Here is a 250468-nt window from a genome sequence, read left to right on the forward strand (position 1 = left end):
ACTGGAGTCTTTTGTTACCAAGGTTTGTTTTTCTTGTTGATTTTCGTAGTTATCTTCATGCAACTTGAAAAGAAGGACGTTCATTTTAAGACGAAACCGTTTAGCGCCTAAACGTAAGCCCGAGCGACTTTGATCTTTAGTCTTATTTAAAACAAGCACCTTAGAAAACATCCAGCGCTGTCTCTTCAAGATCCGTCCTGTCGCTTTTTTGACGTCTCCATTAAATTACGTAGCGAGCCATCTATCAGGAGGACTTTTGACGTGAATTTCAATAAAATCAAGCTCAGAAAAAAAGATCGAAAAAAAAGAAAAAAACTTTTTTACGGCCTTTTTGAACTGATTTATCTTGAAAGGTTAAATTTGGAACTGTGTCAAAAGGAAAAAAAGCTATTTCTTAGGACGCATTACACAGATATTAAACTGAAAACTTCCTTATCACAAGCTTGGGGTCGTTTATACAACACCAACCGTTTGTGGTTCTGATAAGCATGGATCTAAACTAGAATTAAGCAAAAAAGGTAGATATGGATAAGCGTGGTTATCGTAATTTTGTTAGACCGTTGGGGAATTTAGGCGACCATTCATTTTGGTGGAGAAACCGGCACTTTTCGAAAAAAAGGAGTGACAGTCGAGACTTGGCTCGGCAACCTGTGTAGAAAGCCAGAGTCAGGGTCTGAAAGAACTGAACTGCTCGGCTTTTCATTTCAATTCTTTCAGACCCTGACTGAGGCTTTCTACACAGGTTGCCGAGCCCAGAGTCGAGATGACTGAATATTAAATTTCACGTCTAATAAAATTATTCATTCATTGAATCAATCAGTCTCTTTCGCTCTGTTTTGAAATAAAACATCGATCGAGCTGTCTTAAACGGGTTGACCTTCGGGTAAGGAGTGTCTTAATCTATTTAATGAGGAAATAAAATCAGTGTTAGTTCAAGTCGAACATCGATACAGAAAGACATCTTTTTAACTAGACTTTTTTTTTAAATTCGAAATAGTCTAGCAATAAAATCACGATTAAATCAGCTTCAAATAAATATGATAAGCCATAATATTGATCAAAATAAACGGTATTTAGTTTTACCCATTCTTTAAACGTGTCTCTATTTGATTAATTATTTTCGTCGATTAGTAAAAAAGTGCATGAAGGGGAAAAGATTCATGAATCATCATGTAAGTCAAAAATCGAGACTGCTATTCCAGGAAATACAGAGGATCGTCTCTGTTTTATGTAAAAAATTGGCTATCCTTGGTGACCATAATAAACGAGACGCTTTTTCTCGATACAGGCAAGCACTTTTACCAAAACTTTCTAGTAATTCCTTCAAAAGATAACCAAGACAAATCTCCAGATTACAAGAAACGATCGATCAAGGGAGGCGGTTTCTTGTCTGGAAGCAAGGATCAAGATGGATGGAGCCGAGCGGCAATGGGTGTCCTTGGATCTAATTATCCCGACGGAGATTATTCTTCGCAATTACGTCGCGAAGAGTTCTAAGCGCGGCGATTTTCTTTGACGATTTGGAGGACCTCTCGCTCTGAAGAAAAAACGCCATTCGTGAAGCTATCATAACACCTGCGCATTAGTGACAATGGAGCACATGAGAAATCGCCTTTGACTTTCAAGAATGAGCTCTAATCTATGTCATAAAAATGGCTTTCTTCCCGTATCTGGGACACATCCATCGACGGTTAAAATGGCCCCTGACAGATTTTATCTTTGAGATATTCTTTGAAAGTTGAACTTCCAAGTTAGAATCGAATTTGAGCATCCGAAATTGCGATGACTAGTTTAGACAGTAAATTACTTTTTAGAACTTGTAAGAGATAAGCCGATGTTTAATGCATCCTCAAAGTCTATTAATTTCCATTTGAGTAAACCTCAAGCTTATTATTTTTTGGAACGGAACTCTTTTGAAGCTATAATTTTAGAATAAACCATCATAAAGAAATGAAAGGCTTCTTCCTTATCATAAGACATTACCAAAGAGCCTATTATATTCCATAAGAATATACCTTTATGAGCAAAATGAATGATTCTCAAAGAGATTATGCTTGAAGAAAAATGTTTTTCTTAAGAATTTTTAATTTCGATAAGACGCTAAGACTTCAAGAAAAAAGGGGCGATAAGACATTCAAAATCCGCTTTACGAACATTCAATCAGATTCTCTCGCTGCACCGTGAAAAAATGGAACGCGTGTAAATCATTCCCTCACGGATTAGCCTGACGTGCTCAAATCTGGACCCTTCTGATAAGGCATTAAACAAAACCGTTTTTCGGGAATTTTTAAGATAACAAAAAGTCCGAGCTCCTTCGCCTGTCGAGATTCCGGAACGGATCAGATTCTTTTCCCGGAGGTCGCTATTCCGGCTCAACATCGTCGATGCTTTTTTCGGACATCTTTGATCCTGAGTTTTGAATGTGATCTGGGTCTTAGAGGAACAAAGTCTAATGAATCGTGTTCAGTTGAGTTTTCCTCGTTGATTTTAAGAAAAAAATGTTAATAGTCAATTCAGAATAGATTATTTGAAGTAATTAGTTTCGACTAAAAATACCAGAGCTCCATGTCAGGGAATCTTTAATCATGTCCCTGAAAACATTTGCTATCAACAGGCAGGTACAGAACTTATCATGCTGCAGATAACTTGCTCCCATTTTTTATCATTTTTTTTTACTTCGAGTCATTCTTCTCGCAAACGCTGATGAGCAGCCCCCGCCCAAGCTTAGAAGTGATAGTGTTCACGAAAGAAGCCCGAAAAATTTTTCTACAAACAGATTTTTTGAAAATTTTCAGTCCAACGGGCCGATATTTATCCACAAATTGTTTCATCTTCACGGTCCTGTATTAGACCTAGCGCTAAAAGCCTGAATAAAAGCTTGTTTTTACTTTGAAGGAAAAATAAATATTCGAGAACTGAAGTTTTCCGCGAAAATTTTAGCGCTAGAATTTAGGCCAAAAGACTGTTTATTCAAAAAATATTTTCTTAACTTTTTTTGATTTAATTTTTTGATTTTTTTAATGAAATTGAAAAGTGACTTTGGCAAATCGAATTGGTAATGAATTTGTTTTTGTACAATTTTTCACGTGTCTATGAAGTTTCGCGTTGTTTCGCGGGCAACGTGAATTTGTGCGTTTTGGATGATCAGCCCGTGCAAATAATTTAAGGCAAAGGCTATTATGTAACGCGGTTTAAACAGATCTTGGGATGAATAAATTTCTTCTTTGATTGGATTTTGGCAAAGTTCACTCGCCCTGCCCTAGAAATCAAAATCGCCAAAAGAAAGGAATAAGAAGAAAAATCGCAGAGAAAGATTACTGTGTATTTAAACGTCAAAGAATGCAGTCTTGCTAGCACGTTTCGCAGCGTCAGCGGGTGAAAACAGGCTGCCAACCGGTCGTTTTTTAGCTGATAAAACGCTCCACTCACCTGCCACTTTTGTGAGTTTTTCAAATTCTCAACTTCTGTCAAACAATTAAAAAATCGGAAAACCACCAAATTCTGCTCGCTGAAGCAACTGGATGGAAGAAACTCGGATGTAAAGAAGGTCAAGCAAGCAGTTTCGGTGGAACAGATTTTGGACGGGCTCAGCCGAGCGGTCAGAAGTTCACTCCTTTTGGATTAGTCGGGTTTATGCATAAGAAGCGGGAACCCAAAAGTTACCGAGCTGCCCAAATCTAACTGAAGCTCTTTTCTTGCTGGAGATATTTTAACGTTGCCTTTTCGTTCTGTTCTGACCTGTTTTGATAAGTCATAATTATTGATATGAGCATCAGTACTTCGCAATAAATTTTGGATAAGTAGAGTTATTTTGCAAAGATAATAAAATAGGGTTTGCGCTTGAATCATGACATTGAGCTAGTGAATCGTTAAGAGATCCCATTATCAGTACTGATAAGGGGTTCTCTATCACGAGAGTTAGGTCAGTGAACTAGGGACAGAAGTACTTCTCTTATCAACATTTAGCGTCTTATTAAGAGATCTTTGCTGCAAAAACAAGCATCCAAATTTATGGTCTCAAAAGAGTTCACGGCTAGATCTTTTCTCGGTTCATTTTAGTGAGCGAAAAAGTTACGGTTTTAGAATCTTCTATTGTGAAATTAATTTTCTTCTCGTAAGAGGATAATCTCAACCCGGACTGTAAATCTTACGTGTGTTTATCCGAGGGAAAGGCGGAAATCAACCGAAAAAGTACTAGTTCCTTTTCGCTCCTTACTGTATAATTTTCCCACATTTCGCTTCTCTCAGCTGTTTTTGCAAGTGCCTTCTTTTTGGTTAGATTGATAAAGCGGAGAAAAACATCTTCAGAGGGGGAGTGAGGGGACTTCATCAGTCTGGACTTTAATCATACGTTTGAGGCTAGTCTAATTCGAAAATAACTACGGTTCTCTCGACATGAAAGAAGTCGGAAACGGGAAGCATCGAAAATGAACTGGCGAAGACTTTTTTTGATTGATGCCTGAGAAAGCATATCTCGGATTTCGTTTACGATTAAGACCCGTTTTCGGGTAACAAAGATTAATATATAATAAGCTTACTGTGTTTAAAACAACAGTCCTAGTAAAATAACCGATAAAAAAAATACTCTATTTTCGATCATAATTTGTTCATTTTGGTTTTCGAAGAATTAATATCTAGAATAAAGATATAAAAACATGCTTAATAAAAATTGGGTAATGCTAGCCATGAAATCAGGACGGCCGAATATCGTCATAAGTTCCAAACCGCTAGAAAAGCAAAAAAAAAAAGTACCAATTTTGTCGTCATTTTGTCTACCATCAGGCGCTAGAAAAAGAACCAGCGCGCAACTTTAGACGCGCCAATTATTTGGAAGTTATCACTTTTCCCCGTTCCAGTAGCGACCCTTTTTTCATGTGTCGAAAAAAATGCACTTGGAAAAGCGAGAAAAGCGGATCACAGAAATATCTGCTCAGAATACGCGCCGCAAAAATAATAAGCACAATGCTTCAGAGTGTCGCAGATGGCCACTCACGGCGCGCTAGAAAAATAAAGCAAAGGCAAGTTAGATGACAAGTTTGGGCAGATTTCAAGGGCCTTAGGTTTTAAGAAATCTTCTTTGTACTTGAAAAATGGGTGAGTCCAAAGGTTCTAATTTGGAGCAATCCAGCGCCTGTTTTGACGGTAGTAGGGGGTTATCATTCGAGCTGCCCCTAATCCTAAACCTAACTCAGGGGGCTACGCCCCCCGGGACCTCCCTCCTAACGCCTAAACCAGGGGGCTTCGCCCCCCGGACCCCCCTTAAGAGTTCCAAGTCCCTAACCCTAGCCACTAGCCCAGATTCTAGAGATATTGGATGGCTCGAATCATAGGCTCGAATGATAACCCCTCTCCACGGTTTCGACGCTAGAAATCTTCAATCTTGGGCACAAATACTCGAAGTCCATCGACAATCTTACACCCCTCATTCGAGGCCCAGAGGAAATGCATACCGTATCGTGTCTGATTATGATAATTTTCATACGAAAAGACCTTTTAAGTAGCCACAACGCGTAACTTCTTGATGCGTTATCATGGGAATTTTTAACTAGAATTTGAGTGCAGCTCTTTTTAAAAAAAAGGTGCGACGCGTACGGTAACAACTCAAACTTCAAAAAAAGGTTGCCTAATCGTCAAAAAGTAAGAACCGCTCCTTGGCTGGAAATAAATATCCAGGGAGTCGAAATATCCTGGCTGCTTTGATCCAGCGACATATTTGATAAATATTCCTGAGGATCCTTAATCCAACTTGCTCCCCCTAAACTCGTAATGTTTTTTCTACATAACATAAACAGGATCGCGTGAAGGTCTACTATTTTGAATTCCGGATCAAATAAAGTAAAGCATGTTCAAATTACTTTCATTATTCGGAATAAATCGTTTTGCAAATGCTTACTATTAAAAAAGCTAAGCATAAATGAACAATTTTCAACAAATAGAACGACTTTATGGGGATGATGTCTGATACCGATAAAAAAAATTTTGACAAATTTTGCGTGGGCGGATACTCGGCTGCTGATTAGCCAGTTCGCTGAATCCAGGCTTCTGACTGTTTGAAAATCTCCACGCAAAGTTTGTCGAAATTTTTTCGTTGGTTCCAGACACCTCCCTGTTTTATGAGAACCTTCTTCTTGCATGAAGTTTCATTTTCAAGGTAGGTTGAGTGTTTAATAAGTAGGCTAAAAAATTTTCTTTCTTCTGAGGATCGTTAAAGGCGAAAAATTTGCGTAAAAAGTGTCTTAACTTCGTCAATTGTAATATTTTTGCTGAAAAATTCTTTTTTCTTATTTTATTTCGATTTCTAGATTAAGAAAAGATTCAAAGTCTCTTGAGTTGAAGGGTGAAAGCAGTCGGCATCAGATACCAAGTGTTGATTTCCATATTGTCGATCGATGGATGCTCGTTGACAAGACTCATTTCTATCCCGTTTTCTTTGTAATAAGCAGTTCTTGTCTGATCATCGAAAGAACCAAAGACAAGATCGAAATACTCGTAATAAGGGTTTTTCAGGGGAATTCGCACAACTTGGAGAGAAAAAATTTTAATGACATATCCCATAGGATGAAAGCAGAGTATACCTGGAGAGTGGTCTTTAAAGTCATTGTTTTGGAGAATGTACTTGTCGTTTTCAACTCGGTCAAGAGTCATTTGATGGAAAATGATTTCGCCAGAAGGAAATAAATAAGCACCGGTAACAGTTGCAGGTCTAGTGAAGGTGAATTTTTCGTGGAGAAAAACTGAACTGGGTAAAATTTGATAAAAGGAAGCTTTTACCTTCTTTGTACTCGCAAATTGATTTAGCGGGTCTTTCTTCTTTATTTTCCTCTGGTAAAATTTTTCTTATAATTTCCCAGCCACTTTTCATTAAATAAGTTTCCTGGCAAATTCGCTGAAGAAGAATCTCGATTTCATTTTGTTGAAACTCTTTTTCTTTTTCGTTTGGATTTATATTTAGTCCGGCCATGCTTCGAGGGAAAATAATCATCGTCAACGTTGCTAGAATTGCTTCAAATGTATAAACACCATATTTATCGTCGAAACGAAGATCATTTTTCATGGTTTGCCGGAGAAGCGTTGTGACAGAAATCGGCACGCAAAGCTGAGTACTTTTTTGGTCGAATACATTTTTAGTCAGATTTTGCATTTCTTGCTGGACACATTTTGTGACGTTGTGTTTGAGACTTGACATTTTACAGGATTTCGTCAAATTTGGATTGTCAAGGCAGAAAAGAGATGACGCGCCATTTAGGGAGACAACTTTAGTCACTTCGGTAAAAAAGTTCCGAGTCTGTTTACTGTTATTGTTTTTTAAATTTCAAATGGAGGCTGCGCCACTATTCTAAAATAAAATTTTAAACGGAACATAAAATATTCTTACTTTCATTAATTTATCTATCTCTTTTCGTTTTTTTTCATCAATCGGCTGGTAAAGAAGAGTCCACGACGTTTTCCAATCGCAAAATAGAAAGTAATAGATATTTGAAGCAAAATAACCATCTCCTTCCGCAATCTGACCATGATTCGAGAATCCTGGCGTTCCAGCAGCTTCATTATTTGTGAAAAAAAATCAAATCTGCCAAAGACTTACCAAGAGCTGGGCCATGTTTGTATTTAGATCCTTTTCTGGCGTACCCCATTTTGTGGAAGCCTTCTCCCAGTAGTGGCGTTCGTATCATGAGGAGCCCAAAGTCTATAAACTTCGGTATACCACCAACAAGAACAATGTTTTCTAATTTCTGATCTAAATGCTCAAGAGCACAATGATTCAACAAATAATTATCTCCATCCGAAATTTCGTTCGCAATGTTTCTTCTTTCTTCAAGGTCGAGTCTCCCCCTCCTGAGCAAACTCCTCAAATTTTCCTCTCCTTTTTCCATGATGGTAATCCATCCCAAACAGTCTTGTTTTTCTTCATCTTTTTCGTGAAACAATTCAATATTCACGTAATTTCGGATAATATTCTTGTGAAATGGCAAATAATCATTATCACTCCAAAGTGTTAAGATATTTGCAGGCTTAAAATCTTTTAAAATTATTTATAGAAGATATATTTATAAACCTACCTTTTGAAAGATTTATCTCGTAGAAAATTTCTTCAATTCCGAATCTTTCCGTAAATAGAAAAGGATCAAAAACCTGCACTCTTACAGCTGTCTTAAGACCACCGAAATCCTCAGCAAGGATAATTGCTTCTCCTCCTTTCGAAATCAACTTTTTCTTCAGATCATGAGCCAATTGCCAATGATCAGCGTCTTCTTTTATTTCCCATCTTCCAATTGTTTTTCCAAAAAGGGTCTCGTCATTTTCAAGAATTGTTCTTTGAAATGTGGTCAGCTTGAATTTCGACAGTTTTCCGTTATATTTGTTAAAAACAGTTGTAAAACCTTCTTTTTCAAATTTAACAAATTGCCACAAAAAAGCATTCCCATCAGTTTTAAAGATCTTTCTCTCTACCGATTCCAAAAGTCTGCATTTTTGAGTTCGCGATGTCGTTCTTTTCAATTTCGGAAGGAATGTCTTCAGCCAAATGTCAACTTTCTTTTTTTCTAGTTCAACAGGATGTTCAAGTATTTTTTGATGAGAAGAAAACGGGATTTCATCAAGCTTGATTCTTTTAGCCATTTTTGTTTGCTATTTTGTTCTCTTTAAAGATAGATTTTGATGAAAATGTAAAATTTGCTTTTTCTAAGCATCAAAGACTCTTCACATTTCTTTATTTTTTTGAGAAGGAAATTAAGACTGATCTGAGTCTGCAAAGCAAATAAATCGAAAAGCAAATGCGCTTTCATAAGATACATAAAAGGGGAATCTGGGTGAAGGGACAAATTCTTGTAGATAAATTTTGTTTCTTGTTGAAATATATTTCCTATCTTTCAGCATGCACTTTAGAATTGGTTTACAAATTTCTTACCAACTTCTTTCAAAATTAAGATAAAACAAATTAATTTCACATATGCCCGAGTTGCGAAAACGTGAACCGATCCTCCGTCAAGAAAACGGGGAAACGTAAAACTGAGTCCATCGATTAGCCGTCCGGCTTAATTACAAATGAAGGATCGTTACTGACCGAGGAACACGCGAAAAGCCCTCTAAGAAAGTTGACCAGGTTGGATTTATTTTTCTCGAAGGTAGTTCTTTTAAAATGCAGTGTTTGAAAGTTTCACAAACAAAAAAATGCTAAAATGGCGAAACAAGATATTCACGTCGTTTTTGAAACGAGGCACATGTTCGGAAAAGAAGAGTAATTGACAGTTCAAATGCTTATTACTGTAAGCTGCTCAGTTAATGAGTATATTCTGAACAAGAGTACGACGTTTGTGCAAGAGAGACCACGTTTTCTTCGTGCCAAACTTGAGATAGGTCATTTTTTTTCAATTTTTATGAATTTAAAATTTCTCAAAAACTTTTTAAAAAAATCAACAAAAATTTTTTTTAAATAATCTAATTTTTTTATTGAGCAGATTTCTTTTATAAATCATCTCCCTGAAAAAATTTACTCAAAGAGACTTGTAATACTTCTTAAGAAAATAAAGTATTTATGGACTTGCGACGCAACCTCAGAAATTGGCTCGGCAGGGTCTTAATTTCGATGGAATGTGGTCAATTAACATAACGTTGGGAGTAAGGCTCAAATTGGGAAGTAGATTCATGTTGCAAGGTGCCGCTGACATGAACCATTCACAGGTGAAACATTGCTTCCCAGACTAGTTTGATGTAATTCCACGGGTTAGGGATCATTCCGCGCATGTCTGACTTCTTGGTCCTACTTATAAGGAGCTTTATTGAATAGCGTTATATTTACAGTTGTAGCGAATCTCCGTATACTTCGAAATTCCCGGACAAAAAGCCGGAAAAGCAGGAGCAAATGAACATTCAGATTTCATCTCGCAATCTTCGCGGAGGAGTTTCGTAACGTCCTAAAATTGGAAAAATAAGAAAGCGGTAAGCAAGATATGGAATTTCGCGGTTTTCAAGTGAGATAATAAAAGTGGTTTGGGATAATTGGGGTTGAGGTTGTTAGATCTTATTTCTCCGCGCTAGAGTTAGTAAAACAAGCGTTGATTTAAAAGAAGCTTCTTTAGAAAAAGATACTCAGAATTTGTAAAGGCGTAGTTTTTCGATTGCCTTTGTTCAAATAAATCGTTGTTCTTACCAAAAAGCCCGTAGGACTGTAACTATCGCATGGAAGAAACCAAGCATCGTTTGCCTCACTTTTGCCTCTTGCGCAGGTGAGGCTATTATTACGGCCGTAATTGGCGAGCTCGATGTGAATCAGTTTTCCATCAGGACACTTGAGCCCGGCTTGGAAGGACGGGGCTGTTTGTTCATTTGCACCTCCAGCGCGGGCGAAATCGGCGCACATGGTCACGTGATAACCGAGCAAGGGTTCTATTGTTTGCGTTTGCCAGCGGTCCAATTTTGACGGGTAAATGTCATTGATTCAATTTGGGACGAAGAATAGAATAGACTATTCTGAATAGTACAAACGAGTTCCTGTGTTTTCTTGAGGATTGATGGGGGAAAGGGATGAACGCGCGCTGGGAATCAAACTATTTTTGGAGACTTTGAAATGGGTCTCAATTTTGATTTTTGAAATTTTGAAATTATTTTAGAGATTAGCGATTATACTTCTAATGCCCACTTTACTTTCAATTGAATTTGATCATCTAAAAAGAATTGCGCTTTTTTCACTTATTGCATCTTCAAAAGTCCCATCAACGCGGAAGTAAAACTGAGCTCGATTTGATATAATTAAAGTATTCAATTTCGACCCCTTTCTTTCGCCGTTTTCTGAGTTTTCTGAGTTTTCTGAGAACTTTTGATATCATTCAATTTCTTCTTGCGGAAGTCCTTTATTGCTACTTTGTAGTAGTTGCGCGAGCGTGTTGTTGTCGCGACTGGTTTGCTCGTAATCGCAGCTGCTGTTGTTGGCTTCGCGGTTGTTGTCACAGGGGCGAAGGAACTTATAGATACGCGAATTGGGCGCGACTTTGTGACTTTGTCTGAAACAAACAGTTTGAACTTCTTCAATCATCAATAAATTTAATGCTCATCAACTCATTGAAAGTATAATCCCTGCTCAATGATCAGTGATCATTATCTCGAATTTCATCGTCTCAGCACGAACCAATCAATTTCCATATTGATTTGAAATGCGCCTCCTGCGGAAATTTCAAATTGTGATTTTATTTTAAAATCGGAAAATTATCTTGCAGTTCCAAATATCTTTCAAAATATTTTTACTGACAAAATGAGAAATCCGAAAAAATACTACCTGCTTCAATAGGATTACCGCTTTTATGAATGAAAAATTGTTTAAAAAATGTCTAAAGATAAGGATTTAACAAAATGAAGACTGCACAAGAAAAATATGTTGTAAATGTACGTGTTAGTAAAAATTTTTGCGATGAAAAATGCTGTTCATAAATTAAGATTAAATAAATCTATCCTTTCGTAAATCAAGTGTATTTAATTTCAAAATTAAAAATTTCTTGCATGATACAGATCATTATGCATTTTCTTGTCACCTGAAATGTGTTCTACCGCAGGAAATCGCTCTTCTTCAACTTTTGCAGTTTCTTCCGTCGGGCATAATCTGGCGTCCGTTTGGGGAGTCTGGGCGTTCGTGAATTTGGTCAATCCAAAGATCTCTCGATAAGTCCCCTTCAGGATCAAAATCGTCAACCCTGAAGTAGTACTCTAAAGACGCAGGGTGAACCCCCGTTATTACCGTCCAGGCAGAGCTGCTCGTCTCCGGTCGAGAGCATTTGAAAAACTGCACCGGCGACCTAAAGGATTAATGAAAGACTTACGAACTCGGACAGAAATAAAAACGGGCTCGAGCTTTTAGATTAGCGCGAAGCTTGACCTCACTGACGATTACAATAATTGACCTGACGTGTAACAGAATTGCTGATCCAGTGATTCACAGATTTACAGGAGGTTGAAAGAAGCTCAATTATTGAACTTGAATCTACCCTTTATTTAAACCCTTTTATAGACCAAGGACCAAAAAATGGCAAAAAACAAGAAAAAAGTGCATTTCTGAAAGACCAATAAGCTTACTGTATATGGCCTACCGGCCAATCAAAAACTAGATCCATAAAATCACTTCCTTTTCTCGGGTTTTCCCCATAAAATGAGCATCTTAGAGTAAGGATGTTAAAAATTGCCTTACCCCTTCTTTTTCATTCCTCAAAATGCTGTTGACATAACTCTCAAGCCCCAGTCTATCGTCTCTTGCTGACTGTTCGCCACAGAATGCCTCTTTGTGAAATTCCAGCAGCTCCAGCTGGTCGCTTCTATCGGGCTTAGTGCTCAACACGCCGCCCTCGGAATGTGTCGAAATGAGCAAAATTATAATAAAAATATTGTTGCGAAATTCTTTAACAACTCTCATCTCCCTTTTCTCTTGCTACAACTTTTACTCGAGCAACAAGGCGAACAACTTTAGGGCCTGGCTTGGCCATTTCACACCCAAATAGTTCCGGTGAGCTCTTTTATGGCCTTTGATATCGGGAGTACGAGGGAAATATGAAACTAGAAAGAGGGTTCAATTTTGAGGTTTTAAAGGTGCCTTTGTCTTTTGATCATTCTGTGATCTTCCGCCAAAAGGGATGTTTTTCCCAGCACCACACTTTTGCCGTCAACAAGCAATCTTAGTCAGGGTCCTGAAAAGGGTTTAAAAAAACCGATGGTCTTTTTAAAGCCGCTTCGCGGCTTTTATCTTGAAAACGCCGCTACGCGGCTTTCTATATAACCATTTTCTAGGCCCTGACTAAAGTTTCTAATCAGTTTGCCGAGCCCAAAAGAGACTTTATAATAAATTGTCGCCAAAATTTGGTAAGGCTTGTTTTTTTAATTTTACAGTTAAAAATCTTGTTTCGCAACTAAATAATGCAGATTCCCTTAAAAATTCTGTTTATGTTTTGATTTTGGAGGCGTTTGGAAAGCCCTTGAGAATCGCCCTTCGCTAAATGCGTCTTCTAACTAACGCTTACACTTGGCAGGTCCCGGAAGACGATCAGCCATCGCGCAATGAGTAGTTGATCACCTCATTAGCTCCCTGGCTGCCCTAGAATTACTGATTCTGATTATGTAAATAAATCATTATCATGTGAGCGTTCATCTCGACACGACTCAAACTCCGGCATAAGCAATAATTTCGCCGTCCGAGCTTTTACAGTAATTAGTAAAAGAAGCTAATTTTAGGCCACAGCTATTTGACATGGATGTAAGCTTAGGTAAGAACTTGTCATTTTTGACAAAGTACAGCGGGCCCAGAGGTGGGAATATTTGATGAGAAGGCAATTTTGAAAAAGCACACCTCAAATGACGACTTTTAATTTGTCTGTTCATAAAGAACTTATTGAAAATTGAAACGATAAGTCATCTCATTACAGGAAACTTATTGAAAGTTCATATCGCGAACTGGGTCGATTTTCATGAAAGATTTTTCTTCCGAAGTTCCCATGATATGATTATTATTAAATCGTCTCAAAAGGGAAGTAAGAAATGTTATATAACACCTGTGATACCAAAATCTTAATTGAATGAAAGGATAAGGTAATAAAAGAAGCAACTTTGCTTCACTTGAAAGAAGGCGAAAAATTCTTTCGAAAATTCAATTCGGTAGGCGAGAATTATGGATTGAATAAAATTTTACCTTATAATTAATTAATTAACACACCTTCTGTGAATTCAAAAATGATATCTCACCAAGGTTTAACCATTTAGTGGCTGCTATCATTTTTTGACCACTCAACTTTCACGTTCCTGATAAGCTTTTTAATTTAACCAAAGTGCAACGCTATTATATTTTTATCTGCCGCCAGTGAGGTTCTAGCAATAAAGAAATTTCAAGAAATAGTTTAAAATAAAATAATTTTTATTCAGGAAGTTGGGAATTTCGAGAAAGAGAATTGAGATCCGCAAGCCAGGACGAAAAGGCATGAATGAGCTGCAGCGAATTACCATCGCGCAAATGCCCCTTGACTGCTTCGGAAATCTTCTTGTGGGAAAAGCCTCGAACTATTCGGAAGTAGCTCCAGAACCAGATCCAGGTCTGACAAAACGTATCCTGCGGAGACTGGAAATTTACTTTGACGGATTGAAAAATTGGGGCCTTCTGAAATTCTTGCTAAAGTTGATTATCTAAGCCAGGGTTTGAAATCTGACGAGCTCACGAGCACGTGAGCACGTGAGTGAGCTCGATGAGCATGCTCACGCGTGCTCATGCTCACAGAATTCTGCGCCCTTCGTGCTCACGCGTGCTCATGCTCACCAATTATAGAGCACAGTCGTGCTCACGCGAGCTCATGCTCATGGATCTCTGAAAGGACAAATTCTGTGCTCATGAGCAAGTGAGCACGTGCTCAAAGCTCACATTTTGACGTGCTTACAGTCGTTAACGACTCAAATTTGCAAGTTTTATAAGCGGTAACAAGTCAAATTTGAAGTTCCGCTAGTGGGATTTTTGGACCGTCTCAGCCCCGTTCCTTGATTTCTTAATTTAAGGGGCTTGACGGCCCTTCGGGCCGTCTCAGCCCCGTTCCTTGATTTCTTAATTTAAGGGCTTGACGGCCCTTCGGGCCGTCTCAGCCCCGTTCCTTGATTTCTTAATTTAAGGGGCTTGACGGCCCTTCGGGCCGGCTCAGCCCCCTTCCTTGATTTCTTAATTTAAGGGGCTTGACGGCCCTTCGGGCCGTCTCAGCCCCGTTCCTTGATTTCTTAATTTAAGGGGCTTGACGGCCCTTCGGGCCGTCTCAGCCCCGTTCCTTGATTTCTTAATTTAAGGGGCTTGACGGCCCTTCGGGCCGTCTCAGCCCCGTTCCTTGATTTCTTAATTTAAGGGGCTTGACGGCCCTTCGGGCCGTCTCAGCCCCGTTCCTTGATTTCTTAATTTAAGGGGCTTGACGGCCCTTCGGGCCGTCTCAGCCCCGTTCCTTGATTTCTAATTTAAGGGGCTTGATATTGGCTAGGAACTCCGAGGTGATCAATCTCAGTAATGTCCCCAACCCCACCCTCACCCATTATTGTTAAAACTCAAACTATCCGAGATTTTGTTTTTATTATGGTTTTTATTAAAATTTTTGAAAATACTCTAGGTACAATAGCAGCTTATGAGCACGAATGAGCATGCTCACGTGTGCTCATGCTCACGAAAATATGAGGATCCCGTGCTCACGCGTGCTCATGCTCACTGAAATTTGAGCAGCCCCGTGCTCACGCGTGCTCATGCTCACTGAAATTTGAGCAGCCCCGTGCTCACGCGTGCTCATGCTCACTGAGTTTTGAGCACCCACGTGCTCACGCGTGCTCGTGCTCACGCAAAATTTTCAGATTTCAAACCCTGATCTAAGCTGCCTGCCTCCGATTTATCTGGTGATCAATCATATTTAAGACCATAGATTGAAGGCCCTAGAATTCCCGCGATTTTGCAATCCACCCTATTGGCGAAACACTTTTGACATCGACTTCTTCTGAACTTTTCCAGATGGGCAATCTTTCCAGGCTTCTCTTGAACTTTGAATTGAGCCTTGTTCCTTCTGGATCAAAATATTCCATGATCAACTTTTTGCCAGATTTTCTCAGAAAAGCGCAAGTAATATGCCCCGGCGTTGAAATAAGGACAATTTGTTTTTCCTCCGGTCGCCGCTTGTATAGAGTGGTTTCTTTTAGGGTTCCGCTATCTTACGCTGTCTGTGTATTTTCTTAGTCAAACAGCTACAGTAAGACTCAAGCGTTTTAGAAGATCCCATTTCTTTCGCAAAAGTAACATTGAAATTGTCATCGAAGTTCAAGTCGGCGTCTGGAAAGTCTTCTAAATCTTCTCCTTCGTACCGTGGAAGGCGCAAAATTGAGCAGCGAACCTTTTTCGCGCGTATCATTTTGGCCATGACCCGGTTCATGTCGAATTGGAACTGTCGCCATTTCCTGTAGAAAGATAGGGATTTGCCAGAATGTGCGCGGAGCTTCGCCAGACGAGGGATGAAAGGACGGCTTTGAAGGGTGGTTGATAGAAGGGAGAATATGAAACTCAAGCAACTATCGATCTACTAGTCATACTGACAGTCTCTTCTACAAGTTGAGCATATAAAAGAGACGTCTTTTTTGGTTAGAAAATTAGAATAAAGAAATAACCACTTTCCTAATTGGAGTTTTCGCTTCTCCAAGATGCGAACTTCCGTCTAGTTCAAAGGCTTTAAAAATAGTTTTTAAGATGCTATCAAGATGCAAAAACCAAAATTACCAGGCAGCGAGGACCGCGCCATTTTTCCCAAAATTCCAAAACTGTCATGTTTTGAAAATAATGCTTGTGGTGTTTTTTAGTTCTAGAGATAGGTTCCCGTTTAATAACACCAGTTTTTAGTCGCCAGGATTAACATGACTAAAATTAATAATTACTGCCACTCAAGACGCGTAAAAATAATTAATTTGAAAAGTAAATGTCGCTTCAAGTAAAAGCGGGCAAATCTGCACTTGACTTTCGTAAAACTGCCATGTTAACGTCTTGCCCATCTGTCAAGCTCCTTATCAACCTCCCTTCTGTCAAACTCTAGCGTGCTGAAAAAACCCAAACATGAAGAAAAAAGACGACGTCCCCTTCCTTCCTTTGAAAACAAGTCGGTCCCATAGACGCTTTTTTACGAGCCGCAGTATTTATTTAGTTATCTTCCCTTGTTTTCTGATAAAGCAAAGCGCCTCCTTTTCCGCTCCAGAAGTTTTATCAGTCCCCTCGGTATCAATTTATTTACGGGAATGATCTGCATATCAGAAAGTTAGCCTGGATAGGTCTGAGCTCGGGAACCTGAGCAAAAAACCTGAGTCAGGCTCTGAAGCAGCTAAAATGAAAAGCCGCTACGCGGCTTTTTTAATGAAGCCGCGAAGCGGTTTCCAAGTATACCTATTTTAATCGATATTAACTTCTGGCGAAGCCGCCTCGCGGCTTCGTTCTTAAAAGAAGCAAGTCAGAAGCAAGAGGGTAAAATGACTACACATAGAACCACTTTTAATCAAAGCTAGAAAACTATCGCTGCGAAGAAAGGCACAAGACAAGGAAGTTTTAGAAGAAATTGATTTTATTCAGGATTGCGGTTGTGGCACTCCATCTTTCAGGCTGTATTTGATGATTCCGCCAGCGACCATTTTTTGGTCGCGGACGTGTTCTTCGTTGGTTTGTACCAAAGGGATCATTTTCTTCTCCGCTGGGAAAAGCGGAATGTCATCATCTTCGCGATCTCCCCGGAGGCGAGTGAGCTCTGCTTGGCTGGTTCTGAAAGTAAATCGTTGGTTTCAGTTCTGTATCACCAAAATTAACGGGAAATCTCTCTTTCTTACCTTATCTGTGTCCTTTTCGGACCTTAGAAATCCTAAGACTGGCTTTTTCTGCCTAAAATGCCCTGACAACAACAGTTTTTCTAGAGATTTTTTGCAAAATTAGCCGTTTTTCTTTCAAAAACACTCAGTTGAAAATTCTTGTTCTAGCGACATTTTTCAAAACAACACATCATTTTTAGGCTTTCAAGCGAAAATTGACTGTAAAAGGCATTCGCGGAGAACTAACTGACCTTTAATTTTACGGTTATAAGTTCAAATTGGTTTTTTATTGAAAATATCGACAGTTTTCCTTTTTTCTTACTACACCGTCACTGATTAAAATTTAAAAGAGAAAATTGGAAAACTGTTGACCTACTATGGTACTAAAAGGTATCAAAAATGAATGTATTAATTTAGTGCTTTCACATGAGGAGGCCAATACATTTGTATTGAACTTTTTCAATATTCTTCCCACTTGAAAGGGATTTCCAATATTCAAAGAACAGTATAAATATCTTAGAACTAGAAGTATCTTTCTTCCAATATCTACTGTAAAATATGCTATGGTTAAATTTAAAGAACAAGTTGTTTTCTCGATGGTTGAATAAAAACAAAGATGCTCAATCTAAGTTCAAATCAACCATTTACATAACCGGGCTTGTATGCAAAGCTGCAAATTATTGCCTCCTCGAATCGTCAAAAATTGACATCGTAAAAGCAAAAATCATGGTTTCAGAGAACACGCTTTAGAACCGCAGATTTTAGATTCTCGAGCAGTCTTCGTGGATCATCATTAGCGGGATTACTACGGGAAGGTGATTCTTTTAAGATAATCCAACTCACGAAACGCAAGGCTTACGACTTGACCGCTTCGTAACATGAAGATGTTCCGCAATGATCAAGTACTGTGGCTGCTGTATGTAACAAGAACGTCGAAGAAAAAGTTCAAAGCTCGCAGCAATCTGCTAATTTCGACCACTTAGCTGCTGCAAATTCCAAAATTTCGCAAATGACGAGCTTGCAAGAAGCAGCAAGTTTTTACAGAACTTCATTACTTTACTTCATTAAAAGAAAGCTGTAGAAAATCAGGTTTTGAAAAAGAACCGTGGGAAACTTGCCTCAGCAACCTGCGGAGAAAACCTGAGTCAGGGTCTGAAAGATCTCGAATGATAAGCCTCTCCGTGTCCTTTTTAAAAGACGAAGCCGCTTCGCGGCTTCAGATTTGAGAAAGCCGCTGCGCGGCTTTTCCTTTAAGATCTTCTTTCAGACCCTGACTCAGGCTTTCCACACAGGTTTTTCCTGAGTTCTGAGGGAACTCTTCGGGACGTCAAAAGTAATGCCCACTATCAGGAAAAAGAGGACCGCACGTTTGCCTAAGCATTTTTATAACATGCAGGATAACAGGAAGATCGATTGTAGGAATTCATGGAGAGCGCGGATTAAAATTCTTTCGTGCGATTTCCAGAAAACGTGCGCGTAAGATTACAAATTGCGACTCGAAGTCACATAACTTAAGTGAGTGAATGAAGTTAATGGAAGTACAGTTACTTACAGGGTGCACAGAATAAGAGAGCAAGGATGATGATCGAAAAGGATCGAGAGGCATTTGATTTAGATTCAGTATTTACTCGTCCCGGCCGGTTAAGTGTTGTCAAGTGACTTTTTGGGACATCTACACGAGGTCAATCGTTGATTTATTTAAAAGCAAACGAGACAACGACCGATTGAAGATCCGGAATAAAGAACCCTAGGTCAAAACGAAAGGAAGCAACTTGAAGCTACTTAGTTCAACCCAAGTTTCAAGTTCCAGGAAAGCAAGATTTGAAGGAGCAAAGTGCTCTGAATCTGGGCTCGGCAACCTGAGTAAAAGACCTGAGTCAGGCTAAAGCCAAATAGAAGAGCTAGAATGAAAAGCCGCGAAGCGGCTTTTTTAAATTCGAAGCCGCAAAGCGGCTTCGCAAATAAACAACAAATTTTCTTTAAATTCCACGCTTTGCGGCTTCGTTTTTAAAAAAGCCGCTACGCGGCTTTTCCTTTTCTTCCTTGGGAACCTATCTTACTTTAGCCTTACAATTGTTTTGTTGTTTTTGGTCTTACATAATTTGAGAAAAGAAAGGCTGGCTGGATTGTGGAAAAGAATCATGAGCAGTGTGGTTAAGCCATTAAAAGGTTTAAGAATGGATAATTCTTGGCGTGGACTGAAACCCAAGTGCAAAGCAGGTGGGGATTTTTCTTCTACGCCGGATTAAAACTCAGATCAGCTGCGGACAATTTTTTGAAGGGTTATACAATTTCGCTGACTCAGCTTTTCTAGTTTTTGCACATGGTGGCTGTCGATTTGAAGTTTTAAAGGTGACGTTAAAGCTGAAATTAATCTGATTCACAGTCAATACAGTAGCTCGTAGAAAAGTTAATATTTCAACATTTACATACAGAAAAAGAATTAGCTGTGAAGAATCCGTCAATTTTTAATTTATTGACTTCAATGTCAGGAAGAAGATAATTTGAAAGAAATGGTGGCATTAAAATTCATCTCTCATCGTTGCAGGAACGCGTGCGCCAGGCCAGAAGTGGCAATATTTTTTATTGAGAAAGTAGAAAAAGATAATTTTTTATTCTCAACCTTGCTTTTTTCATTTGCTTCGGTTCATTTCTGAGATTTTGGATAGAGGGGATAGAGCAAGATGAAGATTTTTTTGTTTTTGTTGGCTTTTTCAGAAAAGGTTTGTTTTGCGAAAATTTCATATTTCTAACACTGGGCCGCGAAATTCATGGGAACATAATTTTCCGGACAGATAAGCAACCAAGCACGTTCTATTCTTCCTCTAATCAGTGGCTTCTTCACCAGTTGGGCTTGTGATAGCTGTGTATAGAGTCTATACTATAGACAAATATTTTCAGGTACAAGGCCGTGGATTTTGGAGCAAATGCAAAGGTGCCTTGGACGAAATGAAAAGTGAGCAGAGTTACGACGACCATTTGGCTCTGCAAAACTCTCCTGCTCATCTTATGCTAGGAAAGGTCAAAACCCTATTAATGTCCGGATTTCCACCTATGTGAAAGTCCTCGACCTATCATTTCCGAGTCCTCCGACTCTCTCACACTAAGCCCGCCGCGTGAATATCAAATCATAACCCTAACCCTAACCCTAACCTACAGTTCTTGGGGTTTTTGTTTCGAACGATAACGGTATTGAATTCTGCGCAAAAAGTTAGCTTTGAGTTGAAAAATCGAGATTTGATTTTTGATAAATTCGAGTCTCGCAATATTAAATTTCTCTCTATCCATCAAAGAAATCAAAAAGATTACAAATTCGAAGTCCGCAAAAAAGTGCAGAATATTGTCAATCACGTTCAACACAGGAAAAATTAGATAAAGATGGTTTTGACTTGATTAAGACAACTGCATCAAACAGATATCGAGGATAACTGGAAGACGAGTAAAGTAAGTTCTCAATAATAACGAGTTCCTTTTTAGAAAAATATGATCTTGACCCTTATATGATACCCCTAACCCTTAATTTTAACCCAGGGGGCTACGTTCCCTCGGACCCCCCCCCCTAAAGACTACCACAGAGGGCTTCGCCCCCCGGACCCCCCCAGTAGGTAATTCCAGCCCTCTAACCCTAGTCCCTAACCGAGCAGTGTTTTCTATTGACAATCTTCCTAGCAGTCGATAGAACTTCAAGAGAGAATATACCTCATTTTAGTGGCGGAACCCTTAGCGGAAAATTTCACGAGTACCGAATAAAGACACGAGCATACCCAGAACGATACGACTATTGAGTTGTTGGCTCTCAATTCTTCTTCCTCTTCTGCTTCTTATTTTTATGTTTTCTCCCCTCAAATCTGTGCGAAAAAAATCTGCGTCCCCAAGAAATTAAAATTGTGTTAGCCGAAATTTGAAAAATGTGATTTGTATCTCCACAGTTGCGCGCCATAAGCAGCAGCTACTTTTTCAGTTGTATAGTTAGGCATCTGACCAAATTGCATCAACTCGAGCAGAGCTTCTTTTTTCGACGTGAGATATCAAGACGATGATTCTAGTGCCAATTTGGAAGGTAAAATTTAAAAAGGCAAAGAAGATTTCTTCACATTTTAGAAAAAAAAATTGAATTATTTTTTCAAAGACTTCCTCAAAAGAATGCTTATTTTAGTAGCGCGACTTTTTGTTTTCATTGAATTTTTCAAGGTCTTTGGAACCTTTTTTATGACTACCGTTGTTTTCCCTCACTTTGGATTTAGCCACTTTTTACCCAGTTTTTTGGCCGTAAATAAGACCTAATTATTTATTAAAAACTTGTCGTGGATAGTTCCCAAAGGCACGAAAAAACTGTCAAAAGATAAAGTAACGTGAATAAATTTATTCGATACTGGGATAACTGACACGTGAGGATGAAAAACTAGACAGGTCAGTCTCTCCCTGACAGGTCTTTCCAGCTGCTGAAAATTGGATCATGAGAATATTCAGTAATTTAGCAGGTTCCTCAGTACTAAGCGCCCAGGACTTGATTCTGGAGAATCCTTTTTTCAAATTTTATTTCAAATCGACCAGTTTAAAAAAGGAGAAAGTTACAAAACTCGCATATGATTATGTTGGAAATGAGCATTGTCCTCAAAAGCTGGAAATGATCGCTTTTTGTATTCGGCATATCCTGGATCCTCCTATAATATAATATAATATAATATAATATAATATAATATAATATAATATAATATAATATAATATAATATAATATAATATAATATAATATAATATAATATAATATAATATAATATAATATAATATAATATAATATAATATAATATAATATAATATAATATACAGACAAAACGGACAATTCCGGAACGGGCAATTCCGGAGATTTGAGGGAAATTGGAAAAATTTTGCAAGCGCACAATTCCGAAAAGTTAAGACAAAAATTTCAACTAAGAGGCCTATTCTCTATATATGGCCACCTTTTTCAAATAAAAAGGAAAAAAGAAATCAGAGAAGGGTAAAAAAAGCCTTGTGCAGCACTAAAAAAGCCCATTTTCTAGTTGCCACCCTTAAAAAAGGCACTCCTGCCGCAAAAAAAATTTCAAGTCGAGTTCGGACAATTCCGGAGATTTGGCGCTTTTTCCCGAAAAACTTCCGGAATTGTCCGTTTTGTCTGTAATTTTACCTGCTGTCCTTGAAAGTTATTGACCATATAATTTTGCAAAAATGACCGTCGATTCAGGTCCGAGATAAAAGCAAAAGCTTGGGCCCCCGAAAAAGCGAGTAAAAAGCCAACTTTGTAGTTCATAACTTAGTAGTTTCTTTGTTGTACAAATGACAAATTGTGATTCCCTACCCAGCTCAGTTCGCTTTTTAAACAGGAATAACTGCATGTTTAATCTAGCATGTGGTTCTTAAAACAATACTTTTTCCTCGCCAGATTATTCATTTATTCATATGAACATGTTTTAATGGTCAAGCCAGATAAGGGTCAAACCCAGTCATGAATTTGTGGTCAAATACGCACGTGCAGAAACACTATTCATTTTTCAAAGCAGCACAAGTACTAGTCATCGCCTCGTCTTTTCGAAGAGCTCTACTAGGGAAATTCTTTTCTGACTACTCAATAATTACTAATTATGGCCAGTTAATAGAGCACTCGAGTTTCACAGAGACAAATTTGAGGCTTCAATCGTTTGAATTGATAAAAAAGAGTTTCTTGGGAATAATCAGTAGACGCACGTAAAAGTGGTTTAATGAAATGACATGCATCTTTCAGCAGGTAAAGTCAGTTCGCCGCTTAGCCTGGCCGGAGTAGCGATTACGCACGGCAAAACGAGGCCCAAATGATCCCAAATGTTTACCCCAGACGTGGCGGGGGGATGGCAATTTTTGCTCCGCGCTTGGGCTGTTACTAATACTGCGAAATTGAAAAACTCATTCATCGACTTGGAGGAAAATGAGATTGAAGAATCCAGCTCACTTTCGACGAGAAAGCCATTTCAGATATTGAATTTTCGATCATCTTGAACTTCCAAAAACAACTTCAGGAGGAAAAATTCAGTGCTACGCAATTGGAATCGTAAACCGGTAGAATACACGGATCAAAAATGTTATCAGCTTACCCCCATTCGACCGCAATGAGTATGAGCGTCACAACACTTGTCAAATACTTCCAACAAAGTACTGTAATAAAAAATAACACCAAGAAGAAAATTCTTTAAAAGAACTTTCATCTGTTAGCGTTCATCATTCCAAGCTCGAAAATCGAAGAAGTATCTTAACCCCCTGCTGGCTCACTTAAGCATTTTACGAAGCCAGCAGATCGTGAGAAATTCTCTCGCTCTAAACTGGCGCTGCAGATGGGTATGAAAATATGGCAGCTCTCAATTTTGTTACGTATTTGATTAATTCACACGGCTGCTTAATTGACTGATACGGTTTCCTAGATACTGTCCAAAAAGAGACACTCTTACTAGTCTTAACTACAGATATAAAGACTGTCTTTGGATAACTCAACTGACGACTTGATTTTCAAGTTTTTGATAAAGAATCCTTGAAAAGCAATTTAAATCTGCTTGATAGAACACTCGAAAGAGAAGAGATTGCAAATATTATATTTTCAAAGCAGGATAAAGACACGTCGTGTTAGAAGACGAGAGGGTTGACGAGGAGGGAATCAAAAGATATGTACTGTGGCGAGTTGAGATTTGCTTCTGATGAAATTAAGTTCAAAATGGAGATTTGAGTTTGGTTTTTAAAGTTCGCCTTCGGTAAAGCCTGCCTGAGTTTTTCCGGTTTTCTTAGTTTGATTTGATTTTTCATGGACTTTGCTGAATGATATTTTTTATTTTTTATTGATAAATAAATTCAGCTTTCGGCTCATTCAAAGTCAACTCCAGCGTCTGGCCTTATTGAATTTTTATCCTAAATACACTTTCCTGGATAAAACCAGCTCTTTAAAAGCCAGATTCCACAGATAACTAAATGCGAATCTTAGTTTTTGCAAGTTTCATTTTGAAACTTACGGCTTTATTCACACAAGGTAATTTTTTGGACTTTTGGAGAGATGCTGATCATTTCGCGTACCAAATTCGACGCTCGATAAAACACTGGCGGGTGAAACACTCTTTCCGAAGATCTTATAGCTCTCTGAGGCGAGAGTTTATGAACTTCTACAATCCTGAAAAATGCGAAATGGCTCGTTTGGAACACAACTGGACCAAATCCGATTTTCCGCCGTTACCAGATCCAGAAAATATGAATCGAAAATTTGACATCAAATTGAGTTCCCTTGTCAATACATTCCACTTGAATTCGATGATTCTTGATTGGCTTGCATCGTTTGCATGCCATCTCTTCACTGCTCCTACCATGACGAAGGAAGAAAGATCAATACGGGACAAGCGGCATAATCTTTATAACAGTTTTAACGAAAAAGGTTATAATCGATTGGACGAGATGAAGTTTCATAGATTCAGAAAGCTCAACTATTACGAAGCGCAAGCATTGTGTTATCGTCATGACATGTGGCTTTTTCAACCTGAAGACTATAATCTGGAAACGTTCTTGAAAGCAGCAGCGAAGTCATGCAATATGAAAAGCTGTTGGATTGACAATTCGATTTTTGCTAACCAAAATGAATGCAATATCCTCATTGGCTCTAATGATGAAAATGGGCTCCCAAAAATAGTACCAAAGGACTGTAATGAAAAACATTACGTTCTTTGTGCAACTGGGCATTACTTGAAAACAACTTGAAAAAGAAACTTCTTTCGACTATTTCTTCATCGATATTACTCTTTCATAAATTCATATGCATCAATTATTCGACTTCAGTTCATTATTTTCGAAACTCAAAATTTTTCTACAGTAGAAGCTCGAAAACAAAGCAGCATGGTTACGTTACGTATTCTTCCAGGTGTTGAATTTCAACTCAACCTGTTTTTTTTCGAAATTCGAAGACGAGATTCTTACACGACCTCGAATGGCAATTAGTCAAATCTCGATGGCAATTTTTTTTCATAAATTCGCAGTTTCACATTTTCGTTACAAGCCATAAAACTTTAAATTGCCCATTTCCAACATTCAAAAAAGCATTCTTCGACGAGCTTAGTCAAATTTTTTACTCGCCAAGTTGGGTGTCAAAAAAAAAGCAAGAATTGGCGCATTGGTGAACCGAGAAGACGTTAATTGGGTCGCAACTGAGCTGTCTGCAGATCGATAGTCTGAAATATTACGCGTCAAAAATTCTTGCATGAAGGAAAAGAATGATTCTTTGAAAGAAAAAAAAACGGTTTCGGGTCGTTGAATCAGAATTTGCTCATGGTATTCAAAATTCTCTTTTGAGCAGGTGCTTGATCATGCTCCCGTGAATGTTCGTGAGGTTAACGTTCCCGCAACATATGACGTATCCAAGAAGAGAAGCCGATTCGATCGAACTTGACCTCATAATTACCGCCGAAAACCGACTCTTACGTGCATCAACAAACAAGCAACTTATACAGCCGGCGAAAATATGCGAAATTTCATTTCCAAGCTTCTCCGAAGATTTTTTAATCAATCGACTGGCGATGAGAACACGTGACTCAAAATTTCATTTTCCACTTTTTAGATCGATCAAAGTACCGAGGTACATTTCGAAGGTGCGATTAAATATTCAGCCAATATTTCAAAGTTATCTTGGGGAGGAATTCGAGCCCGCACGTTGTCAAAAAACGCTAGAATTTCCAAACGATTAGTTTTGCCAAGCTCATTTTCAAAAAAGAAAAGCAGGTGGATTTTCGAAGATCCTCGTAATCTACCTGGCATATCTCTGTAATGATCGCTCTTTCGCAATCCATTACCGGGTGAAACTTTAGCCTAACTGACGTATAACTGTGTCGATTCTTGAACTTCAAGAAACTTTGACACCTTTTTCTAGGGATGATGCATCCAAAAATTGATGAGAAGATAAGATACAGTAGTACCTTTCTTGCCTGAACTTCTCAGCGCTCGTGACATAAATGTATATGAAAATTATCTCGTCATTTTGCTTTTCTGTGAGGAGCAATACTATGCACTTATTTTTAGAAATAGCAACAAAATTAACGCAAATTTTGACGGTTCAAGTAAACTTCTTCTAACTTGTTTTTGCTTACGATTTTGAAGAGAGATCAACTTGCAAAAATTAGCCGAGTCATTCAGTTTTGTTAGAAAGTCACCCGTCTCTTCGAGTAACTCATCAAACGATTGTATCACTTTAATGGGCTTATAGATTTTCATGAAATCGGAGGAGCAAGAACCGGACTTGGCTCTCTCGACCCATCGCTAGAATTCACGTTTAGATCGAATTAACTCCCGCTTCTTTGAAGCGTGCTTTATTTTCACATCCCAATTTGCTCGCCACAATTCGATTGCCAAAGCGTCTTTGAAGTGAACATCTTTCACCCGTGGCAAAGCGTTTTTATGACTTTTGTATATTTATTATTTAGAGAATAGCAGATAAAAAATTCTTCATCTTTAGTGATGATCACCAGGATTCGCCGGAGTCGGGCAAGAAAGATCGATTTTACAAGCCTTCGAAGAGGGTCAATTCCGAGTTTTTGAGTTTCAAATCGTAATATATAATGGCAGGTTATATATTACAAACTCGTTAGTACGAAGTTTCTATGCTCGTTGTCGACCCTTAACTTCACGGCTTGACCGTCGACAAGAACTTGCCCAGATGTGACCACGATCGTGTTGTTTTCCTGCAAAACGTCCGCGTACTCCATCGACCTGAAACAGTAAATCACCGAATCCCTCCTTCAGCTCTTACCAGAGATCAGCATCAGATTCGTCTCCCAAGCTGACAATGGTCGTCTCAGTATCTGTCGTAGCCCATTTTCGGATTCCAAAAAGAACTCGCGCGAAAATTTCGCGATTTGCTACTTCTGAGCTCAGAACATACGTCCTTAAATTCCCCCATCAACTTTAAAACACAAAGATTCTCTTACTTCGCCCGGACAAGATTGCTAAAGTCTGCTAATCGCTCAGGAGTCGTATCAGGAACATAAGTCAAATCCACATAAATTGGTCGATCAAAGGCTCTAGCTCTCCCTCGCCCTCGTTTTGAATCGTTATTGTCTTTTTAGAATTGTTAATTTTTCGTTGAATGAAGAGTTTTCTTACTATTAGTATTTCCGATCGGTATTTCATTCAAAATCCGGTCAGGAACTGGCGGCGGCTGAGGCACTGCCGGCTCCTCTGAAACTGAGCTATTTGGCGAAATCGAATGGCCAGAAACTCGACGATGCTTTTCGTTCAATCCCTGAAGAAGGAAAAGTGATTAGTCAGTAATTTCAGAGGAAGAACTAACCGCAAATACATCGTCGACATCTTTCCACATCTCGAATCCTTCTTTCTGGGTCACATGATTTATATCTGCACCTGATGACGCCGCAAGGCCATCACCCGAGTCCCGATTGTCAGATTTTTCCAGACCTTTAATTTAAAGTATCGAATTAAGCGCGCGTAATTCGATCTTTCGACTTACCATGCATTCCATCAGCCGGTGATCGGACCTCGTCACTCCAGCCCTCTGTCAAATTGGCTTTGCTGCCCAGAGATTCTGTGCGTGGCTTGTCTTTTCTGTCAGCAGAAGAAGTGGAGGCGCGATTTGAATCGAAAAAAGATGAGAAAGAGGTAGGAGTGGCTTCTGAGGACTTTCGAATGACGGTGGCGGCGCCTTCGGAGAAAAAGTCGTAGTCGTTTGATTCCACACTCACTTTTGAACTGTTAAAATTGGGGGAAATTGTAAGCTAACCTGTAGAAGTCAGCAGAAGCGACCCTCGCTGTCGCTTTTGCTCGGCCTCTTTTGCAGCGAAATTCCATTCTGGCTCAGGCATCTTCTCCTCTATGTCTTCAGTTTCTTGATTTTCCAAAGTAGAGAAGCACTTTGAAAGCAGATTTGTGATCGCTTGAACTTTCTCATCTGATTTCTGCTGATCCGAGTTGTTTGGTTGTTCAATATCGATGAGTTTTCCTTCTGGTGTCTTTGCCGGCTCGTTGAGCTCTGGAGATGTTTTGGAAAACTCGAAGTCGTCGGTTTCCAAGCTTTCATTGTCGACGCTTTCTTCTTCTTCGAGAATCGTTGTTGTGACATTTTCCGTCTTCTTTCCAATTCCTTCTTGCACAAGTCGCGCCATGAAGTCTTGGTCAGAGAGATTTCCAAAGTCAGCTTCTTGATCAGGCGAGTCGAAAACAGGTGGGTTGTCGTCTTTATCTAAGTTGAGATTCGCAAGATCTTCGTGAGATGATCCTGGGTTTTCCTCACCAAGGGCTCTGTGAATTGAAACTGGCTCCATAAACGCCGGTTCATTTTTCTTCTTGACTTCAACGAGCTCAGGTACGAACTCGTCTGTTATTTCTTTTATGTCTTCCACTGTGGCTGAGCTCTTCATGGCCTTGATTTCCGAAGGAATTGTAGCGACGACGACTGGTTCTTCTGAATCAGGAGTCATTTCGAGCTTTGGCGCTGTCATGATTATTGCTTGCTCATGTTCTGTTTCGCCCGCTCTTTCTGGCTCAGAATCGGGCTCGGTTATGTCGTGCGTTTTTGCTGCAGGCTCGTGGCTGTTGTCGGAGAAAATTATTTCTTGTGTCTTGGGAGTCTCTTCTGTCAATGCAATTTGCTTCGGCTCGCTCACAATTACCTCTTTAGAAAATATATTAAATAATAAAACGACGTCTGATTGAACCTGATGGGTTGGACTTGAGTTCTTCAGCTTCACGGTCATTTTCCACTGTATTGACGTCTTTAAGTATTCATTAAAACTTTGTCCACGAGGATGAACTTACCATTTTTCTGGGGTGGAACTTGCATGTCAATTTTTGACGCTTTGAGAGGAATCGAGCTTGGCCGTTTTCTGGCCTTTGTTTCTGGGTCTTTTTTGGACTTCTTTGACGCGGTTGACGTAGCTGTCTTCTTAGGTGTCCGCTTCAGAGCTTTAGTACTGTAGTCTACTGGCGGAGATTTCTTCGAAGCTTAGTTTGGTTTACAGATATGCTTAGATAAAGGATTATTTGTCAAAAGAATCTTAAGACCAAAGACTGAGGCGGCTGTAGGAGCATCGATTGTTCTTCTTTTTGGGGGATCAGGTTTTTGCGGCTTGTTCAGTTTTTCGTTGTCTTTTGGGCTGATTTCGATCTGGACCACAACTGGTTTCGACTTTTTCGGACGAGTGAGCGAGCTTGACCGATTTGAAAAGCTCTTGGGCTGGCTAGTGTCTACTTTGCTTCTGATATTTCGATAAGAAGAGAGACTTCTTGATTTTTCTTCCTGGCGAGCTTTTGAAGCGTTCATAGAAGTTGAGAATGGACGAGCAAGACAGGTGATAAGCGAGCGATCTTTGATCCTCTCTCTCAATTTTTCGATTCCAGAGGCGAGTTGGGCCGTTTCAGTTGCTCCTGGAAACATGAGCCGAACTTCTGGCTTATCCGGTTGTCTGAAATCAAGGATGAGTACCGAAGTGGTTACCGTAATTTTCGACTTACCGGAAAATGAGAAGAATGCTGGAAGATGCATGGCTCAAGTCGATTTCTTCTCCTTTCGGCCACTTTTTTCGGAAATCATTCAACTGGTGCTCGTAAGGTCCGATTATGTACATTTCCAGCGATCCGTGGCCAAACTCGCTGAAGAGTGTCAACGGATCGTTGTTTTTGCCAGCGATGATTGGGTTTCTTGAGTAGCCGAGTTTCGAGATTCCGTGTTTTATGAAATGAAGACTTTCTGCTTCTTCGGGGATTTTCTCCCCCTTGACTCCGTTTGGAGCGCCAGGGTAGTTGATGAAAATATTTCCGATGTCGGGAGAGCCGCGAATCAAATTCGCGCTTGGGAATTCCTTGAGTAAGAGGTTAATAAAAGGGATGAAAGAAAACTTTTATGCAAAGTGGAGTTTTTGAATGAAAAGAACACGAAACGAAAGATGAGATGAAATGTAAGATTGAACTTCAATCAAGCTAAAAACCTCTTCCTTTTCCTCAAGTTTGCGTTGAATGAGAGATCTGATCCCGGGGATCGTGGTTTTTGAGACGTGGCTCAAGAGGATTGCATCCAACCGCGGAACGTGCGTCACATATTTCCAAAAGACGCTTTCAGCTGATTCTCCTCCATTCACCAGAAATCTTTTATCGGCTCAAGAACTGCTGCTTATTTATAATTCAGAGTAATTTTACTCTTTTTGGACATTTTTGTTTCCTAATTTTCTTGAAAAGCGGGCAAAAATGGACCAAAAAGAGGAAAAATATCTGCTTTAATTCCCTCAAAATACAGCTTTGACAGTTGCTTATTACTTGTTGAGCCATTTCCTGTATCCATTCGCAGAAAACAGGGCACAGTTTCCACCACAAAACGAGTAAATACAGGGTGGTTGTCTGAGAGACACCCATTGAGATCCTTCTTCTGCACTTGGCAGTAATTCTATTTTAACAGGTCTTCAAAATTCAAATTATCTCCCTCTTGGGAATCGAAGACAAAAATAAATTGAATCCAGGGTACGTTAATTAAAAGTGTGAAGACCTGCTCATGGCGAAAATGCCTCTCTGCATATTGATAATATTCCCAATGCTCGATTTTGTCTCGATTCTCTTCGGTTTTTCTTTCGATATATCTTTTTTTTGAAAAAGTAGTGCTGTCCGCAAAAGAGGGAGGAAAAAGACAAAATCGCTGAAAATGAGTAAAAAGGAGCAGATCCGAGAAATCGATCAACCTTTGGCTCATTCATTAATAAACGGAGAAATCGATATCCGCGCCGCCTGCTTTGCTGATAAATACCCCGGTTACACACCTGGATCAAAAACGGACGCGAGTTTGTGGTGATATAAATTTTATTTCAATAATTATTGGCAATAATCATCAAAAGGAAAAATCGTCAGTGTGAGTTTGTCCTAAGCGGCAGTTCGGTAAAGTCGCGAAAATTTTTAGTCAAAGAGCTTGAAGATCTTGTCGTCAGTGAATTCAGCTCGGCATGTTGGGCAGTTCTTCTGAGGAAGAGAAGAGAGGCAGTTGAGGCAGGCTTTGTGACCGCATGGAATAACAGCTGCTTGAGGGTGCTCTTCGTCGTAAGTTTCGAAGCAAACTTTGCATCTCAACTTTTCGTTTACTTCTTTCTCTTCGGGAACCAGCTTTACTTCATCAGTGGTATCTAAAACTTATGTAATTTAGCAGAAATCAAGACAGTTTTCACCTAAATCAGGATTATCGTCCTTCATCGTCTCTTTAGTCAGGAACAAGGATCGCTTTTGAACTTTTCTTCGAAAGACTTTAACGCACTCCAATTCTTGATCGGCATCGACGGCGTCATTTTCCGCCATCTCAAGTTGTTTTTTCAAATCTTCTACTTTCTTATGAGCACGCTCCCGTTTATTTTTTTGAGCTTTTTCTTCTTCGAGCAATTCCTCATAAATTTGATTAACAGCAGCAAGAATATCGTATTTGACTAAGAAAATATTTATTAATCTACAAAAACTAGTTGCTCACATTTGGAGTCGATCCAGGAAGCGGCATCTTCACAACATGATCCAATAAAGAAATCTCTCCAGGAAAGTTGATTCGCCCCACATTTTTTGTAACATCTGAATTTGGCGTTTGTCTCTTCGAACACAGCAATTTTCTTTCCTGGGGGATGCTTCAAAAAGCAAATCTTACAATATCGCTCTCCATTGATTTCCGTCGTTGACCTTCGCAATCTTGAATTTTAAGTTTATCATAAGTATATGTATTTGTACAAACTGTTGACATTCAGCACATTTTCCAAATGATCCATGAGATGTCACAAAACCATCGTCAAGACTAACATTATTGCATAATTTATGGCCCACTAACTGTTTGGCTTTATTTGCCATGTCTCTCTCAATGAAAAAATGTTCACTAAGTGAGTTTCGCTGAGAAACGTTAGATTTATATCTCAATTTTATCTTTCATGATCGTCCAATAAGAGCAAACTCAGACACAGAACTGTAGTCGGTCTTACTGTTCTACAACAATTTGTTACTCAGAAAAATCTTCTTTTTTCCCAGGAAAGCAAATTATAGAGATTAGACAAGCAAAAATTTAATCTTGAAAGTAACCGCGATGTTTATGTCAGTGCTCCTTCGCCTGATAGAAAGTGAAGTTGAATGAAGTGTCTGAGAACATAAAAATGAAATCGAGTATTTTCTTTTCTGTTGCTTGTTTTAGCGTAGAGGCAAATGTCAGGTGTGGAGACATACGTTTCGGAGATCCCGGTCAATTCGGTCCAGTGAGTTTGACAAGTTACCCTGGCTCTGGAAACACTTGGGTGAGATATCTTATCGAAGAGTTTACTGGCTACTACACAGGGAGTGTCTACCACGATGGAAAGCTTTTCAAGGGAGGATTCAAAGGAGAAATAGAGGACTGGAGCGAAGGAAGAGTCGTCATCACGAAATCCCATACTTATCGACCGAAAGAAAATGCTCTGGCTGATGCAATTATGCTCATAAGAAATCCTTATGATTGCTTTTTGTCTGAATTCAACAGAGTTATAAGCGGCGCCGATCACACTGGAAAAGCAGAGACAAAAGGTACTTATTATAACCATAACAGTTATATTTTCATAATATTTTTGGTCTTTCCTTGTGTCATAATGAGATGATAACTATCCTTTATCACAATTAGCGACACAATGCATGCTACATAAATAGCCTTTTTTAGATTTCATGTCAGAAAGATGGGTTAAAAACGAATTTGAAAAGTACGCAGGACGCTGGTATCGACTGTACGCAAATTTGATCAACAGTGGATATGACACTCTTCCTATCATTTACGAAGGTTATTTTCCAGCACCAACCATTATTTATAAAATTTAAAGATATGAAAGCAGACCCCCAGAAAGAGATGGAAAAGGTCGTCAATTTTCTGGATGTCCGGACTGACTATGAGTCCAAATACGAGTGTCTTTTCGGAGAAAACTCCCAAAGATTCAAAAGATCAAGCGGTAGAGACGTTGATCCATATCTTTTTGTCAACGAAGGTACGGTTTTGTCTTCAACTGTTTTCTTGAAAATTTTTCAAAGAACACCTCAAGCCAGTAAACGAAGCGATCAATAATCTCTCTGCTCTGCTAAAGAAAACCCATGGGTAGGGTGGCCACATAAAAATAAGACCCCAGAGAAACCCCCCAAAACCCCCACTAGAATGTTGCACGTGATCAGTAGAATCACGTAGAGAAGAAATAAAACGAGAATTAAGGGAGTTTCTTTGAAAAAATTGAGATCAAAGGACTCGAAAACAGCCAAAATAGCCAAAAATCACAAAAATCACCAGCGGAGTCACGTGATCTTGAATTTTTTTGGTTTCTTTCCAGATTTCGAAAGATCAGGGCAAAACTCATCAACAGTAAGTGCAGCTCCGACCATGATCAACCATGGTCGGAAAAAAATTGATTTAACATATTTTTTTAACTAACCCTAACCCTAACCCTAACCCTAACCCTAACCCTAACCCTAACCCTAACCCTTCGGGCCGTCTCAGCCCCGTTCCGTGATTTTTAAATTTAAGGGGCTTGACGGCCCTTCGGGCCGTCTCAGCCCCGTTCCGTGATTTTTAAATTTAAGGGGCTTGACGGCCCTTCGGGCCGTCTCAGCCCCGTTCCGTGATTTTTAAATTTAAGGGGCTTGACGGCCCTTCGGGCCGTCTCAGCCCCGTTCCGTGATTTTTAAATTTAAGGGGCTTGACGGCCCTTCGGGCCGTCTCAGCCCCGTTCCGTGATTTTTAAATTTAAGGGGCTTGACGGCCCTTCGGGCCGTCTCAGCCCCGTTCCGTGATTTTTAAATTTAAGGGGCTTGACGGCCCTTCGGGCCGTCTCAGCCCCGTTCCGTGATTTTTAAATTTAAGGGGCTTGACGGCCCTTCGGGCCGTCTCAGCCCCGTTCCGTGATTTTTAAATTTAAGGGCTTGACGGCCCTTCGGGCCGTCTCAGCCCCGTTCCGTGATTTTTAAATTTAAGGGCTTGACGGCCCTTCGGGCCGTCTCAGCCCCGTTCCGTGATTTTTAAATTTAAGGGCTTGACGGCCCTTCGGGCCGTCTCAGCCCCGTTCCGTGATTTTTAAATTTAAGGGCTTGACGGCCCTTCGGGCCGTCTCAGCCCCGTTCCGTGATTTTTAAATTTAAGGGCTTGACGGCCCTTCGGGCCGTCTCAGCCCCGTTCCGTGATTTTTAAATTTAAGGGGCTTGACGGCCCTTCGGGCCGTCTCAGCCCCGTTCCGTGATTTTTAAATTTAAGGGGCTTGACGGCCCTTCGGGCCGTCTCAGCCCCGTTCCGTGATTTTTAAATTTAAGGGGCTTGACGGCCCTTCGGGCCGTCTCAGCCCCGTTCCGTGATTTTTAAATTTAAGGGGCTTGACGGCCCTTCGGGCCGTCTCAGCCCCGTTCCGTGATTTTTAAATTTAAGGGGCTTGACGGCCCTTCGGGCCGTCTCAGCCCCGTTCCGTGATTTTTAAATTTAAGGGCTTGACGGCCCTTCGGGCCGTCTCAGCCCCGTTCCGTGATTTTTAAATTTAAGGGCTTGACGGCCCTTCGGGCCGTCTCAGCCCCGTTCCGTGATTTTTAAATTTAAGGGCTTGACGGCCCTTCGGGCCGTCTCAGCCCCGTTCCGTGATTTTTAAATTTAAGGGCTTGACGGCCCTTCGGGCCGTCTCAGCCCCGTTCCGTGATTTTTAAATTTAAGGGGCTTGACGGCCCTTCGGGCCGTCTCAGCCCCGTTCCGTGATTTTTAAATTTAAGGGGCTTGACGGCCCTTCGGGCCGTCTCAGCCCCGTTCCGTGATTTTTAAATTTAAGGGGCTTGACGGCCCTTCGGGCCGTCTCAGCCCCGTTCCGTGATTTTTAAATTTAAGGGGCTTGACAAAGGCTGGGAAGTCTGAGTTGATCAATCTCAGTTTCGTCCCTAACCCCGCCCACCTCCGTCCGATGTTAAAATTCATATTCTTCACGTTTTTAGATTTGTTATGGTTTTTATTGATAATTTTTTCTTTTCAATTTTATCTCTCAATTGTTGAATTCTTTTTGGGCTCGACTTAGGCTTTTTCTTTAGTCAAGACCCTTCACATACAGTTTTTAATGACCTTTAGACAGCTTTTTAAAGAAAATGAAAATTTTCGAATTTTTTCGGGAAAAAAATTTCTTAAACGAAAATTTGAATTTCACGGAGCTGCACTCACTGGGGTTGTCAAATGCCCTGAATTTGATGATCCCAAAATTAAAATTGAAAAAAAATGAAAATTCAGACTCCGGAGCCAAAAAAACCGAAAAAAATGAGAAAAAATCGATTTTTCGGGGGCTACACCCTTAAAATTTTGAAAAATTATATTTTTTTGGGGAAGCTTTGGACCAACCCTAATCGGTGGTGGGGTTAGAAAAATCGATTTCTGAAGGGTTAATTATGGCCAATTTTTTATGTGGCAGCCCTACCCATGGGATCGAACTGCCAAAATCTTATTTGAGAAATTTACGTTAGACATTTTACACTGCCATTATCGAATAAGAATTCACAAGAAAAATATCCGCCTTGGAATCATTTATTTACAAATCTGGCAAAAATTCAGTGTCTGAGCGAGCATATAAAAGAATCGTTAGTTGAGCTTGAAGCGCAGGCAGGTTGAGAAGGTTTATTCTAGGACTTCGAAGGTGGCATCGGTTTTGATATCCTGAAAATAATGATCGCCTTGTAATTTGAAAATGCCTTACTTGGATTTCTCTGCTGTCGATATCGATGAGAACCGTGTATTTCCCGGATTTTTCGGGGATGAAATCGAAGTTCATCTGGTAGGTCGTCTTTGGTTCAAGAGTTTGTCTAGAAAAAATGTTTGAAAAATGCCTTTTTGGAAAAACATACTCTGTGAAATTTCTATCAGTAAAGAGACCATTAGCTTCGACTGTCAAAGAAGCGTTTTGAAGAGGATAATCCAGAGGATTTTCGATCGTGATTACGCAGCTGCAAGCATCTTTTACGTACGCTTTTCTTCGATTGAACTAAATTTTTTGTCAGACAGAAATCTGGCACATGATACTCACCGTTATCGACACCATAGGAGGAACACTGAGCGAAAAGTCTTGTCTGGCCGTGTGCGTCTCGATCTCGCCTGTTGATGGATTCTTGACCTTGATCATTGCAACTGCTCTCATATGTAGGGTAAACGCACAAAAAAATCAACTTTTTCCCTCGAAAGAGAATTGACCTGAAACTTGGCATGGTAATAGATCATGCCAAACTACTTTTAAAAATTTTTTTTTCAAAAAAATTTTTCAAGGTTTTCAACCTTTTTAAGCCTGGCAAAAGGCTAACTTCTGAGTGGATCATGGTAGAAGGCTCTTGAATAGCTAGATCGACGCGGACTGAGCTCCTGATCATTTTCATAAAAAAAAATTTAGTGACAATATCTCCGATGACTCAGAAATCGCCGAAGAGTGTTACGTAACCTTGTTATGTAACACTAATTAAGACATTTAATTGCTGGAGGACCAAAGAAATACATCTCACTACTTTTCAGCCCAAAAAAATAATGACAATATTTCATCCCTTTTTCCGGAGGACCTAATGGAGGACTTTTTGAAGAAAAACAAGCCATTGCTGGAAAAATTTTTTTTTTTTTTAAGTTTTTAAAATTTAGTTTTAGATATAAATTAACGTTTAAAATATTGAAAGCATCCCGTCACCCTCATAAAAACAAATTTCTTAAAAAAAACTTTCCCAAGAATAAACACCATAATAGAAAAACCAGTAGGGGGAATATGGTAAAAAATAGAAACGGGTGAGGGCGGGGTTGGGGACAGAACTAAGACTGATCATCTTAGTCTTGTTTTCTAATCCCGGCCTTTGTCAAGCCCATTTTTAATTAAAAGCCAGGGACGGGGCTGAGACGGCCCTTCGGGCCGTCAAGCCCATTTTTAATTAAAAGCCAGGGACGGGGCTGAGACGGCCCTTCGGGCCGTCAAGCCCATTTTTAATTAAAAGCCAGGGACGGGGCTGAGACGGCCCTTCGGGCCGTCAAGCCCATTTTTAATTAAAAGCCAGGGACGGGGCTGAGACGGCCCTTCGGGCCGTCAAGCCCATTTTTAATTAAAAGCCAGGGACGGGGCTGAGACGGCCCTTCGGGCCGTCAAGCCCATTTTTAATTAAAAGCCAGGGACGGGGCTGAGACGGCCCTTCGGGCCGTCAAGCCCATTTTTAATTAAAAGCCAGGGACGGGGCTGAGACGGCCCTTCGGGCCGTCAAGCCCATTTTTAATTAAAAGCCAGGGACGGGGCTGAGACGGCCCTTCGGGCCGTCAAGCCCATTTTTAATTAAAAGCCAGGGACGGGGCTGAGACGGCCCTTCGGGCCGTCAAGCCCATTTTTAATTAAAAGCCAGGGACGGGGCTGAGACGGCCCTTCGGGCCGTCAAGCCCATTTTTAATTAAAAGCCAGGGACGGGGCTGAGACGGCCCTTCGGGCCGTCAAGCCCATTTTTAATTAAAAGCCAGGGACGGGGCTGAGACGGCCCTTCGGGCCGTCAAGCCCATTTTTAATTAAAAGCCAGGGACGGGGCTGAGACGGCCCTTCGGGCCGTCAAGCCCATTTTTAATTAAAAGCCAGGGACGGGGCTGAGACGGCCCTTCGGGCCGTCAAGCCCATTTTTAATTAAAAGCCAGGGACGGGGCTGAGACGGCCCTTCGGGCCGTCAAGCCCATTTTTAATTAAAAGCCAGGGACGGGGCTGAGACGGCCCTTCGGGCCGTCAAGCCCATTTTTAATTAAAAGCCAGGGACGGGGCTGAGACGGCCCTTCGGGCCGTCAAGCCCATTTTTAATTAAAAGCCAGGGACGGGGCTGAGACGGCCCTTCGGGCCGTCAAGCCCATTTTTAATTAAAAGCCAGGGACGGGGCTGAGACGGCCCTTCGGGCCGTCAAGCCCATTTTTAATTAAAAGCCAGGGACGGGGCTGAGACGGCCCTTCGGGCCGTCAAGCCCATTTTTAATTAAAAGCCAGGGACGGGGCTGAGACGGCCCTTCGGGCCGTCAAGCCCATTTTTAATTAAAAGCCAGGGACGGGGCTGAGACGGCCCTTCGGGCCGTCAAGCCCATTTTTAATTAAAAGCCAGGGACGGGGCTGAGACGGCCCTTCGGGCCGTCAAGCCCATTTTTAATTAAAAGCCAGGGACGGGGCTGAGACGGCCCTTCGGGCCGTCAAGCCCATTTTTAATTAAAAGCCAGGGACGGGGCTGAGACGGCCCTTCGGGCCGTCAAGCCCATTTTTAATTAAAAGCCAGGGACGGGGCTGAGACGGCCCTTCGGGCCGTCAAGCCCATTTTTAATTAAAAGCCAGGGACGGGGCTGAGACGGCCCTTCGGGCCGTCAAGCCCATTTTTAATTAAAAGCCAGGGACGGGGCTGAGACGGCCCTTCGGGCCGTCAAGCCCATTTTTAATTAAAAGCCAGGGACGGGGCTGAGACGGCCCTTCGGGCCGTCAAGCCCATTTTTAATTAAAAAAAAAAATAATAAAAATTTTGAATTTTGATTTCTTCCATCATCTTGATGTTTTCAATCCGACAAAGTCCTCCAAGAGTCCTCCGTGTGATCACATGATATTTATCTCTTAATTTTAGAAAAAATTAAGGATTTAATTTACTTTAATTCAAAAATCTTCATTCTTCCAGCAAATTGCTGGTCTTCCAGCAATGAGCTAGAGGTCCTCCAGCTGATTCCTGATCGATCAGAAGTATGGTCACTAAATTTTTTTGTCTCAAAATGATCAGAATTTCAAGGCGCGTCGAACGAGACCTCCCACGGCTTTGTAACCCAATCCACTCGAAAAATAGATTTTTTGAGCTCTTTAGAGGGCGCTAGAATGGTGTCAGGTGGTTTTTTCAAAAAATTTTTTTCGGAAATATTAGTTTTTCATGTTGGGCAATCACGTCACCAAAAATTAAGTTTCTACGACCCCTAGAAAAAAAGCTGATTTTTTGTGCGTTTACCCTACTCATATGACTCTGGCCATCGCGAGCCAGGCGGCCTTCGTACTCTTTCTTTGGAAAAACAACTGAAGAATTGAGCTGATCGCGGAGGAACTTCTGCTCCAAAGCACGCTGAGCAATCACAGTATTCACTCCGCCTCTGATATTTGGTTCAATGAGATATGCTTATAAGCAAAACTGATTTTTTGTTGAACCAAAACTGTAGTAGGTAGAATAGAGAGTTAATTCAGGCTCCTCGACAAATTCGATGACATTGCTATCAGCAGAAGTGACCAAAAGCTTGATTTCAAGATCGTCACCGATTGAAAATTCTCTCGTAATGATTTCCAATTTCAAAGTCGAACGACTCTTATTCAAAAGTTCTCGTTGAATAATCGAGTAGTTCTTCATCATGTGATCTGTCATGTCTCGACTGTAATTTCCGCCAAAAGTGACTGCGCGCTCGAAGGACTCTCGTTCTTCTTCTGATCCTTCCCTTCAAAAAAAAAGCTCAAAAACCGCCCCTTAGTTTTTTTACTAACCTGAATTTGTATTGATCAGTCAAATCCTTTCTTGCGAAATTATCTCTTCCTTCCGCTTTCGTCGAAATATTGAAGCCAACTGCGTTTGTTCTTCTTTCAGTCAGTTCAATAATTTCGCCAAATTTATTCGTCATCCAAGTACATCTATCCGCATTGACCTCGCCAAAGAGGAACTTCGTGTCATAATTCACAAACGCTTGTCCTTCTCTCACAGCCTTTACTGGCGCAGGGCCACACTGACTGACACCGTTTGATTCTTCTTGCGGCGTTGCGTCTACTGCTTGCCAGCCGTCGTAGCCCATGCTTTTCGGGATGTCTGGTCGCTGAAGCCAGCACTCGTTCCAGACGTGAAAGTTCCAGACGGAGTCAGAGCTCCACTTCAAATCCTTGCCGGATTCATCGATGAAGACATCAATCGTCATCGTGTCATCCCCATCGTGGGCAGAAGCAAAATTGGTAACAGACCTTGCTGGAATCCCAACTGCTCTAAGAAGAGTCGTCAAAAGTCCAGAGAAGACCCAGCACTGTCCATATTTAACCGGTCTGTATCCATTCTCGACGTATTGCTTGCAAATGTTGACCGATCCATTCCAAGCCGTTGGTGCTTTTCCACCATCGTACTCGCCCGACCAGTTGCCTTGAAGAACACCATCAAAGTTGCATGAATTAGCATTTGAGCTCAGCAATCGCACGATTTTGATCAGGTCTCTAAGCCAACTTCCACCAGACGCCTTTGCTGTTCGATGATCATTCGCAAGAAGATAGCAAACAAGATCAAGAACTGGCTCTTGAAATTGCCCGTAGATCCATTTCTTAGGACCGAAATTGTGAACACTCCCTCTCCAGATTGCGCCGACGTCGTTAAAGACATATTCATCCAGGAATTCGTCGCTGTTGTTGAATAGACCGACCCGGGGCTTGTCAAAGTGGCATCCGTCCAGTTCAGACATGGGATTAGCGATGATATAAATATTTGGCTGGGAAGAAGAAGAAATGCTGATGGAGTCGTCCACTAGAAGGCTTCTCAATGATAACTAAAAATGATGAAAACCAATGATTTTAAAACCTAGCCAAACCTTGACGGAGTACTTTCCAATAGCTGCTGTCGGAGGAACATTGACTTCGACCTCAATCGTTTCATCCTTCACTTCAAGCGTTCCTGTCCAGCCGAGTTTATCCAATTTTCCATCTTCCTTGCAATCGACAATGGCCATTGTGCCGTATTGAATAGCTGGAGCTTTGCCAGTTGAAAACTCGAGCCTGAGCGTATCTCCAGCCGAGTTGAACTCACGCGTGAACGTAACCTTGAGTTTTATCACTCCAGCGCGCCGCACGATCAGGTTTTTCTGCTCGTACATGTCTGTTCGGTGCTCTTTTCGATTTTCATCGACCAACCAGTCGACTGGATCCTGGAATTCACCTTCCTCGATTCCATCTGTTTCAGTTCCTCCAAGCTCGTTGTTGAATGGCTTCGCTATCTTCAGTTCCAAAGGCTTTGCTAAAAGCAAAACATGAAAACAGAACAGCTGATTATGGGCCCTCATAAAAGGAGGGCAATTAAGGTTTGCAGCTTGTAAGAGCCAAGTTATACAGGCTCCTAATCCCAGTTTTGGCTGAAATCTTTATAGCTGCTAAATCCTTTTGTCAGCAAAGAGAAAATAATTCCCAATTTTTAAAAAATTCAGGCTTGAAAAAGAAAAAAAAATGTCAAGAATTCAAGCAATAACAGACAGAATCGATTTTGAAAGCAGATTTCCGAAGAGACAGCTTCCTCTACTCACGAAAACCGACTCGTACTCGAGCACTTTCGATCTTTGCCCTTTGGTTTCACGACCAGAGACTCCTAATTGGAAGCAAGTCCAAATTCAAATCGAAAACACGCCACTTATTCAATCAAAACCGTAAGTAACAACCTCTGAGGGCATAAGTTATGCCAGCTTTGCTTAGTTAGGGTTAGGGTTAGGGCAAAATCTCGGATCCCTGTCTGAAGTCATCCATCAATTTCTGGCCTCCAGACAATTTGACGGTGATAAATAAACTGCGAAGTTTAATGATTTCTAAAAACCATTCATAAAAAAATGATGATGTATTTTTTTGCTTGGCAAGCTCAAGGGGTCGTTGAACCGTTTTTTCGATGATTGTTCGGAATTAAAAAAATCTTAATAAATCAAATGCCGCGGTAAATGAAATAATTAATTATACTGCTTCAGGGTAAAATTCACAATAGACATGCGGAGCGTTTGCGCTATCATTATTCTGGCCTCTACTTTGTATTCTCTCTATTATCTACTGTCGCTGGTGAATGGAGAGTCTCTCAACACGCATTGGTAAAGGAAGAAAATTATTTTCTTCTGACGTTTTACAAGAAAATTGACTTACAAGGCTTTTTCTTTTGAAATAAACCACAGAAACACTTCGACATGGTTGATATTTCTCTGCGTAAAAACGACTCTTGGTATTTCGTTAATCTAGAACAGCTCCGACCGCGACAACTCCTGAAGGGGTCTTCACTTTATGACCGAGTGATTGAACTCTGATGATAAAAGCGCCCTGGGGCACACAGGCCTCAGACTCATACGTAAGCAAGCAGCTAGAAATTCTTTGGTATTTGGAAGCTAGACAAAAGCGCTTTTGAATTTCAGAGGCTCACTTTCCGGCAGGTTAGACCAGGAGAAATGAAATGGCTGGGATCAGTATTGGCTTTTATTCAAATTTTATCATCCGCGTTAAATTAAATATTTTCCCAGCAAAGTCAAATGTGAAATTTTCGACTCTCATATTTAAAAAAAATATAGGTAAAAAATACACCGGTAAAGACATTTTAGAAAATATTTTTCTATTCAATAATTTATTGATTATTCATCTTCGTATTCTGTCCGCAAAAACTTATTCGGTCATCATAAAACGCTCATTTCAAAAAATAATGACATCAAAATTCTGAGACAATGAATCGTCTCGATGATTGATTATTTACTGGCCTAATTTTATGATTTTTCAGGACTCAGATTCTGATGAATGAGTTCAAAAATGTTTACGTTTTATTTTACCTGGTCTAATTTTAGGCAGATTGAGCTGAATGTCAGTTTGAGTGCACAAGCTATCTCTGTCTGAAGCAGGCTCAACCTGACCTTTCGAGCAAAGTTTATTTTTTGAACAGCTCGAACCCATTTTTTTATCCTTCTTTGTTGCGATTATTCTGAGTTCAAGATCTTGTTTGTTTTGAAAGACTGAGAAATTGAGAGCTGCCTGATACGAGGAGCAGTGCCGGGATCGTTAGGCTACGTAAGAGGATTGTATTACGATTATGCTGATTTTTAACTGTAAAAAATGCCGCTCAACGCCATTAAAATGAAATAGGCCAGCACTTTTACCATTTTTAGAAGCATTTTCTGTAAAAGGATAGAAAGTAACTAACGAAGAAAAGTAAATATATCAAAGCACATGTAAGATGTAACATGTAACATGTTCGATTGTAAAATAATTAAAGAAATAAAAATTCATTTTCTCGTCGACTGAACATAACATGACCACTTGTATTTCGACAAAGCTTCAAATTCAATTTTGAGATGAGCTCCTCAAGAGAGAACTTCTTTTACGGGTTTTCAATAGCTCTGATATTTTGTTGTATCGGAGGATTGGTATCTTAATTTGTTTTTTTTGAAAAGATAAATAAGGATAATTTTGAGATGAAAGAAACATCGGAAGATGTTTTTGCGAATTTTACATTAGCGAAATTTGTCGATGTCATTGCAGATGGAAAAGGTAACGGCCAAAAACCATCACTTCAATCAACGAATTAAGTTATCAGAGCTTTGATTGGGGAAGCTGAGCATTTCACCGGTGCCAAATTGTTTTGCGAAGCCAACAACGCCCAACTTCCTCATGAAAAACTTGACATTCTGAACAATAAAAGCCATAGTTATTGGATCGAGGTGGAGGTTGAAAATGAACTCCACGACCCGCAGCTTTTGGAGGCTTTGGAACATTTCAAGAAAATTTCGGCGCACAGCAACGCTGCTGTTTCTATCATAATGGAATTTTCTTCGCAGTTAGCGCTTCCAGAAAAAAGACGCTCGACTTGCATCTACCTCCACCACATGGAACTTCAAGACTCAATCTTTGGTGACTTTGATCGAAGGATCGATGATCACCAGGTAAACTAGACACCATAAAAATCGGAAAATGAAATTATTTATTAGTTTGTTTGCAAAACCGATGTTTTCGACGATAAAAATCGAGTAAAAATCATCAACGACTACAAAGTAAACTGTGATCTTCTTCAAATCAATGCGACTTTCTTGGATCAGTACCGACTATGGGACTTTTCTCAAAGGGATGAGACTTGGGTGATTGTTAACAAAAAGCTATCAGGAGAGTTTCACAACGACAGTATCATCTCTGTCATCTCTAGACAAATCGGATATGAGATAGAAGAAGATCTCGTAAATAAAACTGGCTTTCCTTGGTGCGAAGGCCAGCCAGACCAACCTCAAGGTATCTTTTGGGCTTATGATCAGTTTGTCGTTGTGGACAACGCTTCAAAATTTAATCGGTTAACCTGCCATTTCGAATAATATTTATTTTGCAAAATAATATTTAGGAAATTTCTCTGCCTTCCAGACTGATGCAGTCGATTATCCCGCATTCAGCTCTTCGCAAAAATAAAGCTACACCATCATACTGCTCCTTTAATTTCGACAAATACAGTCTTAATATTTTCACGCGTTATATATTTCAGCCTTCAATGAAGCCCCTCATATTGTTGCCGTTATCAATATGTCGAATATATAGAACGCTAGTTTGGCGAACTCGCCATGGAAAATGTATTGACATGTCTTTTTTTCAACTCGAGTAAATAAAGCATGTCTTCATTTTTCAGTTACATTTTTGAGAAAGAAGTTCTTCGATTAAATCAAATAAAAATGGGTCTTTCTTCGACAAGCATCATCTATGGTTTTTTAATATCGATCATTTTTTGCTGTAGCGCTGGATTGGTATCTTTTACTGCTTATCAACACTTAATTGCGAAGAACCAAGAACTGAGAGAAACTGAGGATATGTTTGCCAATTTTTCAATAACGAAAAAATTTCAAGTATCGATTTCTGGCAAAGGTAACTTTATTAATTTATTCGAAAAACTTATTTTTTGAAGAAATAAGCGCTTTAATTGGAGAGGCTGAAACTTACGATGAAGCGAAACTCTTCTGCGAATCAAAAAATGCTCACATTCCGACTGAAAAACTTGAATTTCCGAACAACACAAGCCATGATTATTGGATCGAAGTTGATGATAAAAATGAAGTTCGTGATCCTCAGCTCTTGGAGGCAATGGAATTATTTGAAAAAGTTTCGTCGCATGAAAATGTTACTGTTTCGCTCATGACTAACAAGAATTGTCTTTTTGTGATTGACAATATTCAGCCATTAATATGGAAAAACTTTGACCAAGAAAAACTCAATCACCAGGTACATAATAAGCCATAGATCAACTGTTCTAATAAGCGTTCTTTTGCTCAGTATATTTGCGAAAAGGACGTTTTTGACGATCAGAATCGAGTAAAGATCATCAACGACTACAAAGTCGACTGTAAGCTCTTACAACTTAATTCAACATTCCTGGAGGAACATCAGCTTTGGGACTATCAGTTCGAAAACAAGACTTGGATAACAGAAAATAGAAAACTTTACATATCTCCTGTTCTTTCCGCTCCTTTTTCGAAACAAATTGGATATGAGTTTGATAAAAATCTCCACAATTTAACTGGATTTCCTTGGTGCCCCGGTCAACCTGCTCAGCCGCAGGGAATCTTATGGTCAACCTTTGAATTTCTCGTTGTCGATGGAACCTCACATGCTAAGTGGTAAACAAAAATAGCAATGAACTTCATATAACAAATTTTAGGCCATTCCTGTGCATCCCAAACTAAAATGGATCGACTCTACTGTTTAAACCTTTGACTGAGAATCATTCATTTCTATTTTAATATTGACAACAGTAAGATAAGCCAATACCCCCGATAATCATTACTCTTCTTATCAATATTATGTTTATAATATGTAAGATTTGTAATATTTCTTGTTCACTAAGCATGATAAACGAACATGAAGACAACATAAGCAGTTTCATGTGGATTCTTCGTTGAGTAAGCATTTCGAAATGAGAGCATCTCGAGAGAGCATTGTTTATGGCTTTTGCATTTCGTTCATTTTTTGTTGCAGCATTGGATTGATGTCTTTCACTGCTTATGAAAAGATAACAGCGGCGAGTTCTAAGATGAAAGAACTCGCAGAGGATATTTTTTCCACTTTTCCAATTTCAACAACCGTCCGTGTCATCGTTTCGGGGAAAGGTACCGTCGCCAGTGAGCTAAGAAACTACTATAATCTTAAGAAACGAGAGCTCTTATTGGAGAAACAATGCATATAAAAGAGGCAAAAGTGTTTTGCGAAGAAAACAATGCACACTTTCCGCATGAAATTGTTGAATTTCCAAACAATATAAGGCATGATTACTGGATTGAGGTTGCTGATGAAAATTTGGTCAAAGATTCAAGACTATTAGAAGCATTAAAACGGCTCAAGGAGATTTCAATGCATGATAACGCGACAGTTTCAATTAGTGTTGCGCAGTGGTATGAGTCAAAAGATGATACTTGTATCTATCTTGAGGAAAATATCAATTCCAAATATTCTAGTTTTGATATTAGACGAAACGATCATCAGGTATATTACAGGTAATTTGCAAAGATCGTTTAATTTTTATTCCAAAAGTATGTCTGTAAAAATGATGTATTCGACGATGAAAATCGAGTGAAAATCGTCAACGATTATAAGGTGAATTGCGAGCAGTTGAAAATCAACTCGACTTTCTTCGAAGAATTCCATCTCTGGAATTATCTTTATGAGAACAAAACATGGATAGTGGACAACAGAAAACTCCTCGGAGAATTTCACAATAACGGTATTATTTCGGTTCGATCGAGACAGATTGGTTACCAGTTCGAAGAAGATCTCCCCAATAAATCTGGTTTTCCTTGGTGCCAAGGACAACCGGACACGCCGCAGGGAATAATGTGGTCCGATGGTGAATTCATTGTTGTTCATGGAAGCTCAAAAGCTGATCGGTATGAAACATGAATTTTCTAAGTTAAGATTTTATTCAGAAAATTTCTTTGCATTCGTGACTGAAGGAAGAGTCTTCTTATTCCTCGTGATAACTGTTAATAAAGCACTGATCCTTACCATTTTCATACTTGAATCAAGGTTCTTGATTTCTTCGTTACGTCAAAGTTTCTTCTTGTACAAGGTTGCATAAGAAAACATTTTCATCGATGGATTTTATGAACAACGCTTCTAAACATTTTGATTGTTCATGTTGTTAACATGTACAGTGTACATCGTACACCTTTCGATATGTTTGGCATTCTTCAACTTCTTTTTACATTTCCAAATCACTTGGCATTTAGGTTTTGCCGAGCAGAGAATGATTTTAAAAAATAATCTCACCTCGTTCATTTTTCTTTTTACAATCACCGCGTCCCTGTAAGAGTTTTATCCAAACTGAGCCTAAATCTTTCTAGCGTCTTTGTGATTTTACAATTCATTCTTCCAGAAAAACTATCAATTTACGACGGTGAAGACCCATTCGCATTTTTCTTTCGACCGTAAGATTTATCACCAAGAAAATGACGATGAGACAGAATTTTTTCAGTAATAGTCGCAAGTTGACACAAAGACGGATTAAGAAGATTGAAGAGGATCTCAAAATTTATATTGATGGAAAAGGAAAGTTATAGAAAAGAAGTTGCTTATGGCGGAATAAAATATCTCTCTAGTGGTTCAAGGAAGGCATCACCAGGAAAAAGTTCAGTACAATGAAGCCAAAGCAATTTGCGAGGCAGAAAATGCCACACTTCCATACTCGCCCTTCAGAGTTATCGAAAGTGATCATTCCTACGGATCGATTTTCTGGGTCCACGAAAACGAAGAGTCAAGAGCAGCATCTGAAGATAATAACAGGAAAAATCTGAGCGTCGAGTATGTAGGAGGAGGAGTAACCAAATGCGCAATTTTACGTAAGTTTTCCACTGAAAAAGTTGTCTATAAATCATTAAATCAGGTTCGGACCTGGCGAATCCTAATGTTCCTGATGCATTTATCTGTGCAGACGAAATTTACGACGAGCTTGGGCGGATAATAATTCAGAAAAATCTAACGATTGGATGCCCGATTTTAAAACTGACATTTTCTTTTCTTCGTGAACAGAAAATTGACAATGGATATTATGGAGAACATGTCATAATTCGAAACCTCTCTAACAAAAAAACTCCTATTACATCGTATGAAAGGGTCATCATTCTTTCTTTTACAGCTTTTTAGAATTATGAGTGGGTTCACAAGAGCGGATTATTCTAAAAAAGAAACTGGGATAAAATGGTGCAGGTAAATTATTTGAAATTTTCTTACAACAAACTTCTTTCTTACCGTGTTTAGCGGACAACCAGTTGAGCTCACTCCGGGCAGAAGAATGAGAGAGCTCGACCATCAAATAATAGGCGGCTATTCTTATTCTACGTGAGGTCTTTTATAATTATCATTCATAAATAATATTTAAAGGGCCGCGACTTTATGCTTACCGAAAAATTACCAGAGCCTGAACAGTTCTTTTACTGAGCTAGAATGAAATAAAATTTGATGAACTTCAAGATATAAACCTTTTCCCCTTCTTGTTTTTCTTTTAATAACTGAAAGTGGCAAACCTCGATGACGCTGATTTCCCTAATCCATAGGGGCACGTTTCACTTTTAGACTGGCGACCGAAATTAAGGGTACATGCTTCAATATAAAATCGACAGGCGTTTATCACTTGAGGGTGCACTGAAGCTGCATCATGTCAAACAGCAAACCTTTTGGCGTGCGGAGTGTGCCCGAATCGATTTCCATCTTTAAATAAATATTGCTTCACACTTACTTTTTTCAGATAAGTTTTTTTTTATTTTTGCTAAAGAGAAAGATTGAAGGATGAACTCACAAGTAAGTTTATAGCTTTTCCGTGCTTGAATTACAGTTTCTTGCAGTATATGCCCGAAGGTGCGTATGGAGGAGGACTAGGAGGCGATGCTTTTGACCCTTTTGCTTATATTCACAAACCAAGAACTTGGGTCAGGTAGGCCTCCAAAAAACCCCTGGAAAAATACAGGCTTTTCAGAGCACTATGTGTTGGCATATCCTTATTTCTCACAATCAGCTCATCAAAAACTATCCACGAAGAAGGATGTGCCTTTGGACCAACAAGCAGTCTTTGCTCCGCAATGAAATTCTTCTCTGTCTTCGGTTCGTTATTTTATTGAGATTTTTAAGAAAGTGAATTTAAGCACTGCTGCTTTCTATTTTGCTAATTGTGCTCGACGTTTTCTTCAATAAAATAACTTCTGTATCAAAGAGGAAAAAGGCTATTCTTGCTGAAGGAGGGCTGACTGGTGGATTGGTGTTTTCTTTCTTTATGACTTTCTTGTAAGACTCTTGAAAGACCATAATGTCATTTTGCATTAAAAATTTTTGTATATTTAACTTGATAAATAAGCGATAACAAACTATCAATTTTAGGATTGATATTGTCGACTACGTCATGACGTCCTTTTAATTCAACTCTATTTCAGTATATGCGCGATCCGATGGGCTGCCATGGACGAAAACCCGCCAAATACATCAGCAGTGAACTCATCTTTATTCCTCCTTTTCCTCGCCGTTGCCGCCTGGGGATCATCTGGCTTTTTCGTGTAAGTCTTTAGTTGACCAGCGATTCATTTCTATAGCCAATAGTAGCAGCTCTTGAAAAGTCAATGCTGCTACTTGCTTGCTGCAAGTTTAATATTTTGAAAGCTTAATCATCTTTTCGCCGAAGATCGATTTGGTGACAGGTTTTTAGCTACGAGAATTACAAAGAAGGTGTTCAAATTAATTTTGCCAATGGCTACATTGATCCAGATCAGGGAATTCCAAATCAATTCACGCCAAACCAGGTAGATCGAACCCGTCTCTGGCAAAAGGTCAATGCTACCCATTTCAGGATGGAACTGATGGAATTCTAGACGGGCCAGAGGACAGCTATCAAACGCAACAGAATCAGCAGGAACAGTATCTAAGACTAGATGAATAGAAGATTTTGGTTCGCTATATATACTTATTCTCCATCATATCATCAATAAATTTATACTATTCTACGACTATTGAGTCTGCTGTGGCCAAGAAATCAATAGAAACTATGCACATGTATAGGTCAAAGATAAGAAATATGGCAGTATCTTGCTTTTATTCGATCCGAGAGGCACAAGTCTTGTACAGTCATTATAGAAAATAGTCTGGTCGACGGTAATACTAGTTGGCTAGTTGAACTGGCTTTCTTGGTTGTTGAATGTTGCACTAGAAAAGGGAAATTTTGGTCATTTATTATTTATTCAAAATCCGCACTAAGAGAAATTTTTGAACATTCATTCTAAGAAAACTTACACTGGAGGTCTTGAAAATGTGTCTGGCATATCCCAAGGTCGAATCGCATCTTCATAAGGCTTAAATATGATGTTACTCATCAATTATTTGACGACATCCTTACTCGATAGGCAGTAGAGTTGGTGTACGGATTCTGGAATGCTTCGGGATAAGATGAGCTTGGTGGCCAAGACTAAGGAAAAATTGTTAGTCTTCGTTGTTTTCAATAATTTTCGATCTCACTTGTGGAACTGGCTGCGCCCAAGATGGCGTAATCTGCGCTGGCTGAGGATGAGCTGTCTCGACATTTGACTTATTTGGGAGCGGGTCATCTGGCTGTTCGGTTTTGACTTCGTCAGTGGGAGTTACAGTGTTGCTCGCTGGAGTGGCCCCTTGGGACGCTTCTCCGTTGATCCCTGCCAAAGAGTTGGATACTTGAGATGGGGAAAGCGCTTCGGTTTTGACATTTTCGGCCTTTTCGGATTTCACGCTGTTTTCTCCGTTCTGATAAATTGAAATCAATTCCTTCTTTCAAGAAAAAAAAACTGACCTGTTCGTCGCCAGAAAGATCGGGATCGGACTTGTCATCGTGCTCCATGCTTCCGTCCTTGTTAGTTTTGCATTGTTGCTCCCTTTTGTACTTCATTCTTCTGTTCTGGAACCAGACTTTTACTTGTCTTTCTGTCAGATCAAGCATTGAGGCTATTTCGATTCTCCTCGGCCTAAAGATGCGTTTTACTGATTTGTAGAAGGATTTTTATCAAGTTAAAAATCTTTGAATCCGGGAGCGCTGATAAAGACCTCAGATAATAGCTTGTAATGATCGATAAGGGATCACTTCCTGCAGCTGGACCACTAGAAGTACCAAAGATCACATGGATCATATAAAAGAAAAATGATTTTTCTGGCAATCACTTTTCCGTTTTAAGTTATAACTTATAACTAAGATGTCAATGGATAAAATGAAACAAGAATCAACAAGATTTTTGGTTTAATAATCAAAAAGCAGATTATCAACCCTGAGATGTTATTTATTGACCTCATGTACTGTCTCAGAGTACTGACTCCTGCTCCAAGCCTCCTTCTCTTTATAAATAAAAGGATTAAACCACAGACTTCCGGAAATTCCGGACCGGAATAAACGTGTCTAGATCAATCAAGCGCTAATATCTCCCTTCTGGAGTGATTAAGGTGGGTTCATTTCAGCGCAAGACGTGAAGGCATTACTCGTGATTACTTGTGAATGAGTTTTTAATCACAACGGGTCATTTTTTGCGATTTGAAGGTCCTAGCCACCTCAAACGAGCTCGCCTAATTGAGCTCACTTTGATTTATTATCATTCTAGCGCCGCACTATTCACCATTAGAGGCGATTATTACGCAACCAAAACTCCCAAATAAACTTACCTGCAAAGATATTTGTTGAAGTGAAACTCTTTTTCGAGCTCTATCAGTTGCGTATTCGTGTAAGCAGTTCGCAGTCGTCTCGATCCTGGTGCCTTCGTTCCTAAAAGAATAGTTGAAAAAAAGCGATAAATTGATGATTTCATGTTTGGAGCTAGATTTTCTTTGAAACAAGCATTGATTTTTAGTTCCAACAAAGGCGGAACAATAATTTTATGGAATAAACCTACCAGTAGATGGCCATTTTTCTTATAAAAAACAGCCTTAAAAATTGTGAGCACAAAATATTTCGATTACAAAATGGCTGCTTATAGCTGACCACTATTAACTACAAAAAAGTGATTTTCAATTTTAATGTTATTTATGATTTATCATATTTCAATAAAAAAAATTGAAAGTACAGTATTTCTCGTAAGGCTTATATTGAATGAAAAAATAAAAGTGTTGTTTTTTTTTTATTTCTCAGTTTGCGCTACTGAAGCAATCCACTTGACATCTTGACCCATGATTCTCGGTTAGGTACGGTTGTGGCACTCAAGGGTGCGCCGGGCTCAGGCCGCTTTTTATCTCTGCTAACGAGCTTCTCCCTAAGTGTATCGGCATTCCATGGGCGCGGATGTGGCGGCTAAAATTACAGCTTTCAAGCGAAGATTTCGCATTTTCGCTAGAACGGCGGCAACAGAGCACCGCCTGGCCTCGCTCCTCATTCAATTGCAGCCGCGCTCGTTGGCGACGGGATGGAAAAACTCGTTACCACAAGTGGATAATCGACAGGCAGCCCTGGCCCCGGCTCGATCTTTCTGAACCTATACCAGCGCCTAAGTGCCAGTTAGCAATGTAGGCCAACGGAGAAAATGAGGAGGACGCTTCAAAAAGAAAGAAAAAAAGCTCTTTTGACATTTGCCCTTCAAGAATCTAAAAAGTCCCGAGCGAGAAGCCGCTTGCGGCTTCGAGTAAAGAAAATATTGAGCCGCGCAAAGCGCGGCTTTTCGTTAATTCTTTGCTCGAAGCCGCAAGCGGCTTCTCGGTTTTCTAGAGCCTTTTTTGACAAGTAAACTCGACGGAAAAAAGTTAACTTTCAAAAAGAATTTGATTGAAAAATTTCTTAGAAATTTTTTTCTTTGCTTTCGAATATTAGAAATCGTCGTTTTTTTCTTTCGGTGGTCGTGACCGCACTGTCGGGGGAAAATTAGTTTCTGGATTTGGTGGTGGCGGTGGGACAGAGTGTCGCACGCCTCGCCGGCACCAACATCTCTTTAGTCTATTAATATTTAATTTTACGCATTTTTGTCAAGCGCATTCAGGCGAAGATACTACAGAACAAAAAAACTCGTGTTTAAATTAACCTTGACGCGAGATTTGGTGTTCTGAGCTCTCTCTCTCGCCGTTCCGCTCTTTTCGAAAATGATGTTTTAGTAATTAGAACAGGTGCATTCGGGCACAGAGGCAGAGAGGCACAAATGTTTGGAAATATTTGGCCAGCTCTGCGGCGGAACTTTGATGAATTCAGCTTTTTTCGACTGAGAATTATTTTTAGACAAAGTTAAAAAAAAGTCAAACAGGTATAGAAATTTAATGAGTGTTTTATTTCAATATTTTTTTGATAAGAAAACTTGCCCAGGGTATTTGGATAGTAGACCATACAACTCAAATTTTTGTTTTCATTTTGTAAATCGTTATTTGTCAGAAAATCAGCAAATACATCTCTACAATGTTAAGCATATAAGGCAAAATCATTTTATTTTTCGATAAAATCATCCCTTAGATGCGTCTTTTATTCACGAAAATAGCGCCATCTTGCATAAAATTACTGTTCCGCTTTCATTGATTACCAAAGTCGATAGTATCGAGAGAAGTAAGGAACTGTCTATACCGTAAAATTCAAGCCCTAAATTGATTCCCAGAAAAAAATTTGATGAATTCAGCTCTTCTTCAATTGAGAATTATTTAAGACAAAGTCAAAAAGCATCAAAACTACGAAATATATTGAAGATATTTTATTTCAAACGAATTTCTTGGAAAAAGGGAGGCTCAAGTGTATAACAAACTCTTTTGCTTCATTTTTGAAGCTTTTTTCTGAAATTGGATTCATCGACTAGCTTGAGTTAATTCATTTTGTGTTTTAGTGAAAGAACTCCTCAAAGGCGTCTTTTATTTGCAAAAATAGCGCCATCTTGCATAAAATTATTGTTCTGCCTCTATTGGTTACCAGAATCGATATAAAAGGCAATAAGAGTGTCGTTAACCATAAAATTGAAGCCCTAAAGTGATTCCCAGAAAAAATTGTTTCTTTTTACAAACTTAGAACCTTAAAAATTCCAATAATTTGTGACTCTAGGGCTCTGAATCGATGTATAATTGGTTGGAACACTGATAATCACCTGCTGACTGGGGAATACTAGAGTTAGATCATTACACGTAGCAAACGAGAGTTTAATTTTCTCTTCAATTATTACCGAGCTCCAACGGTCAAGTAATTTCTATAAAGAGGCCATTTGCCGATTATGACACAAATTTCGCTCGTTAGAAACTTAACGAACTCCTGATGAAGCACAACTATCCAAACTCATCACAAGAACTCATTAGACTCCGCTCTCACGATTCTGCTGATATCAAAGAAGAGAATTACGCTTCCTTCTTTTCGAGGTGGATTTTTAATGGTCTTGCTTTTAATGAGAACCCCCGTGGATGAGCTCTTAATTCCTTCCCAGTTCAACTTAGCGCATCTGTCCCTCATTAGGTAGGAGTGCGATACAGCTCAGAGGGTATTTAACGTGGGAAAGTGATGTAAAGTTTGGTTGATTTCTTCCGAGATTTTGAACGCTAATGAGAGCGCTAATTGCACTATCCACGAGTGAGAGTGGCAGAGCTGATTATGTTAATCACATTACGTTGCGCTAATTAGTTCAATGCTTGTTTCCGGCACTGGATAATTAAAGAATGCTTCGAGGATCAGAAGATAAGCAAATCTTTTGTCTAAAAATATCCAACTTACTTGGTTTTTGGTCCCCAACTTTCTTCGGATCGCTCCACGGAGATAGCCCGTTATATAAATCTGGGGCTCCTGGAATCACAAAATTAATGTTTTATCGACTCATTTGTCATTTACCGGCATGAGTTTGCCCGTATGCATTTCCGAAAGGAGTGTTGAATGGCATGCCAGGGTAGGAGCCAGCAGAATGGGCGGCGTAGTTGTAGTAGTTGGAGAGGTGGGGCGAGATCTCAGAGGAAAGGGAGGAATAGTCGCCGGTTGTGGGGCCCAAAGATGAGTATGGGAAGCTCTTGAAGATAAATTTTGATTTTTCAGAAATCATATGTAAATTATTTTTGAGAAAAATGAATAATTATTTGCTCAGCAACAGTTGACTTTAATATAATAGGTTGTTTAATATCGAACCAATTCTGAATTTATTTTTCTACTAGATATGATTTCAATCTACCTTGCTATCATAATTGCCCGCTGCGGATCCATATGGCGGCCAAAAAGAACTCATTCCTGTAGAAGGAACGAGTGAAGAACTTGCTTGAGAATGTTGAGGCATTCCAGTCGTCGGTAAATTCAACGAGAGGCCACCAGTTGCTTCTGAAGAGGTTGGGAAGGATAGATTTGATTGAGGACTTTCAAGAAGAGGTTCGATTTTTCCAGGAGTGGGAATGACTGGCTGAGGAAGCTGAGAAGGTTGAGAGCTGGAGACGGATTGAGTGTAGTCGAAAGGATTGTGCGCGACGGGTAGACGCGGTTCGGAGGACATTCCGACCAAGTCTTCGGTCATCAGAGCGTTTTGGAGAATCCTTAAAAACAAAGTCAAACGTTGGCGCTATCGTTTATCTTCAAAACTCGCAAGAGCGTAAGTTACACTCGTGCTACCATGCCCGTCATATATACAAATGTGCATACGCGGGTCGCCAAGGTCGCCCAGGTCGTAAACAAATCAGATACCGCGCCTGACCCGGCCGCTAAACAAAATTTCCAGCAAAAAAAAACTTTCTTTCATATTTTGAAACTGAAGTGCTTGCTTTTGAAAAGTGGAAATTCCGCCGCCAGTGGAAGCGGCACACGAGCGGATATGCGCGCTTTTAATTGGAACTTGTGAGCACGCGGATGCGCGAAGATGGCGCTAAAGGAAGCTATGAATGGCCAATCAAATTTATTAGATAATAGTTAGAGTACTTTATATTAAATTTTGAAATTTCGTCATTGGGTAACTATTATTGCTATTGCTTCTTGGCTTTAAATTATTAACTCAATCTATAGCAAATTTATAAATTCCAAAAAGACATTATAAATAACAAAACTATGGTGCATTTCAAGACCGCGCTAAAACTGATGAGGCATTTTTAAATAAATAAAATATGAAATTATTGATTTACTTTAAGCATCTACTAAGAAAAATAGGAGCGGAAGTCAATTATGAGTAAAGAAGGTCTAATCGCTCTTTGGGGATGCCAGGTTCAGTCCAAAGGAGGTAAATGAGTTTTTAATTTTCAAAGCGCTCGTGCCCGCGAATACTTCAAGACTCATTAGGAAGGAACATGCTGACCCCGCTCGTAACATCTTTCAAAAAACGAAGCGTCTATTTAGAATGACAAGTAGAATTTTTAAGTTTATTTACCGAGCATTTTTCTTCCTTGATTTCACCTTCGATTTTTCTCTAAGAGTTTTAAAGACTATTAATTTCTCTATTTAAAATTTTGTTATAACTTCCGATAAGTTTTTTTCGATCTCTAGCTGTGGCGTTTTTTGCACGAGAGGGTTGATTATTTCCCTATCGAGCTCTCCAGATCGGCGCCGGGGGATTTTTTGGTGGTGAGGGACCCAGACTTTTTATGAATAAATTCACGGTGGTGGCGGCGGTGGAGGCCCTGTTGTGTTCGATTAATTTGATAATCACATGGGCCTGGCCCAGCGCGAAATTCAGATTTTCCGCCAAGTCGGAAGACCCTTTGAAAGACGCCTTCGTGAGATTCTAGCGTTTTATTATTCTTGACTGCCACCTATCATGTATTCTTTCTTTTGATATCTTCCAGAGAAAGGGATGATAATGAGCCTATGCTAACTTTACCTGTCAATAGTTTCTTCGACCTTTCAGTAGGTCGACTGTAGATTTTCAATTGTAGAATCTCTCACTTTCGAGTCAAAAACGTAAATTATCGATGGTATGTTTTTGTTTATTATTGTCAGGAATTCGGTCAATGCTAAAACGATGCAACAACAAGCAAGTTCCTGATTTCCATATTTTCGTTGCGGTATATTTTCTAGAATGCAGGTGGAGTACCAGCGCTGTGAGCTCCCGCTAGCCGGCGCTGTCCTTATTTTTTTTTCCTGCTTTTTCCGCGGTTGATTTTTGTTGAGCACCACTGGAATGCGGCGGTCCAAGGCAGCGGGGCGCTAATTAATCGAGAAAGACGAGCGATAATTAGCGCAGGGAATTTCATGCTCGACCAGAAGGTGAGATAAACCTTCCGGTTTCGGAACATTCTAGCGCGACTATGGTAATTTAAGCGGTTTCAAACTCTAATCATTTTCGTCTTTCAATTCTTTCGTTTGATTAAAATTTCAGTTTCCGCGTCTCTTGATTTTGATTGACGAAAATGTCGAAATTTGGCTTTGAGACAATTCACAATTGATCAGCGCGGCACTGGCTCTGGCCAGTATCGGGTACCCTTAACCTAAACAGTCTAAATCAAACATTTAATTACCGCTATTCTACCTCGATTATTCAACAAACTCCTCACGCGCTGACCGGGTGCCTAGCTGATACTTATGTATCTACCTTGACACAGATATGTCCACCTGAAGCCTAATTAGAGACTACTTTATTTCGAAAAAGAAAAAAACAGCGTTGCAAAATGGCGAGAGGTTACGACAGAGTCTTCAGCTTCGCGCCTCAAATGGGCAAATACCAAATCATGGTTTATATAATTGGTTATTTATCGTCTGTTTTTATTTATGGACCATTTTTATCCGCCGGAGTCTATTTCCAGGTAAAAAATATTTTCTTATTAGAGTTGATCGAGTCTTTAGTACACGCCGAAATTTAGATGCAAGACATTTTTTGATGATGGCAGTTCTAGTAAAGTCAGTTTTAATGATTCCCGATCGATAGAGCTTCTATCGAAGGTAGCGATACCTTCAAATACTCATTGTAAAATTCAAAGGAAAGGCGGAAATCCATTTTTTTTTTCTTGAAAAAAAGGAGTTTGAACAAGTTTTTATGCCTTCAAAAGCCACGAAAAACTAGAAACATGTGCGAACGACTCACTAAAAATCGACTCTGATTGCTTTGCCATTAATTCAACGAGTGAAGAAGCATGTACGGATTACGTGTTCGACTTGGAGCTGATCTATGATACGATTTCAATAGAAAATGACCTGGTCTGCAATCGAAGTTGGATAAATAAGTTTCTCACGACTTTGACAATGATTGGTTTGGTAATTGGGCCGACTCTTTCTGGTAAGCACAACTTTTAAAAATGAGCCTAATGACGATTTCAGGTATGGTTTCTGATAAGATTGGTCGATCATTGTGCATCATCCTTTTTTCATTCATCACGTTCGGCTTTGCTCTTACCTGCGGTTGTTTGGGCACATATCACTGGGGTGTCTTCGCAGTCTTTCGAACTTTATCAGTTATTGGCTCGGCTGGAGTTGGTGTCACATATTTCGTTTTGGTCATGGAAACGGTCGGCCCAAAGTTCCGACCGATATTGGGACTGCTCTTTATTTCTACAACGATTGGACTCGGAACGATTATGCTTACTTTCGTGATGATGTATTTGAAGAACTGGGAATATGCGCAGTTTTTCATGGCTTTTTCGGCGATTGTCGTTGGTTTTGCGACAAGAGTATGCAGCGAGACTCCGAGGTACTTAGAGATTTTTTATGATCAAGTAATAGAAAGTGTTTTTGAATATAACTACCCTTCAAAGTGATGAGTTCTTTGTACCAACTTGAGATCCTGGAATGTTATATTCACTACTAACCTGATTAACCCGATAACGCGAGTTTGAAATTATACGATAACGAGAGCGGGAGCACTTAGTGCACCCGGGCCATCTAGAACAATTTTAAGCAGAAAGAGAACAAAACTGCCTGTTTTCTCGGTCTGTAAGACGGCGTTTTCGCCGGAATTTTGAAAAATGCTCGGTCTAGAACTCTTGAGAACTCTATTTTGTGGGTAAAAAGGCGAAAAGAACGCCCGCTCTGTTGATGAATGTTATGTAACATTGAGTTCTCGAGACGATTTTCCAAAATTTTTCCCTTTTTCTTATAAAAAAGGGATTAAATAAAAAGTATGAAAATTTCTTAAAGTCAAACTAAGTGAAGAATAGGTATTAGAATCTAAGTTTTTTTGAATTTTTGGATTATCTTCAAAATTGAAGAAGATCACAATGCAACAACTAGCTCTGGGAGCACTTAGTGCTCCCGCTCTCGTTATCGGGTTAATAAAAATCTATATGCAAAAGAATTTGTTATATATTATAGTTTTTTCAAAATATTTCTAGATGGTTATACTCAGTGAAGAAAAATGAGCAAGCGCGAGAAGCTATTCAAAGAATGGCAAGATGGGATGGATACAGAATCTCGACAGATCAATTTGAGACTTTTGAAAAAAATATGGCAAGTTCATCATCTTCTCTTCTCTTGGTAAACCTCCTTTAGGAAGAGGATGATAAACAGGCCGCGAAAGAAATGGAACAGAACAAGAAGTCGATCAAAGATCTCATAGCCAGTCCCTTGATTCGAAAAATTACCATCATCCTGATGCTGAACCAGTTTGTCCGAGGAATCATCAACTACGGATTCTTATTCAACATCGGAAGCCTCAAAGGAAACATCTTCACCAACAACATTTTTAATAATTTTATGGGAATCCCTGCTTTCATCATCTGTGCTTGTCTCATAAACACGAGACTCGGCAGAATAGGAAATTTCATTTGGACTCTTTACGTAGCCGGGCTCTCTTCATTTCTTATGTAAGTTCTTTCGAGGAGGGATGAGCGTTACATAATTGTGGGAGTAGAGACTCGGTTGATTTATTTGATCGGGGGTTAATTTATCTTTTTAGCTTCTTTGGGCACCTATTCGAGTTACCTCTCTTGGTCAATATTTCTTCATATGTTGGCATGTTCGGTAAGTATAGTTATTACTTAAGGGGGGGTCGACGAGAATCGGGATTTCCGTGACCAGAAATGCGGGAAAACCTGAGCAGATAGGCAAAATCTGATTATACTGGTGGATAGAAAAGGGTTGAAAAAATCAGGCGGCGAAAACTAAAAAAAATTTTGACCAGAAAAAATCGGTCAAAAATCTCGTCAAAGTAGGGCCATTTTCGCGAAAATGCACTAATAATGGTCAATTTTTCTACAATTTTGCAAATTTTACCCCCTAAATCTAATTTTTATCAAATGATTTTAGGCTCAATAGATTCAGGAGAATCTGTAGATTCCAAAAATATAAGATTCATACCCAGACTATGGGTATAAGCGAAATTACGATCACGCCGGAAAAAATTCTCGTCGACCCCCCCCCTTAAGGACCCCCCCCGTCAACAATTTTCGAAAAATCTATTTTCGGAATTTTAAAATTTTGACCCCGGAAATGGATTCTACGGGTGAAAAAACGATTTTAGGCTTCATTTTTTGGGGGTCTATCTCGACTCTAACACCCTCAAAATCGCGTTTAAAAATTGGACTTTTTCACGAAAAATGATGAAAATGGCCTATTTTTGCTAGAAAATCAGATTTTTCTTGGTCAAAAATTGCTGCGAACAAGTTTATATGATGTTTTAAACTTCCAGGTACACTCAGAAGCCAAAATATGGCTGTTTTAAAATTTTCGATTTTTTGAGGAAAATTGTTGACGGGGGGGTCCTTAAACATGAAATTATATTAAAATATATCCTATCATTGATAGGCTATCACAGTAATGGCACTTCTATCGTGGTTAAGATAATTTAGTCATCGTTACAAATCATTTAAATTACTTATATAAAATAACAACAACGATTTTATGGTCTTCAAACAATATTAAAATATTCTAGCATCTACCGCTGCAACATCAGTAGGCTACGTCTACACCGCCGAAGTCTACTCTACAGACGTCAGAAACGTCGGAGTTGGATGCTGCTCGAGTATGGCCATGTTTGGTGCTCTTGTGTCCCCGTCCCTTGCTATTGTTGAAGATTATGTCTGGTGGTTTCCTCCTCTTTTTAATGGGCTTATTGGTAAGCTTGAAAATCAAACCCGCTAATAGCTCTGCACTTGAAGCTGTTATTGCCGGTTCCCTGTCGTTCTTGCTCCCTGAGACTATTGGCAAACCGATGACCACGACGACTGAAGAATTCATAGCGCTCTACGGAAAGCAATCGCCACCATCAATAGTCGAAAAAGACAAAAAGAAGGATGATCATCCAGTTCAAAACGGAAGCACCCCACATGAAGCGTTGGAGAATCCGAGCTTCAAAGATTCCGAACTTTAGGAGAATATTTATCTTGTGCTCTTTTTCACGAGCAACTTTTTACTGCGCGAATAAAAAATAGAAAGATCTTGTGAATTGGAAAATTCTCGGGAGAGACGGTTCGCGATTTTTATGAAGGCAGGTGGAGGGTGTGCCAAAAAGGGCGTTTTTTCTTCCCATTTCTGAGTTAATTTCCGCTCCCGAGTTTTAAAGAGAAAATTTCTACTAGAAAAAATCATCATGGATATTGGTAGACTTTTATCAGCTGTTTCCGAAGGTAAATCAACCGCAAACGATCAATTATCAATGAATCCTAAAAATTCTAGAGCTCGAGGCAATTCAACTCCGAGACTCAAGCGAGTACAAGCCGAAATACGCCAGATACATGTCGGAAATAGCACTTTTAGAGATATTTCCATAAAAAGAAGTGTTATTTTGAGTTAGACGAGATCGTTGCCAATTCCCGGACATGGCGCACACGCGAGCCCGAGTTTGTTCAGAACACGAACAATCCCATCCGACGAATTGTCGACAACATGCGTGTCGTTCCAAACGAGAAGTACCCAATGATCCCGCTCTCTATCGGTGACCCCGCGGTGTATGGCAACTTCGATCCCTCCCCAATCGCCGTTCAAGCTGTCAAAGACGTTCTTGACAACAACAAAGACAACGGCTACGGCCCAGCAGTCGGAATACCGCTGGCGAGAAAATCCATCGCAGAGTATCTGAAGCCTTTCTTCACTTACGAACCTGATGTGAACAATATTTCCTTGGCGAATGGAGCTTCCGGAGCGCTTGAATTCGCTATCACTTGTATTGCTGAACGAGGAGACAACATTCTTCTGCCAAGGTAAGTCAATAAGGAGTGGATTTTGGAGTTATCCCGTTCTCTTTCAAAATTTTTTGCAGCAAAATGAAGACTTTGAAATTACTAGTGAGGAAATTTATTGTTGGGTAAAAGGCCAAAATGTGAGTCTAAAAGTGTGGCAGTGGGTGAAAAATCTAGATCAGTCTCATGAACAGATTCGTAACGTCTATCGCAGGAGGTGCCTCTTGTTGTTGTTGTTCTTGTGGGACGGGCTGCTCTTGTCGGGCGGGTTGCCCTGCTTGTTGACGACGAAGAAACTCAGCGTATGCTCGTTGATCCCGTTCAAGGAGTCTTCAAAAGACAGTTTTCTACTGGAGAAGTTTTCGCCTTACCTTTGAGCGCTTCCGAACTCATTGGTTCCTCTGATAGCTTCTCGTCTTTGAAACCGGCGCATCATTTCTGGGTATCGAAATGCTCCTCCAAGATTTAGCCAAAGCTGAGCGATTGGGCAAACGCGATACTTCAAGTAGTCGTCAGCTGTTAGAAGGCCGCTTCTTCGGAATATCTTCATTGCTTCCACGTGGTCACGGACTAAAGCTTTCATTTTTTCCTTTATTTGGGCTTCTGATGACTCTCTAATGAGTTTCTGGATCTTTCGAACAGAAACAAATCCTCGGTTGTTCAGAAACGCTCGTCGACATTCGCGGCCTAGACGAAACCGGCGATGTGTGATGTTGTATTTCGACTTGACTTCCTTTACTGAAAAAATCGGATAATTATTGAGCATACAATTTTAAATTTACTTACGATTATCGACGGCAAAGCAGCAACATATTAAAATTTCGTGGAGACGGCGATTTTCGCGAGCATATCTATCGAGCGTGAACGCTTGCATTTCTCAAAATTTCCAACTTTCAATTTTTATCTGAATTTTTATTTGAATGAGAACTTTGATGGAAATTTGATTCTGAGTAGCCTAAAAATCTAGAGAGTTAATTTCAGTGCGTCTGGAAAATCCCGTTTTTTCATTTGAAGAAAAAATGGCTCGATTCCCTAAAACAAGGAAAACGCTTTTTCTCACTAATTTCCTAATTTTAGACCTGGATTCCCACTTTACTCAGTTCTTGCCGAAGCTCAAGGGATCAAATGCAAATACTACGATCTCGATCCTAACCGGGTAAAGAAAATAACGCATTGCGATATCAAATTTATTCTGAGTAGGATTGGGCAGTCGACTACGACAGTCTCGAAAACGCCATCGATGAGAAAACATGCGCCGTCATCTTCATCAATCCTTCCAACCCAACTGGCGCCGTTTTCAAGCAAAATCACATGGAGCGCCTGGTCGAGCTTTGCGAACAGTACAAGATTCCAATCATCGCCGATGAAATCTACGCTGGAATGACATTCCACGACTCTCCTTTTGTTTCCTTTTGCCAGGTTGCTAAGAGGATTCCCGTCATTCATGTTGGCGGTCTTGCTAAACGATTCCTTGTCCCAGGTAAAAGAGAGGAAAGTAAAGTTCATGGATTGACGGTGCTTTAGGCTGGAGAATCGGATGGTGTGTGGTCCACGATCCGATGAGCATTTTCAAAGGAAGATTGACGACCGGGATTAAAAAGCTCGCCACACGCCTTGTTGGTCCAAATAAGCTTATTCAAGTACAGTAAATAGTTGATTTTTATGTTTATGTCCTCCTAAGGCGGCGATTCCGAAAATTCTATCCATCCCCGTCTCCTGGCACAACGAACAAAATACGAAACTTGAAGAAGCTGCAGATCTCTTCTACGATGGAATCATGCAAGCTCCAGGACTCATCCCAATCATGCCGTCGGGAGCGATGTACATGATGGTCAAGATTGATTTCTCCCGACTGGAGAATTTCTCCGACGACATGCATTTCTGCCAGACACTAGTGTCGGAAAAATCCGTGTTTGTCCTCCCTGGAAGCTGCTTCGGCTTCCCAAACTTTTTCGAGTCGTTATTACGATCCCCAAGGTAATTTTTCTCCAATCTCGTCTCTTTTCAATAATTTTTGTAGGAAAAAATTCCAGAAGCTTGTCAACGAATCGTCGACTTTTGCAACGATAATGTGAAAACTGAAAGAAAGAGTAGTCTGAGAAGAACATCAGAACTTCTTGCTGGCGGTTCCGCTAATCTTTGATACTTCTGCTTTGAATTAAGAATCGCTTATTTTGAAACGAAAGCAAATAAAGACAATATCATTATAAAAAATATTTAATTTCATTTACTCTGACGACGAGAAAAGAAGATACACTGTCATTTCACATGCATGATCACTGGTCATTGATCAGTTTAATTCTCGATCGTGTTGAACCAAGGCGCAGCAATGGCAGAACAAGATGATCATAATATCGCTTATAAAAAAATTTGATCCTATTATTTGCAATTATTATTACAAACAATTATTATTATTGCATTATTCACTCACCTCAATTTAGTTCCTTCGATACTATGTTTCTCTCGAATAGCAACCCTTTGCTTCCAGGCGATATAATTTGGAAGCTAAAAAAATCTTCTTGGAAGATAATGAATTTGATCGTACGAGAATTGATGTCAAGAAGCAGATAGTAGCGAGGATAGCACTCCAGATTGGAAATTTTGGTGCAGCTTTGACCATGTTCGGGTCGGCGAGGAGTGTAGCGCCTTTGTTAAAAGCATACTTCCAAATTGAAAAACTGAAGTACCCACAACCCTTAAGTTTTTAATAATATCATAAAGTCAAAAATACAAACGCCCAAAGGAAGGTAGTAAGCACCAACATAAAGAAGACAACAAAGACATGAGTTGCCTTCTTTCAGTCCATCTTGGATTGACTGAATGACGCAGCAAGGAAAGAACATTGCTTGACAAGAAGTGCCGCATCGCCCGCAACAGCTTTAATTTTGATAATTATCTATTTAAAAGATTTTGCAAAACATGTGCCTTTAGTAAAGACTCTTTACAATATTATCAGCTCCTTAACAGTGGGTATCTAAATTGACCATCTGGAGACTTGTATTTGAACGACTGTGGCTGCTCTGATACTATAAAGGAACTTGTCTCGATACCATTCATAGTGGTCTGTAGTGAGCACATTGCAGTAGCTCTCGATGATATTCTGACTTGAATCTGAAAGTGCAAAGCGCCCTTGTTCTGCAAAGCTTATAAAATCGATTGGCGAATGACATTCAACGACTCTCCTTTTGTCTCCTTTTGCCAGGTTGCTAAGAGGATTCCCGTCATGCATGTTGGCGGTCTTGCTAAAGGATTCCTTGTCCCCGGTAAGAGAGAGAAAGCAAAACATGGATTAACGATGCTTTAAGTTGGAGAATCGGATGGTGTGTGGTCCACGATCCTATGAGCATTTTCAAAGGAAGATTGACGACCGGGATTAAAAGCTCGCCACACGCCTTGTCGGCCCAAACAAGCTTATTCAAGTAAAATCAATAATTGAGTTTTGCGTTTTTAATTTCTTCAGGCGGCGATTCCGAAAATCCTCTCGATCCCCGTCTCCTGGCACAACGAACAAAATACGAAACTCGAAGAAGCTGCCGATCTCTTCTACGACGGAATCATGCAAGCTCCTGGACTCATCCCAATCATGCCGTCGGGAGCGATGTACATGATGGTCAAGATTGATTTCTCCCGACTGGAGAATTTCTCCTACGACATGCATTTCTGTCAGACACTCGTTTCGGAAAAATCCGTGTTCGTCCTTCCCGGAAGCTGTTTCGGCTTTCCGAACTTTTTCCGAGTCGTAATTCGATCCCCAAGGTACTCCAATCTAATCCCTCCTTTTTTAATAGTTTTTATAGGAAAAAATTCCAGAAGCTTGTCAACGAATCGTCGACTTTTGCAACGATAATGTGAAAACTGAAAGAAAGAGTAGTCTAAGAAGAACATCAGAACTTCTTGCTGGCGGTTCTGCTAATCTTTGATACTTCTTTTGGAATTACGAATCGCTGATTTTGAAGCGAAAGCAAATAAAGACAGTATCATAAGAAAAATTGAGATTTAATTAACTCTGACAACGAGAAAAGTAGATACACTGTACTTTCACATGCATGATCACTGATCGTTGATTAGTTAACTTCTCGATCGTGTTGAACCAAGGCGCAGCAATGGCAGAACAAGATGATCAAAATATCGCTGAGAAATAATTTAAGTTTAATTAATTTAAAATAATTTATTTTATTTGCAATCACTGTTGGGTATTCACTCACCTCAATGTGGTTCCTTCGATTGCGTGTTTCTCTCGAATAGCAACCCTTTGCTTCCATGCGATATAATTTGGAACCTAGAATCAACTTTTTCGAAAGATAAATTTTCAATGATCATACGAGAATTGAAGTCAAGAAGGAGATAGAACCGAGAATAGCACTCCAAATCGGAAATTTTGGTGCTGCTATAACCATGTTCGGATCGGCGAGGAGTGTAGAAAGAGAGGAAGCGCCTTGATGACAAGCATACTTCCAAATGGAAAAACTGAAGTAACCAGAACCCTAAAATTTATTAAGAAGCTCATAAAATATAAGATACAAACGCCCAAGGGGAGGTAATAAGAACCAGCATAAAGAAGACACCAAAGACATGAGCTGCCTTCTTTCATTCCATCTTGGATTGACTGAATGACGCAGCAAGGACAGAACATTGCTTGGCATGAAGTACCAAATCGCCCGCAGCAGCTTTAATTTTGATAATTATCTATTTAAAAGATTTTGCAAAACATGTGTCTTTAAAATATTATCAGCTCCTAAATAGTGGGTATCTAAATTGACCATCTGGAGACTTGTATGTGAACGACTTTGGCTGCTCTGATACTATATAGGAACTTGTCTCGGTACCATTCATCGACGGAATGTTAGAAGTGTTAACGGTCTGTAGTGAGGACATTACAGTAGCTCTCGATTATATTCTGACTTGAATCTGAAAGTGCAAAGCACCCTTGTTCTGCAAAGCTTCTTAAATCGATGGCGAAGTGTTAGCGAGTCATTGCTGCATTATATATGAAGCTTTTCCGGGACGCTCTTGATTAAATTTGCATTGGAACAGCCTCTTTGATCCCTTGAATCGCAAAAGAGAACACGACAGCAGGTTAGGATTCCGACATTTTTGCTTAAAACCCATTTATTTTTGTTTGAAACAAATTTTTTCAATCACGAAAGAAAATCAAGCAGTTGATCAGTTGCAGAATCTTCGTTTTGGCTTTCGTCCTTTGCTGTTTCTTCCTCTGGAACAGACACTACTGGAGTTGTCATCTCTAACAAGCCCAGATCTGTCGATGTGGGAGAATCTTGAGCCTCTGTTTCTTTGCTTTCGACGGAAATTGGCCCAGCTTGGGATATATTTTCCTTCTGATTTTCCGGGTCTTGAAGGGTGACTGAAACATCTTGGGTGGAAGTTGGAACGTCTTCTGAGGTAATGATTACGTCAGACGAAGGTATTTCTTAATTTTAGTAAATTGAGTTGCTCTTTTTGTCCTTACCTTCAACAGGGACTGGTAGGTTTTCAACTGAAGACATGACTTTTGCAACGATAATGTGAAAACTGAAAGAAAGAGTAGTCTGAGAAGAACATCAGAACTTCTTGCTGGCGGTTCCGCTAATCTTTGATACTTCTGCTTTGAATTAAGAATCGCTTATTTTGAAACGAAAGCAAATAAAGACAATATCATTATAAAAAATATTTAATTTCATTTACTCTGACGACGAGAAAAGAAGATACACTGTCATTTCACATGCATGATCACTGGTCATTGATCAGTTTAATTCTCGATCGTGTTGAACCAAGGCGCAGCAATGGCAGAACAAGATGATCATAATATCGCTTATAAAAATTTTGATCCTATTATTTGCAATTATTATTACAAACAATTATTATTATTGCATTATTCACTCACCTCAATTTAGTTCCTTCGATACTACTATGTTTCTCTCGAATAGCAACCCTTTGCTTCCAGGCGATATAATTTGGAAGCTAAAAAATCTTCTTGGAAGATAATGAATTTGATCGTACGAGAATTGATGTCAAGAAGCAGATAGTAGCGAGGATAGCACTCCAGATTGGAAATTTTGGTGCAGCTTTGACCATGTTCGGGTCGGCGAGGAGTGTAGCGCCTTTGTTAAAAGCATACTTTCAAATTGAAAAACTGAAGTACCCACAACCCTTAAGTTTTTTAATAATATCATAAAGTCAAAAATACAAACGCCCAAAGGAAGGTAGTAAGCACCAACATAAAGAAGACAACAAAGACATGAGTTGCCTTCTTTCAGTCCATCTTGGATTGACTGAATGACGCAGCAAGGAAAGAACATTGCTTGACAAGAAGTGCCGCATCGCCCGCAACAGCTTTCATTTTGACAATTATCTATTTAAAAGATTTTGCAAAACATGTGCCTTTAGTAAAGACTCTTTACAATATTATCAGCTCCTTAACAGTGGGTATCTAAATTGACCATCTGGAGACTTGTATTTGAACGACTGTGGCTGCTCTGATACTATAAAGGAACTTGTCTCGATACCATTCATAGTGGTCTGTAGTGAGCACATTGCAGTAGCTCTCGATGATATTCTGACTTGAATCTGAAAGTGCAAAGCGCCCTTGTTCTGCAAAGCTTATAAAATCGATTGGCGAATGACATTCAACGACTCTCCTTTTGTCTCCTTTTGCCAGGTTGCTAAGAGGATTCCCGTCATGCATGTTGGCGGTCTTGCTAAAGGATTCCTTGTCCCCGGTAAGAGAGAGAAAGCAAAGCATGGATTAACGATGCTTTAAGTTGGAGAATCGGATGGTGTGTGGTCCACGATCCTATGAGCATTTTCAAAGGAAGATTGACGACCGGGATTAAAAAGCTCGCCACACGCCTTGTCGGCCCAAACAAGCTTATTCAAGTAAAATCAATAATTGAGTTTTGCGTTTTTAATTTCTTCAGGCGGCGATTCCGAAAATCCTCTCGATCCCCGTCTCCTGGCACAACGAACAAAATACGAAACTCGAAGAAGCTGCCGATCTCTTCTACGACGGAATCATGCAAGCTCCTGGACTCATCCCAATCATGCCGTCGGGAGCGATGTACATGATGGTCAAGATTGATTTCTCCCGACTGGAGAATTTCTCCGACGACATGCATTTCTGCCAGACACTAGTGTCGGAAAAATCCGTGTTCGTCCTTCCCGGAAGCTGTTTCGGCTTTCCGAACTTTTTCCGAGTCGTAATTCGATCCCCAAGGTACTCTAATCTAATCCCTCCTTTTTTAATAGTTTTTATAGGAAAAAATTCCAGAAGCTTGTCAACGAATCGTCGACTTTTGCAACGATAATGTGAAAACTGAAAGAAAGAGTAGTCTAAGAAGAACATCAGAACTTCTTGCTGGCGGTTCTGCTAATCTTTGATACTTCTTTTGGAATTACGAATCGCTGATTTTGAAGCGAAAGCAAATAAAGACAGTATCATAAGAAAAAATTGAGATTTAATTAACTCTGACAACGAGAAAAGTAGATACACTGTACTTTCACATGCATGATCACTGATCGTTGATTAGTTAACTTCTCGATCGTGTTGAACCAAGGCGCAGCAATGGCAGAACAAGATGATCAAAATATCGCTAAGAAATAATTTAAATTTAATTTATTTAAAATAATTTATTTTATTTGCGATCACAATTAGTGATTGTAGTATTACTAACCTTAATGTGGTTCCTTTGATTCCATGTTTCTCTCGGATAGCGACCCTTTGCTTCCAGGCGATATAATTTGGAACCTAAAATCACTTTTTTTCAAAAGATAACTTTTCAATAATCAAACGAGAATTGATGTCAAGAAGCAGATAGAACCGAGAATAGCACTCCAAATCGGAAATTTTGGTGCTGCTATAACCATGTTCGGATCGGCGAGGAGTGTAGAAAGAGAGGAAGCGCCTTGATGACAAGCATACTTCCAAATGGAAAAACTGAAGTAACCAGAACCCTAAAATTTATTAAGAAGCTCATAAAATATAAGATACAAACGCCCAAGGGGAGGTAATAAGAACCAGCATAAAGAAGACACCAAAGACATGAGCTGCCTTCTTTCATTCCATCTTGGATTGACTGAATGACGCAGCAAGGACAGAACATTGCTTGGCATGAAGTACCAAATCGCCCGCAGCAGCTTTAATTTTGATAATTATCTATTTAAAAGATTTTGCAAAACATGTGTCTTTAAAATATTATCAGCTCCTAAATAGTGGGTATCTAAATTGACCATCTGGAGACTTGTATGTGAACGACTTTGGCTGCTCTGATACTATATAGGAACTTGTCTCGGTACCATTCATCGACGGAATGTTAGAAGTGTTAACGGTCTGTAGTGAGGACATTACAGTAGCTCTCGATTATATTCTGACTTGAATCTGAAAGTGCAAAGCACCCTTGTTCTGCAAAGCTTCTTAAATCGATGGCGAAGTGTTAGCGAGTCATTGCTGCATTATATATGAAGCTTTTCCGGGACGCTCTTGATTAAATTTGCATTGGAACAGCCTCTTTGATCCCTTGAATCGCAAAAGAGAACACGACAGCAGGTTAGGATTCCGACATTTTTGCTTAAAACCCATTTATTTTTGTTTGAAACAAATTTTTTCAATCACGAAAGAAAATCAAGCAGTTGATCAGTTGCAGAATCTTCGTTTTGGCTTTCGTCCTTTGCTGTTTCTTCCTCTGGAACAGACACTACTGGAGTTGTCATCTCTAACAAGCCCAGATCTGTCGATGTGGGAGAATCTTGAGCCTCTGTTTCTTTGCTTTCGACGGAAATTGGCCCAGCTTGGGATATATTTTCCTTCTGATTTTCCGGGTCTTGAAGGGTGACTGAAACATCTTGGGTGGAAGTTGGAACGTCTTCTGAGGTAATGATTACGTCAGACGAAGGTATTTCTTAATTTTAGTAAATTGAGTTGCTCTTTTTGTCCTTACCTTCAACAGGGACTGGTAGGTTTTCAACTGAAGACATGACTTTTGCAACGATAATGTGAAAACTGAAAGAAAGAGTAGTCTGAGAAGAACATCAGAACTTCTTGCTGGCGGTTCCGCTAATCTTTGATACTTCTGCTTTGAATTAAGAATCGCTTATTTTGAAACGAAAGCAAATAAAGACAATATCATTATAAAAAAAATATTTAATTTCATTTACTCTGACGACGAGAAAAGAAGATACACTGTCATTTCACATGCATGATCACTGGTCATTGATCAGTTTAATTCTCGATCGTGTTGAACCAAGGCGCAGCAATGGCAGAACAAGATGATCATAATATCGCTTATAAAAAATTTTGATCCTATTATTTGCAATTATTATTACAAACAATTATTATTATTGCATTATTCACTCACCTCAATTTAGTTCCTTCGATACTACTATGTTTCTCTCGAATAGCAACCCTTTGCTTCCAGGCGATATAATTTGGAAGCTAAAAAAATCTTCTTGGAAGATAATGAATTTGATCGTACGAGAATTGATGTCAAGAAGCAGATAGTAGCGAGGATAGCACTCCAGATTGGAAATTTTGGTGCAGCTTTGACCATGTTCGGGTCGGCGAGGAGTGTAGCGCCTTTGTTAAAAGCATACTTTCAAATTGAAAAACTGAAGTACCCACAACCCTTAAGTTTTTTAATAATATCATAAAGTCAAAAATACAAACGCCCAAAGGAAGGTAGTAAGCACCAACATAAAGAAGACAACAAAGACATGAGTTGCCTTCTTTCAGTCCATCTTGGATTGACTGAATGACGCAGCAAGGAAAGAACATTGCTTGACAAGAAGTGCCGCATCGCCCGCAACAGCTTTCATTTTGACAATTATCTATTTAAAAGATTTTGCAAAACATGTGCCTTTAGTAAAGACTCTTTACAATATTATCAGCTCCTTAACAGTGGGTATCTAAATTGACCATCTGGAGACTTGTATTTGAACGACTGTGGCTGCTCTGATACTATAAAGGAACTTGTCTCGATACCATTCATAGTGGTCTGTAGTGAGCACATTGCAGTAGCTCTCGATGATATTCTGACTTGAATCTGAAAGTGCAAAGCGCCCTTGTTCTGCAAAGCTTATAAAATCGATTGGCGAATGACATTCAACGACTCTCCTTTTGTCTCCTTTTGCCAGGTTGCTAAGAGGATTCCCGTCATGCATGTTGGCGGTCTTGCTAAAGGATTCCTTGTCCCCGGTAAGAGAGAGAAAGCAAAGCATGGATTAACGATGCTTTAAGTTGGAGAATCGGATGGTGTGTGGTCCACGATCCTATGAGCATTTTCAAAGGAAGATTGACGACCGGGATTAAAAAGCTCGCCACACGCCTTGTCGGCCCAAACAAGCTTATTCAAGTAAAATCAATAATTGAGTTTTGCGTTTTTAATTTCTTCAGGCGGCGATTCCGAAAATCCTCTCGATCCCCGTCTCCTGGCACAACGAACAAAATACGAAACTCGAAGAAGCTGCCGATCTCTTCTACGACGGAATCATGCAAGCTCCTGGACTCATCCCAATCATGCCGTCGGGAGCGATGTACATGATGGTCAAGATTGATTTCTCCCGACTGGAGAATTTCTCCGACGACATGCATTTCTGCCAGACACTAGTGTCGGAAAAATCCGTGTTCGTCCTTCCCGGAAGCTGTTTCGGCTTTCCGAACTTTTTCCGAGTCGTAATTCGATCCCCAAGGTACTCTAATCTAATCCCTCCTTTTTTAATAGTTTTTATAGGAAAAAATTCCAGAAGCTTGTCAACGAATCGTCGACTTTTGCAACGATAATGTGAAAACTGAAAGAAAGAGTAGTCTAAGAAGAACATCAGAACTTCTTGCTGGCGGTTCTGCTAATCTTTGATACTTCTTTTGGAATTACGAATCGCTGATTTTGAAGCGAAAGCAAATAAAGACAGTATCATAAGAAAAAATTGAGATTTAATTAACTCTGACAACGAGAAAAGTAGATACACTGTACTTTCACATGCATGATCACTGATCGTTGATTAGTTAACTTCTCGATCGTGTTGAACCAAGGCGCAGCAATGGCAGAACAAGATGATCAAAATATCGCTAAGAAATAATTTAAATTTAATTTATTTAAAATAATTTATTTTATTTGCGATCACAATTAGTGATTGTAGTATTACTAACCTTAATGTGGTTCCTTTGATTCCATGTTTCTCTCGGATAGCGACCCTTTGCTTCCAGGCGATATAATTTGGAACCTAAAATCACTTTTTTTCAAAAGATAACTTTTCAATAATCAAACGAGAATTGATGTCAAGAAGCAGATAGAACCGAGAATAGCACTCCAAATCGGAAATTTTGGTGCTGCTATAACCATGTTCGGATCGGCGAGGAGTGTAGAAAGAGAGGAAGCGCCTTGATGACAAGCATACTTCCAAATGGAAAAACTGAAGTAACCAGAACCCTAAAATTTATTAAGAAGCTCATAAAATATAAGATACAAACGCCCAAGGGGAGGTAATAAGAACCAGCATAAAGAAGACACCAAAGACATGAGCTGCCTTCTTTCATTCCATCTTGGATTGACTGAATGACGCAGCAAGGACAGAACATTGCTTGGCATGAAGTACCAAATCGCCCGCAGCAGCTTTAATTTTGATAATTATCTATTTAAAAGATTTTGCAAAACATGTGTCTTTAAAATATTATCAGCTCCTAAATAGTGGGTATCTAAATTGACCATCTGGAGACTTGTATGTGAACGACTTTGGCTGCTCTGATACTATATAGGAACTTGTCTCGGTACCATTCATCGACGGAATGTTAGAAGTGTTAACGGTCTGTAGTGAGGACATTACAGTAGCTCTCGATTATATTCTGACTTGAATCTGAAAGTGCAAAGCACCCTTGTTCTGCAAAGCTTCTTAAATCGATGGCGAAGTGTTAGCGAGTCATTGCTGCATTATATATGAAGCTTTTCCGGGACGCTCTTGATTAAATTTGCATTGGAACAGCCTCTTTGATCCCTTGAATCGCAAAAGAGAACACGACAGCAGGTTAGGATTCCGACATTTTTGCTTAAAACCCATTTATTTTTGTTTGAAACAAATTTTTTCAATCACGAAAGAAAATCAAAAAGCTGATCAGTTGCAGAATCTTCGTTTTGGCTTTCGTCCTTTGCTGTTTCGTCCTCTGGAACAGACACTACTGAAGTTGCCGTCTCTAAAAGCTCAGATCTGTCGTTGTGGGAGAATCTTGAGCCTCTGTTGCTATGACTTCGATGGAAATTGGCCCAGCTTGGGATATATTTTCCTTCTGATTTTCCGGGTCTGGAAGGGTGACTGAAACATCTTGGGTGGAAGTTGGAACGTCTTCTGGGGTAATGATTACGTCAGAATATGGGATTTCTTAATTTTAGAAAATTGAGCTCCTCTGTTGGTTCTTACCTTCAACAGGGACTGGTAGATTTTCAGCTAAAGACGCTATATTTTCGTCCAGAACAGGTCTGTTTTCAAGGTTCAAAATAGTGCTGTCATCAATACCAGAGTTACTTTAGTCGGTTACGTCGACGATGCACAAGGAGCGTCATTAAGAAGAATCAAAGGAAGAATTATTCTTTGGCGGAAGTATGTCACGAACCGAGTCCTTTCTTCTGAAAGTTCGTTCGTCTCGAACGAGGGATTTGTGAAGCCAGTAGGAGCGTGACGTGCTGCTATCACTTCCTCGCTTTCAAAGTCGACTGCCTCGTCATACCTCGTCGTGCTCTTTTATCTTTGGTCTCTTTCTCTTTTCGATAAGTAAGTACTATTTATTTCGTATGAATAAATCGATATCAAAGGGCTCAAGTGATGTAAGATACCTTCCTCGGGATCGTCGTCATTCATTTCGTATGTCACATTATCAACACCAGCTCAGGTGGCTTCAAAGAAACTCTTTCTTGTTGATGCTCAAAAAAACTACAATTGTGCAGTTATTGAAGCGTTCCTGATACTGTCGATATTTCCACATCTCCTCCTTGATTTCCTCCGTCAAAGTTTCTGACCGTCTTCGCCGGGAAAACCGACAAGAAATAATATTCCAAGTCATATTTGTGATATCCCTTGTAGCCAGCGAACGCAGCAACTGCTATTGCTAGAATGACGCCGAAAATTGCTCCTCCACTGAGTCCCGATGCATTGTGAGGCCTTCCAGAGATAGTGACCACAACGTTTGAAACGCCTGGAAGCTTGCTCACGGCCTTTTTCAAGTTTTGAACTTCGTTTTTCGCCAGTGATCCGGAGCCGTCGGTATCTGTGAGCAGCAGCTGATATTGATCATCCTATGAAATTATTTCAGCAATTAAGTTTCAGATCGGGAATTAAGCCCGGTATACTTCGATAGAACACCTTTGTTTACGCAAATATGATATTTAAAGTAACGAACCTTTGATCTTTTCAGAACTGAAGGATCAAAGTCTTCTTCAAGCGGCGTGATTCTGGCTATAGAGCTTTTACCGGTGTTCTCGACTATCAGATTAATTACCGGTAAGATTCGTAAAGATAGTGAACATTATTTCATGCTTGATCACCGATACCTAAGCACTTCTGACGATGATACTTCACCCTTGACGAGATCCTCCAGATCCTTCCTACGGAAAGCCTACGGGAAAATAAAAAATCTCTACAGCTATTTTTATGAATTACTCCGTCGAAATCAAAAGTGATGATTCCGCCGCATACTGAGCAGCAGTGTCCGAAGGGTTCTACAGGTTCATTACAGGCAATGGCTGGTCGATCTGAAATCAAGGGTTTTTTAAGGCTTGTGTCTTTGTTTTTCCACCTTCAGTGCAATTTACTTGTCGGCAGATGAGCTCTTCAATATATGCTCGTCCATCAAAGTCGTCCTCTCGGCAAGTACACCCAGCATCACTTTGAACTCGAGTCAACAATTGATAACTGTCACAAAAGCTATTTTTATTATATTTCTTGCGACACGAGTCCCACAGTCGTGCGCTCGCACATCCACCTTTGATTCACCAAACTGAAACGGGCCAGAAACAGAGTTTTGTACATAGTTATTATAATCATCTGTTGAGGACAATCGCTCATTTCCGACGATCATAGACTCGATTTTCGGATCTGGAGTGTGCGCCATATTTGGATTTGGAATGGATGGCGGGTACTTGCTTCCTTATCTTGAGTTTTACAAAGAAAGAACTGGACTCTTTGAGGGCTTGAAAAGCGGAAATATCCATCAATCAACGTTTTATATTCAATAAATATTCTGTAGCAAGGACTCTTTGATTCAAGAGAGTCTTTAAAAACTCCATCCTGAGACGGAGAACGTCGAATCCTTGGTAGAAAACTGGACCGTGTCAGTTTGGCAAGGGAGTCTTTCTAATCATAAAGGTCTTAGAGACTGTCAAACTTGGTGACCTGGGCCCAGAGTCTCACGGACGAAAAGCGGTGCTAGTTGATCAGGCTAGTACCTGATCATTAAAGTTATGGCCTGATATTCTATTAGGTAATAAATCTGCAATGACACCATGATTTTACGGCTTCGTTATTGCGAAAATATCTGAGCGAAGACCCTGGCTATGTCAAGCATTAGCGCTGGAGCTCCGGAGACGTCCCAGTTGTTCAAGTCATACCAAGCATCAGGGCCGCCGTTGAACTTGTATTCTCCGTAATCTTGGCATCCTGAAATGGAGATGTCTGTTCCGATCACAACATCTTTTCCTTGGAATCAGGGTCTCAATATTATGCAATCGAAAGAAGAAAAAAATAGACAGACCCCGCCCTAGAATGAGCTCAGCATTCCGCGGCAAGGTCAAATCCGAAACAGTAAAGCTGACATCAACAAGGACTGAGGTTCTTACACGGGCTGATGAAACGAAGATCGATTTCTGCGGAACAGGACAGAATTTATCACCTTGCCGAATCGATCACAAAATTATGTTGTAAATGAAGAACACCAGCCTTTCATTATCTTCAAATGTTACGACAGAGTCCATACATGGTTTACTGACATTTTTATTCTGAACAAAATATAACGCTTCAAGAAAACCAACTTCAAATTACCCATCGATTCGTGTCCGAGAACAAAATCTCTTGGTTCCAGCTGAATGTAACTGAACCAGTATCTGGAAGATTGCAAAAGAATAGCAACAACTGTATGTAAAACTCCTTCATTCTTAGAGTCTCTTGTAAGAGATTAGGCAAAAATATCTTGAAAGACAAATCATGTTTGCGAAATAAAGTGCAAAAACTAAACACCAGAGTTTGTTTTCTTGACGATTCTATAGTTTAGGGTAAAGATACCCTTACATCTTGTAACAAGCTGCGTTTATTTTTTTTCTTCACTTTGTTTGGGACGGGCCTCACAAACTAAAGTTCTTCTGACTTTCTTGGGAAGCTACTAATGAACAAAGTGCTCCTCACGAGGCTCGTTTGATGCTTCAAATTTATACGTCAAACAATTTATAATTTGACGACCAAAGTGTGCTTCAAAAATCTCGCCGTTTTCAATCGATTAGGAAAATTGCAATTCGTTAAAAAAAAACTTCGTCATCAAGTCTCAATGAAATGAATTCGAAAATAAACAGAATTCGAATCCTCAACTTTTTGTCTCAAAACGCTCGCTTTTGAATTTGTCGGAATGTCAGTGTATAAACTCGGACAATTTCCAATTAACTATTGAATCTCGCAGTCTCACAGACTATTTCCGCTCAGCTAACGGATCATTTATTGCCTTGAAGTTTTAATATGTTGCCTTTTTTCGGCGATTTTGCGGAAATTAGTTGTTTTTTCGTCAACAAAAGGGACTTCTAATTGATCTAACAAGATAAATTAGCTTCTATCTTAGCCGGCTTCAGTCGGATTCTAACTTATCAACTGCGCAAGTTGTAACATAGAAGATATAATATTTTTAATTCTGATTTATTCATTTTTTATTCGTTCGGTCGTTGATTCATTTTCAGGAACGGTAGTGAGGTTAGGTGGAGAACAACTCCACTGGGCGACGGCTAGATTCGTGAAGGTTATTTTCAAAATAATGAAAGAAAAAAAAAGATGATTGTCAATCGCTTCAATGTGAACTTGCAAAGATTGAGATTGTTTTTTCGCAAATAAAAAAACGCAAATTAATATACACATAAATAGATATTTCATATATGTTAGTTTTGAGGCGGCGAGACAAGAAAAAAAGAGTGAGGATGCACCAGGTCATGCAGGCAAGAACCGGGAGTTTTCTTTCTTTAGCACATTTTGTTTCAATGCAAGATAAATACAGAATCGGTATTCGTGAGTGTCTCTCTGACGGAAAATAGGAAAATGAAAACTTGATTTAGGCACACAGGAGAAGTAATTGTTTCAGCGAGAAGCACATGTTATGCATGGTATTATTTCGATTAAAAATAATTAATGGCCGAATCTGTTTTCGGGAAAAATAGGCGCTGACAGAGGATTCTTTACAATCTTGGAGGCGCTTTCTGGTGAGCGGAGAACATGGCCGGGGCCCATTTGGCTGGCGTTGGGGAGCAGGTGGTCGGGGGAAGAGATGTAGTGCGCCACGAGGTCCTTAACGCTGATATTGAATATTTCCATTTTCTAGTAGCTGCTATAACCTGTCGGGTATCAAATCGAGCGGGGCAACGATCGCAGTTTGTTCCGCTTCCTTTTTCGGGAGAAGCATGTTTGTTGATTTCCTGTGGGAGCATATTGAAAAGGTCCAATCCCGACATCGGCGCCATCGAACGCGCCGGGGGCGAAATCATCGCGCGTGGGTTGATTGGCAGAGATTGGGACAAAGCAGGAGGCGCTGGAAGAGAAAGATGGGTAGCGTGTTGGGCGACTCGAGCGCGCTTGTTGAATTGAAGAGTTTGATCCGACTGTTTTTCTCGGAGACGCATGATCGAAGCAATGTGCGTTCTGTTCACATCCTTGCCCCATCGAGCGGCGAAATGCTCGGCGATCTGGTTGAATGTCATTTCCGTGCTAGAATTAACTTATTGAATCGAATTAGTTGTTATGATAAATACTGGTAAGACTGGAGAAAAAGCCGTATTTATGCTTCATTAGTTTTTAATTCGAAAAATTAGTAAATGCCATTCAAGTAAATGACTGCTGTATTTAGACCAACAATACAAGACTAGTAACATTCGAGTACTGTTAATGGAACTTACCCATGATCCGCCAGAAAGTTTGAAATCTCCTCTCGCTCCTCCGGTGTCAGCATGACTCGAGATCGTTTTCTTTTCATGACCATTGGACCGTCCTGGGCTGATCCCTCGTCGACAAATTTGTAGTGTGTCTGGGTACAGTCTTTGTACGCTTCGTCGAGCCACTTTTCCAGGTTTTCTTTGGTGGTGATGATTTGCCTGAGAAGATTTGTAAACATAAACGTCTATGGCTCAGTAGCGATCTATTCAGTGGTTCATCTTTTGATTCGAACTTACCGAGCTGTGACTGTCCTGTTCCAAGCTTCAGTGAAGTACTTTGCGTACTCTGGATAGGTCTTGTTTGGATTCTCTTTGATGAATTTGGCGATGATGTGTTTTTCGCCAAAGCTGAGTCGAATGAATGGCTTTCGTTTTTGAAGAGGTTCAATCGGTCGGTTTTGACGGCCCGTTCCAGTTCGCCCAACAAACTGACTAAAAAAGGAAAAGGATAAGAAACAAGCCAAGGTTCATAGCAAACGCCCAGTCATCAGTAAAAATGTGTATTTTACAATAATATGGAATTATCTCCGCAGTTTATTTTCGACAATAACACGCAAATTGATATTCAATTACTCAAGAAATACGGCAATTACAAACGAACAAAGTTCACTTACTCTGAAAGCTGCTGATGCTGAGCGGCGAGAAAGTTGTGATTGAGCCCATTTGAAGCTTCAAGAAGTGCTTTCATTTCGCTGATTCGTTGAGCCTCGACGTATGCGTTTGGAGGTGAGGATCGTTGGATAGTTTCTGGCGATTGCTGGTTCAGCTGCCAGGGAAGCATTTGCGCTGAAGATAAATTTTTATCAAGTGGTAGTTTTGCGTGTTTAATTTCGTGCTACGGGCGGACATTTCAACACAATTTTTTTGATAAAGGAAACTTGTCTATTTTCAACGCGGCCAGTTCATAAATTTGTGTTCATGAAAGAACTGAAAGATCCATCAAGAGTCTAAAAATATCGGTCTACACAGGCCTTGGACATAAGAAATGCGAAATAACATGATGAATGTTGTTATGATCACCCAATTTCTTTTTGCGAGTTTGTTTTGGACATAGAACTAACGTCACGAATAAATTATTACCAGGTTACTCAAGAACTCAGTAATTACAAAACAATTTGAAAACTAAGAGCATCAATTGATGTCTTTAATAAATTGAACTATTTTCCGTGACCACGCGGTTCCCAATCATCCGTTCAAGTCATCTCCATTTTTACCAAATGACTACTTCGTAAATCAACCAATTTTTACAGTCTTAATCGCAACTCGCGAAAATTCACGCTGCCTGCTTAAGTTTTGTACAAGCAGAAAAATTGGCTCGCAACTGGACGCAAACACCTTTCTGCTAGATTTATCATCTTTCTTAAAAATTCAAGCAAAAGATGGATGTGAAAATTTTTGACTGTAAAATATTTCTTTAAGAATTCATTAATAATGACGTTTTCGGGGGCTCTATATCATTGTTATGCGCAAAAGATGATTTTTGAAAGTCTTTTATGAAAAGCCGCGCAGCGGCTTTTTTAAAAACGAAGGCGCGAGGCGGCTTCGCAAATATATTTTTCTATCTTATCATCATATTCTGGCGAAGCCGCTTTGCGCCTTCGATTTCAAAAAAGCCGCTGCGCGGCTTTCAATTTCGGATCTTTGAGACCCTGACTCAGGCTTTCTACACAGGTTAGCAGACATAGCTAGTAGAATTCTAGTGTATTTTAAGAAATGAGACACTTTTTTTGATAAAAAGCAAAAATTCGAGACAGGGATTAATTAAAGCTGCCGTGCACGTGATAAGGCCCGCTAGGGTTACACCAAATTGTACTCACGTGATGACTGTTGCTGATGCTGCTGGCGACGGTTGCGAAGGTGATCGATGAGCTCTGGCGTGATGTCCTTGCGAAATTTCGTGCTGAAGAGCAGTGCCGCGTCGCTAGAAGTGACATTCGGATTGTCCGATAAAAACTGACGCATCTCGTCGATTTCCTCGTCGCTAATGTTGTGCCGCGGCGCTGGACTCAGGCTCATTCGTTGAAGATCGAGGGGCGATGTTGAGTTAGTTTCTGAGGATGGACCGGGCTGAAGATACAATTGGTTATATCAACTGATGAAATAACGTAATTTTATCGATTATTGTGCGTAAAAACGATTTAAACGGGGCTACCGCAGGTTTTTTTTTATCAAAAAAATATTTTTCTATTTTATGTAGGCCAACTCGTCGTTGTTGTTCCTCTTTGGAAGTTACAAGTTGGAACGTAAGGTACAGGTAGTAGGGAATTATCGATAAGTACGCACCTAATCCTACTGGGGTTAGGGTTACCCTGTACCTAACGGTAGCCCTCTCGATCCCCAGTCTGGCCTCGGCAACTTGTGAAGAAAACCGGGTCTGAAAGAGCTAGAATGAAAAGGCGCTTAGCGGTTTCGTCATTAAAAGAGCCGCCTCGCGGCTTTTCATTCAATATTTTTCGGACCCTAACTCTGGTGTTCTCAATAGTTTGCTGAGCCCAGCCTTGGATGTCCCTATCATCATCACTATCCGAAAAGAAAGTTCCTAATCAGGTTGATTCTTACCGATTGTGGACTTTCACCAGAGCTTCCAGCGCCATCTGAGTTGTTGTTGACCTGTAGGTTGTTTTTAATCTTGGCAATAACATCAAAAGCCTTTTGCGCGGTTGAACACGCACTTCAACGATCCTCGAAAGGTAGTTAGTTGTTTCGCAATCTACAGTTATACTTTGCGCTCCTACAAGCATGTCTTGAGTCACATTCCAAATCAGCAATTATCTTGCTTCGTGTTTATTGTTATGTTAAACTAGAGTTGAAATCAAGAATTAGCTGGGGCGGAATTTCCGCTGCGGAAACTGCGTGTTTTGGGTACAAACAGTTCCTTACTCGTGGAGTTATCGAATTATTACTTTAGTTGAACAAAGAGAGGAGTAAGGACGAGAGCCCATTCGCCTATTGGAGACTAGAAACAACCGCTTTCCTGATTCTTGGGCAATAATGCTTGAATGAAAGCAACTAGATTTGGCGTCAGCGTAAATGATAGTCCTTTTTCTTCATCGCCGGGAGAATATGCTTTTTACAGGCTCAACTCTCCGATGTTTTCACAGCTGAAAAAATTAGACATCAGACGAAAAGGAACTAATTCCTTCTCGAATCAAAAAGTTCTCGAGTTTATTTTGACGAGCTAACTCTCGTACAAAAACTCAATTACGAGATAAAAAAAAAATTTTGAAAATTTCAAATTTCAAAATTGAAAAATTGAAAAGGAGGCGCCCAGGCTGAGCCACCGTCTGCTAGAAAAATGTCTCATTAGAGCCGTGAAATCGGCATTTTCACGTTGAGACAGATTTCACTTTACTTTTGGCCGCGGCGAAAATTGCCACTGCACCTTAATCTCGCTGCTCAGACAGAGAATAAACGTCTGAATATTTGATCAAATACTAGAAAAGTAAATTATACAATGAATAGAAATTTTAATAAATAACACTTCTGTCTACCCATTCTACTGTGATAATCAGGCCAAGAGTCAGAAAACCTGACTCAGGTTTTTAACAGGGTTTGCTAAACTCAAATGCCAGGAAATGGCGCTAAAAGAGCCTGTAATTCTAAATTACCCCAAGCTCAAATTAGATAATAGATGCTACTGTTGTCTTCAAGCCTTGTTAGAAATTTAAAACTGAAGCAAGATTACAGCGCATTTATACTGGACGTCGCTCCGGCCCAGGATTAGGGGTACTGGCGGACAGCCAGGGAGACCGATCAAGTTTCGTAGGGTTCATTTTTTATGTCCTCTCAAATGACCATTCCAACTTCTCAGTCGTAAAAGTCATCCTTTCATAAAAAAATGGCGCGATTTTGAAAATTCCGGGTTATTTTTATTGCCGAGTTCATCGTTTTTTCGTACTCGTTTATAGGTACCCCTTGCGCCATTTTTTATAGCGCTCGGCAACCTGTGTTCAAAACCTGAGTCAGGGTCAAAAAGATCTCTATTGAAAATCCGCGTAGCGGCTTTTTTTATAACCGAAGCCGCAAAGCGGCTGCGCCGGAATTTGAATATTCACGCTGTTTTATTATTAGAGATCTTCCAGACCCTGACTCAGGTATTCTACACAGGTTGCCAGGCCCATCAAAACCCACCCTCTTTGAAAGTCTGATTTTTGAGCCCTTTCCTTGATTACTCTGTTCTCTTTCTGGAGCTTGCTCTGGAAAGCTGAAAGCGCCTGACTGTGGAATGCCTGTATGAATACTCTCCATTTCGTCCTCCTCGTCGCCGATATACTCTACATCGTCTTCGCTCTCCTGTATCTGAATGTGAATGTTTGAAATCAGCGATTGAAAAATTGGCGAGAGACAGAGGCTGATGAATTTTGCCATTTTCCAAATTCATGTCTCAGGAAAAAAAGATTTAAATAATTTGATCTTTTTCCGAAGCAAATTAAGGGGGTAGAACTAGATTTTTCGAAATTCCGTGATTTTCGGGAGGCACACTTTAATAAGTAAAACCTGTTTTTACTTATGATATCGCATTTTCCTCAAAAATGTTGCTAGATAAAGGGTTAAACTATCTTAAAATGAGATTTAAAAATTTTGGCTAGTCACGTGACTCGAGAAATTTGAGGACGCGAATACGCTAAAATTGCGACTTTCGAAGAGGTGGGTTGAAGTTTCGCTCTCTAACGCCAAATTGTCTTGACGAAAAAAAATTTTAAGAAAAATGTTGTTAGATCTAGGTTTGTTCTTTCTTCAGCCGAAGAGAGAATTTGAAAATCTTAGCTCTCCTGGCTTTGAGCGCCGGTCTAGAATCGCCTATTTTCGAAAAACCTAGTTCTACCCCCTTAAACAAATATATTATAATAATATTGCAATGGAGAGAATTAATTTCATTATTCGGATGCCCAAATTACCACAAAATCAATTACTTTTATCATCTTTTTTAATATTATTATTATAATTTTCGTAATATTACTTTATCTTGATACCGTATAAATAACGAGTATCTTTGATCACGTGATGAATTATTACGCAATATCCGGATGATTTTTTGATGCAAAACTGTCTCGTAGACATTCTCCTCAGTACTTTTACCGATATTTTTTCTTACAGTAAAATATTTCAAAAATTACGCCATCAAATCGACCTTTCCGGGTCTGGGAGACACAGGAGAGAGTACGGTCAAACTCAATTTACGTAAAACAGGATGATTTTCCGTAAAAAAAACGAAGATGCCACTCCCATTCACGAGGTACGCAGCATATAGCGATATGACATCACCGGATATTGAAAAATTTAAGCTCAGCCCTGCTCTATTTCCTTCAGTGAATGACTAGCTCTATTCTTGGCTAAGAAACCTGTGTAAAAAAACTGAGTCAGGGTCTGAAAATTTTAAATGAAAAGCCGCGGCTTTTATAAAAACGAAGCCGCGAAAATACTCTTTTGATTTAATTTTTTAAAACTATGATTTTGAAATCCTGAGTCAGGGTTTTTACACAGTCAACTCAGTTTTGAAAAATTAAATCAAAAGAGTATTTTCGCGGCTTCGTTTTTATAAAAGCCGCGGCTTTTTATTTAAAATTTTCAAATCCAAACTCAGGTTTTAACACAGGTTTCTCAGTCTGTCTCTTACCTCAATTTTGACGAATTCGTCCATCTTGCTCCTTCCGGCTGCGTTTTCAATTTGGCTCATGTTTCCAACTGTGCGCGGGTTTTTTTACTTTCTAGGAAAAAAATTCTAAATAAGCGCTCTTTCTGTGCCTCTCGGTGTCGATTTTGATAGTTTTGTGTTCGTCTCTGCCCGGTCAAAAAAAATGTAGAGTCGGAAAGGCGCAGTAGTAAAAAGTTGAGCCCGGCGCCGTCCAGTAATAGTCAGCTCGGGCGAATAACTGAAGTGGCGGTGATGAATTTTTAGTTTTTTGACTCGCAAGAAATTGAAAAGAAAAACCGCCCGACTCAAATTGATCAAAACTCTTACTGTTGCGAAGAATAGTCATACTTTTTGGGTCGAATTTTTACTTATAAAATCGAAATTTTTGACTCAAAAATAAATCAATATTTCCACCAAAATTCTAATTAGTTAAAATTGATAAAATTTATACTGAAATTGAAAATTGGCGACAATTTTGACCAAAATTTTGGTCAAATTTTAGACGAATCAAATTTCCGCATCCGGCCTATTAGTTCAACCAGTATTTTAGAAAAAATTATGGCAGAAACTCGAATTTTTGTCACATTTTTTGGTCGATTCGAGCCGCCACCCCAAAAATTTTGGTCATAAAAATCTTGGCCTTTTCGAGGCTATGAAATCAGTGATATTCCGACTTGCCTTTACTGTGATAAGGAGCTTTTGAGCCTTTTTGATTCTCGCTTTTTGTTCTATCTGTTTGTATGACTTACAGTGACTGAACTACAGGCAACTTCTTTCTACAGCTCTTTGAATTCTGGAAACGCGCGAAAAATGGGCTATCTCGAGATCGCGAAAAAAAAATTAAAAAGGAAGGGCCTGTATGTTTGCGGGTATCCTCCCTCTAGGGGGAATTTTTTCACTGCTCCGGTAGCTTGTGTTTTTTGTTGTTTTTAGAGCAAGTGAAGCGTAGCGCTCGCACAACAGTAGAAACAGTAAAACAATAAAACACTACGACGAGTGGTACCTAAATATGGACTGTCCTCCTTTGCCCGAAAAAAAAGAAAAGAAGGGATTGAGCTGCTTGTAGTTAGCTTGGCCTCCTTTTTATGGCATTCGGGATGGTGGGTGATTGATCAAGGTAGGATGAAATCTAAAATTAAATCATGTTTCTGATAATATCGCGGAAGACATAATTATGGCTTACGAACCATTTGAATAGATGTTCCGATAAAAACTCTCTTTCACTACCTTTTTTTGTAAAAACTGAGATTGAGGAACAATTATGAAAAGGGTTGTAATAGGGCTATGAAATTTAACATTTATCTTTGATTTTTCATAGTGAAACCCTTATTTTGTCATAATTGTTAAAATTTCTGAAAAATTTTTCCCGTGATTTTTCCCCCTGATCATGTCTTCTACCGTTTTCTCCAGCCTTTAACCGTAAACTAACAACATCAGTTACAAACTGAGCATAAAGTATTTGTCCTAAAGATCAAAGAATGAGACGATGATGCCTAGTTCGATTGTAAAATAATAAAACTAGTAAATTCTTGGAAGAGATTTTATTGTTTCCATCCTTAGTTCTGAAAGAATATTTTTCTACTGCGTAGCACAAGAATAACTAATCGCAAATCAATCATTGTTGATAATTAGACATTGGCTTAGTTCCACAGAAATGCGATTGTTTAAACGGAAGCTCCTGCTGAACCACGGAAAAGGGCACTGGATAGACAGGCAGCTCCATTAGACAGGGTTTAGCATTTTGGTTTATCAACCAGACTGGCTAGCTCAGCTACCGTATCCACCTGCATGCGGCCAGAAAAACGGGCCGGGGGAAGGGTAAACAGCTGAATTTTTTAAACAGCCTTTTCGAAAACACTGTACATATTTGGCCTCGGCTCCACGAGCTCTTTGAAATTAAAATTTAGGTCCCTCAGGATGAAAAGTTCATTCTGAAGATAGCCTTATTTTGGGAGAAACAAGATAAGCCCTAATTTCTAGCGCGTTATTTGAGTATTGATAAAAGAGGTTGAATGAGGAACGCCAGGTTTTGATAAATGACATAGGGAATGTTACTGGAAGTTACTGTATGATGAGGATATTGCTAGAAAGTCATGCTTATAATTGAAATAAGCGCTTCTGTATTTAATTGTACAGGTTGACCTATTGTTGAGAGCTATTCTTGAATCGTAAAAAATGGTAAATTGCAGGCCTGGCAGAAAGGCTTCCCGCAGTATGTCAGGTAGCTTATTACTGGCGGTCATGGGCATACAAGCCCAGTCTTGCAGACTGAGACTCAGTTTCGAAAGAGTTAACGAGCGCATCGAAAAAGAGACTGAGCTTCGAAATTTGATCCACGCGGGAGACAAATGCAAAATTAATGAGAGCACCCGAGGCTCTTTACAGTCTTCTAGAGCACTGGAACCGCGGGTTTAAAAGAATCAGCTCGATCATCGTTGACTCAGAAAATGATACATCGATCACGGTGCTCGAGGAGTTATTTTTCAGCGAACTTTTTTAACTCTACAAAAATTCGCAAAAAGCTCAAGAATAACCATAAATTTTGCTTGTTTCTTCCCAAAATCGATCGAACTTGATTCGCTTAAATCGCTCGTTAGGGATTTCATACTGTGTCAAAAATAGGAGTGCCCAATTTTTATGCTCCAATTCATTTAACAATTGCTAATCTTTCTTATTTTATGATAAATATCCATCTTCTTTCTTTCAACTGTGAATTAATAGTCTCCTTCGCCGGTGCACGCTTACATAGGAGCACGTGGGCCCACAATACAGTAATTTGCTCCAAGCCCTTACTGAAGGCCACTTTTCTCACATAAAGCCGACAGATAAATATTTGAGCTTACACGAGAGTGAGTTTCTTTCCCACAGTTACTTCCTTCCTATCCCCCAAGAACGCAGAAGCATTAGCGTAATTGACATAACTGTAAATATGCAAATACAGGCAAATACAATTCGCAAGTTTAATCGCAAAATAAGCGACTTGACGCAACTCAATTGTAAATTGTCAATTGGCTAATTATCAGTAATTACGCGTTACAAGAAAAAGTTGATGTTACAGAGCTAGGGTTCGCGGAGTCTTACGGGCACGAGTACCCAAAACACTGACAGTGTTGTAACTGAGGCTCGTGAATTTGAAGCGTTCCCCTTATCAGTCTTTCCTTATCGCCATGTTTTCAACTCCAGGATACTTAGTCAAAGGCTGAATAAGAACTCTAGAACCAGGACGGCACAAAGTTCTTCAACTTATTCAGACCAGGTGGCATGTTGGCAATACGATGTTGTTCGAACTTTATTCTTAGTCTTTTCAAATTTACGTAGCGGCTTTTCAGAATACGAAGCCGCGAAGCGGCTTCGCAAAATTTTTTTTTGCATCCCAGTTTTCAATTCTGGCGAAGCCGCTTTGCGGCTTCGTTTAAAAAAAAGCCGCTACGCGGCTTTTCATCAAAGATATTCCAGACCCTGACTCAGGTTTTACACACAGGTCGCCGAGCCTAGACCATTCCTAGATCAGTCTATCGGTTGTTTTCCCTAGAGAGTACCGCAGGAATTCTGTTTCTCCGCGGGTCACGTGAACTTTCCGACGAATCGCGGAACATGTCAAAAACTTGCGTTTCCGCGTGCGCCAATTTATTTTCTACATTTTCCATAAACAATGAAAATGTTAGTTACTCGAGGGATAATTATGTTATGACATCAACCAGTGGATGTTTTTGCTGAAAACGTCTTACAACTGAGTATCACTGAGAGGTTGCTGAGTTCGCCGTGTTTTTTAGTACATGAATTTCGAATTCAGTGAGGAATGACTATCTCTTGAACTCTCTCTCAGAAGCCCCTGTCAGAAACTTCAAAGTCTGTATAATGAATATATACAGTACGAAGCGAAATGGCCCTGTAAGTCCTTACTGCGTTGCGAATGAGTCATCAAAACCGGGGAAGTAAAGTAAGGTATAAAGGAGATCAAGATTAAATGCAGTTCGATCTTCTAATGCACCCAACGGTTTCAAATTTTGTAGATTTGTATAAACACAGTCGTGGCTCGAAAATAAACTGAATAAAAAAACGAACTTTTTGATCGAAAATGGTCGAATTTGATGATTGACTTTCCGTCTAAATTATGAGTGCAATTCTCTTCTTGCAAATTTAAGGGGGTCGACGAGAATCGGGATTTCCGTGACAAAAATGCGGAAAATCCTGATAAGATAGGCAAAATATGATTTTACTGGTGGATAGAAAAGAGTTGAAAAAATCAGGCGGCAAAAACTAGAAAAAATTTTGGCTAGAAAAAATCGGTCAAAATCCCGTCAAAGTAGGGCCATTTTCGCGAAAATGCACCAAAAATCGTTAATTTTTTTACAATTTTGTTCATCGTTGAATATATAAACGATTATCTGATGATAATTATAATTCTTTCATCCTGAATTTTTATTGAGCGGCAGTTTTAAAATTTGAATAATCCATCTAATAAGGATCATTTTTAATTTTGTAGCTCAACTCTTAATTCTTTGTTTCTAAAATTCCTTTGATCTGAAATTGCGAATTTATGGTTGCCGATTTGGCTCATAAAATCTAAGGAGTAAATATGGGATGCGTCCTTTTTTCCGTTCACGAGCGGGGGTGATCGACGAACACGGGATACACCGCGCTGCCCTAAGGTAGTAAGCTGGTAAAGTTTGGCGACTGATCAAGCGAGAACGAGGCCAAAAAAAGTGTAATTGAGAACTGTTCCAATTTCTTGGTATTTTATTCATCCGACCATAATATTTGTCTCTTAAAATCTAGTTATGAGACGCTTAAAATGGCTCTAATCAGAAACTCATATAAAAGCCCATTTGTTTTTGATAAATAATTTAAGAGAAAAAGAAGATAAAGAAAACCCGTCCCGAAGAAATCACTGTGATTTTGTTCCGTCTTGACGTTTAAATTTGGTCCTTCGTTGAGCATACTTCCTCCAAAATCGTATTCTCTCTGTTCTCTTTTGTATCTCTCTTGTTTGTGTTGTTTATACTTCTTCCGGTCGCGAACGAGGGGTCCTCCGCTCTTTTTTGGGGTGAAATTTGGTCGTGGAAGAATCCAGTTCGGTTTGAGTTGACTGTAAACGCTGACAGCGCGGGCGCTAGAACAAGCTCTCGAAAGGTAGTTGAAAAGTCGTCGCGCTTGTCCAAAGTCAGCGAAGGCTCTCTCGGTCTGATACGGGAGAAGGACTAAGGGCGACAATGCGGGTATGACTGTTTTACTGACAGAAGTTGTTGAGTCCTATCACTAGCAGTTAGCATTGGAGGAGCGCCGAGCCGGACCTCTAGCGCCATCTCAAGCCCCCTACCGCGCGCCGCGTCCGACACTAGTGCAAAAAAACTGTTCGCTACTAGCCCCTACTCGTCATAAAAATAGCTTACGTGCTCGATCAGATCTTCTCGTAATCCGCAATTTTGCTTCCATAGCTTGTTTTTATGTTGTCGAGGCTGTTGGATATTTTATCTTTTCTTTTAGTACCGGTGTTGCAATTATTTCTTGGAAACTTTGAATTTGATCAAAACAATTTATTTTTAATCAAAAAAAAATAAAAAAAAAATCGAGAAGCGTTCTCTCTGAAAATATGATAGATAGACTTTGAATAATCTAACAGATAAGTTCCTTTAGTAAATTTTCTCAGTAAGGGTTAGGGTTACTTAGATAAGGGTAAGGGCTAAAGAGACATGAAGTTTCTTCACCTTTTCCGTTGAGTATTGTCGCTTGGTGGCGCAATTTTCGACGAAAGCTAGCCAATCGAAACGATGGCCTCCGGCGCGAGAAAAAGGATGATTTCTTTATCCTATGAATTCCTGTCTTTTTATGATATTTGACGTTATTATGTAAACCCAAAAACATTTCAATTAATTTTTTATCGCCAGGTACTAACTTTAAATATTTTGGATCTACAGTATTCTCTGATGACGCGTTGCTCATCCTATAAAAACTTACGAGGATAGCGGTGGACAAGCACAAGTTCGAGCTTTTTTATTTTGAAAATCCATGGAATAGACTGAATTTTCCGAGATTAACTTTTGTACGGGGAACGGTGATCATGTTTTTTCGGTCATTTTAGAAAGAACTTTTTCGTTCCTTCCAAAATTTTCCCTGTAAATCACCGATCATCCTCGAAAAAATAAAAGCTGATAAAAATGAAATCAAATTTCTGAATCAAAGCAACAAAAGGTCTGGTGCATTTTTCTCCGCCAGCCGTGGCATTAGTCTGGTCTCGTCAACTTCACGGTTATTAGCCGATAAAATATCCGAGGGGAGGAGCTAGTGTAGTACCTGCTGCCCTCACGGAAATTGGAAATTCTGAGTCGCGCTGGTCAACGGCTGTCTGATCGCACCGTCTACACATTATAACCGTGACTGATCGCGTTTCCAAACCCTGTGCAAGAATGATCCGCGCTCAAGATCCAAAGTCAAGGGCAAAATATTAAAAAATCATAAAAAAAATCGAGACCACCCGAGAGTTATTGACTAAGACCGGCTTTTTCAGTGGATTGGTTAGATTTTCCGTAAATTAGGTTTTCCGTATGTTAGATTTTCCGTGAGATTTGATTTTCCGTAACTCACGGAAAATCTAATATACGGAAAATCTAATTTACGGAAAATCGAACATTATCTTAATTAGAGTTGCAAATTTTGTGAGCTAGCTGAGCTGAGCTATCTGAGCTCAGTAATTTTGAGGTGAGGGTCAGCTCAGCTCAATTTGACCCCCAGGGTTTGAAAAGTGACAAAATTTGACTGAGCATGAGCACGATTGAGCATCGGCGTGCTTAAATTTGGTGAGCAGGAGCACGACTGAGCATTGGCGTGCTCTAATTTAGCTGAGCCTGAGCATGATTGAGCACCCGCCTGCTCGAATTTCGCTGAGCCTTTTGCTCAGACGTGCTCATTTTCAAGACCCCGAAGATTGACTGCATTTTTATCGGTAGCTCTTCGGGATTTTACCCCGAAGATTGAGCGTATTTAAAATCGTCTATTCTTCGGGATCCCTACCCCGAAGATTGACCGCATATGTCGGTCAAAACTGTACATTCAGTAATTTTTAATCGAATACTTTTCCTTCAGCGATTCGAATTTCCGTAGATTAGATTTTCAGTGACTCAAAGAAAAACTCCGTGAAATTCGATTTTCCGTGAGTTACGGAAAATCTAATATACGGAAAATCTAACATACGGAAAATCTAATTTACGGAAAATCTAACCTCTCTTTTCAGTGATCCGTTAGGGCTAGGGTGGTAGTAGGGGGCTATCATTCGAGCTGCCCCTAACCCTAAACCTAACCCAGGTGGCTACGCCCCGCGGGACTCCCCCTTGAGAGTTCCCAGTCCCTAACCCTAACCACTTGCCCAGATTCTAGAGATATTGGATGGCTCGAAGGATAACCCCTCTCTACGGTTAGGGTTAGGGTTAGAGTGTGACACGCATCATCTATCGATATTTCCACCGACCTAGATTTATTCTCAATAAGCCAAGAGCCACGTACTAAAGTTTTTAACCATGGGATGAGTATGGAGCCGCCTATTTTCAATAATAACAGAAGAGCATCATAGAACATTTTAGCCATTTTAGCATAATGGAGGTGCAAAGTGACTCTTTGTTTTTCGTCAATAAATTTCGATTTCCTGAGATAATTTAAATGTTTTTTTGTCAATTTCGGAAGAAAAAGATCTGATAATTCTTCCGATTTAGAATTCCAGTCAATCTTGAATTGACATCTTCGGAGGATTTATCGGAGACAAATTCTTATTTATTAATTTGAAATTAGGAAACGAGGCATTTTTGGAGATTTTGAATATCGGGCGCTTGTCATGTGGCAATTTATCAATGTTAAGGTTTCTCTTTAACAACTTGTTTTTAATTCTTTTGGAACAAGATTACATTGGAACATATGTTCAAATGAAACATCTTTTTTCAATTTTGAAGTTGAGTTCAAAGAAAAAGAATTCTGTCAGTACTAAATTAGAAGTCACCCTGAAGGTCTAAAATTTCAGCATGTCTCGGGAATCCGCGCAGACGAGACGTTAATACGGATCGGATTCGGAGTAGAAATCGTTCTAAAGATGGCACTCACGGACTTTAGGGATCAGTCTGCGCTGCTCAATGAAACTTGAGTTGGCTCAAATTGGATCAAACTGCCACGTTTTTGGGAGAGCAGACGAGATCACCAGACAAACTCGGATTTTGGAAAGTTTTATTGGCAAGTTGGTTATACAGTAAATTACAGGAGAGAAAAACGAGTATATATAGTAATTTGATGGTATGAATGTTTGGCTAGGAAAAGTGCGTAGAATATAGAAATAACAAAAAACAATTTAACAAGTGGACAGTAAAAATAAGTAGATCTGAGTGACTCAGACAAAAAGACATAAATTTACTTGGAAACATTCTCGCCAGCGACAGCTCGTGCGTAGGGTCCCCGGGCTGAAAATAAAGTCGTTATTTTTCGGATCGAAAACACTATTGCTTGTATTACAAGCACTGCTTGTAAAGCAGTTAAGGTGCACTTGAGTTGGTTAAATATACTAAAGCCGGCACAGAAGACTGTGAGTATGAATCGCAAGCAATTATTGTTAGTATTTGAAAACAAGCGCTTACGAATCTTCGGAAAATCTTCAAGGGAGTCTATTTTAGCTTCTTTACGAGCTGTTTTTGGGCGTTTGGCCCTTTTATTTTCTCGTTTTTCTAAAGTTTTCATTCTTTTTTGAAGCTCAAAAATTAAAACAAGTGAACATAAATGCGATTTGTTACTTACGAATGACAGTATTCCATCCATCAGGTCCTGGCTGGTTTTCCTAAAAGTAAAGTTTGTTTTCCACTTTTCAAAGAACCGAAAGACCTACCCGAGGTCGATATTGCTGCTGCTGCTGCTGTTGGGGCTGAGCCTTCTTCTGGAAATTGCCCTGGCCCTGTTTGCCCTTGTTGAAGTTGTTAGGCTTCTTGTTGTAGGGCGCGTTGTTAGGCCCGTCGCCACGGTTCTTTCCCTCTGCCGAAGAGTATCCAGAAGTGTTGTTGTCCTGGTACTTCTCCTGGAAGTATGGGTACGTGTTCACGAATGGCTGATACGTCTTGATCTGCTTTTCTATTTCGTACTGCTCGTCCTAAACCAAAAAAGAATCACCAGGGAAAAGCTTATTAAATTTGAGACATAGACTGTGGCGGTTTGAACCTGCGTCTCCGGCGGAGATTTGCGGCAGACTGATACTTACTTGTAGCTCGTCGATTTCGCGCAGACTCTGCACGAGGTAATCCATCAGCACTACCGCATTTTGGTTATTGATCCGGGTGCCAATAAACTTTATCCTGGCTTGAGCACACCTTTCCTAATCGGCCTAACATTAACCGTGATCCAGGTTCAAGACACAGATAAGGTACAGAAATGGTAGCTTAGTAAATGTCTATACAGTAGTTGCTCGATCAAAAATACTAGCCACAAGCCGAGCCTTAAAAACGGCGACATCTTTAGACTGAGCGCCTGGAATGTTCGTTGCATCTTCTTCAGAAAGTACTCGCACTTTGATCACGTGACTTTTGTCAATAATATCCTAGCAAAAATTGTCACAAATTCTACCGCCAATTTTACCTGAATTGATTTGCCTTTTTGGCCAATGATTCGTCCGACGAGCGGTCGAGGCACCAAGTAGTGCTCTTCTGTATATTCCAAAATCTAAAACAGTCCCTTAAAATTCTTAAGGGTTGGACTTACATGTCTGGCTTCCGCTGCTGCTTCTGCATTATCTGCATAAATGTGAATAGCATGTTGCTCATCATCGATATTGATTTGAATCACGCCAGGCACGGCTCTAGTATTTCATTTTTATGAGCTTCAATGTTGACGATTTTACCTTGCTTTTTGAATATTTACTCCTTTGTGGCCAACGACGAATTTGAGCAAATCGGGGTCCACATTGAATTTCTCCGAGCAGCTACAGAAACAAGTTGTTAGGAAAGAAAATTAAATAAGGTTCTACACTTCTGCGTCTGTTTTCAGTAAATAACTAAGAAGTATCAACTAAAAACGGGCCTTCCAAGCTGGCAGCGTGAAAGAACCACGCGACTGCTTGTTTCTTAATTCTTTTCAAAAATAAATTTTGGTAGAACATGCGACCTAAACTGACTCATTTTTTCGTTACCTTTCAGCGACCAGTTTAGACTGCTCAAGTGCCTTTTGCGCCTCGACCACTCGCTCGGCCAGGTGCTTCTTTTGGTGGAGATTCTTGAGATGGAACTCGCTTATCATGTCGACTCGGCGGGAGACGTCCTTGCGCGAAAGAACGACGATTCTTCCAGCATGGTAGCGAACGCTCATTGCCTCGCAAGCCTTCGCAAAGTCCCGGTGCGCGTCTCAAGTTCAGGGCTCCATTTGTCTACTAGACAGTCGTCAATAATTAATTACTTAATTGCTATGCTCGAAAACAATTATTGTTCCCATGAATCTCTTTTCTGAGAAATGTGATTGTTATGAACTTTGGTTTTTATTACTGTCGACTTCGTAGAAAATCAGCAGACCCCATTGATAATAAAAGCCTTTCCTGGGTTATTTTCGCAGTAGGCATGGAGCTCCTCGGGAATGACAACTTGGCATTTATGAAAGTCTTCAGAGGACAGAGGCGTTGAAGTATTCAGGGTGCGCAAGTTGCTGTACTCGAAGACATCGGACGTCTCGTTTCCGCAGAACAGGAACTTGCACTTGTAAAAGTCGCCCTAGAATCATCTCATGTAGTTTGTTTTGATCGTTAATTGGGAGATTACCTTGCACTTGTCGATAACGCCTGGGTACCAAAGACCGGGCTTGTCAGCGCTTGGTTGGTAGTAGATATCGACAGAGTCGCCATCAACGAAGACGACTTCGACGGATGGCGGAAGAGCTGGGCGAACACAAGTTACAGGAAAGTCGTGGCGAGCTCTGATCGAAAAAATGATAAAAATCATGAAAAAATGTGGAAAAACTCACTCCTGGTTAAACAAGACGGACACAGTTTGAGCGTCAGTATCATAATCGACGATTTGTCCACCAGCTGCCCAGCCGCCTTGCTCAAATCGAACTTCAACTTGCATCACAGACGCTTAATTCCGACAGTAATTGGCAGTTTCGAAGGAGTTTGTTCGACAACTGACTGATTGTTTACAAAATGCCCGTTGGGAAAATACACACTCTAGAATCGAACCTCCCTTTTTGAAAAATCGACTTTTCTAGCGCAAACTTATCCAAAAATCAAAACATTCTCTTCTCTATCAAAGACAGTCAACGTATTACACTGTAATAATTACAGTACTTACTAGTGCCTTGACTGGAATCCATTCGGTTCTCACTTTTTATCTTACTCTTTGAAGTGAGTTTTTGTAAAAATAATAGTACTTTTGCTAATTTTATCGATAAATTTTTCAAGAGATAACGCGATAAGTGTAGTTCCTAAAGATCTTTGGACTGTTAAATTGGCAAGAGGAGAAAAAGCGTTGGATTAGTAAGTGATAAGCAAGCTCCTTACATGACATTACAGTGACTGTACTTGCTTGTATTCACTTCTTACTAAGACATGAGTAGGGAAATCACTAATAATCGAGCTTTTTCAAGGCTTAGTAAGGTGGGCATATAATATAGCTTTAGAAAGCCCAGGAGCTGGGGATCATTTTGACTATTGATACTTGGGGGTGATCTCGTACCCTGAGGGCATTTAGGTACCTCCGAAGTCATAAAATCTGGTCGATTTCGAAAAAGTACTCATTTTTTGTCGAGTTCCCCAACTTCAAGAGCCCACAGCTCCCCAGGAACCCCACCCCTCACTACTTTTCTATAGCTCAAAATGACCGCAAGAGCCTGGGCTACAATCTAGTATAGGTGGCGACCTCTGAAAGGTCGAGTTAGGGCTTCTAAAATTCCCATTTCCGAAATCGACCAGATTTTATGACTTCAGGGGTACCTAAATGCCCTCAGGGTACGATATCACCCCCAAGTATCAATAGTCAAAATGATCCCCAGCTCCTGGGCTTTCTAAAACTATATTATATGCCCACCTTACTAAGCCTTAAAAAAAGCTCGATTATTAGTGATTTCCCCTAGACATGAGTCATTTTAATGGAGATCTTTGGAAACTGAAATCAAGGAAGAATACATGTTTTCTTACGTAAATTAAAAGTCTTAGCTTTGGTTCTTTATTTTGTAAATTGATAATTTGATACAGAATCTTTTATTTACATAAAAGGAGTGTAGAAGGGATAAAACGGGAGATTTAATGATGATGAGCAAATGGATCCCTATATTGTCTGTTTGATCTTGAGAGTCAATTGACTTGGCCCGTCAAGCGACTTAGACGAGGAAGAAAAATGCTACCAGTGCCACGAGCTTTGCCTGAAAGAGTTTTCTTGTATAATGTAGATCAAGATGATAGATTACCTTCGATCTTCCATAGAAAGAATCATCCTCCTCCTCTTCCTCCTCTGATTCGGCCTCGGGCTCGTCAATGTCTTCGGAAATATCTTCGCTATCTGATTCTTCCTTCTTTTCCTCCGGAATCAAAACAGGAACGAGGATATCTGATTCAGTTGTGGATTCATCCTCGATCTCGGAGACCGTAGTAGCAGCGGTTTTTTTCGATGGAACTTGTGTCGTTGCTTCTTCCTTAATCGTAGTCTAAAGATTTTTTTTTCCAGAAGAAATTGATTTTCGACTCACCTGGGAAACGGTAGTGGCTTCAGAGTCATCGACCACGGCTATTTCCGCTGTTGTAGCTTCTTCCACAAGTTCTGTAGTCACTTCCTCCTCGACTTCTGTAGAATCGGTTACGGTGGCATTCGCAACAACAGTTTCATTAACAGCGACAACAGTAGCAACAGAGCTGGTTGTAACTTCCGCCACGTCGATTTCTTCAACTGCAGCTTCAGTTACAGAATCTTCTTTTTCGTCAACAGGGGCAGATTGAGTTGTAGCTTCTTCATCGGGCTAAATTGCTTTATAAAAGTTGACAGGGCGACATTGATTTATATGAGAAACAGAAGCACGCGCTTATTTTTTGAATGCCAGAGCTCTTTATACTCACATCACTCGCTGTCTCATTTCCAGGACTTGAAAACTCTTCAACAATCGTCTCCTCCGTGGCGATTGGGACCGGAAGTGCTTCGTCTTCTGATTTGGAAACGGTCGAGTTGATCGAAACAGGAATGGCGGAAGGTGTAGCTTGTGATGGGGTTAAATTTTCAGGGGATAAACTTGATTGTTCTGGAGCTTGTGAAGAAACAGTAGGTGCTAGTAAATAGTAAGACTTTTCTTTTGGGTTTTTTGTTACCTGGAACAGATGATGCGACAGGTTGGGATGACTGAGGAGCGTCTGATGGATCTGCTGGAGCGGGGTCACTATTAATTGCGACTAATGATCCCTCGTTTCCGCTCGATTCTTGACGACGCTGACGGCTCTAGGATGGAAAATTTAATCACGATAATCAGGGAAATATTTCAAGCTCAAGTTTACCACAAATTTACTATTTGACATTGTTATTAAAAACCATAAATGATTCTTTCCAAAAATAAATATAAATTTTTATGAGTTTGATTAATCGATTTCAACAACAAAACAACTCTAAGTAATTAAAATTGGACCCTGAGTACATAAAAGAATGAATCTAACAGACAAAAAACTATAGTAAGTACATATGTACATAAATGTTTAAAAGATTACCGGGTTAGCCGCCGCAAGTGCCAGTAAAAAGAAGATATTCATTCTTTCTGACGCTCTCTTTTCTGCTGACTTCCCACTTCCTGGCCCTTTGGCCTTACGCTTATCTCTTTTTTAATTGTCCTTGCAACGCGTTGATCCCCAACTTGGCCCAGTCCTTCTCTTCAGGTCCTCGCGCTGTCCTTTGATTTCTCTTTGTATGCCGTTTCGTTTATGATTTCTGTATTCGAGCCGGGAAAAAGGTCAAACAGCTTTGGATAAAAAGAGAAAGAACCTAGGATGGAGTTCTTGCGCCCTTCGAGCTTGTTTGGATTGTCAAACAAAGATCGATCAGATTTGAATCGTTGGCACAGCGCGAACGAGAACTATCAAAAAAAGCTCTGACCAGGAGAAGTCATAAAACATAGCAAGAATGTGAGTTCATTTAGCATCATTGTGAGGACTTCGTTATAAAAAGCTCTTAAAACACAGCCAAAATAATGAAAAGCGGCACTATTAAATTGTCAATCAATTGATGGCCATATTCCACAGGTCATAATAATTGAAATCAAGGAAGAAAACCACTCAACGATTATTCTTCTCGGAAATCTCTAGAATCGTATTTATTGAATCTTATCATTATGAAATGTCAACCTGCAATCATTATCAATGATTTTTTCACTCCATAGTAAAAACTGCTCTACAAATCCAGCTCAAAAATGCCGGATGTGCAAAAACAAGGAAAGCGTTGCCAAAGCGCAGGCAAAATTTTCAAAGCCCCCTACTGGTAAATCCTTTCCACAAACCAACACTTACTTTCTTACAGATACTGTCGTTTTCGGGCGAATGTACAAGCTCGCCTTCGTCAACCGAAACCTCCAGCTTCCGTATGCCCACGAAAAGACGATCGAAAACGATGGTAATCCAAGTCCAGAAGATTTTCCGATTGAGAATGATTTTGAGATGCTGGACATCTTGTCCCTCAATTCAGAAATGTCCCTCGCAGAAGCGAGCAATGCGGACATAAAGATTGCGCTCTGGAACCCGAGAAAGGCGGAAATTGACCGAGTTATGGCAATAGAAAAGCGGGAGCGAAGAATTAGGCGTCAGGGATAGGCTACTTGATTCAATCGTTTAGAGTCTAAACTTTAGACATATTTATGCGTTTTTCTCTGTTGAAAATAAGTAGCCATTTGGAGTCATTTTCCGTATCTGGAAGCGCCTTGGTAAAAGATCAAAAATCATCTACAAATTGACAACTACTTAGAACAAGTCCTTTTCTTATTTTATTTTTATCCACAAAAAATACATATTGCTATGCACGAAACTGGCTATTCTTCCTTTTTGTGTCGTCTGAGATTGTGGAAGATCATCTTTCGCCAAGATCGAAAGCGCTTTCGACATTTTTCGCACTTGAATTTCTTTTGATTTTCGTTCTTTTCGACCTTGTCCAGGGTTGAGCGGATCATTTCTTGCTGAAGATCTTCTTGAATTTCCTCGAAGAAGCTTTTTGAATTGACCTTGATGGAATTGAGCGAGGTGGATTTTTGAACCTTCTTCGTTTTCGGAAGTGTCTGGTCATGTGATTCGATGTGGATCAAAAGAGCAGTGCGGTGGAAGAACTTCTTCTCGCAGTAATCGCACTTGAATGATGGTGCTTCTCTGATGACAGGAGACGGGATGGCAAACTGGATGGTTCGTCTTCGGATGTGCGATCTGGAAATGCTCTTGGTTGGTGTAAACTGGGTCGCGTCGGAGAGGCGCTTCAATCTGACGATCTTGGCGTTTGTTGGAAGAGAGCTGGACTCCCGAATTGGGGATAGAAGTTCCATCTTTTCGTTTTTTTTGGAGATATGACTTTTTTCATCCATTATGAAGGCCCCTGGCGGTAGAGAGGCAGCAAATAATTGCGCGGCGAATTAGGTCAAGATCAGAGCTAGAATCAGATATCGCGCGCTTCAGATCCACGGTACAGCTGGCAGGGCAAGGTGCCGGCGCCCGACACTTTTCAGCGGACATCAAAAGTTGTAAATCTTATCTCTGAGGAAGATCAGCCGCTAGATAAAGAAATGACCTGCTTCTTTTATTGCGGACAAATTTGAAAGTGACCATGTTGTGTTGCGTGTAATATAACTTGCTTGAAATCTTGCTTCAAACAGAAACAGTTCAAAATATCGGCCAAATATGAAAATTATCAGTTTTCATTATCATATTTGTAGCTTTCAGTGAAATGTAGCCTTTCACAAATGTTGTTATGATGAAATTTATTCCCTTGTGCGAAGCCTTTTCCTCATGAACTCAAGCAGATGGTTGTACCTGTATTACAAAGATTTCTTTCAGTAAAAAGTTGACAGGACCGCGTCCAAACGGGTTCGACACAGTCTTTTTTGAGCAAACGGAATTATTAACGGAAATTCACAAGTTGGAAAGAATGGTGTAAATAAGTAAAGTTAGAGAGTGGAATTTTCTTAAATAAAAAGGCAAAAGTCGGAGAGCTTGAATTTTGAATTTTTATGATCGTTTCTTTCCAAGTTGGCGAATTCTTTTTTGGTGGTTGCTTTTCTTCGCGAAATAGAGAAATGAGAATAGAGCTTACTTGTAGGTCGACTAAAAGGAGGGAGACGGAAATTAAATAAAGATTTCTTAGAGAAACGTGGTAAGGAGAACAAAGTGGTTTATAAAGGGTTTGTTTCTTTTATAAATCACTGGACCAGGCTCTTCTTCAAGGCATTTCTACCGGGAGCTGAGATACGGATTTTAAATTGATACCACTCTAAGAGCAACAAATACAAGAGCTGTCTGCGGCTTCAATCGAAATAAAAAGACGGAAAAGCCGAAAGTATCCTGTTTATGAGTTTTAAAATCCGTGTCAAAAGGAATCGATGTCGTGGTTGTTGACATCGACGGCGTCGTTTCCGTTGAGACTGCCATTAGCGGAGCACGAGGCGCTTGATCCACTTTGGGACTGGTTCATTTCCGAGATTCTTCTCTCCTTGAGCTGCTTGGCGCGGCGCAGATCGCGAACTGGCGGCAACTCGCCGAAGTGCTCCGGCAACTCGTGCCAGTTGATACCCGTTGCACGGGGCTTGCGATTCCGGACACGAACTAAAATTGATTATGTGGCCGTTTTCTCCTCTTCTTTCTTACTTGTTTTAGTTGGAGTACAGATGATATCCACTGTCACGTCATGCTCCGTCTTCAGAAAGCCGGGAAGTGGTTTGACCTGCAGATCATGAACAGTAGTAGCGACAGTAGTATGCTCGTCGACGACTCCCAGCTCGAAGAGCATCCCCCACTCGAGGTCAGTTAGCCCCGTCCCTTTTCCTAGTCTCAAGCCAGTCCTAAAGACGGTGAATGGAGGAGGATACAGTAAGGGCTTTTCCTACCTTGGACAGACGCAGACAGAGCCTATGACAACCAAGTCTAGATGCTTGCCCTTGAGGTCACGGAGTCTCTTGGGTCGATCGCCGCCGAATTGAGCCGATGCCAAACCACGTTTTGATGCGGCCTGCTTGCACTTCTTGTCAGTGATGTCGTTCCCGTCGATCTCCCACATTAATCCCTCCTAGATATTCCTTCTCGAGCAACTCTCGATTATTTTAATTTACCTCGAGACTTGCAGGAACAAGTAAGACCTTCCGGTCCCAAAGGGAAAGATACCGGACTTTCTCCTGCGCGTCATTCTCGTTCACCGTGATCGTCCGCGCCTCCAAGTACTCCTTGCACTTTGAGAGGCGATTGGCCGCGCGCTGGTGGCCCTGGAAATTGGGAATTCGCCCGTGACAAGGTCTTGGAAGCGGATTGAGGGCGAGGTTCTATGTGGGTACGTACCTTGGGAAGCGGACAAGATTGTTTATGTCCAGTTGGTCCCAGATCTCGTTGCGGATCGTTTCCTTCGTTTCCCCGATGCAGGGAAGAAGTTGAGCGATCTCACTAAAAGAAAGCTAGTCAAAGACGGACAGATAAATTGGAACTTACGCTTCGATCTTCGGCGGTCGTTGTCTACCCGCCTTGGGTCCAGCCGCTCCATTCTCCTCGTCGCCACTTGGTGCTTCTAGCTTCGTCTTTTCCGCGGTTCTTACTGATGCTCTTACTGTAACAAATTCCTCGACCCCCTGTAGATGGAGTTCCTCTCGTTCTTCTTGAAGAAGGTAAGATGGACCGCTTTCCTGAAGCCGCGCAGCAGCGATCCTAAGCAATTCTTCCCGAGCAACGACGTTGTTCAGTTCCGCGAGGCCGAATTGAAAGTCCGCTGAGTTCGCCCAGTTTTCCTGCCATGAGGTAAGATCAAGTTTTCGCTCGGACACTTGGTCACCCATTCTGGTCAACCGATTTCTTAACTGAATACAATCGTAAGCTAAATTTTAATGAAAAACCTCCGTTCAATACACGATCAAATGTAGATCTGGATTATTCCTCGGTTCTAGAGCTTCTGGTAAGAAGTATAAACACAAGCTGATGTTGAATAAGTTATGATTTATTTTTCTCCTAGAAATTTTCTTCGCAGATGAATAGATCAAAAAATGAATACAGCAATTTTGAAATTGAAGAGTAGAAAACAAGAGCGAGTATAAATTGAAATTGAACAAGTAGAATAGAACTGAATCAAAGAACTGATAGTTGTAATCAAGCTGGTCAGATAGACAGTACAGTGGTAGAGGAAGGGAGGAAGAATCGAAGTTGGGAATGGTGAAAGTTTATCTACAGTGTCTGCTACTAGAATTGGCGATAGATTTCGTTAGCTAGAATCTTTTCGATTCTGCTAGATTTGGTAGCTTGAAATTACTTTTGAATATTCTCTGAGGGATTAAAAATAAACAACAATTGAAACGTCTTGATTTGAAATTATGAAACTGAAGATAAAGGCACTCGTACTGAAACTTAGAAAAAGTTGGATTCTCGAGAAAAAACTGATGAATCGTGCGTACGTGATACAAGAAACTGCAATTTTGATTTAGTGAAAACTGAAATTGAAGACACTTATTTTTAGAAAATGCGGGCCGCAATAAGAATATCTTGTTTTTTGAGATTCACAGGATGAAAATGATGTTTTTCGATTGTCGTCTTGTTGTGTCTGAAGAGGTCTGTGGCACGCATGCGGATTGTATTTTGACGGATATACAGTGAGAAAGATAGGGAAGAGGATTGGAGATAGCATTTACAGAAACGAATTGGTTTTACATTAAATTTGATAAGGCGCGTTTTCGGCGAGGGTTTTCATACCGTCAGTGCATCGTAATATGCTGCTTCGTTCTGAAAAACTGTAAGTTGATTTACCTCTTTAGTAACCTAAAAGTACATATCATGTATAGACTATAGAATATTGTAAATATTGTATACAATTGTATTAATATTTATTAATCATATTTCAAAAGAGATTATATTTGCAATCAAGATGACGATCCTCATGTAATTGAGCCTATGGATTCATTTTCCGACTGAAGTAGTGAGTAAATTCACTCTAATAATTCCCATCAGCGCTCATTTTATGGCTTTTGCTCAACATGAAAAAGAGCTTGTATCAAGTGATAAGGAACAAATTATTCTACACTCATGGAATTTTCAAAAAACAAAATGCCTTTTACATACAGAATTACTAGGAGGATCTCCTCGAGCATGCTCTTCGTCATAATCTTCAATCGCTTGATCCATGCTTGGATACGTCAATTCCTTGGCTTCCTTATTGAAGCCAACTTTACCGAACGACTCTTAAAAGAAATATCAACATCAAATCCTAAAAAATTCTTCTTACGTTTTCGATTTTCTTTGTCAGTAACGAGGATGGACGACTTGATGACGACCTGTCCCTCTACGATCACATCGTTTACGTAGCCTTCTCGGGGAGGGATGAAATTGCCGTCTTGGTCTCGCTGAAAGATAGGGTTGAAAAAATGGAAAGAAGGGGGTGTCTCTTACCGAGTATTGACTATTCGTCCGGTCAGGGTTGACCGTGACGCCGTTAGTTGGCGGGCTGACCCTCTTCTTCCTCCCAGCCGGTTTTGGAGGCTGTCCGTTCGAAAGTCCATTTCGATCTGGCTTCTCAGGTGCTCTGAAAATGAAAGATAAACGATGAACAATATTTAAATATTGACCGCGATAAAAATTTTATCCGCCCTCAATCAGAGGACATAAATTTGACCCGAGTCTGCATCCTGGCAACTCCCGTGGACGTTACGAAAAACGACCCAGCAAATACAAGGAAAAAGTGCGGAATTGTGTCTTTTTCAATCTTTCGGAAAGACTCTTTCCCAATTAGTCATTTTTTCACTTACCCGAGGCTTCCAACAGGCTTCGTATTTGGACTCGCCTTGGCCAAAATAGCCTTTGCGGCGGCAATTTGCTCCTCTAATAGCCGATTTTCTTCGGCCCATTTCGCCTCGTCCTCATCAACAGTGGTTGCTGGAGCTGATGCTTCTTGTTTGGGCGCTTTTTTCGGCGCCTTTTTTGCTCTAGCGGAGGTGATTTCTTTGGGATCGGCGGATTTAACTTCCGAAGTGGTCGGATTTACTTCTACCGTTGACTTTGACTTTTCTATCAGAGCGTATGCGGCGTCGGCCTAGATTTTGTTGAGTTAAAATTTTCAAGCAACAGAAAGTGCAAATTTCTGAGGAGCTTTGGGAAAAACTGAAGAAATTTTAACTCTGAGGACTTTTCTTTCACAAGTTTATGAGGAAAGAAAAGGCTCTTTTCGTACCTTATTATGAAGATCCCCAAGGCTATTCTCCAACTTCTCCAGATCCTTGATCTCTTGATCATTCTTTCGTGGACTAGAAAGATAGCGTTATGAAGATAATGATAAAGAGAGAGTGAGTCAATTAATTGAAACGCACTTGATCGTAAAAGTCCGCATAGACAAGATGAATCAGAAATTCAATCGAAGTGGGTCTTTCTTTCCGTGCAAAAGATCGAGATTTATTTGGAGAGAAGATTTAATCTGAGATTCGGTGGCTCTCTCGTTCTCTCTCTTTCTGGGATCTCTCTAATAGGGAGCTCGAAATTTTTATCTCGTAAGCTGGCGCTCAGCAAACAATGGTCAATCAGCAATTTTTAGACTGTGTGTGTGTCCTTGTGCGGAAAATTTTCAGAAATTTCCTCGGCCTACGAGGAATTAAATGAACGTTCGGGCCGACTTTTTTTGCTGTTTTATTAGCTGTGTTTTTACCGTGTCGGTGCTAAATTGAGGTGGGTGCGCGCTAGGGCCTCTATGTCGGCAGGGTCATCCAGGGTGACACTAGTGTGTACAGTAAATATTCCCGTTTTTGTCTGGATATTAAAAAAACTTCACTGTAAGTAACTAATGACGCATGAAATTTGCTCAGTGAGGGAAATAGAAAGTCATCGTTAGTAGAGACTAGTAGAGAGGTGGAAATGTTGTTTTCCCAGGAGAATAGATCGATAATGGACTCCTGCGCAAATTTCCGAAAAGAAAATACAGTTCAACATACAGTAATAACGATGTATAGGATTATGACGTCAAACCTTTGCATGGAAATATTTTCGTTTTCATCGATCCTCGACACTGGTACAGTCGTCCCGTCAATATCGACTGACTCGTCTGATGACTCTGGGTAATCCTCTGGCCTTGCTTTTGGAACGTGATTACTGGCATGCTCCTTGATCGTGTCCCCGAGCAAGTCAAACTCGTCTTCTTGCTGAATTTCGGGGTCGGAAATGTCAGAGTTATCGCCATCTGACTCATCAAAGGCCAGCGGCGGGTTTCGATTTTCTACTGTTTTCATTTTCTTTGGCTCTGGCGTTGGTTCTTTCGAGCTCTCTGGTTCAGGAGAAGGAGGACGCTCTTGCTGCTGAAGAACTGGTGCTGCTTTTACAGGAGAGTGGGTAGGAGCGATTATTCGAGCGATTTGTTCCTCTTCTTCTTCCGAAAAATACTCTGGCCCGTCTGATTCAGATGCTGATTCAAAATCTTGAGCAGCAGGCATTTGAGATTGTTTCACTTGAGGAATCACTTCAGGACTTGGTTCTTTCACGATTTCCGGGCTTGGGTCTCTGAGAACAGCCCTCGCCGGCGCTGGGGACTCTTCTCGGGGCGGGGTTGCCTCTCTGGGTGGGGAGAGGCTCCGCGGAGGGGTCATTTCTCGCTTTGGAGCGGAGTTGCTGTTGGTCGGGATTTTCGTGCGGGTTCGTTCGCCGAACATCGAGGCGGTCTTGGCGATGGAAACTCCAGCAAGTTGATCTTGTTTGTCGCTTTCTAGTTCTGACTGTACTGGACCCTGCGCATTCTTCTGGGGTGGAGCCGATTGTCTGATGACTTCAGGCTGAGCGCGAATAACTTGCGGCTCGACTGGAGCGGGAGGCTTTGGCTCATAAGCAGATTGTTTCTTTAGAATGCTCTTTTTCTCTAATGGAGGCGCAGTAGTATTGTTGTTTTGAGGCTGAACTTGGGGCTTCGTCTGGACGTAGGAAGGAGCTTTTTGCTGCGTTGGAAGGGTCTTGACATGGCGAAGGTAGGAGCCAGAGTTTTGGCGGGCGTAATTTGGTGTGGAATTGGGCCCTTGCTGGCTCTCCAGTCGCTAGAATTACGGATAGAAATAGGTTAGAGGGAGAAGAGGCTTACCTTGAACATGGCCAACGCATTGTTCTTGTCGATTTTCTCGCTCTCGACAGACATCGGATCAGCCTGATAAACTGGCTGTTCTTGAGCCTGTGTTGTCTTCTGATGATTTTCAGCAAAATTCTGACTCTCCTGCGATTGTATGCGATTTGGCTGAACGGGCTCGTCAAAGAAAGAAAACTGCATAAAAATCAACGCAATCACTGATTCACCACTCGGCTTCTTTTTAACTCGAAAGAGTCGTAAATCGCGAGTTAATTTTCCGAAATCGGTCGAGAGAAACAAAAAACCGAGAGTGAGCAATTACGGATATGAGCTGAGTTTTTATTCTTTTCTTTTTTACGAGTCCTGTCTGGATGCATAGCTGGGTGGTGGTTGCCGCACCTGTGGTTTTGGAGGGTAGTGCAAGGCGATTGTTGAGGGGGCCTCGGATTGGACTAGAATTATATTTAACTATGGTATATTTTCAAAACATTGCTGAGCCTAGCAAATAATAGAGAAGAAATACTGGACAATTGTTGTGAGAAAGATTCATAAAGCCTTCAAGAAAACGTCAGTAATTCAATTTGAATTCTGGTATTTACATTCGCAAATCAATTAAAATTATTTGCCTTGGATCACGGTACCGTGTGTACTCACCGCTCTGACGCTCCAGATTTTCATTCGCTCGGATTGTGCTCACTTGGCTTTGCTGGCTTTGAAGCTCTAGGGGTAAAGGTTGAGGTCGCTGTTGGGGATAGTAGGGGGACGGAGGGGGTTGTTGATGGAAGTTTTGGGGCTGGGGGAAGATTGAAGCGGGATATGCGTTTTGAAAGGAGTTTTGAGGATGAACTTGATGATTTGTGAATTGTGGTGCTTGTGAAGAGTTCATGAACATTGAAGATGGATTGTGAGGGTTTTGGGAACCCGAGAGGGCCAGTTTGAAATGTTGTCGTGCAATGCGCAGTTGTTCTTCCTGAAATGAGAATATTTGAAAATTGGAAATCGGGATTATTCATTTGACGAGCTCGCGATTGAATCAAATGCCACGATGAATTACCTGCACTTTGAGGAATTCTTCGTACTGGCTCGTGTCATTAAAATAACCATGCGCGGGATAAATGTACGGGTTGAACATAAACGGGTTTATGTTCATCATTCCCATGTTGTTACTATTGCTGGCTTGAAATGAGTTGTTACTTGGCGGCTGTGAGAAGCCAGAATTCTGGTGAGGCTGATTCTGATTTCTCGTCATTTGTGGCATTGGATTTGACTGAACTGGGGTAGCACTTGAACTCATACCAGGACTGACGGTGTTCTGCTGAACTGTAGGCTGAGCAGGAGCCTGCTGGGGTTGAACAGGCTTTGGAGCGATTCGATAGTTGGGACGGACTTTGGGAACGCTCGGAGGAGGCATCATTCGAGGAGTGCCCATGCCACCACGAGCTTCGTCGATTTCTTTCATGACGATCGCGTCAGAATCGGAATCTAACTCGAGAAGATTTCGCGCGTTTTGATCACTAAAATTCAAGTGAATTTTCATTCACAAATGACAGGATTGGTGAACAAATCGTCGGTAGTTTCCTCTCCCTAATTGTTTGTCGACTGAACTTTAACGAAGAAAATTTTTAAAAGGTCTTCTGGTTGTGGGTTTCTTTAAATTACACAGAGCCCTTGTTTATTATCATTTTTAGGGGCTGAAATAAAGCTTATGAATTCATAAAATCTGAACTTTTTTGTCCTACAACGCTTTAAAACAAAATCAAATAGAAAAGAAAATCCAGCTCTGCAAATTTAGACATAAAAAAGTCAGTCAATTGATGCCAGTAAAAACTTTTACCTTAGCGATCGTTCCAACAGTCTGGCTCGTTTCTCTAAGGCCATGAGGGCCCATTCTGGAAGTTCCGACTCCATCTTTTCAGGCTCGTACTTCTCTGTTTTTCAAATTTTCGAAAACGATGCCAAGTCTGAACGAAAAAGGGTTGTACTTTTTTGTTGGTTTTTCACAGCTTTCTCTTTCTTTCCCGCGCCCGCGAACTGATTACCAATCCGACAAGTCACAAGTCCGAGTTTTAAGAAGATCTGCCCGTCAATAAATTTCACCTAAATTTGAATTAAGGGTGTCACTCCTCATTTCGACATCTTTGATGAAAAGGGCAATACATCCAAAACAAAATGTCTTTTTCTTTTTAGTCTCTTAGAATCGGGTACTGAAATCTCAGCAGGTAGTCTCTAACGATAAAAAATACTGACGGCTTGATTAGAGGAAGATAAAGGTATAAATTCGTAGGCGCCGCGCGCCGCGAGTCTCTACGAACACACGCCGCCGGGCAGAGTAGAGTAAGCGACACTGTGGAATGCAAATTTATTGAAAAATGAAAACGTCTTTTATTTACACAAATTTAGTAAGACCACCCAAATGCAGTCTGTTTGACTTTTGGAAAAACTCACACTGCTCGCTAGTTGCTCTAGTTCGAGTAGTGGAGGCAGTGTTCCGATTTTGGAACATTTTCAAAGCTCAAATATTGGGACAGATTTGTTACGCTTGTATCGAAAGACTGTAATCAGTAATCGATTCATTAGTTCTAGAATCTAGATATTCATATATTAAGTTCTTCCAAGATATTCGACTTAAATATAAAAACCTTAAAAAGCCACAAAAAATATTTTGTTTTATATTTCGATTAAATATCATCATTTGACTAATAAATTTACACCTGAACTATATCTCCAATTGCGAACAAAAATTACACTATTATTTCTCTAGAAATCAGCCAAGATGACTTCTGTCAATTCCAACGAGCCAAGTTTCCAATAAATCTGATATAAAAATGGAACATGAATGCGATTAGCAGCCCTCTCCCCAGCATCAGCATAAAAGAATCCAAAGTGCTTGGCTATCAAACACTCGAGCCATCAGTACATGAGCAAACTCAACATAAAATCAGACACACAAGAGGAACTCATACCAGGAAGCAGTAGAATCTTCGTTTTGCTTTCTTTTTATTTATTTAAAGTTTTGTCACAAGCTGGATGGAACGAAAAAGCGTTGATAAAAGTTGAATAGGAAGAAATTAATTGTTTGGGAACGTGGTTGAAACGGGGACAGATTTTATGGCATCTGGGAAAGAAGGAAAGAAACGAATGCTTTTGATAAGAATTGCGGGTAGATCTGGGAATCAACAAGGAATCAGAAGTTGAAGGGTGGGAACTAGAAGTGAGTCTGAACGAGCTGGGAAAAAGAAGGAAAGAATATAGAATGATAGGTTCTAAGATTATTTATTTCGAGCGAGATCTCAGATAGTATTTAAATTATAGCTTTTAAATTACTGATCCAGATAACTTCAACAATCAAATTGAACTTTTTGAAACAGTAAAAAAACCGAGCGAGAAATTCTTAAATTTTTTTCAATCTCAAGGCACAGCCTTGGGAGACATGGAAGAGAAAAATTAGGCAGGGACGATGCTGAGGACAATTTCGCCCTCGAGATGTTTGAGCATGTTGACTGTATCCTGCCGGGTGTATCCTTCGAGCGATGTTCCGTTGACATAGACTATCTGGTCGCCGCGCTTGAGCTTTCCGCTGCGCAGGGCGGCACCTCCGGACACTGTTTTGATGTAAATAGGCAAATCGCCCTTTGGAGAGTCTTTTCCTCCAACAATAGAGAAGCCAAGGCCGTCAGCGCCTCGGAAGAGCACTACATCTACCATAGCACTAGAATTTGACGCTAGACTCAATAACAACTGATAAAAAAGCTACCTGACATGCGGTTGTTTTTGCCTATCGGAGTGCTGGACAAGATATTGGCTCATATATTGCATCTCTTGGTCGCCAGGTGACACCTTGATGATGAGTTAAATCAAGTTGCATTCGACGAAGATGGGTAATTTACCTCGAGGACAACGTTTTGTGGGCTTTGTCGAAGAAGTTGGGCGCACTCGTTGTGGGTCACTCGTTCGCTGGAGGTACCGTTGATCGAAACGATTCTCTCGCCCATTTTGAGCTTGTCGCTCGCCGGTCCTTCGGGATCAACGGCAGCGATGAAAATCGGGACGTCGCCTAGAGCAGAGCCGAAGCCACCAGCAATTGAAATGCCGAGGGTTCTTGAGCGTGGCGTCGTTTGATAGTGACTTTTCGGATCTAAAAACAGTTTTAATAATCAAGCAAAAAGATGTTGTTTCGTACGTGAGATCCTCTTCTAGGAGTTTTCGAGGCCCCATTTTGCGACTTTCGCGGTCTTCTGATTTCGATAACAACTTGGCCTGTCGCTTTCTTCAGTTCGCTAGCAACTCTATCTCGGGTAGCGCCGCTGAGATCGACTCCATTGGCTCCGATAATTTCATCGCCTTGCTGTAGAGTGCCATCGATAGCCGCTTCTGAGCCCGGGACGATTCCAAAGATGATTGTTCCACTCGGTCCATTTTCAATATTCAGACCGAGACCTTGCCCAGGAATCTATGAAATGAATAAAGAGAGGTTTTTATGAGAATCGTACCTTATTCAAACGGACTTTCATAGTGTCCGCCTGGCCAGATTCGTCGCGAACGATGCGGAGACGAACTCGTGAGCCGGATTTTCTCAACACTTCGCTAGCTTGATTGTGAGTGTAGGTACTGATATCGACGCCGTTAACCGCTATGATTCGATCACCAGGAGCAAGACGTCCGTCTTGATGAGCCGCGGATCCTGGATAAACCTCGTGAATCACCACGCAGCCAAGGACCGTCTCGGCTCCACCAGCAATCGATAAACCAAGACCACTAGATCCTAAAAAGCGCTCAAGTAAAAGGGATGTTGTAGAGAGACGCGTTTTACCTTTAATAATTTCTATTTCAGTTTCAGTGCCAGGATGCACCTCGCGCGAGTGACGCGAGCTAATGGTGGATGAAGAATCGCGCCGCGACGAGGGATGAAGAACAATCAGCTTAATCGTGCCCCTTGAGCTCTTTAGGATGTCGGTGACGTCACGGTAGCTAGAATGCTGGCAGTTCGTGTCGTTCACAGCTAAGATCTTGTCGCCGTTTTTCAGCCTAAATGAGTGGGTAAGGCAAAATGACAAGAACTAGGTATTAATTTGCGGTCAAGAGAAAAGTTTCTCATTACAGGTTGACTAGAAAGCTTTCGACCTAATTTTTACATATTCTATCGTGTAAATTTCTGTTTTAGAAAGAGATGAACAACGAACCTGCCATCACGCGAAGCCGGGCTATTGGCGGAGAGTGATCGCACTCTCACACCCGAATTGTTATCGTCCTCGAAGGAAATGCCCAAGCCGTTGAAGTCCTTGACAAGTTTGATGACCTCGACACTGTCGACATCTTTTTTCGAAACATTCAAACGGAGCCGGGAGATTTCCTCATCGACAGTGAGTTTTGGCGCCGGCGCCTAAAAAGAAGATTCTTTTTCTCTGTACTAATTCAATCTAACATGAGTTTGAATCGCAACTTTTTCTTACCGAATAAGGCACCTTCGCGCCGTCTGATCGAATCAGTGTTATCTTTGCAGAATCGTGCTCTTTCAAGAGGTTGATAGTCTCGAGCTGCGATTTATCCGCTAAGGGTACTCCGTTGATTGTAACCACTTCGTCGCCAACTTGGATTCGGCCGTCCTTCTCTGCAGCGCCGTCAGGTGTGATTTTTACGACGCGAATGCCTGAAATGGAGATTTATTGCTGACCAAGAAGTCGCTTTTGTCTCCGAGGAAAAACGAGATATTCGCGCGACAGAAAGAAAAAATATTGCAAGCACTAGAGTATCTATTCAGACTTTTAGAGGACGTGATCCTGAATAAAAAGAGTCTCCAGATGTTCGAATTCTCAAAAAAAATGCTTTCAATTTTGATATAATCTCCGTAGAGCAAGTTTAATTTTTAAAGAAATACAGTCGATATAAAGACAAAACCTTCTACATGATTCAATTCGCGGCGCTTTGATTTAGCAAATTATAAATTAAAGAGTTCATACCTGCGTCGCCAGACTGGTTGCCAATAAGACTAACGCCAAGGCTGCCGTTGAGCTTATGAAGGGTAACAGAATACTCTTGCCCAGGCGCAATTTCAGGCGTCGCCAAGATCTGCGAGTTGTTCGAATTTGTACTGCTGGAAAGAGTTGTTTCTGTCTAAAAACAACGGCTTAGAAAAGTAGGAAAAATACAAGCAAAAAATAATCGCCCGTGAAATTGAAATTTCTAATGACCTGACCGTGGTCCACCACTGTTAGTGTCTAACATGAAATTTTGAAATGGAAAAAAAGAATAAACGACCCGTTCTCTCTGCTGGAAAAGCCCGCCTTTGTGTGTTGTTTCAATGATTTTGAAAGGACAAGAATCACACGCTGCTGAAAAGCTGTTTTCCGCCAGCCTCATCAAAAAATTGAAATTTCTGAAATTTAAATGCTTCCTTTCAGAATTTCTCTAATTGAAAAAAAGAAGGTGAAAAGAGCTACTAACAAAGAAGCGGAACCTGTTTCTCTCGGTTTCTTTGTTGAAGCCACTTTGAGGTTGGGGAGCAAAATACCACTCGGGCGGGTATTTGAGAGTTCGTGTTCGATTGAACTTCCTCAATTATTCACAGAGAGAACACACGTTTTAATCAATTTTTGATAAGTAAATGAATAGCAAAGGCACTGGAAAACTGCCACCGATGAAAGCTAATTCTCTAATTCACCTATCGACCCTCTTTTCTCTCTTTGCAAAAGAAAAAAGGGAAGATCACCCTATTGTATATACTGAGTTACTGTACCTCACTCTCGTATAGAACGAGGTCGCCTGTGCACTGAATAATATAAGATTTATAACTTGATATACAGGCAGCTACCTCAATATTTCTTAAAAGCCATAAGAGGCTTGGTGCAAATAACTGTACTTTTCTGTCGATTGATTGTTAAACTGTAGATTACCTGTGGTTTCAGTGGCTGGACTTGCAGGTGTATCTTTTCTTGGTCGCTCGCCTTGATAAGCCGGATCACAGTCTGGTGCGAGCTCTTTACAGTACTCTGGCCATTCACCTTGAAAAAAATGGATAATGGAGGGAGAGAGTGCTTATGGGGGATTATCGGATAAAAATATCCGGTTTTCCGGTTTCAGTCCCGCTGAAACAATCCCACACGACGTCTGACCAACTAACGAGCGGGATCATGTTTGCTCCCTGGCTCGCGCTTCTCCCTCGGGCCATCAAAAGAAAGGGTTGAAGTTTTCTGCTCAGAAGAGGAAAATTACATTTATTTCGGCAGAGATGTATCTATCTATTTAATTGACTCCATTACTATTTCAGGAAAAGTTTCAGCAAATTGTGAATATGAAGAAATAGTTCGATTATTAATTGAAAATAACGTCGGTGAACTATTTTACTACAATAGAAATAACGAACTTTCCTTTGGTCTTTAGAAAGTAGACATTATAGGAAGAAGGGTAACGCGGAGAAGATTATGATAAACTTGACTTTCTAAAGCAGCTCAAGTTTAGTCGGTGCCCACGCAGTTGCGTTGAGTTTTCATGCTAATGACCGTCAAATTATGCAAATATCCAGTTATCCGGCCGAAAAACTAGGACCGGGCCCACTTTAGAACTTCTCTCTATATTTACCTTGATAATTCGATCGCCAAATTTGAGTCCTGCCGCTTCAGCTGGGCTGCCTTCATCAACGCTCTTGACGTAAGTACCTCTTGGCAGGTCAAAGCCGCGATGCGAAATTTCTGAATAATCGACGAGCGTAAGGCCGAGGGAGCCATTTGGCGCACTAGGTCGAGCGATCGTGTACGGCTGCGGTGGATTCCACAGTGCGTCCCGCTCGTCGTCCGTTGTGGCTTCTGTCAGATAAGCGTCCGAGAGTCCAGCTGAGCTGGGCACGCGATCTACCGTAGCTACAGGTTCTTCGACAACAGCAGCAGCTGCTTGTTCGGAGGCGAGGCGATCCGTAGATGGGAGATATTGGAGAATAACAGTCGAGGAGTGGTAGGAATGATGGCGGATGAGCTGGCGAGCCTTCTCTGTCTCGAGCCCGGCAACGTCTGAATCATTGACAGACACGATAATATCCCCAGCTTCCAGCTCGCCATGCTTGGCTACGGCGCCGTTGGAAATCACGCTGCGAATGACAAGGCCTCTGTTGAGCGTGTCAGGAGAAACGGTGATGCCCAGACTTGCAGTTCCCTTGTTGATTCGAATCGTTCGAACTTCACGGGTGTCGATGATGCTTTCTGGTTCTTGAGGAAGGTCGGGCTCAGAGTCGGATGATGGAACGTTGAGTTTTTCGTCGTCCGTGGTGTCTTTTGTTTCCGCGATTTGAACGGGGACTTCTGGAATGCGTTTGATTTCGTGGGCAGTGTTGTCTTCTATGATTTCAACGATTGAATATGTTACAGAGAAAAGTAAGAGCAATGTTTTCTATCTATTAGTACATGCAAAGACAATCAATCAAGGAAGAGGTTTTTTGAACTTGATGAAGCATACCTTGTGGGAGAATTTGCGGCTCGTCAGGTTTAGTGTGGGAATGGATTGTAGTAGCAGAGACAATGGACTCGACTACGGACTCTTGAGCGTCCGAAAAGATCGACTCGTTGTCGGTTGTTTCAGCGCCAGCTGAGTTGGACTCATGTTAGATACAAAGTACGACATGCAAGAAGGGTTAAATAATAGCTTATGATTAGCGAAGACATTCATGCATTGGTAAAAAATGATAAAGCAATACTTTTACCACATGAAAGTCTCATAGCAATTTTGATGATTAAAGCGCTCTTACGTTTGACCTGGATGACCGGAAGAAGCTCTCGCTCAGGCTCACGCTCCACGGGCGGCGGAGAAGGCGATCGCGACTTTTGAACTTCGGGCTCCGGTGAAGGAGATTTTGGAGGTGGCGTCGGAGGAACCTAGGAAGAAAATTATCAGATTTTTGATGAAATTTAAACTTTTTTCCGAGATGTAATCACACATTTTGAAAAAAGAAAAAAAATTATCAAGAGCTCATTCAAATTATTCGAAATCTAAACAGTTCAATCGCTAACTGTTTTTGGCCCAGTCGTTGGTGAGATTCAGAGAGCATTTCAAATCGAGGTGTGCACTGTGGTAAGCCGAAAGCGTCAGGGACCTCTTCCATGATTCGGACATCTTCGAGATTTTCGCGGAAGTGGACAGATTTTTCAAGATCGTGATGATGCTTTTCAGGCTCTTGGAATTCTTCTTTTGGGGGAGTAGCTGGAGGCGCTGGAGCAGGTTTTTCATCTTCTGACGTTGAAGATGAGCTGTCAGAGAGATCTTCAGTAAGTTTCGGTGCAGTTTCGAAGTTTTTATCCTCTTCTTCAAGTTTTTCTTTTACAACAATCGCCCCGAGAAGCGCTGCTTGTTTCTTGCCAGCTTCTACTTCATCCTCAACAGTTTCCTCGACGGTTACCGTCTCTTCAACCTTAATAGTCTCGTGAACAGATGCGCTGGAATCACTCTCAGTATCAGTCTCATTTTCAGTGCCCTCAAACGATTTGTGCGGTTCGACAAATGGTGTCGAGTTTTCTGTCAACTCTTCGACAGATTCATTGACGGTTTCTTTTGAAGCAAGTTCTTTCAGCACTGCGCCGCCAATTATTGCTTTTCCAGGAGTAGGTGAGGCTGAGTCGGGTTTCGGAGCCGATTTAACGATTGCAGAGGACTCGACGGTCTCCACAGTTTCGATTATTTCGACCATTTCATCTTCGATAGTAGAATCGGACGATGTCGAGCTAGATTCAATCTCTTGAACAGGTTGTACTGGTTTGTCAAGGGAAATCGCAGCCATTATTTCTTCGTAGGATGGATCTTTTAGGGCTGGTTCCTTGGGACCTGCTTGCTGTTCTGCGGCTTCGTCTTCTGAAGACGACGAGGATGAGGTTTCGAACTTGATAAGCTGCTCTTCTTTTACTTCTGTGATTGTTTCCACGACTTCTTCCGTTGTATCTGGCTTTTCTTCCTCTTCCGCTTCATTTTTCAACTCATAAACATCTTCTTCAGTCGTTGAAGAATCATAATCTTCATCATGCGCTTCTTGCTCTTTTTTGGAGATAATGATAGCAGCTGCAAGGTGCTTCTTTTTCTCCTCTTCTTCATCAGATTCTTCAGAATCCGACACACTGTCAGACGAAAGCGCTGGTTTGACATCTGTGGTAGGCATCGGTTCAGGAGTGAGGGTTCTTAAAATTATGTAATAGAAACACGAGTTCGCTGATATTGATTCTTACCTATTCGAGTCTGAATCGCTCCACTGACCTTCAGATACAGATGTATCCAGCTGCTTGTTTTCTGCTTCCACGATAGACTTACTCCACTGACCTTCGGAAACCGACGTCTCATCGCCATCTTTCTTCTCTTCCACGAGACTCTGATTAAAAGTTCCTCTTGAGATAGAAGACTCTGCATCGGACTTTTCCCAGTCTCCCTCTGAAACAGAAGTTTCATCAGCGTCATTCTGTTTTTCCGCGATGGACTGGTCAAAAGTTCCGTTTGATACTGAACTATCTTCATTCTCATATTGCGCAATCGGACGGGGAGGAGGGAGAGTTGGAAGGCGCTCTCCTCGTTCTACCAGAAGCTCCAGCCTTGAACCAGCATTCTTCAGCATATCGACAACATCCTTTATTTCATAGCCCTCGACTTCCCGCTCATCGATTGATTTGATGACATCGTTGGGTTTCAAAAAGGCCTTCGCAGCGGGAGAGTCATCACCAACAACGCTTACAACAATTGATTCATCGACCTTTCTAATGCCAAATCCAAAGCCAGGCTCATCGGGGAATTTTACAATAAGAATCTTTGTAAAAATCTCATCGCGAACAGCAAGTGTCAGGAATGTTGAAGTTTTAATGACTTCAATTACTTCGGTGATTTCCATGTCATTAACTGATTGGCCATTGATAGAGACGATTTCGTTCCCAGACAAAAGAGCTTCTGACGATGGAGAATCATGGGAGACTGATTGCACGATAAGACGATTGTTGATTTCGGCGACGCCGAAGCCGAACTTTTCATCTTGCTCTTTCGACACTCGAATAATGCGACCATAAGCAGGGCGAACAACATTGTGGTAATGGTCTTGCTGGACAACTTCAGTTTTTTCTTCAACAATTGTTTCTGTTGCTTCTTCGACAGTATCTTCCTCGATTTCTACAGTAGTTTCTTCTGATCGCCGGACCTTCAAAACGATAAATTCAGTCGCTGAACTAATCAGTTCATAAATAGCCTTCAATTCCATCTCATCAACTTGCATATCTCCAATAAACACAATCTGATCTCCAACGAGAAGACCCGCCTGCTCGGAAGCGCTGTTTGGGTTGATGTGCTGTACTCTTATTCCATCGCTCTTGTGGATGGCGAAACCGTAGGATTGATCTCGCACGACCTTAATTTCTAGTAGATCGCTATCGGGCTTTGGCTTTTGTTGCTGAGAAGCGACAGAGATAGCAGCTGCGGAAAGGACAGCTTTGTTGAAGCCAGCGGCTTTTTCATTAATCGCGCGATCTTCTGAGGACAGAGAGGACTCACTGGAAGAGTCTGAGAATCTAGTTTCAACGGGAATAACTTGCGTTGTCTCCTGGACCGTCACGGTCTCTTCGACCACTTCTTCATCTGTGCTACTCGAGTAGATACTGGCATTGTCGTGATTGATTTCAATGGGAGGGATAAGAGGAGGAACTGGTGGTAAGCTTTCAACAGGAGGTGGCCCAGAAGCTCTGTGTAAAAATAGAACAACAACTCCGTCCGCTTTCTTGATCTCTTCCAGCGCCGACTGAACATTGTTCTGATCCAAGGCTACTCCATTGATCATTATGATCTGGTCGTCAATTTCCAGTCCAGAGTTATCTGCAGGTGTATCTTCGTTGATACTTTTGATTAAAATCTTTCCGTCACGCTGACATACACCAAAGCCGTACGTCACATTTCTGACGATTTTGATTTCAAAGCCATCGAGTGGAACAGCGGTGGGAGTTTCTAAAATATCGCTCTTTTCAGAATCACTATCGGATGATGACGACGATGATGATGAAATCGACAAGGTACGAGTGACGTCGTTGCGACCGACTTTGAGATTAACTTGGGTTGGATTGGATTTGAGGAGATCCATGATCTCGCGCGACTCCAAATGGTGAACTGGCTGATGGTTGACTTCGAGAAGAATGTCTCCTTCCCGAATTGTTGAACGAGCTGCTGGTGTATCTTCTTTTATGGTTTTAATTGTCGGTTGTTCGTCAAACTCGAGTCCAAAGCCAAAAGTTTCATCTAAGAATTAGAAAAGATCCCTCAAAACAATCCTCTCACCTTCTCGCTTCGTAATAATAATATCGCTGATGAAAGCAAAATCGTTTTCGGAAACATTTTCAAGCCCTGGCTTAGCCATAACAAACGGCTCATCCTCGAAAACTTTCGTTTCTCTTTCTCCTTCTTCGGTGAAAAATGAGTCTTTTTTCGATTTTTTTACTCGTCGTCTTTTGAAAAAATTGATGTTTCGGAAAAATGAAAAACAGCCTCTTTTTCCAGCAGTGAAATTTTTCATTGTAACAAAAATGTGCAAGATCGACTTTTTGCAAACAGACAACCTTTCAAAAACAACCACGTGATTTAAGACAGTGCTGTCTTGAGTTCGAAAAAACGAGCCTGAGGGTAGTCGGTCTGGGCGAGTTCCTCTTTCTCGAGACACAACGATTTCTAATGAGTTTCCGGCTTCACTTTTGTCGAAGTCAAGAAACTGCGAACTAACAGTTTATCGACAGTAAATAATATTCTTGACTTTTCCTAATGTACGCGATGGCTTTATGAATATCAGTCTCAGGGAACGGGCCAACAACCTGCTCATTGATCATGATAATTTCATCATCATCGAGTAGTTTCTCATCCGCCACAGTGTCAACTTTAACATCGTTGACAACAATGTGGATCCTTCCATACTGATCTTCCGTCTTTCCAAGCGCAACACCAAGAGTTTCGCCAGTTTTTCGCTCAATTTTGACAAGCACCAGCTCTCGGCCATGCTCTTGTCCAGCGGCGAAAGCTGTTTCAACCTCTGGTCGTCCCTCCGCCAAGGCCGCAAGGGCATGCGAATTATCCTCCTTTCAATTATGTATTTTCAAAAAATTTCAAAACAACATTTTCCAAATCAATTCCTATAAATCCATGTTTTCAATTCTAGCTTCAGTTTTTTCTCTAATCAAAATCGAGAAAAATGAAGCTATTTTCTTTCAAAATGTGTGATGCCATCAAGCTAAGAAAATCAAATTTCCCAACACCAAATATTCAACTGCATGATTTCCAAGAAAAATCATACTGTAAGTGCCACAAAATGAAGAAACTTACGATCTGGATCGGCTGTTTGATAACAGGGGCCAGGGCTGCCATTTGATTTCGATTTTGCTCAAAGTTAATGGACTCTTCAATAACAGTTTCTTCGTTATCTTCGAGAACCACAGGCTCATCCGCATCTTCATCGACCTTTCTGACGCCGATTTTGACGATTCCTGGAGGCAGACCCTTGAGGACTTCGACGCAATCTTTTAGTGAGTAAACTCGCATGTCAAACTTGATCTCATTGACTCGGATGATCTGATCGCCGGGCGAAAGGCGTCCGTCTTGATCAGCGACTCCTCCGGGAACCAAACCGCGGATTCTGAAAGTTCAAATAAATTAATATTCAAAATATAGATTCATTTGTACCTAATACTATTTGCTCCATCTCTATCCGGCGCGTCGAGAATGGAAAAGCCGAGGCCAGAATTGCCCTTTTCAAGCTCAATCCAAACCAAGTCGTCTTCTTCTTCAGAATCCTCCGAGCTGACGCTGCTGTCTTCTGAAACGACCACAGTCTTGCCGATCGAAGCAGCCACCATGTTGTCACTTGTGACCACAGTTGGCACATATTCAGACATTGACGTTCCCGGACTTGCGGCCCACGTGACGTTCTCCTCTTTTTGCACGGTTTCTTCTTCAACCTTTCTCCGGGCGCAGACGAGCACGACATGTTCAGGCAAAGATCTGATAATTTGCACAGCGGCGAGATGGTTCATTCCAATCAGTTTTTCTCCGTTTACTTCAAGTACTTCATCTCCAGCTTTGATTCCCGTCTTTGTTCCGACGGGGCCAGAAGGAGACACGGATCGAATGATATGTTTAAATTGTCCTTCGCTCTCCAGGCCTTCTACGTCGATTCCAAGTCCGGCGTTTTCGTACTCTTTCGTCAACTCCCCGACCTGAAAAACAATGATAAAGCATGCAAATTCACAAGCACCAGGGGATTAAAGCACCATCTTAGGTCACCATGAATACAAAAAAGGATTACCCTATCTGCAGGTACAGGATCATCTGGCCCACTTTCAAGCGCTTCAAGAGAAATACCAAGCCCTTGGCCTGGCTCTCTCGCAACTTGTTCTGTCTAATTTGGATAAATTAAAGAATGAATGCGCCTCACGCAATTTTATAAGACAAAAAAATCGATACTTACGATGATTTCGAATTTGTCGCCGACAATCTTTTGCCAATAATGGCTGAGTTGGGCGATTTGCTGATCGGTGAGTCGGGTCGATTTTCGCTTTCGTCGAGAAAGGGTTAAATGGACCGAGTCGCCCGTATTCTGCAGCGCTTCCACGGCCTCTTCGGATCCAACTCCTTGTCCGTCAAGTCGAAGTCCATTCACAGCAATGATCTGATCACCAGCTTCAATTCGTCCGTCATTTGCCGCTGGCGAGCCAGGGGTAACAGCTTTGACATAAATTCCATGCTGCGCGATTCCGGAAGATCCATCATTCACCCATCCTGCGATATGAATTCCAATTCCGCCGGCGTTCTTCGTCAATTCTACATCAAACACCTCATCAGGCGACGTTTTCAACTGGTTAAAGGTTGGCAACTCGCCGCGGGCAATCTCTAGTTTGACCGTCGAGCCAGTTTCTTGCAGAATCGTCGCTGCTTCTTTTGAGCCCATTCCGGAGAGGTCGATATCGTTGATTTTGAGAATCGTATCTCCTGATTGAAGACGACCGTCTCGGTCTGCCAGGCCATCCGGAAGGATCGTTTTAATCTGAACACCCGTGGCCTTTCCACCAACGATTCCGAAACCAAATCCGCTTCCTTCATTGTGCAACACGACGATTTCCGAGTGAGCCCAGCGCTTTTCAGCTGGTTTCAAATCGACTTCGGATGCTTGAGATTCAGAATCCGAAAAGCGCCCTGGCTGCCGAGGAATGGGACCACGTGCAATGATCAGGTGAACGGAGTCCTTTACAGCTTGAAGCGCTGCGATCGCTTCTGTGTGCGAGACACTTGGGCCGAGGGGCTTTCCGTTGATGACAAGAATCTGATCTGATTCCTTTAGTCGACCATCTTCATCGGTAATCGTGCCAGGTTGAATTTCTTGGACAAAGATGCCCAATTCGCCGCGATTCTCCGATTCCAGGCCGACGACAGAGAAACCAAGTGATGTCCCCACTTGTTTTTCGAGAGTGATGTGTTCGGTTTCCCGCCCGTTGGCCATTTTCTCGACGAAATCATCGATCCAGCTTGGATCGTCGACCGAAGATGCGGATGAGCTCGTGTATTCTTCGGCTTATCAAGAATTGAAAAGCAGAAATTTCTGCATTTATTGAAGATATATTATCGTTAAAATAAGGGTATTTCTCCATTAATTTGGGGAAATAAGAGGGGAAACCAACTGATAATGGGCATATTTGGGCCTCTTCATCCTGGGGGTTAATTTTTCTTTGTGAATAATTTTTCATAAATGAGATCATTTTCGAGCTAAGCATTAGCAAATAATCTCGATTCCGCAAAATCAATTGATTTTGGCGATTAGCCGCTGTAGTAAAAACGACGATGATCAATATTTGCATTTCAATTCATTCCTAAATGTCCGTTCTCGTCGATTTTGAATTCGGAAAATTCTTCTGGGTTTTCTTGGATTGTTTCTTTGACCCTAGTGAGCGCCTTTTCTAAATGCAGGAGCTGGCGAAAGAGCGGATCGTTGATAAGCTGCTCTAGGCCGTCCAGGCCAGCTGCTTGGGCTCCGACTTGGGCTCGAATTCGCTGAAGCGCTCCGGCTACATCGTCGATTGAGGGAGATTGTTTCACCCCGGGCATTTTGGAAAAAGCCCAATTTACAGTCTGAATATGTAAAAGCATTTAATTTGAGTTCAACTGTGGTAAATTATTTTTTAAGATAAAATAATGTGTATTTTGCATTCTCCAGAATTGTCATCGAATCATTTTCAAGCAAGAAAAGAATCGTGATATGAGAAAAAGTAGTTTTGGATATGATAATCTTTGAACTACTTCGACGACATAGTGATCGAATTCGAATTTAAAATGTAATAAGAATCATTTTATAACGAACATACATGTATCTTTTTAAATAAAATTATAAATTTTTAGAAATCACGGACTTCAATGTGGCTCAAATGAAAATTCATTTGAAACATAATTATGTTTTTTATCATCTTTAACAATAATTTTCGGTAAGTAAATTCATGGGCAACAAATTCGACTATTTAGTGCAACAGGTGATCAGAAAATAAGCAAACATTTCCAAAGTTATTTTAGGACAGAAAATTTAAATTCATTCTTCTGTTGAAAAAGTTTTATGGTTTCTTAATTTCTTCATTTTCATTTCTTCTTCAATCTCTATTTTTTTTCTCATAATATTAACAAATACCCATCATCGAAAAAAATATCATTTTATTGAAAAGAGAGAGCTGATTCTGAATCAGCGTTTTCTTTTTCTCAGCGATTGAAAACGAGAAAAGAGTGAAAGGGAGAGAATTCGCGTGGGCGAAATGGCTTACTGGCGCGATGCCACTTTCACTTCGCAAATTTCAAATTTCAATCCGTCTTTTTGGTATTTTAAAAATCAAGAAAAATAAAAGAGAAGAGGAATTTCGGGTTAATTTTTAACTCCTTGTCTGTTTCGATTCCTGGCCAGGTGAGCCAGTTTTTCTTTCTTTGCTTGAATTCAATATTTGCTCAATTTAGTAAATTTCATGCTGAAATGACTGTATGAAAAATGCTTGTAGAATGAATTCGGGAAAGATGGGAGCAGCGGGCCTCGATCAGGAGATCGGGTACAATCCGATCTTGACCGCCACGGTCAAAAACGAGCAAGGAGTCCGAGATGTAGGAACGCTCTCAGAATATTCTCTCCAGGGTTCTGTAAAAGATGAATTTGTCGAAGACGTGAAGAACAGACTCAGAGGATTGTGCGATAACGTCGAATGCGAACCGTTTATCGGTGAGTTTTGCAAATGATCGGATTTCCCTAAACCCCGGATTTCGCCACTGACGGAAATCAATACTGGTGGGAAAGACGTTTTGATTTCCGTCAACGGCAAAATTCGGGGTTTGTGAAAGCACGTTTTTGCAGGAAAATATTTGAACTTAAGACTGCTTTAGATCATGAAATCTCTTACTCCCTTCAATCTTCCTCCGGTAATGCTGTAACAATGCGTGTATCCCGTTCCTTGGCGCAAAGCAAAATGCCCTGGCAGTTGAAATACGTCGGAGCACTCGAAGTAGAAATTTATTTTCAACCCTTTTTCATTTAAAATTCTAGACAGGCAAAAACAAATCTTGCCTGATGAGAAATCAAGTAACAGTCGGCTGCTCGGAAAACGTCACTTCTTTCCTGACAGAATTGGGATTCAGAGCTGACACGGAATTTCTCAGCAAAGGATATCTCTACAGAAAAGGGAGGATAAAAGTCGTTCTATCGAAGCTTTGCAAAATGAAAGAACCAGGACAGCATCAGGAACAGAATCTTTTGCCGCTGACGAAAAGTCATCTTGTGGAAGTTTCAGTTACGACCCTCACGGGTGGAGAAGACCCAGGAAATGCTCTTAATCTTATCTTTTACGCGAACAGGCAGGATGATTGCAATCGTCAGCTGTGGAAGTAGATAGTTATCTTAGAATAGAGGGTGCTGAACTTGCTATAAAAGCTGCTCAAGGTTTCAACTCATTTATTTTCAGACCTTTTTAAAATGAAACTGAAGAAACACATCCTGTTTAACCATCAATGAAATTTTTTATGTTGAGAGCATTTGACAGGCCCAGATCTAAAACATTTCGCGGAAATGCTGAAACCACAAGTGAAGCTTACAAAAGTCGATCACCGAGAAATTCAATCACATACACGCCCAAATTTCTGAGCTAGAAATGGCTACTTCACTACACGATCTTCTTTTCAAAATAGAAGAGTCCACTGTTTCTTCTTTTCAATCGTATAAGTGCAATAAAATCAACCAATTTATTTATTCGGAAATATGATATATTTTAGTCAAGAATAGAGTACATGGCTTGTGCGAATTCTGCAGGTTTTTTCAAGACAGTCTTGTTGCACTGATGTGTGTTATTTTATTCAGTGTTTGTGAATGCAACAAGTAGTCGCTGCAAGATAACTGACATACTCCATGAAATCTATTGATTCGCTCTCATCCCAATCCAAATCCTTGAGGAGTTTTTCGCCAGTATCTTCATCACCTGCATGGAGGGCTGCATCTTGGAGAGAAGGAAACTCCTCTGGAATAATCTTAAAGCAATTACGATCTCTAAATTCTAAAAGTACCTTCAATGAGACCTCTTAATTCCGCTTTATTAAGTTGCTTGTCTTCACCGGCTTGCTTGGCGAAAGTTTTGTAAATCAAAGTCATTGTTGCTGCAGATCACCCATACTCTCAATAGCTTACGGACTTCTCTCTTATAAAGATATGGATGAAACGAAGAGAATACGGCAGTTTTATACAAAAATAACTTCCGGTTTAATAAGACGCTATGCATCCTTGCTTCATAAATGTCTATTTTTATCTTTTTTTAAAAACGTATCTAATTTTCCATAAGTATACCTTATAATGTATTATAGCACTTATTTATCATCAAATTTTCAATATCGAGAAGTTAATTTATGCAGGCTTTTAATCATATTCGTGCAGAGATTTGCAGAAATTAACTCCTGTTTCAGTCCTTTTTTAATTTTTTCATAGCATTTGGCCCGTTGCACAAATAAGTGCTGCAACCATTGTCACAAACTCAGTGAAGTTCACGTCTCCACTAGCGTCTTGGTCCAAGGCCTCGAAGATTTTGTCGACCGCATTTGGATCTTGTACACTTGCCAGCATACCAGCGAACTCATCATGTAAAACATTTTTGAAATTGGAAGTTCTTAATTTATTACCATCAAGGAGAAGTCTCAACTCTCCTTTTGAGAGGGTCTCGTAGGGTTCTTCATTTGATGCATGCTGATGGAAAACTCCTATCAGCATAGCCATTGCGCTTTGCAAAGCTGACATGTACTCGACTTGGTTTTTTTGTATTTTACCGCTTTGGAGAAATGGATGAAAACGGGCAGCTATATACAAAAATACTTCCGGTTCAGGTGCCTGCTTTGACTGTATCCTCGGTTCATGAACGAACCTAATAAAAAGATCATCCTAACACTGCAAGTATGGTTATTTTCCAAAGAGGAGATATTAGAAATCGTCGCAGAAAGAAGCTTCGATATTTCATTTAAATTAACTTAATTTTCTCTTTCATTTCAAATGATGTAGATAAGAAAAAGTGGGTCCCTCTGTTGACCATTACTGTTTGCAGAGCATTTCGTTCGCTACACAATCAAGAGCTGCGACCATTGTGACGAACTGTTGAAAATTCACATCGCCGGCGAAATTTGTAGCAAACCTTTGAAGTCGGCAAAAGAATATATTTTCTAGCATTGCTTCAGGTTTTCTACATTTGTCTCGCAAGGCAAAAGCAACGCAGATATAATAGAAGTCGTTCAATTTTTTTTTTTGTATTTTTATTTCAGTTGCAGCCTAAAGAACTACTGTGAGCACAACATTTCGTTCGTTGCCGCGGTAAGCGCTGCAACCATTGTGACAAACTCAGTGAAATTAACGCTTCCGTTTCCATCCTGGTCCAAGCCCTTGAAGATTTCGTCGACGACATTTTTATCTTTTGAGTTCCCCAACATACTTCCGAATTCGGCTATGATATTTTTAAAGGTTTGCGACTTTTAGAAAGCTTACTCTCAAGGAGATTTTTTAGCTCTTCCTTGTTGAGTGCCTGATCTTGGCCACAATGCTTGGCGAAAACTGAGATGAGGCCTGCCATTGCTGATTGCAGAGCAGACATCGTTGACTCTCGTTCCTATCGTTTTCACTGTTATAAAGAAATGAATGAATGGATGAGAAAAAAGGTAATTTTATATCCGAGCTACTTCCGCTCCAGCAGCTCGCCTGAACTGCATCGTAGGTTTATGAACGCACCTAAGAATAAGGGCGAAGTGCATTCAATGTTTTATCCGATGACGGATAAAACCACTCCTAGTGATCTTGAAATCTGGATTCGAGAACGGATAATAACCATCAAGATTGAGCCTTGCTAAGTGAATGCAAGTAGCATTCGTGACTCAGGATTCGTGAGTATGGGAATGATTGAGCATGCTCAACCGCTTAATCTCCATTATCTCTTGAATATGGGCTAGTGGTTAGGATTACGGACTGGGAACTCTCAACGGGGGGTCCCGGGGGTCTAGCCCCCTGGGTTAGGTTTAGGGTTAGGGGCAGCTCGAATGATAACCCGGTCTAGCAGTTCGGTTTGACTTTATTCTGGGTTCACAAACGCACCTTTGAAGAAGGATAAATGGGTTCGCTCAATGAACTCAGTTACTATTGCGATGCACAAAACCATTAACGCGATCAATTAAAGCCCAATTCAGAAATCGCTAAAAAAGCTTGGCAATATTCCGAGTTGTACTGATTGCACGCAATGTTTGTTGGTATAAGAACATCGTCAATATTTATCGGCCGATGGAGAGCAAAACTGGCTCAGTCCGACGCTCAGAGTTTTCAGAGATGCTTTCCTTTTTCGGACTGCTCGGGATAGCTGCTGCGGGCTCTCTCAGGTAGATTGTCTGACTGTCTCTGGAATAGGCTTTCAGTCGGGAACCGTTTTTGGTTATTTTTTATCGAAGGCATGTTGAAAAGAGAATGTTGCTTCAAGTACGCCCATTCTCACTTGCCTAACAGTCATTTTTCCGGTAAAATTCTGAACTTATGTCGCCTATTTTTTCCTTGTGAGGAAACTCAAAATGAGCGGTGCGCAACACCGGCGTTTCTAGCCTTTCCGAAAAGATTAACGGAAACTTATTTTATTTCCTCATTTAGCCCTGAATACGAATTTAACCCGCGTGGTTTCTACCGAGACCCTTGCCCGGACACACGCCCAGGGCAAAAATGCTCAGCCCTAGACAATTATGTTTGGAGAAAGGATGAAGCTTTCAAGTATGAAATCGTCGAGCGAAACCGCGAATATCCCGGACTCGTCGGTTACATGATCAAGATGACATCTCAGAAATGGCTCGACGAGAGCATCTACGTTGTCGAAAAGCACCAATCTGCGGAGTGGATTCACTGGGTCACCATGTGGGTGCCAGTTGGCGAGCGAGTGCGTGATGAGAATCTTCTCGATACGGCGGTTCTCTTTATTGACGGGGATGGTAACAGAAACGACGCTCCAAGCTGGGATGACTTATTTATAACGGTTTATTCACGGCGCTAAGCAATTCCATAATTTTTATTTAGATCGGACGCGTTTACGCAAGAATAACTGGCTGTATTTACGTCAATATCAAACAGATTCCAAATGAAAGGCTTGTCTTTAAAAACGACTGGAAGGTACGTAGATACGCCTGATAGAACGTCAATTTATCTTCTGACTCTTAGGAGACCAGAACTGAGGATGAAATTATCGCCCTGACGTGGCGTCACTTCTTGGACTTTCCCGATCAACCAGAATGGCTTGTTCGATTTCCAATGGTAAAAGCGAGTCTGCGAGCGATGGATGTCGCGATTGAAATCAACAAAGACCCACGAGAAGTCGCACTTGGACTCAGTGGAGTTGAGCTCAAAAGGTGGACTGTCGCTGGAGCATCCAAACGAGGCTGGACAACTTGGTTGGTAGCTGCCACTGATCCTGAACGAATCAACCTTGCCGCTCCGATTGTCTTGGACATCTTGAACCTTCAACAAAACTTCAAGCACATTTACAGAAACACTGGCAACTGGACTTTTGCCATGTACGACTACTGGGTCGAAGGAATCAACGGAAGGCTCGACGACCCGAACCTCCAGCTCATGGCGGACGAGATTGACCCTTATGAATACAGAGAAAGACTGACAATGCCAAAATTGGTCATTTCTGCGAGCATGGACGAATTTTTCCAACCAGACGATACTTGGTACTTTTTCGATGGGCTTCCAGAGCCAAAGTATTTCAGACTATTGCCGAATGCTGAGCATAGTACTTCCCTTTCTGGCCTTTCAAGTAAGTTTGGCATAAAAAAAAGAAAACATACTAGATAATTAAGCACCGCACTTTGCCTTCGTTCTCCGCTCGATGTTCCTCGCGGTAAACAAAGATTACTCCCTCCCGAAGTTTAGCTACAGAAGATACGATGATCCGGTAGCGAAGAATGGTGGAATCGAGCTGACATTTGAGACCTTTCCGAAGAATGTCTACGGGTGGGTGATGGATAGGAAAGTGGTTTCATACTGAACGCAGCTTGAAATCAAGGAAGAAATACAGATGCATCAGATTCTCTAGCGAATTACACAGATTCTTGTGTCTTATATAAAATTGGGACGAATGCTCTTATTTGACGATAATCGAAATTCTCGGTGTCTAAAAATTTTGTCTATAAATGTAAATTGAAACTGGCTTTTGCGTCAACATCTTTTTGGAACATGAATTTTGTCTGACCTTGAGCGTTTTTTCCATCATAGATACATAATTTCCTCCATATCATGGATCACTTTCCAGGGTTAACATTTTCGGAATTTTTCCTGAAAAACGTATAGCTGCGTGAATTTCTATGGAATCGCCAAAAAGCAAGACTCGATTCCGTCGAGATTTCCGAATCGCTGGTTTGCGAGATAACGAAAAAGGATTCTACGCGGGCTGTGATCTCTTCGTTTGCCCAGATGAGCTCCCTCCAGGATATCCCGATAAAGCACCTGTGGGAAAGTCAGTGAAGAAGTTCAAGAGAGTCCCAGATAGCAAAGCAAAGCCTATGCGATTTCAAAATCCAGAAGGCGCCATGTGCAAGGAATCGCTGAAATTCGATCCGGATGAGTTTTGCATTGAACTTGCAAAGGAAATGCTTGTAATTGATTGACAGCTAATGTTAACAGGACGATGTAAATTACATTATGTGAGCATTTTTGAAAGATGAACATGACCGGAGTACTTGACGAATTCATTTTCACGCATAAACAACTGAATCCTTCTTGGAATCCGCCACGACTCGAGCCAACTGACCTTCAAGTCCAGGTTTTTGCTTCCTTATCAATGCTCGAAAAAACAGTCTATTTTCTAGCTGCATGTTGCCAAGCGAATTATGGCAACTCAAACTGGCCCAAAGACTTTTGTTCTTGAACTGGACGAAGCACCGGACGCTTATCGGTTCGTATATTTTTCGTTTGCAATTGATGATGAAATCTTTCTAGAGCTTTCTGGTTCGAGATCGAGTTCCAGGGGCCAGACGATGTTCAAGGCATCGAAGTAACTACAGAAGCTCAGATTCTCCCAGTCGCCCCACCATTCGAAGATTGTATGGGCGAAGCCTGCAACGGAAGCCTTGTCTAGCTGATATTGACTTCTGTCTTGCAGACGTATATTTATAAAAAGAATAAAATTCTTACCAAATTCTTTCACCGGAGCTATAAGATCTCTTGCCCACAAGATAACATGATAGATAAGCGTTAATATCTCCTGGGTAGTTGTCATGGCCTGGCGAATTATTATTTTTATCTGTGGCTCGCACAGCGCTAGAATCCCGCGGCAGCTAGAATGGCGGCTCTTCGACTTCAGCGCCCGCGAATATGCGATCTCAACATGATAACACTCGGCTGGCCGTTTTCCCACTCAGCCTCCCTGCCAGTCCCTCTCGGGCACGAGCTTTTGCAATTACTACGCTCCCGGGGAGACCTTTGAGCACTCGGAGATTCTTTAGCTAACAAGAATTTTAAACTGGTGTTTGTGTTTCTTCATTGAAAGAAGGATAAGCTGATAGAAACGATAATTAAATAGCGAATAATTTATCATATTTTGCGAACGAAATTCTTCTTCGCGTGACTGTAAGATGGATTCTCAATCATCCTTCTTGAAAAAATGTATTTTTCTTGACTCGGAAGAATGCAAAATTGAGTCGGATTCTAGTCAAAAAGCGCAAGTGTCGCGACGGTGGGATGTTCCGCCGCCCGCAGATCAGGCAGCAGCCAATTTTGGGCCGATTTGTCATTTCTGGTCTTGGCGGCCAGCGCCACTTCACCAAATAACTGCTTGCTCCTTCCTGCCAATTTCGGCGATCAGTTTATTCCTCACTTAATTTTCCTGCTTCGAACTGAGCTTCCATTTCAATAGTAAATCACTGTATTTATATTCTAGAGAATTTTAATGGAACGGTTTGTAAGAAAGAGGAGAGAAGAAAGTAAGTATGGCGCAGCTAGTAAGATGAACTAGAAATAAATACCCGAACACACTTCATTTTTTTTTTGGGTAATTGCATTTCCAGCTGCACGAAATGAAATGCCGTTAAATTAAATATTTTTACAGAGTTCTGTTTAGAGATACACCGATTATACAGATACTAAGCGTTCGCGGTAGAAGATGCGACCCAGCAGGAGACTGTAGTTAGAGTGCTATACAGAGAGATAGTTAAGGGTTTGTTTTGGACTTTGGGCATCGCGCGGTGGGGATACTGAGCCAAGCCCGACGGTCAAGGTCTCCATCGTCGTCTCGTTTTCTGTTTCGGCGTCCAAGGGTTGCGAAGAGCTAAATCAAAAGTATTAAACAAGGTTTCCTCCATGATTTCAATGACATTATGATGAACCCGTGGAAGAGTGTGTGCCATTAAGGGTATACGCGCTTCTAAGAAGCACTGGCTGATAATCCCTAAGCTATGGTGATTGTATCGATTCCCGACTGAGCTCTTGTCAAATCTCTGCTGACCGTAAGTCGCACCCTTGTATCAAATATTTGGCTTGAGAGAGTCGGAATATCTGGTGCTTGAGCGCAGCGGCGGATTGAGATCCCCTTGAGCCGAAAGCGCCGCGTCAAACAGAATTCAAGAAGCCGCCGCCGCTGGACAGCGGAGCTGTCTTATCCCGAGCTGCTGTTTAAGGTGGTGGCGGAGGTGGTTTGGGCGCGCAGCACCCGCCGCTGTCAGGGTTAAAAATAATAGAATGAGCTCCGCGACGACCCGCAGCGCAGTGGAAAAGCTCCCGGCTGCCTGATGAGAGCTCTTTGAGGGCAGGAGATAACCTTAGCGCGGCGAGCTGACGGGCATCACCTTATTAGAGTTTAACCTTAACCCCTTCGGCTGGCCCTTTTTGTGCATTATGCTAATTTTACGCTCAATCTTGCCTTACAAGCTCATATTTCCTTGGCAGATATTGATGGGAATAAGCCGCTAGCGGCTTTTTTCAATAGAAAAATAAGCTTTGCATCGGATATTGGTTACCCTAAATCCGCTAGGAAACTACCTTTCTTGCTGCTAGTGCGTTTTTATGCACGGAAACCTCAAAACGAGGTTTGCCATATTTTCGACCGAGTGAGCTCGGAGCAGGGAAACTTGCGCGAGGCTTGGCGGTGGTGGTGGAGGAGCATAACGAGCTCTACCCCCGCCGCGGGAGAAGCAGCGCGCGGCCCCTCATCTCTCATGTTGGAGGGCGGCCAAAGCATTGCGAACGAACGCGAAAATTGGTTTCGGAATTTGGCGATCAAAGGCGGCCCAGCAGCGGCTCAGACTGCCGCTGATAAACTTCATTTGCCTATAGCGCGAAGCTCAAATTTTCAAGCAGCAGAAGTTAAATCCCCCAGCTTGGAAGGGGATTGAATCCGCTCTGGCCATGTCCCGCCGGGCTCCGCTGATAAAATCCCATGTAACAACATCAGCTCGCATGAGAATATCATCCGATCGACGGTTTGTTAAATGGATTCGTTTTGACGAGGGCGCCTTTCCGCATCAAGAGCGTCTTTTTAGAGGCAAAATTCCTAGCTCAACTATTGTTGAAGACGTCCCTTTTTGGCTCGGACAAAATGTTTTGACTCGGAGGAACTGAGCTTTTGCCACGAGAGTAATATTTTCGTTCCAGTCCGTCAGGAGCATATGTCTCACAAGACGGAGGCGAAATTGATATTTTTGAGCCGAAAAGTCGCCTTTTGACACAATACCAAGACAGGTCTGGTCAGCATTAACGTTCGACCTACTGAAATCGAACTCCCACTGGCTCGATTAGCCATAATAGCCGGCCCTGAAAATCCTGTAGAGTCGCGAAAGTTGACAGTGAAAATAATCGTCTTCTGAGCGATTCCGAACGGGCCCGGGCGGTGATGGACGAGATCTTATCTTTCAGTATATTCCGGGTTTAAATTAATTTCCAAGTTCTATAAATAAACATTCTTCTTTGGTTTCACTCTGATAAGTTTTCGTAATGGAATGTACAAACCTCAGAATCGAAATCTTTATTTAGAGCGCTAGAAAAAGCCATTGCTTATAAGAGAGAAATGCTAAAGTCTATTTAACCACTTTACAAACCCCGGCCAGAACGACTTTCAAAAAGGCACCAGGCTTTACGAGAGGACGGGTGAAAGGCCCGACCCTTGAAAAAATCAATGCGCGCGCTATGGATAAATATTCCCTCAAGATTTCGCGTCTGAATGAGCCCCTATAGAAGCAAAAACACACTCACTCCCCAGGAGAGGGGCCATCGCGTCAATAATTCAACGCTTCGAAAATAAAATTTACCTTCCGTCGAGGTCTTCCTTGACTCCCTTGCGTCGTCGATTTCGGCGCTCCTTGAGTTGCTCCTGTAGCTTGGCCATTTTAGAGCGCGTGATGTCGTTCTCGCGGCGCGTCTTCTGCAACCACTGGACTGAAGAACAGTTGTCAAAAACTTGTTAGAAACAAAAAGCCATAAATTTATAAATCCTGACGCGAGCTTGTTGCCAGGCCCTAGTCGGCTCTGGCCCGAGATAACGGAGGGCTTTACTTGGAATTTGAGTTATCTTGTCTAAACTGGAGCCAAGAGTGGAAACAGGGCTCTTACCCTATGTGTTGGGAAAATAAACGTTTTCTTTAAATTGATACTATTCAGACTCGATTACTGTTTTTAAAGGACTTCAATTGAAAAAAGACCACAAAGACACGGAAAATATCTTCATCCAACTTACTGTAATTTTGGTCGATCGTAGGGGGTTGTTGCTGTTTGCTCGACCTTGAAGACTTTGAAGATTTCGACGATCTCGACGATTTTGAAGAAGAGTGACGAGAGCTCGAGGATCCAATACGAACAGATTGTCTGATTCTAGCGTGTCCAATTGCTCGTCGTCCGATCATGACACCGTTCTGGCTGCGGAGGAGCTGAATGAACGAGTCAGAAGTTGGAAGCGGTATTCAGAGACAGACGGTATTCGGAAAAAGAATGAAAGGGGAGAGATTAAAGATTTATTTTTGCGTGAGTATCGGGATGAGTTGCGATCACGTCAGCAATGCATAATTTATTGGGCTGCGAAGAGAACGGTTGGTGGGAACATACCTCGGGCAGATATTGATGATTCGCAGTAGAGAGCAGGTCTCGCAGAATTTGAACGATTGTCGACGGATCGCGTCGCGGTCGTCCCGACTCGTCTTGGACAGACGGGTGGAGGGAGCCTGAATATACGCGTTATTCCTACTGTAGTCCAATTTAATATGCGCTAGCTATACTACTCAGCAGGCGCGCTTTGAAAAGTCAAATCGCACGTGCTGTCAAACCCTTGAGGGTTGTCGATGGTCCTTCGCGCGGCGAAAATAACTTTCCCTTTAGGTTTTCGATACCTGAAGGATCGCCCCCTCGAAATGTCAAATGTCAACACAATGTCAACAGCTGGCGGTGACCCACAGAGGATCAGCTGCGGTCAGCTTTGCAACGCGCGCGTTTCAAAGATTAACGACTCCCTCTGGGTCTACTCACAGTAGCACGTGAGATACGCACAGTAAACTAACCTGAAAAGGTGCCAGAAAACACGTGTGGTCCATTGTTGGTGACGGACTCGATCTTCGGTGCTGAGGTCGACTTTGATTGAGATCGGGGTTTCTGCTGGGATTTGCCGGATCTCGTGGGCTGGGTAGGTATTAACGGATAAGCTTGCTTGGGGTTAGGTGCTGTTGAATGGTTTTGTTGAGGGGTAGGGGTGTTCTTTGAGGTAGCAGTTGCTGATGACACAGGCGACGCTGATGGAATGGTCGACGGCGTCTTGGATGATGAAGCTGAGGCGGTTTGGTTGTGTTTGCTTTGAGTCGGGGTTTGAGAAGAAGCGGCTTGCGCTGCTCGATGCTTGGCGGTTTGAGCCGCGGTGGCGGCTCGGTGAGCAGCAGCTGCCGCAGCCATCTGATGGTGGATTTGCTGGTGGTGGTGGCGCACCGATTGACGCTGTTGCTCGGCGACTAGGCTACGCAGCTCGGACACCATTTGATGGGGGTAAACTAAATTGCCAGTTATGGCATGAAAAAACTTCATAAAAGTTTACCTATACAATTTGGCTGATGACCGGGGAGAATCATTTGGTGGAATCGGTGAAGCTCTGCGCGGTACCTCGTCCATTCCTCGGGGCTTAGGACGGGCTGAACAAGTCCTGGATTTCGATTCGAAGGGCCTGGGATAGCAGCATTAGGAGGAGGGGCTTGTTGAGGAAGGCGGGATGTTGATGGCTTCTCCTGACTTGAAGAAGGTCTTCTTGGGTCTTGTGGTGCGCTTGTTCCATTTTGGGTACGCGCGATTTTCGGGTCTGTGGAATCTGCCTTCTCGCGTGACTGGCGCTTCGTAGATCGACGTTTTCTTTCAGATTGCTCAAGCTGCAGCTGGACGAACATCATGTGATCTTCCACGCGGAGAGCGAGAGTAAGAGGACTTCTTCCTGATAGAAAATCATCGACCTAAAAATGGATGTTTTTACTACCATCTATAATAGGACTAAAGATAAATTCATTTCCACGGCTGCGCTGGTAATCCTGATAAAATTTGAAAGCGAAAGAAGTAAAAATGAGAGAAATCGGAGGAATTCTTCAATTACGCGTCCCTGGAAGACCGCCGCATCTTCTGGGAAAGTTTGGAGGCGCCCTGTTGGTGGTGTTACATCAACGTTTGTGGTGTTGCATCGTGGTGTGGTACGTGTATGGAGCAGTTACTGCACCAGTGGACGCTGTTCCGTCACTGGTTACCACACCACCAGCCCGCTAAAGTAATCAGCCCGTGCTAAAATTTCGGGTTCAAAATCTAATTTTGCTCTAATCAGTTGAACCCGTCGTCGGTCTAGTAAATCCAGGTGGTGGTGTGGTAGCACCGTGAAGTGGTGGAGCGGCTCCGTGGCGCTCCAACTCACGGTCCAGCTATAGACACCGTAGCCACTACGCTGCACCAAGGTTCTAAGAGTTAGACTCTTTTCAGAACGAATCCAATGATATCAAGCGGATTTCAAGTTGATTTTTTCTCCTGTTATCCCCCTTGATGATCCTTTATCCTCCTTGTTATCAAAATCTGAGGAAAATTAGCGGATAACCTGGCGCAGCGCCATTAAGTATCTGCACCAACCGTAGCGCCACTACACCACCGTACGAAGTATCTCGAGGATGTTTGGGCACGCAAAGGGCTTAAGGTGGAGTAGAGCCCCGATCCTGCCAAGCCGTCATTTGGCAAGTCAAAAAGTCAAACATTCGGGGCCACAAGACCAATTTCAAACGAGCTAAATCATCCCCTAAAGTGCTCATCTCGGCAGAAACGAGCTTTGAGGAACTGCCAAACATCAGAGCAAGGAATCAGGAGCCGAATTTAAATTCTCTCCGTAATATTTTCAAGCTCACTCTTTGCTAGGTAGTAGACCCTTTTACAACCAGCAAAGCCAAACGACTTTTCGCGTTTTTGACGATTTCTGCGGAAAATCCTCGATAGTTCAAAATTTATGGTCCCCTGAGTCGATTTTTCTGATCTTTTTAAAGGCGAATCATTGAAATTATGGTAAGGGCCTGCTATTTGAACTGAACTTAGATCTGTAGTTTGCGTTCTTTGGAGGGCGTGTTCTACTATTTCGCCTCGGAATGGAGCAATTTGTTTCGAAAAGTGGTCTTTCTAGTCGGAACACGAGTTGGACCGCCGCCATTGTCACCAAAACGCACGGCAAAATGACTTTAAACTACTCCAAAATCGATTCGACATGACCCGTCCCCAAAGTCGATCGTAGACGACGAGCTAAGGAGAGGATCGACCGCTGTCTTTACGCTGCTTGAGGCTTTTGACAAGGTAAATTAGCTCTTTAAGCATCCTAATCATTCAAACAAGCTCTTTTTTTCGGGCTTATATTGCCCGAGCCAGGCATTTTACGTGCTTCATAAAGTCTTCGCGGCTCGGCCAGGCAGGCCTGCCTCAACTTTGTCAAAGTATGATAATGATGTTCAACGTCATTTAATATTCTTATATGTAGGGCTGATTTATCAAAAAATAAAGTGCTCTGATTGAGCGAGTCTCAATATTTTCTGGCCTTTGAGTGGAACGAGCGGCGCATTCAACCTCGACCGTGATACGTTTGAACATTTTCTTGTCGCTTCCACGTGACGTCCTCGAATTGAAGGTCCACGAAAAATCACTGGCGCGTTTCCACATTGAATGCCACAGCGCAAACGCGAAAATAAGCCCCAATCTCATGTTTATATTTATTTGGCTCATTCGGGAAATGGTTATTTTCCTCCTCTTATCTTTTTTAAAATTGTCCCTTTTTTATTCAGAAAATGATTTTTAATTTTGGAAAACGGAGTTTTTGAGGCTTGAAATACTTTTTCAAATTAGGTGATGAATAAAACGCTGCGGAGTAAAATATCTATTCAATACCGATAATTTCATGCTCCATGCTCGAGTCAGGAAAAATCGAAATCTCGAGTCCCCACTCGTCATTGATCATTATAGGATGTTTGAGCGGCGCGATTGAGATGAAAATCGCCATAGAATCTCCATAGAGTCCCGCCGTACAAAAGATCAACCAGTGCGCAAAGTTTACACACAAGTGGAGCAAAAAAGATCACAGATCAACCAACTCGTCAGCCAGACGTTGCCCAGCCGTAAATAGTGATTCTTTCTATTTTTACAAGAGGGGAACGGCTCTAATCAAAAGCGCAATTAGAGGTACGCGGCGGATTTCCGCTAATAGGAGGTTGAGGGTTGCCCAGCTCTCCTCGTTCCTTCGTTCTTTTCCGTTTTGTGTGATTATTCTTCAAATATTGAAGAGGGGCGAGAAATTCCAAATTAAACATTTCATGAAAATATTAAATCGCCAAATTTCCGATTTTGCATTTTCGAAATTCTTCTTGAAAAATTGACTAGCTGGAATGTCCAAGAATTAGAAATTCAAGAAGAGGGCCATTCGGAAAGGTTGAATCGCTCCAAGCTCCGCTAACCCTTTGTCCATCCGCCGTGAAAGGGATTCATTGATCGCCAGAGTGACCACTGACCACAACGCCACTCTAACCTCACTAAGCGAGCAACAAAGCTCAAGCCAACCCGATCGAGCTCACAATATTGGGCGCCCAACAAATTGGAACCAATTTGTTTACCCAATCGAGAATCGAGCACCTCCGGTTAGGTGACAATTCTCTCAAATAACTCGCTAACCCGCTGGTCTTCTATTTTTAGCCGCTTCTTTTTCCCGCCGATTTCTTTTCAAATTTTTAACCCGCTTACATGCACGCAGCGCGCAAAAGGCCACCCTGGGACGTTAAATTTCATGATGTTCGTTAAAAAGGGCGAGGAATGTACGCGCATTAAATTTTATGATTAGTTACCTGTTGCTCGGAGAGTGATTCGATTGCCTGAACGACGGATTGTTCGGTTCCTTGCTGCCCGGTCTAAATTTGGAAGAGTTAGCCACCTCCATGATGGGCTCAAAAGGGGCTCATTCGGTTATGTCGCGCCTGTCAGGACGCCAATACGGGGGCTCTTTCTGGCTCTCACTGGGCGGCTGGCCAAATTCAATACACCAGTAGTGGAAAATCAGCCCCGCCAGTAGCATTAGCCTTCATATACAGCCTGTCAGATCTCTTGATACTCTCTATTCATATCCTACGGGTGGGGCAAGACGACTTACCGAAAAACCAGCTTCGAGCTGCGGAATGAGCGTAATCCGCGAACCATCGCGAATTTCAAGCTCGTCGAGGCGGCCGGTCTTCAAAACTCTACGAGAAATACAGTAAGCCTATTTTGCCTAAACCAGCAGATAAAAACCTTTCTCTGCTGAGCAGGGTAAGCCGCTCGCGTGGCGTTTGGACTTTTCTGGCTACTCGCCAGCGCAGTTCTTCCACTGTCGCGGTGGCGTCCAGTCTGATTTCGAAGCTTCCTCCCGTGGTGGGCACCACCTCCACCACGATTTCGGTATCTTCTACACTGTCAGCGTCATCTCTATTCATTTTTCGTGCTTCTTTTTCCCTCTCTATGTGTGAATTCACGGGGCTAAAAGCGAAAGATCGCAACGGAGTGGCACGGGGCGCGTCCGCGGACGAGAAATAAAGAGCACGGGCGATCGGGGGCCTGGGTGCGAGCTCCTGCGCGGCCCTCGCGCGCCACCCTCGTACTCGCACGCTGAGTGGGAGGGGGTCTGGTAGTGGCTAACCCAAACCCCTGCCAGGCTCAGGGACATCCTCGCACACGGTTCCTGTATGTCAGAACACTCTCTCAGGAGCCAGTTGGAGGAGCACCTTGCCGAGCTTGGTGCTTATCGCAAAGTGCGTCGCCTCCCGCTGCCGACCTTTTTACACCAAACGCTTCTTCCCGTCAGGCGACTTCGAACGAGATTGACGATGTCGATGTTGCTCGCTTGCATGTTCATGTCAACATGACCATGCATTAAGAAGATCATGCTCGGCGAAGATTGAGCAGGAGAAAGCGACATGCAATGAAAATAAGGGCCGCGGGGAGAGAGCTCCTTATTATTTTTCTTTGCAATGAAGCCTTGTTTCCGATACGGGTCAGCGCGGGAATTCCCGCAAGGGCAATATTTTAAAACCGGTATTTGATTGACGGCCAGCAAAAGGCGCAATATAATGCTCATATTTTTACAAGTACTATCAGTTTCGTAAGTTCAAAGACCGTCAAATCTGTCCAAGTAATCCAAGTTCATCCCTTCCACACTTGATTTACCATTGCTCCCCTTTGATTACGAGCGCAAAAAGTAAGCTACTAATTACACACATGTTTGTTTCGGAGCTGTGTTCGCACTGTCATTTTGCCTCTCGTAGGAAAAGAAACGCTTCGGGTGGACGAGGGAGGAGAGCTTGAGGCTTTAATGGTGTATAAATTATACACCGAGCTGTTTCCTATTTCAAAGTGCTGATTAGCCTCGTGAATGAAGTCTCTCTCTCTCTGGAGCGAATGTTTCAGGAAACAATAAAGCCCTGATTATTTTGGGCGAATAAATTTACGGCGCGTAAATGCATCAATTCCTTCAGATTCTCAAAGGAAGTCCCGGCGATCGGATGAATCGATTCCAATAAAACCGCGCTCGTGCCTTGCTTGGACGGGTTAACGATTTCAATTGGGGCGACTTTTCTATAATTTTTTTCTTGAGGGGACTTGTACCGCGACCATGAAGACGCTCGATAGCATGTGTGGTTGAGCGTGGGATTACAGGGTGCCCGCCACTGTGAAGCAAGGCCGGTCAGGTTGTGGTCGCTGCCTGTGGCTTCGCGCATACTGCCCAGCAGCTTTGTAGTGATTTGCAGGGGATCCTGAGCCCAGAGATCCATATCATATGGTTCGCTTCGGCTCTTTGTGAATGCAAATTCCCACAAACAGCTGTTTGAGCGAGAGTATTGAGCTAATACTAATATTTAGCTCTTTGAGGAAATAATAATTTGTTTTGCGCCGGCCCCTAAATGCGGATTTCCTGAACGCCTCATAAAGTACAATAAAAGGTGAAATGTACAGTCGCACAGCTGGAATGGGTCTCATTCGCCGGCGCGGTCAGGTCACGGTAACTCTCTTTGATATGGGTTTATGGGCCTTGAGCTTCGCGCACGAGGTGTTATCCCTCTTTTTGAGGAGGAAAGCTGTTCGCATATTTGCACTTTATTATTAGCCGATCTTTGATACTTGGTGGATACCTTACCAAAAAAATCCTTTAACTACCAAAAAGACAAAGGCGCAAGGTCGGAAACTTCTTCTCGTCGAGACAAATAAGGCTGAACTATTGAGCCTCAAGGATTATTCCCCAAAGGAACATTCCTTTCCGCCAATTTTCACGAAAAAAGTATTTGAAACGAGGATGCTGATTTATTGCTGTAAAAACAGCGACAATAGGGAAGATATTTTTATTGGCAAGTTTGGGCAGGAAGGCGGCGCAAAGTTTGTCAAGTTCCCAGCAGCGGCCGCGCGTTGTGCTGGACGAGCGATTAGGCTTAGCGTGACCGGTTAAATGTCAATATTTGAGCCCGGTCGAGATGCCCCTAATCCCCCTAGCTGGATATTATCACCTTTGGTCGAAGACAGTTTGGCAAAACGTCAATACGGGAGCTGCACGGTATCTCCAATATCAATTCTACGGCTTTTTATGTTTTGCCCACTGCAGGTGCCCATTGACTGGTCTAGGTTTATGTTTGTTAGCGACGGTAAGCCGGTATACAAGCTTTGAAGGACTCTGTAAATAAACACTTTGTTGAGCCCCCTATTTATGATTAGCAGCTAGAATTTCGTTGGTGAAATTTTATCAACGTAAAACATTTTTGCCGGAATGGCTCTGGAAGCTGCTTTCCATGAGAATGAATTCGCGAGCGGCGATCAGATCCGCACGGCAAAGCCACACCCTTGTCGCCGAGAAAACAAAGCTCGCGCTTGTTCATCCCCTTGTCACCACAAGCCTCTAGGGCCCCTGCCTGGTGATAAGATATCGGTTCAGGGTCACATGTTTGATCCAAACAAATTTCAATTTGGGCAAAACAATCGAACTTAGATTTGGTGGCGATAGAAAGGCTTGAGGGTTCGAATTCGTAAAGAAAAGTTTTAGATGACGAAGATGAACTACACTCGTGTACTTTTTGGTAAATGTTATCATCTTGATAGAAGATGTTTAATATATAAAGAAAATTATTTCAGAAAAATTATGATTTTCAAAACGAAATTTATAAGAAAAACCGAAAGAAGAAAGTCAAGAAAACGCACTAGAAATCTATTTACTTGCGCCCGTGAGAGGGACTATCGCGGGCGCATAATCCCTACCGGAGCCCGGTCGAAAACGAGCGGGAGTTTATGTATTCAAGGGTTGAGTGATAACTCCTCGGCGGTGCTATTTTATCGTCCGCTTCAAAGTGCTTCGTGTCAAAGCAGCTCTGCTTGTCAGCTCGCTCCAGACAGCGGCGCGCTGATACCAGTCACTATGTTTAGCAGTCTTACAGCTTTCATGTTGGGGCTCGAGTTTGCAACTAAATATTCCGGTGTGTACTCGCCTCCTGTGGCTTACACCGCGCGTTTGGCAGCGACAGGAAACGCGAGATTCAAAAGCCGAACAAAGTGCACAAGGCCCTTATCGAAAGAATCAGAAAAACTCCGATTCCCCTATCACTGTAAATCCGTATATTCTGTCAAGGCTTTTCCGAAGATTCTTAATACTAACGGCATTTGATAATAATAATCCTAAAGATAAGTTGAACAAGCTTTAACCCCTTAATCCCCTGAACCAGTGTTTTACTTTCAAAAATTAAATTAAGGGTAATAAGTTAAGTCGTCTGTTTGAGTTGAAAATATCAAAGAGCGCTCGAGCGTGTGGGGAATAAGGTCGTGTGGTTTTGCATAAGATCGGGATTTTCATTCAAAGTTTGATGAAATTTGGCGCGGGTGAAATTTCGATCGACCGGTGCGTTATGCGGTGCGGGCCGGCGCTCCTCGCCGTTTTTAATCACATAGACTCGCCCCACACTCGCGCTGCAGCGGTGCTAGACAAGCTTTGCTAGAATTTCCTCTGAATTCTTAACCATCTTTCTTGCCAACGTTCTATTCGAATTTTCTAACTTTGACTAAATTAAACTTTTGATTCATGCTTCTTTCGACAAGATTTATTAACATGCGTTTGCTTTCTGAAAGTTTTTAATTTGTTGAAATCAAGGAAGAGTAAAATAAATCAAATCGACAAGAATCAAAAGCGAGTATTTTTCTAATATGGAGGTCGAGGGCCGACAATCGTAACATTCAATCGGATGAATTCTCCATCGGTGCGCTGGAACTTCACTTGCTGCTTTTGAGGCTGCGGATAGGTGTGAGATACTGGACTCCAGTTTTCTTGATCATGGCAGTCCACAAGCTCGCTGGTCAATTCTTCAGACGAATAGACGTGTTGGTCTTTTGATGAAAGTTGTTCGACGGACACACTTATTTTTGGAGAATCTCCTAGAATTCTGTTAGCATAGGTTCATTTTAAAGACAAACGATTGAAAAGAGGAGTTCTTCCCATAGAAAAATAGTAATTGCCGTTTCCACCGGCACTTTGCAATGCACTCTTGAATTGAACCATCCAACAATTGACATCGACACGCAAGTTTTGATCAGCACGAAACTAAAGAACTTGAGACGCTCTTTGAACTTGGACGGAACTAACTTTGAAATTGACTTTTGATGCGCGATTACCGATCAGTGCTAGAACTTTCACTAGTGCTTCCCTATCCATTTCATTTCTCGGACCACCAGCAGTCACTTCTCGGTCGTCGCCTCGATAATGACCAGATCCTCCTAAATTTCCGACACTTTTCTGAGCAGCAGCTAACGCTCGTGGAATCTCCTCGTCAGGAAAAGATTCCATAGTAATAGCATTTCTATAATGACTATCCATATCTGGTCTGATATCCATTGTCATACGACCTGACATTTTAAAATTTTCGTAAATTGATCTCTTCGCTAAAAGTTTCAACTTGCTGCAATACTCGATGGTGGTTGCTATTTATGTGCATCAGCACAAATATTTTTCAGCAGATTGATATCGTTACTATTGAAGCTGCTCCTACTCTTACCTTCCTAGGATTGTTTGAAAGTGTTTATTTCAATTAAGACAGAAGGGACTATTAAGAGCTCAAAATTGAATCAACCAATTTCTATCAAAATCTTCTTCGCAAGTTTTCATCAAAGAACTTGCTGAGTTCAAAAAACGGGCAAGCTTAGCGAAAACTTGCTTTCTCCCGATTTCGGTAACCTTTTGAGAAAGAGTGAAAGACATCTTTCAGTTACCGTATGCTCTCATTAAACAGCCAAGGGGACGCTACCTTGTTCTATTCGTACCTATCTTGCGTTCCTATCTGCCGCTTTTCCGTAGAAGCATCAGATATGATAAAAAGAGACGAGCTTGGCGAGAGCAGTTGTTTTCAAGACAGCCAAACAGATGTGGTCATTTGGGGATTGAGTCTTATAGGAGCTACCGTTTTCGTGGCAACTAGTAAAGTGAGCTTACTTTTGCACTTTATCGAAGACAAAAGATGGTACGGTGACTTCATGACTTTTGCGGTCACTCTAGCGATGGGAACGATGTTTGCAGTGACTATCTTTCAGTTTATTCCAGAGAGCCTTCATTTTCTCCATGTCCAGGTTTAATCAATTTATCACCAAACAATAAAATATTTCAAGACGTACAATGTCTCTTGTGAGAGCTGTCACAAAGGCTTTTGGGCAAGCAGTATTGTTGACCGACATAATTGCTTGGCTATTTGCAGCATGGAACAATTCGAAAGAAGTGAGCTTTACAGAATCGATGTCGGAGGTTCGAAGAAAGGGTTTCTTTTTTTTAACGATTTCAGGCGCTTCGTCTTTCATGAGCACAATGACCGTCTCATACTTTTTCTTCATCGTCGTCTATGATGTCCAAAAGATCATCCAATGCATATTCTCTAGGGAATACACTACCCGATCTACAGATATAGAAGAAAGAATACTGAAAACATATGGCAGCAAAGAAGCTTTTAATTGTGACCGGACATGTTCAGAGCCGTGCACTTGCCAGGAAACTCATTTTGTCGAATCCCGCATCAAAATAAGCAACTCAGTTGGGGCTAGCGCTAATGCTGAGGGCCGTAGACGAAGCACTTTTCGCTTGAAAGCTCAGGATTGGCCGGAAAAATATAAATTTTTCGCCTTCGAACAGCCATAGCTCACGCTATACTATATGAAACCAAGGGATGAAGGTATCTTTCGAAAGCTCAGCTTCTGAGGATTGGGGGAACGTAAAAATCATTTCGGAAAATCGACATTTCTGATTGGCCGAAAATTTGAAATAACTATTTTTGCCAGTCAACATCAACTTTTTTCAAATGTTTTTTCTTTCCCCCAATCCATAGAAACTGAGCTTTTTAAAAATGTATCAATCACGTGATTTCATTATCTCTCACGTGAGATATGGCAGTTCGTAGGAAATTCATAAAAATGGTCTCAGAATCGCCCCAGGCAATGAAAAAAAGTTTTTTCCAGGTGATTTCTAGGTTTTCGATGATGAATAAAACGATCAACATAATGATTTTCCCCCTAGTTGAAATTTTTGTCAAAATCGAAAATTTATATTTTTTCCGACCATTGGAAATTTGTTAATACTGATGCATGGGTTATTCTTTTGACCACATCTTTCGAGTGCCTCATTGAAGGTATGCCGTACACAAATTAGTTCATTACTGTATTTCTCCAGGAATGGCCTTCACGCTGACATTGCAAGACGATATCACTGCTGGTTTTTCAGTTCTATTTGCGATGCTATTAAAGATGATACCAGTACGAATCTATGAGTCTCACATGACATGACCTTATTTAGCAAAAACTCGGGAACGCCGTGATCTTGATGCGCTCTGGCCTGTCTCCTTTTTGTCAAAGTGCTTTGGTTCTCACTTCAGTGTCTGCTATCTATCCAGGCGTTTGTATCGCGATGCTTCTTAGAAATATGCACATAAAAGCAGCTGTAAAGGCCAAGTTCTTGAGAGAGGCGATTTTCTGGCAGTTAGATTTTCTGGCAGTTAGACTTTCTGGCAAAGGCGATTTTCTGGCACTGCCAGAAAATCTAACTTCCAGAAAATCGCCTTTGCCAGAAAATCTAACTGCCAGAAAGTCTAACTGCCAGAAAATCGCCTTTTTAGTATGCATATTATTTGAAACTCTGCAAAAAACTATTTTTAATAAAATCATTTATAAATTCGAAAAACTGGTGATTATCACACAAATTTCATTCCGGAGCAGTTTCAGCAGGAGTTTGCACCTTTCGACGGGAGCGTTTGATCTAAAAGCCGACTATTCAGGGCGCTAAAAAAGACGACGAATTTGGAATTGAAATTTCTGCGCTAAAAATAGAATGAGGGCAGCATCCACAGTTCGTTCTTGCTATTTTCGGAGTAACAAACGGGTTAACAGGCAGCTGAAAAGTTAGATTTTGATTTTTCTGAGAAAATGGAGGATGATGAAGAGAATGCGGATAGAAAAATGTTGAAACTGACACCGATTCCACCACCTTCTGAGGAAGAATTTTCAGGATAGTTTTATAACAAGTTCAGTTTCAAAAAGCATTTGCGTGCGCCATTATCTCAGTGGGTGCTCACTGTGACCAAGTACTCGAAATCAGATGCAAACACCGGGTGATTAACACAGAAATTCCCGGAAGAAGCTGATTTATGTTTGCTACAGCTATTAATCTTGAATAAATGGGTCAAAAGTGGCCTTTGTCAATGAATTTTTATAAAACGTGTAAGAAAACATTGGTGGTACTGTCGAAAACCCTGCCTTGGTAACGATTCAACGAAACTCAAAAAACAATGCATCCTTCCTCGTCAAAGTTGCTTCCAGATCATTTGCTTTCAAAGCAAGAAAAGCGAAGAAAACGATTCTGCATTCTAAAAACGACGATCCTGACTTCCGTTTCAAGATGCGAGTCGAGTGTGAAAATCAATCATATTCGAAAGACGCTTCATTCCGCTGTTCAACGAAGATTTGGATGTTTGCAAAAGTTGTTGATATGGAATCTCCTCGTTTTTTTGAGCTCAGCAATTGGCGATGTGGAAAGCTAGAGTCGAAAGTAGACATTCACATGAATAAATGTCTGAAGAACGATGCACTCGAAAAGAAGCGATTACAGTACGCAACGACTGTGTCCATGCTCAACAGGAACCAAATTCGCCCAAAAAGTCAACAGACAATTCGTGGAGAAGTTCAAAAAGATTCACAACTTTCGAGCATGGAAAGAGGCAATCTTTTCACGAAAAAGGAGATGAGACGTCTTGCTCAGAATTCCAGAAAGTACGAAAGAAAAATAAAGGCCGCTACAGTTCCTGATCCTCGACGCTTGGAAGACTGGATGACAGTACTAGGAAAGTGATTTATTTGACCGAGCACAGATGCACGAAAGAAATGACAGTGAATATAGTTTAGTTAAATCTTGAGTTGAATTATCCTTTAGAGCTTGGGACATCCTTGATACGGTAGAAAAGCAGAGGCCGTGCGTTCTTCTTTTTCCTTTGTCTTTCCCTGAACTAACATAAATTCGAAGCCGCAAGCGGCTTCTCTTACGATGCAGGAGTTCTTGGGGCTTCGAGGACCCGAGCAGCGGGAGCTCCAGCTCGAGCGGGTGCTTTCTTTGCTGTTGTAGAAACTGCAGCGAATTTGAAGCGGGAGTCACACCAGCGTTCGCTCTCGCATGAACGGGACCAAGAGGTTCTCCCTTTGAAATCAGAATTGAAAAAGGATTTCGCGTTCTTTTTGATTTACCTGATAGTTAGCGTCGAAAAACTTTTTAAACCATTGAACGAAGTGTGAGACACTTGACAGTGGTGAAAGGAAATTACTTTGCATGACGTTGTCGCCACGGAAGCAGATTTCTCCTTTTCCTTCGCGCGCATAATAATCCATGTCGGGCACGTCAACAAGTTTAAAAAATATTAGCCATCGGCAAATAGCTGAACCAGACGTCGCTTGTTTTCCAAGGCTCTTTAACCGAGAAGATTGTAATGCCACAGCAGACGGTGCAGATGTTCTTGTGAGTCAAGACGACGCCTTTCGGATCGCCAGTCGTGTCGGATGTGTAATTGATCGTAGCAATGTCTGAATAATGAAATTAAATGATCGCCCCTATTTTTATCATTTTTACCTGAAGAAGTCGGCGGAACATTATCAAACGAGCTGTCTTTTCCGATTGCAATAAAATCGTCGAAACTTATGATTTTATAATTGGAGGACTTGACCTTCTTGAATTTTCGAAACACAACGATTGTTTGAAGATGAGCAGGCTTGATTTTGAGAATGAGGTCAAGTTTCTTTTGATTTTGAACGAAGCAGATTGGAGCTTCAATCTGAAGAAAAAGTAAAAATAATCTCGTAAAGAAGTTGTAAACTTACGTGCTCGAGAATGTATTTGACTGCTTGTTCACCAAAAGTATCGTAAAGCGAAACATTGCATATATTTTGATAGTATCCTCCAATGATTACTGCGTCGTATTCGTAGCAATTCGACGAGTAGATCGCAATTTTGCTTTCTCCACTGATAAGTCCGTGCTTTTTCAGTGAATTCGCCAGGTATTGAGATGTTGCAGCGAACTCGCCATAAGTACGGGTCGTGTAATCTGTCAAATCTGGCGTCGGAGTGCCTCAAATGATAGCATTATCACTGGCGGTCTCTCTTCCTCGCTGGAAGCACTCAAGAATTGTCTGAATAACTGTAAAGAAAGTTCTGAGTGATACGCTTTACCTGTGGATAATCAGCTGGCAGAGTCCAGAGTCCTTTCTTCTCGCAGAGAATATTGTGTCTTGCGAAGGTTTCAGAATCTGCTTCATAACTTTGTGGCGCGTCAACGTAGTCTAATTTCTTGTTTCTGTGTAGAGTTATAATTTTGATGAAGACAAACCTTATCTACGCCCATTTTTTTTGAACGAGTTTTGCAAGACTTTGAAGTTATTGACATATTCGTGCTCGTGTTTTGCATTGTACTTTACTGTCTTTAGTCGGATGGAACCTAAACCAAATGTAGCTTGATTAAAAACGATTCGAAAGATGAGGGGTAAGGTGGAGACAACGAGGACATCATTTTTGTTTCACGAAACGAACATTGAAAAGTAATAATTCATTAATAAATCACGAAAAGGCGATGGTGAAACAAAATGGATTCTAATGAATGAGTTTCTTTCGCCGGAACAACGAAGCCCGATATGGGATGAAGCTCTAGCTTTTGCGACTCAACACGATTTGCGCATGCTGACCTCTTCAAAACACTGGTTTGTTGACGGTAAATTCTTTACGAAAGGCCAGCAAAAGAAGTTTGGCTACCGTCAACTCCTCATTATTGGATCAAGAGACCGAGATGATAGTGTTAATCCTAGATTCTTTATTATTCTCAAGGGTCAGTCTAAAGAAGGCTACAAGATTGTCTTTGAGGCTTTAAAGGAAATGATCAATATTGAAAATTTTGAACTTACTTGGTTCGGCAGCGAATTTGTCGTGTGTAATAACGTTGATGAGGACCACAATCGGCCGTTCGGTAGTTTTGAATAGCAGAGCAGCCGATTTTCCTGAAAAAACTGTAAATTGATCTACAAAAAGAAACTTTGTCCTGATTCTGAATTTACAACTGTCTCGTCCGATTTCGAACCTGGGCTCAGAAATTCGATTCGCGAAACATGGCCGGAGAAGAATCTACGCATGGTTGGGTGCTACTTTCATTGGTTACAGAGTGTTAGAAGATATTTACAAAGTCATGGACTGTTGGCACTCTGGGAGAAAAATGGAAAGATACTCCAAGCACTCATCCATGCGATCCCATTCATTCACTTGACCGAACCTACATTCTACGACACATTTATGCAGCTTTTGCGTCGAACACTTGATGAACTGTCTACACCACTAATCAAAGACGAGATTAATGAGTTCTACAGATATCTTTCTACGACGTACTTGAATGACGATGCTAAATTCCCTCCTAGTTCATGGGCCCTTGCATTATCGATAGGAGCGAGGAATGGTTCAAAATTCTTGACTAATAACAGTCTTGAAATCATGGTAAGTTACCTTTTTTTCGATGGGAAATCTTGTAAAAACATCGAATTCGTGAAGATGCGATTCCAACTAAAATTAAATGTTTAGAACTCATCCCTGGTGGATCAAGGAATCAACAATGCGACAGAGCTATCTACGGTCATCTCCATTGCTAATGGCTTTAAAAGTGAAAGCTTCAGTACGGAAATTGCTAAGCTTGAGAGCAACAGCCAGCAAAGTACTAAAAATGACAGATTGTGCGCCTTAGTTGCGGTTGTACGCTACGAGCAGCTAGCAAGATTTGACAAAAAATGCGCAGAAAATGGCTCAATCGAAGAAGCAATTGTTTCTGTCGGCTTCGGCTTGATGAGGGCCAGATCAAAGGCCGAGTCATTGAAATCTACTCAGAAACTCCGACATTTTATCAACAACGCCACGCAACCAGAAACTGCTGTATTTCAAAATTTGATTAAAGAATCAACAGCTGACGTATAGTTACTATTTTTTATACAAAAATAAAAATTATTTAGTCATACCAGTTTCAAGAAGCAATGCCTGTGATGTCCCCAGTTCGCGATGAGCAAGAAACAGCTGGTGAGCAAGTTGACCCAGATCCTTTCGCTCAGCAAGGAGGAGAATTCGATTTGAGAAGAGTTGCGGCGCCAATCGCTCAGCCAGTTCAAAGAGTGGAAAGAAGAGTCGATGAGGAGACGAGCAATGATGAAGTCGATGTGCCAGCTGTTATCCATGAGTTCGACCCACCTCCAGTGGACTCTTTACCGTCGGACAATGAGGATCGTGAGCCTGAAAACTGTAATATATCAAAAATGTAAATATCAAAAATTTAATATTTCTAGTTGAAAAATCGCCATCTCCAATACATTGGGAACGACTTCTGGATAAAACCGATGAGATAGATGAAACGATCAGAAAACAGTTTCCAAATCGTCCTTCGTCTTCAGAATCGGAGCAAGGTAACTGTCCATATTTAAAAAATAAATGACTTTCATTTAAGAAAATGACGAAGCCGGACAAGCTAATCGTTCTCGTCCAACATCTGATTCTTACCGGAATTTTGATGACAGAACTAGTCCCGAAAAGCTGGTTCTATCTGAACCCAAGCAGCCACGGAAGTATATTCGCAGCGCAAAATCCGCAAAACAGCGCAAAACGCGGGATCTTTCATTGTCAGATTCTGAATCGGATCGTAAGTTTAGTTTTATCAAGCAGAATGTTAATTATTCTAGATGAGCGCCCCGAATCTTCGCAAAATACGCGTAGTTTGTGCGCAAAAGTGAAGCGGAATGCGAAAAAATCAACCTATTGCGAGCATGATTCCCCACCAAAAAAGAAAAAGAAGAAAACTGAAGCCGAAGTGCGTTTGGCAGCCCAAATTGCGAAAGAAAAGAAAATTCTTAAAGAAAGAAATCGAAAAAAAAGAGAAAATGATCCTAAGGTAATGCTTGTATGTTTCTTTAAGAAAATAGCAGAATATTTAGGGCTACTATGCTGATATAGCAAATAAACGGCGTCAAACCATTCAAAGAAAAAAAAGAACAAAATGAAGAGTTGATCGCAGAGTTACGGGAAGAGCTGGAAAAAATGAAGGCGGAAAATGCGAAATTGCGAAAACGCGAAGAAATGAGAAAAGCAGATATCCCAGGATTGTTTACACGTATATAATGGTTTCTTATTTAATTGTATTTAATTAGAATAACTTGATAAATAATAAAAAGACGATGACGATTTGATGCGCCAATTAAAAGAAGTACTCGCCACTTCCGACGAAGAAGACTTCTGATGTTCTATAAAAAAAGCTCCTTACATTTTCATCAAACTCGTTACATTCGTTACGGACGATTTCCATAGGTCAGAGCCGTTACAAAATTACCGGGGCAAACTTGCTGTTGCTCTAGCGCCTAAGGGTTACATTGTAGCCCAAGACATCTTTATACGTATCGACGGAGAATCTCAAGCTCTATGCCAGTATCATCTCAGATTTTCGAGATCTCAAAAAATTTCGGATTTATGGCGATTTTTCATTTTTCAAAGGACTACGTGTCCCTAATTCAGCCAATCACAGCACTGTATTTGACGCATTTGCACCGGTAAATTTGTAACGTCTCAGTTAATTGAAGCCGCTGAAAAATAAACCAATAAGTGAAAAAATTGATTGCAAAAGAAAATTCGAAACTCCTTTCCTATATATTTTTCTTCTTCGTTGGAGCTCCTAAAGATGGAATCGAGCACGTCGTTTTGTTGATTCATCGAGTTCCTAGAATTCGGAAGCTTTCTTTGTTGTCTGCGAGAAGAATACTGGCAGGAAGTTCTTCAATATCTTTCGAGGAGTTCAAAATCATGTTAAATTAAAGAAAGGGCACAATTATAACGGGTAAATTCTTCTGGAGGCCCACAATTATAACGGGTTCAATATTCTCCCCGTTGTTATTTTATATGGTCAATTTTCAACACTGAGTCCTTTCTGAAATTGAAATTCTGAATTAAAATTTAAAAATGATAGACAGTATTTTAGTTTCGCAACTCGTAAAGCTTTAATGTCAAAAATTGAAAAAAAATAGAAACATTTAACTTATCAACGGTTTGTGCATCGAAAGAGAGAAGAAAACGCATCATACATTAAATACGAAAGGTTGAAGTTTGGAGGCGAAACAAAGCGGAAACACAGTTCATAAGTTTTAAGCGAATTGGGCAAAATTTTATAGGCAGTTAATTCTTCTCTAATTCCTCTGGCAGTTAATTCTTCTCTGATCTTCATCATTTCCGCTTGAAAAAAACCGTTGATTTATCAACTAAATTCAGGCGAGCACAGCGCGGCGAATAAGGGAGGAGCGCGCCGCCCACGCGCGCCTGACTATTTCTCAGAAGAATCAGAAGATGAATTCCGAGCTCTTCTTCTCTCCGTTTTTTTATCTTCCAGGATCATTAACTATAGATGTGAAATCAAAAGAGGCGATTTTCTGGCAGTTAGACTTTCTGGCATATTAGATTTTCTGGCATTGCCAGAAAATCGCCTTTGCCAGAAAGTCTAACTGCCAGAAAATCTAACTGCCAGAAAATCGCCTCCCTCCAAGTTCTTTGCGGCTCTTGTTGGAATGTTTCTTTACCTTTCCTTGGCGAGGATGTTTCCTGCCATGCAGGTGAAAATATTAGATCGTACACGGGTAATAAAAATCATAGGAGCTTGTGGATGCACCGCCAAAAGAAAGCCGAATGTCTGTCAATTCATATCGTCAACAGACAAAGCGTAAAACTTTCAGGCGTTTGTTCATTGCTAATGTTGGCTATGTCATTGCTTTCTTCATCCTAGCTCCTCTCGTAAGCTTGTTTTCTAAGGATTAGAGTGATTTTTAGATTTATTATGAAAATCAAATTCAACAAAAAATCGAAGAAATCATCTGCGGTGACAATTAAAGATCGTATTTGTCTGTATTTCTGGAAAGCAATAAATTCATAATTAGAACATGTTGACGTCGACTGCCGACTCTTATTTTTTCTGACTTTTGAAGCAAACCGAAAGACATCTTATAGTGACCCAGGACTCTCATTAATGACCCAAGGGAAACATTCCTCGTCTTATCGTTATTTCAAAGCATATAAAGCAGGGTTCATTCTCAACCATCGCATTTCGGAAAACGCAGGGATGATTAAAAGAGACGAGCTTGGAACGAGCAGTTGTTTCCAGGACAGTCAAACAGATGGGGTTATTTGGGGACTGAGCCTCGTTGGCGCAACAGTTTTCGTAGCAACTAGCAAAGTGAGTTTACTCTTGCACTTTATCGAAGACAAAAGATGGTACGGAGACTTCATGACGTTCGCGGTCACTCTCGCGATGGGAACGATGTTTGCAGTGACCATATTTCAGTTTATTCCAGAGAGTCTCCATTTCCTCCACGTCCAGGTTGTACTATTAATCTTTTGAAAAATAAAGGAAGTCAAGACTTACAACGTCTCTTGTGAGAGCTGCCACCAGGGCTCTTGGGCAAGTAGCATCGTTGATCGGCATAATTGCTTGGCAATTTGCAACAGGGAGAAATATCAAGGCAGCGTATTGTACAGAATCGATGTCGGAGGTTTGTCAAGAGATGATTAATTTGATTTTTAACAATTTCAGGAGCTTCGTCTTTCATGAGCACAATGACCGTCTCGTACTTTTTCTTCATCTTCGTCTATGATGTCCAAAAGATCATCCAATCCATATTCTCAAAAGAATACAACAGCGGATCGAACTACAAGCGGCTCGACAGAAGATCCACAGTCAAAATAAACAACTCGGTCGGACTTGGTGCAAACGTCACCGATAGAAAACCAAGAAGAAGAATTGCAAAAGAAAACACTTCTGGATTGAAAGCTCAGGACTGGAAATTGATTGATACCGATGCTTGGGTGATTCTTCTGACGACATCTTTTGAATGCTTTATTGAAGGCAAAGAAAAAAGTAGATTGCTTCGTTACCCTAATTTTCCAGGAATGGCCTTTACGCTGACATTACAGGACGATATTGGGGCTGGCTTTTCAGTTTTATTTGCGATGCTATTAAAGATGATCCCAGTAACAATCGACGGTTCTGACATGACTTAACCTTATTCAGCAAAAACTCGGCAACGCCGTGATTTTAATGCAGTCTGGTCTGTCTCATTTCTGGGAAAGTGTTCTTGTACTAACTTCAGTATCGGCGATATACCCAGGTGTTTGTATCGCGATGCTTCTCAGAAATATGCACATAAAAGCAGCTGTAAAAGCGAAGTTCTTCGCTGCTCTCACTGGGATGTTTCTGTACATTTCACTAGCCAGAATGTTTCCAGCCATGCAGGTGAAAAAATGTCATAAAAACATCTGATGGAAATTTTAGGAACTCGTGGATGCACCGCCAAAAGAAAGCCGAGTCTCGGCAAAAGCATATCATCAACTAGCAAAACGCAAAGTATACTGGCGTCTATTTATTGCTAACGTTGGATTTGTCAGTGCTTTCTGCATTCTAGCACCTCTTGTAAGTACCTTGGTATTTCTTTGGAATCAAAAGATTCTTTAGATTTATTATGAAAACAGCATCCAAGAAAAAATAGAAGAAATCATCTGCGGTGAAAATTAGGCCCTATTTACTGAAATTCATAAATATATATTGAGTATGTTTCGTATATTTGTGTTTTATTCGGAAAAAAATCCTTCATTATGAATCATAACATTTTCTTAATTATAAATCATAATCTATTAGTTGTTGATTTATTTAATAACTTTTTCCTACGAAATCCTTTACGTTTTCCCCATCGAAATAAGATCATTTGTGGTTGCATTTAGGAAAAAACCTTCTGGATATGTGATGACGTCACATACCTTCACCTTGATTGGGTTTGCCTGTTCCGAAGTTAGACTTTTGTTTAAAAGAATAATTTAAAATAGGGGACTGCCTTAATCGTCGTTAAAACGTTGCATCGGCTGCTAATTTCAAAGTTCAATAATGAGCAAAATCAACGAAGAGGATGAGATTTATTACGCGGAATTAGAGACATTTGTGGACCAAAAACTCAATATTTTTGAACTGAAGAAAACCATCCGAGAAAAGCTGAGCGAAGAGATTGATGAGACTCGCGAAAAAATAAATGCCATTAGAGGAGAAAATTTGAAAAAAGAAGAGTCTATTCTCAAAATCGAGCAACTACGTTCAATTATGATACAAGAGCAAGAATTGGAAAAAGCTCGGGAAGAGATGTTGGAAGAAAGTCCATTTCTCCAAACATTATTCGGTGGATATGCTCATACACGAGTTTGAAAGATTCGCTTTTTGATCATGAGATTTCAATGTTTCTATTAGAATAAAATTTCAAACTCATTGATAAGTACCCTTTTGAAACGGACTGGCTCCAAAGACGAGACAAAAAGATGGACGAGGAGATCGAAAAAATCCGAATGCAGATAGAGAACAATATCACCAAAATTGCAGTCCTAAAAGTTAATTTGTGTGAACTGAAGGATCCCGAAAAGTTGATGGCTGCTGCATCAGATTCACTTCCAACTTGTTCTATTTGCTTGGAGCGATACAATAAAGAAGATCACTTGGAGTCTGTTCTTACTACTTGTGGACACAAATTTGGGCGATCTTGTATCGAGAAAAGCTTGGAAACCAACGAATACTGCCCCAAATGCAACAAAATTTCCAAAAACCAAAATGTTCTCACTATATTTGAATAGATTTTCTATGTACGATTGCTTTAGTCCTTCAATAAAATCATTGAAATCATCAACAAAGCTATCATTGTACTTTGCTCACTCTGTTTCGCTTCCCTGGCTAAATAAAGCATATCGAATGCAAAATAAAAGAAATCATTTCCAGGAACAATTGAGAAATCTATTCATTTATGTTCTTGGAGAGCAATAAATTTATTATTCGGACATGTTGAAGTGAACAGGGCTTATTTACAGAAAAGGAAAACGGAATGTCAAGGAGCGAGTTTATCAGCAGCGTCAGTTGAGCTATTTACGAGAGCGAAGATTTCTTTTGGGAGCAACTTGATTTGTTGAGTCTGATAGCCTCCTCTGCGAACGAGTGGTTGCTCGTTTTGGCTTTTCAAGCTCTTCAACAACTGAAAAACTGAGCGAAGAACAAATTAGAATGACTACCTGGATCCAAGTTATCAGTGGTATTCTTGAACTTCTTCGAAGGAGTCGACGGCGGAGCCATCAGATTTTCGATATTTCCGGAGGCAAGAAGATTCTCCAATTTTGTAACTTTACTCTGAAGGACTTCGTTGTCTCGCTCGAGATTTTCCTTCTCTTTTCGCAAAAGGCATCTGTCTGATCTCTTCTTCAGCACTTCTTTTTCTAGCTCTAAATATTGAAATAAGATAATGAAGGCTGTTTTTTTGCTTACCTAAAGCGTTGATCTTCGAGTTGAGTTCAGCTTCTTTATTCGCTGCTTCTTTGATCTGATGCAGCAGCGCTTCGTTATGATTGCTCTGTTTCTGAGATTCGAGTTTGTCTTCAAGGTCGAACGAGATTCTAACCTGTTCAGCAGATTCAGTTGCTTCCTTTTTCGCTTCACGAAGTTGTCTGTTCAAATCTTGAATTTGTCGGTAGAGCTCTACTTTATCATCGCTGTCTGGCTTGTCGGAAAAGGACTAGGATTTGTAAGAAGGAAGAAATTAAAGAATATCTACCTGAAGAGCTTCTGGCGTCTTTGACATGTCTTCCATGATGTTGGACATTAGATCCGCCGTCGAGTTCAGTTGTGTTCGAGTTGAAGACGCAACCGGGAGGATCGAGCTTCGAGCTTTTGGCGGGTTAAAGTTGGCAAAGTCGATCGTATCGTTGGAATCAAGTGGATCGATCGACATGCGCGTAGTCTTTACAGTGAGGAGCTCGTCTTCTTTTTCTGCCAGCTTGAGCTCAAGCTGCGCAAGGGATGATCGTAATTTGCGCGTTTCTGCAAGTTGCTTTTCTAATTTTGAATCGTTGTCTTTTGCCGCCGCCTCAAGATTTTGATTTTTCATCTGCAAGACTTTCAGTTCGCTTTTCAACTCTTCATTCTCCGTAGAAATTGCGTCTGTACCCTTCAATTTTTCTTCGAATTCAATTTTTGATTCAACGCGAGCTGCTTCGATTCGAGCGACTTCTTCTTTTGATTCTTTCAATGATTTCTTGAGGATTTTCATCTCTCTGAAAAGCTTTTCTGTTGAGCTGTTGTACTCGTTTCGAAGCCTTGCGCGTTCGTTGTGCAAGTCGACTTTCCAGTTATTTTTCTGAATGTCAAAGTCCATTCGTTCCTCGTTCATCAGTTTTTCATCATCTTTCCAGGCGTTTTTCATGGCTAGAACAGAAGCGACTAGTTCTCTCTCACGTTCGCGGTAGTAAATGAGATCATCAATAAGGTCGAGCTTAGTCCACTTTCGATAATCTTCGTCGAAGCTGCCCGAAGCTGGCCCAGAAGGAACGCTCGTCAATGAAGAAACAGGCGTCTCGGAGGATGAAATTGTATCTTCCTGGCTCGCCACTGGCTGTCTACTGTAATATGCCGACTCGTTGCCTCTCGTGACATTGTACTGGTCGATCGTGGAGCCACTCATCGTTTTGAACATAACCGATGCATTCATTTGTGTGTCATGAATCGTCGACATGTTCATTTTTGTCATATCTTTGAATCCATGTCGATCTCTACCAAGACTGACAGTTTTCGCAGAAGCAGCAAATTTCAAAGAATTGAGCGTTTCTTCCGCAAACTTTTCATTTTGACTCACGGTTACTATTTTATGGGATCAAAAGGAAGCTCCAAATTTTTAATCATAAAACAAAAAGGATCTCATTCATGCTCGGTGCCTATCTGATCCTTTCCTATGATGATTGTTTTACTATTTCCAGTCAAGTAACTTTGCATCAGCCTGGTAAGCTTACTGTTGCGGAACGATACTGCAACGGAGCCTGGATTTTTCTGGTTGTTTCTCAGCTCCTCGATGACGATCCCGAGCTGCATTAGTGACTTGTTGATGGTCTTTGACTCTCCGAGCCGTTTTGCATCTCCACCGATGTTTTTCGATCTTTCAGCTCCGGCCAAGTCGCAGAAGCAGATTTGCGAGACTCCCCAACGATGAGCGGTCAATCTTCTAGCGATTTTGACGATGAATAAACAGTGACTACGCGACGACTCTTCGTTCAAACGAGTCGCAGCGACATTCAAGTTCCTTCTTCCAGCGTCGATGACTTTATACGCTTCGTGAGCAGAGCTGATTTGAACTTGATGGACTCCGCCAACAAACGGGCCTTTTGCATCCTGTCTGATTCTCAATTCGGCGCGCTTGCTGCTTCCATCTACGGGCACCAATAAATCGTGAATTCGCTCATTGTAGACCTCGACGAATGAAGCAAAGACGAGGAATTCGCTGTCATCATCGATCGGTTCTTTGAGCGGCTCAGGTGCGTTACCTGGCTTGAGTAGCTCGGGATTCAGCCTGAGGATGGAACTGCGTCGTCGGGAGTTCCAGTCACCAGATTGGCATTCTCCGTCGTTTACGCGCTCGAGAACTTCGTCTTTGAATGCATTTGCTTGTTTCTCCTCAGTGATACCAACTCTGCTGATGTAGCTTGATCCAGTGGGGCGGATGTCAGTAGAACCGTACATTTTACCATCCAGCATCGCGAAAAGACTTTCCATCGTCCGCGCTAGAACTCCCGCATCTTCCCCTGGGCCACCCATCATTGTAAACGTTTTTCCACTGCCAGACGCTCCATATGTAAACAAGCAGCAGTTTTGACCATCAAGAGCAGCTCGAACGAGTTTTGCGCCGGAGTGAGAGTACATTTCCCGCTGTGTAGTTGAAATCGGGACAACCGTGTTGAATCCGAACTGTTCTCCATGACCAGGTCGAGTAGGGTGACGAATTGTGACATGGGTGCTCGAGTCAATCTGGAGAAAACCATCGGAAACTTCGCGTGGGGATGAAGCGGGACGGATTCTGAGGACTGTTTCCAAAGCATCACTTGCTGTGTCACTAGAATAACGGATAAAATATCATTTTATTCAGTTTTTTATTCAAGCTCGTCGATTTAAATTCCTATTTTCACAAAAACTTACCCGTCAACAATTCCCGCCGCAAGAACAGATCTTCGCTTCACTTTTTCATTTCTCTTCTGAGCAAAAAGTCTCTTTTTCGTCAGTTCTATCACACTTGTCGCCATTTTATTTAAAAACTCAGAGCTTTGCGCTCCGGCGGTGGGGACTTTTCAAATGAGGCGCGCTGCGGAGTGATTTTGTATGGCGCGCGCAGCTCGCGGGCCAATCGCCGGGCGATGTCGATGAGTTGCCCGGGGTACATTTCCCACGTCTTCTGAAAATCGATGCGCTCTTGAGCTCAGTTTAAAAAATATTTGCAAAGTTAAAGAATATTAATAGCAAATGCTGTAATTAAAATCCTGATCTTGCTATTTGCACTGTTCGGATTATCTTTTGGAGAAAAGACAGCATCGTTTTAAAATATATAAATATATTTATAGTGGCATTTTCATGATAAGAAATTGTATAAGTATTGAGAAGAAAGTGCCGACATCATTTGGCAAAAAGGCTGCAAAAATGAAAGTTGAGAATATAAAAAAGAATCTATTCTAGTTTTATATTTGTGATATGTATTTAGGTAATATAAGTGCAGAAGAGTACACAGTAATAGTAAGGTAAATACAAGCATGAATTTCAAAAACATTAACAATCGAACCACATAAGAAATATGGCACTAGGTAAATGACTAGAATGAAATAAAAAAAATGACAGAACAATAGGAGCAAAGTGAAAGATAGTAAATATAACACGGTAACGGCTTTTCGAAAGTTAGCAGATTTCGAACCAGTAAAATCTTAATGAAGAGGCCACGTGGTCGTCAAGTAATCATAAACGACTTCGTTCATCATCATCATCACACCTCCAGCTGGGCATAGTCGGAGGAGCTTAGCCGCTAGTCCGGCGAAAAGGGCGGCTTGACCTTCGACTCGGGCGATTTCGGCCATGACTTTGTGTACTCCCATGCCGTGGAAATTGCCTCCTGGGAGGCCGCCGAGGGACTGGATTCGGGATTTTGCCACGTCGTATGGGATATTAATGCAAGAAGCTAAATATTCATTTGTAATTCTTTCTGTAGTTATCGCTACTTTTAGCAGTTGTCAAAAAGATTCTCCTCTATGATTTCAGACAATAAAATAGCCTGAAAGTCAACTTGGATTCGAGATTTTTAAAAATTAGATCCAACTGAAATCATAAAAGAGAATGTCGAACCCAACAAAAAAGGCTGAATAATGGTAAGCATTATTCTTACCTAAAGTTCCACAAAGGCAACCCAACAAAAATCGTTTCAAATTCAATTCCGACTTCGAAATAGCTTTCTGATCCGGCACAATAATCGGCATAACCGTCCTAAAGAGACCAAAGTAGATCGCATTCCAAACGCCATGTCGTCCCAAAGTGGCAGTGCAGCCAGTCATCAGGCCTCCTTTCGTTCCAAATCCATGCTTTTGAATAACCAAACGCATTTGAGCCGCTGCACTTGGCGTTTCTAAAAAGAAAGCGTCATTCTTTTTAAAACACAGATGTTCATATTTATAATGATAGCAGGAGCTCTGTTTCAACTCATCTCAGTCATCTGTGATTGTCTCAACAATATTAAACAAGTTGATGCTAACAAAATAATTATTCTAAAATTGAGTTCTAAAACATTGTCGGGCAGCCGAAAATGTAATCTGGAGAAAAAATGGCTTGCACCGCAAAAGCCGGAATATAAAATGAGATGTAACATAAGAATTAATTCGAGGATTGAATACTTATGTTCACCTTTTACGAGAGGGCTAAAATTAGGGCAAATTCCTTACGATTTTTCTAAATCAAAAGAAAAAGTTGAGCGCGAATATCATATTGATTGCTTGATGAATTCATTTATTAAAAAAATAATCTATTGACACCCTTATTCTGAACTTCAAAAACTGAATCTTTCCCTGAAGATTTCTCAGAACTAGCACAGACACACCCTTATTCATCTACATGAAAGTATTATGTATCCAATAAGAACAAATGATACTTGAAAATAGATAAAATGAGGGTTTCTCTTTGCTAGATCTGAAAAAGCTCGAGTAAAAAATTGAGTTTTTTGTAAGTCTTTTTGTTCTATGGCTAGGCCTCGGACGTAAAAAAGACGATTTTCACCATCCGGTCATCGTACGGGAACATGAGAGGGCTCATTCGAAAGGTCTTGATAAGGGCTTTCTATTTGACCGATAAAAAAACTGGGCCCTCCCTTTCTGTTACGAGTTATTTTGAAAAATATTTTTCGAAGCTTACCTTCAAAATCAAATATCTCCGAAAAGGAGGACAGGGCCCAGTTTTTTTATAAGCCTTACAGAAAGCCCTGTTCAAGAGCTTTCGAATGAGCCTACTCTTGTTACCGTACGACGACCGGCTGGTGGTGATGATTTTTTACGTCCGAGGCCTATCTATGGCAAAATCGAAAAAGAAGCAAGTGCAAAACAGATGTTTTTACCGTTTTAGATTCTGTACCTTTTAGAGAACCCTTAGAGTTCTGCAGCAAAATCTTGACTCTTTCAAAAGGCGTGATAAAAAGTCCCTCCGTAAGTCCACTTCCCAGGCCAGCAATTGAGCCACAAGCAGCGTTCTAAAACGTGGCGTAAATATACTCGTCCATATCCGATCATAAATTTCATAACGCCACGATATAAATATAATGATAACCCCGTTATCGACTTCTCGCCTTTTTTAACTTACGGATAGGCCGGTGTTGCGGGATAAATACGCGTTGTACGAGCCGAAGCAGAAAAATTTGATCGCTCGTTTTGGCGTTTCAGCGCAGATTGGTGGCAGGATTCCTTTGTAGAGAGCTGGGAAGCCTTCGTTGCGGATTGTTTTTCGGACGCAATCTGCTATTCCGTTGTAGGCATCGGCGCTTCCCTGAAATATGAAATGAGTCGGCTTTTGGGTTGAGCGTACAGATGGAGCCCATTATAAGACTACCCTACGAGAAAATTTATCCTCGGATGGTCATAAAATGAGTACTTTTTGTAAGATCAATTTCGTAAAATTGAAAAAGTCCTCCCGCACCGGGAATCGAACCCGGGCCGCCGGAGTGAGAATCCGGAATCCTAACCCCTAGACCATGCGGGACTTGAGAGAGCCTCAAAGCTTTTCACTTATCAAAGAAGAGACTATTATCCCACTTATCAAGTGGAAAAGCGATAAGCACTCGCCGCGGGGCATGTCCCGAATGGTCTAGGGGTTAGGATTCCGGATTCTCACTCCGGCGGCCCGGGTTCGATTCCCGGTTCGGGAGGACTTTTTAGCTTTTTTCACAAAAACCAGGATTTGAAATTTATATTTCTTCCTAAGAACAAATAGTAAATACCTTGGTCTGAGATTGAAGTCGAGTCTTGACGACATCAAGAGGATGAAAAAGAAGAATTTCAGTAAGACCAGCGGCTCCACCAGAAGCGATTCTGTAACAAGGCTCGTTGTTGAAAATACCCATCTCTAAAAGCGGAAGAACAGTTACTGATAAGATTCTACGATAAACGAAGCAGGAGATGGTTTGACAAAGCAAGATTTCCGATCAAACGGAGGTGGTGACTTTAAAATTAAAGAAGAGAGTCTAAATAATATTGATTTTTTAAAAAATATTTGACTAATAATTTCAGAAGTAAATAAAGAAACTTTTCAATATCAAAGCAGGCTAAGAATAAACTTGATTCTCTTATCAGATGATTCTCAATCTCTCAGCAAACACAAAAAACTCCACCATGAAGGATCAACCAGGGCGCCCGGCCAATCAGAACCGCCCTCGGCGAGGTTAGCAAAGAAAGCCAGAGAATCCTATTTTTCACGAAGAATCGTCGAAATGCTCAGGAATCCGGCTCTGGTCTCTCAAATACGTCTTGCTGCGGCTAATCAACGAAAAAGCCGCGAAGTTCAGTTGCTCAGAAAGCGAGAAAAGGTAGAAATGACCTTTTAGAGGGTTTTGGGGCGATTTTAATGGGCTGTTGAACTCGAATGATCCGTTTTTAACAGTGTCACGTGATTTTGTTTGATTTATGGGAGTGTTCATGAGAATTTGTTACGTCCAAGTATTGAGACAGTTTTCTTCTCGAAATCTAAAGCCGTTTGCGGCTTCGAATAGAAAAAAACTAAAGCCGCGCTTTTTCCACTGGAAAATTTCCAGGCCTTCTTTCTCGAAGCCCAAAATCTCTTCTCGATTTTCAAACGAATAACTCTTGGTCTAAAACTGACTATTTAGTCTATTTCTCCGAATAATCCCTATCATTTCAGATCTTCCAAAAACCGCCAAAAGGACCCGTCAACAACCGATTGATCCAAGAACTTCCAGAATACAACGATCGAGTTTCCATCGTCGGCCACAATCGCCGCCCTGGCCGCCCCAAATTCTACTCGCCAGCGAAGATTGAAAAACTCATGGAAAATGACGATTTGAGAACGAGGGAAATCGAGACGCTTTTTGAAAATGAATGGAGAGACAAAGATCCCTACAATTATCCGCTTTTTGATGTTCGAAAGTAAGATTATAAGAGTAGAGCTGTTTTATGATCGTTTTCAGGACTCCTAGAATGCTCAGAGAAGAAAATTATCAGGAGCCGAATATTATTCATTATCCACAAGGAAAGGTTTTATTTCGTCGATTTTCTTTAGGGCATCCCTCGCATTTTCTTTAAACCAACATTTAATCGAGCGATACCCTCAATTTTGAGTCGAAAATCTCGAATTTTCTTCCACTGAAAAACTCTTTTGAAAGTACTTATTCAAATGAATTCATTTTGCTTCACAACTCTTCATAAATTCCGCGAAATAATCATTTCCCAACTTGAAAATATGGACTACGATGTCTTGGACGTTTATCCTTCGCCACCAGACGAGTATGTTATCAATTACAAAGACGATGATCCGGTAAAAATGGAGAAGTACAAAAGAAACTTGGTTGTTGGAAACGTTAATGCGCAAGAAATTGGGCCGTTGACGAGACAACTGGCTGATTTTACGCCGGAAGGAGTTACTCTTACTATTGCCGCGGTAAGTTTTTAGATGATAAATTTATTGAGAAATTGTTGAAAGACTTTTTGAGAAAGAGCTAGTAAAGTTTGATAATATTCTGGTCAGAGTAAAGCTTGTTGCACATTGGGCATTTCGCTTCGTGACTTTTTGATGATCCAAGAATCTTCCGAAAGCATTTTTCACAAGCTTGATGACCACAACTTGATAAGCAGCATTTATGTCTTGCTTCTGTATTAAAGTTTTCCGCGCAAAGAGAGCAGTCGTCAGTTTGCTCATTTTTCGTTTCGTTTTCCTTACCGGATAAAATGTCATCAATCGCCATAAGTTTTCTATTAGCACTATCCAACTTCTCTTTGAGTGAATTTTTTTCTTTCTCCAACTTTGAGATTCTTTCTTTCTGTGATGCCGATATTGAAGTCAAAATTTCCTTTTTTTGTAAGAAAATTGAATGGTAGCGATCTTCTCTTCATTGGAAGTAATTCAGGACACCAATTACTAGAGCTTACCTGTACGTAGAGTAATACATGTATAAATAGTTCCACACACAAGTATTATTTGGTTCTGGCATTAACTTTTCAATAGCATGCCCCATCAAGTTCTCCTCGCATCTTTTAAACATCATTAGCATGCAGACGAAAGGGGCTGGGACTCCATAGTCGAATACTTGACCATTGATAAAAAATTCTGTGACAATATTGAAACTTTTAACATATGATTTCAATCCGTCCCCATTTATGCTTAATTCAGGATCAAAACAAGAGGCAAATTGTCGTACGCTTATGAAAATCCTATCTATCCCACCTATCGGGAAAATGAATGTCTGATTTTACAGTTCATAAACATTTTTGAATCGATGAAGTTATTCGAAATAACGAACTGTTCCTCTAGTCCAAAACTTTCAAAAACGTCATCGGTTATCGCCGATTCAGATTCGAAAAAACACTGTCGCACATGCTCATCCAATCTCTTGCAGTCGTCTAGGATTTCTTGACTTACTATTTCAGTCATTTTTGCCTTTTTTGCATTCACGGCATCAAAAAGTCTTCTGAAAAATACAATTTCGCACTTTGGTGAAACATTTTATTTAGTTTTATCCAGGTTGGGTTTTATTCAAGAACGAATATACGTAATATATATGTGCAACTGTAGGAATCAAAGTAACACATTATCCACTAGATGGAGAATTCTGACAACCTGAAATTCAAAGACAATGCCGAAGTCGCCTATCTGAAGAAGCTCGTCAGAATGATGAAGGAAACCAAATAAAGACTTTCTTTATGCTCAATTATTCGACCCTTTCTCGATCGTTTACTCTTTCAGAATCAAAAAATGTTATGGCGTGTTCGAATCGGTTACCTAAAAAGCCACTTTCGCTACTCCAACTCGATCATGAGCAAATTCGCTCCACCAGTTCCATACTCCGACGAAAAGCACGGGCGGTACTTAGAGCGAGCGAAATCGGAGCTGACGGAGAAAGATAAGGAAGGAAAAACACCTGAAGAAATCATACAATTAGAGAAGGAAATGGCAATTTACATCCGAAATCAAGAAATGCAAAAGGTGGAGATAAAACGGGCCCAAGAGGATTTGGGTTCTATGGCGACGATTACTCAAGGAAAGGGTCTAGCAATGTTCCGATTTAGGGCTAGAGAATTCGAAGAATTTCGCGGTTTATTGAACATTTCGGCATTTTCTTTGATCTGTTTCTAGCTGATGTTATTCTAAACTCGCGCAAGTATGTTTACGCCGATTAGTAGGTCAATTGTTAGACCATAGAAAACAGGAGCTGGCCAAAAACAACAATGGTTCCCATACTACCAGCGCCAACTCATCGACCGAATGGAATACATCACCGAAAACCAACCCAAACGACCCGTCGCTGAGAATAAATCCAGTTCTCTCTATCCTTATAAGTTCTATGGAGAAATGACTGAATGGAAAGGCCTGGATAATCAGCTGAATATTTGCAGAACGAATTTTGGGATCAAAAGCGCGAGATATTTCGTTTACGAACATCGAGTGGGAAAACAGTATTTTGAACGCAACAATCAAGGTATTAACTTTCTTCTTTGCTCAGTTTTTCTTACTCCCGTTTTTAGTTCAGCGCGCTAGAATGCTCCGTAATCAGTTTTTATCTGGCGAAAGGCTTGTCAGTTTGATGCCGGCTCCTGTTCAGCCTTATTTGAGGTTTGTATACATCGTAAATGCACACTGATTTGCTTCTTATCGCGAATTCTAGCGAAGAAAGTTATACTAAGACAAGGCTTTATCTTATCATCTTACCCCTTACTTATCATTTTGTACCGGTGACAGATGGGACCATTGGACCAATTGGAGTTCTTTAGATCCATCAAAAGAATCATCCCTAATTTTAACCAAAAATTTAGAGGAGCAAGGGTATATTTCTGTTGTTTTAGGAGATTTCTAGCGATCTAGTTTGGCTATGTAGCAATTTTTGCTTTTATTGCTAACCTTTTATCAGACCCTTGATTCAAGTACCTCGATAATGATCTCCCTTTTTAGACTCGCACGATACGACAAACCAATCGGTTACCAACTCCTGTTTGTACCCGCCTTCATGGGATTGGTCAGTGGATGCCAGTTTACTCAATTACCCGACGCTTATCTGATGAGTATTTTTGCGGCTGGGATAGTGTTTTACAAAAAGCTTAGTATGCGCATTTTCACGTTTTACAGGGCCTAATTACAGGGCTTTCTGCTTTTTTGAACGCTTAAAAAATTCGATTTATTACAGTAGTTTTATTGACACCGTTTTTATCAAAAAATCTAACGCTATTGGACCATTAGCATAGTTCAAAATTCTTACTATCTTCTGTTACGGTACTTGATCCGGTCCCCACCCTTCCTCTTCCAGTATCTAAATCCTCCAGGTCGTTAGGTTGTCTCCCGCCCAATTTCGTCATTATTCTCCCTATCTTCTACTTTTTTCGCTATCCCCGCAAAAAGAACGCTTCTGACTCGTGGAGCTGGATGCACCATCAACGACATCTGGGATCACAAACTGGACGCGCAGGTCGAACGGTGTAAGACAAGACCGATCCCTTCCGGAGATGTTTCCGTGGAGAAAGCGAAGATCTTTTTTGTGGCTCAGTTGAGCGCTGCTTTTGGGCTTCTTTGAATAGGTTCTAAAATGAGGTTTCAAAATCCGATTCATCAAGTATTTCCTCCAAATATTTCGAGAAAGTCTTTGGAAGCCATACTTTTTTGAACCAAAAATCAGTCTTCTGAACCCCACCACGTTCTTCCTCGGCCTCTTGGCACCTATCCCGATCGTCGTTTACCCCCTTATTAAACGTTACAACTTGCCGGATCATTGGCAGCACACCCGCGCGGCCTGGCTCTTGCGCCCACAATTGTTTCTCGGGCTTACATTCAACTGGGGCGCGATGATGGGTTATTCTGCGGTGACGGATAACATCGATCTCGCCGTTCAAATCCCGCTCTATTTGGGCTGCGTCGCGTGGACTGTCATGTATGATACTGTTTATGCTCTTCAGGGAAAGCTTCAAATATTTTATCAGAAATTTCATTTTTCAATTTGAATTTTTCAATTTTGAAATTTATATAATCATTTTTGGTCGCTTAGGCTTAGTCTAGGGCAGATCTGTTAGTGTTTGAGCTTACGAAAAGGATATTGACGACGACCGGAAGCTCGGACTGAATACATCTGCGGATTTCCGGCAACTGCCGAAGGAATATCGCGCCAATCCGGCCAAAGCCTTCCGAAATCACCGCACGCGTCAGAAAATCATGCACTACCAAGCTCAGGAACGGTTCGCATTTTTTATCCAGAAAGACAGGGGCCTTTTTACTGAACGGTTCATGTCAAATTTGCCCCAGAAATTCTTTTGAGCACTCGAAAGGTTACGAAATGCGAGCCCATCTTGATAGGAGCAAAGTAAGTTCTTGGCTAGTTGTCAAACTGCCATGTTCTTATCGCTGGTGGCTTGGGCGACCGCGCTGGAAACGCGGGGCACCATTATCGCCGCCGATTCGTTGGTTATTTTTACAGGTTTGTTCGATACGTACAGGGCGCTTGTTAATTCCGAACTTTGCTTTCTTAAAATTATACCTCGGGTATAATCTGGGTTAGTTTGGTCAGCAAATAGGCACTAATCGTAGCTCAAAAGGACTAGTTTTTAGAAACTATTTTAGCTGAAACATTTTGAAGGAAAAGATCGAATTTCTCGAAATATAGACATCTCCTTTTTTGCGATAAGATTTTGAATAAAAATTAGAACCTCTTCCCAGACAGTAAGCCCGCATTTCTTTCCGTAATTGTCGCTGATTAGATAAAGCAGACACGCTGTCTCAAATATCTCTTGCTTTAGGAGTTCACGTATGCTCGTAATCGTATACAGGAGCGGCCCTTCTAAAGGAGCTTCAACTCGACTCGCGTATTAACCATTTTCTTCTAAGGGGCACTTCTGGCGGCGAATTTCGCATGGTACCATTATGGCTGCGGCGCTTTCGCTGGTCAAACTGCTGACAAAGTCAGATATCTCGAATTCTTCAAGAGACAGAAATGGATTGGCTTTTGGCTTATGTTCTCCTTGCTACTGGCGCATGGATTAATCAGAAATTTACGATTATACGATGATGATTTAAATCGCGTGTATATATTAAAAGAAGAATCTAGGGAAATTCTATCTGCTATTCAACCTCTCCTGCCTTCAAGTTTAGACTAATTACTTCCAGTTAATTTAATTTATTTGTACATACCGCAGCTTGAACAAGCTTTAGAATACAAGTTGTATTTTAGAAAGGAGGCTCGTAAATTAATAACATGGCATCGCAATTAATGCCCTTGGAATTGGTCGACAAGTGTATCGGATCGAGAATTCATATCATCATGAGAAATGACAAGGAAATCGTCGGAACCCTGCTTGGATTTGATGAGTTCGTCAATATGGTAGGTTCGTTCTTAGTAACTTGAAACTGATTGTTAAGGTGCTTGAAGATGTGACAGAATACGAGGCTACTTCCGACGGAAAGAAGATCACCAAACTCGAGCAAATCCTCCTCAACGGAAACAACATCACAATGCTTGTTCCTGGCGGAGAAGGTCCCGAAGAAACTGCCTAAATACACCTGAACCTTCTTTCTAATTATCGCAATTATGATAACTAATTAGGTCGATTATTGCTCTCTCACTCCTTGAAAAATATTCTTCTCCTCTTGAAATAAAACTCAAAGAATAATGACTTCAAAAAGCTCCAACTTTCGTTCTTTTTAAGAGAAGTTTTTTTCGAAAAATGGCTTCTCCTATTGTTGGAGATATTGTATTGTTGAGGGAAGAGATTGCAAAGCGAAAGAAAACCATGGAAATGATCGACATAGCTCATACTCTTGCAAAGGAAGAGCAGTTGATAATAATTAACCGTAATCTAATTCATACAGAAAATGCAGATGTTGCTCAAAGAACTTTTCTCGTGAACGAGGTGAGTACGAAAAACTATTTTCAAGGATTTAATAATTTTCAATTGAAACTCAATTGAATTTAGAGTTCCGTAAGCAACTACAATGGCTTGTTTCAAAAGTACGAGGAAGCGACCAAACAACTTGAAAAAGAAATAGAAGGTTACGAGACCGAGATTGCTTCGTTGAAAGAAGAACTGTCCTCGCTGAAGACTGTCTAAATAAACCTGTACCTTCTTCCTGATTATCGCAATTATGATAAATAATTAGGTCGATTAGCGCTCTCTCACTCCTTGAAATAAAACTTAGAAAAGGACTTCAAAAAAAAACTTCAATTTTCGCGAAGAAATGCAAATTGAATAAACTGTAATGTATTCATATATACAGTGGCTCTTGAAAGCAGGCTGTTTTTGGGCATATTGGCATGTGAAAAGTCCCTAATTGGAAATTGTGAGGTCTTAAATTTGAAATTCTAATGTTCGTAGCGCATTTCTAATCTTCCGTTTTGATAACGAGTGATCACTTTCTTCATTTCGTCGTAAGATGCAGCTTTCGTATGCAAGCAGGCAGCCATTCCGCTGAATTCTAGAGCAGAAAAGTTATACAAAGATGGAGATGAGTACTGACCTTTTCCCCAGGCGACTTCGTGGAGACCTTTGGGCTCAGAAAGCCCGGCTTTCTTGCGCAGAATTCCGGAAAAGAAGAAATCTTCCAAACGGAAATCGTTGAGGTCTGTTTGCGCTTATTTCTGGTTGAATTCGAGTAAGATTTTTCAAAAACAACATGATGTTATATTTTTATCGTCGCGTCGATCAGACATTTTTTGCTTTCGAGAAACGAAAGTTTGCACTCTCCTCAGAATTTCATTTTATTTGCGAAAAGCGCCTCGTATAACATAAAACTTTTTTGAAAAATGGCTTCTCTCAGCGTTGAAGATGAAACTTATTTTGCCAATTTCAAACACCATCTTAGAAAGGAGCTCAATCTTTATGAGCTTCTGAAGGAAGCAAGAGAGAAGGGTTTTGATGAAAGCGAGCAAGTTGGTGGAAAAATTGCCGTTCTGAGGGAAGAGATTGCTAAGCGAAAGAAAACCATTGAAATGATCGAGATTGCTGATTCTATTGCAAAGGAGGAACAGGAACTGATTACAAACCGCAATAAGATTCATGCAGAAAATGCAGATGTTACTAAGCGAACTTTCACCGTGTACGAAGTGAGTAAATATAAACTTTTAACAAAATAAAAACTTTTAAAACTTTTTAAAAACACAAAAGTCATTCATTTTCATGATTCTATAACCTTCAATAGAGTTCCGTTACTAACTACAATGGCCTGTTTCAAAAGTACGAGGAAGCGATCAAGCAACTTGAAAAAGAAATTGAAGGTTACGAGACCGAGATTGCTTCGTTGAAAAATGAACTGTCCTTGCTGAAGAATCCGAAGAATCTATTTGCTCTAGCTTGCCAGGAACTTCAGCCATCATGTGGGATTTGCTTTGAAAAATACGACGAGGAAAAACACAAGAAGGCTGTTATAACAAAGTGTGGCCATACATTTGGACGACCTTGTCTCATGAAGCTCAAAGAGATCTACGTTGGGAACGGTAGATACTCAAAAAATGCCCCAAATGCAAAGAAAACTTCTCCTCCGATCAGGCTATCAATATTTTTGACTAATTTTGTGTGATTTTTAAGGTAAGCATCTCAAATTTGATGATAATAAGTTTTTCAGATATAAAGATCCAGTCAACTCACAAAAAACAGCGAGGAACTCAAAGCCATATTTTCATCGAATGTCAATTAAATTATCAACCAAACCATCACTCTATTTTGCTAACCCTGTTTCGCCTACCCGACTGTCGGGTCCCGACAACAGCTCTAACATGTTATTACCATAAATTCAACCATGTCCTGCTGCGTCGTTTATCTTTCTTGCAGAACTTGCATGCATTCCCACGCATTGTCCATTGCAATATTTCGGCACTCTATGCGAGCTCGGCCATTGATCCGCCCAAACATAATATTTTCCAACGTAAGAAACGGCATAGTTGTAGATTGGATAGCCTCAATTCGATTTCATCTGCGATAAAGACAGAAAAAATCTACCTTTCATGCAAACAATGTCCGATTCTTCAGTAAACATTCGATCCAGCAGGTCAAAACGCACGAATGTATCATCATCAATCTTTCAAAATTGGTCTCGGAGCTTTCAAATTTACGGAAATTCGAATCAAACTTCGTTGACCCTTTCATAAAGAACTTGTCCATCATAATTTGGACAGCGCTGTGCCAAGAACTGATAACCAAGACGTGTTTTGAGCGGCAGATTTTCATAATTATCCAGAAAATCGCCAATTACGAGATCGTCGTTTTCAAATGCTTCTCGTTGGAGCTCATCCTCGACCTGCGCGTAGAATTGTCTTTGTTCATTGAAAGGGATGAAGCGGCCAGAATTGTAAAATGCAAAGCCACTTGACATTCAGTTAAACTTGGTTCATCCCCGCTCTAAATTCATGCCATCGGACAAAGGCGGCCCGCTACCGAGCAGAAAATACAGATTAACGTCGCCTCACTAGGGTTAAACGGTTTAAGTCGCAACTGCGGCTCTTCTGAGGTGTTTGTTTGTTCTTGACTGACCTCAGCGATTATTCTCTCTTGCGAAATTAAAATAGAAGGGGTCTTCTTCTTTAGAAGAGGAATTTTTATGCAAAAACGAGGCCAAGAATTAAGAAATTTTGATAACTCGGCATTTAGAATCCATTTTCAAATCGCTTGCTGGTGTTTTGCGCACTGCGGACATCTGATAATAACTGGGTAGGGCCAAGATGGCAAGCCCGCTTATCGCTGAATTTTACACATTCCGTTCAACCCTAAAGCCTTTGGGAAGCAACATTCCCGCATACTCCCGAATCGCATCTCGATTTGTCTAAATAAACAGGTTCTCCATTTTTTCTTCTTTTCTACAAAAGTAACTCCCGAAAAATTACCGAAAAAGCGTTTCCTCAGAACTTGGGCGGTAAATTGACAATTGCCACCTTTAATTCATTTGCAATGACCCCTTTTTTCTTCCGGAGTCAAAAATATTTAGACCCAAGTATTTTCACAATAGACACACGTTACATAAAAACGCGCCAGAATTTGTTTTACATAACAATTGTTGTTTAAAAACTCAACAATTCCAATCTACGGGAGAGCCTGTTTCTTGAATCTACTGACAGCATCGCCAATTTTCCTCGATGTTTTGACGAAGACGACGATTTTCGCTCCTTCGCACTTCTTTTCCGGCTCCTTCAATAATTTTATCTAAAAAGAATTTTTTTGGAAAAGCAATTTCTATTTTGAAACCTCGTCTTGGATGTAATTTTCGGCGTAAATATCCGGAAGTGCGTCAATTTTAGAACTTGGATCTAAATTTAGTCCTTCAACGTCGTAAAGAGACTAAAATAACGAATTACGCAAAGATATTCTTATTTGAATAGTCTTACTTTCAGACTTTTCGACTGAATCGCTCGAAGATTGAAGGAATTGACTTCGTTGATTTCGGAGAAGGTTTTCGTTTCGGGTCGATTTTTGTTTGAAAAGGCTTAGATTTGGGTACGAAGAATAAAATAAATGGTGATGAACTTGATCCGCGGAAGGAGCAACCTGACCGGAGCCTGTTTATTGACAGAAACGTATTACTTTGGAGAACTTTTTATCACGCTCAAAATGACCCGTGGTTAACCTATGCGATTATGGAACCGCACATGTTTGGCTAGGAACATCCGTTCGTACCCCAAAACAAGGAGGAATGTCGAGAAGCAGTGGGGGAATGCAGGCAGCAATTTGTTTTCTTCGCGCGAGGCATTATCAAGCCTGAATTTCAAAGAATAAAAAAAAAGTTCTTGCCTCCGGAATTTTCGTTCGAAAACAAAAACGAATCCACCTTACCTGAATTGGTAAAAGAGGCGTTGATCATTTTCCATCTCCTTTTTGATCTCCAAAAGAAGCTCTTTCGCCACGATCAAATGACTAAAGAAGAGAGAAAAACGTGAGCTACTTCCGTCTCTGGGAAAATTACCTGAGTGCGGCAAAGACTAGAACCTCCAAATCATCCTCTTTGCGCACTAAAACGTGTTCACCTAATCCAGCCAAGTCCAGCGCTTCGCAGTGCTTCTACTGTAAGTTCGAAAGAAGAAATTCTATTTTTCTTGCTGAGTCGAACTTTTCCTTATGAAATGATCCCTTGGTTCTGAGAACAGAGGAGAATTAAATGCGCTGGATCGTGAAAATACCAAACAGCGGTGGGTCGCTTATCGGCTTAGTAATTACCTGAGATTACTGATTAGGATGTCGGAGCCTCGATTACGAGTAAGCTCTTCAATCTCGTCCAAGTGCCCCATTAGACTCGTCGGCTTCTGTCGAATAGAGTCAAGAGAAGTTTCTTTTTAGAAAATCCGAAATTGCTTTTTAGAATTTTATCGTTCTCCTGATATTATCCTTAAGGATACTACATTCGGAAAAAACGGCTCTGACAGATTAAAGATCTTAGTTAGATCTACCTATAGACCCCATATGATAAGCTCCAGCATTTACAGGTTCGGAGTTATTCAAACCTAAAACTCGGGAAATCGAAGGTAGTACCCTTAACCTTCAATGAGGTTAGGGTTAAGACCTATAAATTAACCCTAACCCTAAAGCCTTGCTTTAGTTCTTACCCAAGAAGAAAATTGAAAAAATAAAGACCAATTTTTCTTAAAAAAAACTTCGCTTGACTCTACTGTAAAATGTAAATGTACTCTTCCCACGTGATCAAGAAAGGAATGCAAACATAAATTGATTGAAAGATCACGTGTCCGCATTTTAGAACTCAAAGGGTTGACATTCAATTGAGACAAACGAGATGAACCGCGGTCGGCGATTTCACAATCCCGTTGCCCGGAAGCGCCTTTTCCAAATTTAAACTTATTCGATCAATTTTCCAGCGCTTCGGTCTTGATTGTCTTGCAAAAAAAAAGAAGCAACAGCAAAGCAATGTCAACCCTTGACTTAGCTACATCGTGCATGCGTTCAAACAGCTCATCCGACCAGAGGACGTTTTCAAAGTGCCTGCCAAGCAGAATGTCTCTGTTTCAAAGAGATAGGCAAATCTACACAGCCCCGCCCTGCCGAGAATGAATGGCCCATCCCAAAACCTGAATTGATCTTCAAAGCCAACGTTGGTTTCGCCATCACGTGACTCCTTTGCACTGGATCATCGAAACGTTACAGACAGAACTAAGCTCATTTCAAATCAGCCCTTGACCTTTTGAGAGCTAAATCGCTCTGATCCCATTTTCCTTCACGACGAACACGTGCACGATTTCGACAGATGGGTACTTTGAGCGTGTTCAAAAAGCTTTAGGGGCTTGGGAAAAATCGAGAAGCCGCTTGCGGCTTCGAGTCAAAAATTATTGAAGCCGCGCCTAGCGCGGCTTTTGGCATTTTAAAGCTCGAAGCCGCAAGCGGCTTCTCGATTCTATTATTATTTCGGAAAAAGAGATTTTCGATGGCTACCCCCTTAAATTTTAGGAAAGTTTGAACACGCAGCTTGATGGCCAAACGTCTATAATTTTGGCGATGAGCCATCCTTATATCTTGATCCAGCTCATCGTACCCTTATCGATGGTTGTTGAGAGTCCCTCGTGATGGTACTCAATTTGGCATATAAATTATCAAGTCCACGTAAACTTGGAGATGACGTGAGTGGCCTCTCAGTTTTCGCATCTCAAATCAGTGTCTATTTTCAAGTATCCATTGGATAACAACAAGAACCGTCCCTACCAGCGGGTTTGAAGCTATTTCTTTAGAAATTCTTCACGAAAGAATTTCCAACCCGATTTCCTAATGCTGTCATTTGGTGCACGACTCCAATCTTGATCTTCTTTGGACTCCTACAGAAAAATGAAAATTTCATTGTTATTTGGATTGTGGTCGCTCACTTCTGATCAATTAGACGTGGCGGCTTTCGCTTTGCCTAAATTTTGCTTTTCGTGATATTTATGATAACGAATTCAAACCTCGAATGCGGCGTTTGTTTTGATTTGAGCTCGAGGAAAAGGTTGATTTTAGAGACTTAGGAACACGTTTTCTTCTGTGCAAAACTACTTTCGAAACGACCTTACCCTTTAAAAATACAATCTACATCCCTAACTTATTATAAGACCACCCAAGTCAAGGCTGCTTTTAAAATTACTGCCATCTGTTGAATTATATAAAATCTTTTCTTATTCTAGCTGTTACGGAATAAGGCCCTACCCAGCTTATTTCTTATTCCCCCGAAATTTTATTTACGTCCGCTTGTATACAAAATTATGATCTAAAAGCGCCCCTTTACCAAAAAAAAGCAAAAGGCCTCAACCGTTAAAATTAACCGTTCCTTTTATCATGTTCAAATTAATGTAAAACACGGCCAGATTTACTAGCAATATCAAGCATCTTCTCAGGACTCAAGAAATTTTCTTTTTCTCTAATAGTAATAAGCAGGTTCAACCAAGTTCTCTTGATTTTTGAGCCCTTGAATGAGCAGTTTTTGTGGAAAATGAGCAAATTTCATCGTTTCTTCCTCTGGTTATTGGGGTTAAAATGGAATGAAATTATTTTTTATGGAATAAATCAGTTAGACGTTTGAAAGTCTAAGGAGCATGCATCATAATTCGCGCTGCTGCGAGTCAATGACCTTCGCAAACAATGGTCCATCAGGAGGAACCGTTTCAAGTAAAAATATGATTTTGGAAAAAAAAATAATGAAAAAAGGGAACAATGAGATGAAAAGCTTTGTTGAAGCGCCAAAAAGACTGATGAAGAGTATCGATGATGATTTAGCAGAACAAGATGGTCGGGGTGCTCGTTATTTTGGGAAGTCTCTGTGGAATTGTAGGAGAATGTCGATAGTTTCCGAGTTGATCTTCAAGAGCCGGGAAGCCTTTCTTACAATTTTTATTCAAGATAAGCGCCATCAGGCTCTTGCCAGATCAAACGTCGGAAAATTGTAGCTCTCCGTCGTAGCTGTCCCTAAAAATTTTCTGAATTTTTGATTTTAGGTACCATTTATGGTGCCTTCTCTGTCGTCGAATTTCCAGAATTACTGTTGAGGCCATCTGAAGCAAGGCAGAAGGGTCGTGTTCTTTCGTCTTCATTGAAAGACCTTCTGCCATTGCTACAATTTACCTAAACAGCAATTTGGTGCGAAACGGGTTGATGACGGCAAAATCGGTAAAAATCTCGTATTTCTTGCTAAATTCTCTCTTATGGTCTCTTTGAGGGAAATTTGTCGATTGGAGCTGAAATTTCTTTTCCTGAACACCTTCTCGCTTCTTTATGGGAAATTTTTAGAGAAACGAAAATGGTATTCAAGATAAAATTTCAGCTTATGATTCAATTTTCTTGAAGGTATACATAATTATTAGAACATGATAGAACTAATGATAAAATTTATACTAGTTTATTCTTCACTCAAGTTATGGTTTATTTTGAAAATCAGCTTTCTGAGGGTAAAGTTGGTCCGCGCAGCTTTCCCTCGCAGCTTTCATCAAGAAATTCAAAACCGAAATTTCTAGCGCCTAAAAATTTTGATGTTAAAAAAAGTCTCTAGAACTTGTTTTGCTTCCCATCAAAATTCAAAATTTTTTTGTTCAGTCGACGTTTGGCTCAGTTTATACGGTAAGTCGGTTGGGAAAACAGCTTTTTCGATTTTTGCCATCACCGTAATTGATAAAAAGTAAAAGTACAGAACTCCGATAATTTATTTTAATACCAAATTCCTCGTTCCACGTTAAATTGATTGGATTTTTTTGCACGAGTAGCCAAAAGAATTTTTACACCAGGCACTTTCGGGCACGTGCGACTTTTGGCACCGCAAATGGGCGCATTTGAATTTTAGACAAAGGTTGAATTTAACATTTGAGAATGTTAAATTCGAAACCTCGGCGGATCAGACTTCGAATTTTTGGCTTTCAGACGCGATTTTGGGGAAAAAGTTTATTCTGAAATCGGCTAGAAATTAAAGCCCAGAGTTCTTGAGCCCAATTTTAAGTAAAACGCGATTTTCCAATTTCCTTGAACCAAATAGTCTAAACCCTTAATTAGGCCACGCCCAGCTAGAAATCGCGAATTCAATTAATTTCTCCACGAATTCGTTTATAAAAATTTAAAAAAGGCGGTGTCTGTTTTGAGCACCTTAGCCCGCACGTTCGTGTTTTGAAAATGTACGAATTTTGGCCCTCAATTTGGCGTAAAACGCGAGCATAAATATTTGATATCTTTAATCGTTAATTTTATTCCCTTCTCGGTTATCGCGCGAAATATTTTGCTAGGAACCAAAGTGAAAAAAAAAACGGGCGAACTAAGTGCTAGATTTATTCATAACTAGGAGGAGCTACATTTCGATCGTTTTAATAAACATAGAGTTATTAACAGCTTTTGGTGAACTTAGGAGAAAATCAAGAATCCAATGCAGCATTGGCAATGCTTCTTGCGGCTTTGAGTAATCAAAAAGTAGCCGCGGTTTTGTGCGGCTTTTCTATTGTATAACTCAAAGCCGCAAGTCCCCAAATAGGAAATCGAGAAGCCGCGGCTTCTTGCGGCCTTGAGTAATCAAATAAAATAGCCGCGCTTTGCGCGGCTTTTTCATTTTTGACTCGAAGCCGCAAGCGGCTTCTCGATTTTAAGACTTTTCAAAAACGAGCGAAATCATAATGATACCGGCATCTTTGGAGAAATTTCGAGGAAAAATTGAAGCTTTGATAACTCTTATTTTAGTTTTCAGGGTTGAGAAGATCCCGGACGAATGGAGAGCCAGTATGTTTATCAGAAGAAGCGTGCTGACTTCGGTCGGCATCCACTGTTCTTGTAAGTACTACATTATCATTTCATCATTACTATTATAGAGATTTATATCTCGTTTTGATAAAAGCGCATAATCCCGCCTGACAAGTTATTTTCTAAAATAGCGCTCGTCTAAAACAGGAAGCCACAATCTGTATTAGCTTAGGCGATTACGCAAGTTACTGAGCGGCAAAAAAACACGACGCGCAAAGCCTTCCGTTCCATTCGTTTAAAATCCCTTCCTTGTTTTAATTAACATGTAATAACGACAATCAAAGGAGGATTTTGAACGGATGAAACGGAGGAAATTAAGCTGTAACAATTTTACGCCTTAAGGGTGTCAACATTGATTTTTGCATTTTTTCTGTTGACACCCTTAAAAATTAAAAATTGAATTAAAGTGACCTTTTTTATAACGAATCATCTTCAACAGTTCATGAGATCTCAATTTGAGACTTTCATTATTGACATAAATTGACCAGACGCTGACTTTACTTCAGACATTTTAATCGTTTTCTGATTGCGCTACATTTTGCGTGCGTTTAGCCCATCCACGTCTTGCAATTTGTCGATTTGAATAATTTTATTGAAAGCTTTGCGATCAGACTACTGATTGATCGAGGCGATTAACATGTTCTTTTCTAGCGACCGAATGGCCGAAATCCAAGTGGACATAGATCACAATGAAGATGATCGAGACGTAAGTACCAAGCTCTTCAGATCTTGAGACTTTTAACTAAGTGGGCTTATTAGTAATTATCAAGAAACGCGGCTATTTTAAGTGCACCAAAGAGGAATTTTTACTATAGAAACCTTCGAGCGAAGTGGGTGAAAAACCTTGTTGACACCCTTAAAAATGTCATCTGATATGAAATCGCAGAATAATCAACCCCTCAAAAGCGTGACAAAGAGTCCCAGAATCAACTAGTGCCACCAAAACCGGATCATGACTCGTTCCAAAATTGGCTTAGTTCCGCATATGTGGATCAATCGAAATCAACGTAAAAACGGTTCTTCGTTTCTTTCGCTCAGCATAACTGAATGGCTGCTCCCGCATTTCCCAAAATCCTGGATTTCCCAAATCCTGGATTTCTCAAAATCCTGAATTTCTCAAATCGCCAAATCAGGATTCTGCCGATTCTGGATTTTGGGAAATGCAGGATTTTTATTTCTTTTGAATTAGCAAAGCAAGAAACTTGCTTGGTTTAAAAATCCAACCCAGATTCTTCTTAGTCAGAATCTTCCGCGCTGAAAAATCCCTTCCGAATAATTTGTCACCTCCAAAAAAAGTCGCGCCTCCTAATCCCTGCGAAAACAATCGGTTGAAAGTCGGTTTTTGAACTTGGAAGTTCCAAAATAGATTTAGTTGTTGTTACAGGCACGACCCAAAAGAATGTACATTTTGGTGGAACTTGAAAACAAAATTTATCAAAGGATTTTTTAATTGGGCCGAACCAAAATAAGGAAGTAATAAGCTAGGAAGTGACAGCGTAGGAGCGAACAAGAAAGTATCATACACGAAAGGATCAAATAAGAAAGTATCATACATGAAAGTATCAAATTAAATAGGATCATGCATTAAAGGATCGAATTTTTTTGGAACCAATAAGATTGCCGTATAAGGCCTACCGGCCTATAAGAAACCCATCCTCAATCATTTTCAAATGTATGCCCGATCCAATCTTGCACGATACTGGCTTGGATCTTCCATTATAATTTGATCCTTTCGTGTATGATACTTTCTTGTTCGCTCCTACGCTGTCACTTCCTAGCTTATTACTTCCCTATTTTAGTTCGTGCCTTTTAATTCCCTGGAGACATCAGTTATTTGCCAATTTCATATATTGCTAGATGTAATGGTAGAAAAATAAACCCTTTGATTGCCCTTTTAAAACTGCAAATATGAAACAGATTTAGAATCGCCAGATCGGCGATCATTTTGGTACCGAAGTCGTCTGAATCGGACAAGATTTTCGATCAATAATGAGAATCTGAAGTCCCAAAATATGCGCTAGAAATTTTCGAGCGCCCGGAAAGGGATGAACACTCCATCCAGTCATTTAACCCATAGTCTCAGTTTGTAGAACAGCTTCTATTCTACCAGAATCAATTCACAGAAGTTGTGAACAAAGACTCTAGTAAGAACCAGAGCCGAAAGAAGCCCAAACATTCTATTTTAGTTTTGACAGATAGAGAAAAACAACTGTTTTCGACGAAATTTCAGCTGAATCCTGCATTTCTAAAAATCCTGCTTTTCCCAATCCTGCATTTCCCAAAATCCAGAATCGGCAGAATCCTGATTTGGCGATTTGAGAAATTCAGGATTTTGAGAAATCCAGGATTTGGGAAATCCAGGATTTTGGGAAATGCGGGAGCAGCCTAACTGAATAGTAGTAACGAAGCAACTGCACGCAGTTGGCGGGATAGAAAATTATTCACGCGAATAACAAAATCACCACTTTTCAAAGCTTTCAAAGCTCCATTGACGAAAGTAGCAATCCTTGGGAAGCTCATAATCAGCATACTTTCGCCTGCGCTAGAAATGGGTGCTGAAACATTTATTTGTAGAACTACATGGTTCGAAATCCTGTTCATGCCGGGACTCAAGCCGTGGTACAGTTATCAGAGCATTGCGCCAATACAGATACATTCGAAACTTCAACTAAGGAACGGCTGATAATTTGATAATTTAACAGCGCCATCTAGCGCATCTTCTTCGACCAATCAAATTGAGTCTTCAATTTTGATTGGAGACTCAATTTTTTCTCCAATGCAATAAAACTCTTGTATTCGGTCTATTTTCGGCTTAACCAATTTATGGAAGTGCATTTATAGATAACCAATAAGATTGCTGTATTTGGCCTCCCGGCCAATCAAAACCCTGATCCATAAAATCACTTCGATAAATTGGTTTAACCCTCATTTTCAACGAAAAAAGATGACCCAGATCAATTTAAATTCATAAATTTCTCACGTGGAAAAGAACCAACTTGAAATTAAGATACTGTTTTTCAAAATTAGAACTTCAGTAATTACATGCTTTTATGATAATGAACATATGTTTGTTGCGCAATCAAGCAGCCTTGTAAAGCACATAGTACACGTTGAAGGTGGCTGGCCAAAAGATATTAATGCAGCAGATATGGAAGCCACAAGTCGATTTAGGAAGAAAACAGAAAAGGTAAATTTCGTGGCAGTATTACCATAAGAAAGAAAACCGCGGATCCGCCACACGTTCAGGCAACAGCCTGTTGCGAATAGAGAGCTAACTTTCTTCTTTCTTTCAGGACGAAAACTACAGTAAAACAATCAGCTCCCTCGGCGAGCGAGTCGAGGCAGTCATCCGCCAAAATAATGCTATTGACATCTACGAAGAATATTTTACCGACGCTGGAATCATCCCCACCGTCGACGAGCCACCACGGTAAGTCAGCCAGAAAACCTCGAGTAACCCTCGTTGAAAAAGGAAATATTTGAAGCTTTCAATTGCGCCGGAATCCGCGCAATCTCCTGACCGAGTCATGAAAACGTTCACATGTTATGTAATCTCAGTCAATTAAAAAATGACCCAGCAATTCGACTAAGCCCTACTTTTTTCTGAAACTTTTGTAAGAAATAATCAAATCAGTAGCGTTACTAACGTCACATGTGGCTTGTAAAGGTCTAACTGGGCGCGTTTCATAATTCCATTTCCCGCTGCATAGGGCAACGTGATTTGCATTTGCCCTGTCCCCAGCTTCTAAATTTTCGCCGGGAGAGCCGGACTTCCAAATCCGGGAGCGAGATTAAATGTCCAACTTGATTTTCATCCTTGATTCTTCAGACTCTCGTATTTACAGATTTAATCGGCACTTGATAAATGGGCGTTGGTTCAATCAATCCTAGAAGGAAATGATCGAGATTTTCAGACAACTAATGCACTCATTTAACTTCTGGACATTTCAGCATATTGACCAATCAGAAAGCTGGATGGAAAAATTCTTTATCCGTTTAAGCCGCTGTAGGAATATTTTTTAAGTTTTATTTCAAATTCCTACAGCGGTTTGAACGAATAACGAATTTTTCCATCCAGCTCTCTGATTGGTCAATACGCTGAAATGTCCATAAGTTAAATGATTTTTTATCTTAGGAATTACCATTAGATTTATTCTAACTATTATTCATTTAGAGTAAGCACTGTAAATCTTTTCCGCGATCCTGCTGGAAAAGGCGCGCGATCTGCAATCAACATTGCCTGGCATCCGGATGGGGGCAAACACGCCGCCGTCTCTTACGGCACCGTTGGTTTCCAGGCACCCGTGGTCGATCTCCTTACGTATTCGCAATTTGTCAAAATGCGCACCCTTTTTCTTTCTTGTTTAGGCGAGAAAGAATGCCTTTTGACGAGTAAGGTCGACCCCGGCGAAATAGGCTAGCCTCAAGGATCTCGAAAGTTATGTCTGGAATGTGGAGAACTCGAAGGAAAGCGTTCGACAGAAATTGATATTTTCTAAACCCTCCAAGCGTGAATATGAAGATGAGTGCATTCAGGAGTTACTTTTGGTTACTTGAAAGTCTTAAGGGTGTAGCACTCGTTGCTTGAGCCCGTTGTAATGAAGGTTTATTTAGACTGTCCAGTAGATGCTATTGAAAATATTCGGTCATTTTTTCTTGGAAAAAGATCAAAATTTCATTTTAGAAATTAATGAATTTTTCGCCATTTTAGTAATCCTTGGCGAGAATCCTGTTAGAGGCTGCTAGGCCTCTGCGATGGCCTTTTGCTTTGGGTCCGTTAAAATTTGCGATTCTGGGCTCCTCCTTTTTTTAAGGAAAATCTTGCAGGCATTTTGCTGAGCCGCGCCTGAAATTGGCATTTTTAGGGTGTGAAGGGAAACCGCAGATTACAAGAAAGTCTAGACTTGAGGGCATTCAAATTAGAAGGACTTATGAAAAACGCTCCGTCAGAAACCCTTAATTACCCTGCGACCACGAAGCAACGTCCTATGTATGGAGTACAATCCCAAGGACTCGAACATTATCCTCGGCGGCCAGTTCTCCGGCCAGGTCTGCATCTGGGACTTGCGAAAGAACTCACCAACGCCCACCGATATTACAGCGGCGGAAGTCGCCCACCGAGACCCTTGCCACAGCGCGCTTTGGATTCAGGTACGTTCTAACAATTTTTGAGCTTATTTGCGGCTTCCGCTCTTGATTTTAAAGAGTCACCATGTCATTTTTTATATATTCTTCTTCGAAATTCTTTTACAGAAAAAACTCTTAGTAAAAATTTAGAAAAAGTTCAATCGATCATCATTTTTGTATTTAGTCAAAAACCGGCACGGACTTCTTTTCCTCCTCGACCGATGGCACCGTGAAGTGGTGGGACACTCGGAAGTTGTCTGAGCCAGTTGAGGAGCTCATCCTGGATCCGACCAAGCAGCTCAATCCTAAGTAAGTACTCAACTATATCTTGTTATCAGCAGTTTTTCATCTTCCGAGTCACTGTACTGAAGTAGGTTAAACCGAACTTTCACGAGAAATTCTCCACTAAAAATATTCATTTTAGTGCTGCTCTTGGAGCTATGTGCTTGGAGTACGAACCAACAATGCCTACTAAATTCATGGTCGGCACGGAGCAGGGTACCATTATTATTTGCAACAGGTAACAATTTATACGATATCTCCTACTACACTTCACGTGGGCCACTAGAAAATAGCGGCGTATCAAGTCTCTTTTATATAATTTCGCGGGCCAACTCTAAAAAAGTTGATTTGTCAGACATGGAATGGGAATTTTTTTTCTCATCCGGAAGATGGGACATTCCGGAACGTCTCTGATTGCGGCTTTATGACGTTTTTGAATTTTCCGATGATGATTATTCGTTGGTTAGAATGTTCCTTTAGGTGGCTGATTAAGGGTATCCTTGATAAATGTTCTAATAGAGTTAGGGAGGCGCTTTGTTTGCGTTTAATTACTTCTCTATTTTCCTCTTAGTCGAAAGAATAGAAAGCGTGAGATGCTAATTCACTTTCTTACCACTTATTTTGGCACTTATGATTACTGTAAACTTGGTCTCATTGCGTTGAAAAATGAACTCGCCCACCGCACCCACGAACCGCCGAGCAATTTCTTTTGGTCGCACTAACATCTGTTTAGAAGTGCGTCAACGCATTTCACTAATAATACAGAAACACATCTTCGTGAAAAGCTCAAGGAGTACTCTTGACAATATACTCTTTAGAAAAGCAAAAACAGCGGCCGACAAGATTGCAGCGCTGTATCAGAGCTACAGTGGTCCAGTGAACACGATCGCGCGAAACCCATTGTACCCGAAAATGTTCCTGACCGTCGGCGAGTGGACCAACAGAATCTGGTCAGAGGATATCAGAGAGTCTGCTATCATCACAATGAAAAATTCCAGGCACGGGGGATTTTCTCAGCGGCTCAGATCTAGAATTCTCTAGGTACTATTTCGCAGCACCTTAACTTTAAAACTAATTCTTCTTACATATACCGCGATTGGCATTTCTGACTGACTGATTCTGATTTTCGAGTGAAATAGCTAATCAACCAATTAAAATTTGACTCTAGTGTCTCTTCTTTGAGAGTTCCGTCAAACCAGTGACGCCTACGCAATCTACGTTACAAATCTCCTATGTTTTTAGCATGGAGAATTGTAACGTCAATGTGCATCTTTCAAAAATCAGTCAGTCAGGACTGCCAATCGCGGTAATTTAATAGCGGAGAAATCTACGCAGAAATCACTAAAATTGTAGGCACGGTTTTAGTGAGTCACTGTAGCTAAAAAAAGAGGTTAGTTTCTTTAGTTAACTAATCCTGGCAGAACGCTTTTCCGGCACCCTCAATCATATGGACTCTGTAATATGCGAATGGGGCCCAAGAAAGCGATAGTAATCCGGCTCAAAATCGAAGGTTGAAATGACTTGGCGGTGATTTCATCTCTTTCTCGAGTCCGACCGGACAATCGCAACTTCAAATCCCCCTGAAAAGACACCACACTGCTGCTGCTCGCTGGTCACCAACTCGGCCAGCTGTGTTCTTTACGGCGAAATCGGACGGAAGTATAGATATTTGGGACTTGATGGTGAAACAGGCGCAACCAACTTTGAACATTAACGTCAGCGACGCACCTCTTTGCTCGATGCGAGTGACAGGCAATGGGGTCATCAGCATAATAAGCGAAATGATTGTAGAAGTCCGCTGTATTAGCTATTAGGGCGTGGAATTTTCTAAAACTTAAAGACCATTTCATTCCATAATTATTGAATTTAAGATTCAACTAATTTCTTAGCTGTATCAAAATGGAACTGATCAATAATTAGCTAGAATTGAACCTTCGTAAATTGATAATTAACAAATTTATAATCAAAATAAACCGTAAAAAACCCTTGTTTATATTAACGCCAAATATATTGATCCTGAGCTACGTTTTTTGATTGCGCTTTTGATGACCTTTTGAAAAGATAACGGTAATCTTGTAGCTGCAGGAGATCGAAATGGCAACGTGACACTTCTTAGTCTCAACGATGCCCTTACTGAGGTACGTACCCTTAAGGATATAGCCGTTCTCAAGGCACTTTCGTAGCGCTAAAAGGGGACGATAAAATTTTTTCATTTCAAAAGGAACCCTACCTAAAATTGCCTAAGAAACCCGATTCTAGTGTTCTTTTTAATTTTTTCATGGAAAAATTTCTCTCTAGAGCAATTTTAAATCTTACGATCACTTTTTCTCGAAAATTTTCCATTAAATCGGTCGAGTTTTTTGATAAATTAAAAATTTGGACCTTTCTCTACATTCCCAGGGTCTAAAGTTTAATAGATTCCAATTATTTATGATTCTAGAGCCATTTTTATGAGGCTTACTTGAATAAGCCGAAGCGTCAGACAACGCTCTGGTTTGCTGCGCTGAGCGCCCTCCTCCATCGCGCGGTGAGGCGCGCATGTGAAAGACCACGCTGATTGGTCGAGCGCCCTGAACGCAGCATTTATGAAAAACAAAAGCCAAAAAGAAGAAGACGCTAGAATAAAAATTTGCTCGGGTTTTGAAATTTTGAGGCCCTAAGAAGGTAGATAAGCAGTTATTTATAATAATACACGGTTTAGTTTTAGCGATTTAATTGTAAAATTTCGAGAAAAAGTGATCGTAAGATTTCAAATCGCTCTAGAGAGAAATTTTCTTTGAAAAAAATTTTTAAAAACATCAAAATCGAATTCTAGACATAATTTTAGGTAGGACCTGTCTTGAAATGATAAAATTTTATCGCCCCATTTCGGCGCTACGAAAGTGCCTTGAGAACGGCTATATCCTTAATCAAATTTCAAATTTCTAACAATGCTTTCAGCTTCAAAAAGACGAGAAATCGTTCTGCAACTTCCTCTTTGAGAGAGAAACTCGACGAGAGAAAGTACTCGAAGCTAGGAATCGTGAACTTCGACTAAAGGAAAAGTAAGTTGACACCTTTAACGCCACTTGGGAAAACCCTTCAAGCTACCGTAAATAACACTTTTCCTCTAAGGCAAAAGAATAAGCCAAAAATGGTGGAGGAAGAAGCTCCCGAAGAGCCTGCGGATGATCCATTAACTGATATCGCAGACGAATTAAGCAGAACCCTCGATGCGGAGAAGAAGAAACACACTCTTCTGGAACGCCAGTTCACCTTCGAACTCGACCAGCCAGCCAGCGAGGACGAGGAAGAAGAAGAGCAAGCCGAAAAAGCCGAGTAAAAAGCAAAGAAAAAAGCCATATTTTGAGATTTGAAATATGAAAGACTGTACATTCGCTCCATCGCTGTAAATTTTAAGTAATAAATGTATATTTTATCAAGAAAAAGAAAGGAGAATTACGAAAAAGTTCTAAAACGCTCGAGATTCTTTTTTCCTCGCCTTGCAAAAATTTATGCAGCGCGTGCCAAAGAATGGAGAGCTTTCACCTCGGAGGCTTTTTTATTTAGAAATTCAGGAGTACTTTATTTTCTAGGTCAAAAACGGGAATAATTGATCAAGATGTACAAAAGAAACTTGAAAAAATAATGGCTGAGGGAGCTATTTTCATCGATAAATCCTGTTATTGATAACTAAAAATACGTTGTTTTCCGCGATGTTTCGATTAATTATTAATTGCAGCAGCAGGTAATTAGCTTTGTTGAACATATTGAAACGAAATTAATAACAGTGATAAAGGCAATTGCAAAATCACAATCGTGATTCTTCGAATGCTCTTTTTTCTTTTTGTTTTCCAGTTCCAAGTTCCAAGTTGGCAGGACAAATAGAATTAGGTATTAAGAGCTTTTTAGTTCCAATGATCATCTTTTACTAGTAGAGAGGATGGCTGCTATTGTTAGTAAAACTCGTACTACGAAGAGCGAGCCAATGGTGGAGCTCCATATTTGCTCCCCTGGTCGCTTTCGATGGAGGAGGAGGTGGAGGAAAAGCGCCACGGGCAGAGCGCGGCGCTCGCCTGACGCTGAATGCGCTGATTGGGCCCAGTACCCGAATTCTCCAGCAGCGAAATAATCGCATAAGGGATGAGACCTACCAGCACCACTCACGCCAGCCACTTCACGTTGCACGACTAAGTCAATAGTGTCTTAAATCTCGAGTCCGCATTGCAATAAAGCACTCTATCTGGAGATTATAAACGACGACCAACTCTCTAATTAAGCTATTCTGACTATTTATAAACCACTACTTTATAAACCAGTCTAATTATTAGACTCTATTTAGACTCTAATAGCCATTTTTCACTTTTCAAAGTAATTTGAAAACAGAAGATTAAACAGGAGGAAGGTCCTTAAAATTAACCTTACAAATGTATGAGCAAAGAAAATAATCCGCCAAAAATAAACAGTTTCTATCAAGGCTAGCGCACTTTTTTACGCGAAAATCACAGTCTTAAAAAGAAATAGCGCGGTAGAATAGCAATTAAAAAACTGCAAAAATGAAAATTAAAAAAAAATGCTCAAATATTTCTGAATAAAAAAATATTTTTCATCAAATCGATAATTTTTAAATGGAAGAAAATCAAGGAAGAGAATCAGCCATGCTCCGATTTTTGAACTTACGCCTTCTTTTTTCATAAAAACGGCTAGTTTTTCATTGAAAGAACAGAAAAAATAATTGAAAGAGAGCAGGATAACAGCTTTGTATGACCATAAGTCTAATTTTCAAATTGACCTGAGATAGTAAGGGCGCATACTTATCACATTTTAATGCCCCTTTGATGTTACCATCGAATACAGATGGTACAAGCTTCTAAAACTAGTTGACATGTTCTAGATCTCGATCAGGGCTCCCCGGCGCTGGCTCTTTGGCGCCCTCCGAGTAAGCGCGAGTCGCTTCTCTTTCTCTGACTTGGTACTGCTGAGCTCCAACACTTAACCCTTATTGCGCCCTTCAGAGATTGAAAAAAAGAAAGAGCTTTCTGAAATAACGAAGATCCGCCTTTTTCAAACACTGAAGATCATAAATTGACGAATTAAGGAACTCCGATAATTTGTTAGATTTTGCGTCAAAAAGAGATTAAAAAGAAAACGACTGAATTTTAAAAAGGTATTTATTCAAACAAAAAAGACCTTCGCTAGACCCCATAAAAACACCTATAAACAGGTCCTGAAGAACATTTGTGTAGTAAAAATGCATCATTGCTGTTGTTTATTAGATAAAGCCCCTTATCTTCGTTTTGAGCCGACTGTAACTCATCACGTTACTGCGATAAGCAGCTCGAATGTTTCTAAAATCATCGTAGGAAACAACCCATTTTTCTAAATAACAAAAAAATATTTCTAAAAAGAGCTCGCACTACCTCATCTTTTCAACCCTAAAATATTCACTGTAGCAACCCTTATTCAAAAATACATCACGTCAGACGAAAGCTTCTAAAAATACATTTCGCTAAAAAATATTCTACGCTCCAAAGCTGCAACACAGTTGTTGAGACTTCCTGATTAAAAGTGCACGTTTAAACTTCTTCCTGGTTGCTGTAGTAAACAATAAATTACGTTGACAATGTCTTGTTCAGCAATTCTAAAGGGCGCACCAGTAGTTGACCCATAATAGATAAGAATATTGTTCGGGTTATTTTGAATACCGCAGAATGAATTTCAACTCGGTCGGTTTCAAACTTTCGAGGAAGAAATATTTCAATAGACATGTCACATGTACTTCAATTAATCTCGACCTCAAAGATATTTTCAAAATAAATCGTCCTTGACATAAATTGATAAAAACCATTTTAGCAGGAAAAAAAATATAAAAAATGAAAATTTCAACGTTGATGTCCGCGACAGTAGCCGCCCAAGAAGGATGTTTGATCATGGAAGAAGCTGCCAATGGATGGAAATCTTTGACCTCGCCAGATTATCCTAAAAAGTTCAACCCCAACGCTGAATGTGTTTACAGGTAATTACAGTAATGAGCTCACGGGTGGGGCGACGGAATGTAGAACGCGTTTTGGTGGGTTAAATTGGTCGGAATTCTTCTCCATAACGGGCAAAAAGGAGGTTAAAAAAGGAGATAAAGCTTCATTTAAGGCGATCAGAAAATATAAATATTTGAAACTTAGATTCTTTAGATCCAAAAATAGGGGTTATAAAGGGCGTTTTTATTGTTCAAAATTTTCGTTTTTTCACTCTTGCCGCGTCAACAAGTAATTAAGGGGATCGCTTAATATATAATCGTTGATGCTGGGAAACTTCTAAGAGCTTCAAATACTGGATTTTCTTAGAGCAAGCTCAAATAATTATAAACTGTGTCTTGTGACGCTTGTTGTTTGATTCAACAAAGTCTAAATCATCAGCCAACCTCTGCGAATAAATATTTAACTGGCGTTAGTTCCTCAGTCCAAACAGCCCTTCCCAAATCCTCCTTTATTCGAGCATCTTCTGACTCAATCAATGTTTCGCCATGTTTTGTGAAAAGCGGTCGAAAATAAAAGAATTTCTAAAATTTAAACTTTCACTCTTTTTTAGAATCACGGCGCCAGAAAATGAAAGAATCGAACTCGAATTTGTCGATTTCTTGCTTTTCAACAACCAAATCGAAGATTGCGCTGCACAAAGTTTGACCATTAGAGATCCTCTTTCTGATTCTCCGATTGGCAAATACTGTGGAAACACGAAGCCACCAAATTACACAACAATGGGCAACTCCTTGTTTATGGTTTTGGACTCGAATACAGATGGCGAATACAAGGTAAAAGGAATCTTAAAGAAGGAACTTTTCAAATCGTCATTAAGGGTTTCCACATCAAATACCGAATCCACGGTTCTTCCCCCAAAATGGCCGTCGAAGCCGCCGCCAGCGAAAACCCCCGACAAAAACTCTCCAAGGGAGGCAACATGAAGAGCCAGCGCGAGGCACGTCCCGGCGAGTTCGGTGCCAAGGTCCTCGCCGCCGCGAAGCACCTTTCGCTGAAGAACGCCGCCGCCGCTGCTTCCGAAAAAGGTGAAATTGAAGCGCAGCTTCTCACTCAGGCTAGTGGCTTGACATTTCCATTTTCGAAAGGGCTGTGGCAACTTGCTGACCCCAAGTGGGGCGGCACGAATGCGCAAGTGCCCACGTAATACTGTAAACCGAAAGTGGCTACCGATGGAGTCACCTTTTTCGATGACCTTTAGGGTCTCATCCCGCTGTAGATTATGAAATTAGCGCACTGAGACGTAATCCCTTCAGCACTTTCTAGTGATTTCTAGGAAAAAAAAGATGACGCTTTGCTTGATTTTTTACAGCTTTATAAATAGTTGCATGACTCGTAAAAATAAAGATCCGAGAAAATCTAAAATGGAAAATGAAAAACAAAAAATGATAAGCCTCGACAGAATGAGGTAAACCACCGACGTCGTCGTCAGGTGAACCGAGGATATGGCGGTCCACGCGGTCGCGACTACAACGACTATCAATACGGTTCTACCCCTTACGGTACAATCAGACTCACGAAAATATATTACTCTTTGTCGGTGGTTTTTATTTTTGATCGCGGTCGACGAATTCGTCTCGCGAAACAACAAATTTTGAAACATTTCAAATTTACTGATCGAATTTCGGGATCAAAGGAGATTTTCCTTTCCCATTTCTTGTGATTACTACTCGTTCCCAATCGGTGTGTTCAACCCCTGCTTGCTTTCGCTTTTCTCCCCGCTTAACCCCAACCCTAGGCGGTCGAGGTGGAAGACCAGCTGCTCCATCGGGCCCCAAATGCCGACCCGGCTTCCCCTGCCCCGGCACCGAATATAACCCCGATACCGCTACCTCAAGCTCTACCAAACGCGAGATCAGATGCGTCGGCGCCAATTGCAAGAAGGCTGGGGTAAGTGTAAGAATCAATCACATTTGCAGTCCGTACAAGTATCACGGTTGTGAATCAGAGCACATGAAATTCACTTCCTTTGAGTTTGAGATTTTATTTTTCCTCTTTTCAATTGAATATCATGCTCTCACGCGCTTATCATTATTCTAAACAATATCCTAGTCTGGAGGTAACTCCAACTTGATCCACGGATTCGTCTGGGTCATTGTCATCGGCGTCTTTGGTGCTATTGGTTGGTACATCTACAAGACCTACTTCATGGAAGACGAAGAGGCCAAGAAGAAGGCAGAGGAGGATGAAAAGAGACGAGAAGCCGAGGGAAATATTGGCGCTGCTACTTTAGGAATGGTTACCTTTTCTTCATAACAAAAAATTACAAGCTTTTTCTTATGAAAAAAAAAGATCTTTTTTCGAAGAGATTTTTCACTCGTTTTTTGTGGACAGCTTTTTAAAGGTAACCCAGCTGCAGCACGCGGCATCGGAGGTGCTCCAGCCAAAGGCTTCGACGCTCCACCACGATACGAGTCATGGCAGGACCATGCGCAGCCCATCAGCGAGGCCAAGTAAAAACGCTTTTTGGACCAACGATGCATTTTCACACACAACCGTGCAGCCCCCCAAAATGTGACCTCAAGATGGACTTGCTTGATTTCATCCCCCCTGTACTATAAAACCTACCTTTCTAACAGTCGACAACACTAACACAAAACAACACAAATATGCGGCAGTTTTTACCAATATCAAAAGTAGCGTCACCAGGAAAAACTTGAAAATGAGCGAAAATAATTCACGATTACGGCATTTTTCCCGTTGATTTCTGTAGTTATGCCGTAAAGTGATGCTCAAAACCTACCCGGTGGCGCTAGAAAATGCCAATACAGTCAAGAGACAACTGATTCTGACTACTGACCACTGTAAATTTATCCAATGGAGTAAAAACGTCACTTCTGCCATCTTTCATCATCTTATAATTTGTCAAAAATAAATAAGAAAACAACTGAAAGAATCGTCTTGTTCTCGTTTATTTTGCCTAAGGAAGTGAAGGTCCCGCAGGAACTTACAGGAAGAATTTTTTGTCTAAAAGGTCAGAGCTCGTCGTTCAGCTTTGCATTCGCGTTTTTGAGAATTTCCTTTGTTTTGTCATTTCTGGTCATCCTCTCGCAAGTGACCCCGTTGCCTGCTGGAAGATTTGGGTCCACGCCGTTGTCCAAAAAAGACTTTAGAACGGATAAACAAGTGCGTCTAAAACCAAACAGGGACATGCAATAATATGGTTATCCGTGTACCGATCCTTGTACAGTTTGAGAGTGGCGTTCTTCACCTCCCCAGCAGGCCCTATGAAAAGGAGCGTAACCGTCTTTGTGTTCAGTTCCGCTGATTGGAACTCCATGATCCAATAATGCCTTTACTTTTCAAGATTTTTTTAAGTGGACACGTCACAAAGATGTTACCAATTTAACGCCCAATTAGTAGAAACCCTTTCCTAGTTCTGCTCTGCCCTGGAAAGCCGCTCCATGCATAGGCGTATAACCATCCATTTCGGGTACAGTAACATCCGCTCCCAATTCAAGCAGGGCCTTGGCGACTTCCAAATGACCGCCCAAGCAGGATGCCATCAGGGGCGATTGAAGACTACCCAGCATTTGCTCGTTGATGTCTTGTCCAGCAGCGATGAGTTCTGGAAGTTGCCCTTATGGTAGCTGAAGATGTTTGCTGACCTCACCTCTTACTTTCGCAGCGTCATTCTCCATCACTGCTTTGAAAATTGGCTTGTTTGCGGCGACGAGACTTTTTAAACGATCAACAAAAGCCTTTCAAAAACAATACGGCCCTTGATTTTGTCTGAACTGAACCTGGACATCAATACTGCAACTTTCACCATGGTACTATCTCTGCTTGTCTCTATAGAATTCTAGTGAATAGGAAAACACAGATAGAGCTTTGGTATGAAATCTGACTCCCTCCGGGCACTTCATCTTGCAGAGTTACTCATTTTTGATGGATTATTTTATGATATGATCTCTTATCATTGATAAGTTATCAATAACGATAAATGTAGGTTTCCATACACGTCCGTTCCATCACATTATATATTCTTGTGATTTTTATCATGATCAACTTTCTAAACGCAATTATGCAACCTGCACGAAATAAGAATAAATACTCAAGAGCTAAGCGCAAACTTGGCAACTTGGCAAGATTTTAGAAATAAATAAATAAAATTAGTTTATTCTATTTGGAATCAGAGGTTTTTTCAGAAACAGCCAAGCTGGACAATGCTTGTAATTCTTTGTTATAAGCTTCTTGGAAGGCATCAGATTCGATAGTACGTTGGTTTTGTCGCTTTTTACGTCCCCACATCCACATTCCAACTAAAAATACGATCAAAATGACCTAATTTCGAAATAAGGTTTTTCGATGTAAAATCGTAATTCCTCGGATTTCGGCGTGACGGAACTGCAAGACAGACCCTGGTCAGTTTCCTTGAAAGGCTCATCTACGCCCACTTACGGATTATAAAAGCAACGGCCCCAAGACCGATATTAGCATATCGCCTGACATTCGCGTCCACTTCTGCACCGGCGCCCAGCACGCTCGGCACTTTTAACTTCTCCGACTCGATGTTAGACAATGTCTCTTTCAATGCGTTTCGGCGGAGGGCTTGGGATTCGCGAAGGCTGTGTTCGACGTTGTGCTCGAAGTTTTCTTCGAATTTCGCTGTTCCAAGAAATCTAAACTTGTTTCAACACTCATTGATTAAAATGAATAAATGAGGGTGAAAATTTTCATCTTTATAAGCGCATATCATGCGCCATCCCTCGGGGACGTCTGGTTTGGTGGTCCAGGACGAGGCATTTAGGAAATCAGTCAAGATAGATCCGGTCAATGAGCTCGAATCTCACTAAAAGAATCATTCTTCTGAGCGAAAAGTCGAAAGGAGGAAATTTTCTTCCTACGATTTGGTGATTTAGTCCTGGGCAATGCCCATAACTTCAATCGCCCCTATAGAAAAACCCTAAATTGACAAAAGAGCTTCCACCAGCTCCTGAGGTTCTTCTGGGTTCCCCATACAACGAGGATGAGGATAATAGCTAGTCCGAAGTCCCACGCCTCCCAGAAGTTTTTGATATTTTACCTTGGCTGTTCTTTTGCTTCAGCATAAAATTCTTTCTCCAGGCCTTTCGCTTTGTCCAAAAGTGTTTCTATATTTTCCTCCTCTGGATCTTGCTGTTTTTCTAACTTGAGGAAAGCCCCATCTCGTTGTCTTTTCACTTCATCAGTTTTCTTTTTGAAATCCCCGCGACGGTACATTTTCAACTTGACATCATAATCAATTCTTCTACTTGGATGCGACAGCGTCTTATACGCATCTTTTCTACTGATGGAAATTAATTTATCTCAATAACCACTTCAAGGAAAAAATTGAATTGACCCGTTCCACCAGTACCCATAATAATCATATTTTGATCTAAAATATCATCGACCTCTTTTTCGCTTTGGGAATTGAGGTTGATTTCTGTCTTCGTGAGTTTGTCGTAAAACGCCTCTTCAATCTCAGCATGTGTCGCCGATTCTTTGACCCCGAGGACGGCGTACCACGTGTGTCTTTTTTTAGGTCAAGAGAGATCTTGGAGATGTTTAGTTTTCTGGTGCTGACGAGTTTAGGAACGATTATAAAAGGATTGAAGTAAAAAATAGAATTCAAAAAAAAAATGAGACTTGTCGAATAACTTTGTTATTCTTTACTTTGTCATTACGAATGAATCATTAGAAAATATCTTTTTTTAAATAAAATGCAAAATGCACGTGGAATATGCTATGGAAGTACATTACATGATTCCGAGAATCAATCTGACTACATCTTTTGAATCAACGAAAGAAAAAAACGTCCGGCCTATCCTTAATTCATCATGTCTTCTGTTCAATGTTGCTGCCAAATTTCGTCGCAGCGCTGAAAACCTCCCGAAGACACGAAGCATCTAAAATGAAACAATAATATGTAGTGCCAATTCATCTATCGTTGCCTCTGGATTATACTTAAATACAAATATATTAGAAATAAATAAGATGTCATATTTTATACATTTCCTCAAAAAGCAATACTATTCGTTTCAAACGCTTTGCGTCTCAAAATACTTTTCAAATCTTCAAGTGGCGGCAAGGCGCTTTCAACGAACTTCGCAGGCTCAATAAAAGCAGGAGCAACAAAATCTGCAGATGATTTTTGTGCGTTTATTTTCGCAGCCTCTTCAATAATTATTTTCTTTTCTTCTGAAGTGAGCCGGCGGCGGCGAAAGATACAGCGCTCTGGCTCGACAGAGGTGAAATAGAAGAATATCAGTGGCAGCGCTAGAAATAAGGACATCACTCCGTTTTGGCAATAATTTACCGAAAGCAATGAACATCATTCTTTGCTGCTTCGTATTTGCCGTTTTATCGACTTCGTCCATTTGCCCGACTTCGACCATCGCTTCAATTTCTTCCAGCGAGTAATTCACGTGCGTCACGACTTCCCTCGCATTATTATACACATAAATATTCTCCTCTCTTTCTCCGATATTTTCAAGTTCTTCATCTTTCTGCGGGATGATCAAATTTCGATTTTCGAAGTCATACGAAGACCGCAAACTTGGGTCAAGGAGTGTTTTCTCGATTTTGCGAAGAAGAACTTGTGCTTTTTTCGATTCAAGCGAGTTTTCAGAGTTTTCTTCGGAAGATATGAGTTCTTGGAGTTTTTGATCAATTGCGGTTTTTATCGTTTTATCTGTTGCGTGGTAGTCTATTCCTAGATATGCGTAGTAGCGTTTGAAGGGTTGATAATTATATTTGAAAATAACAAAGGGAAGCCATTATTTTATTCCATTTTCGGGAGAGATACCCTTAACTTAGGGTCCTACCTTTGAAAATGAAAGATTCACAAAGTAGAGACCCTTTATCTTTTGCCAAAAAATCCCTTGCCAAAATTCATATGCAACCCTAACTAGAATTTCTCTGACAACTTCTGATAACCCTCAGATATCTGCAAGCTCTCGCTAACCTTACGGACATCTGAAAAAATAGCGTTTTGTTTTTTTCCAAAATAGGTGTTTATTCATATATTTTGAATTGCATTTTTCGATGACAAGAAAATAAAAAAGAAGGTAGTACGAATGTTTCCTATTTTGTGAGATTGAGATTGTTTGAACGAAATGTTTTCGTAGCGGGAACAAAGTAGAGATAGTATTTTTCGATATATACAGAGAGAGAGGCCATTATCTGGCACTTTCAGGGGTCAGTTGGGGGTGGGGATAATAGAGTATTTGGAAAAGAGGGGGATAAGAAGATGCCGCTGATAGTTACAGTGAAAATATGCTACAAAGAAAAAATCTGTTATTTTCCTATCTGTATTTGAGGATTAATTTTAACCCCTTTGTACCGCGAATGTTGAGACAGTGCTCCTGATAATAGGAGATTAAGTCGGGAACAGACGGAAACTCAGCTTGGATAACGCCGCCACCGCCGATGTACCAATGGCCAGAGTCTGATTTTTGAATAACGAGATGGAGCACGCCCTGGTCGTCGGTCATGACAGAAATGGAATACCACTCCGGGTTCTGGGTGTTGCGGCGGACGACGAAGCTGCCTTCGATTTCGTTGTGCAAGACCTAAAAAGTGGATAGAAAGGGCGCTAAATGTGAGCTTAAGGGGGTAGAAACAGCTTTTGCCAAAGATGGAATACTAAAGATTTTTTCTAAGATTCTGAAAGGCTAGGACACAAAGAATTAAAACGCTATCAAAAGTTACCCCCTTACTATGTTGGAATGTCCTTTAAATTGCCTTCAAAGTTGGAGTTTTGCGAAAAATTTTTAATTTTCGAAGTTTATCGAGGCTTAAAATCATGAAATAAAGGGTTGAACGCCGATGAGATAGATTTGTTTGGATCATGTTATCATCGTGAATAACTTAGGTAGGACGATAACTTAAGGGTATCACGAAAAAATTCTGTTTCAAATTCAAAATTTTGAAAATTTGTTACAGAAGTTGCAATCGAACTCCAAGTACTATCATTTTTTATGATTACGCAATTAAAATCATAGATGCTCCTAGAAAAAGGGTTAAAGTATCTTAAAATGAAAAAAGAAATTCTCGGTTAGTCACATGTCTCGAGATAATCGTGCTTGAAAATGGGCGAAAATCGGGATTTTCGACGAGATGGGTTGATGTTTCGCTCTCTACCGATAAACTGGGTAAACAAAAATTAATTTTAAAAACAGATGCTCTTAGATCTAAGATAAATCTAACTAAAATCGAAGAGAGAATTCAAAAATCTAAGGTTGGCTGAGCTCGGGCGCTGTTCAAAAATCGGCTTTTTTCAAGAAAGCTGTTTCTACCACCTTAACGTACCTTTTCGGCTTCGTGTCTCGTCATCGTCGAGCGATAATAATCCATATTATCGAGCAACTCGGCCTGCTGTGACCTTGAAGAGGAAGTCTGGTTTCCCGAAGAATGACTCTTATCGCTCGCACTTGATCGACCGGTCGAACTCGAGTGGCCAATGTTGTGCGGCGCCGAGTACTTCATTACCGGCTCGATGGCGTAAATGTCGTGTTCAGCAAAGTGCTGCAGGTTTCGCATCATTGTCGATTGCATAACGGGACGTCTTTTATTTTAGAAATTACAAATTGGCTTTGGTCAGATTTTTCTAGGCTTACCGGTGGGGGGATGGGGACTTGTGGCCGGCGTTGGGCTGGTGTCTGCGCATCCCAGACGAATTTCTCTGCGATTTCGATCTGGCCATTGGAACAGGAGGCTGAATGACATTCCTCTGACCATACAGTAGGTCATCTAGCGACGTCGAAATCGAATCATCTTCAGAAGAATATTAGGTTAGCTATGAACTGCGCTTGCTGAGAAATCTTACCCGTCTGACGGAGTAATTGCTGTAGATACGCGGATGAGCCAACTTCGCCCGATTGATTTCGAGGTTGCGAATCTTGTCGTTGGTGGAAGACGAGCGGACTTTCGGCGATGATTGGTGTACATGTGCTTGGAATGTGATCGTAAACTACCTCATGCCTCAGTGAGTCGTGGGAGCGAGCTGAAAAGATTAAGAGTTACTAGATGCAGGAGGAAAGATGCATTAGGTTAGATAAGATTCACGCTTGTGCAACTTTTGCATTGAAATAATATTAATTAAAGCACTCCTTGTTGTTTTCAAAATGACAAAGTTATTCAATCTTACCCGGACGTAATGGAAAATTGGAATGAAGAGAGGGTGGGTGCAAGTTTTGAGGATTTCCATGAAGAGGATGATTCGTTGGGCTTTGAATTTGATTGGAATAGGAGCGTTGGTGGTAGATTGGATTATTGTGTGATTGAGCGACTGATGGCTGTTGCGATCGGGGATTTTGATTGTTCACGAAGGATGGGTCGACGACGAGGCGTGGATCGGGCTGGAAATTCGCACGGTCGTTTGAACGCTAGAATGACTTTGAGGAGCAGAATAAAAGAGGATGGTCTTACCCTGGAATTATTTATTTGAGGAGGTCGATACATATTTCGATTTTGCGAACGGCCAGATTGTCCTGAAGAGTGTGAAGAAAGGGTGGAAATGGTTCCAGATGCGCCTGAAACCGTCGTTCTGTCATGTGACCGAACCCAAGGATCATCATATGCTTGCATAGGCTCCTTTTTCGGATGAAGCGGGCCGCTGGGGATGAATTCGCAGCCATTGTCACCCCAAGGTTCATCGTAGTTGCATCCTTGCGCGACTGGCTGATCCCCTGGCCTGGGTCGGGAGAGCTGCTGCGATTTGAGCTTCGCTTGAGCTTGGCGATTTTGATGAGCCGCAGTAAGATTTGCATCCCAAGGGTGGTCGTAGTTGGACATGCACTCGTTCGGATTCACAAAATCGATCGGGTCGACGTAATCGTCGCTAAAAGCCGTTAGTAAATTAATTATCACTATTCTATATAAAATGGTCGCTAATGGAACGGACAGATGTCAATTCGTAGCTGTCAATTGTATTAAAAAGTCAACTAGGGAGAATTAAGAAATACTAACGATATAAATTATTTATCAAGAAACAAACTGGTCCTACTGTGAGCTGTTACTGTTGATCTTAACTTACATGAACTGAATCGTTTCTTTCGGCGACTGCAGCCTTCTACTAAGCCTCGGGGAAGCCATCTTCTGGAATGTTTGAAAATCATCGCTTCTTGCAAAATCCAGACCGCCATTACTATCTTTATCTTTCTTCTTTCTCCCTGAGCTTCGATCTTTTCCGCCTCGATTGAAAAACGCAGATATACTTCGCTGGAGTCCGTTCGGCATTAGAATCAGAATCGAACGCGATTCAATTTACATTCTGAATCAAAAAATTGAAATCAACAAGGAGTAGAAAAATAAACTTTAAATTATGGGAAAATATAGAAATAGAACTTCCGGAAAGATAAAAAATAGAAAAAAGAAACTTCTTTCGTTTCCTATTCAAAAAGACATGGTCGGGCTTCAACTCGCTCGTAAATTTCATTGAGACTCTTTCGATACTCAATTCTTCGTTGCAAGTCGTTCTTCTTCAGCTCTTCACGCGTTTGCTCTAGAATGGACATTGAAGATGGCTGTTTACGCTGCTTTCTGGGCTTACTTTGGCTACGAGTGTTTGTTTTGCCTGGAATGGACTTCCTAATGGCTTTGGCGCGGAGTCGCTGAGCACGGCGTTTTTCGAGTAAGTTTTCGTTTTCCTTTTTTAACTCTTCTTCCATCAAGTCTATTTATCGGGTTCAAATAAGTAAATATAAAAGGGTTTTTCTGAGTATTCGACCGAGATAAGTTATCTCAGATAACAAAAGTCTTAATCTACGAATATCCGATGATGAGAAATTTTATTCAATACACAGGAAAATGATTAATTAAGGAACAGTAATCGTAGTTACCGGTAGATATTTCCTTGCTCAATCTGTCAAGAAGATTAATTTGATTTCGTTTTCATTTTACGAATAAGTTGCCATCTCAATCTACGAATTTTTATACTACCAAAAAGCCCCAGAAGAGGGCGCTATCTAAAGACTCTCCCAGCTGGAGTGACCCACTATCAACACCTGAAATCTTTAAACTAGGCGGATAATATCAGCCTGATATAACTAAGACAATCCACTGTTCTTTTTTTTTTATAAGAAACCCGGGTAATCTCAATGTGAACCCGTTTTACCTAAAGTATGCTTGACAAAGTCTCTGCGGCGCGTGAAGCTGTCGTTCTCTCTGATGGGCGGTGCCTCCGGGGAGAAATTAATCTTTGTTGCCTTGAAGACCTTTGAATCGGGCTCTTCAGCCGCCACTAGCGCTAATAAAAGGTTCCTCATTAAATTCCAAACGGCTGTTTGTCTTTATTCAACAAAATATTTGAATAAATTCCTCTTTCTCCTTTCCATTCATAAACGCTCGAGTTTTGTTTCACTGTGTTTGAGCGCGTCTTAAATTATTTCCCCCTTGAGCTAAAACCCCATGGGGCGAGACTACTACTAATGGACTTGCCCTTGGGGGAGCGCCTCGATTAATTGCAGATTGTTGAATTACAGAGACGACAGTAATTTCTTATTACCTTTCTCTTGCGCCTTCTTTTCCGCTCGTTTCATTGAAGCAAGTTCAGGAGCAGCCGATTTCGGCCTCGTTCTCTCCCTTTCCGCCTCATCTCTCTTCTTCGCCAGTTCTAGTTTGCGCATGTTTTTCCGATGCAACGCCTTGAAATCTGGCACTGGTTTGTCATGCCGTCGCGTTTTCGCCCATTTGTCCTCGTTTACTGATCCTCTTGAGCTCGAGGCTCGTGCTGATGGAGTAGGAGCCGAGTTCATCCTCGGTGGAAGAGATGAGCATCTGAAAAAGCCTGCTCATTACTGTCAAAAGCGCATAACTATTAGTTGACTAAGCATTTTCTCTACGTGAACTGTCTCTTTTTTCAATTTGTGGCGCGGTTTTCGTGCGCTCAAGGGATGTTCTGATTCGGGTTCATTCGCATTCAGAGTAATTCCTTCCCCTGAATCGATATAATCCAAAAGGTTACTGTACTGCACATTTGCGGCATGAGAAGAAGAAATTGACGATGCGCACGAAAGATGCCGGTTTCTCACGTAATTCAAAATAAAGATGAATTAATTTAAATAACGATTTGAAAAGGTACAATTCGATGGAACCCCTAATTGATTCTATGTTTTACTTACTGTAATAACTTCTCAGCTCTAGCTCTGATTCTCTTCTCTCTGTCCGCCTCAAAATCTGCGTGGCTTTGCTTTGGCGCCAGTACTTCTGGAGCAGGCTCTTTGGCTTTGAATGACGAAGCTGAAATGAATTATGATGCGAATTGGCGAGTTTAATTATTCAACTCAAGATTCAATGATTCAAAAACGAAGCTGGAGATATTTTCTTTCAAAGTGTTCCTCGACCATTCAATTCAAAATATTCATTTCACAAATGAGCATGACATGAATCAAATCATCTCTTTTGATTGGGCTCATTTACGAGCTCCGAATTGAAGGTCAAGAATCTCCAGCTCATAAAAACCTCGTTGAATGCAATAATTTTGCATCGTTAGCGATTACCTAAGGTCTTCAAAAACGCCTCTTCTTCATCCCTCATCTCTCTCAATGCCATCGCCTTTTCCCGCTTTTTCGCCTGGTCTCGATCGACAAAGGAAGGTGCGGTAGACTTTTCTTGCAAATCTTTCATCCTTTTTTCGAATGTCAGCTTTCGTCTTGTATCGCTGTGTTCTACAATGTCGTGGTACAGGGGGTAGTAGACATGGGCAGGCACTGGGCGACAACTAAAGATTATTTTAGAGCTTTTTTTCTTTAGGGAAAATTAACCGAAACTCTTTGGAAATATTTTTCTCTTCCTCTTCTCGTTTTCTTTGCGCCTCTCCGACCTCCAGACTCGCGCTACAGTAATCATTTGTTACAGTAAACTAAGATGGATTATTTCTTGTCATACCGAGTATGTTTTGGTCCCTTGGGTCGTTTTTCTTCGCGAACAGTCATTGAAAACGGCTCAGGGACTGTAACTCGCGGTCGCCATTCATGAAGCCGTTTCTTGTCAGATTCAAAATCGGACTTGGCGTGGATGTCAACGGGTATCTGCTGCAAAGATGGATACCGCTCGAGAGTCTCTGCCAAGTTGAAGTCGCTCCACATTTCTTGAATCGTCTTGTTGTGGTCTAGCCGAGATTCTATCGGCTGATGAGGCATGTTGCGATTCTGAAATTGATTTTTAATTTCAGAGGCCATATTTTCAAAACGAGCATTAATCAGGTTAGGGTCATTGATTTCGGCTTATCTACCAATTTTCTTATGTTTTATTGAATTAAACAAATTTATTTCTACGCAAATTGCGTTCATCCCCCAACTGAGATATAAAATCAAGGGGTCCCTTCTGGTTGAACTTAATTTTTAACTGAATAAAGCAGATGAATATTATTTGGTAAGACGAAATATAGGGCCAGTTAAAAATAAGAACTTTTAATTCAATCAACTAACCTCTAAGTAAGCGTCGATTCTCAACCTTTCCAATTCCCTCAAATTCTCTTTCTGGTCCTTTTTCAAATTCTCTAGTCGGTTCAAAAACTCCTCCGAGAAATTCCCATTCGAATCGGTTATCGACATTTTTGCTTTTTTGTTGTCCGTTTCTTCAATAATTCAGATTCAGAATCGCGCAAACAGCAAATCTCACTCGCCGCAGGCCAAATTGGATTTTCGCGCTCTTTCTCTCGCTTTTTTGAAATTTCCGACTGAGCAATTTTTTGTCTTTCCAGACAGATAACCTTAATCGATGATTTATTGATCACGATCATTTCAATCAGTGGCAGTAGCGATGCGTTTTTCAGATTGGGGATAATCTCTTAGAGTAATATAATCCATTAGTAATGGGATTAGTTTGGAATAGACAGGAACTGGATGGGAAAAAGGGAACTTTTCACGAGGTATTTTTGGTCTTTTGGAATATTTGATGGTCACACAGGAAGTATAATTTTACCAGTGATAGGGTGATAAACTCGTACAGAAAATCGTTGAGATATTTGAAGAAATGGATTAAGTTCTGAAGATATTTAACCAATGCACACTTTTGGGACAAATAATTGGCAAATATGATGTTAAAATATTCAAGCTGCTATTTTGATATTCGCCTGAATTTTGGTCCACAATCAAAAGGTACTCTGGTAAAAATGACGTTTTTTCACTCTTTCTCAACTCAAGGACGAAAAAATATTTGTCCAGCAAATGTCAAAATCAAAATTGATTGCTTCGCTTTTTTGCTTTTTTCAATATTTATTTTAAAAACAGGCGCGAGAAGAAGATACTTTTTTTTTGAAAGAAAGTCAATGGAGAAAAACTGGCAAGGAGTAACACTGGCACATAGAGTTCCGGAATCGTACAGTGACTTGAGTACAGTAGCGAGTTCCGGAATTGAAGCTGCAGAAATCTCCCAATTTCGAATGTTTGAAATCATGGAGGAGCATGAAAATGACATGAACTGGGGGGCTGGAAGACGAGTTGAACTTTTCGATAAAAGAGAACTTGAGAAAGAGATGAGAGAAAATCAGAAAAGCTTTTAAAGTTTTCACATGTAAAGACGAGTCGAGATTCGGTCAGAACTTCATGAGCTCAAAGTAAAGAAAAGAGAAAAAGAAGAGAAGTGCAGATGGTGAATCTTTGTTGTAATTTCGAGGAGCTCAGACGGCGAAGCAAGGCTGCATTTCCGCTGGGAGGTTGTTGATGAACTGGCGCATTCTTACGTTGAACTAGAATAGAATAAAGTTAGGGGCTTGCTGCTTGAAACAAGAAAATCTACCTTGAGTGTTTCCTCCAGCCGTCGTTCAGCTCTTGAGGCTTTTGTCTCGAGCTCGATGCACTGTTGTTGCATGTGAATGATGAGCTCCTTCTGCGTCTGCGTCTCCGAATGAAGCTCGATCAGCTTCTTTTGAGTGTTCTCCGTCCTCAGTTTTGCGCGTTCCCGGCTTTTTCGCACGGCGATGTTGTTCCTTAACACTCCCATGAGTCCTTTTAAATCATTGTTTTCTGATTCCAATATTACAATAACTCGTAATATGAGGAAATCGAAGGCCGGGCTCTGATTATATACCGAGAAGCTAATAATAACGAGCGTGGGTGGTGACGGTAGGGTGAATTTCGAATGCATCCGGCATTTCATGTTTTCGAAATTACAGGCTTAGAGTCCGCGAGACAGTCAAAATTGAGTCTTGTCCGGCAGTCCGTGTGTATTGCAATTATCTGTCTTACCGTATTCTTTTCTTTCGGTAGGCGTCCGTCTCAGCCTCGCATTCAAGCGTTTGAAGCTCCTCTTCCTCTGATGACTTTCGTTTTCGTCCTCGACGGGAGGTCTTCTTTCCGATCAGCGTTTCCAAATCGACGTGGTCGTTGCGCAAAATCTGCTCTACTAAATGATTCGTGTCTGCTTGATGAGGCAATTGGAATGCTAAACGATTTTCAATTTCTTAACTTTTAGGACTAAACCGATATTGCGAAAAGTTGGAGATTTTGAAATCAAGGAGGAATAACTATCGTTCTTTTCTCACCTTGTTTTGGCTTGTCGTTTTTGGGAGGGCAAATCGGTGATGTAACGGTGGAAACAGGCTCCGTCTTTGTTTGTACGTCGTTTTTGACGTTCATTGTTGTCGGTATCTTAGGAGTGTAAGTCTAATTATACAGACGAGGTTTCTTTCAAAGGTGGTATTTTTTTCTTACCGAATAAGGAAAGAGGTATTGATGCTTTGGGTAATCCCTCGCTTTTGAATAGTCGTATTGGATGACTTCCGGGTCGGATGGAACTGCTGGTGGTGGGCAGTGATACGCATTTACTGCTGGAACTGAAGCTGCAACTGCAGTTGGCATTGGTGGTGGTGGGTAAGCAAAGTCAGCGAAAATCTCCATTCTAAAAACGGACTTGATTACCAGTGAGCTATTTTATGCTTATCCACGCAGCTGTTCAAACAGAAATAGTTTTGAAAACATTAAATCCAGAACTAGCCGTGGACAGCATCAACCCTTCGATTTGGGGATGCCAATGCACTTCCTTGATGTCTTGCTGGCCCTGATGCACAAACAGTAGCTGTGGGGGCACTTCCGGTTCTTCACTGTGTCCTTCTTTTTCCACCGCCAAGTCCCACTGAAAAAAAATATTGCTCAATTATTTCTCAAGCTTGTTTTTGCTCTGTCTGATGAAGAAGTCATCTGAATGGGAAGAGGATCATCCGAGCATTTGGCTTCACCTCATGCCATATTTGGCATAAGTAATGTTTGCCCAGGGTTTTTAGGAAATTCTACGTTTGCCTCTGACCCCCTTTACTTCGGATCATCATAGTCTGTTACGCTAAATGTTGGCTGCATTTTTATTTGTGCAGCGTGCAGCTCGCGTGCTTGGAAGAACCCTGTGATGAGTTTTAAGTGATACCTGTGTGACTTGGTTGTCTTCTCCCGACGCGGCGAACACGCTTGAGTCCTGAGGACACCACTCCACTGACGTAATCGGCCCTAAACTCTCAGTCGCCGGTCACTAGAGACTGTTACTCTACCTGAATGATGCTTGAAGTGAGCGACGCACTCTTTGGACTGAATCTGCCTCAGATCCCAAACTTTGACAACTCCGTCGTCTCCACCCGATACAATAAACGGCTCTTTTCGATTCCAACTAGTTATACAAAATGAACAACGCTGATGCAATCATTGCCTCATTACCTGATTCCATTAACGTCTAAACTATGAGCATTTTCCACTGCTATCATGCACGCGTTATTCGGTTTCGCTCGAATATCCCAAATTCTGATTGACTTGTCTGTAGAACACGATGCAAAAACTACAAGAAAGTGAATGTTCTGCTCTTAAAAATCCTCCTGTAAGTACCTGATGCTTCCATCGGACTCCACTGAATATCCTCCACTGCAGCTTGGTGTCCAGTGAACGAGCTTTGATTTACATTCCAATCCGTTCCATTTGGCGCCCAATGATGGATGTTTTTACTGTTATCTCCTGTTAGCAAATTTCCTAAAAACCAGGGTTGAACAAGACGTCTGTCTTGCGTCTTACCTGGCTTGGTTAGCGACCAGTCGAGCGCGTATCCCTCGGCTCGGTAGCCCGAGAAGGTGAATAGCGGCTTTAGTGTTTTCTGATGATTACTGAGAAGGAAAGTCAAGTTACTGAATTTTCAGAGCTTTTACCTGATGAAATTGCTCATTGCATGCTTATCATGCGTCGCCTTGAGCTGCTCAGCCAGATCCCAAACGTGCACCTCTGCTCTTTCAGACCAGTTTGCACAGAGCACGCGATCGCCTGCATTCCATGCACGGACGCGATTCACCGCGCCTGCATGTCGCACCATCGCCGCGCTCAGCACCGGTCGTTTTTCTAAAGAATTCGTTTTATCGGTCAAATTCCGCAATGAATTTTATCCGAATTTTTCTCGAATAGCGCGTGTACCAAATAACGTGATGAAATCACGAAGCTTTTCGATTATATAGTCGGCTAATATGCCTCAGGCACGCTATAATGGGGAGCTAGATCAATTAAATCCATTGCCAAGGGTTTATCTTAAATTCTACTGAATAAAAATTTATTTTCATAATCAAATTTTGCCTAAAATTGACTTTACGTCATACTATTTCGTAATATCAATGTTAAACTTTCCGATTCTAGCGTAAAACGCGGCGTTTCGGGCCCGTGTTGACTTTGGGCACACATGGGGGTTGTAGCTAGTTATGGGAAGCACTGATTTTGAGTTAAAAATGTAATAATTTCAATAATCTTCCGCACATTTCAAAATAATTTCCATCTCAATCGTGATTTCGATTACGTAACCCTAACGAACCTAATAGCGAGATTCATGGTGCTTTTCGTAACGAGGGAGCTTTACTTGGCCCCAGGGCCGTGTCTGCTGCCATGTAGGTGCATGAAAAGCTGTTGTATAATCCTCCAAACGCGGCAAAGACGTTCTTGTTTATTTGAAACGACCTTTCCATAGGTTCAGAAGACGATTCTCCGTCTCTGAGACTGAGGATCGAGCGTTATTATAGGCGATACGGGTGGATGGGTTGAGTATTCAGCACCCTACTTATGCATAAACGCGCCTCGGATCCATTTTAATCCGTAAATTATAGAGAGAAAACTACACTCAAATCATGTGGAAAGAGAGAATATTACCCCGCATGATGGCAGTCAGGGGCTAGAAAAATAGGCTCAGATTTATTGAAATCTGTTACATCAAAAATATAAACAAAGTAAAACGAGGGGAACCTTCTTACTACCTTAGATTTACAAAAGCAAGTCTATTAGACTAGAATTTCTACTGGACTAGGTACTAGATCGTTATAATAGTCGAAAATAAAGACCGATTATTTCAAAAGAATTTCCCAACCTAGCTATTTTTGATGCTTACCTGGATCTACAGGAGGTTCTTCTTCGTCATCGTCCAAGTCAATCGGCTCTTCTTGTTCGTGCATGTTCGAAAGCTTTAGGACAATCAAGTGATCTCGGGCAGTTTGCGAATTCGTTCCGGCGACGATGAAAGTAGTAGCTGGATAGGCGCCGTTCGAGCGGTTGACATCGTCGGAAATGATGTCGAAGGAAAGACATGGAGCGCCTGTTTGAAATTCGTGGTATAATTTGTAAGCGCTAGAATCGTTCTATAGAGGGAAAAAGCAGTTTTCTCACCTCTCGTCTCTGACCAATTCTTCGCCTTCTTTGAGCGTGTGTTTTCCAGGAATAAATGCTTCTTGCGCGACTTTGTTTTTCCCATTCGAACTGGACATTTCCTCATCGTCGTCTTCTTCCTCTTCCTCTGAGCTTTCATTTTCTTCGTCTTCCTCTTCTTCTGGCATTGGCGGTTCCAAGTCCATGTGTTCTAAGTCGCCTTTTTCGATTCCGTCCATGATTATTTTGAAATCAACTCTGAAAAGAAGATTGCTGGTACGACATTAGGAGAGTTCAAGAAAATTTTAAAGCAGACTAAAGTCTAAAAATAATTTATTTAAAATATACTATCTGCTGCAGCAGCAGACGGCAGACGATATTTATCGTTTTTATAGATGAATTTAGAAAACTTTTTGCATCATAGTGTACTCCTTATGTTAATGCTTCATTTTAATATTTTATTATTCATCAAAAATCATAAAATAAATCTTTTAATAATTTTGAGTTCAAAATTTTTGACAGTAAGTTACAGCGTAAACTTTTTCAGAACAAATCTTCAGACCCGGATTTAAACGGAATGGTTAAATTGAATGGTGATCGACGATTTCAAATAACTCGTTCAAAAATTTTTTCTAACACCCCCTTTTTTTGTGCTCATTTGAAAGAGCGTGAAAAACTGGTCCAGAAAATGCTGGTCTTATCATCGGTGACGTCACAAGTGGCGCGCGGGCGCCCCCTAAATGTCTAATTAGGTCAATTGCGGGCTACGCGATTTCTCCGGTCATGCATATCGCACATGCATGGTTAGCATCTAGAATTGATCGTCGTGAGCAGGGCTACATGTCCCGGCCAAAATCGTCAAAATCGGACCACGTCTTCACCAGCTGGTTGACCGGCAAATATCTCAAAATGACAAAATCACTTACTTTTGATAAAGGCAACCTACCGATGGAAGTAGGGGGTTGCCCTGGACTCGAACCCGAATTTCTGCCGTATTCGGCCACTTAGTGCCGGAGGACCTCCCGGACGACTCCTCTGCTGGAAGAAAAGCTGCTGGAAGACTAATATCAAAAAATATAAATACAAATAAAATTTAAAGCCATGATTGGCTAGTAATTGCCGTATTCAGCCACTTAGTGCCGGAGGACCTCCCGGAGGACCGCTCTGCTGGAAGAAAAGCTGCTGGAAGACCAATTTTTAAAAATAAAAATACAAATATAAAGCCTGGATTGGCTAAATATTGTCTAATAAGCCGCATTTAGCCACTTTTTGCCGGATGACCTCCCGGAGGACCCGCCTACTGAAAAACCGACTGCTGGTAAGCCAATATTTAAAAAAAAATAAATAAAAAGCCTTGCAACATCTGGCAAAACTCGATCACTTTAGTTCATAAGCCAGTTCATACTTTTCAATCAGACTCAGAGCGAAGCCGACCCGAAGGGGAGGCCACGCCCGTTCAACCTTTTCAATCAGAGTCAGGGCGAAGCCGACCCGAAGGGAGGTCAATCCCGTTCATTCCTTTCAATCAGAGTCAGGGCGAAGCCGACCCGAAGGAGGCCACGCCCGTTCATTCTTTAAATCAGATTAAGGGCGAAGCCGACCCGAAGGGAGGCCAATCCCGTTCATTCTTTTCAATCAGAGTAAGGGCGAAGCCGACCCGAAGGGAAGGCCATGCCCGTCCATTCTTTAAATCAGATTAAGGGCGAAACCAACCCGAAGGGAGGCCAATCCGTTCATTCTTTTCAATCAGAGTCAGGGCGAAGCCGACCCGAAGGAGGCCACGCCCGTTCATTCTTTTAAATCAGAGTCAGGGCGAAGCCAACCCGAAGGGATGGCAACGTCTAATCTTTTTATTCAATAAGAGTCAATACGAATTTGATTGAAGAAGTCTACGCTGGTTCGCTTTCAGATTTTTGTAAATCCCGAATGTTAGATCTCTTGAAAACCTCCCGGATTTTTCAACATTAAAGTTAGGAGTATCTCGAAATATTCGGGATCATAAATGATGCTTCGCCCTGACTCTGATTGAATAGAATGAACGAGTGCGGCCTCCCCTTCGGGTCGGATTCGCCCTTACTCCGATTGAAAAGAATGAACGGGCGTGGTCTCCCCTTCGGGTCGGCTTCGCCCTGACTCTGATTGAAAAGAATGAACGGGATTGGCCTCCCTTCGGGTCAGCTTCGCCCTAACTCTGATTTAAAAGAATGAACGGGCGTGGCCTCCCTTCGGGTCGGCTTCGCCCTGACTCTGATTGAAAAGAATGAACGGGATTGGCCTCCCTTCGGGTTGGTTTCGCCCTTAATCTGATTTAAAGAATGGACGGGCATGGCCTTCCCTTCGGGTCGGCTTCGCCCTTACTCTGATTGAAAAGAATGAACGGGCATGGCCTTCCTTCGGGTCGGCTTCGCCCTGACTCTGATTGAAAGGAATGAACGGGATTGACCTCCCCTTCGGGTCGGCTTCGCCCTGACTCTGATTGAAAAGGTTGAACGGGCGTGGCCTCCCTTCGGGTCGGCTTCGCTCTGAGTCTGATTGAAAAGTATGAACTGGCTTATGAACTAAAGTGATCGAGTTTTGCCAGATGTTGCAAGGCTTTTTATTTATTTTTTTAAATATTGGCTTACCAGCAGTCGGTTTTTCAGTAGGCGGGTCCTCCGGGAGGTCATCCGGCAAAAAGTGGCTAAATGCGGCTTATTAGACAATATTTAGCCAATCCAGGCTTTATATTTGTATTTTTATTTTTAAAAATTGGTCTTCCAGCAGCTTTTCTTCCAGCAGAGCGGTCCTCCGGGAGGTCCTCCGGCACTAAGTGGCTGAATACGGCAATTACTAGCCAATCATGGCTTTAAATTTTATTTGTATTTATATTTTTTGATATTAGTCTTCCAGCAGCTTTTCTTCCAGCAGAGGAGTCGTCCGGGAGGTCCTCCGGCACTAAGTGGCCGAATACGGCAGAAATTCGGGTTCGAGTCCAGGGCAACCCCTACTTCCATCGGTAGGTTGCCTTTATCAAAAGTAAGTGATTTTGTCATTTTGAGATATTTGCCGGTCAACCAGCTGGTGAAGACGTGGTCCGATTTTGACGATTTTGGCCGGGACATGTAGCCCTGCTCACGACGATCAATTCTAGATGCTAACCATGCATGTGCGATATGCATGACCGGAGAAATCGCGTAGCCCGCAATTGACCTAATTAGACCTTTAGGGGGCGCCCGCGCGCCACTTGTGACGTCACCGATGATAAGACCAGCATTTTCTGGACCAGTTTTTCACGCTCTTTCAAATGAGCACAAAAAAGGGGGTGTTAGAAAAATTTTTGAACGAGTTATTTGAAATCGTCATCCTTCATTTTAATATTTTCTTCATATATTTATTCGCAGTAAGATCTCATCTCAGAATCGCAAAAACTCTTAATAAAAAGTTTTGAACTTTGCTTATTCATGCATTTGCATGTTATTTATTCAGTAAATCATTTTAGAACAGGGAATCATATAATTGTTTATCAGAAAACAAAGTATTCAAATATCGGGGGCTAGCGCTCACATTGTAACCTCTGGATTGTGCTTCATTTCATCTTCTCTTCATAATTTTTTTTATTTCATTCTTAATTTTTGACGTCAAAATCGACCATTTTTAGAAATCAACATTTTTTTTCATTTTTTTTTTTGTGATTCGCCCGGAGCGCTGCCCGAGCGAGGCTGCTATTTGCGCTCAAAGGAAAATCGAAAGCGTGAGAAAAAAAAGGGAAAGGAAGAATTTCAAGAATTAGAAAATCGAAGAAAAGAAAGTGAAAGAAGAAGATGGATTTCTCGAGTTTTGGGGATGAAAATTGGGATTTGCTGACTTGGGTCAATTCCGCTTTCAAGTAAGACAAGAAAATCATGATTTTATTTATTTTATAATTATTTCTCATAATTTTGTTAAAGAAAATTTCTTATCTGTGACCTAATACGGCAAAACACGATCCATTAGGATCTCCGCTCCAGTGGAAGTTTATATCGAGCAACCCTTATTTATAGATTTCAAATCTAAGAGTGGCAGATTTCTCATTTCAATAATAACAAGCCTGGGAATCTGATGCTGATTTTGCATATTGCTGCTTTTCCCAGGCTTTTTTAAGTATTTTTATAGCAAAATATAGGGGTTTTTAATTGACTTTTTCTGAGATTATTCTTTAGTTATTGATGCAAAAAGCATATTTAAACTTACCATTCCCACAGAAATAAGATTTGTAACAATCAAACTTTACGACAATAACCGGATCTTTAGGGATGTTACAAAAGAGAAGCGGGATACGTATGCCGCGTCACTTCTTACCAAGCTACAGCTTGTATCTCAGGTATGTCTTCGTTAAACGGGTACATCCTAAAGGACTTTTAAAAGGGGCACCAATTTTATATCCCTTTTTTATTAAATTGATTTCCATTTTTAGGACATTTCAAAAACGATCGAAGAAGCAGCTGAGCAAGGCGCTCAAGCAGTTCCAAAAGCAGCTCGGGAGCTAGAAACCGTCCGGCAAGAAGCAAACTTCCTCAAGCGCCACATGAACCAAGTCAAAGAGGGACTAGAAGACGTCGAGCAAAAGACGAATTCTTCCATTCAAGTTCTCTTTTCGATTGACCAGATCAAAGAGCGAGTGGAAAGTTCTGAAGCGTCGTTGAAAAAGGTCGACAACTGGGCTCAAATAACGCAGGAAGCGGAGAATGCTTTCACGGAACAGGATTTGAAGACGATTGCGGAGAAGATCGCACAGTTGGACCAGTCGATTTTGATCTTTCAAGGCGCGCCAGATTACGGAGAAAAGCAGAAACTCTTGGATACTTTCAAAAACCGACTTGAAGCCACTCTTAGTTCCAAAGCGATCCAGTCGACGAAAACTCACGATGTCCAGGCGGCGAAAGAAACGATTCAGCACTTTGCAAGCATCGGCCGCGTCTCTCAATTCGAAAGCTACTACATCAAGACCTCCAGAGCGAAGTTCAAGGAATCTTGGGAGCTGACTGAGCAGTTTGATCGAACAACGACGCTGTATGAAAATTTGGTGCAGAAAGCAGCCGGCGAATTGAGCTTTATCAATGCTGTTTTCGGAGAAGAAAACGCAGAAAATATTTTGATCAAGAGCTATGCCGACATTTTGAAGAACTTGCCGATAAAGGAAGCGATCAAGGACTTGATTGATGAAAATGGTATGATTCGTACTGTGAGAATCGGGGGTAAACTGGTTTAGATCCATCGATGTCAATGGAGAAAATCTCCGCGCATCGTCTCGCTGCGGAGCAATTCGTTGAAAAAATGCAATCCTTCCTCGACAACTCCAAATCTCCCATCGCTTCTTCCAACATTCAAAACTTCGTTCAAGTCCTTTGGGTCCCCTACGGTGCAGCGATCATTGCGTTCAAAGATTTGATGAGTGCTACTCTAGCAGCTAGGTATAGATAAGGGTATTTAAAGATAGTATAAAGTTGTTTTCAAGAGTTTCGGACCTGAGAATGGATGGTGATTCCATGGCGCTTCTTGAGAACATCAGCAACGCGACAGGCCATCTTGTCGAAATGCACAATTACGCCATTGAGACATGTAAAGAGTCCACTGGCTCTCTCGGCCTTCTCATGCTCGCCGAGGCCATCGCCGTCGCGCATAAAAAGCTGACTGAGCGGGCCGTTTCAGCCATTGAAGACGCAAAACTCAGATCAAGAAAAGAAGAAACTGAGGACATTTGGCCGTTCTTTGCGACGAGTCTTCAAATGCTCGAGCGATTCGGTCCTTGGATAAAAGAACTTGATCGATTAGAGAGCGTTTTCCACGAAGAACTGTACGCCATCGAGCGATTTTCGTCCGCTTCTATGATGAACAAGGTCCCTTTCTCCCCTCTCAAAATTTGCTTTACGGACATTTAGGAAAGCGAAGAAGATCCTTGGAATTTCAACATTCTTCGTCTCTGCGCTCCGAAGAACTTCGGTGAGCTGCAAGGCTTCATCGACCAGAGCATTTCAAAATCATCGACTCTTCTTGCCGATTCCAACGAAAGTTTCGCGCGACTCGCTCAACTTACAACCGATGTTGCTTTCGACACCGCTTTTGTACCGATCAGATGTTCTTTCAAATCACTAGCGGCCATGGATTTGTGGAACAAAGCAGAAGCGCCTCTTCCAGGTAAATTCAAGAGAAATCTGTTTTCTTAATTATTGTAGAATTCGGCTACTCCCCGAGTGAAGAAATCACGCAAGTAGGAGACGCTCTTCTGACAATTCCACAGCATTTGGACCCGTTGCAAGCCGATAATTCCGATCTAAAACGCGCGGTATCATGCACCAAGCTTCCGTATACAGAAAATCTTCCAGATCTACCAGGTAACTTCATTTTTCTCCTTCAATCGTAATTTTCGCCTATAGATTCGCCTGAAAACACGGACGAGGACATTTTCGAGCATCATCACGGCGCTGGAGCCTGGCTGGCTAATGCTGGTCATGGAGCGTGCAAGTTATTCATGGAGCAAATTTTCAAAATCCCTGAACTGTCCGAATGGGGCCGACTCCAACTTGTCTGCGACCTCCGATACCTTGAATCCGTTGGTGACTCTCTCGGAGTAGAAATCTCCGAAGAATGGACAGCTCTTGTCCAGTTACTTGCTGCTAGCAACGACGATTTAGATCAATTAGCATCTACTGCGCCACAGACTATCGCTGATAAAGTTTACAAGATGCGAAAGAGTCTTAGTCAAAAAGAATAGAAACTTTTAGTTTTCTCAACCTGGTGTGCCTATTTCAGTTCAACTATTCATCTTATATTTTACCTTGTGCAATAATAAACGTAACTCATATTTAATAATTTCGTTTATTTGTTCAAAATCTTTAGAAGCAAGAGCATTCAATTGAGTCTCATTTTACGAAGATAATTAGCTGCTTTTGACGAATTAGAAATACGAATCATTTCTGTTTCATTTCATAAATAAGTCGCTTATTGTGAATTCCGGTTATTTTTATGACAAAAATTGTCAAAAGAGGGCGCATTCGACTCTCAGCGGGAGATCGTTGGCTTTGCCCAAAGATGATATCGTGGTTTGATCTGATAACTAGCCATTTGCTTTTAGATATGGCAAGAACCGAGTGGTGTTTGAAATATAGTGAGGTTAAAAGATGTTCCACGACAAAAGCAAGAGCTGGAGTTTTTGAAACGAGCAGGGGAAAAGTTCACACTCCCGTGTTCATGCCAGTTGGGACGCAAGGAACGATGAAGGGGATTACAGTCGAGCAGATGAAAAATATGAGTATGGATTGCTTTTGAAATCGTGAAGTTGATTGTGTTTCAGATATTGAAATTATTCTGGCAAATACGTATCATCTGGCGCATCAGCCAGGCACGGAAATTCTCGACAAATTTGAAGGCGTCCATAAGTTCATGGGCTGGGACAGGAATATTTTGACCGATTCTGGCGGCTTCCAAATGGTCTCTCTTGTCCATCTGACTACTCTGACGGAAGAGGGAGTAGAATTCGCTTATCCTCACGATCAAACTAGGAAATTAATGATGACACCAGAAGAAAGCATGAGAATTCAAAAATGCATCGATTCCGATATTGTTATGCAACTAGACGACGTGGTTTCCGCTGGAATTGGCCGTGGCCCGAGAATTGAAGAAGCTGCGGAAAGATCTGTTAGTTGTTAGGTTTTCCACGTTTTGTCGAGCGCAATTTCGACCGGATACATATTCATTCCCGCGCGGGGAAAAAGTTAAATATTTGAGCAAATTGGAAAACCAGGTTAAAGATGGCTAGATCGATGCTTGGAGTCGCCATTGGGCGTCAATCAAAATATTTTCCCGATTATTCAAGGTGGCCTTGATCCAGAACCGAGGATCAAGTGCTCGGAAGAAATGACGAGGAGGAAGGCGCCTGGATTCGCGATTGGTGGCTTGAGCGGCGGAGAGACGAAGGATGAGTTTTGGAGAGTTATTCACAACTCTGCGCCGCTTTTGCCAGTTGATAAGCCGAAATATTGTGTGAGTGAACTAATTGGAGATGGATTTTCATCTGGCCTTTGGACGAACAAGCATTTAACTAATAGTTTCATTTTACAACGCTAATGCCAACGGTCTGTTGAAGACATTATTCGTCATTTACCTATTCCTTTATGGTTTTTCTAAGATGGGAGTAGGCTATGCTTTGGACCTGATCGTTTTGGTCTCGCTTGGAGTAGACATGTTCGACTGTGTGTACCCAACACGAACAGCGCGATTTGGCCACGCACTTCTGATTGATGGCAAAGAACTTGACATCAAGCGAGGCGAATACTCGCTTGACACTCGTGAACAGGGTTTCTGATTTACAAGTCTGGAATTCGCGTCCAAATAGTCAATGATTGACTGGTTGATTGATTCAATTCACAGTCAGAAACCCAGAAAAGCCCGGTCGAGCCCGGATGTCCCTGCGAGTGTTGCAAAAATTACACAAGAGCCGGTCTCCACATTCTATTCCGTTCCCGCCAGTCGGTTGCAAGCTCCATTTTGTCGATTCACAATCTGATGCATCAAAAACGACTAATGGTGCAAATGCGTGAGGCAATCATTGCGGAGCAATTTCCTAGTTGGGTTTATGCATATTGCGAAAAGAACTACTCAGGTAAGATGCAGCTAATGTGTTTTCGATTTCAAAGAGGAAAGACCCCGTTTTATTTCATTTAAATTTCATCATAAGCATCAGATGAGCATCGATTTAAAGTTCTCATGTATGGTACTTTAACCTCTAAATTATCTACGGTACCCAAACAAATTAAATAAATGCCCGGGCATATTAAATACCTGATAAGAATGGGTGGGAAGATTTGGGAATCATTTTATTGGTATTTTCTTTTTGTACAAGTTGACAACTCAAATTGAAAATTGAATTTCGATTTCAGACGGCTCACTTCCGCAATGGGCATCAAATGCCTTTTCCGAGGTCGGCATTGATGTGAGTAAATTTGTTGGCAAGAATATGAAGGACAAGGAAGAAAGATCGAGCAGACATGATATGAAGAGTTTCAAGTCGAATCCGAAGGAAAGTGAAAGAAAAGAAGATGCTGTAAAATTGTAGAATTCTGTTGCGCTCTGGATCTTTCAAAATATAGTAATAAATTTTGGCAATATACACAGAAAAAATGGGCTAGAATTCATGCTTCGAGAGCTAGCTCTTTTCGTCTTCAGTATTTGTAACCGTCAGATCAGCTTCTCCAGCAAGTGGAGCTGCTAGTGGAGAGCTCTCGTTTATCAATTCTGAGTCTATCTGGGGATCCTCTTTGATTTGATTGATCGAGCTAAATGTGACTGTAAGTCGTACGTTTCCAGTAGCGACATTATTATTATCGAGTGGCCATTAGTCTTAATTTGGCACTAAATTCTCCTTCTGGCAGGACCTACCTTTCAAACTCATCATCATTAGATCGACCTCGTTTCACCATCGTAACGATGATCAAGGCTAAAGTGATGAAAACAAATCCGCATCCAAGTGCGATGACGATCATGACCATCAGTTCTTCTCTTCCGATATTCTCTGACTCGGGATCTTTCAAATACTGAAGCGCTGTTTTTCTTTGAAATTTTGACATGGCGTACCTTTCTTGCGAGACTCTGCAGGTCTTCAACGAAAATCGGTTGAGCATTGCAAGCATTTTGGTGATCCCATGATGAGTCTGCGCATGCACAAGCAAATTTGTAAGACATCGTCCCATTTGGCGTAAAATGAACCCATTCCTCTGAAGAATATTATGTCATTCTCAAAGCTGAAATTCCCAGACTATCAACTTTTTCATTGATTATACATTCCTGCTGATTCTTCGTAGAATACTTATTTCTCTCAAATATAAACTTTACCTGGATTCACGCGACAAACTCGCTCAACTTCTGGATTGAATAGGGGAAATAGCTAAACACAGTTATTGCGGAAAAAGAATCGATTACAACCTTTTTGATATCAGCAGATTTCTCACATCTAAACTTCGCCTTTATCCTCATCGTCGTCAGCGTTCCATTCATGAACCCATAATCCTCAAAGGTCTTGTAATCTCCAGGCTGCAAGTCAAAGCTCGCCAAGCACACTTCTCCCTCACTACAAATCTCGCATTTTTATTTGACAACTACATTCACTTCCTTACTCGCAAAGGCTGACAGCGTTGCAATTTGTTCTATCAGTAGTAGTGGAGCAACTCGATCTGTCGCAGCTGATTTCTTTATATTCGGCGTACTTCGTCAGTGGATCCATACATTGGCGACACCAGACTGGTGGTTTTTTATCTGTAGGAGGTCCTTCAAATTAAAATTGAGAACTTTGTGCATGCTACAGTGTCTTCAAGAAAAAAATAGACAAGAAACGCGATGGAAAACACTGCGTTTTCTGTTCTCCTTGATACCTTGTGCTTTTGTCAATACAAGCAATTCTAGTGCCAATAATCTCATAACTTCTCAAGCGTAAAATCTCTAATGTACAAAAAAGGTGAAGAAAGACAAATCTTGGAATTAACTAGGGTCAGATAATGGAAGGCGCTTGAGTTTGTTTGTTCGTGGCCACAACCTTCCAGTCAATTAATCACAAGTCTAACGTACTTCCTTTTAAATCTTTCTGGTCAATTCTTTTCAAAAGAAATCATCTTGCATCGGTGTTATTTTATTTTGTGAGGAATGGAACATTTTTTTGCGGAGAGAATTGTACAAACTTGATTCTTGCTAAATTTACAATATGGTACAGCTTTTTTCACAGAATTGTATAAATAAATAAACTTGTCTCTCGACATCGAGAAAGTTCAAAGTTCAGGGCTTCCACAGATAGTGTTTGTATCTGTCGTGAATGTTTCCTTCCACACGTTGTCTTTGCAGGTCAGTTTGGCGGTAGGCACATACCCAGGGATGAGGCATTCGAATGAGCAATGCAAGCTCCCTCGTTTGTGGCTGCACTTGATTGCTTCAATGTCTGTATATACAGAGGAGAGACCTTGCGGAGAGCAGATGTTTTCTTCATCTGCGTCTAAGTCTACATAGTTCCAGTTAGATCCTTGTCTTCAAAGTTTAACCTTACCAATGCTCCGCATTTTTTCAATTTGATTTGGTCTCAAAAACTCTTTCGAAGATATCTTTTCTTGCAAAGAAAGCTTCACAAATCTTCGAATATCTTTCGGCAGAAATGCTTTCTTCCGCCGGAGCATTCGTTCTTTGAATCGGTCAGCGAGCATTTCGCGTTTCTCGAGTTCTTTTCTTCTTTCGACCATTTTCATGGCGCGGCGCTGTGCTTTCAGAGCTCTGCGTTGAGCTCGAGGAGATTCTGAAAAAGTACTTTTATAAAGCTTTTGATGACTTACAGTACCATCGATGCTATTCGCGCTTTTGAGATTTATCTTCCTCGCCATGCTCCTCATCTTGCCGGATGTCATTTGCGCGCCCATATCAATCGCCTGAATCAAAATTTAGCGCCGCTCAAATAGAAGCTTGTCAGACCTTATTCACGAGCCAGCCAACAAAGGGTTGAATCTGTGTCTGAAGACCAAGTGGCCGACCCATGTCGCAACCGAGCCCAAGTGAAGTTAATCCAGCGATGACCGGTCTATAAATAATGTCAGTGAATCTCTTCCTTGATTTCAGCGTTCTTACTTGTTCTTGTTCCACATGACAAATGGCGATCCGCCGCTTCCAGTGCAAGTTGGTCTTTTGCCACTCCTCATCATTTGACCAGTGCAAAACGTTTTCTCCTTAATTCTAGCGTCTTTCCGAGTTCATGAACTTGAACATTACCGGATCAAAAAAGTGGAATCCTCGCTGACAAGTCTCAACAGGCTGTATTCTTAGCGGATCATCGATGATCTTTTTCGAAGGCGTTCCGAACTGGCTCAAATCTCCCCAACCAGCAGACGCGCCCAGGCTGTTTTCTTTGATAATCGTTGATTTCCGGTGAACCAGGCAAATTGGATACGACGAAATGGATATCTCAGCGGGCTGGGCGAGACGCAAGAGGCAAATATCGTACTAAAAGGCTCATGAATAAGAGTTTCTCAGTTGCTGCTTACTTGATGAGTTGCTATATTAAATTTTTCATGCCTTCTGAAATCGATGATTCTGACCGACTTCTCAGAACTCCAAGGACCTTTGCTGGTATCAAAAAGATGAAATACAATCATTTTACATAAGTGTGTTTACGTCAGAAGACGATTGAAAGGAAAGCTAAATTATCCGAGCTGATACCGTCCTTGACTTCCGATATACACCTCGTGTCCGACCGGATTATGGCAGCAATGAGCGGCCGTCTACCTAAAGGTCCAAAAACGCACCCATATTTACCCAAAACAGGTGGAATCATTTTATATTGTCAAATTGTGAAAGGAAGAGGGGAGCAGCTTTTCACGTGAAAAACAAGTGACTAAGGGGTAGGGGAAGGGTGAGTCCGATAAATCTAATAGACTTGTTCCGGGAACGTTTTGGACCCCGACCAGAACAAAACGCGGACCGAGGAGCGACCCGACGCAACGACCACCAAGACTGACTAGCCAAGGCCAGCGATAGCGATTCTCGCTACTTTTTGGGTCCTGCAATTGTTGAGCAAAAACGGTGAGATTGGAAGGCGGCGGGTAAGCTTCGTTTTCAAAATAATCCTGAAATTGATCTGATTGAGGTAAGGTCATCTTTTACTGGAGAAAACAAACAAGTTTCAAAGTTCCACGTGTTTTTGTTGATACTCAAAATTTTAATCAAAACCTCGCGCATTCAAAAATCAAGGTAGAGACTCCAAAATGCTTAGAAACCATCATTTTACCTCGCAATAAAGTTCTGAATCTTCATTTGCCAAGACTGCTTCCAACAATAAAATCCAGAAGCATGCTAGCTTCATATCTTCTCATGCGCTTCTTACTCTCTTGTTTTGACTCTCTCCAGTTCTATCAGTTTTAATTAGCGTCGTTATAAAATGCCCATAATCAATTTCTTTATGCAGGAATACAAAATTTCAAGGAAAGAAGGGAAATTTTGCCGAATGAGCCGATTTGGAGAAAAATTGCTCAGGGGGCGCCACAGGGGCCCTGTGATGAGGCGGCGCCATCATAAGTTTCGTCCCATTATAATGAAAATCCAAGTCATTGGATATAAACAAAAATTATAAACTGTTAACATTGGACGTGGGTCAGAATTTTCTGCAAGCTATGATTTTAATGAAACATAAAATTTGATTGAATTTCCTCAAAAAATTTTGATTGAACCACGTGACTGACTTGGATTGCCGGCCCAATATTTTTTGTTTTCCTTAAATATTTGCAAGAGAAAACTTTTCATCCTATTTGGGGGGCTAATCGGGTAAAACAATATTTGTCTTTGACACAGTGTATCCCTTTTTCCGCATGAGTTGATTCCTTTTCCCGGTTTCTTATACCGACAGTAGAACATTTTGCTTGAAAAGCAACTTAGTAGTAAGAGAACGTATTCTGAATACTCTGCAATGGCACCGAGAGAAGCACTTCCAAACAGGATATCGGATCTGAAAGCTTTTTTTGAGTCTGAAGGGTGGAGTACTGATGATGATGGCAGATCTGACACTGAAAGTGAATATTCTGTATGGTCACATTCCGATAACGAAACCGATCAAGACCAAGTTGAGATAGAGAAGGAAAATATACAGCCACCCATAGATACAAATGCTCCCATGAACCCGTTTACCATCATTCGTAAGAAATTAGGATAAACAAGTAAACAGGGAGTAAATTAGAAGACGCCAAGCGCTACTTCACAGAAAATGCGATCTTTGCAATTGTCAACCACCTTGGCAATGTCAGAGTCTACGGAAAGTACCGGAATAAAAACGAAACGCCCTTTACGATTTTCATCAACAAATCCTCTGGTAAGAATTGAAAAATATCAATGGTATAAAATAGATTTCAGGCAAATTGGTTTTCTACTACCCTGATTCAAACAGCTCTCATACGAAAAGAAATGGTGACTGGACATTGAAGGATATTCCATTGGATGAGCTTCAACGACTTGGGCCATGCGAACGTCGGTTCTCTCGCTAACTTTCCGACTTTATCAGTACACACACACTCTCGTAGGATAACGATTATGAAGAACTCAACTGATCATCATTCGACTCTAAATTTTCATTTTTATGAACGATTTGACATAGAATAAATCTACCTCAATCTTTAATTATATTAATTTCGCATTGACAGATTACGAGGTCGTTCGTCGCATAAATTTTTTCATGAAACAAAATGCGCGCGGCGAACTTTCATCCAAGTACTTGCGCAACATTTGTGTGTTTTCTAACTGGGCGTCGCGTTTACTTTTCTTTTAATTTTTTAGGTTTAGGTTTTTCAGAAAAATCGGATTATTTAGTCGTGCACGTTTTGGCTCTCGCAGCGCGCCTAGCTTTAGAAACAACGTTCCAGTAGCCCATTTTCGAAGCAGTTTTGTTTGATTTCAACAACAAAGTTTAAAGCCTTTGAAGCTCCATTTTAGATGATCGCGTAATTTGGGCGCCCGTTTACTCCCAACAAAAAAGCATCTGCGTTCATCAAAATCAAAACCCGGATATATACCAACAAAGAATCGGAAGAGCCTCCGAGTTTTACATAATCAAAGTTTTTTCTAAAAATTAGCCAATTGTTTGAATCCAAAACGAGACAGATTTATTGCTCAGCTTATAAGTTTGGTTTCTCTTCAGCAAAAAGCTTATCTGCATCAAGCTTGTAGTAGGAGTTTTCGTAAGCGTTTCTTGGAACTCCGGAGTATACGTGAGGAGAAGCAACGGAAAAGTAGAAGTCATTGTTTGTCAAGTCGTAGACGGCATTGTGGACGTCTCCTGTGCATGTGTGAGCGATGATGTCTGAAATTGCGTTTTCGGGAGAGATATTGCCCCAGTGCTCGTTGATTCTCTCGGACAATCGGCGACTGTAATTTGGACAGTTCCAGTCCATTCCGTGGTAGACTGCGTTTTGAATGTGTGGATGCCAGTCGCAGGGCTGTGTCTCCTCGATACACCATGGTCCTGGTTCCATTGTCTAAACAGGTTAAATATCTCTCAAAACTTGTGTGAGTCACAAGAGCATTCATACCTTGTCATCAAAGAAATCTGCTTTGGAGTAGCTGTATCGGACAGAGTTGAACTCGTTGATCTTTCCGTCACCGACGCCAAGAATCAAGTTGCATGTTCGCGTTGCTCCTTTTACTCGAGCCTTTGAATCGTCAAGGCTCTTGTCCCACTGAAGAATGTCTCGCAAAAGGTAAGTGAATGGAATGCCATGTCGAGACTCGTGTCCAAAAGTATGATCAGCCCAAAGCGCGCCGATCTCTGAAATACCCATCAACTGGTCGTTCATTCCAGTTAAAGAGCCGATCCAGCCAGGCCAGCCGAGGTTGATGAAGTCGTTGCCCCAGCCTTCCGATGGATGATAAACGGTAATGTGGGGATAGTCTCTGAATGGTCCGCCCATGTCCCAGTCGAGCGTTCGTCCCTGAAGAAGACCTTTTCCGGACGCCAAAGCTTCATCCCAGACTCCGAACATGGAGCAGGCTCCCTTGGTGATTTCACCAAACATGTGGATCTGTTGCAGTCGATGAGCAGAAAGTCCAGTAGCTCGCGCAATGCCTTCGATCTCTTGGTTGAAGTAATCCGGCGTGTATGGAGCTGTGATGTTAATTGTCTTGTCCATTGCCCATTCAATACCTCCTTCAGCGATGTCTTCAACAAAACTCGGTGGAAGATTTGGTTCAATATGGTTGTTGATCTCTTCCGTGATCTCGTTGAGAAGGTATTCGAACAATGTTGTCATGAATTCAACAATGGTATCTTTGAGAAGTTCTCCGTGAGCCTTGCCCATTTCCATTGGTGTACCAAAAACGTGCGCGATGGTTACGACATTGTTGCCTTAGAGAAATAAATGTCATCCGAAATACTGTCAGAATTTCAATAAGGATTTCTGAGTGAAATCCTTACCCCCCTTTTTTATTGGCTCATTGGAAAGAACGTAAAAAATTACCCTGGATGAGTCGGAAAGATTTGAGAATTTTCGAACTTATGACGTCATAGCACGTGACGGAAGTTACTAAAGTACCAAACTTTGGACGCTTATCATTTTCATGTCGCTTGAGCTATCATGACATGCAATACATGAAAATGATCGTCGCGACGAGAGCTAGGTGTGCATTTAGGTTTCATCCCTCGAAAAAAAGTTCATCCCTTTTATGAAAATCAGGTACTATTGATAAAGAGTTGAAAGAATTTTTGGAGGGATGAAACAAAGATGCACACCTAGCTCTCGTCGCAACGATCATTTTCCGCTATCAAACGCCCTGATGGCTAAACTGGATCGAAAATGCGGAGCGTCCATAGTTTTGGTACTTTTTGAATTTTGGTCACGTGCCATGACGTCATTTCGAAGGAAATTTCATCCTTTTTGGGCGAATCTAGGATAACTTTTTACGCTCTTTCCAATGAGCCGATAAAAAAGGGGGGTAAGGATTTCACTCAGAAATCCTTATTGAAATTCGTCTGAAAACTTACCCGTATTGACGTTATAAAGTCGGCCATTCTCAACTTCCTTTACGAAAGTAGGCTCATCGGACAAAATGGGCATCTCGTTGTCCTTAGGATTCTTTTGAGGGGAACCATTACAGTACGCTCCAAGAGCTACTGTTGGTAGAAGACATGTAAAAAGTTTCATTTTACTCTGATCTCAGAATATGGTCAGACTAGAATCGTTCGATCAGAAGGAAATCAAACAGATGGGATTCTTCACATTCAAAACAAATTTTGCAACGTTTTCTCCTTCAGAATTGGAATAAAATCAACTTGGATGACTGGAAAGACGATGTTCAATCAAAACGTAAACAACTGCGTAATTTTGATAGTTTTAAATTATTTTTATTATGTCTATGGAGGATGAGATGATGCACGTTGCCACGTTTTGGTTTTGTGGCGCTGGACGAGAGGCGATTTAGATTTGCGCTAAACAACTCTAAATCACGCTCAAGCAAGCCAAACATGCGAAAAATCTGCATATTGGTCTTGTGCTCAATGCTCAACGAAAATTTCTCAATAAGTTTTAAGTCGAACTCAGTAAAACAATACTTTCTTATCAAGAAATCTTCCAAAAGGAGCTCTTGATTAATTTCACCTGGCAAGGTGCAGATCATAAGCTATGCTGCCTATGCAGCAGTCACTAGTGTCAATGTCTGTTCGCAAACCATAAGGTGCCTCAAATGTCAAGTAAAATGAAGCTTTAATTAAGAAAAAATTTCCATAAACAGCAAAGCCTTCAGTTACCGTTTACTGTTATTTATTCTTAATCCTGATGAGGTCCCATTAACGACATTCCGTAACGCCACACTGATGGTGCCTCTTTCTCTCTTTCGCATAAAAACCATCTACTTCGAATAAACTCATCCTGAAATCCAGTCATTAGCATGGCAAATATCAGCGAAATCCTATCCGGAGGAGCAATAGACTCTTATTATTCGCGAAAACGATTTCTGGAATGCAGAATTCCGAATGTCATTTGAATAAAGTTACTAGCAAGTATGCATGTTGATAACTCAAAGCAAAATTTAGAAAGCCCGGAAGTGATTTAAACCACTTCCGGATCTTTCGATTACGGTCAAAAGACCTGAAAAACGTAGTGAGAAGCCGATTAACCGATAATTTGGTTGTTTGACGCTCATCTGGCGGTGATCTGGCAGCGGGTGATCCATCGTTTGGGAATTATTTATTTAAAAAATGTTATTTATTTAAATAAATCTGGCTTAAATGGGCTGGACATTGTGGGCTGAACTTATTTCCCAAACAGGATTGTTACGAAACAACTACACGCTAAGAATAGAGCATAGTGTGCCCAAAACAAAGCCTCTTTATTCTCATAAAACCGTTTACAAAAAGAGGATTAGCCACCAACTCACGCTATCTAACGCTTTAAAAGGTCACCTGCGCCCAGGCGGTGATTCTAGTAATTTTCCCACTTTCCTGAAAATTCGGAAGAAAAATGTCGGAAGAAGGTGAAAGGATTCACACCTGAGCCGTGAGAAAGTCAGAGATGTCAGCGGGAGAGACAGGTCTTTGCTGCTGCTCTTTCAAGGTCAGAATTTTTGATGCCTCTGCTAAAAATAAACCTTCCTCCTCTAGAATAACCTGCATCAGACTTTCGCTAACGCAATAAATCATTGACAGCTAAGAAGCCATAGATTGTAGGCTTTCTTTTTTGAAGACATTTCAAACGCTTTGATAACTTTATTTGAAAGTACAGAAAAGAAGATTCAAGTTCATTAAACATTAAATAGAATTGTTCGTTTGAGAAAAACGAGTCTTTATTTTTGACACTGGTATGACAACGATCTCATAGCCAAGGGTTTCGGTGTAGGGATATCTCAATTTTTGGTGTACGTAAAAATTATTGCAAAGAATTGGTGAGAGGAACTTAACTTGAGCAAAGTTGAATGGGGAAATCAAAAAGAAGAATATTTTCTAAGCTCGAGGAGAGCAGTTTTTTCATAGGTATCGTCAAACTTTTTGCAAATTTACTGGCGTGAATAATTTTTATCTAACTCAGTGGCGCTGGCAGGCATTAATCTGTCTCCATTCCAGAGGATTGAGAGGGTTTTCGGCGGCGATCTTTTTCTAGGGTTAGATATCTTTAGAGGGAAAACTTTCTTTACAATTAAGTTCAAAATTTCTCACTAGAAACATTTAAACCCGTGCCAACATGAACATCAATCGTCATGTTCATATGATCAAGTTTTCTCTTGTCGAACTTTCCACCAGAAGGTCCAAAAAGCGGTCTCTTCCGCGCAGCTAAAAATAATTAGAGGCTCGATTACATTCTAATGGCGCTCCACGAAGGGTACCTAAATTCTTGGCAACTGCCAATTTGCAGATCGTCGCTGAGGGGTATGCTCGTTTGGAATCGCGGCGGCCAATGTAGGAAACTTCGGAATGGGCAGAATCGGAGTGCGCGGTGTCGGAGTCGTATTCAGAATTGCTCCTGTAATAGAAAAAGGGTTGGGAAAGAGAGACAAGGGGAAATTAAGAACCTGTTGAAAGTAGAAGAAGAAATTCTGGACGAAGTGGCAGAGTGTCCAGAAGTGACAGAAGAATCTGACTCGTAAGGGTCGATAGGTTTTCTGAAGGAAGTAAGTTTCAAAAGAAAAAAATGGTGAGTTACCTTTTCTTTCCGTATTTCGAGGCCTCAGAGCTCGTTGAAATTCGCGATGAAGCGGCTTAAAATGATAAGATTCGTAAATTCTATGAGGTTCTATTTACCAGAAGTAGCGGAGGATGAAGTAACATTAGAGCCATAAGATTTGACGGACTCAGAGTCAGACTCGGAGTATTTGGATCCACGGCGGTCTTGGTTCCTGTAGGACTGGGCGGAGGAGGCTTCGGACACATCGGAATCGGATTCCATCGTCTCGTAGCTTCGTTTTCGTTTCTTCGAACTGTCTTTTCAATAGCTCAACAATTGAATTTTCGCAAAGAAAAAGAAAATGGATTGATTTGAGCTAGAACCGTGGCTTCAGATTTCTTGCGTTTGTCGTTTGCGTTTTGTGACAGGGTGATGGTGAGTCCAGTAAGTTCGTTGCGTTTCTTCTCTGGCTTGCTTTCTTTCTTTGGCGTGAGTGATCCCAATCGGTCTTTGATGGATCCTCTTCGAGAGGAGCTACGAGAGGACTTTTTGATGTCGATTTCTGAATCAGAGGTTTCGGACTGGCTGTACAGACGTCTTCCGAATACACTTCCCTAAGAAGGGTAAATGAAAAGCATGAATGAGGAAAAAACCTTCGTAGAACTCGATTCAGAGTCAGAGTAAAGCGGAGCGGCGGGAAGTTTGAAAGCATCAACGGGAATCTAAACACAGCTTTGGCAAAAATTCTCGCGTTGAAAACCTACCGCTTCAGGAATTTCATCAACGGTAGAATTAATCAGTTCCACATCAGCTCTTGCTCTGCTCGAATCCAACTTCTCCTGGTTCGGATTGTAGTCGGATTCCTGCGCCTTCAGATTGACTCCAAGTCTTTCGCCCATTTTTCGGATCTCTTCACGCGTCTTCTTGTAGTTGTACCTATCAAAGTTTCATTTTAACAAAAAGAAAGAATGAATTTGTTTGTTCACCTTCGCTTGAAAGTTTTCGTAAGTAGACCACGCATGCCACCATAGTTGGGATTTCCGTATTTCACGTAGTACTTGGATTTGGACTGCGCTCCTCTGATCTTTTGATCGGATTCGAGGGAGGATCGTACCGCTAGCTTCACTTTTTCGCCGTCTTTGACCATGATCTCGACGCAGTCTCTTGGCTCGCTCAAGTCTCCATCGAATGGCCAGTAAGACGCAATATCGAGGTCCATTTCTTCCTCCTCTTCCGTCAAATTAATCGTGTCGCCGTTTTGCTTCTTCTTGTTCTTGCTATTCGCTCGATCTTTGAGAAGCGCGGCGGCTTTTGCTTGAAGACCAGCAAGGTCCATGGCAGTGTGAGTACAAGATATCATACAACGAACAGCAGCTGATTCCTCATGCCAGAGAAGCTTGCATCTATCATCATCTACCCAGTCAACCTATCGAACGAGCTTTCAGAGCGGATTAAAGAATGGAATAGCGATCTTTCTTTGATGGAAGTCAACAAATAAATATTTGCGGATTAGCGTTGGATTTTGACACCAGCTTTGTGTTAGCAAAACGTGAAATTTTCCATGGAGATACAATACTTATCGACTCTAAAGAGGGGGCTACTTCCTTAGCTACTGAATATTCAAGCTACTGTAAAAGCTCGTTCCTTGTCGGGCGCATATGTTTTGAAATAGTTCAGTAAGTGCTCTGTATTGAGATCTTTGCAGCCAAAGACAGTAATAGACGACGCTTTAATCATTTTTCCTTCGGCCATTTCATCGAGATTGAGCCCTTCGTTCAGTTCTTCAACGCGTTTTGAGTACTCCTTGATGATGTCTTCGTGAACTCTGTTGATAACATCGTCGTCGACTTCGCCTTCTTCCATGTTCTTGTTGATGTCGAGTCCGAATCGCTTGGCTCGAGCTTGTTGTTTCTTGAGTTCGGAAGGCGAGTGCTTGTCGATTCCCAAACCAAGAACTGGGATTCCACGAGCGATATTCCATTCTTCCTCGGAAATACGCGCCAATTTCATGTTGTTTCTCACCACTTTCGTTGGGGATTCGCCTGAGCTTTCATCTTTGATCTTGACGAAGCAAATTTCATAGCCCGGCTCATCGTCTCTATCGATGCAAATGGACAAGTTCGGCAAAATCGCCGACCCAGCTCTGACTTCGCTAAGATCTTCGTCTTCAAATTCAGTTTCTGTTTCTGAAACCATCGAGTCAGATTCAACGGCGGAACTCATCGCCATAGAAGTTCGATGATCGGAGGTGATGTCCGTCGCCACGCTGACTTCGATGTCTGACTTTTTGTCCAGCGGACCGCGGGCAAAACGAGACGCAATTTTCGAGGAGTCAGAAATGTCAGTTCCAGAGGATTTGGTACTCAAATGCGATACGAGGGAGGATCGGGAATGAGCTGAAATCGCCGATTCTGCGGTAGATTCAGCTGTAGAAGACGCTTCCGAACGATGAGAAATGTCGGACTTTTCCGATTCACAGTCGGACTCGCTTTCGAACACTTTTCGCGGCTTTCTTCGCTTTTCTTTCTTGCCTTTGCCTGTCTGCTGGAAGGGTTCTGGAATCTCGTCGGGGTAGAAGTTTTCATGCTGGACTTCGGAGAGAAGGGATCGTTCGGATGCAGTGGTGATATTCGTCGCGGCGGAAATTCGAGAAGAAGTTTCGGAGGCCTTTGAAAGACCAGAAATATGAGAGATCCCGGAGAGCTCCGATCGTCCAGAGCGAAGGGACGTCTGCGAGACACCAGAGACCCCGGATATTTGAGAAATTCCTGACTTGATAGAAGTGCCTGATTTGATAGAAATTTCTGACATTCCAGACTTCTGAGAGGACATGGACTTCATCGAAGCCGCCTCGGAAATGTTGGACTTGGTACTTCGGAGCGATGCAGTGGACTTTTCTGATAGGAGGGATTTCGATGATTGATGGGATTTCTGGGAAATTGCGGATTTTTCGGACTGTTGCTCGGAACGCACGGATTTTTCGTCGTCGTCTGCTTTTGGTAGAGAACCGAGGTCGTCGTCGTCCATAAGAAGTCGTCGGGCCTTAATTCATTCTAGCTCTTGATACCCCTAAAAATTTCAAACCTCATCGGGTCCGATTCTTTCCACCAAAGTGAGTTTTTGATAGGCCATTTGTTTCTCATCTTCTGTGTCCGATCCTCCGCCCATTTTTTCACAAGATAGGTCTAAAAATTAAAGAGATAACTTGCTATTCTATGTCATTTAATTCAAGTTTTTCAGAATTGACGAGAACGATAAATCCGCCAAAAAGTTCCGCAGTTTTGAAACTTCGCTGCGGGGCAAATGTTAATAGAAATGGGATGGCATTTCTTTCTGTATTGGAGATCACTTTACTACCCATTCTGTAATTTTTGCCAAGTTTCATTTTATTGAAAGTTTCCATTTAAAAATTTCAAATTAGTACAGATGGGGGAACATAAAAAATTGTAAGATTTTTTTTAAGCTGGATCCTGTACAAGACTACGCGAGTCTCATGTCTCATTTTATTAAATTATAATAAACATTTTTAAAAATAATGTCTCATATCCGAAGTAAATACCGAAGTATAATATTATCCGTTGTTCAGAACAATGCCATTAGTACGTTTGTTAAGATTATCTCATTTAAATACTTTTGATTCGCCGATTGATCATCCAATCAAAATTCACATCATTCTAAAAGGAGAAATATTTAAGAAAGAGAATGAATATTTTGCCGTTTTTGAGGGAATGTCTAAAAATCAAGAAAACCGTCCGAACTGGCTGGGTGCGACTTGGTAAGAAAAAAAGTGACATATTGAACTCATTTTTATTTTATACATTTAGGAGTGAAAGAACCCGAAAATGTGTCGGAGCATATGTATTTCATGGCGCTTATGGCATTGAGGTGAAAGCAAATAATAATCGAACATGGGGTTTCTTAGCCAATAAGAAGAGCGCTAGTCGTACTTCTTCTTCGAATCCGTTTTTATCAGCGCTATTCCAGTAATAATAAGGGAAGTGCCACAGATCCACTGAAAACTCACGTTTTCGCCGAATAATAAATATCCAGTAAGACCTAGAGACAAAATTATACAATTTTCGATCAAAAAATTTACCGGAAAAGATCATATTCGACGCTGAATTGAGTAAAAAGCCTATTGATGTGTTAGTTTTTTGCATGCTCGTTATGAGCATGGTCATCGAAGAAGTATTAACTGCCATCATCGCAAGAACAAGAACTGCCCGAATCGGATGAGACAAGATACAGTAGTCTCCTGGGCAAAGAAACTCTGTAAAGATCTCCGAAAATGCCCACTTCCCAAGAACAGAGCCTAGACAAGCTAAAACGCCGGATAACAAACAGCCGTTTACAGCATTCATTCTGAAGGAAACAACATTTTTAGTGCGACTCCGAAAGAATTGAACAAAGATAGATGCATGAAGATTGCGATTGTGCATGACCTGGCTGAATGCATTACTGGAGATATTGTGCCTGAAAAGTACTCTGGCGTTTCTGAGACTGACAAGCATAAGATGGAGAGGGAAGCGATTGAGAAGATTTTAGGACTTCTGAAAAGGGATTTTATTGAACGAGTAATAAGTTCTTCTCGAATAAACGAAAGTACCGCGGTACAATCAATTTTTTAGCATCATTTTTGGAATCCATTTTTAAAACGCCATTTTTGATAAAGAAAACTCTGAATTGAAATTTCTTCACCATAACTGCTGCACTGGAATACACAAAAAACTGTTTTGACACATTTTGCAGAAATAATGTTGAAATTTTTTCCCTCTGTATTTATTGCGCTCAGTAGTCCACCGATGTCAGCAGATATTGAGCAAATATCTCTTGCTGTGACCCTAAAAACACCTCGAGTAAATATAAAATCCCCCGCAGCCGGACAAAGAAACCCGCGACCATATTCGAGAGCTTTACGATGAATATGAAAATCAAACCACTCCAGGTTCGATCAACCACTTATTGACCTACTGTAAATATCGTTTTTAGAAGCAAAGTGGGTCAAAGACCTGGACAAACTGGAATTGATCCATCAAGGAATCTTGGTTCTATCGTTTTTATTAGGCGGAAGAAATTAACTCACGCATCGTAAAAGAAAAGTCCGAGTGACCTACTAAATAGTAGAAAATCAAGAACCCGCGATAAAGCCATTGCCTATGAAAAATCTGACAACTTGGACCTCTCTGGAATCATCGAAAACACACAAGGTAGAATAAAAGACTCCTCGGAAGCGACAAGTCAACTTAAATTATCGTCCCCATAAATTTCAAGCCCGATAATTGAGACCCTGTTTTCAGCAAAAGTCAAAACGGATGCCGGTAAAGAGCTCCTCCGCGAACTGGAAGATGAAAGAAATGCGTATGCACAGAATACTGCGGATAAATCCCCTAAATAGCTGTCAATGAACATAAAGACAAATTGAAAATGTGACCTTGACGTTTTGGCTTACTCGGAATTTGTGGTTGGATAAAATGTTTCAAAGTAACAGTGAATATTTCGTCTAAAAAGAAAACTTTCAAACCAGATTATTTTTTGCCAGATGCCGCTAAAATGACTGTTTTCTGTAAAATCTATACTGCAGACTTTCTTAAAATTCAAAAGCCTCTTATCTTACGCTTGAAATTAACTGAATTTCTTTTAATATTTCCTGATCAAACCACAATTCCCAAGAAAAGCGAGTCAATCAAGGTCACATTTGATAGAAAGGAATATATTTTTGAATATATTTTTACTCTGACAATTATTGAATGACTGAAGAGAATAAAAGGGAACAAATTTGAGTAGGAAAATCTGAAACTAAAGGAGTAATTATTAATAACTCCGAGAAAGAGCGATAAAAGCCCTCGAGCTTGAGCCCGATTTCGAGCTGCTAACGATTATCTAACTTGGTGATGCCTAAAGTGAAACATACAGAACTATGGGATGATCGAGCGAACTTAAGATTATGAGTGAAGAGGTACATAGAAGTACGGTACATGTAATAACTTGAATTTCTTGAAGCGAGTAGGTCACCTTTTATCAGAATCGAATTTGTTAGCGGTACTCTTTTATAGGAGTTTTTTCCTTCAGAACGGGCTTTTATGAATTCGCTAAACAGCTAGACTAAAAAACCTGCTCTAAAAACTCCGGAGAGAAAGTAAGCCGCGGCAGAACGCGAAAATACTTTTTTTAAAAAGATATTGAAAACTCATGGAAATTAAACAATTGCTGAATAATTAAGGAATTCGTCGACAATCCAAATTGAACGGTTCATTGAAGAGATTCTCATGATTTATTTGAGAAGCAAATCATCGAATAAACCGCACTTATTTGGCTGAATAGGAGGCTTACTTCCTGAAGAACTAATCCTACTAAGTAGTTGACTGAAATCATAAAAGACCACCGTGACAAAGGAAAAAAGACTCCCAAAAGACTAGTACCGCTCCTTACAAACAGGCTCCTGCAATCAATGAAGAGGAAGGACATTATATCCAAATAAAGCTTTTGTTGTGAACAGAATCGAACGCCTTTGAAATTTGTTGTTTTGTTTTTATCACACGAAATTATCGCAGTTTTCGAAGCTTGTAAGTTTTTTTGGTGTTTTTTCTTTTGTAAGAAATGATTTTTCGAACATTGAGTGAAGGAACTCGGCGTAAATGATACATGCTCAGGTTTATGGAATAGTTGTAGCTGTACAAGAATTCTGAAAGATACGCGTTGGATTGTTGATTTTTTTCAAAATTTATTTTTTTTAGTTAAACAAACGTACCTGTAACAGTAGTCAAATCTCCTGTAAGTCGGTAATCGCGAAATTTTTTTTATGTAGCAAAAGAAACAGATTTAAAACGAAAGAATTTGGTTGTCTAGAATGGGTGGAAAAAGAAAATAGTAAAAACGGTGCAAACACTGGTTAAATTTCATTTTAGGCTTTAGATTTTATAACTATGCGTTTTGAAGTTTGTTTTAATTTTTTGTTGACGAAGTAAGAAGAGGTGTGGGTGGGGAGATTCTTCTTGAAAAATAAAATTGTAAGAAAAGGGTATGTTTCAGTATGTGTGTTTTTTTAATATGGCCCGTGGTGAAGGGTAATATTGGTGGGTGCACTTTGAGAGAATCTACTTTGAGGTCATCATGGTGACGAATTCTTCGTAGTTCACCTGGCCGTCGCCGTCGATGTCAGCTTCGCGGATCATCTCGTCGACTTCCTCGTCGGTCAGCTTCTCGCCCAAGTTCGTCATCACGTGACGAAGCTCGGCTGCGGAGATGTAACCGTTGCCGTCTTTATCGAATACTCTGAAAACAAACGGGTTACGCATAGCTCGAAAGGTCAACTCAATGTCTAGTAGACATTGTCTACGGATTACGGGATGAAAAATGATGATTGTAGCGCATTCAAGAGCTTTCCTTACATAATATGTAAGCGAAAAATCAAGTCGGAAAGTCTCTATTGAGTCTTCCTTGATTTCGACTTCTATAGATTTTAGAGCTCTAGAATAAGCCATCTATTGATTGTTTTTTCTAACCTAAATGCCTCTCGGATTTCTTCCTCGGAGTCGGTATCCTTCATTTTTCTGGCCATCATGGTGAGGAATTCTGGGAAGTCGATAGTTCCGTTTCCATCGGCATCAACTTCATTGATCATATCCTAGAAAGGACGAATGAGAAGCTATTTTTTCGTTACAAAATTACCTGTAATTCAGCCTCAGTGGGGTTCTGTCCAAGGGATCGCATAACGGTTCCAAGTTCTTTGGTGGTGATGGTTCCATCGCCGTCCTTGTCGAAGAGGCTGAAGGCTTCTTTGAATTCAGCGATCTGCTCTTCGGTCAACTGAAAAACCCATTTTTAGACAGGCGAGCAATTATTAAAACAAATCTGGGCAAGCAGTAGCAGCGATGTTCTGCACTTGTTCGCATGGCACGGCGCCAAGCATTTTCAGAAAGTATGATTACTGAATAATTAAAATATCGACCAGGTACAGGACCAAGCACAGCCACTGCTACATGTGTGCGCCCGTCTGCTCTTACTCTTTCTCTAAGTGGATTATAGTGAAATCGTGCAGAAAAAATAGCGAATTATAGCGGATCGTTTTTTTTATATTTTATAAAAGAAAGTAGTTACCTGATCAGCCATTTTTGATTGTTTTTTCTAATTTGAAGTGTGTGGAATGGAAATAGGCGCAAGCACGACTCTCCGTCTGAAAGAAATTTGGTTAGTTTTTTCTTCAAATTTTCCAACTGCGACTGAAAAAAAACAGAAAAAGAACAGTGCTTCTGTGGTGAAAAATGAGCTAAAAAGAACTGGTTGTTACCTGTTTGAGCCAATTCAAAATCTGAACCATTATTATCAAAATAACGGCAAAGGATGAGTGTTCTAGAATCTTTGATTTCTCAGAAAAATGATGCAGCGTTATTTTTAACTCAGGCGGATTTTAAATTATTTCACGAAAACAAGGAATGATTCTTATTGACAATATTAACCTACAGTTGCCGAGGATAAAATTCATAAAAATGAAACTAATGAAATCAATTGATCAAAGTTCTACAAATATAAAAAGACTTTCAGCAGAAAAAAATTGAAACTGAAATTCAGCGAAATATCAAATTCGTAAACAAAGCTCTAGAAATTTTCACTGGCGGCAATAATCTGCCTGGGAATGAACAAATTGCGCTAATCAACTGGGTTAGAGCAGCAGCAACAAGCAGTTTAGTTCATCAATCAATATAACAGGCTTCAAATAAGTCGGACATACGATGTCTGTAACTTTCGATTGGGCTAAGATAATTACGATCTGTAACTTGCAGACTGTAGCCGGATATAATTTTACATATTTTAAGAAGAATTGGTGTCAATAAAGTTTCTGGTGGTGGAGTTATGACGTCATGAAAATGCATTATAGAAGGGCACTATCAACTTTGTGACGTCATTACTCCACCTCCACATATTCAAATAACACCAAAATCTTATTTAACACACATCAGACCCTCCCCAACATGGTGCAAAAGAGAGAATCGAAATATCTCGACTCTAACACTTTCAAAATCGCTCCACCAATTTATGTCCGACTTATTTGAAACCTGTTTATATCAATATCCTCTCATATGTGCTCTTATAAGAGCGAGCCAGGCTATTATACATTACATTATGCCCCCGTCCGCGGCTAAAAGGGACTGTCACTGACCCCTGTCATCGGCTTATTACTTTTGTTATTGCTGATGCGTGTTAGATCCGACACAAATGTACTATTCTATATCTACAGTTTCATTTATTATGCGGCTGAAACGAAGAGATGCTGGGTAAAAACGTCATAATTCGATATAAACTGGATCAGTAATCACTCACTGACTCCCAAAAGCCTCCCAGGCATAATTTGAAGAGCCAGAAACGGCAAATATTTGATGAACTTTTTCTTTATACTAGGGCTACGTCAGAAAGTAGATTTCCACAGGAAAAGTGTCAGGGCCCGTCGGCTCGGTACGTCATCCTAGCCTCTTTATTGTCCCAAAAGTCCAGCATGACAGGTACGCGGTGCAACAAAATGCGACACCTGAGTCAAATACCTGTAAGCTAGGTAAACTGGACTATTAAGGGGTAGAAACAGCTTTCTCGATTTCGGACTGTAGCTATATAAAAGAAAACGTAAGATTTATTTATATTAACGGTTATTCCTCATAAATGTTCCTAGAAAAGGGGTTGAGGTTCACAAAACTATGAATGAAATTTGTTTAACTATCAGCTGACTCGAGATATTCGTGTTTGAAAAGTGGCGAAAATCGAGAATTTCGGAGAGATGAGTTGCTTCTGAGCCCGCTTACTCAAAAATTTGATGACTAAAACAAATTTTGAGGGAGATGCTCCTAGATCTAAGATGTTTCTATCTAAACCTGAAGAGAAAATTTGAAAATAAAAGATCCTCTTGTCTGTAACGCCGGTCAAAAATCGCCTTTTTCGGAAAAAAGCTGTTTCTACCCCCTTAACATAAAAAAGACAGTAAGACATTAAAGAGGTTCAAAAACGCAAAGGATGACGTAACAAATAGGTCCATAAGTTTATGAAATCAAGGAAGAAAAGTCATAAAAAGGAGTCATTTCGGAATCTGACTTCGTATTCTACAAAAAGGCGTTGGCCTAAAAACACAATAAACCCAATTTGAGATCATAAACAATTCAAAACTGGCTTTTAATGGCCTAAAATCTCTCGCTAGACTTTCTCAGCTTGCTGAATCCACAAAACGGGCTCAGAATAAAACGATTTTGCAAATATTGGCACTGAGTAAAAAAACCGCAGTGCAGAGGAAAGCAAACTCAAACATTATTATCGGCGAAAACATGAAAATTATTCCACGGAAAAGTCTCACTTTATGGCTGGTATAATTAGGGAAAGTAGCGACATCTGTGGTCACAATTTGTGACAAACTTTTGGCAGGAAATAATCTCGTAAAGCCGTCACGTGGTGATTCCTTTTTGGCTCCAGGAGAAAAGAAAATTTGTACATAGAAAGAGGAGACCCTCGTCCCACGAGATCCCACATAACTTCCAACTGCTTTCTATAGGAAATTAAATATCGCTACGTCCGGAGCGCCCTTTGTCAAAGTCTCTAAGTTTGAGCTGTAATTTACTCGCTGAATGCGCTCATAATTGGCCCCCACCGTTTAAAAATGCGCCCAGCGCACTGATTCCGGTCGCTTTCGAGGAAGCTTCTCTGCTGACAAAAGCTCGCCAAAAAGGCCGAAGCCATGAAAAATTTAGAAAGGGATAAGAATCGATGAAAAGGGGATAGAATTTATACGAAATCCTGTAATCTATTCTCATCCCGTGATCGCCGATAAAAATTGATATTGATTAATCGATGTCTTTAAATTCCGCTGCTATTTTTCTGGCTCCCGTGTCTCGAAAAAACTGGTTTATGGATCAGTGGAAAATTGAGGAGAATTTACAGTTGGTAGAAGTTGAATTGAAGCTCAAACAGGAGTGGTTGTTCGCTCTTTAGAATGATAGTCGTCTCTGTAGTTGTAAAGAGGGTTTGTTAAATCTGATCAACTCTCTAGCTCTGGTTTAGCCTGCGGGCGTGTTCGGGCACACGGGCACACAAAGTGCTGCTAGTTGCTCTCTTCTTCGTTAGCGGGTCAATGGACGTGCTCCGAGTAGGCCGTTAGCAGGTCCTCGGATGATCCAACTGACGCGGGAGCGCCACCGTCGCCACCGCTTTATAGCTCTTTAGTCACACTTCTGAACGAACAAGTCCGCTGAAATATCTCTCGAGCATTCTACCAGGCCTAGGCCGTCCTCTTCCCTTTCAGGGATCATTCGATTATCCACTAAGAAATCCTTCGTTTTGAAAAAAAAGTTCAAAGCTCATAAAAACATATGAAAAAGTTCATTCAAAACACTCCTCAAAAGCAAAAGCTACACTTTGTAGCTCTCTAAAATCCTCAAAAAAGAATTTCTAAAATGAAGATTCTAAATTCGCACATCGATGAGTGGTGATTCAACAGACTCCATAGCGACGGAATACAGAACACGCGCCCGGGGCAACAGAACTTGCTATAAATTTTGAGTGAGGATCTTCAAGTTTCCCCTCTGTCTACATTTTCTCCTCCTATAATTTGAAATTTCTCACAGGCAATTACGGAAACTTATAAAGTTGTTTTTCGGAAACAGATTTTTTTTATGAAACCGGCAGTAAAAGGCAGTAGGATAAGAAACAAATGCAAAGAAAAAGAGTTGCAATAAAGTCTTCCAAGATTGTCTTTGATGAAGCGGAACTTTTGAAGCGCAGGTTTACAGAATACAGAAAGAAGCTAAAGCTATCAGACGTTGGGATTGCGTCTGTGCTGGTTGATGTTGTTGGCGTGCGTTGACGTCAGCGTCGACTAGAATTATTTTAGTATTGTATGTTCTACGAAAATTAACCCCTTCAGAGTTGTTTTTTCTGAAGGCTTTCTTTCAGTAAGGGCCGCCATTGTCCGAAAAATTCTACTTTTCAGCGAAAGACAAGGGATAAAACATTCATGGAATTCGTTGAATTATTAACAATCAGCACTGTGAAAGCGCACAGTGAAGCGACTGACAGAAAAGATAAACCTATTCCACAATAGTTCGCCAGTCGCCACTATGGGGCTTGTTGAGCCCCAGAGGGCATATTGTGCCCAATCTGTATGATTATCATCTTCTTATGGACACCGATATAGAAAATCGTTACGAATAAATTTATACTGAACAGATTGCTCGATTACTTCGCAGAACGCTGCTTGTAATTAATTATTGCCCGGCAGTAACTTATAAAAAACAAAAAAACATACGTGAATAACGCTTTGGGGATGAGCAGGTTGCGAGTGCGGGTGGAGATTGAGGATCGGAGACTGAGAGTTGTAAACTTCCATTTTGATTTATTCACATGAAATTGACAAACAAATTGATGAGAGAAAATCTTTGAGTAAACCGATCCTTGATGTTGCTGCTGCTGTTGTTGTTGCTGCGACATGAGCTGTGGATGGTCTTGATTTGTCTGGTACCAAGCGTTATTCATCTCAGCTCGCGAGACGGATATATGCCCAGCTTGAGCGAGGCTTCTACTCGTTGTCGGCTGGAGCTACATTAATTATAATAATTTATCGTGATTTGAATTGGCTAGACTTTTTTTGGAAAAGAATTAATTCTTAGATGAAATGAATTTTATTCATTTTCCGTACCTCCGTGAGCGTGGGCCCCGATGTTGATTTGTTTTCGACAGGGATTTTTGGCAAGATGCGCTGGTGCTGGTGATGCGGCCGAGTTGCTGCTTGTTGATTCTGATGTACCTGATTTGCGTGAATCAAGGGTCGAGAATGATGCTGTGCGTTTTGCGGCGTCGCCATTGTGATTGTTGGAGCTGAACCAACTGGTTTATTATCCATGCAAAAGTACTTCATTCTGCCGCGATTAATGATTGACAAGGGATGTGGAGAATAATTAGACTACTCACTTGCCCCTTTTTCTTTTGAACTTTTCACGCGGTTACCTGAGGAATGATTTTGAATAACAGAAGTAGCTTGAATTTGTTGTTGTTTTGACAATTGTTGATAATTGTTCGGCGCGTGACTGGTGATTGGGACTATCGTCGAGACTTGAGTCGCACTGACACGGTTGTTACTTGCGGATTGTTGCTGCTGATGGCTAGTGCTGTTGTTGTTCGATTTTGGTCCTTTCTGGAGCAATTGAACGCCGGATGGGCGAGAGGAGGAAGAGGCAGTTGAGGAATTCGAATTCGTCTTTCCGCGGCGAGAGGAGCTACTCGACGGCGGAGCGGACTGAATTTATTCTGTAAGGAGTACAGTAAGATGAGCAAAGAAAACAGCAGCGCAATGATTAAAAATCGAAAAATGGAATGCTTGCCAAAGTAGCCGGCAGAAAGCCGAGAAGTCAACACGGAGGAAAATAAGAATCAAATATGTATCGATGAGGATGGGTGATTGGTTATTTATTACCTGTACAGAGCCATCGGCGCCTGTCACCACTTCGATAATGCGCGGCCGCTCGATCACTGTCGCATCTCCTTCACCGTCTTCGACGATTCCGACGATCCAAGCTTGGTGGCCCTCGATTCGTCGCAGCTCGGCGCAAAATTTCGCAGCCTGAATGACTCCAATTGAGTTCGCGAAATTGGAGAGCTTATGATCAATTTCTGCTCGCCAAGCAGTTTCAAGAATTGTATAAAAATAAATTATACATAGCAAGAGTCAGGACGAAAAACCACGAGTCAATCCTCATTTCACAAAGAATTAAGTAACCTCACTGTGACAAGAATCAATCGATAGTATAGTTTCAGGGCATTAATCATTTACAGCTCTTGCTTTAATTTGGCACATAAGCTCAAGCCAAGAGGATTTGTTATTTCCTACCTCTTCGCGAGGGAGGGCAATGAGCATCCCTCCGGAGATTTCAGGAGCGACGCCTTTTGCTAGACCGAAGGAATTGCCCATTGCTTTCGCGATCGTGTTCATTTTCGCGAGAACCGGCAGATTGTGGATCACAAAGTTGACCTTTTTCTTCTGTCGCTTTGCAAGGAGTTTAGCGTGACCCAGAATTCCGTAGCCTTGTAAGTTTAAAAAATAATGAGTAGATTCTAGCATGGGTTCGAGTTACCGGCGACAGCTGTTGCGCCATGCGCGTTGAATTGAGCCATGAAGCGTGAGGCGTCGCGATTTAATCTCACCATATTAAACATTGCATCCTAAATAATAAATTTCCTTCTTCCCGAGGATCGCTCATCAATTTAAAATGAAATTTGTGAGGAGATAATAACCAATGTTTCTATTCGCCAAACATATTACAGTAGAGTCTATTCAAAAGACTATAATCAGATTGAGAATATTTCAGACTAACGACATAATTGGCAATTATGATGGGTAGGATGACTGGACTGTCAAAAATACACTAATTCTTCTGGAACTGAATAATTGGCTGATAGAGTGGTCGTCTTTTGCCCAAATTGTCTATTGCCCAACTTGGGTAAAAGTCGGCCTGGGAAAAAGTCCTATCCTCCGACAAACCTATGAATGTCAAATCGTTGAATTCCTCCTATTGAAGGAAATGCCCTCAAAGAACCATTTTTTCCAAAATTAACATAAGGGGTCAGATCTGAAAGTAAGGAGAGCTTACCTGATAGCCTCGTTCGACATCCTGTTCGGTAACAACTTGCTTCAGTCGATTCCATTTTTCTTGGTTCTGTTCCATCCACATATGCGCCATACACGCCACGTGAGTTCCAAGTGGCTTCGTTAAGACTAATTGGTTGATTTAATTAACGGGAGCTTATTCAATCTCCTTCTATGGATTGACCGAAAAACCTTACCTAAGACATCGCCCTTTTGTGCCGCGTCGGATGCCACAAACTCGCGACTGCCAACGTTCATGAACGCATTTACTTGACCAGAAATGGTCAGTGACGGGTTCAGCGCAAGCGGCGACTGGGTCATTATTGCGTTTGCCCTTTCACAGCATTCTTGAAAACCAGCCACGATCTTTGGAAGGACAACATCGCGTTCACGGTCGGACATTTTCGTCGACGAGGTCATCAGAAGATTGACTGTTTCTACTTCAACGACTCCAGCGGCGTAGATTGGGGCAAGACAATGAGCACATGCTGCTTGACCGGCTATGTGCGGGTCGTCTACTGGTGGCAGGGTTTGAAATCTGACGAGCTCACGAGCACGTGAGCACGTGAGTGAGCTCGATGAGCATGCTCACGCGTGCTCATGCTCACAGAATTCTGGGCCCCTCGTGCTCACGCGTGCTCATGCTCACTGAAATTTGAGCAGCCCCGTGCTCACGCGTGCTCGTGCTCACGCGAAATATTCAGATTTCAAACCCTGACTGGTGGGTAAACGACGTCTACAGTGAGTTTCTTACTGTTACTTTCGGAAAGAAAAAGAGGATCAACTCGTTTGAACTCACAAAATGAAACCTTCCTGATGCGACAAAGATATCCGTGAATCCATTCTTACTGCGGACAATCTGACAGGAGCCTGAGACTGCGCGCGGCGGAGGGTAAGTCGACTTCTGAACGACTGAAGCTTGTTCAGGAGATGCTTCAGGCGGCGATCGCTCCAGGAGTTTTTTATTGACCTCGGCAGGTGCACGGCAAGCGCTTCCCAGAAGATTGGAAAACCTTATTTGCTCAGTTAATGCGTAATTTTGCTCAAAGTTCAAACTGTCCAAAGATAGCCTTATTGATTCTGCCTTCAATAAAGGACATAAAAGTGTCGAGAAGTGGCTTGAACTCTTCTATTATTAAAAAATCAGCCGCTGGCAAAACTTTATGCGAGTATGAATGTGCATAAGTAACTCACCTGGTGAGCCTGAATGATTCTTCTAGCCCTGAGGAAACCGGGTCGAAGAGTTTCCCCACGGACATCTCGCCTGCTTCTTACAATTGTGTCCGATGCTCAACAGTCTGATCACCCATAATTAAGAACTTTTCAAACCGAGTATAAAAAGAGATTTTTGAAAGATTAAAAACTAGAAACTCTCCATTCTACATGTAAAAAAGGCCTGAATAAAGCAAAGAATAAAAACAACTTGCGGTATTTGTTGTGATAAGGGAATGTGGTGAATTCAAATTGTGAACTTTCTTAGAATAAATCTTAGATTGATAACTGGGCAGTGAATAAATGTACAGTAATTTGACAGTAGATTCTAGCCTTGCATGTTCATGTGGCGCGTGAGGTATGTTTCTTTTGTTGCGGCGCGATACTCGTCGATCAGATCGCCGACTACCTCCCGGGAGCGGTCGAACTCGAGCAAGTCGTCCTTGAACATCTCGTGCTTCCGGAAGGGCTCGGTGTACGCGTTACGCTTCTTCATTTTGTCGAAGTCAACGGCTGATCGATGGAAGAGCCTGAAAAGACGGAGATGTTAACGAAGAAGCAAAACGGATATCTAACTTACGAAGAAACGATAGTATGATTAGCGAGCATGAGTCCGGAAACCTTGTTTCTCGTCTCAATGTACGGCGATCGTCTAGCAAGAACAAGCTCTGGCGCCGCTGGAGCCCAGCTAATGAATTTGACCAAGTTCCGCTGTCTGATCCTCGTCAAGCTAAAAGCATTGTAAGGAGTTGCAGCAAGGGCACAGGTGAAGTGTACCTTTTGTAGCAGTCCGCCGGGTCGACGTCTCCTTGGATTATGTTCAGCAAAGAAATGTACACGTGATTGAGCTTCGAGCTCAACGCTCGCGCGCCCACATTCATCATCATATTCTTTGTGTTGAGGAGACGCCTCATAACGTCCAGCGCAGTAGTCTTTAATTAGAATAAAAAGGTATTCAAAAGAAGGTGAGTTTTGAACAGGGAAGAACTTACTCGGGCGACTGTTGATTCTGATTCGGAAACCGCAAGGGGCGTGTAGCCAGTCATCAAAAAGTGAAGCTTGGGGACAGGAATCAGCGGCGAAAGAATTGATTGCAGATCGTTGTGGACGTACGTTGGGTAGCGAAGTGTGGCTGTGCAGGCAGACATCACTGAAGAAAGAATGAACGGTGGAAATGAAAGAAGACCGTACCTGTAGCAACGAGTTTGTTGATAACGGTAAAGTCAGGATTTGGAATGAGCAATTTTTCAACAGCAATCGAGTGAAGCGCCGCATTATCAAGAACCACGCAGGAATCAACATTTTGCGTAAGTCGCTAAAAGAGGCATTATGAAAAGTCACGTGATTACACGACTTACTTTAGTAGTCAATATCGTGTTATACGGCTGCACAACGACGTCAGATCCTCTTTCGGACTCTTGCGATGGGAAAACAGAAAATGTCTAAATGGAGGGTCAACGATACTAATAAGACTAACAGGTTTCAAATAAGTCGGACATAAATTGGTGGAGCGATTTTGAAAGTGTTAGAGTCGAGATATTTCGATTCTCTCTTTTGCACCATGTTGGGGAGGGTCTGATGTGTGTTAAATAAGATTTTGGTGTTATTTGAATATGTGGAGGTGGAGTAATGACGTCACAAAGTTGATAGTGCCCTTCTATAATGCATTTTCATGACGTCATAACTCCACCACCAGAAACTTTATTGACACCAATTCTTCTTAAAATATGTAAAATTATATCCGGCTACAGTCTGCAAGTTACAGATCGTAATTATCTTAGCCCAATCGAAAGTTACAGACATCGTATGTCCGACTTATTTGAAGCCTGTTACTACCATTCCAAATGAACCTGAATAATTTTCTTTGGATAACGATCGTGAAGATTCTCGAGTAAATAGCTTCCCAAGCCGGAGCCAGTTCCACCAGCTGTTGAATGACAAATATTAAAAGCTTGCAGATTGTCACTTCCGTCCGCTTCTCGATCGATCATGTCAAAAATCTAAATTTATAGCGATCTGAAGCAACCAAGATGGTCAAGTACCTTTTCACTGATTTTGCCTCCTTGCTCGAATCCGGACGCCCAGTTGTTCCCAGCGCCACCTCCGTGCTCGGATATGTAAAAGTTCTCAGGGTTGAAGAGGTTCTTATGCTCGGAGTTTCGAATGTTTGAAATAACTCGCGGCTCCAAATCGATCAGCTGAATAAAAAGTTAATACCTTTTGTTGGTATTTGAGGTACTCACGAGAGCGCGAGGAATATAATGCTCATCGTCGGCTTGGTAGAAGAAAACGTCTTTGCGATCGTATCCCTCACGAGCGAAGTCTTCTATGATTCCATCGGGTCGGATGCCGTGCTCTTTCACGATCTGAAATCATATAGGAAACCCGACCGAATTTGAGCTCTCTTTACCTGTTTCCAAAACTCGCATCCGACTTGATTCCCGCACTGTCCAACCTGTAGTGTGATAATTTCTCGGGGCATTTCTTAAAAAAATCACAAAAATTCAAGCGTGTGATCGGAAAAAATATTATTTTTCGAATGGAAACAACCGGTCACAAACGAGAAAACAAGGCGATCGTGAATCAGGAAAATAGGTGTCAGTGAGGAGAAGTCGTTATTTCGAGCCCGCCGTTTTGAAAAACATGAAAACGGGAATTTTCCGTTTTCGTTGTCTGTTAGAATCTGTACAGAATAAGAGCGCACTTCGTTTTGCTGATTAATTTTGGCAATTACAAATGAATGAACAAGACGGGCAAAAAGGGAAGCAATCAAATCAGAAATCATCGTCAAGATCGATTTCCTCCACAGTTTTTATCAGCGAGTTATTTACAACTTTAATTAGATTTGGATTCTCAAGGGCAGCAGCTACGCGTTCTTTGTCCTTTAGCTGCCTGTTTACTTGGTGCTCCTTTTAAAATTGTGATTAATGATTGAAGGTTTAGTTTCCTCGATTACCTGTGCGTGCGTTCCGGGAGTAATGGCCAGGTTGACTTTGAACCTTCGCGGCAAGGAGCGGATCAGTTTGACTGAGATGGATAAACCGATCAGCGTTGCCATCGAGCAGTGCGGAATCGTCGGTGTAAAAGTCACATTTATCTCGTTTTCCTCGTCGTTAACAGTGATCAACTCTTCCTACAAAACTCATTTCACTCGGCTAGGGAATGGGACGGTACCTGAACGACACCAAGCTCTTCAAGAGACATGGGATGCTCGGGATCTCTGATTTCTCGAATCAACTCAAACACTTCCCGTGCGTCCCAAGGATCTCTAACATCGTCGTCCCAGTCCGAAGCTTTTTGCTCTCTTGGTTTGGCTTTTTGAAAAAGAGTTGGAGTTGCGTTTTGAAGCGCTTGATCTATCGATGCGAAGACCATTCTATGGAGAGCCAATTAGAACTAAAAATTGAGTGTTGGTTCTAGAGTTTTGAGAATAATACAGAAACAGTAGACGATCCTTCTTTCCCTCCAAATTTGAATTTCGGTACTTTCAGCTCTGTAACCAGCTCAAACTGCTTCGAAAAGTGCTTCTTTAATTCGTCGGTCGTCCAATTGCAACTAATACGGAATAAACTTTTGATCCTATAAACCGATTTCTAACCTAGTTATAAACAAATAATCGCCTTTCTTTTCAAGCATTTGGGCGACGTTCTCCGAATAATTGGCGATGGCAGTCTCCTTATCGCTAGGCGTGAGGCTGATCGCGTCAAACGTGCCTTTATCCATGGCGATTTTATATTTTGCGGTGAAGCGCTCGTCAGATTTTAGAATATCTGCTTGAAAGAGATGATCCACCAGATTCGGGCAGATTTGAGCAGCGAGCTTTATCGAGCTGGGCGAGTAATCGATCCCAGTCAAATTGGTGAAGCCGAAGTCTTCTAGCTCCCGAAGCATCACACTATCAGGATTTCTTTATCAAACGATATTTCAGAAAGGGAATTTCATACCCATTTCCAGTTCCAAGATCAATAATCGGATCGTTTTCTTCAATCTTATCCTCTTCTACAAGCCGCTCAAGATGCTTGATCATTCTGTACATAGCATCTTCTCCGAACCAGACTTCTCCTTCGTCTCAAAAATACAGGTTCGCAAAAGGTATTTGTCAAGTTTATGTTTCTCTGTGCTCGGAAACCTGTGTAGAAAACTGATTCAGGGTCCTGAAAGTGCCTTTTTCAAAACATAAAGCCCCTGACTAAGGATTCTACTCAGGTTCCTAAGCCCAGATCTTCCCGCTACTAGAATCACGAACCCTTTCCCATGATGCTCAAAGTTCTCATTCTCCTTCTGATACAAACTTTCCCAATATTCCTGCGTGCCCAACCTCGACGAGTTCAACATTTCCACCGTTTCTTCTTTAGCTTCCATTCTACAAGAAACAAAACTTTCAGGACGAGTACTTCCTTATTACACATACTGAGATATTTTGAATATTTAACCATTCATTACATGTAGAGCTTGCTAGTAGAATCGAGAAATATAATCTTGAGAAAAAAATGTAGCTATAGAATTCTTTATCTGTAAGAGTGATGGTGTGTCGGAATCGAGAAACAAGAGAGAAAGTTGAGAAAACAGAAATTGCTTTTCATCCCATATCATTTTATTTAGTTGGGCTTATCGTCGTCACCTTCTTTCTTCTTCTCGCCAAGGGCGCCTTTAACAGCATCGGAGTTCGGATCGACTTCTGGGAGCGTCTCGATAATGGACCGGAGGAATTCGGGGTCAGTCACTAGCTCTTCTGCGTTTTCTGAATAATTCTTAGAGTCGATTCAACAAGATGCCTCTCTTACGATCAGTTTCCATTGATTCTGCTGGAGCAGCAGCAGCAGGAGTTTCCTCTGCCGGAGCCGAGTCGGCCATTGACATCCTCAGAGCATAAGCGATTTGCTCCTCTTCCGTCATTGCAGCAAAGTTTGGTTCATCATTTGATGGAGCAGCTGGAGCACCGCCCTGAAATCGTTTTACATACAGAAAAACGGCTGGAAACTCACCATGCTCATGCTCAAAGCAGCGTTTAGCATTGCTCGATCTTCGTCCATTGCTTCCGTTTCAGCTGGAGCAGCTCCACCGGAGGTCTCTTGTTCTCCACCACCGTCCTAAATAATTCATAGAAGATCAGAAAGATTGGAATGCCTTACGGTCTCTTGTCGAGCTCTCTGTTCCTCAAGAGAGATACGAAGAGCCATAGCAAGTTCTGGATCAGTTTCAGCGTCGTCCATGGCAAAGGCACCGCCAACTGGGCCATCATCGCCGACTAAAACGATAAGAAATAAGAAAGTAAGAGCTGAACATACTGATTGGAGACTGACGAAGAGCTTGGTCGAGATTGTTGCCACTAGAAATTCGAACAAGGTGGCTTCCACTGCCGTCTTTGCCGTTGAGAGTATTGATGAAAGCGGTGAGTTTAGCCTGGTTGGCTTCGTCTTCGCCGAAAGAAACGATGTCAAGGTTGACCTTTTGGTTGTTTTAGGTCTTGTTGATCTATGATTTCGGGTACCTTTTCTTTTTTCAATCGCTTGGCAACTTTGATCAATTCCTTTTCATCTTCAAGAATCGGCGAGCAGATGAAAACGACGATTCGTTGTCGGTGATTTTTATGCTGAAAAAGATATCACAAACGAAGAAATTTCTCTCTAACCATTCGGTGTTTAAGTGAGAGTTGAGCGACTCGGACAGCTGCTGAAAGCTTGACCTCTCCTTCTGGCTGGACCTTGGCCATCACGGATTGGAACTTTTGCTGGTCCGCGGTTAAAGTCGTGACCAAGTAGTTGTTAGACATAGTAAGAAGACCAACGTCATTTTCAGGGTTGGATTTGAGCTTCGTTCTAAGACAGGATATGAGGCGAAATGAGGGAAGAAGTAACAGTACCTAGCGACGAGATTAGCCGCATCTTGCTGGGAAATAAGCCGATTGAGACCAAAATCACCGTTTCGGCAATATTCCGAATTATCAACGCAAATAATTGTACTTTCAAGTGTCATCAGATCTTTTCTCTAAAAACAGGAATAGAGATCTTAGACAAGATGATTTTTTTTTCACATAGAAAAAGAAAAGTGCAGCGCAAGCATAACAGACTTTATTTTGCCCGAAGAGACTTGAGATAACAAATCTTTAGATTTTCTAGAGACGCTTTTTGTCTCGTTTCCTGCTGCGCGGATTTTTTTCTAAGGTTTTTTGAAAATTCGAAGCCACCAAAAAAGCATAAAAAGGAGAAATTTTTAATTGGGCGAATGTAAATTTGATGGATTGGAAGGCCATATTGTTGGATATTTCGTAGCGTTTCAGAACTGTGCCAAGTTTTTAAATAAAATAAATGCAGTAAGTAGATGTCCTGAAGTCATACGGTGTATGAACTTAAAGCTTTGGAAAAGAAAAGTAAGGATCGCTTATTTTGAAATAGAGTCAGTAAGTAGTTTAAAATGCTGAGAAAAAAGATAGAAGCAGTGCAGTGCATATTTTTTAACAATTCGGCAAATAGGATGAATTGGAAAATACAGAATTATTGGCTTGATAGATGGTTTTAGGCTAGAGCTCGTTGTTGAGTTTGGTAACATCGCATTCGTGTTGACTCCAACTCTATAACAACTCCTTTGGACACTGATTTTAATTGAAATTTGCATACTTTTATTTTCTTTTCGAAGTATTCTAGCGCAACGTGGACGTCAACTGTATGATGCTGGCCTGGAATATTGACTAAATGCTCGTTGACGGCAA

The 250468-nt window shown here is 41.0% G+C and overlaps 65 protein-coding genes, 5 long non-coding RNA genes, 2 other non-coding genes and 1 pseudogene across 87 annotated transcripts; 22 read left to right on the forward strand and 51 right to left on the reverse strand.

Moving 5' to 3' along the window:
- Positions 1 to 9640: 9640 nt before the first annotated feature.
- LOC145711424 (L-rhamnose-binding lectin SML-like) lies at positions 9641 to 10412 on the reverse strand. Its single transcript, XM_081789116.1, has 2 exons — positions 10151 to 10412; positions 9641 to 9914 (listed from the first exon to the last, which is right to left on the reverse strand). The coding sequence occupies exons 1-2, from the start codon at positions 10358 to 10360 to the stop codon at positions 9777 to 9779; spliced, it is 348 nt and encodes a 115-aa protein (XP_081645242.1). The 5' UTR covers positions 10361 to 10412; the 3' UTR covers positions 9641 to 9776.
- A 346-nt stretch (positions 10413 to 10758) lies between these two features.
- On the reverse strand, positions 10759 to 12434 carry LOC145711838 (uncharacterized). The gene is made up of 4 exons (XM_081789528.1): positions 12176 to 12434; positions 11729 to 11786; positions 11526 to 11684; positions 10759 to 11000 (listed from the first exon to the last, which is right to left on the reverse strand). The coding sequence occupies exons 1-4, from the start codon at positions 12395 to 12397 to the stop codon at positions 10759 to 10761; spliced, it is 681 nt and encodes a 226-aa protein (XP_081645654.1). The 5' UTR covers positions 12398 to 12434.
- A 1433-nt stretch (positions 12435 to 13867) lies between these two features.
- On the reverse strand, positions 13868 to 16277 carry LOC145711839 (uncharacterized). Its single transcript, XM_081789529.1, has 5 exons — positions 16250 to 16277; positions 16151 to 16199; positions 15742 to 16002; positions 15439 to 15685; positions 13868 to 14125 (listed from the first exon to the last, which is right to left on the reverse strand). Exons 1-5 carry the CDS (start codon positions 16269 to 16271, stop codon positions 13886 to 13888), a joined length of 819 nt encoding a protein of 272 aa, XP_081645655.1. The 5' UTR covers positions 16272 to 16277; the 3' UTR covers positions 13868 to 13885.
- A 10479-nt stretch (positions 16278 to 26756) lies between these two features.
- On the reverse strand, positions 26757 to 29309 carry LOC145703499 (uncharacterized). Its single transcript, XM_081780865.1, has 9 exons — positions 29116 to 29309; positions 29016 to 29072; positions 28082 to 28972; positions 27812 to 28042; positions 27635 to 27759; positions 27448 to 27586; positions 27273 to 27402; positions 27095 to 27229; positions 26757 to 27054 (listed from the first exon to the last, which is right to left on the reverse strand). The coding sequence occupies exons 1-9, from the start codon at positions 29138 to 29140 to the stop codon at positions 26919 to 26921; spliced, it is 1869 nt and encodes a 622-aa protein (XP_081636991.1). The 5' UTR covers positions 29141 to 29309; the 3' UTR covers positions 26757 to 26918.
- LOC145711840 (electromotor neuron-associated protein 2-like) lies at positions 29303 to 30505 on the reverse strand. Its single transcript, XM_081789530.1, has 4 exons — positions 30493 to 30505; positions 30285 to 30451; positions 29812 to 30158; positions 29303 to 29762 (listed from the first exon to the last, which is right to left on the reverse strand). Exons 1-4 carry the CDS (start codon positions 30503 to 30505, stop codon positions 29303 to 29305), a joined length of 987 nt encoding a protein of 328 aa, XP_081645656.1.
- Positions 30506 to 32337: 1832 nt separating this feature from the next.
- On the forward strand, positions 32338 to 33678 carry LOC145710914 (sialate:O-sulfotransferase 2-like). The gene is made up of 4 exons (XM_081788628.1): positions 32338 to 32859; positions 32990 to 33106; positions 33147 to 33308; positions 33352 to 33678. The coding sequence occupies exons 1-4, from the start codon at positions 32457 to 32459 to the stop codon at positions 33417 to 33419; spliced, it is 750 nt and encodes a 249-aa protein (XP_081644754.1). The 5' UTR covers positions 32338 to 32456; the 3' UTR covers positions 33420 to 33678.
- A 2156-nt stretch (positions 33679 to 35834) lies between these two features.
- On the reverse strand, positions 35835 to 37087 carry LOC145700508 (protein-glutamine gamma-glutamyltransferase E-like). The gene is made up of 4 exons (XM_081777790.1): positions 36348 to 37087; positions 36169 to 36305; positions 36021 to 36126; positions 35835 to 35980 (listed from the first exon to the last, which is right to left on the reverse strand). The coding sequence occupies exons 1-4, from the start codon at positions 36456 to 36458 to the stop codon at positions 35942 to 35944; spliced, it is 393 nt and encodes a 130-aa protein (XP_081633916.1). The 5' UTR covers positions 36459 to 37087; the 3' UTR covers positions 35835 to 35941.
- Positions 37088 to 38826: 1739 nt separating this feature from the next.
- On the reverse strand, positions 38827 to 42307 carry LOC145700500 (protein-glutamine gamma-glutamyltransferase E-like). Its single transcript, XM_081777777.1, has 4 exons — positions 42185 to 42307; positions 40882 to 41303; positions 39806 to 40839; positions 38827 to 39759 (listed from the first exon to the last, which is right to left on the reverse strand). The coding sequence occupies exons 1-4, from the start codon at positions 42225 to 42227 to the stop codon at positions 39450 to 39452; spliced, it is 1809 nt and encodes a 602-aa protein (XP_081633903.1). The 5' UTR covers positions 42228 to 42307; the 3' UTR covers positions 38827 to 39449.
- Positions 41450 to 42221, forward strand: LOC145700517 (uncharacterized). The gene is made up of 2 exons (XR_014134216.1): positions 41450 to 41706; positions 42016 to 42221. It is a non-coding gene; the product is annotated as an uncharacterized LOC145700517 (long non-coding RNA).
- A 6574-nt stretch (positions 42308 to 48881) lies between the features above and the next one.
- LOC145711262 (synaptogyrin-1-like) lies at positions 48882 to 49964 on the forward strand. The gene is made up of 6 exons (XM_081788985.1): positions 48882 to 48971; positions 49014 to 49138; positions 49180 to 49318; positions 49465 to 49584; positions 49734 to 49827; positions 49875 to 49964. Exons 1-6 carry the CDS (start codon positions 48886 to 48888, stop codon positions 49962 to 49964), a joined length of 654 nt encoding a protein of 217 aa, XP_081645111.1. The 5' UTR covers positions 48882 to 48885.
- Positions 49965 to 50131: 167 nt separating this feature from the next.
- LOC145711841 (uncharacterized) lies at positions 50132 to 51843 on the reverse strand. Its single transcript, XM_081789531.1, has 6 exons — positions 51701 to 51843; positions 50844 to 51015; positions 50537 to 50797; positions 50418 to 50486; positions 50315 to 50373; positions 50132 to 50227 (listed from the first exon to the last, which is right to left on the reverse strand). The coding sequence occupies exons 1-6, from the start codon at positions 51841 to 51843 to the stop codon at positions 50191 to 50193; spliced, it is 741 nt and encodes a 246-aa protein (XP_081645657.1). The 3' UTR covers positions 50132 to 50190.
- A 9540-nt stretch (positions 51844 to 61383) lies between these two features.
- Positions 61384 to 64149, forward strand: LOC145701224 (tyrosine aminotransferase-like). Its single transcript, XM_081778452.1, has 7 exons — positions 61384 to 61435; positions 61485 to 62008; positions 63065 to 63143; positions 63188 to 63467; positions 63512 to 63627; positions 63669 to 63964; positions 64008 to 64149. Exons 2-7 carry the CDS (start codon positions 61695 to 61697, stop codon positions 64060 to 64062), a joined length of 1140 nt encoding a protein of 379 aa, XP_081634578.1. The 5' UTR covers positions 61384 to 61435; positions 61485 to 61694; the 3' UTR covers positions 64063 to 64149.
- On the reverse strand, positions 62125 to 62719 carry LOC145701246 (uncharacterized). The gene is made up of 2 exons (XM_081778473.1): positions 62359 to 62719; positions 62125 to 62317 (listed from the first exon to the last, which is right to left on the reverse strand). The coding sequence occupies exons 1-2, from the start codon at positions 62568 to 62570 to the stop codon at positions 62161 to 62163; spliced, it is 369 nt and encodes a 122-aa protein (XP_081634599.1). The 5' UTR covers positions 62571 to 62719; the 3' UTR covers positions 62125 to 62160.
- A 1001-nt stretch (positions 64150 to 65150) lies between the features above and the next one.
- Positions 65151 to 65839, forward strand: LOC145711842 (tyrosine aminotransferase-like). Its single transcript, XM_081789532.1, has 4 exons — positions 65151 to 65250; positions 65293 to 65309; positions 65448 to 65743; positions 65785 to 65839. Exons 1-4 carry the CDS (start codon positions 65151 to 65153, stop codon positions 65837 to 65839), a joined length of 468 nt encoding a protein of 155 aa, XP_081645658.1.
- A 2-nt stretch (positions 65840 to 65841) lies between these two features.
- LOC145701235 (uncharacterized) lies at positions 65842 to 66717 on the reverse strand. The gene is made up of 4 exons (XM_081778463.1): positions 66513 to 66717; positions 66310 to 66471; positions 66193 to 66266; positions 65842 to 66118 (listed from the first exon to the last, which is right to left on the reverse strand). Exons 1-4 carry the CDS (start codon positions 66618 to 66620, stop codon positions 66052 to 66054), a joined length of 411 nt encoding a protein of 136 aa, XP_081634589.1. The 5' UTR covers positions 66621 to 66717; the 3' UTR covers positions 65842 to 66051.
- A 394-nt stretch (positions 66718 to 67111) lies between these two features.
- On the reverse strand, positions 67112 to 67571 carry LOC145701257 (uncharacterized). The gene is made up of 2 exons (XM_081778483.1): positions 67455 to 67571; positions 67112 to 67415 (listed from the first exon to the last, which is right to left on the reverse strand). Exons 1-2 carry the CDS (start codon positions 67489 to 67491, stop codon positions 67126 to 67128), a joined length of 327 nt encoding a protein of 108 aa, XP_081634609.1. The 5' UTR covers positions 67492 to 67571; the 3' UTR covers positions 67112 to 67125.
- A 1032-nt stretch (positions 67572 to 68603) lies between these two features.
- Positions 68604 to 69293, forward strand: LOC145711843 (tyrosine aminotransferase-like). The gene is made up of 4 exons (XM_081789533.1): positions 68604 to 68665; positions 68746 to 68860; positions 68902 to 69197; positions 69239 to 69293. The coding sequence occupies exons 1-4, from the start codon at positions 68604 to 68606 to the stop codon at positions 69291 to 69293; spliced, it is 528 nt and encodes a 175-aa protein (XP_081645659.1).
- A 162-nt stretch (positions 69294 to 69455) lies between these two features.
- On the reverse strand, positions 69456 to 70180 carry LOC145710933 (uncharacterized). Its single transcript, XM_081788646.1, has 4 exons — positions 69976 to 70180; positions 69773 to 69934; positions 69655 to 69728; positions 69456 to 69573 (listed from the first exon to the last, which is right to left on the reverse strand). Exons 1-4 carry the CDS (start codon positions 70081 to 70083, stop codon positions 69507 to 69509), a joined length of 411 nt encoding a protein of 136 aa, XP_081644772.1. The 5' UTR covers positions 70084 to 70180; the 3' UTR covers positions 69456 to 69506.
- A 394-nt stretch (positions 70181 to 70574) lies between these two features.
- On the reverse strand, positions 70575 to 71188 carry LOC145710934 (uncharacterized). The gene is made up of 2 exons (XM_081788647.1): positions 70918 to 71188; positions 70575 to 70878 (listed from the first exon to the last, which is right to left on the reverse strand). Exons 1-2 carry the CDS (start codon positions 70952 to 70954, stop codon positions 70589 to 70591), a joined length of 327 nt encoding a protein of 108 aa, XP_081644773.1. The 5' UTR covers positions 70955 to 71188; the 3' UTR covers positions 70575 to 70588.
- An 882-nt stretch (positions 71189 to 72070) lies between these two features.
- On the forward strand, positions 72071 to 72760 carry LOC145711844 (tyrosine aminotransferase-like). The gene is made up of 4 exons (XM_081789535.1): positions 72071 to 72132; positions 72213 to 72327; positions 72369 to 72664; positions 72706 to 72760. The coding sequence occupies exons 1-4, from the start codon at positions 72071 to 72073 to the stop codon at positions 72758 to 72760; spliced, it is 528 nt and encodes a 175-aa protein (XP_081645661.1).
- Positions 72761 to 72922: 162 nt separating this feature from the next.
- Positions 72923 to 73647, reverse strand: LOC145710856 (uncharacterized). Its single transcript, XM_081788563.1, has 4 exons — positions 73443 to 73647; positions 73240 to 73401; positions 73122 to 73195; positions 72923 to 73040 (listed from the first exon to the last, which is right to left on the reverse strand). The coding sequence occupies exons 1-4, from the start codon at positions 73548 to 73550 to the stop codon at positions 72974 to 72976; spliced, it is 411 nt and encodes a 136-aa protein (XP_081644689.1). The 5' UTR covers positions 73551 to 73647; the 3' UTR covers positions 72923 to 72973.
- Positions 73648 to 74841: 1194 nt separating this feature from the next.
- LOC145711845 (uncharacterized) lies at positions 74842 to 76070 on the reverse strand. The gene is made up of 6 exons (XM_081789536.1): positions 75920 to 76070; positions 75756 to 75851; positions 75620 to 75711; positions 75511 to 75575; positions 75360 to 75423; positions 74842 to 75255 (listed from the first exon to the last, which is right to left on the reverse strand). Exons 1-6 carry the CDS (start codon positions 76068 to 76070, stop codon positions 74908 to 74910), a joined length of 816 nt encoding a protein of 271 aa, XP_081645662.1. The 3' UTR covers positions 74842 to 74907.
- Positions 76071 to 77997: 1927 nt separating this feature from the next.
- Positions 77998 to 81804, reverse strand: LOC145711257 (uncharacterized). Its single transcript, XM_081788982.1, has 7 exons — positions 81694 to 81804; positions 80952 to 81201; positions 79749 to 79920; positions 79372 to 79566; positions 79099 to 79293; positions 78541 to 78910; positions 77998 to 78493 (listed from the first exon to the last, which is right to left on the reverse strand). Exons 2-7 carry the CDS (start codon positions 81148 to 81150, stop codon positions 78335 to 78337), a joined length of 1290 nt encoding a protein of 429 aa, XP_081645108.1. The 5' UTR covers positions 81151 to 81201; positions 81694 to 81804; the 3' UTR covers positions 77998 to 78334.
- A 1474-nt stretch (positions 81805 to 83278) lies between these two features.
- On the reverse strand, positions 83279 to 86068 carry LOC145701907 (uncharacterized). The gene is made up of 3 exons (XR_014134288.1): positions 85519 to 86068; positions 84752 to 85007; positions 83279 to 83433 (listed from the first exon to the last, which is right to left on the reverse strand). It is a non-coding gene; the product is annotated as an uncharacterized LOC145701907 (long non-coding RNA).
- A 6901-nt stretch (positions 86069 to 92969) lies between these two features.
- On the reverse strand, positions 92970 to 95123 carry LOC145704739 (fragile X messenger ribonucleoprotein 1 homolog A-like). The gene is made up of 10 exons (XM_081782212.1): positions 94917 to 95123; positions 94629 to 94709; positions 94490 to 94586; positions 94367 to 94450; positions 94227 to 94328; positions 93993 to 94079; positions 93627 to 93884; positions 93539 to 93578; positions 93382 to 93468; positions 92970 to 93207 (listed from the first exon to the last, which is right to left on the reverse strand). Exons 1-10 carry the CDS (start codon positions 95090 to 95092, stop codon positions 93158 to 93160), a joined length of 1062 nt encoding a protein of 353 aa, XP_081638338.1. The 5' UTR covers positions 95093 to 95123; the 3' UTR covers positions 92970 to 93157.
- A 160-nt stretch (positions 95124 to 95283) lies between these two features.
- LOC145711846 (RNA-binding protein FXR1-like) lies at positions 95284 to 96186 on the reverse strand. Its single transcript, XM_081789537.1, has 4 exons — positions 96064 to 96186; positions 95738 to 95849; positions 95536 to 95689; positions 95284 to 95487 (listed from the first exon to the last, which is right to left on the reverse strand). The coding sequence occupies exons 1-4, from the start codon at positions 96083 to 96085 to the stop codon at positions 95284 to 95286; spliced, it is 492 nt and encodes a 163-aa protein (XP_081645663.1). The 5' UTR covers positions 96086 to 96186.
- A 734-nt stretch (positions 96187 to 96920) lies between these two features.
- Positions 96921 to 98877, reverse strand: LOC145706633 (uncharacterized). The gene is made up of 6 exons (XM_081784056.1): positions 98457 to 98877; positions 98067 to 98193; positions 97821 to 98026; positions 97457 to 97723; positions 97178 to 97414; positions 96921 to 97132 (listed from the first exon to the last, which is right to left on the reverse strand). The coding sequence occupies exons 1-6, from the start codon at positions 98496 to 98498 to the stop codon at positions 97091 to 97093; spliced, it is 921 nt and encodes a 306-aa protein (XP_081640182.1). The 5' UTR covers positions 98499 to 98877; the 3' UTR covers positions 96921 to 97090.
- Positions 98878 to 100679: 1802 nt separating this feature from the next.
- LOC145707709 (uncharacterized) lies at positions 100680 to 102769 on the reverse strand. Its single transcript, XM_081785277.1, has 7 exons — positions 102602 to 102769; positions 102411 to 102496; positions 102264 to 102365; positions 102041 to 102221; positions 101819 to 101997; positions 101580 to 101773; positions 100680 to 101537 (listed from the first exon to the last, which is right to left on the reverse strand). Exons 1-7 carry the CDS (start codon positions 102749 to 102751, stop codon positions 101302 to 101304), a joined length of 1128 nt encoding a protein of 375 aa, XP_081641403.1. The 5' UTR covers positions 102752 to 102769; the 3' UTR covers positions 100680 to 101301.
- Positions 102770 to 102893: 124 nt separating this feature from the next.
- LOC145698816 (uncharacterized) lies at positions 102894 to 108955 on the reverse strand. Of its 4 annotated transcripts, none has more exons than XM_081776063.1 (13): positions 108824 to 108955; positions 108286 to 108503; positions 107644 to 107709; positions 107353 to 107441; positions 107008 to 107157; positions 105912 to 106963; positions 105595 to 105663; positions 105127 to 105199; positions 104705 to 104988; positions 104349 to 104481; positions 104185 to 104302; positions 104022 to 104140; positions 102894 to 103685 (listed from the first exon to the last, which is right to left on the reverse strand). In XM_081776063.1, exons 1-13 carry the CDS (start codon positions 108895 to 108897, stop codon positions 103650 to 103652), a joined length of 2481 nt encoding a protein of 826 aa, XP_081632189.1. In that variant the 5' UTR covers positions 108898 to 108955; the 3' UTR covers positions 102894 to 103649. The 4 variants fall into 4 exon arrangements, with proteins under 4 accessions (XP_081632189.1, XP_081632181.1, XP_081632165.1 ...); XM_081776055.1 differs by having other exon boundaries at positions 108184 to 108503; XM_081776039.1 differs by having other exon boundaries at positions 107644 to 107959; positions 108044 to 108503.
- A 1014-nt stretch (positions 108956 to 109969) lies between these two features.
- Positions 109970 to 119432, reverse strand: LOC145711847 (uncharacterized). The gene is made up of 17 exons (XM_081789538.1): positions 119260 to 119432; positions 117186 to 119220; positions 116066 to 117137; positions 115721 to 115847; positions 115432 to 115560; positions 114565 to 115313; positions 113880 to 113987; positions 113723 to 113755; positions 112947 to 113100; positions 112440 to 112636; positions 112170 to 112369; positions 111800 to 112014; positions 111480 to 111751; positions 111166 to 111439; positions 110877 to 111124; positions 110744 to 110826; positions 109970 to 110698 (listed from the first exon to the last, which is right to left on the reverse strand). Exons 1-17 carry the CDS (start codon positions 119336 to 119338, stop codon positions 110434 to 110436), a joined length of 6240 nt encoding a protein of 2079 aa, XP_081645664.1. The 5' UTR covers positions 119339 to 119432; the 3' UTR covers positions 109970 to 110433.
- A 923-nt stretch (positions 119433 to 120355) lies between these two features.
- On the reverse strand, positions 120356 to 122461 carry LOC145711848 (multiple PDZ domain protein-like). The gene is made up of 5 exons (XM_081789539.1): positions 121433 to 122461; positions 121271 to 121363; positions 120649 to 121181; positions 120407 to 120601; positions 120356 to 120365 (listed from the first exon to the last, which is right to left on the reverse strand). The coding sequence occupies exons 1-5, from the start codon at positions 122459 to 122461 to the stop codon at positions 120356 to 120358; spliced, it is 1860 nt and encodes a 619-aa protein (XP_081645665.1).
- Positions 122462 to 123799: 1338 nt separating this feature from the next.
- LOC145698766 (mediator of RNA polymerase II transcription subunit 18-like) lies at positions 123800 to 124885 on the forward strand. Its single transcript, XM_081775990.1, has 4 exons — positions 123800 to 123901; positions 123993 to 124207; positions 124369 to 124487; positions 124529 to 124885. Exons 2-4 carry the CDS (start codon positions 123994 to 123996, stop codon positions 124868 to 124870), a joined length of 675 nt encoding a protein of 224 aa, XP_081632116.1. The 5' UTR covers positions 123800 to 123901; position 123993; the 3' UTR covers positions 124871 to 124885.
- Positions 124886 to 125314: 429 nt separating this feature from the next.
- LOC145695402 (protein S100-P-like) lies at positions 125315 to 125678 on the reverse strand. The gene is made up of 2 exons (XM_081772389.1): positions 125539 to 125678; positions 125315 to 125492 (listed from the first exon to the last, which is right to left on the reverse strand). Exons 1-2 carry the CDS (start codon positions 125621 to 125623, stop codon positions 125332 to 125334), a joined length of 246 nt encoding a protein of 81 aa, XP_081628515.1. The 5' UTR covers positions 125624 to 125678; the 3' UTR covers positions 125315 to 125331.
- Positions 125679 to 126775: 1097 nt separating this feature from the next.
- On the reverse strand, positions 126776 to 127153 carry LOC145711349 (protein S100-A1-like). Its single transcript, XM_081789069.1, has 2 exons — positions 126995 to 127153; positions 126776 to 126953 (listed from the first exon to the last, which is right to left on the reverse strand). The coding sequence occupies exons 1-2, from the start codon at positions 127098 to 127100 to the stop codon at positions 126790 to 126792; spliced, it is 270 nt and encodes an 89-aa protein (XP_081645195.1). The 5' UTR covers positions 127101 to 127153; the 3' UTR covers positions 126776 to 126789.
- A 661-nt stretch (positions 127154 to 127814) lies between these two features.
- Positions 127815 to 130676, forward strand: LOC145710973 (autocrine proliferation repressor protein A-like). Its single transcript, XM_081788688.1, has 9 exons — positions 127815 to 127872; positions 128135 to 128510; positions 128552 to 128644; positions 128693 to 129293; positions 129337 to 129509; positions 129862 to 130128; positions 130203 to 130298; positions 130345 to 130430; positions 130475 to 130676. The coding sequence occupies exons 1-9, from the start codon at positions 127823 to 127825 to the stop codon at positions 130611 to 130613; spliced, it is 1881 nt and encodes a 626-aa protein (XP_081644814.1). The 5' UTR covers positions 127815 to 127822; the 3' UTR covers positions 130614 to 130676.
- A 729-nt stretch (positions 130677 to 131405) lies between these two features.
- On the reverse strand, positions 131406 to 139642 carry LOC145706510 (uncharacterized). Its single transcript, XM_081783959.1, has 9 exons — positions 139277 to 139642; positions 139140 to 139227; positions 138838 to 138900; positions 135540 to 135945; positions 135016 to 135495; positions 134567 to 134682; positions 134202 to 134391; positions 133777 to 133903; positions 131406 to 131801 (listed from the first exon to the last, which is right to left on the reverse strand). The coding sequence occupies exons 1-9, from the start codon at positions 139456 to 139458 to the stop codon at positions 131669 to 131671; spliced, it is 1785 nt and encodes a 594-aa protein (XP_081640085.1). The 5' UTR covers positions 139459 to 139642; the 3' UTR covers positions 131406 to 131668.
- Positions 139643 to 150069: 10427 nt separating this feature from the next.
- LOC145711258 (uncharacterized) lies at positions 150070 to 151458 on the forward strand. Its single transcript, XM_081788983.1, has 4 exons — positions 150070 to 150503; positions 150545 to 150827; positions 150872 to 150988; positions 151030 to 151458. The coding sequence occupies exons 1-4, from the start codon at positions 150381 to 150383 to the stop codon at positions 151263 to 151265; spliced, it is 759 nt and encodes a 252-aa protein (XP_081645109.1). The 5' UTR covers positions 150070 to 150380; the 3' UTR covers positions 151266 to 151458.
- A 4938-nt stretch (positions 151459 to 156396) lies between these two features.
- LOC145711849 (uncharacterized) lies at positions 156397 to 159851 on the reverse strand. The gene is made up of 7 exons (XM_081789540.1): positions 159595 to 159851; positions 158336 to 159511; positions 157187 to 158270; positions 157034 to 157147; positions 156901 to 156991; positions 156651 to 156857; positions 156397 to 156613 (listed from the first exon to the last, which is right to left on the reverse strand). Exons 1-7 carry the CDS (start codon positions 159696 to 159698, stop codon positions 156504 to 156506), a joined length of 2886 nt encoding a protein of 961 aa, XP_081645666.1. The 5' UTR covers positions 159699 to 159851; the 3' UTR covers positions 156397 to 156503.
- Positions 159852 to 160021: 170 nt separating this feature from the next.
- On the reverse strand, positions 160022 to 163039 carry LOC145710880 (mitochondrial 2-oxodicarboxylate carrier-like). The gene is made up of 5 exons (XM_081788587.1): positions 162914 to 163039; positions 162280 to 162462; positions 162055 to 162169; positions 160823 to 161059; positions 160022 to 160618 (listed from the first exon to the last, which is right to left on the reverse strand). The coding sequence occupies exons 1-5, from the start codon at positions 163034 to 163036 to the stop codon at positions 160368 to 160370; spliced, it is 909 nt and encodes a 302-aa protein (XP_081644713.1). The 5' UTR covers positions 163037 to 163039; the 3' UTR covers positions 160022 to 160367.
- Positions 162604 to 162675, reverse strand: TRNAE-CUC (transfer RNA glutamic acid (anticodon CUC)). The gene has a single exon. It is a non-coding gene; the product is annotated as a tRNA-Glu (tRNA).
- On the forward strand, positions 162770 to 162841 carry TRNAE-CUC (transfer RNA glutamic acid (anticodon CUC)). The gene has a single exon. It is a non-coding gene; the product is annotated as a tRNA-Glu (tRNA).
- Positions 163040 to 163327: 288 nt separating the features above from the next.
- LOC145710256 (uncharacterized) lies at positions 163328 to 165853 on the forward strand. The gene is made up of 5 exons (XM_081788013.1): positions 163328 to 163498; positions 163831 to 164075; positions 164117 to 164175; positions 164309 to 164586; positions 165745 to 165853. The coding sequence occupies exons 1-5, from the start codon at positions 163403 to 163405 to the stop codon at positions 165832 to 165834; spliced, it is 768 nt and encodes a 255-aa protein (XP_081644139.1). The 5' UTR covers positions 163328 to 163402; the 3' UTR covers positions 165835 to 165853.
- Positions 165854 to 166311: 458 nt separating this feature from the next.
- Positions 166312 to 168441, forward strand: LOC145711850 (4-hydroxybenzoate polyprenyltransferase, mitochondrial-like). The gene is made up of 6 exons (XM_081789541.1): positions 166312 to 166621; positions 166668 to 166755; positions 167092 to 167266; positions 167468 to 167700; positions 167810 to 168080; positions 168214 to 168441. The coding sequence occupies exons 1-6, from the start codon at positions 166408 to 166410 to the stop codon at positions 168439 to 168441; spliced, it is 1209 nt and encodes a 402-aa protein (XP_081645667.1). The 5' UTR covers positions 166312 to 166407.
- Positions 168442 to 169330: 889 nt separating this feature from the next.
- LOC145709991 (U6 snRNA-associated Sm-like protein LSm5) lies at positions 169331 to 169802 on the forward strand. The gene is made up of 2 exons (XM_081787678.1): positions 169331 to 169501; positions 169540 to 169802. The coding sequence occupies exons 1-2, from the start codon at positions 169376 to 169378 to the stop codon at positions 169672 to 169674; spliced, it is 261 nt and encodes an 86-aa protein (XP_081643804.1). The 5' UTR covers positions 169331 to 169375; the 3' UTR covers positions 169675 to 169802.
- A 42-nt stretch (positions 169803 to 169844) lies between these two features.
- LOC145695923 (uncharacterized) lies at positions 169845 to 170324 on the forward strand. Its single transcript, XM_081772974.1, has 2 exons — positions 169845 to 170030; positions 170094 to 170324. The coding sequence occupies exons 1-2, from the start codon at positions 169845 to 169847 to the stop codon at positions 170226 to 170228; spliced, it is 321 nt and encodes a 106-aa protein (XP_081629100.1). The 3' UTR covers positions 170229 to 170324.
- A 569-nt stretch (positions 170325 to 170893) lies between these two features.
- On the forward strand, positions 170894 to 172000 carry LOC145711165 (uncharacterized). The gene is made up of 3 exons (XM_081788896.1): positions 170894 to 171220; positions 171316 to 171701; positions 171739 to 172000. Exons 1-2 carry the CDS (start codon positions 170921 to 170923, stop codon positions 171691 to 171693), a joined length of 678 nt encoding a protein of 225 aa, XP_081645022.1. The 5' UTR covers positions 170894 to 170920; the 3' UTR covers positions 171694 to 171701; positions 171739 to 172000.
- Positions 172001 to 173351: 1351 nt separating this feature from the next.
- On the reverse strand, positions 173352 to 173569 carry LOC145695470 (uncharacterized). The gene is made up of 2 exons (XR_014133737.1): positions 173492 to 173569; positions 173352 to 173444 (listed from the first exon to the last, which is right to left on the reverse strand). It is a non-coding gene; the product is annotated as an uncharacterized LOC145695470 (long non-coding RNA).
- Positions 173570 to 173760: 191 nt separating this feature from the next.
- Positions 173761 to 174170, reverse strand: LOC145695286 (uncharacterized). The gene is made up of 3 exons (XR_014133681.1): positions 174067 to 174170; positions 173937 to 174017; positions 173761 to 173861 (listed from the first exon to the last, which is right to left on the reverse strand). It is a non-coding gene; the product is annotated as an uncharacterized LOC145695286 (long non-coding RNA).
- A 3479-nt stretch (positions 174171 to 177649) lies between these two features.
- LOC145711852 (dynein intermediate chain 3, ciliary pseudogene) lies at positions 177650 to 181535 on the forward strand (annotated as a pseudogene). Its single transcript, XR_014135204.1, has 4 exons — positions 177650 to 177686; positions 178792 to 178874; positions 179496 to 179550; positions 181419 to 181535. The product of XR_014135204.1 is annotated as a dynein intermediate chain 3, ciliary pseudogene (transcript).
- A 373-nt stretch (positions 181536 to 181908) lies between these two features.
- LOC145711853 (dynein axonemal intermediate chain 2-like) lies at positions 181909 to 187590 on the forward strand. The gene is made up of 12 exons (XM_081789542.1): positions 181909 to 182031; positions 182138 to 182274; positions 183019 to 183151; positions 183261 to 183317; positions 183795 to 183995; positions 184156 to 184280; positions 184396 to 184491; positions 185072 to 185272; positions 185803 to 186005; positions 186315 to 186391; positions 187194 to 187297; positions 187368 to 187590. Exons 1-12 carry the CDS (start codon positions 181909 to 181911, stop codon positions 187573 to 187575), a joined length of 1665 nt encoding a protein of 554 aa, XP_081645668.1. The 3' UTR covers positions 187576 to 187590.
- Positions 187591 to 187716: 126 nt separating this feature from the next.
- Positions 187717 to 200523, reverse strand: LOC145711152 (uncharacterized). Of its 2 annotated transcripts, XM_081788884.1 has the most exons (8): positions 200265 to 200523; positions 199658 to 200069; positions 199377 to 199614; positions 199056 to 199232; positions 198847 to 199003; positions 198539 to 198794; positions 197495 to 197799; positions 187717 to 187729 (listed from the first exon to the last, which is right to left on the reverse strand). In XM_081788884.1, the coding sequence occupies exons 1-7, from the start codon at positions 200465 to 200467 to the stop codon at positions 197533 to 197535; spliced, it is 1710 nt and encodes a 569-aa protein (XP_081645010.1). In that variant the 5' UTR covers positions 200468 to 200523; the 3' UTR covers positions 187717 to 187729; positions 197495 to 197532. The 2 variants fall into 2 exon arrangements, with proteins under 2 accessions (XP_081645010.1, XP_081645009.1); XM_081788883.1 differs by lacking the exon at positions 187717 to 187729 and having other exon boundaries at positions 197236 to 197799.
- LOC145706730 (uncharacterized) lies at positions 189222 to 192845 on the forward strand. Of its 4 annotated transcripts, none has more exons than XM_081784167.1 (7): positions 189222 to 189399; positions 190086 to 190248; positions 190818 to 191040; positions 191085 to 191321; positions 191667 to 191766; positions 192003 to 192160; positions 192317 to 192845. In XM_081784167.1, the coding sequence occupies exons 2-7, from the start codon at positions 190106 to 190108 to the stop codon at positions 192518 to 192520; spliced, it is 1065 nt and encodes a 354-aa protein (XP_081640293.1). In that variant the 5' UTR covers positions 189222 to 189399; positions 190086 to 190105; the 3' UTR covers positions 192521 to 192845. The 4 variants fall into 4 exon arrangements, with proteins under 4 accessions (XP_081640293.1, XP_081640308.1, XP_081640300.1 ...); XM_081784182.1 differs by having other exon boundaries at positions 192003 to 192154; XM_081784174.1 differs by having other exon boundaries at positions 190089 to 190248.
- Positions 193240 to 194137, reverse strand: LOC145711854 (uncharacterized). The gene is made up of 5 exons (XM_081789543.1): positions 194008 to 194137; positions 193878 to 193942; positions 193638 to 193832; positions 193441 to 193562; positions 193240 to 193371 (listed from the first exon to the last, which is right to left on the reverse strand). Exons 1-5 carry the CDS (start codon positions 194034 to 194036, stop codon positions 193240 to 193242), a joined length of 543 nt encoding a protein of 180 aa, XP_081645669.1. The 5' UTR covers positions 194037 to 194137.
- LOC145706703 (uncharacterized) lies at positions 194376 to 195777 on the reverse strand. Of its 2 annotated transcripts, none has more exons than XM_081784136.1 (4): positions 195603 to 195777; positions 195291 to 195525; positions 194666 to 194886; positions 194376 to 194526 (listed from the first exon to the last, which is right to left on the reverse strand). In XM_081784136.1, the coding sequence occupies exons 1-4, from the start codon at positions 195613 to 195615 to the stop codon at positions 194387 to 194389; spliced, it is 609 nt and encodes a 202-aa protein (XP_081640262.1). In that variant the 5' UTR covers positions 195616 to 195777; the 3' UTR covers positions 194376 to 194386. The 2 variants fall into 2 exon arrangements, with proteins under 2 accessions (XP_081640262.1, XP_081640271.1); XM_081784145.1 differs by having other exon boundaries at positions 195291 to 195530; positions 195603 to 195776.
- LOC145706769 (uncharacterized) lies at positions 195988 to 196953 on the reverse strand. Its single transcript, XM_081784212.1, has 2 exons — positions 196545 to 196953; positions 195988 to 196504 (listed from the first exon to the last, which is right to left on the reverse strand). The coding sequence occupies exons 1-2, from the start codon at positions 196621 to 196623 to the stop codon at positions 196245 to 196247; spliced, it is 339 nt and encodes a 112-aa protein (XP_081640338.1). The 5' UTR covers positions 196624 to 196953; the 3' UTR covers positions 195988 to 196244.
- Positions 200524 to 200531: 8 nt separating the features above from the next.
- On the reverse strand, positions 200532 to 203938 carry LOC145711155 (protein FAM161B-like). Its single transcript, XM_081788886.1, has 9 exons — positions 203659 to 203938; positions 203117 to 203379; positions 202993 to 203064; positions 202729 to 202949; positions 202351 to 202468; positions 201735 to 202006; positions 201345 to 201476; positions 200781 to 200903; positions 200532 to 200732 (listed from the first exon to the last, which is right to left on the reverse strand). The coding sequence occupies exons 1-9, from the start codon at positions 203782 to 203784 to the stop codon at positions 200620 to 200622; spliced, it is 1440 nt and encodes a 479-aa protein (XP_081645012.1). The 5' UTR covers positions 203785 to 203938; the 3' UTR covers positions 200532 to 200619.
- Positions 203939 to 203977: 39 nt separating this feature from the next.
- Positions 203978 to 206078, reverse strand: LOC145701678 (uncharacterized). Of its 4 annotated transcripts, none has more exons than XM_081778918.1 (5): positions 205885 to 206078; positions 205716 to 205821; positions 205420 to 205576; positions 204971 to 205160; positions 203978 to 204920 (listed from the first exon to the last, which is right to left on the reverse strand). In XM_081778918.1, exons 1-5 carry the CDS (start codon positions 206068 to 206070, stop codon positions 204852 to 204854), a joined length of 708 nt encoding a protein of 235 aa, XP_081635044.1. In that variant the 5' UTR covers positions 206071 to 206078; the 3' UTR covers positions 203978 to 204851. The 4 variants fall into 4 exon arrangements, with proteins under 4 accessions (XP_081635044.1, XP_081635029.1, XP_081635037.1 ...); XM_081778903.1 differs by having other exon boundaries at positions 205420 to 205615; XM_081778911.1 differs by having other exon boundaries at positions 205716 to 205836.
- Positions 206079 to 206107: 29 nt separating this feature from the next.
- Positions 206108 to 209079, reverse strand: LOC145701709 (glutamate-rich WD repeat-containing protein 1-like). 2 transcript variants are annotated; one of them, XM_081778937.1, is made up of 9 exons: positions 208843 to 209079; positions 208568 to 208803; positions 207354 to 207540; positions 207223 to 207311; positions 207040 to 207180; positions 206875 to 206992; positions 206712 to 206827; positions 206591 to 206670; positions 206108 to 206305 (listed from the first exon to the last, which is right to left on the reverse strand). In XM_081778937.1, exons 1-9 carry the CDS (start codon positions 209058 to 209060, stop codon positions 206126 to 206128), a joined length of 1365 nt encoding a protein of 454 aa, XP_081635063.1. In that variant the 5' UTR covers positions 209061 to 209079; the 3' UTR covers positions 206108 to 206125. The 2 variants fall into 2 exon arrangements, with proteins under 2 accessions (XP_081635063.1, XP_081635055.1); XM_081778929.1 differs by having other exon boundaries at positions 207040 to 207311.
- Positions 209080 to 212555: 3476 nt separating this feature from the next.
- LOC145711148 (conserved oligomeric Golgi complex subunit 7-like) lies at positions 212556 to 215638 on the forward strand. The gene is made up of 8 exons (XM_081788879.1): positions 212556 to 212686; positions 213091 to 213160; positions 213254 to 214007; positions 214049 to 214250; positions 214295 to 214676; positions 214719 to 214974; positions 215013 to 215171; positions 215214 to 215638. Exons 1-8 carry the CDS (start codon positions 212622 to 212624, stop codon positions 215549 to 215551), a joined length of 2226 nt encoding a protein of 741 aa, XP_081645005.1. The 5' UTR covers positions 212556 to 212621; the 3' UTR covers positions 215552 to 215638.
- Positions 215639 to 215912: 274 nt separating this feature from the next.
- LOC145711176 (queuine tRNA-ribosyltransferase catalytic subunit 1-like) lies at positions 215913 to 217932 on the forward strand. Its single transcript, XM_081788907.1, is given in 6 exon segments — positions 215913 to 216088; positions 216131 to 216478; positions 216581 to 216819; positions 216965 to 217124; positions 217223 to 217438; positions 217716 to 217932. Coding segments are annotated over 6 exon segments (1314 nt in total). The 5' UTR covers position 215913; the 3' UTR covers positions 217892 to 217932.
- On the reverse strand, positions 217871 to 219330 carry LOC145711163 (uncharacterized). The gene is made up of 7 exons (XM_081788895.1): positions 219204 to 219330; positions 218949 to 219099; positions 218758 to 218902; positions 218668 to 218719; positions 218410 to 218549; positions 218215 to 218369; positions 217871 to 218111 (listed from the first exon to the last, which is right to left on the reverse strand). The coding sequence occupies exons 1-7, from the start codon at positions 219247 to 219249 to the stop codon at positions 217982 to 217984; spliced, it is 819 nt and encodes a 272-aa protein (XP_081645021.1). The 5' UTR covers positions 219250 to 219330; the 3' UTR covers positions 217871 to 217981.
- A 126-nt stretch (positions 219331 to 219456) lies between these two features.
- LOC145700009 (uncharacterized) lies at positions 219457 to 221953 on the reverse strand. Of its 2 annotated transcripts, none has more exons than XM_081777280.1 (9): positions 221591 to 221953; positions 221268 to 221429; positions 220848 to 221084; positions 220576 to 220806; positions 220435 to 220532; positions 220282 to 220387; positions 220151 to 220238; positions 219866 to 220108; positions 219457 to 219814 (listed from the first exon to the last, which is right to left on the reverse strand). In XM_081777280.1, the coding sequence occupies exons 3-9, from the start codon at positions 220956 to 220958 to the stop codon at positions 219594 to 219596; spliced, it is 1098 nt and encodes a 365-aa protein (XP_081633406.1). In that variant the 5' UTR covers positions 220959 to 221084; positions 221268 to 221429; positions 221591 to 221953; the 3' UTR covers positions 219457 to 219593. The 2 variants fall into 2 exon arrangements, with proteins under 2 accessions (XP_081633406.1, XP_081633400.1); XM_081777274.1 differs by having other exon boundaries at positions 219457 to 219820.
- A 1488-nt stretch (positions 221954 to 223441) lies between these two features.
- On the reverse strand, positions 223442 to 225484 carry LOC145711157 (protein dcd1B-like). Its single transcript, XM_081788889.1, has 3 exons — positions 225326 to 225484; positions 223878 to 224689; positions 223442 to 223823 (listed from the first exon to the last, which is right to left on the reverse strand). The coding sequence occupies exons 1-3, from the start codon at positions 225396 to 225398 to the stop codon at positions 223464 to 223466; spliced, it is 1245 nt and encodes a 414-aa protein (XP_081645015.1). The 5' UTR covers positions 225399 to 225484; the 3' UTR covers positions 223442 to 223463.
- A 1546-nt stretch (positions 225485 to 227030) lies between these two features.
- LOC145711170 (uncharacterized) lies at positions 227031 to 228273 on the reverse strand. Its single transcript, XM_081788903.1, has 6 exons — positions 228074 to 228273; positions 227976 to 228030; positions 227845 to 227934; positions 227659 to 227795; positions 227513 to 227605; positions 227031 to 227425 (listed from the first exon to the last, which is right to left on the reverse strand). Exons 1-6 carry the CDS (start codon positions 228216 to 228218, stop codon positions 227379 to 227381), a joined length of 567 nt encoding a protein of 188 aa, XP_081645029.1. The 5' UTR covers positions 228219 to 228273; the 3' UTR covers positions 227031 to 227378.
- On the reverse strand, positions 228251 to 231120 carry LOC145701066 (uncharacterized). The gene is made up of 6 exons (XM_081778297.1): positions 231021 to 231120; positions 229566 to 230978; positions 228923 to 229362; positions 228701 to 228872; positions 228590 to 228658; positions 228251 to 228550 (listed from the first exon to the last, which is right to left on the reverse strand). Exons 1-6 carry the CDS (start codon positions 231102 to 231104, stop codon positions 228266 to 228268), a joined length of 2463 nt encoding a protein of 820 aa, XP_081634423.1. The 5' UTR covers positions 231105 to 231120; the 3' UTR covers positions 228251 to 228265.
- A 480-nt stretch (positions 231121 to 231600) lies between these two features.
- On the forward strand, positions 231601 to 233684 carry LOC145711169 (5'-deoxynucleotidase HDDC2-like). Its single transcript, XM_081788902.1, has 7 exons — positions 231601 to 231711; positions 231761 to 231821; positions 232321 to 232488; positions 232814 to 232881; positions 232926 to 232970; positions 233081 to 233143; positions 233234 to 233684. The coding sequence occupies exons 1-7, from the start codon at positions 231639 to 231641 to the stop codon at positions 233329 to 233331; spliced, it is 576 nt and encodes a 191-aa protein (XP_081645028.1). The 5' UTR covers positions 231601 to 231638; the 3' UTR covers positions 233332 to 233684.
- LOC145711177 (uncharacterized) lies at positions 231640 to 232336 on the reverse strand. Its single transcript, XR_014135127.1, has 2 exons — positions 232033 to 232336; positions 231640 to 231992 (listed from the first exon to the last, which is right to left on the reverse strand). It is a non-coding gene; the product is annotated as an uncharacterized LOC145711177 (long non-coding RNA).
- Positions 233685 to 234979: 1295 nt separating the features above from the next.
- Positions 234980 to 236154, reverse strand: LOC145711173 (calmodulin). The gene is made up of 4 exons (XM_081788906.1): positions 236034 to 236154; positions 235605 to 235742; positions 235439 to 235560; positions 234980 to 235208 (listed from the first exon to the last, which is right to left on the reverse strand). The coding sequence occupies exons 1-4, from the start codon at positions 236043 to 236045 to the stop codon at positions 235031 to 235033; spliced, it is 450 nt and encodes a 149-aa protein (XP_081645032.1). The 5' UTR covers positions 236046 to 236154; the 3' UTR covers positions 234980 to 235030.
- A 3389-nt stretch (positions 236155 to 239543) lies between these two features.
- Positions 239544 to 243872, reverse strand: LOC145711150 (selenide, water dikinase 1-like). Its single transcript, XM_081788881.1, has 12 exons — positions 243742 to 243872; positions 243343 to 243560; positions 242745 to 243065; positions 242552 to 242676; positions 242036 to 242123; positions 241792 to 241985; positions 241378 to 241524; positions 240912 to 241200; positions 240604 to 240782; positions 240359 to 240503; positions 240214 to 240287; positions 239544 to 239784 (listed from the first exon to the last, which is right to left on the reverse strand). Exons 1-12 carry the CDS (start codon positions 243804 to 243806, stop codon positions 239722 to 239724), a joined length of 1908 nt encoding a protein of 635 aa, XP_081645007.1. The 5' UTR covers positions 243807 to 243872; the 3' UTR covers positions 239544 to 239721.
- Positions 243873 to 243880: 8 nt separating this feature from the next.
- LOC145711156 (tubulin gamma-2 chain-like) lies at positions 243881 to 246297 on the reverse strand. Its single transcript, XM_081788887.1, has 10 exons — positions 246170 to 246297; positions 246003 to 246125; positions 245802 to 245957; positions 245610 to 245759; positions 245118 to 245201; positions 244951 to 245074; positions 244752 to 244909; positions 244537 to 244691; positions 244340 to 244489; positions 243881 to 244289 (listed from the first exon to the last, which is right to left on the reverse strand). Exons 1-10 carry the CDS (start codon positions 246239 to 246241, stop codon positions 244088 to 244090), a joined length of 1374 nt encoding a protein of 457 aa, XP_081645013.1. The 5' UTR covers positions 246242 to 246297; the 3' UTR covers positions 243881 to 244087.
- Positions 246298 to 246513: 216 nt separating this feature from the next.
- LOC145711172 (MIP18 family protein galla-2-like) lies at positions 246514 to 247155 on the reverse strand. The gene is made up of 3 exons (XM_081788905.1): positions 246934 to 247155; positions 246716 to 246892; positions 246514 to 246668 (listed from the first exon to the last, which is right to left on the reverse strand). Exons 1-3 carry the CDS (start codon positions 247132 to 247134, stop codon positions 246534 to 246536), a joined length of 513 nt encoding a protein of 170 aa, XP_081645031.1. The 5' UTR covers positions 247135 to 247155; the 3' UTR covers positions 246514 to 246533.
- A 7-nt stretch (positions 247156 to 247162) lies between these two features.
- LOC145711168 (EEF1A lysine methyltransferase 2-like) lies at positions 247163 to 248151 on the reverse strand. 2 transcript variants are annotated; one of them, XM_081788901.1, is made up of 4 exons: positions 248013 to 248151; positions 247704 to 247830; positions 247358 to 247654; positions 247163 to 247314 (listed from the first exon to the last, which is right to left on the reverse strand). In XM_081788901.1, exons 1-4 carry the CDS (start codon positions 248119 to 248121, stop codon positions 247176 to 247178), a joined length of 672 nt encoding a protein of 223 aa, XP_081645027.1. In that variant the 5' UTR covers positions 248122 to 248151; the 3' UTR covers positions 247163 to 247175. The 2 variants fall into 2 exon arrangements, with proteins under 2 accessions (XP_081645027.1, XP_081645026.1); XM_081788900.1 differs by having other exon boundaries at positions 247704 to 247821; positions 248006 to 248124.
- A 99-nt stretch (positions 248152 to 248250) lies between these two features.
- LOC145711159 (26S proteasome non-ATPase regulatory subunit 4-like) lies at positions 248251 to 249765 on the reverse strand. The gene is made up of 8 exons (XM_081788891.1): positions 249623 to 249765; positions 249392 to 249578; positions 249251 to 249352; positions 249048 to 249207; positions 248892 to 249007; positions 248745 to 248849; positions 248544 to 248703; positions 248251 to 248500 (listed from the first exon to the last, which is right to left on the reverse strand). Exons 1-8 carry the CDS (start codon positions 249733 to 249735, stop codon positions 248358 to 248360), a joined length of 1086 nt encoding a protein of 361 aa, XP_081645017.1. The 5' UTR covers positions 249736 to 249765; the 3' UTR covers positions 248251 to 248357.
- Between the last annotated feature and the right edge of the window lie 703 nt (positions 249766 to 250468).

Source organism: Oikopleura dioica, chromosome 1, assembly GCF_907165135.1.
Source record: "Oikopleura dioica chromosome 1, OKI2018_I68_1.0, whole genome shotgun sequence".
Lineage (NCBI taxonomy): Eukaryota > Metazoa > Chordata > Appendicularia > Copelata > Oikopleuridae > Oikopleura > Oikopleura dioica.

Coding starts and splice junctions, on each gene's coding strand:
- LOC145711424 (XM_081789116.1), bottom strand. CDS start 10,360: ATGTGCGCCGATTTCGCCCGCGCTGGAGGTGCAAATGAACAAACAGCC. Junction 9,915..10,150: donor ACAGTCCTACGGGCTTTTTG/GTAAGAACAACG, acceptor TTCCAATTTTAG/GACGTTACGAAACTCCTCCG.
- LOC145711838 (XM_081789528.1), bottom strand. CDS start 12,397: ATGAGAGTTGTTAAAGAATTTCGCAACAATATTTTTATTATAATTTTG. Junction 11,685..11,728: donor CGAGCAGCTCTGCCTGGACG/GTAATAACGGGG, acceptor GTACTACTTCAG/GGTTGACGATTTTGATCCTG. Junction 11,001..11,525: donor TGCGGTAGAACACATTTCAG/GTGACAAGAAAA, acceptor TGTTTGTTTCAG/ACAAAGTCACAAAGTCGCGC.
- LOC145711839 (XM_081789529.1), bottom strand. CDS start 16,271: ATGGCGCGGTCCTCGCTGCCTG. Junction 16,003..16,150: donor GGAGAAGCGAAAACTCCAAT/TAGGAAAGTGGT, acceptor AACCACCCTTCA/AAGCCGTCCTTTCATCCCTC. Junction 15,686..15,741: donor GAAATGGGATCTTCTAAAAC/GCTTGAGTCTTA, acceptor AGCGTAAGATAG/CGGAACCCTAAAAGAAACCA.
- LOC145703499 (XM_081780865.1), bottom strand. CDS start 29,140: ATGCAAGTTCCACCCCAGAAAAATG. Junction 27,760..27,811: donor ACCGGCTGATGGAATGCATG/GTAAGTCGAAAG, acceptor TTTAAATTAAAG/GTCTGGAAAAATCTGACAAT. Junction 27,587..27,634: donor ATGTCGACGATGTATTTGCG/GTTAGTTCTTCC, acceptor TTCCTTCTTCAG/GGATTGAACGAAAAGCATCG.
- LOC145711840 (XM_081789530.1), bottom strand. Junction 30,159..30,284: donor AACTTGAGGAAAAGGAAGAG/GTTTTTAGCTTG, acceptor CTCTTACTCAAG/GAATTCCCAAGCGCGAATTT. Junction 29,763..29,811: donor AGCATTCTTCTCATTTTCCG/GTAAGTCGAAAA, acceptor CCTTGATTTCAG/ACAACCGGATAAGCCAGAAG.
- LOC145710914 (XM_081788628.1), top strand. CDS start 32,457: ATGAAATCGAGTATTTTCTTTTCTGTTGCTTGTTTTAGCGTAGAGGCA. Junction 32,860..32,989: donor TGGAAAAGCAGAGACAAAAG/GTACTTATTATA, acceptor AGCCTTTTTTAG/ATTTCATGTCAGAAAGATGG. Junction 33,107..33,146: donor TCTTCCTATCATTTACGAAG/GTTATTTTCCAG, acceptor TAAAATTTAAAG/ATATGAAAGCAGACCCCCAG.
- LOC145700508 (XM_081777790.1), bottom strand. CDS start 36,458: ATGAGAGCAGTTGCAATGATCAAGGTCAAGAATCCATCAACAGGCGAG. Junction 36,306..36,347: donor CTCCTATGGTGTCGATAACG/GTGAGTATCATG, acceptor CAAAAAATTTAG/TTCAATCGAAGAAAAGCGTA. Junction 35,981..36,020: donor TCGACAGCAGAGAAATCCAA/GTAAGGCATTTT, acceptor CATTATTTTCAG/GATATCAAAACCGATGCCAC.
- LOC145700500 (XM_081777777.1), bottom strand. CDS start 42,227: ATGTCGAAGTGTTTCTGTGGTTTATTTCAAAAGAAAAAGCCTT. Junction 40,840..40,881: donor TTGGAAAGTACTCCGTCAAG/GTTTGGCTAGGT, acceptor CATCATTTTTAG/TTATCATTGAGAAGCCTTCT. Junction 39,760..39,805: donor ACTGATCAATACAAATTCAG/GTTAGTAAAAAA, acceptor TTTTTTTTGAAG/GGAAGGATCAGAAGAAGAAC.
- LOC145711262 (XM_081788985.1), top strand. CDS start 48,886: ATGCCCGAAGGTGCGTATGGAGGAGGACTAGGAGGCGATGCTTTTGAC. Junction 49,319..49,464: donor TCTTTCTTTATGACTTTCTT/GTAAGACTCTTG, acceptor ACTCTATTTCAG/TATATGCGCGATCCGATGGG. Junction 49,585..49,733: donor GGATCATCTGGCTTTTTCGT/GTAAGTCTTTAG, acceptor ACAGGTTTTTAG/CTACGAGAATTACAAAGAAG.
- LOC145711841 (XM_081789531.1), bottom strand. CDS start 51,843: ATGAAATCATCAATTTATCGCTTTTTTTCAACTATTCTTTTAGGAACG. Junction 50,798..50,843: donor ATCTTTCTGGCGACGAACAG/GTCAGTTTTTTT, acceptor TCAATTTATCAG/AACGGAGAAAACAGCGTGAA. Junction 50,487..50,536: donor GGGCGCAGCCAGTTCCACAA/GTGAGATCGAAA, acceptor ATTTTTCCTTAG/TCTTGGCCACCAAGCTCATC.
- LOC145701224 (XM_081778452.1), top strand. CDS start 61,695: ATGCGTGTCGTTCCAAACGAGAAGTACCCAATGATCCCGCTCTCTATC. Junction 62,009..63,064: donor GACAACATTCTTCTGCCAAG/GTAAGTCAATAA, acceptor TCCTAATTTTAG/ACCTGGATTCCCACTTTACT. Junction 63,144..63,187: donor ACGATCTCGATCCTAACCGG/GTAAAGAAAATA, acceptor TATTCTGAGTAG/GATTGGGCAGTCGACTACGA.
- LOC145701246 (XM_081778473.1), bottom strand. CDS start 62,570: ATGAAAGCTTTAGTCCGTGACCACGTGGAAGCAATGAAGATATTCCGA. Junction 62,318..62,358: donor GAGTTCGGAAGCGCTCAAAG/GTAAGGCGAAAA, acceptor TGTCTTTTGAAG/ACTCCTTGAACGGGATCAAC.
- LOC145711842 (XM_081789532.1), top strand. CDS start 65,151: ATGACATTCAACGACTCTCCTTTTGTCTCCTTTTGCCAGGTTGCTAAG. Junction 65,744..65,784: donor GTCGTAATTCGATCCCCAAG/GTACTCCAATCT, acceptor TAGTTTTTATAG/GAAAAAATTCCAGAAGCTTG.
- LOC145701235 (XM_081778463.1), bottom strand. CDS start 66,620: ATGTTCTGTCCTTGCTGCGTCATTCAGTCAATCCAAGATGGAATGAAA. Junction 66,267..66,309: donor CCTTCTTGACTTCAATTCTC/GTATGATCATTG, acceptor AGTTGATTCTAG/GTTCCAAATTATATCGCATG. Junction 66,119..66,192: donor ATCGAAGGAACCACATTGAG/GTGAGTGAATAC, acceptor ATTATTTCTCAG/CGATATTTTGATCATCTTGT.
- LOC145701257 (XM_081778483.1), bottom strand. CDS start 67,491: ATGTCTTCAGTTGAAAACCTACCAGTCCCTGTTGAAG. Junction 67,416..67,454: donor CCTACCAGTCCCTGTTGAAG/GTAAGGACAAAA, acceptor ACTAAAATTAAG/AAATACCTTCGTCTGACGTA.
- LOC145711843 (XM_081789533.1), top strand. CDS start 68,604: ATGACATTCAACGACTCTCCTTTTGTCTCCTTTTGCCAGGTTGCTAAG. Junction 68,861..68,901: donor GCCCAAACAAGCTTATTCAA/GTAAAATCAATA, acceptor TAATTTCTTCAG/GCGGCGATTCCGAAAATCCT. Junction 69,198..69,238: donor GTCGTAATTCGATCCCCAAG/GTACTCTAATCT, acceptor TAGTTTTTATAG/GAAAAAATTCCAGAAGCTTG.
- LOC145710933 (XM_081788646.1), bottom strand. CDS start 70,083: ATGTTCTGTCCTTGCTGCGTCATTCAGTCAATCCAAGATGGAATGAAA. Junction 69,935..69,975: donor CTTATTACCTCCCCTTGGGC/GTTTGTATCTTA, acceptor AATAAATTTTAG/GGTTCTGGTTACTTCAGTTT. Junction 69,729..69,772: donor GCTTCTTGACATCAATTCTC/GTTTGATTATTG, acceptor AAGTGATTTTAG/GTTCCAAATTATATCGCCTG.
- LOC145710934 (XM_081788647.1), bottom strand. CDS start 70,954: ATGTCTTCAGTTGAAAACCTACCAGTCCCTGTTGAAG. Junction 70,879..70,917: donor CCTACCAGTCCCTGTTGAAG/GTAAGGACAAAA, acceptor ACTAAAATTAAG/AAATACCTTCGTCTGACGTA.
- LOC145711844 (XM_081789535.1), top strand. CDS start 72,071: ATGACATTCAACGACTCTCCTTTTGTCTCCTTTTGCCAGGTTGCTAAG. Junction 72,328..72,368: donor GCCCAAACAAGCTTATTCAA/GTAAAATCAATA, acceptor TAATTTCTTCAG/GCGGCGATTCCGAAAATCCT. Junction 72,665..72,705: donor GTCGTAATTCGATCCCCAAG/GTACTCTAATCT, acceptor TAGTTTTTATAG/GAAAAAATTCCAGAAGCTTG.
- LOC145710856 (XM_081788563.1), bottom strand. CDS start 73,550: ATGTTCTGTCCTTGCTGCGTCATTCAGTCAATCCAAGATGGAATGAAA. Junction 73,402..73,442: donor CTTATTACCTCCCCTTGGGC/GTTTGTATCTTA, acceptor AATAAATTTTAG/GGTTCTGGTTACTTCAGTTT. Junction 73,196..73,239: donor GCTTCTTGACATCAATTCTC/GTTTGATTATTG, acceptor AAGTGATTTTAG/GTTCCAAATTATATCGCCTG.
- LOC145711845 (XM_081789536.1), bottom strand. CDS start 76,070: ATGGCGCACACTCCAGATCCGAAAATCGAGTCTATGATCGTCGGAAAT. Junction 75,852..75,919: donor GGATGTGCGAGCGCACGACT/GTGGGACTCGTG, acceptor TGTTGACTCGAG/TTCAAAGTGATGCTGGGTGT. Junction 75,256..75,359: donor CAGTTCTGAAAAGATCAAAG/GTTCGTTACTTT, acceptor ATAATTTCATAG/GATGATCAATATCAGCTGCT.
- LOC145711257 (XM_081788982.1), bottom strand. CDS start 81,150: ATGAGCCTGAGTCCAGCGCCGCGGCACAACATTAGCGACGAGGAAATC. Junction 79,567..79,748: donor CAGCATCAGCAGCTTTCAGA/GTAAGTGAACTT, acceptor TTCCTTTTTTAG/TCAGTTTGTTGGGCGAACTG. Junction 79,294..79,371: donor AACAGGACAGTCACAGCTCG/GTAAGTTCGAAT, acceptor AAATCTTCTCAG/GCAAATCATCACCACCAAAG.
- LOC145704739 (XM_081782212.1), bottom strand. CDS start 95,092: ATGAGCGTTCGCTACCATGCTGGAAGAATCGTCGTTCTTTCGCGCAAG. Junction 93,885..93,992: donor GCGAAATCGACGAGCTACAA/GTAAGTATCAGT, acceptor TTTTTGGTTTAG/GACGAGCAGTACGAAATAGA. Junction 93,579..93,626: donor AGCAGCAATATCGACCTCGG/GTAGGTCTTTCG, acceptor CTTTACTTTTAG/GAAAACCAGCCAGGACCTGA.
- LOC145711846 (XM_081789537.1), bottom strand. CDS start 96,085: ATGGATTCCAGTCAAGGCACTA. Junction 95,850..96,063: donor GGATTCCAGTCAAGGCACTA/GTAAGTACTGTA, acceptor GTCGGAATTAAG/CGTCTGTGATGCAAGTTGAA. Junction 95,488..95,535: donor GCGTTATCGACAAGTGCAAG/GTAATCTCCCAA, acceptor AGATGATTCTAG/GGCGACTTTTACAAGTGCAA.
- LOC145706633 (XM_081784056.1), bottom strand. CDS start 98,498: ATGAATATCTTCTTTTTACTGGCACTTGCGGCGGCTAACCCG. Junction 98,027..98,066: donor TGTCGCATCATCTGTTCCAG/GTAACAAAAAAC, acceptor ACTATTTACTAG/CACCTACTGTTTCTTCACAA. Junction 97,415..97,456: donor AAGCCACTACCGTTTCCCAG/GTGAGTCGAAAA, acceptor AAAAATCTTTAG/ACTACGATTAAGGAAGAAGC.
- LOC145707709 (XM_081785277.1), bottom strand. CDS start 102,751: ATGGGTGACCAAGTGTCCGAGCGAAAACTTGATCTTACCTCATGGCAG. Junction 102,366..102,410: donor CGACCGCCGAAGATCGAAGC/GTAAGTTCCAAT, acceptor GCTTTCTTTTAG/TGAGATCGCTCAACTTCTTC. Junction 101,774..101,818: donor TCTGTCTGCGTCTGTCCAAG/GTAGGAAAAGCC, acceptor CACCGTCTTTAG/GACTGGCTTGAGACTAGGAA.
- LOC145698816 (XM_081776039.1), bottom strand. CDS start 108,897: ATGGAGTCGGAACTTCCAGAATGGGCCCTCATGGCCTTAGAGAAACGA. Junction 107,158..107,352: donor CCAGCTATGCATCCAGACAG/GACTCGTAAAAA, acceptor GAGCCCGTTCAG/CCAAATCGCATACAATCGCA. Junction 105,664..105,911: donor GAAAATATTTCCATGCAAAG/GTTTGACGTCAT, acceptor TGTACACACTAG/TGTCACCCTGGATGACCCTG.
- LOC145711847 (XM_081789538.1), bottom strand. CDS start 119,338: ATGGCTAAGCCAGGGCTTGAAAATGTTTCCGAAAACGATTTTGCTTTC. Junction 112,015..112,169: donor CCGGCTTCGCGTGATGGCAG/GTTCGTTGTTCA, acceptor CCACTCATTTAG/GCTGAAAAACGGCGACAAGA. Junction 110,827..110,876: donor CACAAAACGTTGTCCTCGAG/GTAAATTACCCA, acceptor CTCATCATCAAG/GTGTCACCTGGCGACCAAGA.
- LOC145711848 (XM_081789539.1), bottom strand. CDS start 122,461: ATGGCCAACGGGCGGGAAACCGAACACATCACTCTCGAAAAACAAGTG. Junction 121,364..121,432: donor GCGACAAATTCGAAATCATC/GTAAGTATCGAT, acceptor TATCCAAATTAG/ACAGAACAAGTTGCGAGAGA. Junction 120,602..120,648: donor GATGGAGCAAATAGTATTAG/GTACAAATGAAT, acceptor TTGAACTTTCAG/AATCCGCGGTTTGGTTCCCG.
- LOC145698766 (XM_081775990.1), top strand. CDS start 123,994: ATGAATTCGGGAAAGATGGGAGCAGCGGGCCTCGATCAGGAGATCGGG. Junction 124,208..124,368: donor CGAATGCGAACCGTTTATCG/GTGAGTTTTGCA, acceptor AGACTGCTTTAG/ATCATGAAATCTCTTACTCC. Junction 124,488..124,528: donor AATACGTCGGAGCACTCGAA/GTAGAAATTTAT, acceptor TTAAAATTCTAG/ACAGGCAAAAACAAATCTTG.
- LOC145695402 (XM_081772389.1), bottom strand. CDS start 125,623: ATGACTTTGATTTACAAAACTTTCGCCAAGCAAGCCGGTGAAGACAAG. Junction 125,493..125,538: donor ATTAAGAGGTCTCATTGAAG/GTACTTTTAGAA, acceptor AGATTATTCCAG/AGGAGTTTCCTTCTCTCCAA.
- LOC145711349 (XM_081789069.1), bottom strand. CDS start 127,100: ATGTCTGCTCTGCAATCAGCAATGGCAGGCCTCATCTCAGTTTTCGCC. Junction 126,954..126,994: donor GCTAAAAAATCTCCTTGAGA/GTAAGCTTTCTA, acceptor AAAATATCATAG/CCGAATTCGGAAGTATGTTG.
- LOC145710973 (XM_081788688.1), top strand. CDS start 127,823: ATGCTTTCCTTTTTCGGACTGCTCGGGATAGCTGCTGCGGGCTCTCTC. Junction 127,873..128,134: donor GCTGCTGCGGGCTCTCTCAG/GTAGATTGTCTG, acceptor TTCCTCATTTAG/CCCTGAATACGAATTTAACC. Junction 130,431..130,474: donor GAAGCACCGGACGCTTATCG/GTTCGTATATTT, acceptor AAATCTTTCTAG/AGCTTTCTGGTTCGAGATCG.
- LOC145706510 (XM_081783959.1), bottom strand. CDS start 139,458: ATGAATAGAGATGACGCTGACAGTGTAGAAGATACCGAAATCGTGGTG. Junction 135,496..135,539: donor TCATCAGCCAAATTGTATAG/GTAAACTTTTAT, acceptor CTGGCAATTTAG/TTTACCCCCATCAAATGGTG. Junction 134,392..134,566: donor ATCATCAATATCTGCCCGAG/GTATGTTCCCAC, acceptor TCGTTCATTCAG/CTCCTCCGCAGCCAGAACGG.
- LOC145711258 (XM_081788983.1), top strand. CDS start 150,381: ATGAGGGCCAGATCAAAGGCCGAGTCATTGAAATCTACTCAGAAACTC. Junction 150,504..150,544: donor TTAAAGAATCAACAGCTGAC/GTATAGTTACTA, acceptor AAAATTATTTAG/TCATACCAGTTTCAAGAAGC. Junction 150,989..151,029: donor GTCTTCAGAATCGGAGCAAG/GTAACTGTCCAT, acceptor CTTTCATTTAAG/AAAATGACGAAGCCGGACAA.
- LOC145711849 (XM_081789540.1), bottom strand. CDS start 159,698: ATGGCGACAAGTGTGATAGAACTGACGAAAAAGAGACTTTTTGCTCAG. Junction 156,992..157,033: donor CAACTGAATCTGCTGAACAG/GTTAGAATCTCG, acceptor CTCGAATCTCAG/AAACAGAGCAATCATAACGA. Junction 156,858..156,900: donor CTCGAAGATCAACGCTTTAG/GTAAGCAAAAAA, acceptor TTCAATATTTAG/AGCTAGAAAAAGAAGTGCTG.
- LOC145710880 (XM_081788587.1), bottom strand. CDS start 163,036: ATGGGTATTTTCAACAACGAGCCTTGTTACAGAATCGCTTCTGGTGGA. Junction 162,463..162,913: donor GACTTCAATCTCAGACCAAG/GTATTTACTATT, acceptor TTCATATTTCAG/GGAAGCGCCGATGCCTACAA. Junction 162,170..162,279: donor CCCGCAACACCGGCCTATCC/GTAAGTTAAAAA, acceptor GCCACGTTTTAG/AACGCTGCTTGTGGCTCAAT.
- LOC145710256 (XM_081788013.1), top strand. CDS start 163,403: ATGCTCAGGAATCCGGCTCTGGTCTCTCAAATACGTCTTGCTGCGGCT. Junction 163,499..163,830: donor TGCTCAGAAAGCGAGAAAAG/GTAGAAATGACC, acceptor CTATCATTTCAG/ATCTTCCAAAAACCGCCAAA. Junction 164,587..165,744: donor TTACTCTTACTATTGCCGCG/GTAAGTTTTTAG, acceptor ATTATCCACTAG/ATGGAGAATTCTGACAACCT.
- LOC145711850 (XM_081789541.1), top strand. CDS start 166,408: ATGGAATACATCACCGAAAACCAACCCAAACGACCCGTCGCTGAGAAT. Junction 166,756..167,091: donor CCTGTTCAGCCTTATTTGAG/GTTTGTATACAT, acceptor CTCCCTTTTTAG/ACTCGCACGATACGACAAAC. Junction 167,267..167,467: donor GCATTTTCACGTTTTACAGG/GCCTAATTACAG, acceptor CCAGGTCGTTAG/GTTGTCTCCCGCCCAATTTC.
- LOC145709991 (XM_081787678.1), top strand. CDS start 169,376: ATGGCATCGCAATTAATGCCCTTGGAATTGGTCGACAAGTGTATCGGA. Junction 169,502..169,539: donor TTGATGAGTTCGTCAATATG/GTAGGTTCGTTC, acceptor CTGATTGTTAAG/GTGCTTGAAGATGTGACAGA.
- LOC145695923 (XM_081772974.1), top strand. CDS start 169,845: ATGGCTTCTCCTATTGTTGGAGATATTGTATTGTTGAGGGAAGAGATT. Junction 170,031..170,093: donor GAACTTTTCTCGTGAACGAG/GTGAGTACGAAA, acceptor AATTGAATTTAG/AGTTCCGTAAGCAACTACAA.
- LOC145711165 (XM_081788896.1), top strand. CDS start 170,921: ATGGCTTCTCTCAGCGTTGAAGATGAAACTTATTTTGCCAATTTCAAA. Junction 171,221..171,315: donor GAACTTTCACCGTGTACGAA/GTGAGTAAATAT, acceptor AACCTTCAATAG/AGTTCCGTTACTAACTACAA.
- LOC145711853 (XM_081789542.1), top strand. CDS start 181,909: ATGTTTGTTGCGCAATCAAGCAGCCTTGTAAAGCACATAGTACACGTT. Junction 185,273..185,802: donor CACGGGGGATTTTCTCAGCG/GCTCAGATCTAG, acceptor CTCTTTCTCGAG/TCCGACCGGACAATCGCAAC. Junction 186,392..187,193: donor TCAACGATGCCCTTACTGAG/GTACGTACCCTT, acceptor CAATGCTTTCAG/CTTCAAAAAGACGAGAAATC.
- LOC145706730 (XM_081784167.1), top strand. CDS start 190,106: ATGAAAATTTCAACGTTGATGTCCGCGACAGTAGCCGCCCAAGAAGGA. Junction 191,041..191,084: donor ATACAGATGGCGAATACAAG/GTAAAAGGAATC, acceptor ATCGTCATTAAG/GGTTTCCACATCAAATACCG. Junction 192,161..192,316: donor GCAAGAAGGCTGGGGTAAGT/GTAAGAATCAAT, acceptor ACAATATCCTAG/TCTGGAGGTAACTCCAACTT.
- LOC145711854 (XM_081789543.1), bottom strand. CDS start 194,036: ATGGTGAAAGTTGCAGTATTGATGTCCAG. Junction 193,943..194,007: donor GTTGCAGTATTGATGTCCAG/GTTCAGTTCAGA, acceptor TCGTTTAAAAAG/TCTCGTCGCCGCAAACAAGC. Junction 193,372..193,440: donor CTCAAACTGTACAAGGATCG/GTACACGGATAA, acceptor TCCGTTCTAAAG/TCTTTTTTGGACAACGGCGT.
- LOC145706703 (XM_081784136.1), bottom strand. Junction 194,887..195,290: donor GAAGCAAAAGAACAGCCAAG/GTAAAATATCAA, acceptor AAACAAGTTTAG/ATTTCTTGGAACAGCGAAAT. Junction 194,527..194,665: donor GGCCGTTGCTTTTATAATCC/GTAAGTGGGCGT, acceptor TCGTATTTTTAG/TTGGAATGTGGATGTGGGGA.
- LOC145706769 (XM_081784212.1), bottom strand. CDS start 196,623: ATGGTCGAAGTCGGGCAAATGGACGAAGTCGATAAAACGGCAAATACG. Junction 196,505..196,544: donor AATGATGTTCATTGCTTTCG/GTAAATTATTGC, acceptor CCTTATTTCTAG/CGCTGCCACTGATATTCTTC.
- LOC145711152 (XM_081788884.1), bottom strand. CDS start 200,467: ATGCCGAACGGACTCCAGCGAAGTATATCTGCGTTTTTCAATCGAGGC. Junction 199,233..199,376: donor CAATTTTCCATTACGTCCGG/GTAAGATTGAAT, acceptor TAATCTTTTCAG/CTCGCTCCCACGACTCACTG. Junction 197,800..198,538: donor CGAGACACGAAGCCGAAAAG/GTACGTTAAGGT, acceptor TCCACTTTTTAG/GTCTTGCACAACGAAATCGA.
- LOC145711155 (XM_081788886.1), bottom strand. CDS start 203,784: ATGTCGATAACCGATTCGAATGGGAATTTCTCGGAGGAGTTTTTGAAC. Junction 203,380..203,658: donor GAATCGACGCTTACTTAGAG/GTTAGTTGATTG, acceptor AATCAATTTCAG/AATCGCAACATGCCTCATCA. Junction 200,904..201,344: donor CTTTGTCAAGCATACTTTAG/GTAAAACGGGTT, acceptor CCCGATAAATAG/ACTTGATGGAAGAAGAGTTA.
- LOC145701678 (XM_081778895.1), bottom strand. CDS start 206,070: ATGGAGATTTTCGCTGACTTTGCTTACCCACCACCACCAATGCCAACT. Junction 205,616..205,715: donor AAACGACAAGCCAAAACAAG/GTGAGAAAAGAA, acceptor AAAATCGTTTAG/CATTCCAATTGCCTCATCAA. Junction 204,921..204,970: donor GGCTGGAGGAAACACTCAAG/GTAGATTTTCTT, acceptor ATTCTATTCTAG/TTCAACGTAAGAATGCGCCA.
- LOC145701709 (XM_081778929.1), bottom strand. CDS start 209,060: ATGGACGGAATCGAAAAAGGCGACTTAGAACACATGGACTTGGAACCG. Junction 207,541..208,567: donor AGAACCTCCTGTAGATCCAG/GTAAGCATCAAA, acceptor CGAATTCTTTAG/AAAAACGACCGGTGCTGAGC. Junction 207,312..207,353: donor GCAATGAGCAATTTCATCAG/GTAAAAGCTCTG, acceptor TTTCCTTCTCAG/TAATCATCAGAAAACACTAA.
- LOC145711148 (XM_081788879.1), top strand. CDS start 212,622: ATGGATTTCTCGAGTTTTGGGGATGAAAATTGGGATTTGCTGACTTGG. Junction 212,687..213,090: donor TGGGTCAATTCCGCTTTCAA/GTAAGACAAGAA, acceptor CCGGATCTTTAG/GGATGTTACAAAAGAGAAGC. Junction 214,251..214,294: donor AGTGCTACTCTAGCAGCTAG/GTATAGATAAGG, acceptor GTTGTTTTCAAG/AGTTTCGGACCTGAGAATGG.
- LOC145711163 (XM_081788895.1), bottom strand. CDS start 219,249: ATGAGATTATTGGCACTAGAATTGCTTGTATTGACAAAAGCACAAG. Junction 219,100..219,203: donor TGTATTGACAAAAGCACAAG/GTATCAAGGAGA, acceptor TTTAATTTGAAG/GACCTCCTACAGATAAAAAA. Junction 218,112..218,214: donor AATGATGATGAGTTTGAAAG/GTAGGTCCTGCC, acceptor AGTCACATTTAG/CTCGATCAATCAAATCAAAG.
- LOC145700009 (XM_081777274.1), bottom strand. CDS start 220,958: ATGATTGTATTTCATCTTTTTGATACCAGCAAAGGTCCTTGGAGTTCT. Junction 220,807..220,847: donor TTAATATAGCAACTCATCAA/GTAAGCAGCAAC, acceptor TGAGCCTTTTAG/TACGATATTTGCCTCTTGCG. Junction 219,821..219,865: donor TGAAAAAATGCGGAGCATTG/GTAAGGTTAAAC, acceptor GGAACTATGTAG/ACTTAGACGCAGATGAAGAA.
- LOC145711157 (XM_081788889.1), bottom strand. CDS start 225,398: ATGCCCATTTTGTCCGATGAGCCTACTTTCGTAAAGGAAGTTGAGAAT. Junction 224,690..225,325: donor ACTTTATAACGTCAATACGG/GTAAGTTTTCAG, acceptor TATTTCTCTAAG/GCAACAATGTCGTAACCATC. Junction 223,824..223,877: donor CAGATTTCTTTGATGACAAG/GTATGAATGCTC, acceptor TAACCTGTTTAG/ACAATGGAACCAGGACCATG.
- LOC145711170 (XM_081788903.1), bottom strand. CDS start 228,218: ATGGAATCCGATTCCGATGTGTCCGAAGCCTCCTCCGCCCAGTCCTAC. Junction 227,935..227,975: donor TCGAAATACGGAAAGAAAAG/GTAACTCACCAT, acceptor TACTTCCTTCAG/AAAACCTATCGACCCTTACG. Junction 227,796..227,844: donor TCTTCTTCTACTTTCAACAG/GTTCTTAATTTC, acceptor TTTCTATTACAG/GAGCAATTCTGAATACGACT.
- LOC145701066 (XM_081778297.1), bottom strand. CDS start 231,104: ATGGGCGGAGGATCGGACACAGAAGATGAGAAACAAATGGCCTATCAA. Junction 228,659..228,700: donor TTGATGAAATTCCTGAAGCG/GTAGGTTTTCAA, acceptor AGCTGTGTTTAG/ATTCCCGTTGATGCTTTCAA. Junction 228,551..228,589: donor CTGAATCGAGTTCTACGAAG/GTTTTTTCCTCA, acceptor TACCCTTCTTAG/GGAAGTGTATTCGGAAGACG.
- LOC145711169 (XM_081788902.1), top strand. CDS start 231,639: ATGAATATTTTGCCGTTTTTGAGGGAATGTCTAAAAATCAAGAAAACC. Junction 232,489..232,813: donor GAGAAGATTTTAGGACTTCT/GAAAAGGGATTT, acceptor AAATCCCCCGCA/GCCGGACAAAGAAACCCGCG. Junction 232,971..233,080: donor CAAACTGGAATTGATCCATC/AAGGAATCTTGG, acceptor GAACCCGCGATA/AAGCCATTGCCTATGAAAAA.
- LOC145711173 (XM_081788906.1), bottom strand. Junction 235,561..235,604: donor CCACTGAGGCTGAATTACAG/GTAATTTTGTAA, acceptor CGTCCTTTCTAG/GATATGATCAATGAAGTTGA. Junction 235,209..235,438: donor GAAATCCGAGAGGCATTTAG/GTTAGAAAAAAC, acceptor GTTTGTTTTCAG/AGTATTCGATAAAGACGGCA.
- LOC145711150 (XM_081788881.1), bottom strand. CDS start 243,806: ATGTCCGTGGGGAAACTCTTCGACCCGGTTTCCTCAGGGCTAGAAGAA. Junction 242,677..242,744: donor ACAAAAGGGCGATGTCTTAG/GTAAGGTTTTTC, acceptor TCAACCAATTAG/TCTTAACGAAGCCACTTGGA. Junction 240,783..240,911: donor TATTCAAAATCATTCCTCAG/GTAACCGCGTGA, acceptor CAGTTGGTTCAG/CTCCAACAATCACAATGGCG.
- LOC145711156 (XM_081788887.1), bottom strand. CDS start 246,241: ATGCCCCGAGAAATTATCACACTACAGGTTGGACAGTGCGGGAATCAA. Junction 244,910..244,950: donor CAACAAACTCGTTGCTACAG/GTACGGTCTTCT, acceptor TTCTTTCTTCAG/TGATGTCTGCCTGCACAGCC. Junction 244,290..244,339: donor AATCATACTATCGTTTCTTC/GTAAGTTAGATA, acceptor CCGTCTTTTCAG/GCTCTTCCATCGATCAGCCG.
- LOC145711172 (XM_081788905.1), bottom strand. CDS start 247,134: ATGGTCTTCGCATCGATAGATCAAGCGCTTCAAAACGCAACTCCAACT. Junction 246,893..246,933: donor AAGAGCTTGGTGTCGTTCAG/GTACCGTCCCAT, acceptor TGAGTTTTGTAG/GAAGAGTTGATCACTGTTAA. Junction 246,669..246,715: donor CTCCCGGAACGCACGCACAG/GTAATCGAGGAA, acceptor CAATTTTAAAAG/GAGCACCAAGTAAACAGGCA.
- LOC145711168 (XM_081788901.1), bottom strand. CDS start 248,121: ATGGAAGCTAAAGAAGAAACGGTGGAAATGTTGAACTCGTCGAGGTTG. Junction 247,655..247,703: donor GATCTTGGAACTGGAAATGG/GTATGAAATTCC, acceptor AAATCCTGATAG/TGTGATGCTTCGGGAGCTAG. Junction 247,315..247,357: donor GATTATTTGTTTATAACTAG/GTTAGAAATCGG, acceptor ATTCCGTATTAG/TTGCAATTGGACGACCGACG.
- LOC145711159 (XM_081788891.1), bottom strand. CDS start 249,735: ATGACACTTGAAAGTACAATTATTTGCGTTGATAATTCGGAATATTGC. Junction 249,208..249,250: donor AGCGATTGAAAAAAGAAAAG/GTACCCGAAATC, acceptor AACAACCAAAAG/GTCAACCTTGACATCGTTTC. Junction 248,850..248,891: donor AGAGAGCTCGACAAGAGACC/GTAAGGCATTCC, acceptor TGAATTATTTAG/GACGGTGGTGGAGAACAAGA.